Source organism: Somniosus microcephalus, chromosome 13 (assembly GCF_052327205.1).
Source record: "Somniosus microcephalus isolate GS21.2 chromosome 13, FLI_Smic_1.0, whole genome shotgun sequence".
Taxonomy (NCBI): Eukaryota; Metazoa; Chordata; class Chondrichthyes; order Squaliformes; family Somniosidae; genus Somniosus; species Somniosus microcephalus.
The window spans coordinates 35,344,624-35,632,981 of record NC_140999.1 but is presented as its reverse complement, the minus strand read 5'-3'; the positions used below and the strand labels follow the sequence as shown (position 1 = coordinate 35,632,981).

Sequence of the window (288,358 nt, the reverse complement as noted above, 5' to 3'; positions counted from 1 at the left end):
CGCTAAACAATACCGCCCGATCTCCTGCGCACGCAGATCTTGACGTCATTCGAGAGTGCAACGCCCTTGTGACGTGCTGGACCGGAAATTCAGTGGCGCCCCCATCCTTTCCGCCTGGCGCTACCAACGACAGGTTGACTGGAACGCTTCCCAGTCGCTGTGGGGCTGGGGGACGCTATTTAAAGGGGGCCTCTGCCTGGCTTTTGTGTGGTAGCCATTTTTGCACCACTCGTTTTGAGAGAGAGAGAGAGAGAGTTGGAGAGAGACAAAGAGAGAAAGAGAGACTTCTGCATTGAGTCAACGTTGTCTGGGGTAGTTTTGGCTTCTGACCATAACTTTGCAGGTACTTTGCTTTTTGACCTTCATAACTTTGATTGCCCAGAGACTATGGGGGCTGCAATGGATGGGAACGTCGTCCTTCTCCATCACATTCGGAGGGCACAGAGACGCAGAGAGAGAGTGGCAATCATGGCCAGACGGAGGAGGGCCAACAGGCCTCGGTACAGGAGACCTTACTCTCCCAGGGTTTTTCGCCAACAGTTCTCCTACATTAATATGTTTGAGGAGCAGTGTTTGTGAAGGCTGCGATTCAGCAAGGAGGTGGGCACTGAGCTCTGCCACCTGCTTCAGCCAGATCTGCAGCCTCAACTGAGGAGCAGGATGTCTCTGTTAGTGGCAGTGAAGATAACAGTGGCTCTCAACTTTTATGCCATCGACTCATTTCAATCAGCTACTGGGGACATCGCCAATATCTCCCAGTTCGCGGTGCATTGCTGCATCCGTCAGGTAACAAATGCCCTCTTTAAAAGGAGACGAGAGTACATCTCTTTCCCCATGACCCCGGACAAGCAGCAAGAACGCGCAACGGGCTTTGCGATGATAGCGGGCTTCTCCATGGTGCAGGGCGCCATTGACTGCACGCATGTGGCTTTGCGGACGCCGCAGGGGAATGCCGAGGATTTCCGCAACCGAAAGGGCTTCCATTCCTTAAACGTCCAGTTGGTCTGTGACCACAGACAGCTGATACTCGCTGTCAATGCCCACTTTCCAGGCAGCAGCCACGATGCCTTCATCCTGCGCCAGACCTCTGTGGCAGACCTTTTCCAGGCACCGCATCACCCAGGAGGTTGGCTTCTCGGGGACAAGGGATATCCTCTGTGCACCTGGCTGATGACACCGCTCTGTTTGCCCAGCTGAGCTACGATACAACGAGAGCCATCAAGCTACCAGGAACATCGTTGAGCACACAATCGGCGTGCTCAAGCAACAGTTCCGCTGTCTGGACCATTCTGGAGGAGCCCTGCAGTACTCGCCTGAGCGAGTCTCCCGTTGTGTGCTGCATGCTGCATAACCTTGCAATCCTCAGGACCCAGCCAATGCCACCAGACATTGGAGCACCAGCAGAGGAGGAGGAGGAGGAGGAAGATGAGGAGGATGATCATCAGCAGCACCAAGGCGGGAGGGAGGCACAAAGTGGAAGGGCCGTCCGTCAAAGGCTCATAGCAAGTCGCTTCTAGGCCCCCTCTGAGGGAATGGCTTCTGCCATTCAAACAACCTGAATGAAACCATCCCGCAACCCCTAAGCCAGTCAAGGCAACAATGAGTGCAAAGACCAAACATGTACATTTTGAATACAGACACTTCTTTATTTCACAAACTCTGTGTGTCTCATTTCCGCATGACAAAGTAATAGAAAGAAACACAAAAAAAAGCAGTCATTCACATAACTGGCTCTCACAACCTGGAGACAATGTCCAAAACAGTAACAAAAATTTGACCACGACCCTCGGCCTTCAATAAAACAATGAAAAACATTTTGCCACACCTCCTACTTTTTGCCCTTCGAGGGTGATCTGCTTCCCTTGTGAAATTCCCCCCTTCCCACCCTGCAGCTCCTCCGTAATGGGACCCCAGTGGCTGGAACAAGGCTGGGGGAAGGCTGCTGAGTGTCAGAAACTGAGACTGCAGATGCCCTTGAGGGACGGCCTGGACCAGCTCTGGGCCTGGAGGGCCCAGCTGCTGACTGCACCAACTCTGCATGGGCGGTAGCAGTCTGTCCTACAGGTGGTGGCAACTGCAGTGGAGAAGTGATAGTTTTGGCAGCAGGAATGCTGTCATCTTGAGCGAGGACAGCAACTCCCTGCTCGACCGACACACTGGCACTCCCACGGGGCAGCACTTCAGCATCCGGAGCAATCTGATGGAGCACAAATTGCTGGCCTGCTGCGGCGCGGTGAGAGCCCCGGGGAAATCTGCCTGATCCAGCGAGGGTGCAGCAGTCAGTGCTCGTGTGGCCTCAATCTGCATCTGCACGAGACCAGCCACTGACTGCATTGCAGCACTTAGCATTTGCGTGGCAGCCGCCTGTGCTACAGCGAAGTGCTCCACACTCCTTGCCAGTGATTCAATGGATTCGGGCATCCTTGCCACTGCAGCCATGAACTCAGTGTGCCTTTGCTCCACCTGGGCGCTCATTTCAGCGAGGACCCGCTCCTCATCTGCGTCCAGTGCCGCAGGACTCGAGGCCATACTCTCCCTCCGGGGAGAAGGCCCCCGAGCTTCCCTACCCCCCTCGCGTTGCTGCAGCCCGCTGGGTCCTGGAGCTTCACCCTCATCAGACCATTCCCCCCTGCTCCCCTCCAGGGAAGGCATGTCCCCAGTATGGGCATGGGCTGCCTCGGTAGAGGGTGGCGCTGATGGTCCGGCTTCCTCTTCCTCCTCGCCTTCAGCTTCACTCTCACTGGCAGCTTGAGGGCCTGTCTCCTCACCTGGTGAATCACCATCTGAAAGCAGGGAGGTACAAGAGTGGCTTTAGCATGAGGACAGGGTGGCAGCAAGGGAGGCATGAGTGCAGCGATTTAGTGATTTGGATTGAAAGTGTCAAAGGCTGCTGTTGTGAGGAACAAGTGGAAGGAGAGAGGACAAAAAGGTGATGACCTTACCATTGCTGTCCAGAACGGGGTCGGCGTCTCCAGTGGCGATGGGACCAATCACCCGGCTTGCCACAATCCTGTGGACGCGCTGCTCAAGATCGCTGAGGGCTTGAAGCTGAGGCCGCCCTCCACCGGTCTGTTGCTGCTGTCTCCTATTATGAGACAGCTTGGCCTGCAAGAAAAAGGATGGCGTCTGTGTAAATATGCAGCCATGATCTTGCCTGAAATGCCTCCCATGGTTGAATAGCCCTTACTGTATGCAAAGTGTGGAATGTGCGTGTGTGTTGGACGAAAGGGCCATAGGTGTTGGATGAGTGTTGGGCATTGGGGCTTTCAAGACCCTCTGGCCATAAAGTAAGATTGAGATGGAGGGATGAAGAGGTTTTGAAAAAAAGGCACTCACCCTGACGACCCGAGTGAGGTTGTTGAACTTTTTCCTACATTGCACATGGGTCCTAGGCACCATGCTGCTTGAGGACACTCTCTGAGACACCTCCCTCCACACTCTTCTGTACTCGCGTGGCAAAGGCCTCCTGCCACTCTCTGGGTACAGAATGGATCTTCTGCGCTCCACCCCGTGAACCAGAGCCTCCAAAGCCTGCTTGCAGAAGCGCTGTGCTCGCTCCCTGGCCCTTTCCATAGTGTCTGGCTGCTAGATTTAGCCACAGGTCTGCCCAGGCCGAGATTCAAGGCTCCACTGAGCAGGGTGTGGCTGCAGAGCAATGTTGACCCTCCCCTTTAAGAACTGGCCGGCGCCAGTGTGTCTGTGTTCAATCGCTAACTGACAGCACCTGCGCTGCGCCCGCCCTCTGAGGTAGTGCCTCGCTCCTCAGCCTTAGCGCCTTAAGAGAGGTGTGTAGCGCCTGATTTAGCGCTCCAGTCACCTCCAGGGGCGATAAAAGCCAAGTTTACTGTCGGAGGCGATAATTAGCGCCAGGCGCTATACTTTGCGCATCGCCAGTAATGGCGCCCCATATGGGGCGATACCGAATTTTTCCCCCAATATCTTTAACTCCATTTTATTGGATGTCAGGTAAAGGGACACTAGTGAGAGTAAAGTTAGTTATGGTTAGTACAAGACAGTTGAGACTTGGTTACAGAAAAGTTGTTGGAAAGACTGACAAGGGAAAGTAGGCTCTGAAATTCTGGGGGTAGCTTGGGGCAAATCTGGAAAGGAACGGAACCTCCACCCACCCACTATGGAGGACCCTGAGCCATTGGAAGTCCTGTGGTCAGGCTATTTTACATATATTAGGTGGAGGCCTGGACCATTTGCAGTGCAACTGGGGCACCCACCTAAGTTGGGGGGTGGGTGGGGGGGGAGAGTGAAGAGAGGAAGTTTGGCTGCTGTACTTTACTGGGCTTGGAAACGCACTTAAAACATTTTCCAAACTGCTCCTGCCTGGTGTAGGCAAAGCTCAGTTGCAATGCAAAACCAGCCTGTGAATTTTTGACCCCTTTCCCGACAGTCCTAGCAATACTGGATGCCAGGAACGAACAGATGCCTCTTGTATGTCATATGTTCCTCACATATATACGATATCTAACAGACCCACTCTTTTGTGGGGAGGCATATTCTTGTTTGGTAATAAGAGGGCACAAAGTTAAGATAATCACAAAAAATATTAAATGGGAGGTTGGAAAAAAGTATTTAAATAGAGAGTGGTTGGAATATTTAATTCTCTGGGATTTCAGATGGGGCTGAGGGTCGATCTGTCTTACACCCCAAATTCCAGGCCCTGGGGGACGTTGTACAATTAAATATCGAGAAGATCGAAACCATTGTCTTGGGCTCACGCCACAAACTCCATTCCCTTTCCACTGATTCGATCTCTCACCCTGGCAACTGTCTAAGGCTGACCAAATCTGTTCGCAACCTTGGTGTCATATTTGATCACGAATTGAGCTTCCTACCTCATGTCCATCCTATCACTAAGACTGCCCATTTCCACCTTTGTAATATTGCCTGTCTCTGTCCTTACCTCAACTTATCTGCTGCTGAAACCCTCATCCACGCCTTTATCACCTCTAGACGTGACTATTCCAATGCACTACTGGCCAGCCTCCCTAGCTCTACCCTCCATAAACTTGAGGTCATCTAAAACTCTGCCGTCCATGTGCTAACTCGCACCAAGTCCCACTCACCCATCTCCCCTGTGCTTGCTGACCTACATTGGTTCCCAGTTAAGCAACGCCTCGATTTTAAAATTCTCATCCTTGTTTCAAATCCCTCCATTGCCTCACCGCTCCTTATCTCTGTAATCTCCTCCAGCCCTATAATCCCCTAGACCTGTACTCACCGCCTATTCTGGCCTTTTGAACATCCCCGATTTTAAATGCTCCACCATTGGCGGTCGTGCCTTCAGCTGCCTAGGTCCTAAGCTCAAGAATTCCCTCACTAAATCTCTCCGCCTCTCCACTTCTCTTTCCTCCTTTAAGACGCTCCTTAAATCCTACCTCTTCGACCAAACTTTTGGTCATCTGCCCTAATATCTCCTTATATGGTTTGGAGTCGCATTTTAGTTTTTTTTGACAACACTCCTGTGAAGCACCTTGGGACATTTTATTACGTTAAAGGTGCTATATAAACATAAGATGTTGCTGTTGTTGTTGTGAAAGTGTCCTTCCTGGCTTCTGAAATTCCAGGGTCAAAGTCAGCTTTTGACAGATGCTGACTGACCTGCTGTATATTTCCAAATTTTCTTCTTCCGTTTCCAGGATTTTGCAGATTTTTTTTCTTTTTACTCCCCTCTCAATTCAACCTGGCATTGTTCTTCCACACCTACCTGTTCAAGCTGGAACTGTTCTGTCCACTTCAAGTTGCCACTCTTTGGTAATAACTCTTTGAAATTCTGGGTACACCAATTTGTAGGGTTTTCCTCTGACCACTTGGGATGTTAGTTCCTAAAAGAAGTCAAAGAGATTGGTCAGACAGGATCGTCCTTTTCTGAATCCACGTTGGCTGCTATTTACTAGATATTATACAGTATAGAGAATCCTCAAGTTTACGCCTGATAATTATTTCCATTATTTTTACAAAGAATGGAAAGTGTAGTTAATGGGTATATAGTTGCCTGTGTCTGTTTTCCCTCCCTTTTTGAATATGTGAACCACATTGGCCAATTTCCAATGACTGGTACCTTCTTACTGTCAGCGCTTCACCAATCTCCTCCTTAGGGCTGGATTTTCCAAGCCCCGAGGAGGCGGGCATGGAGACGGGACTGCCAGTAAAGTAGCAGAAAGTGGGGGCGGATGGCAAACCTGCCCCCATCCCACCTCCGTGTCCTTTTGCCAGGAGGCAGGAAGGTGTGCTGGTTCGGGTCCCGTCTCCTGGAGGCGGGAAAGGCATTAAATCCTTTTAACTGCCTGTTAACAGGTAGTTAACAGGCAGAAAAAAGGATTAGTGCCATTTTGCCTTCACAGGTGAAGGCTTCCCGACCTCGGAGAACCCCGTCGGGTTGGAGGAGACTTGGAGGAGGTCTGCGGCAGTCGGAGGCACCTGGAAGTAACATGTAGAGGTGAGTGATGGGTGCAAGTGTGGAGTGGTAAGTATGTAAGGTGAGTGATAAGTGTTAAAAAATGTTCACTTACCTTGTTTTCTGCCTATAGCCTTCATTCATCCTGAATCGGGAGACCCGACATCTTCCTTGTCGATTTCACAGACCGGCTGTTGGAACCTCTGAACCAACAGCCATCTGAAATCAACAAAGTTGAAAGGTTTGATGAGTCCTGAACACAAGGACTCATCAAACTACAGAGAATGTCAGTGTTTGACAGTTTCACAGAGCTGTCAAACGCTGACATTTCTTCTTTCAAGAAGTCTTGACAGATAGCATGTCTGATGTTGACGTGCTCTGTCAGCGACTTCCTCCCTAATTGGCCTGCTGAGCCCGCAGGGTGGGCTTAACAAGGCCAATCGGGGGAAAATCCCTCTGGTTGGTCAGATGATGATGGAGGCGGGACATTGACACGACAAGCAGCAGTCCCGCCTCCAACTCGTCTCCATTGAGAAAATCCAGCCCTTATTAGTCTCTTTCACCATGTGTGATAATGACTATCTATCCCTGCTAACGTGATTATTTTGACCCCATTTAGCCTAAGACTGGCATCTCATTTTTATTGATATCTTCAATTTTACTTAGGTTCCCTCTTTTTATGGAGGGCAGGCTACCTATGCGTTTACTTGTGAATTCTTTGGAGAAAGTAGTCATTTAGAATATTCACAGTCTTGTGCTCATCCTTAATTCTGAGCCCGTTTACTTCTTTTACAGTTTTTCACCTCTACTTTTACTGTTGCAGTACTGAAAGAATTTTAAATCTACTTTTAAGCTTCTGCAGCCAGGGTTGTTTTTCCCAAGTCACTTTGCTCTTCTAATGTGTGTCTATTTTCTTATGTATATCCCAATGACCCCTGTCTCCTTTCTCCCTGCAGGATCTGTAGAAGTAATTTTCCTCTTTCTGTCACTTTTAATTTGTGTATTGATCCATTCAGGGTCACATTATCTTCGTCTGAGCCTGATATATATTTATCCTGCATGCTCACCATTATACCTTTAAAGGTGTTGCACTTGTTCTTTAGCGAAGTGTTGTTGAACAGCCTTCCCCAATCTATCTGCTTTAGCTGTTCCCTCATTTCATTGAATTTAGCCTTCTTAATGTTATATATACATACTTCACGTAGGAGGCAGCTGTGTAGGCAAATTTAGTCACTTTTTTCTGTATATAACACATAGATATTTCCAGTAATAAGTTTCTTAACTTAGTGAGAAAGCATGATGATAGCATAATTTCCTGTCACGCCAGTTTCCATTACATTATTTCTGTTATGCTTTCCTGTCACGCCCAAATTAAACCTATCTAGTCCCCCATTACAACTGCATCTGTTCCTGTATATAGTTCCCTTATTTAACTACAAACTTCTTGGTCCAATCCCTCCACCTAACCTTTAGCAGACCTTATTCATACCCAAACCAGATAGGTTCATTGTCATTATGATCGAGTTCTCTTTCACTTAAAAGACTATCAAGGCCCTCCCCAATTATCTTTTCTATTTCCATGAAGTACTGTGTATCCCTGTACACTTACCCACCCGGTACTTTAGTCAAGCCAATTCTCTATGACAGGGGTTCTCAACCTTTTTGCTTCCAAGGCTCCCTCCTGTGTTATAAAAATTCCGTGGACCCCTATAACACAACACAAGTATTTTTTCTGTATAAAAATTAGTTATTAGTTATTAATAGCTCTATTGCACCTTACGTAAAGAAGAATATAGTAAGTCCTAAATTTACATAAGCAAAATACTGCAGGTGCTGGAAATCTGAAATAAAAACAGAAAATGCTGGAAACACTCAGCAGGTCAGGCAACATCAGTGGAGCGAGAAACAGAGTCAATGTTTCAGATCTGATTAAAAGATCTGTTTCTCTCTCCACAGATGCTGCCAGACCTGCTGAGTACATCCAGCATTTTCTGTTTTTATCCTACATTTACATTATGTGCCCATTTGCTGCCCAAGGTTTGCTCCACCCCATCAACCACTTGCTTAACAGGAAATGATCCAGGAGCAGCAAGCGCCGCGCTCACTACAGGCTCGTTTTGTGCACACTCGGTCAGACTGGACTAAAATTCCAGGTCCACGTCCTCCATTTATGAAACAGAACTTCCCTCTTATTTCGAAACCAAAACCCCAACAAGGCGGCAAAAGCCAGCGACTTGAATCAACAGCACCAGTAATGGCCGAGGCGGATGGCAAATGAGAGAAATGGAGAAAAAAAAACAGGGCCCTGAGCGACTTTATCCACCTGATCTCATCGCCATAAATCCTTTAGCAGCCCCCCACTCTTTCCTCCTCTCCAACCCTTTCACAATTAGCCAGCGGTATCTCAAAGGACGCGAGTGCCCAGACTAGGCCTATCCGTCCATCAGAGAAGCACATGGCCATGAATATAAAGCTCCGCGTTTGAGGTATGAGGAAAATCGTGACAACGCCTTCAGCGATGTTATTAACTCAGACTGAAGACACTGAAGGAGAGAGTCACACCAGATCCTGATTATTACATCCTTTCCGCAGGCCCAGAGACTGGAAAGTCTCTTTCTTTCCTTCCACCCCTTCCCCCCACTCCAAGGCCTTATGGTGCGCGCACACTCTCTCCATTAACGGTGCCCCTTCCCCATCTCAAACACCAGTTTAATCACAAAAAAGGATCTCTTTTCAAACGCGAGTGGCTTCTAACCGATGCAGGGCGGTTCCGCACGAGGGGAAAGAAAAAGGTTCAAAGGAAGGCTCACACTACCTCAGCCCATGCCCAGACTAGCTCACGGATTTCCCCATCCCCACTCAGGTTTTAATCCCCCAGAAGAGAAGTTCGAACACCCACTATTTTACTTAATAGTTAAAAGCAGTGAGTGGTTTATGAATGTGGAAGCGAATAGGGCTGGATCAAAAAAAAACCTTACCGAGATAAATACGGCTGTAAAAGCCACTGAAACGCAAAGGGACTTGTCTACCCTTAAAAATGCTGTCCAACAGTAAGAACCTGAATTGACTGCGCATGCACAGTCTTTGTATCGCTGAGACTATTCCACTTGTCTCTACAGGGGAGACTATTGATGTTTATGCCACAAACATCAGTAGTCTCCCCTGTATATTGATGGGACAAACCAACTGGCCGACCGTCTGAACTCGTCTCGTGGACCCCCGGTTGAGAAGCCCTGATCTATGATGTCCATGTTGCTCCCTCTGCAGCAAGGACTTGTTGGTCTTCTATTTTATTAAAATCCTAACATTTATATGTAGAACTTTGAGGTGTTCATTTCCCCAAACCTAAACCAATGTATTTATTTATCCTGTCATTATTTTGCCATATGGGGTCCTATCCTTATATCTACCTGCAGTATCAGTGTCTGCTCTCGAACCATCACGTAGCAGCTCCTACTCTGCACCAAAACATCTGGTTTCCATACCTTTTCATTGTGCATCATACTTTATTTTCTCTCTGTCTAGGTCTGCTCTCTTTAGCCCTCCCCCCACAGCCATGGGGGTAGATTTTCAACTTGCCACCAGGTTGTAAAACTGGAATTGTGGAGTGGCCATTCATTATAGACACCACCCGATTTTTATTGGAAATGAAAATAAGGCAATTTCTATAACGGGGTGTGGATCCACAATGCCAGTCTTACAACCGAGCAGCAATTTGAAAATCTACCTCAGCCCCTGTGCAAGGATGTCGGTGCCACTTTAATTCAGGCAAAGCCCATCCCACCTGTAGAATTTCACCCTGCATCAGAACTGTCCTGGTTCTAAAAACCTGACTCACCTGCAATAGTCCTGAAATGAGAAGTAAGAGTTTGAATTATGACTAAGCACCATGTGTTGAACTAAAACAGCACGGTTTCCCTTCGATGATAAACTGGTAAAATGCATTCAAGTACATTGTTGAGCTAACAAAGAGTTTAAGAGTGAACTGCAAACTCATTTGTTGTTCAAAATGCAACAAGAATGCAAATACATGTTTACATAAGAACATAAGAAATAGGAGCAGGAATAAGCCATTCGGCCCTTCGAGCCTGCATTCAATAAGATCATGGCTGATCTTCTACCTCATCTCCACTTTCCTGCACTATCCCCATATCCCTTGATTCCCTTAATATTCAAAAATCTATCGATCTCTGTCTTGAATATACTCAACGACTGAGCCTCCACAACCCTTTGGGGTAGAGAATTCCAAAGATTCACCACCCTCTGAGTGAAGAAATTTCTCCTCATCTCAGTCCCAAATGGCCGACCCCACAAACACAAACATTTGTAAGGTGAATTTCGACTCTAAAAGCCATTGTCAATGGGGTTTCAATTTTAAATCGGGAAGTAAGAGGTTGTATTGCGAACAAGTATAGTTGATTGAATCAGAAGTGCTCAATGATTCTCCTTTGATAATTAAACAAAAAATAGATATTGGCTTTTTTTTTAGAGTTAAGAACAGTTTAAATTCAAATTCATTTGCAATTTGAAATCAGAAGAGGAAAATGGGAATAAGTATTTGAAATGATAAATGTAGTTGAAGGTGAATCTGGATTGCAGAATGTATTGCTACTAAAGTTTCAACCGGGAAATGGGATTTGAATGAGGAACAAAGATTAGCCTGCGGTTTAGGTTACGGATTAGAGTAGTTAAACTAAAAGATGGTACATGACCTCAAACATTAACTATGAATGGTATGATAAATCCAGAAAGTGGAACAAGGAACTCAAAGAGGCTAGATGTTAGAATTAACACGAGTACTTTATTAACAACTGGGAAACAAGTTTACAGACAGCCTGCATCAGCATCCTGGCATTCCACCTTGTGCTGACCTATACAGGAAGCAAACCTCTGACCTTAACAGGAAGCAAACCTCTGACCTTAGTAGCAGCATTGGCTACAGCACCACCTGGTGGATAACCTTAATCATAACATCCCAGATTACTATATCTGGAGAACATCGAGATTACACTAAATTCTAAAGAAATACTGTGGTTTGAATTAGAACAGTCTGCAGGGATTCTCTGTTACCAAATGAATGGAGAATTGTATTGAATGGGTGGTTGAGTAAGCAAAGAAAAGATTTAAAAATAGAATCTGAACTGTTATTTGAAATGATATTGCGAAACAAATGACACTTACTTGAAATGGGAAAAGTAGTTAGAATTCAAACGTGGACTACAAGACATTCCGAATAAATGGTTTAAAGTTAAAGCAAAACTGCAACTAATTTGAAACAATAATGCAAAAAAACCATCCAGACGTTCCTCTCCTCCTTCCCCTAAGATCAGGGGAGGAACGTTGTGATGCTGATGCAAACAACAACAACAACTTGCAATATATAATGGCCTGTATATTCCGATCCCTATGGGTGTGTACGAGCTGTGTACACACCCATAGGGGCCTCGCAAGTGTCGGTTTCAGGCATGCCAAGCACACGCGCTGAAAACTGGCACTTCCGATCTGTCAAGGATCCTCTTGACAGATCGCACGCCTGCCCTGGAGAAGGGCTGCTGCGGGCGGAGAGTTCCACTTTCTGCAGAACCTCCGCCCGCTGAAATCCCTTAAAAATCTTACGCCTGGTAAAAGCATAAGGCCTGCTTTTACCAGCATGAGTTTAAAAAAAGCAAAAAGATAATTTTTTTCACTCATTTATAATTTAAAAATACTTTAAAAAAGGGTACGTTTATTTTTAGCCCTGTAAAAAACTTTAATTATTTTTTCAAAAAATTGATGCTTGCGAACCGCCTGTGCCCCGGGATACCTGAGCCTCTGTGCGCATGGACCAGGAGAGGCCCAGGAGCAGAAGTGTCAGGACCTACGGAGCCAGCAGGTAAGCTCGTAGATTTTTTCCAGATTGGAGGCATCCGCATGCAGGAAGCCTCCGATCGGAAAATCCGGGCCAGTGTAATGTCCCAATGCGCGTCACAAGGTCGTTATCACAGGAGTGCTTCACAGAAGGATTTTAAGATTTGAAAGGAATTGATCGGGTAGATAGCGAGAAACTGTTTCTGCTGGTGGGGGAGTCGAGGACAAGGAGACTTAATCTTAAAATCAGAGCCAGGCCATTCAGGAGAGAAGTTAGAAGCAGTAGATGCTAGCACAATTAATAAGTTTAAATCTGATTTCTTTTGCTAGACAAGGGTATAAAAGGATATGGAGCCAAGGCGGGTGAATGGAGTTAAGATAGGGATCAGCCATGATTTCACTGAATAGTGAAACAGGCTCGACAGACTCCTGTTCCTATGTTCCTATGATTTTTTCACCAAACCACATAAAAAGAGATATTAGAACAAGTGACCAAAAGCTTGATCAAAGAGGTAGGTAGAGGGAACGATAGCGTAGTGGTTATGTTACTGGACTAGTAATCCAGAGGCCTGGACTAATGATCCGGAGACATGAGTTAAAATCCCACCACGGCAGCTGGGAAATTTAAATTCAGTTAATTAAATAAATCTGGAATTGAAAAAAAAAACCTAGTATCTGTAATGTTGACCATGAAGATTGTTGTAAAAACCCATCTGGTTCACTAATGTCCTTTAGGGAAGGAAATCTGCCATCCTTACCTGGTCTGGCCTATATGTGACTCCAGACCCACAGCAATGTGGTTGACTCTTAACTGCCCTCTGAAATGGCCTAGCAAGCCACTCAGTCAAAGGGCAATTAGGGATGGGCAATAAATGCTGGCCTTGCCAGCGATGCCCACATCCCGTGAACAAATTTTAAAAAAGGGAGTGTCTTAGAAGAGAGAGAGGTAAAGAGGTGGCGAGGCTTAGGGAAGGATTTCCAGAACTTAGGGCCCAGACAGCTGAAGGCACAGCTGCTGGGGGAAAGAAATTAGGGATGCACAAGTGGCCTGAATGGAGAGTTGTAGGCAACGTCCCCCGTAAGCCGCACTGTCTCCTGCGCGGCCTGCCTCCCCCCCCCCGCTGCATGGCCCCATCAAATTTTTTGCGCATGCACAGTATCTACAATGTGAAAGGCAGTGAGCGGCCTGCGCAGGACATTGCAGATGACTGTGTGGCCACATGGCTGCACAGCTTAACCGGAACATCGGTTGTAGGGGTGGATGAGGTTACAGCAATAGGGAGGGGCGAGGCCATGGAGAAATTTGAACACTAGGATGATAATTTTAAATTCAAGGCATTACTGGACCGGAAGGCAATGTAGGGCAGCAAGAACAGGGGTGATGGACAGATGGGACTTGACGTAAGAAAACTACTAGGCACTTGGTCAGAGTATTAAACAAGGCTTTAATCGACTGTTTCACAACATGGAAGTCTAGTTATCCTTCACTAGTTCCTGTTTACAAAATGTCCGAGCAAGCTGGGCCTGTGCCCGAGTATTTATACTCCCCCTGGACAGCCCCACCAGCAGGCCGCCCAGTATATTTCATAAGTCATTTCTACATGAATGGCACGATTTATGTCATTCTTCCAGCCTGAAAGATTGGAAGTCCGGCGGCTTCTTTCTACCAAATTAGCCGGACTAAGAATAGACGCAGTCATTTGGATCTCCGTCGGTGGCCGGAAGGCACGTCTCCTCGGACTGTGTTTTGGTCCCTGGGTCGCTTAGTTCGTACCAGCGGGCTGGCAGAGTCCGTGTCGCCTTGATCGACCTGAGGGGGACTGTACGGGCTCCCACAGGCGCAGAGCTGGCTTCACCCTGCCCAGTAGTCGGTGACTGACCGGCGTCCTGGCTTCGGGTGGCCATCCCGCGGGGAGCGCTCTGTTCCCCGGGTTGATCCGGTGGAATAGCTGGCAGATCCCTTGACATCCCGGGTAAGGCATCATCCTCAGAGGAGCGCAGGGTATTGGCGTCATTGATACGGATCCCACCATCGATTGGGTCCGTGGGACCGGTTGGTTAGGGAGCCAGGTCTCGGAGTGACACTGCGGATTCCCGGCCATCAGGGTACCGCACTTATGCGTACGTGGGATTGACATCCGTCAGTTCCACTTAGTCGACGAGGGGATCACTCTTAGAGGATTGGACGAATCTTTGGAGCAGCACGGGGCCAGGAGCTGCCAACCATGATGGTAGGGACGTCCCATGAGTGGAGTGACGCTGGAACCCAAAGAATCGTTCGTGAGGAGTAGCGTTGGTGGATGTAGAAAGAAGAGACCTGATGGAATGCAATGCGTCAGGGAGCATAGTTTCCCACTGCTGATCTGATAGGTTGTGTGACCTCAGTGCAAGACGAACAGCGTTCCAAATGATAGCGTTGTGTCTCTCAACCTGTCCGTTTCCAATAGGATGATACGGTATCGTTCTACTTGTGGTGATTCCCCGTTGGGAAAGATAACTTTTGGGTTCGCTTGACATGAAGGAGGGACCCCGATCAGAGTGGATGAAATTAGCCGTACCGCAAAGGGAAAAGACCTGATCAAGGCATTTGATCACTGTGGAAGTAAGCATATTGGGACAGGGGGAAGCAAAGGGAAAGCATGAATATTCGTCCACCATAGTAAGCAAGTAGGTGTTTCGCGTTGAGGAAGGCAGTGGCCCCTTAAAGTCAATGCTGAGTCACTGCATAGGCTGTGTAGTGTGTATGAATGAACCATCCGATGGATGGAAGAATTGTGGTTTTAATTCCACGCAAATTCTACAAATGGAGCATGTTTTTCTCACGTCTTCCATAGAAAATGGGAGATTTTTAGATCGCACAAAGTGTAACATATGGGTAACGCTAGGATGGCATAAGTCAGTATGAAGAGCCGCAAGAGTCGAAGTTGACATGGAAGAGCAGAATGCCCACGTGAGGGTATCTGGGGCCACATTCTCTTTGTCGGGTCGATAATGTATGGTGTAGTCAAAGGCGGCCAATTCCATCCACTAGAGCTGTATTTTGTTATTCTTGATCTTAGTGCGTTTCCAGTTATCCAGCATAAAGGCCACGGAGCGCTGATCAGTTATAAGTGTGAAATGGCGACGAGTGAGAAAATGATTCCATTTACGTACTGCTTCGATGATAGCCGTAGCCTCCTTCTCGACAGGAGGATAATGGAGCTCACTACCCTGCAAAGTTCTGGACAGAAATGCAACGGGTCGACCACCTTGATTCAAGGTAGCAGAGATCGCCACATCCGATGCATCGCACTCGACCATGAAAGGGAGATTTTCATCGATGGAATGAAGCGAGGCTTTTTCCAGTTGTTGCTTGAGGAGGTCGAAAGCTGAAATAGCCGTTGCCTTCAACAGAAATTACTTTGCGTGAAGCAGGGGCTGGATCTTGTCAGAAAAGTGGGGTATCCACTTCGCATAATAGGTGAACGTACCGAGGACCCGACGAAGAGAGCCGAGATTCATAAGAGGAGGGAGCTCCTGAAGCGGACGAAGTCGCTCCGGATCTGGTTTGATTGCCCCATTGCCCACCCAGTAGCCAAGGATGTTGACTGATGGTACTGATTTCACAGATTTGGACTCATTTAAGGTTAAGTTGCGATGACAGAGGATGTCAAGAAATTTCTGGAGGTTGACATCATGCTCCTTCTGGTCATGACCAGCAATGGTGATATTATCCAGATATGGAAAAGTGTCCGTTAAGTTCTCCTGTTTGACTAGGCTGTCCATTGCCCGTTGGAAGATGACCATCCCATTGGTGACCCCAAATGGAAGGTGACAAAACTGGTAAAGTCGACCATTGGCCTCAAAGGCCGTATACTTTTTGTCAGAGTCCTTTAACGGTACTTGATGGTATGCACTCTTTAAGTCAAAAGTTGAAAATACCTTGTAGTTGGCAAGGTTATTGACCATGTCATCGATGCGTGGTAGTGGGTAGGCATCCAGGTCGGTATACTGGTTAATAGTTTGCGAGTAATCGATGCAAAGACGTTTCTTGTGTTGCTGCAGAGGATTTTTAACAACGACGACTTGAGCCCGCCAGGAAGATGAACATGGCTCAATGATACCGTCAGCTAGAAGGCGAGAGATCTCTGCCTCGATAAAGGATCGATCATCTTGGCTGAAACGTCGTGATTTAGTGACTATGGGCTTACATTGGGGGGAAAAATTGGCAAACAAGGAGGGCTCATCGAGCGAAGCCGCCGAAAGCGCACAAAACGGTACTTTGGAAATAGTAAGCTCCGGTTTCGACCCTCCAAACTCAAAAGTGAGTCTTTTGTGTGGTTTCTGGAAATCCTGTCCCAGGAGCACATCACTGCATAGGTTTTTGAGCACCCCGAACCGGGTGGAGTACATACATAAGTGCAGCCATTGAGAATAAGGTCGACAAGACAAAAGCCGGAAGAGTTCGTGGTTAGTGTCGTCAGAGCCATTGCAATTTCCCTGTCTGAGGGGTAAATATGTAGTTTTAACTTACTGACAGCCTGCTCACTGATGAAGCTGTCAGAGCTGCATGGGTCGATTAGTGCACTCAAAATGTGTCCATTTACTGAAACCTTCATGGCTGCATGGGACAGGCTTTGGGGGAAAACAGCTATGATGAGAGGAGGAGTAGTTTTACCCTTGACAGTTGTAACCTTAGTAGTGGTTCTTGGGGGAGGAGTTTTATAGATAGCAGCTGCAAAACTAACAGGGGCTCTTGACCAGTATACCTTAGAAAAGTGACCTTTCTTACTAACAGAGGCTCTTGACTGGCATACCTTAGAAAAGTGACCTTTCTTATTACAATGACTGCAGGTTGCATTACGAACAGGACAAAATTTCCTATAGTGGAATGCACCTCCACAGAAGAAACACTTCCTTCCAGATTGTCAAGATGCCGCTAGGGCAGGGTCGTCATCAGTGAGGGCTTCTAGGGTAGGGTCATCATTGGCTAGGATGAATTAGTCATCAGTGAGGGCTTCCGCCCAAGGCCCATTGGAGGAGTCACCAAAAGTGATAGCAGCAGTCTGTGCACGCGGTAAAAGATAGGCATCTGCATTTATTTTGCTAAGTCCAGAGAACATGCCTGGTCATAGGCAGCTGCATTTTTTTTTGCTAAGTCCAGAGAAAATGCCTGGTCATAGGCAGCTTGTAACTTGAGGGTTTAATTCGCCAACAGACGCTGGCGTATGAAAGGAGACGCAATTCCGTTAATAAAGGAATCACGAATTAACTCCTCCTGGTACTGCTCAGCTGAGACAGCTTTGAGATTACAATCCTTGCTGAGCCTGCAAAGCTTTTGAAGGAATTCGTCAAGTGATACCCCGGGCTGTTGTCGAGTTGTGGCCAGTAGATGCCAAGCAAAAATTTCATTTGGGGCCTTAACATATAGTTGCTGTAGTATTTGGATAGCGGAGTCATAGTCTACACAGTCTTCGATATAGTCAAACACATGAGGGGATACATAATTGGCAAGTATCTCTAACTTATCAGGAACATTCTCACCACACATCCTGAGGAAGCTGCTGAAGGTACGATACCAGTGTTTCCATACCTTAGCCGTTGTAGATGAATTCGGGTCCAGGTCAAGACGGGCGAGTCGGAGTAGTTTCTCCATGATGGATTGATTACTACCTCTGGTTCCCTTCTACCGCTTGAGTCGTAGTCGTCTGTTCCCAAAACCACTCAGAGTGTGGAGCAGCAGTCGATTAAATTGACGTAAGAAAACTACTAGGCACTTAGTCAGAGTATTAAACAAGGCTTTAATCGACTGTTTCACAACATGGAAGTCTAGTTACCCTTCACTAGTTCCTGTTTACAAAATGTCCCTGAGCAAGCTGGGCCCATGCCCGAGTATTTATACTCTCCCTGGACAGCACCACCAGCAGGCCGCCCAGTATATTTCATAAGTCATTTCTACATGAATGGCACGATTTATGTCAGGACTTTGTGTGAGTTAGGGAATGGCAGCAGTGCTTTGGATGAGCTCAAGTTTACGGAGGGTGGAAAATGGGAAGTCAGCCAGGAAAGCATTGGAATAGTTGAGTCTGCAGGTAAATGCACGGATGATGGTTTCAGCAGCCGATGGGGTGAGGCAGGGACAGAGACGGACAATATTACAGAGGTGGAAGTAAGTGATCTTGGTGATGGAGATGATTAGGGGATCAGATCTTAACTCAGGGTCAACAGTCTGGTTCAGCCTCAGACAGTGGCCAGGGAGGAGGATGGAATTGGTGGTGAAGGAATAGAATTTGTGGTGGGGGCCAAAGACAATGGCTTTGGTTGTCCCAATATTTAATTGGACAAAATTTCTGCTCATCCGATACTGGATGTTGGTCAAACAGCGTGACAAAGCATAGGCAGTGGAGGGGTTGAGAGGTAGTGGTGAGGTAGAGGTGGGTGCCTTCAGCACACGTGTGGAACTGGACGTGTTTTCAGATGACGTTGCTGAGGTGCAGCATATAGATGAGAAATAGGGGAGGGGGCTGAGGATAGACCCAAGCGGGACAGCAGAGGTAACGGAGCAGGAAGAGAAGCCATTGCAGATTCTCTGGCTATGACTGGATAGATAAGGGGTGACTTTAATTCACTGCTCCACTCCCACTCAGACCTCACCGTCCTCAGCCTCTGGCATTGTTCCACGGAAGCTCAGCGTAAGCTCGAGGAACAGTACCTCATCTTTCGATTAGGCACTCTACAGCCCTCTGGACTCAACATAGAATTCAACAATTTCAGATAACATATATATATATTTTTTATCCACACTTTTGTTCTGTTCTTCTCTCCCACAGGGCAGCTGTCTTCCATTCTGCCAGCGCAATTTACACTTCATCTAAAGCCATCCTGTTTTTTAACCTGTCCCATTACCATCCCCTTTTGCCTTGAATATCTCTTAATGTCTCTTAACCTCTCCTGCCTTCTACCCTATCACAGACCTTCCCTTTTGTTCTTTCATCCCCTCCCCCCTTTCCCAGCCACTACACTTGCTTAAAAATCTGTTCCATTTCCTGCTTTTTTCCAGTTCTGACGAAAGGTCATCGACCTGAAACATTAACTCTGTTTCTCTCTTCACAGATGCTGCCTGACCTGCTGAGCATTTCCAGCATTTTCTGTTTTTATTTCAGATTGCCAGCATCTGCAGTATTTTCTTTTTGTAGATAAGAATGGAACCAGCCGAGACAGTTCCACTCAGCTCGACAACAGAGGAGAAGCATTGGAAGAGGATGGCGTGCCCAACCATGTCAAAAACTGCAGACAGGTTGAGAAAGATGAGGAGGGATAGCGCACCACGGTCACACAGAATACCATTTGTGACTTTGATAAAGGCTGTTTCAGTGCTGTAGCAAGGGCACAAACCTGATTGGAGAGGTTCAAACCTGGAGTTGCGGGAATGATGGGCACAAATTTGGGAGGCGACATGTTCAAAGACTTTGGAGAGGAGAGTGAAGTTGGAGATGGGGTGGTAGTTTGCAAGGGCAGAACAGTCAAGGGTGTTTTTTTTGAGGGGGGGGTGGTGCAGTGATGACGACAGATTTGAAAAGGAGGCACAGTAGCGGAGGAGAGGGATCCGCTTATACCATTAGTGACCATGGGGGCCAGGAAGGTAAGGTCAGCAGTTCAGTGCTGCATACTTTAAAGGCCTGTAGATATGCAAATTTATGATTTTGTTTTGTCTGAAAACAACCCAATACCTTCTATTCCCTGCATTTCATTACTACAGCACTGAAGAATTAACAGAAGTGCTGGCTGATCCCCGACCTGAAGGGACAGCCCTACAAACTCCGACAGCCAGTTTCTTTGGGCGCTGATTGGCGCCTGCCTCTGTCAGACAGAATCTTGAAAATGAGGAGAGCGGCTCCGTGACCTCATTTACATAATAATTAAATGCTCCCGGCTGGTTCCAGTGTCAAAAAAAGTAAAACACCAATTCAAGTTTGAGTTATAAAAACTCCTTTTGTAAATATTAAATAACAAAGTCACACTGCAAAATGTTTCAGAAACTTTTTATTTCAAGTGTGCGTGATGATGAACTTCAGCTGGTCCCACAGGGGGATTCTGGCTCAATACGTTTTCCTTCAATATTTACGCTGTGGGATTCAGAACTTTGATGCAGGATTATGACTTCTTTCTTCAAAGTATTACCTCGGCGGAGGGTGTAAAACCAATTATGGAACAGCGTGTGCAAAAGGTTGACCTGCGCCTACATGCATGACTAATCTGGGAATTCATGATTTCGCTGGTGTTTCGGGAAGCTGCTTGTGCAAGGTCGTGTGCAATGCAGGCACAGACCTGGGCTGATATTCTTCATACTTGCCCCTGCACCCATTACAATGCACACGCCTCTTCAGAAGCCTTGTGGCCAAAATTGTATAGGGTATTCCAAGTGCAGTCTGACCAGCACATTAGAAAGCACCCAGAGGAAATGTTAAATGTAAAAAAAAGTTCCATAAAATGTCATGCCAGTGTAAGTAAATGATATTGAATGCTTAGATCCCATTGGCAAATTATAACGCCATGGATACTATAATTTGTATTTGCTGCACTCCATTAACTCTCTGTACTGCAACTGTTTGGAATTTGTTTTAACCACATTTTGTAGCATATTGCCGTGGTGGTGGTACACCATATAGAATGCAGTGGTGAGAAATGGGTTTCTGCTACTATCAGTCTTGGTCTTAGGTCATAGAATCATACAGCACAGGAGCTGGTCAGCTGGAGGGACAGCACCTCATCTTTTGATTAGGCACTTTATAGCCTTCAGGACTCACTGATTTCAATTAACTTCAGATCATAACCACTGCTTCCATTTTTTCCAGACAGCAGGTGCTGGTAATGGTTCTGCTGTTGCCATTTACAACTCCTCAAGACCCATCTTTTGTTTCTTTACCTGTCCCATTACTACCCCCTTTTGCCTCGCACCATCATCCCTTTTGTCATTTAATCTCTCCTGCCTTCCACCCTATCTCAGAACTTCCCTTTTGTTCTATGCTCCCCTTCCTTCTGCCTCGCCGTGTACTTGTTTATAAACTGTTAAAATCTTTAACTCCTCCCAATTCTGACAAAAGGTCATCGACCTGAAATGTTAGCATCTGTGGATAGGAAAAACTGAGTTAAGTATTTCCAGCATTTTTGGTTTTCTTATTACAGAATGAGGTCATTCAGCTCATATTGCCTATGCCAGCTTTTTGAAAGAACTATCCAATTAGTCCCATTCCCTGCAAAATTTCCTTTTCAAGTATATAATCCTTTTTGAAAGTTACTATTGAATCTGCTGCCACCACCCTCAGGCAGTGTATGCTAGATCATCACTCGCTGTGTAAAAAAAACTAATATTCTCATTTCCCCTCTGGTTCTTTTGCCAATTATCTTAAATCTGTTTTGTGGAGTAGGACCTCAGCAATGGTGCATCAATAACTCGAGATCACACATGCATCCTCTAGAGGATAGTTATAATCTATTGTTGCTAGGATAGGAGCAGATCAACCTATTTATTTCTCCATTGTCCCAGAAGAGAAAATATTGTTTGTGTTTTTGCCCACTGATGATCTTTCATTGTGCACATTAAAAGATCACCAAAAATACAGATTAAATAAATAAATCACTTGCGTTGAAATGTGATTTAATGTTCCACAAACCAAAGTGGCTGCTGCTTTACAACCACTCCAGAGCGGCCTCTTCCTTTAAATCAAGCCCAATATTGGCCAACTTTGAATCAATCAAAAATTGACAGCGAGTTACCAAAGTTCAAGTTTTCAAAAGACAGTAAACCTTTAGATCACTGTCCTTGGGAGACAGAGGAAAGACCACCTTTTTTTATATTTGCCAGATATTTAATTCAAGCTGCCTTTTATTAGTGTTCTACACGAATGCAGGAACCATAAATAAGTGTCAGAATATGGTACTACATGGCTGAAACGCAAATACATTAAAAGAAAAATTGTAATGGTCAATTCCTTTTGAGTTATCGCTTGCTATTTCGGGTGCAGGTTTCCTCTAAAGCAGGAATGAATCGGACCTAATTCAGTTAACGTGAAGTTGGATCACCAAAACAAGAGAACTAAATCTGCGAAGCACCACCTCGCTCATGTTAAACCCCACTGGTTGGTTAGAGCACCCAAATTAAAAAGCCAGTTCACTTTTAAAAGCATGTAGATACACTAAAGAGTATCCTGATTAAATCAAGCCTTTGTATTGAACCATTGAAAATGCAGAGACACCAGTATAGTAAGGGAGTCAAGATAGCAGTACCTGCACCTTGGATACAAATCTAATTAGGACAAGACATAGGATATACAGCACAGAAACAGGCCATTCGGCCCAACCAGTCTATGCTGGCGTTTATGCTCCTCTCGTCCTTCCTCATCTAACTATCAGCATAACCCTCATATGCTTATCTAGCCTCCCTTTAACTGCATCAATACTGCTCACTTCAACCACTGCCTTCTGGTAACAAGTTCCATTCTCACTACTCTCTGGGTAAAGAAGTTTCTTTTGAATTCCCCATTTGATTTCTTGGTGACTATCTTATATTGATGGCTTCTAGTTTGCTCTTCCCCACAAGTGGAAACACTGGCTACTCTATCAAAACCTTCCATAATTTTAAAGACCCCTAATTAGGTCACCCCTCAGTTTTCTCTTTATCGAGCCTGTTCATCCTTTCCCGATAGGTATATCCTCAAGCGCTCGGGTTGGGGGTTGTTGCAATCTCGGCACAAGGACCTTATACTCATGAGCAGCTGTTACATGTACATCTCAAGGGGAAAGAAGTAAAAGATTATGGGGGAGGCGTGGTCATGAAAGCATTTGAAAAATGAGGATGTGGATTTTGAAGTCAATTTGTTAGGGCAAGGGCAGGGACGATGAGTGGGAGGAACTTTGTGCAAGGGAGAACATGGACTGCTGAGTTCCAGATTAGCTGAAGTCTGTAAATATTGGAGGCTCATTCATGTAGAGGAGAAAAATGGGGGTGATGACAATCAAGGATTCTTGGGTTCCAGGTCTTTGCAGAGAATACTGGCATCTGCTCAGGAATTATTTAACTTTGTTGAAGACCTGAGGTACTTGCAACTAGCAATCCTTTGAAAAGCAAAGCACTTAAAATATTACCTAATATCACCACCACCGTCACAAATAAAAACCCATACATCTACCTTTTGTAGTCTTTCCAGATCCGGCTATGGATTAAGTTTTTTTTTTTTTTTTTTTTAAGCTGCAGCTTTCTTGGAAATGGATGCAGAAGATGCTTTGTGGCCAGCTCCATACAGTCATATTTTAAAAATTACACGGTCAAATCACTTCAAAATCTTGACAGGACTAAATTCAGATTCTTCTGAAAGGAATCCAGTCATCCGAGATTGAATTCATGACTCCGTTCTAGTCATAGCTGCTCCGTAGTGAAAGGCAGCCAGCGAGCACTAAAACTGGGATATTTATCAGAGGTTTAAAAGAAGAAACAATTCTCTTGGAAGGCAATCGTCAATTATTAGGCACCAGAAAAACTACATTGCCCCTCAAAAATGCAAACATTCTTTTTGAAAACATTTTATTGGAGGAAAGCTGTCCCACATTACAGTTATATCATCAATGTCAATTCTGTACCCACACAAGTGCATGATGGGAACGCAGTGATGTGTTCACTAATCCAGTGGGTTTACAAGTGTCATAAATGTGACAGTACGAAATTCAAACAAAGCATTACAAAGTAAAATTTGAGTAAATCTACACAATGGGTATATCAAAGTGAATTATGTACAGTAATAGGAGAAATATAATTTAATAGTTGACATGCTGGCCATGGAAATATATTCCTTTCACCAATCATATATCTTTAAGTATGGACATAAAAATAGTTCCAAAACATGCAAAGAAATAGATAGGAATCTAAAAATGTTGTGAAGTTTCTACTGAAAACTCCCATAATTTGATAAAACACTATTTTGTTTTTCCCCCCTGGTCCCTAAGCACCACCATTAATTTAAGCTTTTGATGCAGAGTTGGGCAAATCAAAGCCATCGAGTCATTACAGCAGCTAAAATGAGGGCATGACACTTAGTATCGGTTAGAATATGCTGAGTTAAGGTTGTATTTCCACATTTTGGGGGAAAGATTATCCTTTTTGGTCACACCAAAAATATTTGTAAGTTCGAAGTGGAGAAGTCAAAATAATGCACATGCTCATTACATGGTTTGGCTCAGTTTAGTTTTTGTGTTTATTTTCTAAACTGCAATTGAAGTCCTTTCTTAAAAAAAACCGCTACAATTCAAAAAGGAGTTCTGAACTATCACTGGAAATTGCAACAATAGAAACTCGAAGGGTGATTTTAACCCTATCTACTCAGTGGAAACTGGGTGGGTGGGCAGTTAAATCAACTGGGTCACTTGCATGCGGATATCCCGCCGTCTTTCATGTTAACCTGCTTGAAGTCGGCGGGTCTTCTTTAAACATGCTGATCAGGGTCTGATGACATCATCGGGTCCCGACTGCAATTTTAACTCTGGCCTGAGCGGGGATTCTGGGACCCCAAATCGCTGGACACCTCAGCTTAACAGACTCCCGTGTCCAGTGTTCAAACCAGGCAAATGGTGGGAAGTACGGGAAAGGACGTATTAGTTTAAAGCCAAACTAATTAGGCGAGTGAAACTACTCTGGCCTGGCTTGGCTTACCCAACTGAGGATATATTATAGAAATTACATACATGAACAAATTGAATTTCACAGGGGCAATGGCTTCAAAACAAAACAAACAGTATTGCTACTGTATTTTCACCAACACAGCACCCCTAGATGATTCTTGTGCTGATCTGGGAGTAATAGCAAGACTAATGATTTAGTGATAGCAAAGAAATCTGTACCAGTATATTAAAAAAATTCCATAGCTCAATATTCCCTGTTTTGTACAGCCTATATTAACTCCAACACTAATCAAACTTTCTCAACACAAGTTAACTCCTAAACATTTGAAAAACTTTAAAAATTTTTTTTTTATTAAAGTAGCTTCAGATGCAATTTCCCTGCGAGTGATATCTGTATTCCTGCTGACAGTAATTCAGATTTATACGACTGGCAGATTTTTAATCGCTCCTCTTCCAGCTATTGCGGCTGGCCCAGTAATATTGCAAGAAACACCCGTGTAATCACCCACTTTCTGTTTTTTCTGCTCCCTTGATCTATGCTGCTATTGAGGAGATGGAAAAGAAAAACCAAGTTCTCTCTGACTGGAGAAAGCCATGATTTATGATGGAATCCTAAAAAAACTAGTTGGCATAAAAAGTACAAATTAAATTTAGATTTGATGAGTCATTTTCTAATTTCACACTTCCAGCAGGGAGAGTGAAGTTGGAAAATGTCACTTACCACAGACACAATTACCCAACGGCCACCCAACGGTATCTGGAGAAATTGTGCTTGGATATTTTTGGAGAAACGCAGGGCTAAGGCCTACAAGTACAGGGCAGCAGTGAAAGGTTTAAATAAAATACAGGGTGAATCTACTACCAATCATCCTGGGGGTAACTCAAGGCCCTAAATCACAGTAACAGCACAGATGGAATGAGTTTGACTCTGTGGCTCACGGTGTTTTTTTTTTTTGAAAACACTAATTTTGGTCGTGTAAGAAGGTTACATGGAAAATGTTGGAACTACACAGCAGATCCATCAGCATCTGTAAAGAGGAAAAATGGGTTAATGTTTCATTGTAAACCTATCAGACATGGAGACCGGAAGGTAAGCAAGCATACAAATGGGACTGAACAAAAGAAAAGAAAGGCAGAGAACTACAGTCACAAATCAGGAATGTTCACTCCTGACAAAGAGATAATGGATTGAATTCCAATTTCTAGTTCTTTAGGAAGAGTCTACACTGAAACATGAACATCTATCTGCAGATGTTGATGGGTCTGCGGTGTAGTTCCAGCATTTTCTGATTTATTTCAGATTTAGTGATTTATTTCAGATTTAATGATTTATTTCAGTTTTAAACGATTTATTTCAGATTTAACATTTAAAGTTTTTTTTGTAAATAGTACTTTCTTGGTTACTTCCTTTTTAAAAAAAAGCCCTCTTAATTTTGTGTGCACAAAATAAATATATCACTGTACAGTATTGCTGTACACTACTGGGTAGCACAAGTGTAACCAATACACTTACTTATCTAGTAAATTTGGATGAACAACCTCGGGTTGTTCCAACTTGGTCAGAAAAATCCCACAGGCCAGGGCTCGAGAGGGTGAAGCTGTGTATATTTTTTTTATATGCGGAAGTGTGTTCTACATAAGGATACTGGGCTCAAATGGACCAAGGAAATCATGGTACAGAGCAACAGTTCTAAAACAAAAAAAAGGTCAGTGAGGTGAGATTACTCATCAATAATTATGGTTTGTAATTGTATCGTGATCCAGAAGAGAAGGGATTTGCAAACAGAAAAAAAAAATCTAATGAACTACCAATTGTAACTTTGGGTCATTCCAATGAACCAAGCATGAAAATGCACTGACTGTCGTGCCAATTTGCTGGGGGGAAAAATACAACACACACATTTCTACCCCACTCCTCCCACAACACCTTTCAAACCGCTTGAAGGGCAATTATTGTAATGCACCCTAAATACTAGGATAACAAGACACACACTTGTAAGCACTTTAATAAGTAAAGTTAACTTCTAGTTTGAGTTTCGAGCTTTTAATTCAAATTGGCCCTCAAATGCTGGGAAGCCTGCACACTGCCCAACTCTCTAATGTATCGAGCTAAAAAGGCAGGCATGCACATAAATAACACACTGCTAAACCACAACCATCGCCATTTCGCAAAAGTTTCCTTCCTCTGGTACAAAATTCTGTACAGCACAAAAACACTAATTTAGTCTTTGCTGATAAGTCAAAATCTGGACAGTTTAAAAAAAAAAATCACAAAGCATTTGATAACCACAAAGTATGGAATCCTACTTTATTACCCACTTGGGTGCATTAGGGAGGGGACAAGATCATATATTGCTTTTGAAGACAAGAATGATGTGGTCGCATCAGCTTTGCACTGGTCCTACTAGTTTGTGGTTGCTGGTGTTGTTAAAACTGTACATAATTCATGCTTTACCTCAACAATAGATGCAATCTGCTGCAGATTCTCTGCCCAAAGGCAGCTAAGGAGGTTTATTTACTTTGCCTTGCTGTACACATTTGAGTTGCTGTCGATTGTGTAGATTTTGTAACTTTGGGTTCAGGGTGAACGCTAATATTTTCCTTTTTAAAGTATCAAAACTACATTAAAAAAAAAATTGAAGTTTTATAAACTGAAATTTAATAGACATCTCATCAAAAAAAGAAATATGAAAGTGAAGCAGGTCTATGTTCATAAAAGCTCCATTCAGACTCCATTAACTAGTTTGTCATCTTAGATTGCAGTTGCTAGTTTGAGATGCTGCATGCCGAGATGGGTCTATGGTTAGCATTAAACTGCAAAAGGCTGAAATCTCCGCCAAGGAAGGGATAGGCTGCCCAATGCAGCACAGGATACTGGTCAATGACATTTATCTCATTTAAAAAAAAGATTTTCAATAACTGTACAGGATACAAGAAAAGCAAAACAACCAGCATAATTAAACCCATACATGGTCTTCAAGCTACTGTACTGTGAAGGGAGGTAATCAAGTACCAATGTACCCCTTCAATGTCTACAGTTGCAGGGGATCCAACCACAAATGCCAATGATCAGTTAGGACATTGTGTTCCTACTGAACAATTACATTTAATTCCAAGTACATTATCTAAAAGAGAGCTAGCCTTTAGACTGCAATCTTATATAACAAGCCAAATGAAAGCAAGAAACTGGTTCAAACAAATGGGTTGATCTGCAACACAGCAAATTTCTGCTGTACTCGCGTCACCAATGCTGACCCTTGGTGCAATGGATTTCCACCTTGAACAAAGAGCTAAAAAGGTCTCATCAGACCTTCATGCCCAGTCTCTCAGAAAGTACATCTGACGAGGTTATCCTGATCAGGAGGGTTAGTATTAGACATCTAGAAATTGATGGGGTGTGGGGGGGGGGGGGGGGGGCATAAAATTCCTGCTCTTAATAATTTTAGTAAAAACTAAAATTAAACAGGAATTTCCTCTTTCCTTCTATCCCCCAAGTCCTGAAAAACATCACTTGCTGCAGCTGACAGCTGAACAATGACATTCTCCGACTCAGCTATCTTCCAGAGCACCTGAAACCTAGGCAGATCGCGAAGGCATCCCTCCAAAGAACATGCTTAGAATGATGCACTGGGCAACAAACAGACTCCTGCACGGCCCTTCCAGCACATATCAGGCATCGGGGCTGGGGGGTGGGGGAGTCGGGCTTCCACCAGTGCAGATGCATTGATATGTTGAAACAGCTTTAAACTGGTTCTCCCCAGGCTGGCTAAACACCACATTCTACTGCCAATCTGAAATATCCAAGTCAAGGTTAGCACAACATACCTCCAATATATAGATGACGATCAGCAGGTTTATTGAAAATTGAACTCAACAAAACCAGGACACAATTCACTTCTCAGACAGAATGGAAGAAAATCCTCCCAAGATCTGGTGATATGACCAGACATTAAATTGCAGAACTCCTTGGTTAGAACAAAAATGTCCCCACATTCAGGAGTACACCACACTCTAAAAACATCTGCACTGGTTCAGCCCTTTGATGTCCAACATATGCTGGGGAGACTTGAGGAGTTAGCATTTCTTTGGGCTCACATGCAGGATCATTCCTTTGTGGTTACTAATGCCAGAAAACTTATTACTGTACCAGGATTTGAAATGAGCTGGATCCACACCACCAATGGAGATGGGTCACTGAACAGATTATTTTCTCCTTGTCCAACATTTAATTCCAGGCACTTGGCATTGTTTGGGCTGCCTTCACAAGAAATGCAGCATCCGACAGTGCCTCGGGACACACAGACTCAGGAAATTCTGCCCCCACCCACACTTGAATGGCGGGGGGAGTTTCAGACAAAGATATTTAAGCCTTTGTACCCATTATCCCACAGCATAGCTTTACAGTCCCAGTGTTTAAACAATGTTGCACAAGCACCACAGACATGTAGGTTGCAGCAGAAGAGAAGATTTATAGTGCCATGGACATACATCACACCATCCGTTTTGAACATCTGTAGAAAAATCCATCAAGCAGAAAGTGCCAGTAACAACATTTGGCACCAACCTTGAATGAGAAGCAGCCAAACTAGGATCAAAATCCACACAAAAGCATTGAAATTTTCATTTTAGAAGTATGCAACTTTTCCAAAGAGGTTTCACACTCTACAGTACTTATTGGCAACATGCTTTAAGATTACAGCAATAACAGCGGTACTGGTATACTGTTGTATTAGAGTAATTTAGCAGAGCACTGAGGGAACTGTTTGAAAACAAGAGCTATTTTAATGGGAACTTCTACATCAAAACTGGTGTGCTAGTAGCAAGTCTGACATAGTGCTCCGAGATATTACAAAATGAGAGAGGTACCCATGGGGTTCAGACACTGTATAATGCCAAGGGCAAACGGATTGTGCCTGAAATACATTTCTCGAGAAAGTTAAAAATCTTGGTCAATAAAGGTTAAAGGTATTTAGCTTTCCAAGGAAACTGAAGAAAATGGACTTCTGATTAAGTCAATGGAAAAGCACAGCAATAACATGGAGGGATATCCTTAAAATAAAAACTACACATTGACCCGTTGGCTCCTGACCCAGAAATGAATAATCACAGCATCAAAATGCCAAAGAACTGGGGCTCCAAGTGCAGTTGCGAAGGGTAGCGTGCAGAATCCTGACTCAAGGCTTCCTTGATGGCTTAACTGGTTAAGGCAGAGCAGTTGAACTATACAAACCAGGAAAAGTCCCAGAATTGATCCCCAGATTTTGCCGAAATAGAGGTGCTGCAACTGGCCTTAGTGCCCTGGGTTAAAGGGGAAAACTGGTCAGGATTCTCACGGACGACTATCTTTTGCTGGAATTGAGAATGTGCGGTGGTCAGGTGAAGGCAGAATCAGGCTTGATGAGCCTTGTGGTCAAATAGAACTCATTATTTAGACACATGAATGACAGGGAGCTGGGCGAGATGCTACAGAGGGCCCTCAACAGCCATGAAATTGTACACCAACAAGGAGTCAATAATGCCTTCAGATGGGAAGAAAATCACATGAAAATGTTAAGTACTGAAACATAAATGAAATACACTACTGCCTCTAGAAACACACAGAGTACCACGTCACACTGTGCCTCGATGGCAAATATAAATGGTTGCTTCTTTTGGTGCAAGCTGGTCTTTATACTTTTGTGTCAACTTCCAAAGGGGAAAAAAAATCACTGGACCCAAATTCACCAACAATCACAATACATACTGTTGAACTTTCAACTGTAAAGCATAACATATTGGTGACTGCCTTTCTGAACACAGGCCCCCGGTCAGTGTAAACTTAAGTAAACAAAGATTCACTGAACTGCATTGACAATGCTCCGTAGTTGTCACCAGCATTAACGAACATACCCATCTCGTTCGGTAATCTGCTGCTGAGGATTCTGTTATGCTCTTGCACATGCAAGGTCATTTCTTCCCGAGACACACTGGAGTACGCACACTGCATGCAGTTATATCGACCCCTGGTGTGCTCCCACACAATTCTGCTGTTGGCCGATTGAGCTGCAAAAAGGCAACGAACAATATTTGGTCAAAATTTACCAACAAGAAGTGCATATTACATAACCAAGGCCAAGTTTACCTGAAAAATCACTTCTGCTGTTAAAATGTGGTGAGGAGTCCATACAAACACTGCACCCTCAGCCACAGTGAATCACAATTAAAAAGTGCTGGGCATCAAGAACCAACCTTGGCCTCATGTATTTAAATTTTATAGCTGTTAAAATATAACATAACAAATAACACAATTATATGCAATTATATAGGGCCCTGGCGAGACCACACCTGAAGTACTGTGTACAGTTTTGGTCTCCTTACACAAGAAAGGATATATTTGCCATAGAGGGAGTGCAACGAAGGTTCACCAGACTGGTTCCTGGGATGGGGAGATTGTCCTATGAGGACAGATTGAGTAGACTAGGTCTATATTCTCATAGTTTAGAAGAATGAGAGGTGATCTCATTGAAACATACAAAATTCTTACAGGGCTTGACAGGGTAGATGCAGGGAGGATGTTTCGCCTGGTTAGGGAGTCTGGAACCAGGGGTCACAGACTCAGAATAAGGGGTCGGCCATTTAGGACTGAGGTGAGGAGAAATTTCTTCACTCCGAGGGTGGTGAATCTTTGGAATTCTCTACCCCAGAGGGCTGTGGAGGCTCAGTCGTTGAGTATATTCAAGACAAAGAAAGATCGATAGATTTTTGGATATTAAGGGAATCAAGGGATATGGGGATAGTGCAGGAAAGTGGGAATGAGGTAGAAGATCAGCCATGATCTTATTGAATGGCGGAGCAGGCTCGAAGGGCCAAATGGCTGACTCCAGCTCCTATTTCTTATGTTCTTATTAACACATTGAAATGTCAGTCAAGCAGGAGGAGACTCGCCTCAAACTGACCACCTCAGTACAAATCAATAGCTCATCAGCAAAAAATGTTTTGGCAAGAAAATATGGAGAAAGTGACCAGAAAAATCAACAAAAACCGTTGTCCAGAAATTAAACTGAGCCCAATATTCAACAAAACCGTGATTTTTTTCCCCCCCACCATAAGCAATGGCCTGATCACTTTGAAACATGCAATTCTAAAGAACGGTGATTTAATTAATTAGAGGACCATTAATTATGGAGAAAAACAGGCATTCCTCAGTTTAAAAAAAAAAATCACCCCCATAAATCTATTTCACAAATTGTGGTTTTCAACCAGCAATTTAGCATTCAATATCAAAAAGCTGACAGCAAAATAAAAAATACAATTTCTTTTGGAAAGTAAAAAAAAAAAAATAGCTCAAGATTAAAATACACCTTACCCGCACTTTTCCTCCAGACTGCATTGGAGAATGGTAGACTTTCGGAGGGAATATAAGGTCTAAGGCGTGGCTGTGTGGCGCCTTGGGAGAGGCTGTAAGGTGCTGGGTGCATGTATGGAATGAAGGGCCCAGGCACTGGTGTGTGCGCTTGGCTAGGAAACCTGCTTAGGCTGGGTGTGGCAAACAGAGATGGCTCTAGCAGTGAAAATGGATGTGGGGTTGTGGAGACTAATGGCATTGAATTTAGTGAAGTATGGAGACTTGGTAGGGGAGTTGGGAGTGGTGCGACTGCCTTTGAATTAGTTGCCGTGCTGATGGTGTCCATGCTTGCCACATTGCTATCCTTTTCAAGCTGCTTGATAACACTTTGAAATTTCACTGGCTCCACAGAGGCTGGCTGTTTAATCAGAGGATCTGATTCACTGGCAGATAAAGGGCTGGGACACTGCTTCTCCACCTTCTGTGGCAGAGAATTCATCGCAGTGTTAAAACACACATGCAGATGTTTGAAGAGAGATCGATGTGTTCGAAAACGTAGTTTACACGCTTCACATCTGTAAAACAAATCATTTCAAAAATTAATCTTTGACTCTTAGCACCTTTCATTTCTGGGTTTAAAAAAAAAACGAACAGCATTAAAAAAAAACTTTAAAAATGTTAATGAGCGCGCCGTGACTCAGTGGGGCATTCTTGCCTCAGAATCAGAAGGTTGTGGGTTTGAGCCCCACTGCATAGACTTGAGCGCATAAACTAGGCTGACACTTCGGTGCAGCACGGCGGGAGTATTGTACTGTCAGAGGTACCGTATTTTGGATTAGGCGTTAAATCGAGGCCGTCTGCCCGCTAAGGTGGACGTAAAAGATCCCATGGCACTATTTTGAAGAGCACTGGGTTCTCCATGGTGTCCTGGCCAATATTTATCCCGCAACCAACAAGAATATAGATTATCTGATCATTTATCTCATTGCTATTTGTGGTATTGTGCTGCATGCAAATTGGCTGCTGCATTTTAACAGTGACTACATTGCTTTAAAGCATTCTGCAGTTATGAAAGTGCTAAAATCCTAAACCTAGTCCTCCAGCCAAGGGGTGACAATCTGTTCAGACCTTTCCTTGTGATTTATTGCTGTGGCAAAGGTATGAGAGTAGCCGAGACTAACATGTCCCCGTGGAGGAATGCAGTACATGGCTCTATGCCAGTCACTGAAGATCAAAGGATCATTCTGTACTGCCAAAAACTGCAGGTACAGAAAGAAACACCATTGCTTAGAGACCATCGGGGTGGTGGCAAACAGTCTGACTTTGCTACAAAGTTTACTTTAAAGTTAATTTTTGACTTGAACAACTGGATTATGGAAATTACACAAATTTCCTCAGGAACAATACAAAAGGAGGGCACGAAAACCACATCAATTATTCAAGGCCAATTAAAAATCTCAAAGGCTCACCTATTGGCTTGGTGAATAAATGGGCCCTCTGGTGGATCACTAAGCCATAGTCTGAGCTGAGCTAACTGATCTCAGCCAGGATAGCAGCGAGAGTGCTACAACTGACCTCAGGAGAGGTCATTCCCATTCCTCCTTTAGGACCCTCATTGTAACAGCCATTTTGGATACCTCTCTAAAATCTATTAGAAGATGACTGATCAAAGTCTCTAAGCAATGGGGGCTTGGTGCTTGCATTTTTGGAAGTACAGTTCTGTACTTTAATATATATAAAAATGTAAAATATATAACAATTATTTTGTTAAAAGGTTAGTCTGGTGGTGCAGTATGGAATTATCCTTGAGCGTCATTAAATGGCATAGACCCATGTACTGCATTCCTCCACAGGGGGCAAGTCAGTCTCAGCTGCTCTCTTACTCTTCCTCGTGGTTTATTACTGTGGCAAAGGTCTGGGAACAGGCCGTTGCCCCTTGGCTGGAGGACTAGGCTTTGGCAGAACAGTAACTCGAAAGAGCGAGCGAGCTTGTATTTCTACAGTCCCCACTGCATACAGCTGGCACATTCGAGCCAACGTGATTTGCCCGCTATACACGGTGAAACCAATGTAATGAAATGAAATGACTCCCAAGCTGCCTGAAGTCTCCACTTTCCGGCTGTTGGGAAACAGACAAACTGGGACATGGGGAACTTGGCGTATTTTCTTACATTCACGGTTAACAGTGCGACAACGGATGGAGATTTGGGGGCTGCTTCAAATCAGCTGTTCGCACAGTTAACAACTATGGGAGGCAGTCGGAAAGTGGAGACTTCAGGCAGCTTCACTTTCTGACTGCCTCCCATAATTCTTAAGAGTGGTGAACAGCTGATTCACATCTTCAGGCAGTTTCACGGTGCCTGAAATCAGCAGCGCACTTAAATGGGTAAGTATGGGATAAATACTTACTGAATTGCACAAAATAGCCGGCATGCTAAATGGCACCTTTGTAATTGACACCTACGGCTAATGGTTAGCAGTGTTTGCCTGATATAGTGGTGGGGACTGTATAGCACTTTCATGACCACAGGACATTCCAAAGCTCAATAAGGTCATTAGGTCCAAAGAGGGAAAGTGCTCTGTTGCGGAGCAGTTTGAAGAGCTACGGTGCTTTTGTGCTCACACGTAGAGGTGCTCTCCCAATGGTTAAAATGTAAATGATTCGACATTGTAGATAGGAGCACCTACACACGATGTACATTTAAATCAACTGCACGCAGGTTTAAAAAGGGCTTAGGATGGCCAAGGACAGGCTTGGCATTGCACTGGAGTGATGAGACTGCCACCTGCAAGGTGGGTCTCACATCTTGGGGCGATTGGGTCCCAACTTAAGACACTTCACACCAGTCAAAATGTAATTTACTAACTAGAACTGGTCAGCAGTTTCTACATCCATTTTTATACCAGATGTACATGTACATAATTCAAACTGGCCTGATGGTCAACTTACTTGAAGTATCGGTTAGGTTTGTGATGCACTCTCATGTGATTCACCAGATGGTGCATACTAGAGAAAGACCCGTTACAGTCATTTGCACAACATTTATACACTTTCCCTAAACGGAAAACACAGAGTCAGACACAAAGCAGCACATAGTGATTGTATTAAAATCACAACATATTAACTTTAGGCAGCGACTGCTGCCAACGAAGTTGAAGTCATTGCGCCTGTGCAGTGTTTTTTTTGGTTGTTCACATTGGGACTCATGGGCTCTGGAAAGAAAAGCAGAATCATTGAGAACAGCTTCCAGATTAATGCGCACAACGCTTCTGCACAGCTTCCGGTCGTTGGCAGCAGTCACTGTTAAATTTTCTATCCCGTGTAGAGCAAACTCAAACCTGGCATTTATATCAAATCTAGGGTCAGCAACGACCATTACCAGCTAAGTTGGTAAAATTATTCACTGCGATGGGAAACTGACATGCAATTGAATTTCAATACGAATTGAGTTTTGCAAGTATGACCCCACTCCAGGTAGGACAGTGCCTTTAAAAAATGGATTTATGATGACAACTGAACTGATAATATAACCAATCGTCAGTCATAGAAACATATTTTGTTCCAAGTTTTAAAAAAAATATATTCCAATTAGTTGGCTATTAACTAGGGATTCGCCAGGGATAGCTGCTGGGATGCTAACTGTTCAGAATATTTATTAATGATCATTATTGGCAAGAGCAAGTAATTATGGGAAATCAGGATGTATAAATGATGGGGATATCACTCAAACAGTGAATTACATAGAAACACAGTAACAGGCCATTTGGCCCAGCCAGCCTGTGTTGGCGTTTATCCTTCACACGAGCAGCAGTTCTAATCCCATAACCCTCTATCTCCCCTCCCTTCAATCACCTATCTAATCTATGCTTAAATGGTGACCTAGTCTCGGCTTCAATCGGTAATTCTGGTAGTGCATTCCACAGGCTCACAATCCTCTGTGTAAAAAAGGTTTTCTAGTTCTCTGCCTTTTACATTTAGTCTTCTATCTGTCCCCCCATAATCACTGGAATCAGCTTGCTTCTCCCCCATCCAGTCATATTTTTAAACAACTCCATCAAGTCACCCCATAATCTCCTCTTTCTCTGAGAACAGCCCCAATTTTTCCAAGTCTTTTTGTATTGCCTTGGCTCAAATTGTCACACTCTCGCCCAAGTTAGAAGGTTATGGGTTCAAGCCCCATTCAAGAGACAGGAGCACATAATCTAGGCCGACACTTGAATGCAGTACCGAGGAGTGCTGCACTGTCGGAGGTGCCATTTTCAGATGAGATGTTAAACCAAGGCCCTGTCTGCCCTTTCAGATGGATGTAAAAAGATCCCACGGCACTATTTCAAAGAAGAGCAGGGGAGTTCTCCCAGTGTCCTGGTCAACATCGACCAACACCTATAACAGATTATCTGGTCATTAGCTCATTGCGGTTTGTGGGACCTTGATGTGCGCATATCCTTACATGCCAACAGTGACCATACATCAAAAGTACTTCATTGGCTGTGAAGCGTTTTGGGACATCCGGAGGTTGTGAAAGGCGCTACACAAACACAAGTTCTACCTCTGCTCCCTTAACTTAGCACTTAGGATTTAACAAAGCATCCGGGACCCTCTGTCTGGACGAAGAATAAAGATAGCTAGAGGGGTGGACACCATCAAGTCTCTTTTTACTACTGCACTCCTAAATGAATTGCTAAGCTCCCTTCACCGCTCCCCCCTTGAGCCCAGTCTTTAGTGCCATAATAATTCATTTAATGATTCTGCCCAGGGTGCTCATCTTCCCAATAGGAAGCTTGCGTTTCATGCTTGTAGGCAAGGGTCATTTGATCAGAGTCCTCATGTTCCTTGAACTGTGGATAGTCATCACTCCTTCCTCCACCACTTTCTCCACTACTGCCAACTCCCCATTTCAGCAGGGTGGCTACCCTCAAACACTTGCTCCAGAAACCACCCTCACTCGGTCTCCAACACCCCCTCAATTTTTGAAATCTGGAGCTCAAGTAATCTCAGTTGGAGGCACTTCCTGCAGATGTGTTTGTCGGAGTTAACATCTGCAACTGGAAACTCCCACATCCTGCAGGAACCACACATTGCTGTCCCTTCCTGTGCGGTCATTCTTACTATAAAATGTTAGTTACATTTATATCCTTAACCATTTAAATTTCAATTAACCTACTCTGCTCCTTACACCCCACCCCACTCAAAATTTGTTATGGAAGTACGGTTTCTATCTCACTCTGCAGTTTACTTGACACAGCCACCGGGTAGATAGATGGTAAAACATATTTAAATTCTGTGAAATGGACAGTATGAAATGGACAGTATGCACAGAGTGCGTTTTTTGGGACACTGGATGCCAACACAAATGGAGTCCTATCACCATGTTTAAGAGCCTCTGAAGCAAGCTACTGAGAAACCTCAACCTGCAGAATTTCTGTTTGCACCACAGAGGGGCCACACTCGCTCCTTGCACCACAGAGGGGCCACACTTGCTCCTTGCACCACAGAGGGGCCACACTCGCTCCTTGCACCACAGAGGGGCCACACTCGCTCCTTGCACCACAGAGGGGCCACACTCGCTCCTTGCACCACAGAGGGGCCACACTCGCTCCTTGCACCACAGAGGGGCCACACTCGCTCCTTGCACCACAGAGAGGCACCCCACTTAGCGAAGTAGTGCACGTTGGTAGATCCCAAGGCTGAGGCAGCCCCGAGTGTATGCAGAGATACTGCTGGAGTGTAACCAGCTAAGATCCTGCAGATTACAAGTACAGAGCACACTGGTAAGCACCCCGTGCATTTCCAGCTAGGATCACCCGACTCATTAGAGCTTTGGCTTTCAGAGAGTTATCTGGAGGGGAGTGGGAAGCATCCTGGGCCCCTCCAGGTTCCATTAACGAACCAAGTTGGCTGGTCTATCATTAGCCGTGTCCTACAGTACTGCAGACCAGCCTGTTCCAGTTGTCGAATTACTGAAATTCACATTGGAGAACTTCCGTTGCCAGGCAGGTTACCTTGGAGCCATGTCAACTCCAAAGACGATAGTTATTGGTTGGTCATTAGTCAGCTAACAAGTGTGGTTTGTCAGTGGAGTACTAAAGGCAATAATGAAGGATTAATCATTAAATAAGTTGCCCAGGAACAATGAGTTATTAGCAACCAAATCATAGAATCTTCAACACAGGAGGCGGCCATTGGGCCCATCACATCTGTGCTGGCTCGCTGACTGGGCTCTCAACTTGGAGCTATTCCCCTGCCCTTTTCTAATACCCCTTACAAAAATTATTTTTCAAAATATTTATCCACTTCTCTTAAAAGGTATTGTGGGTTCTGCTTCCACCCACGTTTCTGGTAAGGCACTCATTTTTTTTTAAAAAGTGAAATTTTCCTAACCTTCCTCTTTATTCTTTGACAACAATTTTTAAACTTATAGCCTCTAGTTACCAACTTGCCAGCCAGTGGAGTTTCCCCCCCCCACTATCAAAACCTCTCAATTTTGAATACCTCATTATATATTCAACCTTTTTTGTACTAGTCTAGAGGAAACAAAACAGGAGGGAATATAAACAGATCACAAGTCAAGAAGTAATACGGGTAAACCGTGGAGCGGCAGCTATTATGTCCAGTCCAGGTCACTGCACTTACAAAACAGACACAGGAGGGAGAAAGAAGAGGACAACTGGATGACATGCTTTGTACCAGAAACCTCTGAAGAGGGAATACAAGCCTGGAGTGGGAGAAAGACAACAAAAAGGAATCGCTGATTGAAAGGAAAGGCAATCCAAATTCTGTAAACTTTTGAAGGCAATTAGCAGATTAAATTCTGGAACTTGTTAAAACAAATTCAATTTTTGGCCCACACCGGAGGAAATGTTAACCTGCATAGACTGTCAATTAACACAGAGGCCGAAGAATTCAAGAACAAAGACATTTCTGATTTAACTGGAGCACAGTCCTGCAGGCTTGGACTGGAGATAAAAAGGGAAATGAAAAAAGTGGTCTTGTACACCAACCTAAAATGATTTCCCCCCCCCCCCTCCATGTTCTTTACCAGCATTTAACCAATCCATTACATCACATAACGCCGACTGCCATTACTGGAGCCCATAACTGACCAGAAACTATGGCAATTTAGCAATACATGCTGAATTAGATTTGAAAAGGCTGATGGAAATTATAGCTTCCAGTTTTGTGCGTGTGTGTGCGTTTTTTTAAAAAAAGGCTCAGAACCTCAATTATCAACTTAAAAAAAAAGCAGGCAAATGTATCTTCAAAGACTGGATTCATCCCACAGCAAGCCCCTTTGTGGGATATAGTTTGTTTGATTGGGCTCATTAAAAATGTAATTATTGAGTATTCAGACGTCAGCGTTTCAATAAATCATAGAAGGTGGTCAAAAGTAAATAAATTGAGACGTGGCCACAACTTGGGCCAGACGACACTTCCAATAATACTCCTATACTGCTCAGAAGCTATGAATATTCATGTAAAACTGAAAAGATTGAAAATGGCAGAGGGCTCAGGGCAGCTAAACTTTCTATTTCCTATTCTTGTATGCCCCCTGTTGTAATCTTGGGCACACTACATCAAAGCATCCAAAATCCACACTAGTGCTTCCGACATGTCTTCCTTTTTCCTCAACCAAGGATTCCCCTCTACTATGGTTGACACGGCCCTTGACCGTGTCCGTTCTATCTCCCGTACTTCTGCTCTCACCCCTGCCCCTCCCTCCCGGAACCACGATAGAGTTCCCCTTGTCCTCACCTTTCACCCCACCAGCCTCCACATTTAACAGATCATCCTCCGCCATTTCCAGCATGATCCCACCACCAAACACATCTTCCCCTCACCTCCCCTTTCAGCATTCCGAAGGGACCTCTCCCTCCGCGACACCCTGGTCCACTCCTCTATCACCCCCAACATCCCTTCCCCCGGCACCTTCCCGTGCAAGTGCAGGAGATGCAACACATGCCCTTATACCTCCCCCCCTTCCCACTGTCCAGGGCCCCAAATACTCCTTCCAGATGAAACAGCGATTTACTTGTACTTCTTGCAATTTAGTATACTGTATTCGCTGCTCACAATGCGGTCTCCTCTACATTGGGGAGACCAAACGCAGATTGGGTGACCGCTTTGTGGAACACCTCCATTCAGTCCGTAAGGGTGACCCCGAGCTTCCAGTCGCCTGTCATTTTAATGCTCTGCTCCACTCCCACTCTGACCTCAGCCTCTTGCATTGTTCCGGTGAAGCTCAACGTAAGCTCGAGGAACAGCGCCTCATCTTTCGATTAGGCACTTTACAGCCTTCTGGACTCAACAGAGTTCAACAATTTCAGATCATAACCTCGGTCCCGATCATATATATATTTTTTATCCACACTTTTTATTTGTGTCTTCTTTTCTTCTCTCCCACATGGCAGCCGTCTTTCATTCTGCCAGCGCAATTTATACTTCATCTAGAGCCATCCTTTGTTTCTTAACCTGTCGCATTACCATCTCCTTTTGCCTTGAATATCTTTTAATGTCTCTTAACCTCTCCTGCCTTCTATCCTATCACAGACCTTCCCTTTTGTTCTTTCACCCCTCCCCCCTTTCCCAGCTCCTACACTTGCTTAAAAATCTGTTCCATTTCCTGCTTTGTTCCAGTTCTGACAAAAGGTCATCGACCTGAAACGATGGCCCAGAAAGTCGGGTCCCAACGCGTGAGTAAGCACGGAGTACTCACGCGTGGACCCGATGGAAGTGCCGGTTTCTTGCATGCACTACGCATGCGCGGGAAACCGGCATTTCCGATCCTCTGAACGAAGGGGTTCAGAGGTCAAACGCGTGCGCGCGGGAGTCTGCGCGTGTGCGTGCGGGAGTCTGCGCGTGTGCGTTGAACTTCCTTTTTTTTTTAAAAAACAGGTTTTTCCGTGCGTGAAGGCCTCTACATTTTACACATTTAAAAACCAGGCGTAAGGACTTCATTTTAAAAGGTAAGTGGTCAATTAATTAAAATTAGAATTTTTTTTTCCCCCCACAGGTTTATTATTTTTAAATACTTTAAAGTAAGGTAAGTGTATTTTTAGCCCCGTTTTTTTATTAAATTATTTTTTTCAAAAATTTAAATTATTGTTTAAAATAGTTATTTTATGTTATTTATAGTTTATTTAAAAAGTGTGATTTTTAAAAATATTTATTTGAAGGGTAAGTACTGTTTTGGGGGCCGGAGTTTTCATTAGTTTGACAGTTCTTTCTGTCAATCTCATGAATGGGCTTTTCCCTCCTCCGATTGGTTGCCCATGGCTCACGTGATCCCAGCGGACGCATCGCACTAACTACGCCCCTGGGACACGCAAGCACAGCGCGCCGGGAGCTGGACCGGGCCACAGAAAGGAAATGCACGCAGGCCAAGGCCTCAACTGCCGGCGCGCTAGGTAAGTGTAGGTCGGGGGCTTGCACCCGCAGGAAGCCCCCGACACGAATTTCTGGGCCGTTAACTCTGTTTCTCTCGTCACAGATGCTGCCTGACCTGCTGAGTATCTCCAGCATTTTCTTTTTTCATCCAAAACACTTCTTCCTTATAGCACCTTTAACATAGTAAAACATCCCAAGGCGCTGCACAGGAGTGTTAGAAGACAAAAAATTTGACACCGAGCCACCTAAAGAGAAGTTAGGGCAGGTGACCAAAAGCTTGGTCAAAGAGGTAGGTTTTAAGGAGCGTCTTAAAAAAGGAGGAAAGAGAGGTGGAGGGGTTTAGGCAGGGAATTCCAGAGCTTAGGGCACAAAATAGATAAATAATGCAGTTATCCAATTTAGCCTACACCCTCTCTGTATGAGAAGAAAATAATCATTGGTAAAAGCCAAGAAGTTCACCCATAACATTTTTTGTTGTTATTTTTCTTCTTTATTTCCCCAATTCCAACTCGCACCAACAAATAGAAGAGGCGGACCTGTTCCTGGGCCTCCACCAATGCTATTCCATAGCCGCTCATTAGAAGATGCAGCCAGCTATAAATCAACATACAATTTATATTCAAAATAAATCAGGTAAGTGAATTGTATTCAGTCCAAGAGACAGTTTACCGACAGTAATTTACTATACTTCATCACGTATATCCAAAATAATGGCTCTCCCCTGGATTCTCTCTCAACACAGGTGAATCTCAAAGTGGATGCTCACTTCCCTTACTTGTTGATACACTACCACACAAAGGCAGCGATCACATTTCTCAATGTGGGCTAACTTTGGTGGCGGTGCATTCTGTTGCCTCGGCCCTAAACTCGAATTCCCTGCCTAAACCTCTCCGCCTCGCTACCTCTCTTTCCTCCTTTAAGACGCTCCTTAAAACCTACCTCTTTGACCAAGCTTTTGGTCACCTGCCCTAATTTATCCTTATGTGGATCGGTGTCAATTTTATTTCTGTTTTAAAATACTCCTGTGCAGCGCCTTGGGACGTTTTACTATGTTAAAGGCGCTATATAAATACAAGTTGTTGATCTCGGCAGAGGGAGCCCAATATAAACCTGTAACTGGAGCACCTAGCCACACAGCTTGCCATCATAAAGGACTACAAAGAAATCAGTGGCCCTCACAGGCCTGACCCATCTCTGCATCCTCGGCTCAACTTGGAATCAATAGAATCACCACCCCCAGACTGGGTCCGATTCCTTGGTCAGTACCAGATGACCCGAAACTACTCGTGCCAAGTCGTCAAAAACAACAAAAAAATACATTAAAAACAGACTAGCTTCGTTTGCTTGGCTGTTATTCTTAGTCAATCAAACAGGATCTTTGGGAACTGAATGGGATTGTTGGAGACATTTAAACAATTAATAGTAAACTGCTCTCCACCAGTAACCAACAATAGAACGACTAATTTACATCTGTATAGCCCATGCAGACAATTCTTCAAGGTTTCTTCTTCTTCTTCGGCAGTCCCTCGGAACCGAGGAGGACTTGCTTCCACATTAAAAATGAGTTCGCAGGTGACTGATGAGTCCAATGCGGGACCTACAGTCTCGGTCACAGGTGCTTGGGTTGACGTGCACTCCTTGCGCTTGGCTTCCGCTTGCTCCCAGCGAAGAGACTCGAGGTGTTCGGCGCCTTCCCGGATGCTTCTCCTCCACTTTGTGCGGTCTTGGGCCAGGGATTCCCAGGTGTCGATGGGGATGTTACACTTTTTCAAGGAGGCTTTGAGGGTGTCCTTGAAGCGTTTCCTCTGCCCACCTGGGGCTCTCTTGCCGTGCCGGAGCTCCGAATAGAGCGCTTGTTTTGGGAGTCTCGTATCGGGCATGCGGACAATGTGACCCGTCCATCGGAGCTGATCGAGCGTGGTCAAAGCTTCGATGCTGGGGATGTTGGCCTGAGCAAGAACACCGACGTTGGTGCGCCTATCCTGCCAATGGATTTTCAAGGTTTAGCAGTTAATTACCTGCCCATGTCTGCATGAACCTTGCTTTTCATCCCCTCAGGCATTACCACGAGCCAGAATCCAAATCAATAATCTAATAGTCAAAAATAGATTTTCCTCCCACAGAAAGCATGCAAAATTAAGCTACTTTTTCTCAAATGCAATTCCAATTTAAAAAGCACGAGGTTAAAGACACTCAGCCAAACTGGCTGGGGCCTAAAATTAATCAGCAAACCCAAAATACAGGCCATGGCTTTGTCATAATCTGTGATCACAGTCACCAGTCTATACGGGTTTGTGCTAGTAAATGAATGCACATACTTCATCCATTCTCAACACATTTGTTATTTTTCATCTGGATTCAATGATCCATCACCACTTAACCAAATGTTGAAAAGGGGATAAACCAAAAGAACCAAACAAATCTGATCACAAACTACTGTAGAAAGGTTTTGACTGGGAGGAGTTTATTTGCAAGCACACTTTCAGCAACCCTCTCTTGACTTTCAACTGTTTCACCAGCAACACACTCTGGGCGTCACCATTGGTCCAGTTAAGCCTCTGGCCAGTCATATCAACATGGCTAGAAGAGCAAGACAGATACTGGGCACTGTGAGGAGTGGTTCACTTCCTAACTGCTCAGGGCCTCTGCAAGATCTACAAGGAACAGGTCAGAAGTATGATGGAATACTCACCACCAGTCGCTTAGATGGATGCATCTGCAATACTCCAGAAGCTTAATACAATCCAGGACAAAGCAGTCGACTTGATCGGCAACCGTTATTGGACTCAATATTCACCCCCTCTATCATCAGAGCAATGTGGCTGCAGCGTAGCCTATATCTACAGAAAACACTACAGCAACTCAAAATTAACTTTGACTGCACCTTCCATACCCACGACTTCCATCAACAAAGGACAAGAGCAACAAGATCACAGGAACATCACAGCCTCCACAGTCCTCTCCAAGTCATACACCATCATGTCTTGGAACACATATTACCTTTCCTTCATTGACCTTTGATAAAACTCCTGACATTTTCTACCTAACACCAAGGCTACAAGATAAGGTCAAAGGAAATTGGGACTCACCTAGGAGAGTAATCCAAGAGATGGAAGACAAAAAGAAATGAGGGTAGAATGAGTCAAATGTAACAGGGTCTTCACAACCGTATTAAGCTTCTAAATGAAACATGATCGTTCCAGGCTGCCACAGGTGACATCTAGGATAAGCCTGTCTGCAGTAAAATGATCTGGATAACGTGACTGATGCAATATTCGACAGGGGAAAGCACTTTTGAAACTCTCAGTGGAAAGGAGACACCAACTGGCACAGAACTTTATGGGGCCTGATCCACGTGGCCATCAGGCCCCACAAGTCACCCAAATACATGCATGACAAGGAAGTATCACCACTCCATAAATGCTTAGGTAGGTTAAGACCACAGAAGTATGATCCTGCATATTAAAAGGAGGGCCCATGATGCTTTTATTATTCAGTAGTCCAGGGTACTTGCAGTAGTTGAAAGTCCGGAAAGGTGATGGCTCATGAGAGGCCAAGACTACCCATTGTAGTTATGGCTAATACCCCCAATTAGAAACCCCCATCAGCAGCAGAGTGCAAAACAAATGAGGCTCATACGATAATCTGGTGTTACTGCCGGGTACACCACAGGGATGCTGAAGCAATGATTCGGTTGTTTGGACCACTCAGGCAGGTGCTGTTCTGTAGTACAAAGTATTCATAATGATCACTGTAATTTTGCCAGCCAAGAAATCGGCAGGCAGGACAAGAAAGAGAGGCCCACAGGGCTGCAGGCTCACAGAGGAGGAGTAGGGCGAAATGGTGCACAGGCAGGGAGATTAGAACAAAGGTTGGGGACTGAGAACTACTTCCAATAATAGACATATCCTGTCACTGACCAACTTTGTTTTTATAATGAAAACAGGTTGTTCCCCTCGTCCCTTGGGGATACAGTGCCTATACCAAAGCCAAATTGCCATCTTTCAGCCCCCTCTCATTACTCATTACCTTGCACAGTTCTACCAGCAAAATATCTACACTAAGAAAAACCTATTTATTTAGCGCTATTTACAGAAAACATATGCTCCAAGCCCCATGCCTCCACTTAGTGATACTACTGGTGTGCTTGCCCTGCTATCTAACACAGGGCTCTGTCCAGGTGCTCGGAGTAGGAGGAGCAAGTGTGGTGGTAGGTGCTGTTGGATACTGCAATAGTGTTATAGAAACATAGAAGAATAGGAGCAGGAGTAGGCCATTTGGCCCTTCGAGCCTGCGCCGCCATTCAATATGATCATGGCTGATCCTCTATCTCAATACCATATTCCCCCTCTCTCCCCCCCATACCCCTTGTTGCAATGGTCACGCCCTTGAACCCGACTGGAAGAAAGTGCAGGCACCCTAAGCTGCTGCCTTATTGGACCCTTTTCCGGTTATGCCCTCATTGCCGGGCACCTCAGCTGGATGACCAGCAATATCCGGAAAGCAGTCCTTCGGGGAGTCTCCAGCGGCTAAATCGCACCATCGGCGTTTGTTTCAAATTGCCGATCTGGCAGAAACCGATTCCTGCAAGTGGGTGCCAGGTCTCAGATCGGTGCCAAGCACAGCAGACCTGCGTCATGCGCTTGCAGCGTGGCAGTTCCTCCTCTTTGGAGGTGAATCACCCAGTGCAGCTCCCTCAAAACACAATACCTAGATCTCTGGGGTGGTCAGCAAATGTGTTGTGGGGGCAGCGCTTGACACAACCTGCTGTGAAATGCCACGGCCCTCGGGCTGGCCTCTTCCTCATGGAAAGGAGCTGCCTGAAGAGAATAAAAAAAGAGGGAAGATGATTTATGAAGCACCCCCATGACAATGCCAAGAAAGACAAAACAATGGTAAGATAAGAAAAAGCTGTGCATCGTGCACCTGATTTGAAAGTGTAGCACCTGTTGTATGGATTAAGCAACGGAGTTTAAGGAGGACGATAATAAATGAAGATTACCAGCTGGGCAGCAGCATCACAATGCCAAACTTGCCCTCACCAATCCCCTCCATAGATTTACTGCTGAAAATCTCAGGGCTATCTCCTCATTTTGGATGAGCTGGGCCAGCTGGCGTTCCTCTGGTGGTTATGGGCCACCCTGGCCTGTGAGTAGAATGTATTTAAGATGTTAAGAATGACCAAAGCACCCAAAATAGCAGTCCAGTGCCAAGATCATCTCTCACTGTAACAACACTTTTGAAAATTAAATTGCGTGGCATTTACTCTTTGGAAACTTGCTTTGTACAAGATTTGGCTATTTCCCCCACTCCAGTTGTGCCTCCCAGTTTCTGTTGCAGGAAGGAGTACTGGGAAGAGGTGCATGTTCACTGCATCGATCGCAGGAAAGTTACACAGAGGCCATACCATCAAGGGATGAAGAGTCAGCAGGTATACAAGAGGTTGGTACAGTTACCTTAGCATTTCTTCTGATGTCACTGGACTCTGCATTTATTCCCAGTTACGACGAATTCGGGCGATTCCATTCACCTGCTCCTCCGCTTCCATTCATGCAGCTCACGCCTCCGCTTTAACAGGTGGGTGGCCTTCAGCACCAGAGTGTTGCCCTACTTTGCTGCACCTGCTAGCGCAAGGCGTCCAAGGAGTTAACACTAAATGCAGCCGCCTTGCCCACGGTCCTCGATTGCTTCATTGGCAAAATGTGTGCTGTGCGATGATTCTCCCCAGCTGCCACACTCCTTCCCAGTAAATGGTGCAAAGTATTACAGAACTTCCTTTCATTAGCGAGAAGCAGCTACAAGACCATTCAATTTGACAAACAAGCCTGCTGTCCTGGGCCAGTGCACATTATCCACACACAACAAAAGGGAACGGTTTGCCTTAGTAAACTTGGTGAGAAACATAGACATAGAAAAATCGGAGCAGGAGTAGGCCATTCGGCCCTTCGAGCCTGCTCCGCCATTCAATATGATCATGGCTGATCCTCTATCCCAATACTATATTCCCGCTCTCTCCCCCCAGCTCTCCCTGCTGCTTGCAACCAATGCATTACTTTTGTTAACACTGGTGATTGGTTGATAGTGATGTCAGTAAGGAGTATAGTAGAAATGCAATGCTGCAACACAGCTGAATAGATGCACTGCTGGGACCATAACCTACACTTTTACTGAACACCCAAAATATAAAATGCAGCCTATATTTAGCCAATCACTACATAATGAGGTGAAACCCTTCTGATGACAACATTTAAATAACGCACAGTTGTTTTACATGTAGCATCTTACTTAAAAAAATAAATCTCCCTTTTTCTCTTCTCCTGAAGGTTATGCTCCCATGGAAACTAGAATCTATCTGGTACCTTATCCAAATGTCCATTCTTCATTTATGAACACAGACCGGGTGTTGATCAAAGGGAACATCACAGCTAAGCCTAGTCCCATCCCCATCTCATAGCCATGTTACAGTCACGTTCATGCCTTGACTGCATTTTCCACAAGCAGATCTAAGTCTCATATAAGCTAAAAGTCACATATTTATTCTCTGCCAGGAATAGGTTAGCATAGCCCAGAGCTAACAATTAACCCTAAAATCACAGTAAATTATCAGAGAATACATGGGATGCCCACAATATTGTCCATTAACCTCAAAGCAGGAAAACAGCACCACTAGACTGTACAAGCGAAAGCCACTTGTCCGGACTTATTTAAAGAAACACAGAAGCAATAAAATTAGCAATGTACCAACAACAAAATCAAACTTGGTCTAAAAACCAGATGAGTGTCTGTAATTCTTAAAGTTCCTCTCAGTAAATTCTTAATGGAAAGTAGATTTTTATGAATTAGCACCCCTAGCAGAGAGCTTTGTGCAATGGGACTAGATACTGGGAATTTAAGTGAAGTAAGCACATGCTGCACAATTTTTCACCTATTAAAATTAACATGCAAGTTCTAGCCCAGAGTGTCTTATGGTACAAATGTACAATTTCTTATAGAATTACTATTCCTAGCCCTGGCAAGCATTAAGGCTAATTGAATAGAAGAGTTTCTAGATTATTTTCATTTCATGTAGAGGCAGTCTCTTAAAGATTTAAAAACTGTATTGAGCAGACACACGTCACAGGAAGCAGTGAGTTAATATCTTAGGTAAATTAGTCCTTTTTCTAATGGAGTGGCAGTGTGAAGGGCTTTAATGATGTTGGCAAGCACGAGGGCCAGAAAGGGCAACTAAGCTTTGGACGGGGAAGGCGATCTAGGGAGCAAGATGCAAGTCTCATGGAAGAGATGAAGTTGGCATCAAATTGTGCAGCAGAATGTTGAAACAGCCATAAAAATTTGTACAAGACATTGGCCAGGTCAAAGTTGGGGTATTGCATGGAGTGCTAAGAGCTACAGAAAACAGGAAAGATTCATTGGAATGACACCAGAATGAGAGGTTATATCAAATGAAGAGCTGAAGATATTTTCCCTGCCCTCCTAACCGCAGAAGAGAGAAAATTAATGGGGTGGGTGAAAATTAATCTAAGAGGTTTTCAAGAGTATGAAAAAGCATTGAGAAGGTAAATAGTATAAAATAGTTTGTACTGATTTGCAAATTGGAAAGAAGGTGGTATAGATTAAGAATTATCACTAGAAGAAAGAAGGGGAAAGTTAGAAGCATTTTCCTCTCGTACAGAGGGTTATTAGAGCACAGAATGCTTTAAGCAGAAGTGACTATTAAGGCAGGGTGAAACTTGTTAAAAAAAGAAACACACGCACACACACACAAATAGTTTAAAGGAAGGCTTGTTGTAATCCTGTTCAGTGCTTCATACCCTCCACTGATTGGGTGGTGGCTACCACTGCCTTTTCCGGCTCCGTTCTGAGAGACATGTTTGTGCCAGGAATGGGACCGGGCTCATCGTAAGACAATGCCTCAGATGGGGAAGGTGCGACACCAGACTCCAGAGAAAATAACTTTATCTGATGCTTCTGTCTAGAGAGAGAGAAAACAACAGTTTGATTGAAACCAATTATTCTGGACTTTTTCTAAACAAAACGATAGAACAATAACATCTTAATTTAGTCACCAGACTGTGACGTGCAGTTCAGCAAATATAAACACGATTCCAATCACAGATACACTCAAGGGTCCAAATTGCAAGATTAACATTGCTATCTTGCAAGAGTTCATGCATGCAAGAGATAAACAGTGACAGAGCAGGAGCTCCTGGCCAATGAGCTCACAGCTCCAGCAGTACAAGTACCTTCGTTTAGCCGAGAGCCTTCTCAAAATGTTGGTACCAAACCATTTTTTCTTAAAAAAAGATACTTATTCAATTACAGTTTAATTAAGGAATATAATCAAGCATGATATGTGGTTCTATTAATTTATTTCATTCTACTGTGCACATTTGAAAATGTCTTAAGAGGGAGAGTAACATTTATGATTTTCAAATATATGAACGTTGTGTTCTTAAAACTCAAGAGATCTGAAGCAAAACTTCTAGCTTTAAATTAAGCGAATTTAAATTAAAAAAAAAGTGAATCTGTAATTAATTTATGTGAGTATATCCCCTGTGGCATTGTAATTGGAGTCAAGATGAAGTAGTCTTCAAGTGAAGCAGGGTTAGAGGGTGGAGGAGAATCAGACCAGGGCACACAGACACAATTCAGTACCCATTTTAAAGTCATACATTCTGTTCTTATTTTTATATTTCCATTATAAATTCCCATGTTTATATTTATGATGGAAACTGCTTCTGTTAACTTATCACACCACAATTACACTCTCCTGTCTTCAAGTGAAAGCCACTGTAAATTGAGTATTTAAGAGCAAGATCATTGGTGAGCTACTAACAGAGTTAAGATATAGATCAGCCATGATCTAACTGAATGGCAGAACAGGCTCGAAGGGTTGGATGGCCTTCTCCTATTCCTACTGTAGTCAGATCAAATCTTTGTATATTAGCTTGCATCAGGAGTTATACTGAGCAGCAGTGAATATAAAGGGAGCTGGAAAGCTGCAACAAATTTGTCCAGCGTGGGCCACGGTGGAATCTTAATTATCTATCACAATGCAGAGAATAATGGAACTTGCTAGCTAGAATCCCCCCAAAATAACAGCAGATTGCAGTTCTGAATTTGATAAGCAGTCCCAATTCCCACTGATCTCTCATTATGCACATATTTCGAGAATGCAGACAGAACACTGCGAATAATTGAGGTTCCCATTATATACTGAAACATACCAAAACACTGTCAGGGATGGGTGGACTCGCACATATACAGAAAAACATTCGAGATGGGGTTTGTATGGATGTACAACCCATACCAAGTTACTAGAGAATGATCAAACTGGAATCGTTACAATTTTCCCTTCCTTGGCCCAGGGGTGCTGAAGCCAATTCTAGTGCGCTTAACATCCTGACGAAGATCAGCTAATTCAGCCCACACAAGAAAGGACTGTGGGACTTAGCAGCACTGGGGAAGTGGTGTTCCTGGCGTTTGGGAGCTTTGGGTGGTGTCCTGTAGTCAGGGATCAATGAGGAATGGATCATGGGGTTTGGTAGCACAAGGAGCAGGCAATTGAATGTGGGGTCCAGCTCATTGGGGGAATTCCTGGAATATGGTAGTATTGGGGCGGGGGGAGAAATTCTAGGATCTGGCAAGGCTGGGAAGGGTGGACCCGAGGTGTGACAGCACTGGTAGGGAATTCATCTGCCAGAATCTACAGTTTGAGAGACCAGAATCTAGCCCAGGCCTGGCCTGTTCACACTGTTCCCTGGTCACAAGCTAGTTTTCCACATTTAACATTATATTTTCCAACTGTAATTGTGAATACAGTTGGAAAACACAGTATCTGACTGCTGAAAACCAGCCCGGTGCTGGGCACAGACACTGTCTGATGACCAGAAACAGGCTCAAGGCAATTCTCATGGTTCAGGACAAAAAGTCACAGCAGGTTGGCATGGCCCAGGCAAGGACAATTTGAGCTGGATGGAATTGACTCAGGCTATCAAACAGACAGGACTGCAGGTAATCCTTAGAGCCAGGCCAGAGACACAAACTACAGGTAGACTATCCTTTATCCGAAAACCTTGAGACCAGCTGAGTTTCGGTTTTTGGAATTTTTCGGATTTCAGAAGGTATTGGGAAATTTGTCGGGGGTCGGGGTCGGCGGGGGGGGCGGTCGGCAGTGGGAGAAAAGAATATCGGATGGGCCGCTGCAGCTATCGGACGAGCCGCTGTATTGTCGGGTTCACTCTCCCGGTACCTCATTCACACTGCCCGGCTCGGCCTGCAATCTCCTACCCAGGAGGGAACTCTGTGACCCTCTGCCCTGCTCAGCGTAAGTCGTGTGCCACTCTGGTCATGTCGTGCGCACGACTTACGCTGAACGAAAAAACTTTCGGTTTTTAGAGGTTTTCGGAAGTTCGGATAAAGGATAGTCTACCTGTATTACCTCATAGTCAAACTCAAGCCCATGGCCCCTGACAGAGGTTAAGCTTCAGGGAACAACGCTCAATCGATGCATTTCCGACCAAGAGTTGGGCAATCTGATGAATAGGTTGACATTTTTGCAAATTCTTTACATTGTTATAAATTGTATTTTGTGTGCAGTCAGCAAGCTAAGGGAACAAAATAGCAACGGGAACAAATGGCCCAATTTCCATTTTTTCGCTGCTTAAAGTTCAGTTCTGATTTGTTGCTCTTTTAACAAACACAAAATCTGAGGCAAAGCATATATCTATTGTAATATTTTTAATACAGAATCCTAGAACATTACAGTCCCATTAAGTCTGCACTGGCGTTTTTCTCCACTTAAGCCAGTCTAATTCCATTCTCTTACTTACACTACACCTTTAACATTCCTCTTTTACAAACAACTGTAGTCACCATAATACATTGTACATTGCATAACAACCCCACTATAAAACAGCATATCCTGACTGGCCGTAAGCAACACTACAGAAGGTGATAGATGTAAACAGAAAGAAACCCAGTTATTTCAATTATAAGTAGGAAAATTTGCAGATTGGCCTGGAATATGAAATTTGCAAATACCTGGCAGTCTGCAAACTTCTCATCAACTGGAACCACACTCTAACTGGCCTCAGGCCTCATGCCCAGGGGCCCCAGCCAGGTCTCACTATAATGCAAAAAAGCTGGATCGTTTGAGCATAGTGTGTTGTGAGATGATCTGCTTTATTAGTAATGTAGTGTGTAAACATTATACAGGCCTCTTCCTTCATGCATTATGGTTTAATGACACACGGGTGCAGAAGGCAGCAGGGCCTCAAGAATTGATAATCTAGCTCTGATCACATGCTCCAGATTCCAGACTAACCATGAGCAATATAAATATATCATGAATCTAATTCTGTGCTACATTACGTCCTATTTTAGAGGGCTTATTCATCCTATAATTAAGGTTAAGGGGCTTTATGGATCAACAGCCGTTCCGAAGTTCAGTATATCTTCATGATCCCATACCTAAAATCAAATTATATAATATTAACAGGTGAAAGACGGTTTGATGATTACTTCAAGATTTTTACAGAGACACTGACTAAATCTCCATAACACTTCCAGGAATTATATCCACATGATGGTCACGGACCATCCCAGGGTTATTCTAAATCCCAGCGTCTCTAATGAAGGAATTCCTTCGATCCTAAATGCATTTAGTGATTTGAAACATAAACCCGGAAACGTGAAATCTCCTCAGTGCGCGGGAAAGCTTTGATCAGTTTCACCAGAATTGTAAACAAGGCAGGTCCGGGGCTGCGCTCTCTGGAAATAACAAGGGGACAGACCCACATCGACCGTAAAACCATCGCTACAACCTTCAGGCGCCGAGCTCCGCCAGAAACAGGCCACTCACCATCAATCCCGGGAGGAATTCCGGCAGCCAGGCTGGTGCGCACTGCCTTCGGAAAGAATGATACTGTCACTGGATGACGTTCGCAACACAACCCGGCTACATTGTAGCCATTTTAAAACATGGTCTCAAATATCGCGAGAACTCGGCGATCCAGGTGGGGCAGCCACACAGTTTAAAGGGCTCCTGTGGCTGGTGGTCGCGCACAATGCAATGCAATCTGCACACAATGTAATGCATGCACTCCACACACACAATGCAATGCATGCAATCCGCACACAATGTAATGCATGCAATCCGCACACAATGTAATGCATGCAATCCGATTACAATGCAATGCATGCAATCTGCACACAATGCATGCAATCCACACACAATGTAATGCATGCAACTCGCACAATGCAATCTGCACACTATGTAATGCATGCAATCCGCACAAAATGCAATCCACACACAATGTAATGCATGCAATCCGCACATAATGCAATCCACACACAATGTAATCCATGCAATCTGCACACAATGCAATCGGCACACAATGCAATACATGCAATCCGCACACAATGTAATGCATGCACTCCGTACACAATGCAATGCATGCAATCCGCACACTATGTAATGCATGCAATCCGCACACAATGCAATCCGCACACAATGTAATGCATGCAATCCGCACAATGCAATCCGCACACAATGTAATGCAATCCGCACACAAAATGCAATCCACACACAATGTAATGCAATCCGCACACAATGCAATGCATGCAATCTGCACACACAATGCTATCCGCACACAATGCAATGCATGCAATCTGCACACACAATGCTATCCGCACACAATGCAATGCATGCAATCTGCACACACAATGTATGCAATCCGCACACAATGCAATGCATGCAATCCGCGCACACAATGCAATCCACACACAATGTAATGCAATCCGCACACAATGCATGCAATCCACACACAATGCAATCCACACACAATGTAATGCACGTAATCCACACAATGCAATCTGCACACAATGTAATGCAATCCGCACACAATGTAATGCATGCAATCCGCACACAATGTAATGCATGCAATCCGCACACAATGGAATGCATGCAATCCACACACAATGGAATGCATGCAATCTGCATAATGCAATCCACACACAATGTAATGCATGCAATCCGCACACAACACAATGCATGCAATCCGTACACAATGTAATGCATGCAATCCGATTACAATGCAATGCATGCAATCCGCACACAATGCAACCCGCACACAATGCATGCAATCCGCACACAATGTAATGCATGCAATCCACACACAATGTAATGCATGCAACACACACAATGCAATCTGCACACTATGTAATGCATGCAATCCGCACAAAATGCAATCCACACACAATGAAATGCATGCAATCTGCACAATGCAATCCGCACACAATGCAATGCATGCAATCCGCACAATGCAATCCACACACAATGTAATGCATGCAATCCGCACATAATGCAATCCACACACAATGTAATCCATGCAATCCGCACACAATGCAATGCATGCAATCTACACACTATGTAATGCATGCAATCCGCACACAATGCAATCCACACACAATGTAATGCATGCAATCTGCACAATGCAATCCACACACAATGTAATGCAATCCGCACACAATGCAATGCATGCAATCCGCACTGTAAGAATTCACAATAATTTACAGCTCCGAAGATTAATTTCTTGGATTAAAGAATCCCTGGGTGATACACCTTAAAAAATTTCAGGGATCAAAAATGGCCGTCAGACCGCATGGCCGAAGACAAAGGACTTGGAAAACAGCTTTCTGTGTCTGTGAAGAAAGGTTCAATGGCAGTCAAATCTGTCAATCAAAGGGGAGTTTCCCCCCACCCTGCAGCAGGACAATCGATGCCTGTTTGTTATACAATGTTGACTCTAAGATCAAGTGCTTGAAACTGCCAGCATGAACAAAGGAACTTTGTTTGCTAAGCACTCAAGACTGTCAATCAATTGCGGTTCCAGATGACCACAGGACAATGCCTTGTTTACAAAGAAATTGAATGCTATTAGCATTTGTTTGTATATCAAGTGGACACATCCAAACTGAGGAGAAACCATTTAAATGAATGGGAGAACACATTCAAACCCATTACTGGACAATGGAGCAGTTGGATCCCTTTTGTTTTAGCCCAGAAACATCCGGATCTGGGTGGGCCCCAAATGGGGGTATAAAAGATAGCTTCCCAGAAGCTCTCGCTCTCTCTGGCCTCGCCTCCGTGTCCCTCTACAGTGTGGGAGTCTGTAGAAGCGAATCACCAGCAGTTTACTTTTAAAACACTGGGGTGTTTTTCACTTCGGGGCAGTGAAGATCTAAGTTCACAGGACACGGAGCAGGCATTTCCAGTGGTGAGCATATATTTTTCTGGCCTTCCACAAGGCAACTTAGGATAGGTATAGGGGTGGGAGTAAAGTGGGAATTTCGTTAGAATTGTGATTTTAGTCACTTTCCTTCATTGTGTCCGTTTCTCCTCCCCTATTTAAGCAAGACAGTGTTGCACCTAGCAGAGAAGTGCTATAGTGAACATTGAATTCGTTATTTAAAACTGTATTAAAAAGGAGTAGCTGTTTTAAAGTACTGTATGTAAAACTGTATTAAAAGGGGTGTTGCATCAAGCTGTAGAGCTGTGGTTAACGCTGTGTAGCTATTTTTTAAAAGTCTATATTAAAGTACTGTATTTAAAATAAGGTAGTGTTGCACTGGGCAGGGAGCACTCTAGTGGACACTGAGTGTACTGCGTGTATTAAATAAGGTAGTGTTGCACTGGGCAGGGAGCCCTCTAGTGGACACTAAGTGTACTGCATTTAAGCAAAAGTGTTGTACCAGGCATAAGAGCCATTTCGATTTTTCTTTCTTTTGTTTTCAATAAATACTGGTCTGTTTTGCACCCAAACCACGAGTCACGCTGTTTTCTGTCTATATTGCTACCGAATAAGTCCGGCGGTCAGAACTCAGGAATAGGGGAGCGCTTCAAAACCGCAAGGGGGTCCCTGGAGCAGCTCAGAGGCTTCTGACTGGCCAGAGACAAATAACCCCAACCCCGCTGGTGTGTGTGTGCTAATTCCTTACAGCACACACAATGCAATCCACACACAATGTAATGCAATCCGCACACAATGCAATGCATGCAATCCGCACACACAATGCAATCTGCACAGAATGCAATGCATGCAATCCACACACACAATGTATGCAATCTGCACACAATGCAATGCATGCAATCTGCACACAATGCAATGCATGCAATCCGCACACACAATGCATGCAATCCACACACAATGCAATCCACACACAATGTAGTGCATGTAATCCACACAATGCAATCCGCACACAGTGTAATGCAATCCGCACACAATGTAATGCATGCAATCCGCACACAATGTAATGCATGCAATCTGCACACAATGGAATGCATGCAATCCACACACAATGGAATGCATGCAATCTGCATAATGTAATACACACACAATGTAATGCATGCAATCCGCACACAACACAATGCATGCAATCCGTACACAATTCAATCCAGATCGGACCAGGAGAGCACCGAGGCGGAGTACAAACCGAGGAGTGAGGCGAGGCCTGACCAGATCGGACCAGGAGAGCACCGAGGCAGAGTACAAAAGGAGGAGCGAGGCGAGGCCCAACCAGATCGGACCAGGAGAGCACCGAGGCGGAGTACAAAAGGAGGAGCGAGGCGAGGCCCGACCAGATCGGACCAGGAGAGCACCGGGGCGGAGTACAAAAGGAGGAGCGAGGCAAGGCCCGACCAGATCGGACCAGGAGAGCACCGGGGCGGAGTACAAAAGGAGGAGCGAGGCGAGGCCCGACCAGATTGGACCAGGAGCGCACCGAGGCGGAGTACAAAAGGAGAAGCGAGGTGAGGCTTACCAACTCAGCAGCGGGGAGAGAGGTAAAAAGTAATCAGAGTGTGATGTCACCAGGGAGCAGGTAAGTGATTGGTTGGTGAGTATTTCTCTTTTTTAAACTTTAACTCTGTGGTTTATAGTTGCTAAGGTCTTTTCTGGTGTAGTGGGGACTGTTGGTAAACCATACAAGTGCCTTAGAGTTTATCTTTAATTGGTGATAGTGAATTAATTTAAATTAATTAAAGGGTAAGTCATGCCAGGAGAGCCCAGCCCCGTGTTATGCTCCTCTTGCTCTATGTGGGAATTCAGGGACACTGCCGGTGTCCCTGATGACCACGTGTGCCAGAAATGCATCCAGCTGCGGCTACTAGCAGACCGCATTGCGGCGCTGGAGCTGCGGATGGATGGGCTTTGGAGCATTCACGATGCTGAGAGGGTCATGGATAATACATTTGATGAGGTGGTCACACTGCAGGTAAGGGCTACACAGGCAGAAGGGAAATGGGTGACCATCAGGCAGAGCAGTAGAGGCAGGCAGGTAATGCAGGGGACCCCTGTGGCCATCCCCCTCTCAAACAGGTATACCAATTTGGATACTGTTGAGGGGGATGACTTACCAGAGGAAGGCAGCAGCAGCCAACTTCCCGGCACCAGGGGTGCTTCTGCTGCTCAGGAAGGGAGGAAAAAGAGTAGGAGAGCAATAGTGGTAGGGGATTCTATCGTAAGGGGAACAGATAGGCGTTTCTGTGGCAATAGACGTGACTCCAGGATGGTTTGTTGCCTCCCTGGTGCCAGGGTCAAGGATGTCACTGAACAGCTGCAGGGCATTCTGAAGGGGGAGGGTGAACAGTCAGAGGTCGTGGTTCACATTGGGACCAATAACATGGGTAGGAAGAGGGATGAGGTCCTGCAGCAAGAATTTAGGGAGCTAGGTAGCAGATTAAAGAGCAGGACCTCAAAGGTTGTAATCTCTGGATTACTCCCGGTGCCACATGCTAGTGAGTATAGGAATAGAAGGATATAGCAGATGAATGCGTGGCTAAAGAGTTGGTGCAGGAGGGAGGGCTTTAGTTTCCTGGATCACTGGGCCTGCTTCTGGGGAAGGTGGGACTTGTACAAGTCGGACGGGTTGCACCTGAACCAGAGCGGGACAAACATCCTTGCGGGGAGGTTTGCTAGCAGTGTTCGGGGGGGTTTAAACTAAAATGGCAGGGGGTTGGGAACCTGAGCAGGGAGACAGAGGAAAGGGAAACAGGGATAAAAGCAAAAGATAGGAAGGAGAAAAACAAAAGTGGCAGTCAGAGAAATCAACGGTTTAAATCAAACGTGGCCACAGTAAATAATCATTCTAATAGGTCTAAGAGCGTTAAAAAAACAAGCCTGAAGGCTTTGGCCTAGAAATTCAGTTGGCGCTGCGCCAGGGCTTTAGCGCCGGAAAGTTAGCGCCGGCGCTAGGTCCCCCTGCGCGCGCCAAAAATTCAGTAGCGCCGCGCCCAAACGGCTGCCGGCGCTACTGAAGGGTGTTTGCGCCTGAAAATGGGCGCTACCTGCCGCATTGCGGCGCTATTCCGGCGCTGCGGCGCCCAATGCGGTGCAGCAGGCTCGGGAAGTGCAGGCCTCCTCCTTCAGTTAAGGAGGAGCTGCCTGCACCCGCCCGCTGGCCGGTAAAATCTTCACAAAAATGAGCCCGGCACCTCGGGGAAGTGCCGGGCTCGCAGCCCAGAAGCATCTGTTCCGCGGGGGGGGGTGGAGGAGTCCGGGGAGGGAGGTGCGGGCAGGCGGCCGGCGGGAAAGCGGCCGGCCGCCGCGCGACCTTAATGCGCCGGCGCAAACTCCTGTAAGACTCGGTTGCCAGAGTCTTAGTTGCGGCTGCCACGGGCGAGGCGGCCGCAACTCAATTTCGGCGCTGGGGCCCGTCACCACGGCAACCGGGACGCTGCGCACACCGATGACGTCATCGGTGCCGGCGCAGCGCAACCGGTCTACCGCCGATGGTAGGGCCCCAGGGAATTTCTGAACCGGCTGTAAGTCCAGCGCAATGACCTCTAGCGCCGCAAAATGGGCGCAAAGCCCACTCAATTTCTAGGCCTTTGTGTCTTAATGTGAGGAGCATTTGTAATAAGGTGGATGAATTGGTTGTGCAAATAGAGGTAAACGAATATGATTTGGTTGGGATTATGGAAACGTGGCTCAAGGATGGCCAAGACTGGGAACTCAACATCCAGGGGTATTTGATATTCAGGAAAGATAGGCAAAAAGGAAAGGGAGGTGGGGTAGCATTACTGGTTAAAGAAGGGATTAATACAATTGTAATGAAGGATATTAGCTCTGATGATGTGGAATCTGTATGGGTAGAATTGAGAAATACTAAGGGGAAAAAAACATTAGTGGGAGTGGTATATAGACCTCCCAACAGGAAGGCGGAGGTTGGGGAGGGCATGAAAAGTGAAATTAAAGAAGCGTGCAATAAGGGCACAGCAGTCATCATGGGTGACTTTAATCTATATATAGATTGGGCCAACCAAATTAGTAACAATACTGTGGAGGAGGAATTCCTGGAGTGTTTACGGGATGGTTTCCTGGACCAATATGTCGAGGAACCAACCAGAGATCAGGCCATCTTAGACTGGGTATTATGTAACGAGAAAGGATTAATTAGCAATCTTGTTGTATGAGGCCCCTTGGGTCTGAGCGATCATAATATGATCGAATTCTTCATTAAGATGGAGAATGAAGTAGTTGACTCAGAGACTAGGGTCCTCAATTTAAATAAAGGAAACTACGATGGTCTGAGGAGCGAGTTGGGTAGGATTGATTGGGGAATGGCACTCAAAGGGTTGACGGTGGATAGGCAATGACAAACATTCAAAGACCGAATGGATGAGCTACAGAATTTGTTCATCCCAGTTTGGCATAAAAATAAAATGAAAAAGGTGACTCAACCGTGGCTAACAAGGGAAGTTAGGGATAGCATAAGATCCAAGGAGACGACATATAAATTGGCCAGAAAAAGCAATAATCCTGAGGATTGGGAGCAGTTTAGGATTCAACAAAGGAGGACAAAGGGATTAATTAAGAAAGGGAAAATAGAATATGAGAGTAAGCTTTCAGGGGACATAAAAACTGACTGTAAAAGCTTTTATGGATATGTGAAGAGAAAAAGATTGGTGAAGTCAAGCGTAGGTCCCTTGCAGTCAGAATCAGGGGAATTTATAATGGGAAACAAAGAAATGGCAGACCAACTAAATTCATACTTTGGTTCTGTCTTCACAAAGGAGGATACAAATAACCTCCCAGAGATGCCGGGGAACATAGGGTCTGATGAAAAGGTGGAACTGAAAGAAATCAGTATTTGTAGGGAAATGGTGTTCGGAAAATTGATGGGACTGAAGGCCGATAAATCCCCAGGGCCTGATAATCTACATCCCAGGGTACTTAAGGAAATGGCCCTAGAAATAGTAGATGCATTGCTGGTCATCTTCCAGAACTCGATAGACTCTGGAACAGTACCCATGGATTGGAGGGTAGCTAATGTTACCCCACTATTCAAAAAAGGTGGTAGAGAAAAAGCGGGGAATTGTAGACCGGTAAGCCTGACATCGGTAGTGGGGAAAATGCTAGAATCTATTATAAAAGATGTAATAGCAGTGCACTTGGTAAGCAGTGACAGGATCGGACAAAGTCAACATGGATTTACACAAGGTAAATCATGCTTGACTAATCTACTGGAATTTTTTGAGGATGTAACTGGTAAAATAGATGAGGGAGAACCAGTGGATGCGGTGTATTTAGACTTTCAGAAGGCTTTCGATAAGGTCCCACGTAAGAGATTAGCGTGCAAAATTAAGGCACATGGGATTGGGGGCAAGGTATTGACTTGGATAGAGAACTAGTTGGCGGACAGAAAGCAAAGAGTTGGAATAAACGAGTCGTTTTCCGAGTGGCAGGCAGTGACTAGTGGGGTACCGCAAGGATCGGTCCTAGGACCCCAGCTGTTCACAATATATATTAATGATCTGGACGAGGGAATTGGATGTAATATCTCCAAATTTGCAGACGACACAAAGCTGGGTGGGAGGGTAAGCTGTGAGGAGGATGTCGTGAAACTCCAGTACGATTTGGACAGGTTGGGTGATTGGGCAGAAACATGGCAAATGCACTATAATGTGGGTAAATGTGAGGTTATCCACTTTGGTGGCAAAAACAGGAAGGCAGATTATTATTTGAATGGCAATAGATTGGGAGAAGGGGAAGTGCAAAGAGACCTGGGTGTTCTTGTGCACCAGTCGCTGAAGGTAAGCATGCAGGTGCAGCAGGCGGTTAAGAAGGCAAATGGTATGTTGGCCTTCGTAGCAAGAGGGTTCGAGTACAGGAACAAGGATGTCTTGCTACAGTTGTATAGGGCCTTGGTGAGACCGCACCTTGAGTATTGTGTGCAGTTTTGGTCGCCTTACCTGAGGAAGGACGTTCTTGCCATGGAAGGAGTGCAGCGAAGATTCACCAGGCTGATACCTGGGATGGCAGGAATGACGTATGAGGAGAGATTGTGTCGATTGGGCTTATACTCACTGGAGTTTAGAAGATTGAGAGGGGATCTCATCGAAACCTAGAAAATTCTGTCAGGCCTGGACAGACTAGATGCAGGAAGGATGTTTATGATGGCCGGGGAGTCCAGAACCAGGGGTCATAGTCTAAGGATAAGGGGTAAGCCATTTAGGACTGAAATGAGGAGGAATTTCTTCACCCAGAGAGTGGTGAACCTGTGGAATTCCACGTGCCCCGCTTCAGTCCCGCCCGTCGCTGGTGGGACTGCTCGTTGGAGCACTAATCACCAATGATCACCTTGTTAAGGATGATTTTCCCGTACCGTTGCGACTTTGGGGCTTTCCCCACTTGAAACCCGCCTGCGGGGAACCCCGCCGATGAGAGCTGGCGTAAAAACAGCTGGCTTGCTTGCTTGCAGCAGCAGGTCGCTGAGGGGTGAAGAGATTTAAAGAGGCAGCATTTGCAGGCTGCAGGACCTTGTTGATCAAGGCTTGGGGGAACTATTTGAAGCCTTAGGAGCAGCTGCAGAAAGTTGGAGCCTCACACACTTCTTCAGTGTGAGCTCCTGGGAAGCCCCTCTCACCACCCTAACTCAGGACCTCCTCAACCGAGGCATCTGCTAGAAGCATGGGAGGCCTTTGGCACCTTCCCTTCCTGGCATGAGGATCTCCAACAGCAGAGGTGACAGCAGCAGAACCAGGAACAGCAGGATGATTACCAGGAGCACCAGGCTGCTGCTCACTCACCTGAAGCTGCACAAGCCAGAAGGGGCCAACGCTTGGAAGTGGCTTGAGAGCACCTTGCTGCGCTTTAGGGGGCCAGTGGGATCCGTTTCTGCACTGGCAGTCCTACTCAGAAGGACTTCCATGAAGATCTGGTTTCTCTGTTCAACAGATGGCCAACGCTCCTCAAGAGATGTCATTCTCTTATGAGCACTCACCATGTTTTCCGTATGCTGGCGAGTTATCTCCTCCATGGAAGTTGCCAACCTTTCCATGGTGCTGCGTTCATGGAGCAATGACTCCACAAAGGCTCTGCTCATGGTCGCTATGGACTCCTCCATTCGCACCACACTCGCAGCGACCCTGGAGACAAAACCTGCCAGAGACTCCTGCATCTGTGCATGGAGATCCATCACCTCTTCTCTTGCGGATGGACCCAGAGGCAGAGGGTCGTCATGCAGCACAGCTGAGCTGAGCTGGCAGAGTCCTGCGCCCTCCGACGAGGACTCTCCACTGCTGTCCCTGTCTCCAGAATCTGCTGAGGCTCACTTGTGAGATGTGAAACACCAGTTGACAACACTACTCTATGTCCCGAAGGTCCCCCCGAAGTGTGAGTGTCTGCGCTGGTGCTGGGTGCGCTTACTTCTGCTGACGCTGCACCCTCAGAGATTGGAGCTTCCTCTGAGGAGTCTGGCTGCACAGCCTCTTCCTCCTCCACAGTGAGGACGGGGGCTCTGGATGGTACTGTGGGGGAGTAAAGGAAGGAGTTAGAGATGTAATGCCAAGGTTCTTCTGGTGACTCCCAGCGAGTTGGCATCTGCTGACACCTGCATCCATGCAGCATTGGTCTCAGTGGGAGGCCTCTTCCTCCCTGACCTAGGGAAGAAGACCTCCCTGTGGGCCCTAACCCCATCCAATAATGCCTGCAGTGAAGCCTCGTCGAATTTGAAGGCAGCTCGGCCTCTGCCGCTGGCAGCAGCTGGTGCAGGCTCCTCTGCCATTGTGCAAGAGTGGTTGAGAAGCCTGCAGAGGTGGAGAAGCTTGCTGGACACTTTGAAAGCATCACGAATGATGACATCATAGTGTGGGGATTTCTGACTCGAATTGGACAATTAGCAAGGCTTCCCACATGCTGGGAATTAATTGGCCACTTGAGGGAAAATTGCGTGGAGCTGGCTGACACTTTTTTATGTGTGTCAGAAACCCCACATTTGGGGAAATCCGACCATTCCCCACACAAGCCGAAAATCGGGGCCAATGTAATCCATGCAATCTGCACACAATGCAATGCATGCAATCCGCACACAATGTAATGCATGTACTCCGCACACAATGCAATGCATGCAATCTGCACACAATGCAATGCATGCAATCCGCACACAATGTTATGCATGCAATCCGCACACAATGTAATGCATGCAATCCGCACAATGCAATCCGCACACAATGTAATGCAATCCGCACACAATGCAATGCATGCAATCCGCACACACAATGCATGCAATCCACACACAATGCAATCCACACACAATGCATGCAATCCGCACACAATGCAATGCATGCAATCCGCACACACAATGCATGCAATCCACACACAATGCAATCCACACACAATGCAATGCATGTAATCTGCACAATGCAATCTGCACACAATGTAATGCAATCCGCACACAATGTAATGCAATCCGCACACAATGTAATGCATGCAATCTGCACACAATGTAATGCAATCCGCACACAATCCGCACACAATGTAATGCATGCAATCCGCACACAAAGGAATGCATGCAATCCGCACACAATGTAATGCAATCCACACACAATGTAATGCAATCCACACACAATCCGCACACAATGTAATGCATGCAATCGGCACACAATGGAATGCACGCAATCTGCACAATGCAATCCGCACAAAATGTATGCAATCCGCGCACAATGTAATACATGCAAACTGCACCCTCTGCTGTGTGACTGTTACAGCTCAGAAGTAAAACTGTGCTCAATGTGCCTGTGCCGGCGTTCTGAAAGAGGTATCACTTAGCCCCTTTTCCCTGCCTTTTAAATTTTTTCTTTTCCAAATATTTATCCACTGCCCTTTTAAAGGTTATTATGGATTCTATTCCACCGCTGTTTCTGGTAGGGAATGACATGTCCCAACAACTGTCTGTGGAAAAAATACTCCAAACCTCTCCCTACCTTTTCATTGTAAACTTGAAAAATGGTAACATTGGTGAACAGCACTACATTATTTCTAATTTATATTTCCAAATTTAAATGTCATTTTATTATTTAGCGCGTACAGACTCGGCATAAAGTGAGCATTGCCATCACCAGTATGCAAAGCACGTAGGCTGCCAGATAGTTTAGTTAGTGAGCTTGACTCAATGTGAGGCATGGTTTTGTATTTGTCCGTAAGGATATTTGTCGTCGTCTTGAAGGCCCCAGAGGTGAAGATTTGAGACGCAGTGTCCCTGTCCAGTTCCAGAGCAGTTGAGAAGTGCCCAACAGTGACGTGGCCAGTTTAATCCTGGCTGACTGCCTGTAGGGTTGGAGATGATAGGATGATTTGAAGTCCACTCTTCATGCCAGTGAGTGATAAGGAAAATTCAATGGTATCAGGAAAGGTTAGGTGTCTTGAAGAGAGCTGTCCTGTTGCTGTCAGAGTGAATTGGCAACATGATTTTGTTATGACATATATTCAACTATTTTCCTGCTGCATCTGAAGGATGAAGATGTGGAGGAGCTATGTTACAGAGGACTGACAACCACGGGAAGGGAGTAGAGCACAATGTGCCTGACACAAGACGCATAATAGCATGGGGTTGAGTATCCACCAGCTTAATGTGTGTGAGCAAACCTGAATAGGAGCATGGTGTTATTTAAAATGAACCATTTGAAGCCTCAAGGACACAATTCAATATTTCCAATTTAAAAATCCCTCTTACTCTTTCCTCTGTTGAAGGTGGAGACTGTTTCTCGGGCATGGCGTCATGGGCATTGGCAGGTTTCTGGTACCTTGTCCAAGAGGCCATTTTTTATGTGTGAGCCCAGACAGTGAATGTGACAGGATATTTAACTCCAGAGGTTACCAAAGAAGCTGCACCTGATTCTGTCCTCGTCCGACATGTACCCTCAAAACTTTCTAGTAGAGATCATTGGATACCAGTCAGGAATAGGAAATCTTACTTATTTTCCTCCTTCCTATTTCAGGGGTGTGGAGGCTAGTTGCAGCACCTTTACCCCTCTTTCAGCCTGTCCAAACCACTGGAGATGCTCAAGCCCAAGGTCTGCGTGGCTACAGTATGAGGACCCAGAGAATTGCAATTACTGGCATCACAGGCTCTTTCATGGAGGGCTTGGCTGCAAACATTCTGGAGTGACCACACACTCCATGGTGGATTGTGAAGTTTCGATGCCATGCATTAGAATCCCACACATGTGGGTAGAGAAATCATTCACATATGCCAACATGTGGCAAAAACTCTTAGGTAGACAGTCCAATGCTTCAGCAATCTCTAATGCTTAGAAAGCTTCCTTCCTTTAAAATCTGGACCCTAAGGTCCACATCACCGTTCTCTTCAACAGAGAACTGGCCCTCTCCTCAACTGTTCCTTTCCCTCCTTTACTACCACCACATGCTCCTGCTACTTGCACTTGGTGCTGATTTCTGGGCTGGTGCTTGGTAGGGTAAGTTGCAGTGATCATGGGGGGAAAATTGAGTCGCGCCCCCTTTTGGGGTGCTAACTTCGCCGGGGCGCTACTTTTGCAAAAAATTCATCGGTAGCGCCCCAAGAGGGAAGTGGGGCGCTACTGGAAGCGCCCTGCCTCCCTCTTGGGGTGCTGCGAGGGAACATTGCGGTGCTATGTGCCGCAGCGCGTGGCACTGTGGCACGTCGCGCCGCAGTACTGCAGGCCTTCCTCCCCTTTTTAAAGGGGAGGGGCCTTGTGCAGCGTGACCCGGGGCCCAGCTGGGCCACCAGGGATCGGAGTGCCGGCAAAAGAGCCCGGCACTCAAGAGAAGTGCCCGGCTCACGGAGCGCTGCCGGCACTCCGCAGTGGGGTGGGGGGGGGGGTGCTGGTCAGGAGGCCGGGGACGACAGAGGGGGAAGGTGCTGGCAGGCGGCTAGCAACAAATATGGCTGCCCGGTACCTTCCCTTTAATTTGTGCCGCCCCGGCCGCAGGTAGGCCCCCCTGACCCTGTCGGACATAGCGTCCGGCGGTAAGTCAGGGAGCGCTACCGAAGATCGCGGCCGGGGCTCGAGCTGGACGCTGCGTACGATGATGATGTCATTGCCGGCGGCGCAGCGCCGCGGGGCGCTAACGGTTACCGCCGCCGCTAACCTCCTGCTGAATTTCGCGGGAAGCATTGGCGGTGCTGCGCCCGGGCGCTAGTTGCTTTGCGCCCCGTTAGCGCCCTCTTAGGGTGCTAACAGGAGGCGCAAAGCAACCAAATTTTTCCCCCCATATGTCTTCAGTCGGACTTTCCTCATTCCTCTCCCTGTGCCTGACCGCTCCTTCCATTGCCCCAAAAGCATCTTAGTGGAACTTAAGACACTGGAATGTGCCACCATAAACTGCTGCAGACCTTTATGATCAGCAGCTTTAGTTGGGAAATTGCCAATCCCAAGTGCTGCACACATATGCGCTTCACCCAAATAATTGCAAATGAGAGTAAACCCAGGAAACTCTGTTGAGTTCACCTCTGCTTCAGGTGGCCCTGCCCATCTCCTGCCCAATTTTCACCTGCAGATAAAAAACGAATCTCAAATTGTTAAAGGTCAATATTCCAATTTTGTCAACGTACATGTCAGCACATCTTTTGACTGCATGTATGTGGATTAGAATAAGAATTTTTCCCTATTTGCCAGTTAAATTGTATGTTGACTTTACGTAATTTAATTTTATTTATTCAGAGCATATTGTGCATATAAATTTTATTACACTTTCTCCATTTCTGTTTTGCAATGGTCAACATTAGGAAAATGCAGCAAATTCATATTCAGTACAAGTAAACACCTATCAAAAAATTTGCACATCTAGTAGAAGATACAGCAAGGTTACAATTTGTCTGACTTTAAAGAACACAATAAGGATGTAGCCTTTGTTATAAATTCAGTGCTATTTATATTGTTAAACATTATAATTGTATAGAATACTTGTTCTATAGACAGCTCTTTTGTTCTTTAAGTAAATAAAAAGGCAATATTTAAATGGATTAAAATACTCCAGTATGTACTATTGCACAGAAATGAAATACTCATAATAATAGGAAAAGATTTAGTATGGACATCGTGGCAACCTCAAGATAGTTGCTGTAAACTGTCTGAATGTTCTAAAATGAGCTACACATACATCTGCTGCAAATGCACGGGGATACCTGCAAACCCTTGTACAATCTGAATGCTTCACTCTTAATATCAATTTTATAATGCAATTTTCATCACTTAAGATATGCTTCTGTGGGGGTGATTTTCTGACGTCAGAGGAGACGGGTTTGGAGGCGGGAAAGGCGGGAAAATCAGAATCAAAGAGGTCGGGTTCGGAACCCGCCTCCAACCCGCCTCCGTGGGATTTTGCCGGTGCCGGTTTTGGAGGTCGGGAAACGCTCCCGCCTTCAGCTGGCCATTGCGCTATTAAAGATCCTTAAATGCTCCTTAAGGGCCTCTCTGAGCCTATTTTGAGAGGCCCTCGTGATTTTTCCAGCATTTCAGCGTGATCCACGCACCACCTGAACCACGCCAGGTAAACCTGGCGGGTTGACTCATGGGTGGCCTCCTCACTGCTGCAGGTCTAACAAGACATGGTTTATTGCAACAAGGATTACTTGCAGGTGCCAGATCTTGGCTTTAAAAGGTCTCTGAGCACTTTTAGAAGGCCTTCCGAAGTCGGAGGTGTTGCAGCTTGAATCAATCAACTGTGGGATCTCCTTGGCAGACCCTCTCCCCGCTTACAATGTGCGCTTCCCCAAAGGAGGCATCTACAAGCAGCATGGGAACCATTCGTTTTCTTTCTGCATGGACCTCAGATGAGGATGAGGAGGAGGAGGATCTGGAGGAAGAGGAGGAGGAGGAGCAGGAGGAGGTCAGAGCGCCGGTGTATCGACCAGCGGCAGCACACGAGCACATGGCTGCCCGGGATGCAAGGGATGAACTTATCATGGCCAGATTTGCATAGGTTGCTCAAGTTGGCACATGTCCTTGGCTTCATCCTAGGACATCATTGACAATGGACATGACTCTCTGGCCTCCTTTCACTCAGGCCACCAACCAGACAACGCAAGTGTGGCGGAGGCCGCAATGTGGAGCTGCCTAAGGCGAAAGGACAGATGGCATCATGCCAACATTTTGGCTTCATATCATTTTAATGCTTTCCAACAGGGATGGCATTTCATCAATACACAGAAACAGTCTCCCAATCTGCACACAGATCTGGAGGTTATATCCCTTGCCAGCTGTACCCACACAGCCTTGGTTTCTTTGGCAGGCCTCTTCCTCCGAGATGAGTGGAAGAGCACCTCCATGCTAGCTGTCACCCCCTCAAACAACATTTGCAGCGCCTCATCCGAGAGCCTTGGGTAGGCCCTTGCCTTGGAATTGGAAATAGTGGGTTTCTCAAAAGATGTTGGAGGTGGTGCAGGAGATGCAGAAATGCTGTGGAATGAGCCAAGGGAGCAAGAAGCCATAAAGTCAGACTGGAAAAGTGCTGTGAACAGAGGCGAGTTTGAGTCCCAAAACACTAATTGAGCAAGGGCATCCCACACCTCTGAAATCAAGTGGCCAATCAGGGGAAAATCGCAAATTTTTGAAACCTATCAGTGGAGGCGAGTTTCAAACCCACCCAAACTGAAACCCGCCTCCATCTCGCCTCCAGTGGGAAAATCGCTCCCCTCTGGCAGTCTACTTGAACTCCAAGTCAAGGTTGAAAGTTTAAAAGTTTACCTACTGCATTGGATTACAGTAAACCAGATTCTTTTTTCTGGGGTGGGATGGAATGAATAAGAGTATAAGAGTAAGGAAGTCTTGCTACAATTGCATGGGGTCTTGGTGAGACCACACCTGGAGTACTGTGCACAGTTTTAGTCTCCTTATCTAAGGAAGAATATACTTGCCTTGGAGGCGGTGCAATGAAGGTTCACTCGATTGATTTCTGGGATGAGAGGTTGTGTAGAATGGGCCTATACTCTCTGGAGTTTAGAAGAATGTGAGGTGATCTCATTGAAACATACAAGATTCTGAGGGGGATTGACAGGGTAGATGCTGAGAGGATGTTTCCCCTGGCTGGAATGTTTAGAACTAGGGGGCATAGTCTCAGGATAAGGGGTAGGCCACTTAAGACTGAGATGAGGAGGAATTTCTTCACTCAGAGGGTTGTGAATCTTTGGAATTCTCTGCCCCAGAGGGCTGTGGATGCTGAGTCTTTGAGTATATTCAAGGCTGAGATCGATAGATTTTTGGACTCTAGGGAAATCAAGGGATACGGAGATCGGCCGGGAAAGTGGAGTTGAGGTCGATGATCAGCCATGATCTTATTGAATGGCGGAGCAGGCTCGAGGGACCGTTTGGCCTACTCCCGCTCTTATTTCTTATGTTCTTATGAATGCACAATGATGTTAGAAATAGCACATTTGTGGGACAATTTGCCCATCATGAAAATACTTTGAAAAACTGCAGTCAGGGAGTGGTGGAGACAGAGATGCACTTCCTCACAGCTTGTGGAAAATATCAGGGCATCAGGGAGAATTTCTACCAAAAATTCTCACAAATATGCCCTGATTTCAGAAATCTGAATGACAACCAAAAACTCCCATTCCTACTGGGAGAGGAGAGAAGCTGTATAACACTGGCGGCGCACTATGTTACAGCTTGCCATGAACAGAGGGACAACCAGTAAACTAAGAAAAAAATATATATAAACAATGCGAATGTATATTTATACACTCAGGGATATACCTGTTTATACACTGTATGAATAGAACTGCGTTTATGTGCTAAACCATAAATGTATTTTGATGCTTTGGCAACATAAGATGTAACTTATCATGCCAATAAAGCGATTTAAATTGAAATTGAAAATTGAAATTGAAATTGAAATTGATTCAAAGAGAAAGAAGATGTAGAAGCTTTAAATTTTGCACCATTTTACGTTCTCTTTATATGGCAGAACTGTTCAAATAAATTCAGGGTAGATTCTGTAACACTGGAGCATTAAAGAACTGCGCATGAGCAAACTTAGGGAATGGCTAAGGAATGTTCGTATAGCTCAGTGAAAGAAATCACATTGCTGACCTCTAAGGGTGGACTATATATTCAGCCCCTCTGTGGCCAGAAAAGATGGGAGGCCTCTTCCATTGACACTGCTACACCGCTGTTCTATGCCTTTGGAGACAACAGTGTCACCTCATTTACATTATAGCACTGCAGCTAAATTTAGGGTTGCTGTGACCAACAGTAGGAAGGATTGTAAACACTTCAGGCAGTAAAGGCAGAACAAAGATTTCTGTCTATGCAGTAATGTTAATCCTATTAGGGTTTCAGTGTAAATATTTACTCTTGTTTAACTTTGTTCATGATGGCTTTGGGATAGTTTGTTTCCTTAACATATTGTTTCCCCCAATTTTCATCACTCCATCATTGGCACTCCATAAAACCTACCTCTTTGACCAAGCTTTTGGTCACCTGCCCTAATATCTCCTGTGTGGATCAGTAAGTGCCTTGGGAAGTTTAACTACATTAAAGGCGCTATATAAATGTCAGTTGTTATTGTTGTGGTATTGATTACCATTAAAATCTAAAAACTTTTTTTCAGTATTCTCCCTCTTTCATTCTTCCTTTACAACAACACCAACTTGCATTTATACAGTGCCTTCAACATAGTAAAACATCCCAAGGCGCTTCACAGGAGTGATTATCAAACACAATTTGACACTGAGCCACATAAGGAGATATTAGGACAGATGACCAAAAGTTTGGTCAAAGAGGTAGGTTTGAAGGAACATCTTAAAGAACGAAAGAGAGGTCGAGAGGTGAAGAGGTGTAGGGAGGGAATTCCAGAGTTTAGGCCCTAGGCAGCTGAAAGCACGGCCGCCAATGGTGGAGTGATTAAAATAGAGGATGCGCAAGAGGCCAGAATTGGGGGACCGCAGAGTTCTCGGAGGGTTGTAGGGCTGGGGGAGTTTACAGAGATAGGATGGGGCGAGGCCTGGGAGAGATTTGAAACAAGGATCAGAATTTTAAAATTGAGGCCTTGCCTCAATGTAGGTCAGCGAGCACAGGGGTGATGGATGAACGGAACTTGGTACGAGTTAGGATACGGGCAGCAGAGCTTTGGATGACCTCAAGTTTACGTAGGGTGGAATGTGGGAGGCCGGCCAGGAGTGCATTGGAATAGTCAAGTCTAGAGGTAACAAAGGCATGGATGAGGGTTTCAGCAGCTGATGAGCTGAGCTGAGGCAGGGGCAGAGTCGGGCGATGTTACAGAGGTGGAAACAGGCGGTCTTGGTGATGGCGTGGGTATATGGTCGGAAGCTCATTTCAGGGTCAAATACGACACCAAGGTTGTGAACAGTCTGGTTCAGCCTCAGACAGTTGCCAGGGAGAGGCATGGAGTCAGTGGCTAGGGAACAGAGTTTGCGGCGGGGACCAAAGACAGTGGCCTAGAAATTCAGTGCCCTTAGCACCGATTTTGCGGCGCTAGAGGGCCTAGCGCTGCAATTGGCGCCGGTTCCTAAATTGCCTGGGGCCCTTCCGCGGCGGTAGACCGGTAGCGCTGCGCCGGCACCGATGACGTCATCGGTGTGCGCAGCGTCCCGGTTGCCGTGGTAACCCGGCCCCAAGCCGAAATTCAGTTGCGGCCGCCTCGCCAGTGGCAGCCGCAACTAAGACTCCGGCAAACGAGTGTTGCCGGAGTCTGCGCCGGCGCTTTAAGGAGGCGCGGCGGCCGGCCGCTTTCCCGCCGGCCGCCTGCCTGCAGCTCCCTCCCCGGACTTCTCCCCCCCACCCCCCCCCCCGGAACAGATGCAAGCCCGGCACTTGTCCGAGGTGCCGGGCTCATTTTTTAAGAGATTTGCGCGGGCCGCGGCCGGGTGCAGGCAGCTCCTCCTTAACGGAAGGAGGAGGCCTGCACTTCCCGAGCCTGCCGCACCGCAGTGGGCGCCGCAGCGCCGGAATAGCGCCGCAATGCGGCGCGTTGCGCCAGTTTTCAGGCGCTAAAACCCTTCAGTAGCGCCGGCAGCCGTTTGGGCGCGGCGCTACTGAATTTTTGGCGCGCGCAAAGGGACTTAGCGCCGGCGCTAACTTCCGGCGCTAAAGCCCTGGCGCAGCGCAAACTCAATTTCTAGGCCAATGGCTTCGGTCTTCCCAGTAATTACTTGGAGGAAATTTCTGCTCATCCAGTACTGAATGTCGGACAAGCAGTCTGACAAGTTAGAAACAGTGGAGGGGTCGAGTGAAGTGGTGGTGAGGTAGAGTTAGGAGTCGTCAGCGTACACGTGGAACCTGACTTCATGTTTTCGTCTTGGGACAGCGTGTAGATGAGAAATAGGAGGGGGCCAAGGATAGATGAACTAGGTTTTCTGATCCAGTCCCTGAGTAATAGTCCCTTTAAATTGATCAGTACTTCTGTTTGTAACTCATGTTACGGTTTAACATGTACTAAGCAAGAAAGCACTATTAAAGTATCGATACTAATTGGCTTTAATATACCCTATAAACTGCCTTGTAATGAATATTACTAATCCACCTCAAACAGTGCATTTTCATTGAGTGATTTGCGAGGCTGACGCTGTCCTATTTATCTTAAGACTGGGTCTGTTGTATGGCAAAAGCGAAAGGTTATGCAAATAATTTATGCAAACTCAATAATTTTAGCGAAGCTTCATTTGCCATGATCTAATTGAATGGTGGAACAGGCTTGAGTGGCTGAATGGCCTACTCCTGATCCTATGCTCTTTCCTATTAATGTATATTGACAATGAAGCTGTTCCTGATGAAAAGTCCCATTTAGATGATCACTCTGATGCACAGGTTATCCATTAGCTGATCAGTATTTCTGTGCTTCTAATTTCCAGTACAGTAAAATTCGAGACCAAGTCCGCACCACTTCATATCTTCTCCACATAGTTTCCTGGAAAAAGTCCCTCTTTTCCACGTAAACGACCCTTCCACCATCCTGACGGATCTGGAAAATTCAGTGAATTCATCAGATTTGAATACAAGTACACATTCACCGCGAGTCCACTAAACTTTTCAGAGAGCAAAATAGCAAATTTTAATTGTGCTTTTTGAAAAGAAAATGCAAACTGGAACAAGTCACTGGATTACCAGAGAAGATGAATTGTTTTATATGTGAGACATTGTGACTGGATTTAAAGAGACAGGTTTTTTTGTCTAGTTTTGACTGGGTGGCTGTCTCTTTAAATCCAGTCACAATGTAGAAGGAGGCTGAAATTACAACAGGGCCACACCCCTGGTGCAAGCGATGCAGAGCTGAACCCAAGGCCGCAGAAACTGAAGGATGCTGATCCCATCACAAATTGTGGATATGGAGTGATTAGTATGTTCGGGTCGAGCAACTCACCCGATCCACCTGACGGAAGGGAAAGCACACCCACCCGCTCCCTCAAGGTCCTTTTCAGGCCGAAGAGAAAGTGGCACTGACAGATCTTCGGCTCCACCGGGAAATATAACTCTGGCACCCTTCTAGGATGAATGACCTTACTTCTGTCAATATATAGGGCCTTTCCTGGACTTCATACCATGCCTCAGCTGGTATAAGCTCTGCTAAATACTTGTAAGGGCATAAAGGTGGAATTCGCAGGGTAGGCCAGGAACTCTTTCAGACATATCCCCGTGATGGGTGATTGGTGGGGGCAGGCAGAAGAGCCATTCATAGCATTCCCCCCCTCCCATTGGAAAATGGCTGGACGAAAAACACAGGAATTTCAGCCCCAATAAGTTTAAAAGCTACCCGCAGAGGGGAGAAAGATCATAGGAAGTTAGGAGTTTTAGGGGTGTTTGTTGCTGACATGGAGTGCCTAAAATAGGCACAAAAAAATCCTTCTACTCGTTGAAAATGGCTAACATCAAATACTATAGTAAAAAGAAAAAAACTGCAAATGCTGGGAATCTGAAATGAAATGTCGATGAAGGGTACATAGCTGAAACACTATAACCTGCCTTTTCTCTCTTCAGGTACTGACTAATCTGCTATGCATTTGGAGCATTTTCTGTTTTCAATTTGAATACCACAAGAATGTAAAACCACTATATGGAAATATAACAGGGAAATTGGGCAGCGACAACAGTTAACATCTTTCTGCTGACTGACAAATAAGAATGGAATTGTTCAACTTCTCAACCAGCAGAAATAAACCATCGAAAAGAAAAGTGCAACTGAATTTTCTGCTTCCGGCTTTGAACCTAACCAGCTCTTTTGTTTTCTAACTGCAGTATTCAGTAAATATATTGGCCTCAAAATTCAGTTGTTTGCGCCAGCCGCTAGCGCCTTAGGAGGAGGAGATGTGGGGTGCTAGGTGGCTAGCGGCCGGGCGCAGCGCGATCTGCGCCTCTCCCCAACTTCAGTAAAGATTTAGCGGCGGCGCAAAGCCTTTGCGCGTGCTCAGCTGCGCGCGCAGATCCTGACGTCATTTCATCGTGCAACGCCCTTTGTTCGCCCCATACCGGAAATTCAGTGGCGCCGGCCTATTGTGTGCCTGGCGCCCCTAGCGACTGGTAGAGGGGAACGGTTCTCAGTCGCTGCGGGGCGCGGGGGGTGCAAATTAAAGGGCACTCCTCCTGCAGTAGAAAAGGCAGCCATTTTGCAACACTCCTTCTTTGTGAGAGACGGATCTTTGCAGAGAGACAAAGGTAGAGAGCTTTCTGGTTTGGCTCAACACTCGCACAGGTACTTGTGGCTTCAGGCCACAGCTTTCCACTTGTCTTTAACTTCAGAGCCATACCATTGATTGGAAACATATAATGGGGGCTGCAATGGGTGCAAATGTTGGCCTTCTCCATTGCATTCAAAGGGCTCACAGACGCCGTGAGAGAGTGACAGACATGGCCAGACGGAGAGGGGGCAACAGGCGTCGGCAAAGGAGGCCTTACCCACCCACGGTATACCGCCAGCAGTTCTCATATCTGAACATGTCTGACGAGCAGTGTGTTCGGAGGCTGCGATTCCGAAGGGCGGTGGTCACTGAGATCTGCCATCTGCTTCGTGGAGATCTGCAGCCACATCTGAGGAGCAGGACGTCTCTGTCGGTGGCAGTGAAGGTGACGGTGTCTCTCAACTTCTATGCCACCGGCTCCTTCCAATCCGCTACTGGGGACATTTCCAACATCTCCCAGTTTGCCGTGCATTGCTGCATCCGCCAGGTGACCAATGCCCTTTTCAGAAGGAGACGTCAGTTCATCTCCTTCTCCATGGCCCTTGTCAAGCAGCAACAGCGTGCAATGGGCTTTGCAGCATTAGCGGGCTTCCCCATGGTGCAGGGCGCCATTGACTGCACGCATGTGGCTTTGCGGGCACCTCTGGAGAATGCCGAGGATTACCGCAACCGGAAGGGCTACCATTCGCTCAACGTGCAGTTGGTGTGTGACCACAGGCAGCTCATCCTAGCTGTCAATGCCCGCTTTCCAGGCAGCAGCCACGATGCCTTCATCCTGCGCCAGACTTCTGTAGCAGACATGTTCCAGGCCCAGCCTCACCCACGAGGATGGCTTCTCGGGGACAAAGGCTATCCTTTGTGCACCTGGCTGATGACCCCGCTCCGTGCGCCCAGCACCCCTGCTGAAGAGGGATACAATGACAGCCATCAAGCAACCAGGAACGTCATTGAGCAAACAATCGGCGACCTGAAGCTGTCTGGATCGTTCTGGAGGAGCCCTACAGTATTCACCTGAGCGAGTCTCCCATTTCGTGGTCGTGTGCTGCATGCTGCACAACCTGGCTATCCGCAGGACTCAGCCACTGCCACCAGACATTGGAGGACCACCAGAGGAGGAGGAGGAGGAGGAGGAGGAGGAGGACCAGCACAGGAGGGAGGCAGAAAGTGCAAGGGCCGCCCGTCGGCGGCTTATTGAACGTCGGTTCTAGGCCCCCTCTCAGGGAATGGCTTGTGCCAATGGCACAAGAAGAATGTAGCCGCTCCACAAGCCCTCAGCCGAGCAGGGCAGCCAGGACTTCCAAAAGAAAGCATGGACAGTGCAATTTAAGAACATTTATTTCTTTGAAACCTCTGCCCTTCCCACATTACAAACTAATGGAGAGAAGCCCCCCCAAAAAACACAAATCGACCAGTCTCGGCCTTTCAAAAAACACAAATACACCAGTCTTGGCCTTTCAAAAAAACAAATCCACCCTCCCCCTTTAAGAGCTCACCGGCGCCAGAGTGTCTGCCGTCAATCAGCAGCTCGCCGCACCTGCGCTGCGCCCGCCCTCGGGGGTTTCGCCCCGGGCCGCCGGCTTAGCGCCTAATGATAGTCGTGCATCGCCTGTTTTAGCGCAGCAGCAACCTCTTGGGGCGATGCCACTGAATATCGGCGAAGGTGGCGCGAAGTTGCGCCGGGCGCAAACTTTAGCGGCCGCCCGGCTGTAGCGCCCCAAACGTGGCTATACTGAATTTCTAGGCCATTTATTCTTACCGTACATAACAGCTGCATAATCTTACCTTCAAGAAGTACATCAATAATGTCACTGGTGTTGAAGCTGAGTTCGTCTACATCCTGACCGGTGTACTGATAAAGTGCCCGACACTTGGGACCCGCTGGTGGCTGTGGTTTCGAGCGGCCCACTCCTGGCAGAGGTCTCTGGGATATGCTTCTTCTTCTTTGCATTCTACAAAAATACATTTCATGACAAGTAATTTCAGCGTTCCAATCTTAATTCAGTGCACCCTAAGAAATTGTTTTAAAATTATGTGTGCTCAGGATGTGGGTGATGTTGGCAAAGCCAGTATTTATCGCCTATCCCTCGGTGCCCCAAGGGCATTAAGTGTCAGCCATGTCGTATGGAACTGAAGTCATGTGTAGGCCAGACCAGGTAGAGATGGCAGGTTTCTTACCCTGAAAGACATGAGAACCTGTTGGGTTTTTACAACAATCAAGCAATTATTTTTCTGGTGCCAGCTCAGATGGGAACACTAAGTTCTAAGGATAAGGGGTAGGCCATTTAGGACTGAGATGAGGAGGAATTTCTTCACCTAGAGAGTGGTGAACCTGTGGAATTCTCTGCCACACAGGGCAGTTGAGGCCAATTCATTAAATATATTCAATAAGGAGTTGGATATATTTCTTGAGGCTAAAAGGATTAAGGGATGTGGGGAGAAAGCAGGGACAGGGTACTGAATTTGGATGATCAGCCATGATCTCATTAAATGGCGGAGTGGGCTCGAGGGGCCGAATGGCCTACTCCTGCTCCTATCTTCTATGTTTCTAAGTTATACACCATCCTGACTTAGAAGTATATCGCCGTTCCTTTATCATCACTGGGTCAAAATCCTGGAACTCCCTCCCTAACAGCACTGTGAGAGTACCTTCACCACAAGGACTGCAGCGGTTCAAGAAGGCGGCTCACCACCACCTTCTCAAGGGCAATTAGGGATGGGCAATAAATGCTGGTCTTGCCAGCGATGCCCACATCCCTTAAACAAATTTAAAAAAAGCCCACAAATGGCCACATTTAAAAAATTCATTTTCACAACTTGACACGGTGGGATCTGAACTCACAACTGCTGGGTTCACAGAATCACAGAAACCCCACAGTGCAGATAGAGGCCATTTCGGCCCATCGAGCCTGCACCGACACATATCCCACCCTATCTCCGTAACCCCACATATTTTAATCCCCCTAACACTAAGGGTCAATTTATCATAGCCAATCAACCTAACCCACACATCTTTGGACTGTGGGAGGAAACCGGAGCACCCGGAGGAAACCCACGCAAACACGGGTAGAACGTGCAAACTCCACACAGAGAGTCACCCGAGGCCGGATTCGAACCCGGGTCCCTGGCGCTGTGAGGCAACAGTGCTAACCACTATGCCACCGTGCTGGTTATTGGTCCAGTGGCATAATCACTATGTTACTGTACCCTGTCATCCTGGCTAATGGGCCTGGAATGAGCCTCATTGGGGGGAATTTTAACACTCCCCCTGCCCAGATCTGTTTCAAATTTAAAATGCCTGATTTTTCAGATGTACGAGGTGCCCACCTGAGTCAGACTGCAGCCTCATACATTTCTGCAAATCGGGTTCCTATCGGGCCAATAGTACACTGACACCATCCTAACCAGGAAGTCAGGCCGCAGCAATTGATCCGACAGCACGAACCTGGTCAGACCACTAAAGAGGCCCTGTAAAGTGGGTTTAAAACTTCCCTTTGCAGGAGCTCCGCAGGGGAAGTGTAGGCCTCCCCTGCCCGAGTACCGCCCCTTGCAAACCACTGACCGCCCCAGAACCCCCATCCCTGCACTTACTTTGGGCCGCAGCCCGACTTTCCCGCCATGTCAGGGCCATGTTGGTCAGGAAGTCGGCCAGCGGCATGTTAACGAGGCCTGGATGTTAAAATGGGCTGGGCCTCCCGCTGCTGCTCCCGGATGGGCCGTCTGCTCGCTAGGCCGCTTTCCCACCTGGGGGTTAAAATCCCCACCGTTGTCTCAGTTTGAAATAGAATGTGAGCTGCGACTTTCCATAAACTGGCTTTAATACACATTCTTCAATGCTTGCAGCTTGCTATATATATTTTTTTAACTCTGTACAAATTTCCTTATTTTAAAAGTTAACACAAACATAACTCAAATCCAAAATCCTGTCTGTGAAAAAAATTGATCAAAAATCCCACAACGTGCTACAGACCTTTAGTTTAACATCTTGTCTGAAGGAAGACGCCTCCAGCAATGCAGCACTCCCTCAGTACTGCATTGGTGTGTTAGCCTAATTACGTGCTCAGGTCCTGAAGTGGGCCTCGAAGCCACAACCTTCTGATTCAGTGATACGCGTAGTGCTAACTGAATTAGACTGACCATGTGTAGCTCTGGGGTACTACCACGCTGCATTCTTCATCACCTACCCTGCAACTCCTTGATCAGGCACTTTCATGAACTCCATATTAGCGTTCATATTCGTTGTTCTTCTTGCTTTAGTGGTTGCACCTTGTTTTGGCAGCGAAGGCATTTCAGAACTGATTGCAGATTTTCTTGGGCCTTTCATGGGCCTGGAATAGGTTTGTTCCTGTCTCATTTGATTGTTCTGTGAGAATCTTGGTGCACCATTACGACACTGCCCTTAAGTAAGAAAAATAGTAATTGTTAGAAAGATCTTTGGAATTCCATTTTCGTGGGGAGAGTATTAAGTTCAGCCTGTGCAGCACTGCTTTGGCATTTCTAAATCGCAAGGCAAGTAAAATCTAATCATCTTGGGCCCGTACCAGCCCCTGGTGAGCTATGGATCCCGAGATGCTGCAAACAGATCATATACACGCCTCAGAGGTACATACGTTACGTTGTAAGCAGAGCCCCTACTATTTACATCAGTCGATTACAGCAGTGTTGCTTCTTGCTCCTTTAGGCTGGAAGATTTTCCAGGTTCACTTTGCAGCAGAATGACAAACACTACTATAATGAATTAATTTAGGAATTTGTTACAAATGGAGGAAACATTTGGCAGCTGCCACTTATTTGTCACCATGAAGCGGTCTAAGGGACTGCCTGCACTTGTCTTGCTTTACATCAGTTGATTCTTTTGCACCACTTGTTACCTGATGGTACTGGTGGGGCCGCTCTAGATGGAGAATTTTTTTTAAACCCTCTGTTCTCTGCAATACCTTTCCTTGTTGGCTCTGTCACAAAAGAGAATAAGAAAAATGTTAGTACCTCACAGCACAGGGAGCACGACCAGCTACAATAAGGTAGGAGCTGCTTAGTAATTATACAGGGCAAGTCTCACTCTCAGTACCTTGCAGTTTTATAAGGAAGCGTTGCTGAAAATAAATAAGAAGGTATATTGTTTGAGAGAAGGCTGCTGCGTTCCTAAGAATTTGGAAGAGGGTGTGGGAGCAGTGAAGGGGCTGAAAAAGTGAGCAGTTGTAGAGGATGGTGGATTGGGTAGTGAAAGGCTCTGTGGTAAAGGAAACAGTCGCTCAGGAGAGGGCTGTGAGTGACTTTAGCCGCTGTCAAGGGGGCTTATAGTTGCTTCCCTTGTCCGCCTCCACATAAGCTAAATCGCAAAGGGGGTGGGGAGGCGGTACAGTACTGAGCGCTGTACCCATCACTAAGTGTAAAAGACTATCGGCGTTCTCCGAGCACTGAAGCAGCAAAAGTATTTGTATTCAAAAACAGGTGATCATGCTATCACTGAGCCAAGACACCTAGAACTGAGGAGGTTAAGTGGAAATCTGATAGAGGTGTTCAAAATGATGGCAGAATTTAATAAGGTATAGTGGGAAAAATTATTTCTGCTGATCAGTAACTGAAGGTATAAATTTAAGATCACCTTGGGTGAACATTTGCACCTGCTAAACATAATTTCTACAGCACGTAAGCCATGGATACATTTTGCTTAGAATGCACCCAATGTAGCATTATAATGAACCAGGTAATTTAAACTTCTTTACACACTTTAGACACACCAAACACACTTACCTTTGCACTCATGCACCCATCACTCACCTGAACACCGACATCGCGACCCCTCCAAGTCCTTCAACGCGACGGCCCGCCTGCTCTAACCTGGCATGGTTTGGAGCCATTGGGAATCCCACACGACACCCCTCAAAATAGGGATTAGGCTAAAAACTGCCTGTTAACTACCTGTTAACAGGCAGTTAATTGGCACTAATCCCTTCCCGCCTCGGGTCGGCGGGTCCCAGTGCGGGGTGGGTACCCGCCTCCTTTGAAACTTACGTGGAGGCGGGTTTTGGGCGGGATGGTGTCGGGACCCCCGAATTCGGGATTTTAGCCCCCCCGCACGCCTAAAAGCCCACCTCACGGCACACTGAAAATCGACCCCAATGGCTTTGGTCTTCCCAATATTTAGTTAGTGGAAATGACTGCTCATCCAATACTGGATGTTGGACAAGCAGTGTAACCAATCAATGGCAGTGGAGGGGTCGAGAGAGGTGGTGGGGAAGTAGAGCTGGGTGTCATCAGCGTACATGTGGAACCTGACGCGTTTTCGGATGATGCCACTGAGAGGCAGCGCGTAGATGAGAAATAGGAGTGGGCCAAGGATAGATCCTATGGGGACTCCAGAGGTAACGGTGCGGGAGTGGGAAGAGAAGCCAATGTAATTGATTCTCTGGCTACGATGGGATAGATGCGAATGGAACCAGGCGAGGGCTGTCGCACCCAGCTGGACAACAGAGGAGAGGCGTTGGAGGAAGATTGTGTGGTCAACCGTGTCGAAGGCTGCACACAGATTGAGAATGATGAGAAGTGATAGTTTACCACAGTCACATAGGATGTCATTTGTGACTTTGATAAGGGCTGTTTCAGTGCTGTGGCAGGGGCGGAAACTTGATTGGAGGGGTTCAAATATGGAGTTGCGGGAAAGGTGGGCATGGATTTGGGAGGTGACAGCATGTTCAAGGACTTTGGAGAGGAAAGGGAGGTTGGAAATGGGGCGGTAGTTTGCAAGGACCAAGGTGTCAAGAGTGGGTTTTTTAAGGAGGGGAGGGGGACAGTATCTGAGGAGAGTGTACAAAGGTATTATGAAGTTTTGCAGCACAATACCCATTTATTCACCATTTAGTATAATATGTTATTGGGAGAATGATTATTCATGGCATAAACATACGTATTAAAACATAGTTGACATGCTCTGAACAGTTGACCTGTTGTACTCCCACATATTAAGGACTCTGAATTTGAAAGCATTGCCACAAGCAACGTATCAGTTATTTAATGCAGCAGGTTTTACAGTTACTGGAACAGCTCTCTTTCTATTAATCCATCACCGACCATGTTTGAAAACTGCACCACACTCAGCAAACAACTCATTTTAATGGTACATTATAAGAACTACTTACTCGAATTCTTGGGTAGCCCATCTCCAATACTAATGTTAAGTGTCTTTCCTGCGGGTTTAATTATTATTACATCCCCTTGGCCTCTGCCGAAGATCAGATTTCGAGTACCACCTCCTCTCCATCCTTCCTTCTTGATTTTGAATTGTATGCTGTTAAACACAGACAAAATAAAATGAGGTTCCATAATTAAGAATAGTAGGAAATCTTGCATCATTCCTCAAAACTATCACTATTTAGAATTTTGAGCTTGCATCACTGATTAAACACACATTTTACAACCTAAGAAAAGTTCTGGGGTTTTGCGGGGTGTTATTGCAGTGCAATGGAAATGGAAGGGCAGGAATTTGGCTGGACACTGGTATCACTGGTTGGGACCTCGAGAGGAGACCGAGTAAGATCATTCACTCGGCACCTTTGACTGAAGATGCTTGCAAACACTTCAGCCTTGTCGCTAATAACGGGAATAACTTTTAATCTTTTCCCTTTCATTTTATTATTGTATGACATAGGAACAGGAGTAGGCCATTTAGCCCCTCGAGCCTGTTCTGCCATTCAATGAGATCATGACTGATCTGTATCTTAACTCCTTTCACCTCCCTTGGCTCCACATCCCCTTATACCCTTGGTTAGCATAAAATCTATCGATCTCAGATTTAAAATGATTAATTGAGCTAGCAGCTACTGCTTCTTGTGGGTGGGAGTTCCACACTTTTACCACACTTTGCGTGAAGATGTGTTTCCTAACTTCTCTTCTGAATGGCCTGGCTCTGATTTTAAGGTTATGTCCCCTTGTCCTGGAGTCCTCCACCAGCGGATAAAGTTTCTCTCAACCCTTGTGATGAAATATTCCATTCATCACTGCCTGTGACTGTGGTTGGTTTCAGTTTCATTTCCCTTACCTCTGTTCCGTTTCCTCACCATTGTATTGTACTATGTGTAGGGCTCCGCCCATACCTGGCCCATTGTATTGTACTATGTGTAGGGCTCCGCCCATACCTGGCCCCGATGTAAACTGGCCCAGCCTGCAGCACATCCAGTACGGCAGAGCTCTGGATGGAAGATACCTCTCTCCTGTGTGTTACCTTCTAAGTCAATAAAAGCCTTGTTTTGTTTCGCTAACATCGAGTCTCGGATTTATTGAGGCACATCAATTTTATTGACTTAATTTTCAACACAATGGATCAACTCTTGAAACCCGAACGTTTGGATTTGGACCAGCATGCTTTGGATGCATCGGCACGCTTCGGACACTGGTTTATGTGTATGGAATTCTTCCTGGACAATTCCGCAGCCGTCAAAGGCGCTACGGACGCTGCGAGTATGAAACTCGGAATTCTGCGGAATTGGGTAAGCCACCGGGTTTACCCCCTCATCCAAGACGCCGACACATACCCGGCCGCCTGCGACATCTTAAAGGTGCATTACCAGCAGCCTACGAATGAGGTGTATGCTAGGCATCTGCTCGCTACTCGCGCACAGCGACCTGGGGAATCGGTGGAGGAGTTCCTAGGCACCCTGAAAACGCTTGGCAAAGACTGCAAGTGCCAAGATGTAAAAGCCGCAGTGTACACTGACGAGCTTGTTCGCGATGCCTTTATCACAGGCCTCAGCTCCACTTACATCCGGCAGAGACTGCTGGAAAAAACGGGATTGGACCTGAAACAGGCTGCGGACACAGTGCGATCCCTGGATGTGGCCCAGAGAAACTCGGACGCCTACTCTTCAGCCCGCGCCGTCCACACCGCCACGTGCGCACCAAGGGCGCCGCCATCTTGGAAGGCATCTTCCCCGCCTGGCAGCCCGACACCGTCGGGGCCCCGCTCTCCCCCCAGAAGCCCTACGACAGCCGCGACGCGTCGGGGACCCAACTGCTACTTCTGCGGGCAGCCGAAGCACACCAGAAACCTGTGCCCGGCGAAAGGCACCACCTGCTTTAAGTGCGGTAAGAAGGGGCACTTCGGGAAGGTGTGCAGAGGGAACCCCGCCGGAAAACCCGCCACCGCCGCGTGTGCGCCGTGGGAGCGGCCATCTTGGACGCCATCTTGCCCGACCTCGTGGGGTCCGCCATCTTATGAGCAGACAGCGTGGATGCCATCTTGTCTCGATCAGGGCCCTACAGTGGCATCGGTCACAGTGGACCAGATCAGGCCGCACCCGCTATCCAAATCAATGGTGGACATCGAGGTAAACGGGTGCGGGGTTAAATGTTTAATTGACAGTGGAAGCACGGAGAGTTTTATCCACCCTGAACTGGCACAACAACTCTCCCTAAAGGTGGTCCCTACTCGGGGTACCGTCTCTATGGCTGATAAAACCCAGACATCGACCATCATGGGTTACTGCACGGTACAATTGTCCGTTAACGGAACTGTATACGATAATTTTAAAGTATTAATCATGAAGAATCTATGTGCGAGCGTGATCTTGGGCCTAGATTTCCAGTGCAACCACCAAAGCATCACGCTCAAGTACGGTGGGTCCCAGCCGCCCCTCACAGTGTGCGGTCTGGCTACCCTGAAGGTAAAGCCGCCTTCGCTATTCGCGAACCTTACCCCTAACTGCCGGCCAATAGCGACCAAAAGCAGGAGGTACAGCTGGGAGGACAGGCGGTTTATCGCGACCGAGGTAGACAGGCTCCTGAAAGAGCGCATTATTGAACGCAGCAACAGCCCGTGGCGCACCCAAGTGGTAGTGGTAAGGGGTAGTGAGAAGAAACGGATGGTGATCGACTATAGCCAAACGATCAACAGGTACACCCAACTAGACGCCTACCCGCTACCCCGCATATCAGAAATGGTGAACCAAATCGCCCAATACCGGGTGTTCTCCACCATCGACCTCAAGTCAGCGTACCACCAGCTCCCTATCAGACCAGAGGACCGCCCGTACACCGCCTTCGAGGCGAACGGACGCCTCTACCAATTCCTCAGAGTCCCCTTTGGGGTGACGAATGGGGTCTCGGTCTTCCAGAGGGAGATGGACCGCATGGTCGATGACCACCACTTGCAGGCAACCTTCCCCTACCTCGACAACGTCACCATCTGCGGTCACAACCAGCAGGATCACGACTCGAACCTCGAGAGGTTCCTGAAAACCGCACAAAAACTCAACCTCACCTACGAGGACAAGTGCGTTTTCAACACCACGCGCCTCTGCATACTAGGCAGCGTGGTGGAGAATGGGGAAATCGGACCAGACCCTGACCGATTGCGCCCCCTACGGGAGCTGCCCCTGCCCAACACTCCCAAAGCCCTGAAAAGGTGCCTGGGGTTATTTTCTTATTATTCCCAATGGGTCCCCAACTACTCCGACAAAGCCCGCCCCCTCTTGAAAGCATCCTCTTTTCCGCTCTCTGCTGAGGCCCACGCCGCCTTCAAAAGCATTAAGCAGGATATTGAGCGGGCCACGCTACAGGCAGTGGACGAGAACACTCCATTTCAAGTGGAAAGTGATGCGTCTGACTTTGCCTTGGCGGCCACCCTCAACCAGGCGGGGTGGCCCGTAGCTTTCTTCTCGAGGACCCTCCAAGGGCCCGAGATCAGACACTCCTCCGTGGAAAAGGAGGCCCAAGCCATCGTGGAGGCAGTGCGCCACTGGCGCCACTACCTAGCCGGCAAACGCTTCACCCTACTTACCGACCAGCGGTCGGTAGCGTTTATGTTCAATAATAAACAGAGGGGGAAGATCAAAAATGATAAGATTCTTAGGTGGCGGATCGAGCTCTCCACCTTCGAGTATGACATCATTTACCGGCCAGGGGCCCTTAACGAATCCCCTGATGCCCTCTCACGAGGGATGTGTGCCAGCGCCACCGGGGATCGGCTACAGACCCTCCACAACGACCTCTGCCACCCAGGGGTCATGCGGCTGTTCCACTTCATAAAGTCCCGCAACTTACCCTACTCGATTGAGGAAGTTCGGTCTCTGACCAGGAACTGCCGCATTTGCGCTGAGTGCAAGCCTCGGTTCTACCGCCCAGATAGAGCCCACTTAATCAAAGCTACACGGCCCTTTGAGCGGCTCAGCTTAGATTTCAAGGGCCCCCTCCCGTCCGTCGACTGCAATGTTTACTTCCTGAACATTGTGGACGAATACTCCCGGTTCCCATTCGCCTTCCCCTGCCCAGACATGACCAGCGCCACGGTCATTAAATGCCTCAACAGCCTGTTCTGCCTGTTCGGTATGCCGAGCTACATCCATACGGATAGGGGGGTGTCCTTCATGAGTGAAGAGCTACGCCAGTACATGCTGTCCAGGGGGATCGCCACGAGCCGTACCACCAGCTACAACCCCCGGGGTAACGGTCAAGTGGAGCGAGAGAACGGGACAGTATGGAAAGCAGTCACTCTAGCTCTAAGGACCAAGGGCCTCCCTATCTCCCGCTGGCAGGAAGTCCTCCCAGATGTGCTCCATTCGATACGGTCGCTATTGTGTACTGCCACTAATGCCACGCCTCATGAACGAATGTTTGTCTTTCCCCGGAAATCCACCTCAGGCGTATCCATGCCATCATGGCTCTCCACCCCAGGTCCGGTATTTGTGCGAAGGCATGTGAGGGGCCACAAGACGGACACTCTCGTGGAGCCAGTGCACCTACTCCACGCCAACCCCCAATACGCGTATGTCCGGCACGCCGACGGAAGGGAGGACACCGTGTCCATAAAAGACGTCGCCCCAGCCGGTAACGACAACAACCACGACAATAGCAGCAACAACGATCACAGCAACTCTTACCCACCCACTACTCTTTCATCACCCCCGGAAGAACATCGACCAACGGCACCCCCACCAACTACCCCTTCAACAACCCTGGCGGCACCCCCGGCAGAGACCCAGGAGGCCACCGGGGACACCCAGCCGACACCCGCGGCACCACAACAGCCACGTCGGTCGCAGAGGACTATCAAACCCCCGAACAGACTAAATCTATAGAAGGGGTGAATGTGATGAAATATTCCATTCATCACTGCCTGTGACTGTGGTTGGTTTCAGTTTCATTTCCCTTACCTCTGTTCCGTTTCCTCACCATTGTATTGTACTATGTGTAGGGCTCCGCCCATACCTGGCCCATTGTATTGTACTATGTGTAGGGCTCCACCCATACCTGGCCCCTATGTAAACTGGCCCAGCCTGCAGCGCATCCAGTATGGCAGAGCTCTGGATGGAAGATACCTCTCTCCTGTGTGTTACCTTCTAAGTCAATAAAAGCCTTGTTTTGTTTTGCTAACATCGAGTCTCGGATTTATTGAGGCACATCAACCCTATCAATTCCTTTCAAAATCCAAAAAACCTCAATCAAATCATCCCTTACCCTTCTATATGCCAGGAAATACAAACCTAATTTAAGCAATCTCTCCTCATAATCTAACCCTTGGAGCCCTGGTAACATTCTGGTGAATCTGCACTGCACTCCTTCCAAGGCCAATATATCCTTTCTAAGGTTTGGCGCCCAGAACTGTACTCCAGATGTGGTCTAACCAGGGCTTTGTGTAGCTGTAGCAAAACTTCCTCCCCTTTATATTCTAGTTCTCTAGTTATAAAGACTAACACTCCATTAGCCTTTTTGATTTTTGTTTTGTACCTGACTACTACATTTTAGTGATCTGTGTACATGGACCCCACCTCTCTTTGGACCTCCACTGTTCCTAGCTTTTCACCATTTAAATAATACTTAGATCTATCCTTTTTTGGTCCAAAATGGATGGCCTTACAATTACCTGCATTAAAATCCATCTGCCACAGTTTTGGCCACTCAGTGAACCTATCAAAGTCTCTGTAATTTTATGCTCCCGGCTACACTACTTACTATACCACCAATCTTTGTGTCATCGTCAAGCTTGGGTATATGGCTCTCTATTGCATTATCTAGGTCATTTATAAATATAGTGAATAGTTGAGGCCCCAGCACTGAGTATTGTGGGACACCACTGGTCACTTCCTTCCAATTCGAGTACATAACCATTATCCCTACTCTCTGTCATCTACCACCTGCCTAATTTCCTAACAAGGTCAATAATTTTCCTTCAGTTCCATGAGCAATTTTAGCTAGTAGTCTCTTATGTGAAACCATATCGAATGCCTTCTGGAAGTCCGTATAAACTACATCATAGGCATTCCACTGTCTGCTACTTTAGTTACTTCCTCAAAAAAATCAATTAGGTTCATTAAACATGACCTACCTGTTACAAATCCGTGTTGGCTCTTTCTAATCAGCTCAAATTTCTCTAAGTGCTCAGTTTTTAATTATAGATTCCAATAACTTGCCCACAACAAATGTTAGACTAACAGGTCTGTGATGAAAATAGCCAGAATGAGTGGGTTCTCAGATTCGCCTCTCTGACTGGATTCCCACAGGTACAGGGTGCCATCAATTGCAAACACGCGCAATGCGAGCACCACCACAGCAACCAGGAGTTTTATAAATCACAGGGGACAACGCACAGCTGGTGTGCAACCACAAGAAGAGGTTCATACAGGTGTGCGCCAGATTTTCTGGGATGCATGATGCATTTATTCTGCGGCAGTTCAACATTCCAGATCTTTTTGCTAAAAGAAACAGAATTAGGGCTGGTTCTTAAGAGACAAGGAATACCCGCTTCAAACTTGGCTCATGACACCTTTGAGGAACCTCATCAATGAAGCGCAGGAGTGCTACAACAAGTGCCACGTAACCACCAGGTGTGTCACAGAGCAAGCCATCGGAATGTTGAAGATGTGCTTAAGGTGCCTAGATAGGTCTGGAGGCACCCTTCAGTACTCGCCAGCTAGGGTGTCCAGATTAATAGCGCTGCACAACATTGAGCAGTAGAGAGGATTGCAGGTGGAAGAGGATGAAAGGGGTCAGCACTCAACTTCGGATGAGGAGAATATAGAGGAGGAGGTGGAGAACACGGAGGAGGAGAAGGAGGTGGATGAAGATGGGGCATCCATCGCCAGACCAGCCGCTTACATTGCTACCCGGGTTGCCCTAATATCGCGAAGGTTCACCTAGTGTTGACTCACACAGCAAAACATAAGAAACTAAATCCTGCGGTCCGCTCCGACCATCAGGACCACCCCGACCCCTCCCATTGCACTAAACAGTACTTTAACCACTCATCCAAGACGTGGGTGTGGTGCTAATCAATAAATTATATGTAGCATTATAAAAAAAGGAAACTTAACAACCTAACATTTTGTCAAACACCCATGTGCATACCCTTGGTGAATTTCAATTTCTTGAACTTGTGGGGGTGATTTTGCCAGCCCTGGGGAGGCGGGTTTGGAGGTGGGTCTGCTGGGAAAATGGCAGAATCTGGGGGGCGGGTACCCACCCAACCCCCAACCCGCCTCCATGCCACCTTCCCAGGAGGCAGGTACCCGACCCACGCCGGGTCCTGTCTCCTCGAGGTGGGAAGCGGATTACAGCCACTTAACTGCGTGTTAACAGGTAGTTAACAGGCATTTAAGAGGATTATCCCCTTTTTTCCAACAGAAGTGCGGGCTTCCTGACGTTGGGAAACCCCGCCAGGGTCAGCGAGGCGAGCAGTGGGTCTGCGGGGGTGAGAGGGGTCCAAAAGTGCGCTGTGGAGGTGAGCGATGGGTGCAAGTGTGGAGAGTGAAAAGTGAGGTGAGTGAAAAGTGATAGAAAAAGTTTCCTTACCTTTGTTTCTTCCTGCAGGCTTCAATCATTGGGGATTCGGAGGCTCTGGCATCCCCACGGCAGAGATGGCAGAATGGCTGCTGCAGTCTCCGATGCAACAGCAATCAGCTTTCTGCTCAGGAAATAGGTTTGTTGAGCCTTGAGTACAAGGACTCACCAAACAACAGAGATTGTCAGTGTTTGACAGCTTCTCAAATCTGTCAAACGATGACAATTCATCTGTCAAAAATTTTTGACAGATGAAACGTCATATGCTGACGTTCTCTGTCACCGGCTTTCCCTTAATTGGCCTGCTAAGCCTGCTGGGCAATCAAGGGAAAATAGCGTGGGTTGGCCAGACATCGATGGAGGCGGGACTGAAACCCGACAAGCAGCAGTCCCGCCTCCAACGCGCCCCCATTGGCAAAATCACCCCCAACGTTTCCTACTGCTTCGATGTGGTGCATCCTATGTGGCTTCAGCAGAGGTAGAGGCAGGCTGCTCAGATCCCTGCACTGACTGCTGAGGGGCTTTTGACCTGCACCCTCTGGGTTTTGGAGCCTCTGCGGCCCGCCGCCAAAAACTCCTCCACCTGCACCCGTGCAGGGGAAGATTCAGCCGCTGGGATACGAGGGAGAATGTCAGGTGCTGCCAGAGGGTGGGGGCAACAGGTGAGAACTGAGAGCACTTTGAGTGGAGTTCCCACTTCCATGCCCAATTTTACCATAATCCCCCTCCTGGGCCAGCGAAACATCACTATTACCACTCTGCTACAGACCAGGTTGGTGAAGATCAGTGATGTGTTGTAAGGCCACGAATAAGGTATATGTCATCCTGTTTAAGGCGGCAGACATCTTCTGCACGGCCGTGGTCATGGCCTGCATGGATTCATTTGGGAGCCGTGCTAGAAGTTCCATGTAGGCAGCCACTCTCTCCGTGGCAGATATTCTCACAATTTCCTGTGCCACCAATCCACTAGCGATTGAGTTGGATTCCTTCATCCTCTCCGCTATTGTGGAGAGTGTGCGTGGCACTTCTTGTTAGAAACTAAAGATGCCGAAAAATGTATATGGTTATGCGATTAAAACTGTGACGCGAAAAATGCTGTGTTTAAATGGTTATGTTCGAATTGCAGAAACCCTGGGAAAATATAAACAGAGAAAGACATGTGGCCAAAATCGTAAGGCATCTTTAGGGCGGGCTTTGACACAAGAATCGAGACAAAGAACTAGAGGTCCCATTGGACATTAAGGTTTATGGGGAACTTCTATAGGTCAAAAGGTCTTGTCAATATTCAGGTTCAAGCCCACCCATAAAAGTAGAATAAAAGTGACCTCCCAAAAGCTTGTATTCACAGATGGAAGAAGAGAAAGAGAGAGAGAGGGCTTGTAAGAAGAGAATTGCTCACATGTGTCAACCATCTGTCCGATTGGATTGGTATCAGCTTCTTGTCACGGTCGTATGTTTTTGCTGTATAACTAATGTGTTATATTCAATCTTAAACTCTGATTAAACACAATGGGGGAGAAATTCAGTTGCTTTGCGCATCCCTAAGAGGGCGCTAACAGGGCGCAAAGCAACTAGCGCCCGGGCACGACGTCACCAGCGCTTCCTGCAAAATTCAGTGGGAGGTTAGCGGTGGCAGTAACCGTTAGCGCCCCACGATGAAGTCATCGCTGTGCGCAGCGCCCCGCTCATGCCCCGACCGCGATCTTCAGTAGTGCTCCCTGACTTACTGCCGGATGCTATGTCTGGCGGGGTCAGGGGGGCCTACCTGCAGCCAGGGCGGCACAAATTAAAGGCGAGGTGCCGGGCGGCCATTTTTGTTGCTGGCCGCCTGCCAGCACCTGCCCCTGTTACTGTCCCCGGCCTTCTGAGAAGCCCTCCGTGAGCCCGGCACTTTTCTTGAGTGCCGGGCTCTTTTGCCAGCACTCCGATCCTTGGTGGCCCAGCGGGGCCTCGGGTCGTGCTGCGCAAGGCCCCTCCCCTTTAAGAAGGGGAGGAAGGCCTGCAGTACCATGGCGCTGTGGCATGTAGCACCGCGATATTCCCTTGCAGCGCCCCAAGAGGGAGGCAGGGTGCTTCCAGTAGCACCCCGCTTCCCTCTTGGAGCGCTACCGATGAATTTCGGCCGCGGGGGTGCTAAGTGATTTGGGCGCTAAAAGTAGCGCCCCGGCGAAGTTAGCGCCCCAAAGGGGGCATGACTCAATTTTCCCCCCAATATACCCAACATATTGGTTTGCACTCGAACCTGATTATTTAAAGTGACCAGAGATAGCCATAACTTGGCTATTTCTAGCAGTCTGTCAATACAGGTAGACTATCCTTTATCCGAAAACCTCGGGACCAGCCGTGTTTCGGTTTTCGGAGAATTTCGGATTTCGGAAGGTGGGTCGGTGGGGGTCCGCGGGGGGGTCGGCGGGGGTCCGCGGGGGGGTCGGCGCCGGCGGGGGGGTCGTGCGCACGACTTACGCTGACGCTCAGCGTAAGTCGGTGGGGGTCGGGGTCGGCGGGGGTCCACGGGGGGGTCGGCGGGGGTCGGGGCCAGCGGGGGGGGTCGGCGGGGGGTCGTGCGCACGACTTACCCTTTATCCTAACTTCCGAAACCGGAACCCTCTAAAAACCGAAGGTTTTTTCGTTCAGCGTAAGCCGTGTGCACGACTTACGCTGAACGAAAAAACCTTCGGTTTTTAGAGGGTTTCGGTTTTCGGAAGTTCGGATAAAGGGTAGTCTACCTGTACCTGGCTAAGCTGTTGAGGCACCTCTAGCATTCTCCTTCTCAACGATAGCCCCCAGGGATCAGCATCATTGTCCAGCTGCGCAGAGCTTGGAGAGGATTGCGCCCCCGCGCGGAATCTCCACAGCTGTCCCTGCCACCAGTGTCTTCTCATGCTCACTTGTGAGGTGTGAATCACCAGGTGAAAACTCAACTAACTCTCTAACTGGACCCACTGAAGTGTGAGTATTTGTGTTGGTGCATGGCTGTATGTCCTGTGATGATGCATCCTCAGAAGGAATGATGTCCTCTGAGGAATTATCCTCATGCATGTCCTGCGACACTTGCTGTACACGTGTAGGCCCTGGAAGACAAAAGAAAGGGATATGATTTAGTTGTGGCAAAGTCACAATCACCATACTCAGTCTTCTTATAGCTCAATCAATGATGAAATAAAGTCAGCATTAGTGTTTCAGAGGTATTTGTAATTCTGTCACCAGCTATCTGCAAGTTCCCTGTCTCTACACCTCCGATTGAGAAGGACGCAGATGTGCCACTTATCTCCATGCCATCTTCCTCTGCATCAGTTAGCTAGACTATTTGTGGCGGGCCACCTCCGGTCCTCTCCAGCTCCCTTGTATTTTGTGCTCTCTTCTCTTACAAGGGGCAAAAAAAAATCTGTGAGTGAGTGAAGGTGAGGTGTTCCCCGATGGATGCAGTGCATTCGGTGAGAGTGACTGTGAGACAGATGCATCACATTGCATAAGGAGTGGGGTGAGTGGCTACAGTGGATGGGCACATGGGGAGGTGATGAAGTGCATAGAAAGTGAAGCCTGGGTGCTGCTGAAAGTTGAGTGGGTGTGAGGAGTGATGTGATGGAGTATGCTTGGCAAGACAGAGTGAGCGGGGGCTTAACCCACAGGATGTAGGTGTATCAGCAAATGTACTCACTTTCTTTACCTAGTTAGGTCAATAAATCCCTTCCTGCACTACATCCAAGACCGGGGCACAACGCTCCTGCTGCTCACCTCCTCAGCTATCGCCAACTACGCCTTCTTGATGAGAGCTGCAGGTTTCTTCCTCCCATTGCTGGGTAAAAGTAGGCCTCTCCTCCTCCTGACTGCAGTAATTCCAGTGATGCATCATTGAATCTGGGTGCTGCCCTTGCTCTATGTGCAGTATCCATCGTCAACACCTCCAATTTCCATCTCTGCATTGTCCCTTCAAGTCCAGCTGAGATGACATCAGGCGGGTGCGCATCACACCTGCTGCGCAGCTTGGAGACCCAAGACGCAGAAGTCAAAACTTATTGCTTCAATTCAGTTGCGATCATAGATTCTGACCCGTTGAGTTGACTTCCTGACTGACTCATGCACTGGACCCGGTGAAACCCGAAGAGTACATTTTCTGTTTTAAGTTAGATTACCTGCAGTTACAATTTTCTCATTGCCTTTAAAGATTTGTGTTCACTGCTTTAACTGTGCTGACAGGAATATGAAATTCAGCCATTACTATAACGATTCTCTGATAGTACATTTGGTTATGGCCTTTCAGTGTTATGACTGCAGTTACTTGCTTGCTGTATTTTTATTTGCCTAATATTTGCTACTAGTAAGGCGGGAGGAGGCTCGAGCGGACGATAAACACCAGCATAGACCTGTTTGGCCATATGGCCTGTTTCAGTGCTGCAATTTCTATGAAATTCTATGTCTATCTATAAAACTGCAGAGGACAGGAAGTGAAAGATAGAAATCAAGTTGATTCTGTGCCACTGCCATGGACTTGGTAACACAGAGGTACAGAGCACCACTGACAGAGGTGCAGAAGCTTCTCCTAATGGGGGCTACGGAATGTCACTGGTGAAGGCATTGGCTTGCCTCCTGATAGAGGTTACTGAATGCCACTGGCCTCTGTTAGAGAGCTACTCTTAACAGAGGGTAACAGAATGCCATTGGCGGCCGCTTAGGAGCAGGTCTTGTTCAGTTCAGGGTGGGATGGATGGGGGGAGGGGGGAGGGAGAGAAAATATAAAAATGATAAGGCATGTATTAAACTATTCAACTTGAACAACTGTAGCAATAAAAGTTTAGAAATTATTGTTGTATGATATTCATTAGCATAGCAGATAAGGTAATTATCATATCCTATTATCACAGTCATTTCTATGTTCAAATGTTTTATCACAAGACCAGAGGAGGAAAAACAAACAAGAAGCTTTCTTACGCGTCAGAAAAATTGAGTTGTAATTTCTGATGTGTTAACTCTTCAATTCGTTTGCACAGAAGACTAATGAACTCTGTCTTAAAAATGGACTCCAGGAGGCTGTCATACTCTGGTTCGTGCAGGACAACAAAATCATCTTGCCTGGTGCTAAAATAAAACCAGAACACAAACATCTCATCATGTATTAACTCTCTAAGGTGCACCCGTGGCTGCTTTCAACAGGTCCATGTGATAGTAGATCTGAAACAGTTGATCTAAAATAACAATTAATGACTGATAAGTACCATAAACAATAGGAAGCCAAACAAAATAGATGAGTTGAGAGCTTCATCATTTCTGAGCTGTCTAGACCCCTGAAGCTGAAGTTTGATTAGGTCCATCTAAATTCAGCGTGGGTACAAGACCATAGTGCAAAACTATTCTCAGATTTGCTACAACAGCGAGGATTTATTAATCTGATTCAGAAGTTACAGGATCAGATTGTGCAGTCTGTACACTGGTGGAAGAGGGATTGGCTCACAGTCTGGACTTGGGTCCATGGTCAAAGGTCTGTGAAAGGAGCTCTGTGTTACCTCTGAGCCATGGTGTAGCTCAACCAGACTATCACAGGATTGAAAGTAACCAGCAACATCACCCCTCAGCTTGAAGAACAATTAAAAAACAACATTGCAGACTGTGACACCTGTATCAAGTTAATTTAAAGGAGGAAGTCAATTTTGTTATATATTTTTAAATCCTCCAGTAGATACACACTAGTTATGCATAGCTTTATTTGTTAAAATGACACTTTTCTTAGCTGACATGATATTCTTAACAATTTTATCAAGATATAGGGAGCTCTGAATCTGTGTGCTAGACAGGCGCAGTACTTCTGAATTTGGCGGTGCAGACCATGTTGTACCCATGGTGTAGGCCTGTAATGATATCAGCAAATCGTGATGGTATTTGCCTGTTTGATTATGATGCCTTACCAGCATGTTTGCATGTATTGATTACTTATGCCTGACCAGCAGAGGACATGTGACAGAGACAAGCAAGGCAGTTTAGTTTAGTTTCAGTTTCGTTCTAGATGCATCACTAGCATGATGTCTCCTGTAAATGCTGTATAAAGAGTTGAACAGACTTTAGATTAAAAGACATTCTCTTTCATAAATGTCTCGTCATTGAACCCACAAAGAAATCAATACATAGGCCCAGTACCCCTGGCAGGGCCTCTCCCCAGAAATGGCAAATGGAAATGGAGAGGCCCACAGCTGTGGGAGGCCAAGAGCTTCTAGCCCTTCATGTTCAGGCCCAAACACGAACAAGAGTCACTCTGGTGAGGTACCAGAGAGCTGCAGGCACCTATATGACCACCCTCAGCGTCATCAGAAAGGGGAGGGGAAGGACGGAAATTGGAAAAAAAAAAGTAGACTTTGAAAAAATGTCTTGAGATGTCAAATAACACCAATGAGCTGTTTTCACAGTTCAGTTCTGTGGTTACACACTGTACAATTTTCACACTTTGGATGTAAGAAGGACTCTCGTAACTGATCATAAGAAATCAAATTTTAATAAGTAATTATCATGAAAGAAGTGTGCAAAGGAGATTCCACGATGTACATTGGGAGGGCAACACTATGCAGATAATTTTGAATTTGAGTGACAGCGTAAAACGAACGATATCAGATCCACCGCCGTTATACATCTCTCCCATCAGGTGGGGCTCTTTACCCTTGGTGACAAGCTACCTAGGACAAGGTACTTTGAAGATAAAAACCGTAAGGAAGGCAACAGGAAACCACCTGAGCTACTCTTCCCTAGTAAAGGGCTCAAGAATCTCATGTGTGAGACTTGAGTTATGACCTGCCCTGGGGCAGTACACCACGGACCGACGGAATAGCCAGGCTATGCTTACTGGGGGTGTTTGCTAGAGCTTTTAGATAGGAAGGCAAACAGGTAACCACAAAACAAGATTAATGTACCTCATAGAAACAGCAGTAATGTTCTGAATTTCAATCTTTCTTTTTAGGGTCTCCTTGATTTGACCCTTTTCAGGCCCCTTCTTAATCTTTTCTCGACCAATTAGATAAATGTACTTTGGGGATAGTATAAGGTCACGCTTTATACCCTGAAAAATTGGATATGATTTAAGAATCATTATTTAATACAGAAAAGTTATGGTAAATAATGTGGTGATACAACAAGTAAATGAATGGATACAATACATAGGACCTGCATCAGTGCTAGTGCGAACAATATCGCACCTCTGTCAACTGTTCTATTGCTGCCAGTCTGTAAGAACTAGACTTCGGAGGGCTAATTTTCTTGCCCCTTGGTCCCGATGAACGCCCAGTTCCCCGATGAACGCCCAGTTCCCCGAGCGCAAAGGTTAGGACAAAGGGGTGGAGGGAGACCTTGTTTCGCCAGATTTCTGTTCCTTTCATGTTACCCCAAGATTTCCAGGCCTTTCCAAGCGGGAGGGGCAGAACTTAGCCTACCCTGCCGTATGTGCAATGTAAATGAAATGGAGGTGGGCGGGAGGAAAACGTAGGTCGGCAGTGAAGCAGCGCTAGGCTTCACCACTTGAATTTTCCGTCATTCGTCACCACAGTCTCCCCGATTTCAGGTGGAATCATGGATGTGAATCTAACCTGATACGTTGCTAATAATGCTTCCACACTTAAGACGATCAGAATTAAAATCCTCCAGCTCTCACATTAAATACCTGACAAAATTAGTGTGATATAAATAGAGAAGTGCATAACATTTTCCCTATCTCATTCCCTTTTGTAGAGCTGCAATTTTCCTCCCTGCCCCCATCTGGGTGCAGGTGAAGTAGAGTGCCTCACTCGACCTGAGCCTGGCTATATTTGTGGGTTCAGGTCATTTAAATCAGCCCAATGTACCATTAGGTGCAGGGCCTTGTGCCTGTAAATAAGGACAGAAATCCAGTTGTCAATGCAGGCCTGAGGGATAATAGCTGTCAGTTTCAGGACCTACTAGCTGCTCTCCACGAACAGCAGCCAGAAGGCCTCCAGCATCTGTCCTTCTCTTACCAGCCTTATAGAAGGAAATCACTTACTTTTGGCTGGACTCCTGGTAGCATCCAGGCTGCACCCAGATCCTCCACTCTGAGCAGGGTTGAGCACAAGGCCAAAAGGCCTGCTTCTTCTGGGCCCTACTCCAAATGGGCGGCCATTTGGCGAACCAACAGGAAAATAAGACCAGAAGCCTCATTAAGAACTTTCAACCTCATTTACACGGCTGCCTTGTGCTCGTGCCTGTTCCAGGTGCAAGCATTTGCCCGTGCCGCGCAGGGGGTAGCCAGCAGATTCCTGTGCAATGTAGAGGAGGCAGAGACTCAGCATCATTGTTCTATGCCCCTGTTTCCTCTGCTTTGAGCATTCCCCAGGCACAAAGCAGAGAAAAACCTGCTGCAATGTATGCAGTCTTAATATTGCAAGATAGTAACACATCCAGGACTGGACCTGATGCCATAAATTACAAGAGTGAAGTTGGAGATACTCTTTTAGATAACCCAGGTCACACAATCATATGACTCCTTGAGGTCATACTAACAATCAGTTATTAAAATCATATCTAATCCCTAATGACATCACATAGCAATGTGCACTGAACCTCAACATTTTTACTCTCATAAAACAATTTTCTAAATCATAGTTTGGCAATGCCATTACTAATTATTTTAGGGAAACCTTGGTGCCTACCATGAAAAACAATCTGGTCTATCAGTGTGGAGGGATGGGCAGAGGTAAGTGAAAACAATGAAGGAGAAAGACTGAGCAGAAGAAAAATGGAACACAAAGTGACCTTTCTCCTCCGTTATTTAAAATTATGATTGTCAACCATTACCTTAAATCTTCTGTCAAACTTAGTGATAGAGTCTGCAAAATCAATCCTCTCCCGCTTCCCGAGAAACTGTCGTAGCTCTGGTCGGTCTTCAATGCCAAGATAGTCACCAACAAAGTTTCGGTTAATACTGTTCCTTCTTCTCTCTTTGAAGTTGTAAAGTATGCTGGAGGCTGGAGTAAACAACCAAAAATAGGGTTTATGGTAATTTTACAAAAATGACAGGCAAGCACAAAGACAGGGACCTCAGATCAGTGACAGGGCCTCTGTCATTTTCCATTTATGTCAATCATTTGTACATAAGTACAAGAGGAATAGTATTGAGGAACGTTGATGATAACAAATTAGAGGCCATAGCAAAGTGTGAGGAAGAATGAAGGGATTGCAGGAGGACAGAGAGAGGTTGGCAGAGTGAGCAGATGCAGTTTAATGCAGAAAAATGTGAAGTGTTACACTTTGCAAAAAATAACCATGAAAGGATGTATAGCTTAGAAGTTGGACAGGAGTTATCAATAGACGAATGTTGAGATTTTTGCTGAACACTCAGATAGCTCATTTACATAATTTGGATTAGGCATCATTGTGAGCCCAAGGTGAAGGCAGATAAGTAACTGGTCACCTTATTGGGAGGGTTGGGCAGGAGTAAATATTGATAAATGCTGGCACTTCTCCCTAGTGCATTTACATAATTTGCATTAGGAGTCACTGCGAGCAGAAGGGAAGGTAAATTTGTTATCTTATTTTCAGGGTTGATCGGGAATTAAGAATGGATGAATACAGGGATTTCTTTTCAATACCATGGTTGCAGTGCTCAAGTAAGTCAAGTAAGTCTTGGGGTGGGTGGGGGAGGCGAGTGGGAGGGGCCAAGCACAGGCCAGCTGTGGCTCACAGTATTAATGTGGAGGCAGGAAGAGTATTCCTGTTCCTCTTGGCTCCATGTTAAGGTGAGTATTAAAACGCTTACCTGACAGTTTCTTTGGTGGCCCCCAGCGGTCCCATTAAGGACTGCTGTAGATCAGGACAAACTAGTCAAATCTTGCACAAATTTTGATGAGCTTAAAACAGTTTTAAGTTTGATTTAACTGGACCAATTTACCAATGTTAGGCAAGTTTCCTCATCTTACATATTTGTTATAATGACTATTAAGGTTTTACCTTCTTCTCTCATCTGTTCATACTTTCTTCGTGCAATGTGCTTCCTCCATGCTTTTTGAATGATTCTTGCAAATTTATCAAACTTTCGTTCTCTCATTTCTTCCAAAAGGAAAAGCTGGAATTTCAAAATTTTGGATGATTAAGGACATAAGTGAATGAAGAAACCATTGACAGAACAGATGGAAAAAAATTAAATGTTAAAACAAACATTAATATCACACAAGGCTTAAAAGCATTCATAATCATATTAGGCATTCACTGCTAAAAATGTCATGATGCTCATTAGTCAACACCTCAGCAAAGGGGCCTCCCTGGTCACTATGGTGACATGGTAAATCATGCAGGCAACTACCCACTGAGTCATCAAAGCTTTGGCCGTGTTTCATAAACCAATCTAGTTTTGGACACCAAAGCCTAACCAATTACAAAAGGCAAACTTAATCCACAAGCAGTAACTTACTGATTCTGGATTCTTTACAAATACTTTATATTTCCCCATCTGGTACTGGTCGGTATCTACGTTGACAGAATGAAGCAAATGCTGAGCCCCTTGGCGTTCGTCGCCATGCCAACGTGGCCAGGTCTCTGGTGTGAGGATAGCATACCTTTAAACAAGGACAGATCGCAGAAAGCACATATTTTAGTCAATTGAGAAGATGCTCCACATCTATCTACAGGAAACTTTGGTTTATCCGGAGGTTGTATGTCCGGAATACTCGATCTAACGGCAAAAGTCAGGAGCCATTTTCTGTACGTTTTTTTAGATCTCGTTCTTTTTTTTTCCCAGTCAGCCACTGCAAGGTCTGTAGCTGTAGCAACAGCTTCAGCTACAGACGCTTGCAGCTGCAGCCGACTCTTTAGAAGCTGTTGCTAAGCAACAGTGTTTGTTGTCAGATACGGAGATGAAAACCTCTGTATGCTTCAACATTAACTTTGTATGTCCGGCAGTTTTGATAGGTCGGCAACACGCCGGTCCCGTCGGTGCCGGATATCACAAAGTTTCCTGTATATCTTATAAAAATCTTACATCTGCACGCACTTCCTGTCTGGAAGACCTTACTTTCTGTTGTCATTTTTTTTTCGTCACACTTCTATGTCAACTTCTTCTATTATAAATTCCTATGTCCACACTTAAAATGGAAAAGCCCTATGTCACCAGTTCATGTCACTGTGCAATTACAGGCTCTGGCCACTAGTTGGTGCTGTATCTTTTCCATCACAAATCGCTTGAAGTGCTTTCTGATCATTTTTATCCACCATTTTTCTCAGTAACTGAAACTTCTAATATCCAAGGTAAGGGTTTAAACAAAAGAAAAATTCATAAATAATGTATTTCACAATAACATGATTAAACTTATCCTTTGAATTGTGTTTTTTCGTTTTTTAATGCCTTTTTTATTAAGCTTTTACCTGAAGGCCTCAGCCTCTCCCAAAATTTTAAGCTTGGACGTAACGTTTTGCCCAGAGCTGTTACCTGAACGGGCTACAATTCATTATCACCTGTTTATCGCTCAGGGATAAAAGTTAAAATTACCTGCCACAAGTCTAGCTCTTGATTCTGCTAGTTCCATACTATTAAACACTGTGCTACTCACAAGTACCAGCTCTAGATTTAATTATCTAATTTACTTCTCTGCCCTTTCTGATTCAGGCCCACTCTGTCTCAGGGCCAAATTCTCACTCAGGCCAAATTCCCTCTCTTGCCTTCTATCAGGGCAACCTCACTCTGTCACTGTCTCACTCACACAGCCTCTTGCAGCTCAGTCTGCCTCGCACACTAATGTGCTTTCTACTTAAAGGACTCTATCTGGTAACTCACCCAGCTCTCTTACAGACCCCAATTCAAACAGCACAATCCTGCAAACGTCAATTAACTTTGCAGTTTGTCTACTCAGTTTAACAACTAAACAGTACAATCCTCCCTCCGCCTCCAGTTACACCAGCAGATTCACAACTTACAACACAAACACCACAGCCAGCTTCTGCCCAGGCAAACACCTTCTCTTACCTTCTCGGGGTAATTATCATAAGTTTGTGTGATATTTTTCCCCGGGTTGTCGTCAACTGTGTATTTCAGTGCCTGCATACTGTCAGAATCAGCAGCTGCTCCAAGTCATAATTCCCAATGTCATCAACTCTCACCATTTAACCAAAGATATACAAAAAAAAATCAATGGATAATAATTAAGGTTGTCAACCCAGGATTGTCCTGGAGTCTCCAAGAAGTAAAGATTAAAATCCTGGACACCGCTGCGAGCAATCCGGGAGAAAAATAATCGGGGCATTGAAATAAAGTTTTCTTTGAACACTTTTGTCTATTAGTTACCAAAAATATTGAAGACAGGGGAAAAAAAAGACTGACTGGGTGGGACAGTTGGACGTGGGAGGTCATGTGATGAAACCACCAGGACTAGGCCCAACTGGAGTTGGTAACCCTAATAATAATGCAAAAAGATGAGGAACAAAATCGCAATTCATATTTAATTTGATTTTTAAGAGCGACACTGATGGAGATACTCACTCTTTAACTGCCACTAAGAGCGGCCTAAAATGAGAAAAGGTACCTCTGTATGAATTTTGCGAAAGCTCTTCGGTAAGCAAACCCCGCTCGTCGGACTCGAATGTTTTCTTTCAGTCCCAGATATTCAACCTGATGCTTCACTCTGAAAGATTTGGGTATGAAAACAGAGATCAGAAATAATATAATTACCTCAGTCAAAGATTGAAACTTTCAGAAGGATGACTGATACATCTGGAATTGCCATAAAGGATTCAAACTGAACTACTGAAAAATCACCTGAATAGTGTATCTGTTCAGCTCCTCACAGGGACACACCCCACTTACCTAAGCCCAGATAACCTAACAGGTTGGCAATGGTAAGGCCCAGGGACTTCCAAATGTACATGGGTGATCCAATGGCATTTACTTGGTTAAAGCTACCCAGCTTACCAGCACAGAGCATAGTAAGCTTCCACTGCTTGTCCAGGTAAAACCATCCTTCCTGTCAGGATATTGGTTTTCAGGTTAACCTGGGACCAAGTGAGAAGAATCTTAGCCTCCATTGACAGGTCCTTCATTGGCTAGTCAATCATCAACATCTTCTTGGAGTACTGCGAACCTTCTGAGTTTAGGCATCGGATTACAGAGTCTGTCACAGCAGATTGATTTAGTTTCAATCTCCCATCAGCAGGCGTATGTTTGCAGGCGACAGAAAATGCTGGAAAAACTTAGCAGGCCAGGCAACATCCGTGGAGAGAAAATAGAGTCAATGTTTTGGGTCACAACCCTTTGTCAAGACTGAAGAAGCACAGGAAATGAAATAGATTAAAAGGCTAGTATGGCGGCTGGGAGAGAACAAAAGAGAAGTGAAGAGACATTAAGAGGTATTCAAAATGAGACGAGATGGTGATACAGGAAACTTTGTTATATCCGGCACCGACGGGACCGAGCTGTTGCCGATCTATCAAAACTGCCGGACGTAAAAAGTTAATGTGAAGCATACGGAGGTTTTCATCTCCGTATCTGACAACAAACACTGTTGCTTAGCAACAGCTTGTAAGCAGTCGGCTCGTACCGTGGAAGCATCGCTGTCGCTTAGCAATAGCTTCAGAGAGACTTTCCAGAGCCTGACTGTTGAAAACAAAGCCACGAGAAGAAAAAAAACCTAACAAAACGGCTCCTGATTTCTGCCGGTAGATCGAGGTTTCTGGACATACAACCTCCGGATAAACCAAAGTTTCCTGTAGGACTAGTGGAGAGAAAAGACTGCTCTAGATTAGGTGTGAAATGCGCTGGCAGAATGGGAGACAGCTGCCAGTTTCCTGGCCCCAACCGCCTCCTTTTCACCATGGACGTACAATCCCTCTACACCTCCATCCCTTTTAATCTATTTCATTTCCTGCGCTTCTTCAGTCTTGACAAAGGGTTGTGACCCGAAACGTTGACTCTATTTTCTCTCCACGGATGTTGCCTGGCCTGCTGAGTTTTTCCAGCATTTTCTGTTGTTATTTCGGATTTCCAGCATCTGCAGTATTTTGCTATCGTATGTTTGCAGGCATCAGCCTAGCTGATTTTGCTCTTAACGAGACTAATCAGCAGTTGGTCATTGGACAAGTGATAGACATGGATTTGAGCCCTCACTTGTTGCACAGTGATAACCCTCTGAGCGATGTGGTCAGCAGCACAACTCACTGTGAACTAGACGAGTGCACGTCCACCTGTCTTCACAAAGGAGGACACAAATAACCTCCCAGAGATGTTGGAGAACATAGGGTCTGATGAGAGGGAGGAACTGAAAGAAATCAGTATTTGTAGGGAAATGGTGTTAGGGAAATTGACGGGATTGAAGGCCGATAAATCCCCAGGGCCTGATAATCTACATCCTAGGGTACTTAAGGAGGTGGCCCTAGAAATAGTAGATGCATTGCTGATCATCTTCCAAAATTCGCTGGAATCTGGAACTGTACCCATGGATTGGAGGGTAGCTAATGTTACCCCATTATTCAAAAAGGGTGGTAGAGAGAAAGCAGGGAATTACAGACCGGTAAGCCTGACATCAGTAGTGGGGAAAATGCTAGAGTCCATTATAAAGGATGTAATAGCTGAGCACTTGGAAAACAGTGACAGGATCGGACAAAGTCAACATGGATTTACAAAAGGTAAATCGTGTTTGACTAATCTACTGGAATTTTTTGAGGATGTAACTGGGAAAATAGATAAGGGAGAACCAGTAGATGTGGTGTATTTGGACTTTCAAAAGGCTTTCGATAAGGTCCCGCATAAGAGATTAGCGTGTAAAGTTAAGGCACATGGGATTGGGGGCAAGGTATTGACTTGGATAGAGAACTGGTTGGCGGACAGAAAGCAGAGAGTAGGAATTAACGGGTCTTTTCCAAGTGGCAGGCAGTGACTAGTGGGGTACCGCAGGGATCGGTCCTTGGACCCCAGCTATTCACAATATACATTAATGATCTAGATAAGGGAACTAGATGTAATATCTCCAAGTTTACAGATGACACAAAGCTGGGTGGGCGTGTGTGCTGCGAGGAGGATACCGAGAAACTCCAGGATGATTTGGACAGGTTGTGTGATTGGGCAGAAGCGTGGCAGATGCAATATAACGTGGATAAATGCGAGGTTATCCACTTTGGTGTCAAAAACAGAAAGGCAGACTATTATCTGAATGGCAATAGATTGGGAGAAGGGGAAGTGCAACGAGACCTGGGTGTCCTTGTGCACCAGTCGCTGAAGGTAAGCATGCAGGTGCAGCAGGCGGTGAAGAAAGCAAATGGTATGCTGGCCTTCATAGCGAAAGGGTTTGAGTACAGGAGCAAGGATGTCCTGCTGCAGTTGTACAGGGCCTTGGTGAGACCACACCTTGAGTACTGTGTGCAGTTTTGGTCGCCTTATCTGAGGAAGGCTGTTCTTGCCATGGAAGGAGTTCAGCGAAGATCCACAAGGCTGATCCCTGGGATGGCAGGAATGACGTATGAGGAGAGATTGGGTCGATTGGGCTTATACTCGCTGGAGTTTAGAAGAATGAGAGGGGATCTCATCGAAACTTATAAAATTCTGACAGGTCTGGACAAACTAGATGCAGGTAGAATGTTCCCGATGGTCGGAGAGTCCAGAACCAGGGGTCATAGTCTAAGGATAAGGGGTAAGCCATTTAGGACAGAGATGAGGAAGAATTTCTTCACCCAGAGAGTGGTGAACCTGTGGAATTCTCTATCACAGAAGGCGGTTGAGGCCAAGTCTTTAAGTATATTCAAGAAGGAGTTAGATATATTTCTCAGAGCTAAAGGTATCAAGGGATATGGGGAGAAGGCAGGTACGGGGTACTGAGTTTGGATGATCAGCCATGATCTCATCAAATGGCGGAGCAGGCTCGAGGGGCCGAATGGCCTACTCCTGCTCCTATCTTCTATGTTTCTATGTTTCTATGTTTCCTGCTGACCACAACATAAGCACATTAGACCTGTGTGGAATAAACAGTAACTGCTTGCATCTCTGCAACCCAATGAAGGTAGACACTGCACCACAGATGTATGAGCACATGTTCACATGGACATATAGGCCTGGAGTGCCAGTTTTGTGGGCGTAGATTCGTTTGATGGGCCGATGTAAAAGATCAAGGAAACTTGGGCGCAACCCAGAAGTTGCACCTGAAACTGCGCCCAACTTGTTGATGCCAAAAAAGCCCAAATAGCCTCCCAGTTTCATTAGAATATGCCCAGACTCAAAATGGGCATAAATTGGCATAAATCAACGGAAATCTGGGCCCAAAGAAATGCCAGGACATAGACAGGCTGGTGGAATGGGCGGACACATGGCAGATGAAATTTAACGCAGAAAAGTGCGAAGTGATACATTTTGGTAGGAAGAACGAGGAGAGGCAACATAAACTAAAGGATACAATCCTAAAGGGGGTGCATGGACAGAGAGACCTGGGGGTATATGTGCACAAATCGTTGAAGGTGGCAGGGCAGGTTGAGAAAGCTGTTAAAAAAGCTTACGGGATCCTGGGCTTCATAAATAGAGGCATAGAGTACAAAAGCAAGGAAGTTATGAATAACCTTTATAAAACACTGGTTCGGCCTCAACTGGAGTATTGTGTCCAATTCTGGGCGTCACACTTTAGGAAGGATGTGAAGGCCTTAGAGAGGGTGCCGAAAAGATTTACAAGAATGGTTCCAAGGATGAGGGATTTCAGTTACGTGGAGCAGAGAAGGTTGAGAGGAGATTTGATAGAGGTGTTCAAAATCATGAGGGGTCTAGACAGAGTAGATAGAGAGAAACTGTTCCCATTGACGGAAGGGTCGAGAACCAGAGGACACAGATTTAAGGCGACATGAGGAAAAACTTTTTTATGCAGCGAGTGGTTAGGATCTGGAATGCACTGCCTGAAAGGGTGGTGGAGGCAGATTCAATCGTGGCTTTCAAAAGGGAGTTAGGTAAGTACCTGAAGGAAAAAAATTTGCAGGGCTACAGGGAAAGGGCAGGGGAGTGGGACTAGCTGAAGTGCTCTTGCAGAGAGCCAGCACGGGCTCGACGGGCTGAATGGCTTCCTTCTATGCTGTAACCATTCTATGATTCCATCTTCTCTAAGTCTTAAAATTTAAAGAGTCCACTCAGTTAACCATCATTCATTCACCTCAGGCACAGCATTTTTATGAACCTGCAATCGGTGTAGTTTTTCAACTATTAATGTGACTTATACTTTGCCATAAAAATTGCATTTTAATGCTCAATAAATTGCAATTAAAAGACCAGAACAATGACTTTCCTGTTGTGCCTGAAAGTCTGGTGGTGATTGTAGTGTATGTACCCGTCTACCTTTAAGAGAACTATTGTATGTAACCGTTCACCTTTAAGAGAACTATTTTAGGTGTGGCACTACTTTGTTTGGCTTCTGTATACGGTAATACCGACGGTGACCACACCAGTATATAAGTGTTGTGCCAGGAGTTATTGGGCAGATTCGCCCTGACCTTCAAATAGTAAAGTCCTGTTTTAAGTTACTCTTGGAGTCTGTGTATTAATTAACTAAACAACCCACAGACTTTACAGTGATGTTGAGTTCCATGAACAAGCACAACTGGAGGATATTCGCATTTGAGAGGTGGTCATTGGCCAGTTTTTTCGATGTAGATTCGTTTGATGGACCAACGTAAAAGACCGGGGAGACTCGGGCGTATTGTAGTTACGCAGGTAACTCATTTATGCGTATTCAAGGTCCGTGATCTTTTAAGCCACATAATTGGTTTGCGCCCAAATCACGTGTATAGCTGGGCGCAAAAACGGAGGAATCTCCAGACCATGAGCTTTGAACCGTGACAGAAATTTTAAACGTAGAAAATTGCAATTACAGATATACGCAAAACACTCTTAAGAACTTGCAAAAGCTAATTTTCCTCTTCTACTGGTCATATGATTGATCACTTGTATTCATCGATGTTTAAAATATCACATAATTGATAAGCTGAAGATCACTGTAACCAAATATCGCTGATATGGCAACACTCAACAGAAATTGGAGCCTGGGGCTGTGTTTTGAGTTTTGAAGTAATGCATTTGCTGAGATTTTATTTTTAGTTGCCAGCCCAAGAAGTGCCAATAAGCAATAAGTGAAATGATGGGATTCGACTTCAGTGTAATCTGCTGATTAGTTTTGGGAAAAGTGCAATATTGTTTCACAGAAACATTCAAGGATGCCATTTAGCAATTGAATCACGGTACAACAGCTCGTTTGATCAACGTAGCTGCTGCTAGTGTAATTTTGTAAGGATTTTTTTAAATGTGGGACATTTATCCCATCTCCAGTTGCCCTGATTTTACAACTGTGCGGCTTGCTAGTCCGCTTCAGAGGATATAAAGAGTCAAGCCAGTAGCATGGGCGGGAGTTACATATAGCCCAACTGATGTCCTGTGCAACAAAATGTGAGGTTCCCTGCTGTTATCCACTTCCGTTCTCAACCAGTTTCTACATGGAGGTGTCTCATAGCATCCCAAAGCTTTTCAGTGAGGGGAAAACATTTCAAAATGGCTACCAGACAAGAAAGTTGTTCCTAATGATAGGCCAAATAAAACCAATAAAAACTCACCTGCTCTCCTCCCAGTCTTTGGGTCTCTTAGTCTCATTGGGTTTTATGCAGCGAATATAGTGTGGAGTGCACTTCATTAATCTGCTTACCAGGTCATTTGCTTGTTTCTTAATCAGAGGAAAGATACAAAAATATTAACACAGTTAAATTATACCCATGATTATGACCCCTTTGGATTCCACATGAAAGGAAAGCAACATTCTTCCAAATAAGGAAATAGCAGTGATTTTTCTGCAATAAAAACAGGTCGAGGACCCTTCGTCAGAACAAAGACCTGAAACGTTAACTCTGTTTTTCTCTCTCCACAGATGCTGCCTGACCTGCTGAGCATTTCCAGCATTTTCTGTTTTTATTTCAGATTTCCAGCAGCCACGGTATTTTGCTTTTGTATTAGTGATTATTCTGCAAGCAGTTGCAGACACCCCTACGCAGAAGCCAGCCATAACCAACTATTTAGCTGCAGACATGGGCTTGCACTACAGCTCCATCTTTGCATAGCCCGAGCAGGGCAACCAGGGCCAGAGAACCAGCTCATCACTCTCGCAGCAAGTGAAGACTGTACACATTTGATTAAATTAGACCTATTTTTTTTTTAGCATATCACAGCTATAACAGATCAGGTATGTGATGAAAATGAACCATTTCTGTCTAAGATTTAGCTTGGTATTGGCTACTTTAATTCAATCACAGTACATAAGATGTTAAAAATTAGCTACATTCACAGATATAATGGGGGTTTAGTTGTGGCTGGTGGGGGGGGGGGGGTTAAAGTCAGTGGAAAAAATCCGGAAGCCGGCTCCAACGTACCGACTTCTGGGTTTAACTCAGGCACATTTGGCTGCATTTGCGTAACCCCTTCGGAGAGGCGGGGTAGCGATCTGAATATTTAAATCACTGAATTGCAGCGATATTTCAACTGGCATTTAAATTTAACGCCGCATGCATGGGTTTCCCGGGCTTCCTGAAGCCCGCCATTGAAACCAAGGCAAGAAGAGAATGTCAATACATGGGACTCATTAAAAGTCAGGCAAATACAGCAATAAATACTCAGCTGCTTTCTTACCTCTGACTGGGAAAGAGTTTGTTGAGAGTACTTGTGGTGAGAGGCTATCCCCAGATCAACCAGAAGTATTCGTAAACCGCAAAGGTTTCCATTCCATTAATATTCAGCTGGTGTGCAACCACAAGAAAAGGTTTATGCCGGTGTGCGCCAGATTCCCGGGGAGCCGCCATGATGCTTTCATTCTACGGCAGTCCAACCTCCTCGAGCTCTATGGACCTGGAAGCAGACTTAAGGGGTGGCTGCTAGGAGACAAAAGATACCCCCTTCAAACTTGGCTGACGACACCATGAGAAACCCAACCAATGAAGCCCATGAGCGGCACAGTGAATGCCATATGACAACCAGATGTGTCATTGAGCCAGCCAGGGTCTCCAGAATGATCGTGGTGGGCTGCGCTCTGCACAACACTGCGCAGCAGCGAGGAATGGAGGAGCAGAAGGAACAAGGTGCTGAGCACACATTGTCTGCGGATGAATTGAGGAGGAGGAGGAAGAGGAAGATGAGGAGGAGGATGAGGAAGATGGTGAGCCCAACGCAGCACCAGCTGCTCACATTGCTGCCTGGGATGCCAGGGATTCCCTTATAGCTGTAAGGTTCAGTTAGTTATAACCACTGGACCGACGTAACAATCACATCCAACGGTCACTGACCTTCCCCCACCCCCACCCCATCCCATCCCACTGACACAAAGTCGACCTATAACCAACCAACCACCTGTTGCACATCCCCCATTGGTCCATATCAATTCATGACTTCCCATTCATCAACAAGCAACTGAATAGGCGAGTTTGTTTTTATTTGTTTATGGGATCAGGCCGTCGCTGGCAAGGCCAGCATTTATTGCCCATCCCTAGTTGCCCTTGAGAAGGTGGCGGTGAGCCGCCTTCTTGAACCGCTGCAGTCCATGTGGTGAAAGTACTTCCACAATGCTGTTAGGGAGGGAGTTCCAGGATTTTGACCCAGCGACGATGAAGGAACGGCGATATACTTCTAAATCAGGATGGTGTGTGACTTGTAGGGGGACTTGGAGGTGGTGGTGTTCCCATGCGCCTGCTGTCCTTGTCCTTCTAGGTGGAAGAGGTCGTGGGTTTGGGAGGTGCTGCCGAAGAAGCCTTGGCGAGTTGCTGCAGTGCATCTTGTAGATGGTACACACTGCAGCCACGGTACGCCAGTGGTGGAGGGAGTGAATGTTTAAGGTGGTAGATGGGGTACCAATCAAGCGGGCTGCTTTGTCCTGGATCCTGTCGAGCTTCTTGAGTGTTGTTGGAGCTGCACTCATCCAGGCAAGTGGAGAGTATTCCATCACACTCCTTACTTGTGCCTTGTAGATGGTGGAAAGGCTTTGGGGAGTCAGGATGTGAGACACTCGCTGTAGAATACCTAGCCTCTGACCTGCTCTTGTTGCCACAATATTTATGTGGCTGGTCCAGTTAAGTTTCTGGTTAATGGTGACCCCCAGGATGTTGATAGTGGGGGATTCGTGATGGTAATGCCATTGAATGTCAAGGGGAGGTGGTTAGACTCTCACTTGTTAGAGGTAGTCATTGCCTGGCACTTCTGTGGCGCGAATGTTACCTGCCACTTATCAGCCCAAGCCTGAACGTCGTAAGAAACATAGAAACATAGAAGATAGGAGCAGGAGTAGGCCATTCGGCCCTTCGAGCCTGCTCCGCCATTCAATGAGATCATGGCTGATCATCCAAATTCAGTACCCGGTCCCTGCCTTCTCCCCATATCCCTTGATCCCTTTAGCCTTAAGAAACATATCCAACTCTTTCTTGAATATACTTAATGAACTGGCCTCCACCGCCCTCTGTGGCAGAGAATTTCACAGGTTCACCACTCTCTGGGTGAAGAAATTCCTCCTCATTTCAGTCCTAAATGGCTTACCCCTTATCCTTAGACTATGACCCCTGGTTCTGGACTCCCCGGCCATCAGAAACATCCTTCCTGCATCTAGTCTGTCCAGGCCTGACAGAATTTTCTAGGTTTCGATGAGATCCCCTCTCAATCTTCTAAACTCCAGTGAGTATAAGCCCAATCGACACAATCTCTCCTCATACGTCATTCCTGCCATCCCAGGTATCAGCCTGGTGAATCTTCGCTGCACTCCTTCCATGGCAAGAACGTCCTTCCTCAGGTAAGGCGACCAAAACTGCACACAATACTCAAGGTGTGGTCTCACCAAGGCCCTGTACAACTGCAGCAAGACATCCTTGTTCTTGTACTTGAACCCGCTTGCTACGAAGGCCAACATACCATTTGCCTTCTTAACCGCCTGCTGCACCTGCATGCTTACCTTCAGCGACTGGTGTACAAGAACACCCAGGTCTCTTTGCACTTCCCCTTCTCCCAATCTATTGCCATTCAAATAATAATCTGCCTTCCTGTTTTTGCCACCAAAGTGGATAACCTCACATTTATCCACAGTATAGTGCATTTGCCATGTTTCTGCCCAATCACCCAACCTGTCCAAATCGTGCTGGAGTTTCACGACATCCTCCTCACAGCATACCCTCCTACCCAGCTTTGTGTCGTCTGCAAATTTGGAGATATTACATCCAATTCCCTCGTCCAGATCATTAATATATATTGTGAACAGCTGGGGTCCTAGGACCGATCCTTGTGGTACCCCACTAGCCACTGCCTGCCACTCGGAAAATGACCCGTTTATTCCAACTCTTTGCTTTCTGTCCGCCAACCAGTTCTCTATCCAAGTCAATACCTTGCCCCCAATCCCATGTGCCTTAATTTTGCACGCTAATCTCTTATGCGGGACCTTATCGAAAGCCTTCTGAAAGTCCAAATACGCCACATCCACTGGTTCTCCCTTATCTATTTTACCAGTTACATCCTCAAAAAATTCCAGTAGATTAGTCAAGCATGATTTACCTTTTGTAAATTCATGTTGACTTTGTCCGATCCAGTCACTGCTTTCCAAGTGCTCTGCTATTACATCTTTTATAATGGACTCTAGCATTTTCCCCACTACCGATGTCAAGCTTACCGGTCTATAATTCCCCGCCTTTTCTCTACCACCTTTTTTGAATAGTGGGGTAACATTAGCTACCCGCCAATCCATGGGTACCGTTCCAGAGTCTATCGAGTTCTGGAAGATGACCAGCAATGCATCTACTATTTCTAGGGCCACTTCCTTAAGTACCCTGGGATGTAGATTATCAGGCCCTGGGGATTTATCGGCCTTCAGTCCCATCAATTTTCCTAACACCATTTCCCTACAAATACTGATTTCTTTCAGTTCCACCCTTTCATCAGACCCTATGTTCCCCGGCATCTCTGGGAGGTTATTTGTGTCCTCCTTTGTGAAGACAGAACCAAAATATGTATTTAGTTGGTCAGCCATTTCTTTGTTCCCCATTATAAATTCCCCCGATTCTGACCAAGGGACCTACGCTTGACTTCACCAGTCTTTTTCTCTTCACACATCTATAAAAGCTTTTAGTCAGTTTTTATGTTCTCTGCAAGCTTACTCTCATATTCTATTTTCCCTTTCTTAATTAATCCCTTTGTCCTCCTTTGTTGAATCCTAAACTGCTCCCAATCCTCAGGATTATTGCTTTTTCTGGCCAATTTATATGCCCACTCCTTGGACCTTATGCTATCCCTAATTTCCCTTGTTAGCCACGGTTGGGTCACCTTTTTTGTTTTATTTTTATGCCAAACTGGGATGAACAAATTCTGTAGTTCATCCATTCGGTCTTTGAATGTTTGCCATTGCCTATCCACCGTCAACCCTTTGAGTGCCATTCCCCAATCAATCCTACCCAACTCGCTCCTCAGACCATCGTAGTTTCCTTTATTTAAATTGAGGACCCTAGTCTCCGAGTCAACTACTTCATTCTCCATCTTAATGAAGAATTCGATCATATTATGATCGCTCCGACCCAAGGGGCCTCGTACAACAAGATTGCTAATTAATCCTTTCTCGTTACATAATACCCAGTCTAAGATGGCCTGATCTCTGGTTGGTTCCTCGACATATTGGTCCAGGAAACCATCCCGTAAACAGTCCAGGAATTCCTCCTCCACAGTATTGTTACTCATTTGGTTGGCCCAATCTATATGTAGATTAAAGTCACCCATGATGACTGCTGTGCCCTTATTGCACGCTTCTTTAATTTCTCTTTTAATGCCATCCCCAACCTCCGCCTTACTGTTTGGAGGTCTATAAACCACTCCCACTAACGTTTTTTTCCCCTTAGTATTTCTCAATTCTACCCATACAGATTCCACCTCATCAGAGCTAATATCCTTCATTACAATTGTGTTAATCCCTTCTTTAACCAGTAATGTTACCCCACCTCCCTTTCCCTTTTGCCTATCTTTCCTGAATATCGAATACCCCTGGATGTTGAGTTCCCAGTCCTGGCCTTCCTTGAGCCATGTTTCCGTAATCCCAACCAAATCGTATTTGTTTACTTCTATTTGCGCAGCCAATTCATCCACCTTATTACAAATGCTCCTCGCATTAAGACACAAAGCCTTCAGGCTTGTTTTTTTAACGCTCTTAGACCTATTAGAATTATTATTTACTGTGGCCATGTTTGATTTAAACTGTTGATTTCTCTGACTGCCACTTTTGTTTTTCTCCATCCTATCTTTTGCTTTTATCCTTGTTTCCCTTTCCTCTGTCTCCCTGCTCAGGTTCCGAACCCCCTGCCATTTTAGTTTAAACCCTCCCCCACAGCACTAGCAAACACTCCCCCTAGGACATTGGTTCCAGCCCTGCCCAGGTGCAAACCGTCCGGTTTGAACTGGTCCCACCTCCCCCAGAACCAGGTCTTGATTATCTGTGGAGTTGTGAATGGCACTGAACACTGTGCAGTCATCAGCAAACATCCCCATTTCTGATCTTATGTTGGAGTTAAGGTCATTGATGAAGCAGCTGAAAATGGTTGGGCCTAGGACACTGTCCTGAGGAACTCCTGCAGCGATGTCCTGGGGCTGTGATGATTGACCTTCAACCACCACAACCATCTTCCTTTGTGCTAGGTATGACTCCAGCCAGTGGAGCGTTTTCCCCCTGATTGCCATTGACTTCAGTTTAACTAGGGCTCCTTGATGCCAGACTCGATCAAATGCTGCCTTGATGTCAAGGGCAGTCACTCTCACCTCACCTCTGGAATTCAGCTCCTTTGAGGTCGGGAGCCGAGTGGTCTTGGCAGAACCCAAACTGGGCATCAGTGAGCAGGTTATTGGTGAGTAAGTGGCGCTTGATAGCACTGTCGATGACACCTTCCATCACTTTGCTGATGATTGAGAGTAGACTGATGGTGCGGTAATTGGCCGGGTTGGATTTGTCCTGCTTTTTGTGGACAGGACATACCTGGGCAGTTTTCCACATTGTCAGATAGATGCCAGTGTTGTAGCTGTACTGGAACAGCTTGGCTAGAGGCGTGGCTAGTTCTGGAGCACAAGTCTTCTGCACGATAGCTGGGATGTTGTCGGTGCCCATAGCCTTTGCTGTATCCAGTGCGCTCAGCCGTTTCTTGATATCACATGGAGTGAATCGAATTGGCTGAAGACTGGCTTCTGTGATGGTGGGGACCTCGGGAGTAGGCCGATATGGATCATCCACTTGGCACTTCTGGCTGAAGTTGGTTGCAAATGCTTCAGCCTTGTCTTTTGCACTCACATGCTGGGCTCCACCATCATTGAGGATGGGGATATTCTTGGAGCCTCCTCCTCCTGTTAGTTGTTTAATGGTCCACCACCATTCACGACTGGATGTGGCAGGACTGCAGAGCTTTGACCTGATCCGTTGATTGTAGGATCGCTTAGCCCTGTCTATAGCATGCTGCTTCTGCTTTTTAGCATGCACCTCATTTTTAGGTATGCCTGGTGTTGCTCCTGGCATGCTCTTCTACACTCGTTGTTGAACCAGGGTTGGTCCTCTGGTTTGATGGTACTGGTAGAGTGAGGGATATGCCACGCCATGAGGTTACAGATTGTAGTGGAACACAATTCTGCTGCTGCTGATGGCCCACAGCGCCTCATGGATGCCCAGTTTTGAGATGCTAGATCTGTTCTGAATCTATCCCATTTAGCACAGTGGTAGTGCCACACAACGGAGGGTGTTCTCAGTGTGAAGATGGGACTTCGTCTCCACAATGACTGTGCGGTGGTCACTGCTGCCAATGCTGTCATGGACAGATGCATCTGTGACAGGTAGATTGGCGAGGACGAGATCAAGTAGGTTTTTCCCTCGTGTTGGTTTCTCTCATGTTGACCACCTGTCGCAGGCCCAGACTGGCAGCTATGTCCTTCAGGACTCGGCCAGCTCGGTCAGTAGTGGTGCTACCGAGACATTGAAGTCCCCCACCCAGAGTACATTCTGTGCCCTTGCTACTCTCAGTGCTTCTGCCAAGTGGTGTTCAACATGGAGGAGTACTGATTCATCAGCAGAGGGAGGGCGGTAGTTGGTAATCCTTGCCCCTGCTTGACCTGAAGCAATGCGACTTCATGGGATCCGGAGTCAATTTTGAGGACTCCCAGGGCCACTCCTTCCCGACTGTACCACCATCCCTGGTGGGTCTGTCCTGCCGGTGAGACAGGGCATACCCAAGAATGGTGATGGACGAGCTCGGGACATTGGCTGAAAGGTATGATTCTGTGAGTATGACTATGTCAGGCTGTTGCTTGACTAGTCTGCGGGACAGCTCTCCCAATTTTGGTACAAGTCCCCAGATGTTGGTGAGGAGGACTTTGCAGGATTGACTGGGCTGGGTGTGCCGTTGCCGTGTCCATAGCCGGTGCCCAGTGGTCCGTCCGGTTTCATTCTTATTATTATTTTGTTTCGTAGCGGTTAGTTACAACTGAGTGACTGACTTACTAGGCCATTTCAGAGGGCAGTTAAGAGTCAACCACATTGCTGTGGGTCTGGAGTCACATATAGGCCAGACCGGTTAAGGACGGCAGATTTCTTTCCCTAAAGGACATGAGTGAACCAGATGGGCTTTTACGACAATCCGATAGTTTCATGGTCACCATTACTGATACTAGCTTTTTATTCCAGATTTATTTAATTAACTGAATTTAAATTCCCCAGCTGCCGTGGGGGGATTTGAACTCACGTCTCTGGATCATTAGTCAGGCCTCTGGGTTATTAGCCCAGTGACATTACCACTACGCTACCGTTCCCTCGTTGCCACTCATCAACCAAGAATGGTCAACATGGGAAAGTGGTGCAAAGTAATAAATTTTAGTTGATTATACTAAACAACGGAAACATAACAAAACATTTTCTCATACACCCATGTTCATACCCTTGGTGAACTACAAAACGTTATTCTTCCTTTTCCTACTGCTTCTACGTGGTGCAACCCCTGTGGCTTGAGCAGAGCTGCTCAGATCCCTGCTCCGGCTGTTGAGATGCTCTTGGCTGACAACCTCTGGGTTTTGGAGCCCATGAGGGCCCCACCGAAGAATGCTCCACGTGCACCTGTGCAGGGGCAAACTCAGCCATCAGGAGAGGAGGCAGCATGTGCTTGGGTGAGGGGGTGGTGGGGTGGCAACGGGTGAGAATTGGAAGCGTTTTGAGTGGTGTTCTCACTTCCATGTCCCCTTTCGCCATCATCCCTCTCATGGACCAGCAGCTCTTCATTGCTACCGCTCTGCCGGAGAGCAGCTTGGTACAGATCAGTGATGTGCTGTAAGGCCAAGGCTAAGGTGGCTATTGATGTAAGAAAACTACTAGACACTTAGTCTAAGTATTAAACAAGGCTTTAATCAACTGTTTTTCAACATGGAGATCTAGTTGTGTCCTTCACTAGTTCCTGTTAAAGAATGTCCTGAGCAAGCTGGGCCCATGCCCGAGTGTTTATACTCTCCCTGGACAGCGCCACCAGCAGGCCGCCCAGTATTATTTCATAAGTCATTTCCACATGAATGACAAGATTCATGTCAGCTACCATCCTATTTAAGGCGCCAGACATGTTGGCATCCAGAGTCTGCAGGGCCGTGGTCAAGACCTGCATAGACTCATTTGATTGCCGTGATTGATGTTCCAATGCCCTGCGACATCAACCCACTCATGCTAGAGGTGGACTCCTCCATTCTCTCTGCAATTGCAGACAGTGTGCGTGGAAGGCCTGCCAGTACGTCGCAGATTTTCTGCTACCCCTCAATGATTATCCTTTTCATCGACGGTCCCGGGGTACAGCATCTGTGTCCAGCTGAGCTGAACTTGGAGAGGGCTGTGCTCTCTGAAGCGGACTCTCCACAGCTGTCCCTGCCACCACTGTCTGCTGTTGCTACCTCTCTATCCTTCTTTTAGACGCTCCTTAAAACCTAACTTCTTTGACCAAGCTTTTGGTCATCTGCCCATATATCTCCTTACGAGGCTCAGTGTCAAATTTTGATTGATGTGAAGCGCCTTGGGGCGTTTTACTACATTAAAGGCTCTATATAACAAGAAATACAAGTTGTTGTTGTTGCTCACTTGTTAACTGAGAGTCGCCAGGTGAAAACCCTAAAATTTATCCTGTTCATCTAGCAATAAACAAGTGACGGTAAGCTTGCGGGTAGTCTCAGTTATATAAGGAGCTGGGCTCTGCAGCAGCTTCCTTTCAATGACGAGGGCTGTTTTCTTTCTTCTAGTTTAATTTTCTGGGCCGTGAAAAGCTAATTTTCATTTGCTGCATTGCACTCTTTATATGTCAGTTCAGCTTTACACGTTGCACTCCACCCACCCATTCTGAGTCATTGCCGATTGTTATCAGCTGCAGTTTGCTCATCTGGTGTGTGGTAATTATCAGTAACAATGCCCCAGAAAACACATTTTTCTAAGTTAACAGTTTTGGGATCTCTATTACCAAGAACTTACTGATTTGTGTATTTCTACATCAAAATACAGGGATTTTTTACAGGTAGTTTACAATTAGACTATACTGAGAATAATGAAGTGTATTTCTATGATTCTTTTTAATCATAAATGTACAGATCATTAGCTTAGATAGATTTCTAGACACAAAAGGCATCAAGGGGTATGGGGAGAGAGCAGGAATATGGTATTGAGATAGAGGATCAGCCATGATCATATTGAATGGCGGAGCAGGCTCGAAGGGTCGAATGGCCTACTCCTGCTCCTATTTTTCTAGGTTTCTATTAGTTATGAAGATGTTGTATGATAGAGATTGTTTTTAAAAGCTGAAAGCGGCAGGCGTGAGTTCCTCTTTCTTTAAGCATAGCACTAAGGACGAACAAACCAGTATTGAATTAAATAAGGTTTAATTGTGTCCACGTCCAATTAGTCAGTCTTCTCTTCAAACCCCACAAAGAGAGAAATGAATAAATATGGGGGGAGAAATTGGGTATAGCCCTGCTTGGGGCGCTAGAATTGGCGGTGCGCAAATGTTATCACCATGCGCAACTTATCGCCACCTCCAGCGATATTGGGTTGCATCGCCCCTGAAGGAGATTGCGGCGTAAAATCAGGCGCTGCACGGGACTCCTAAGGCGCTAACCTGGCGGCGCTACTCAATATCTGGGCGGACGGGCGCAGCGCAGGTGCTGTCAATAATCGATGACCACGAGACCTGCTGGTGCTGGCCAGCTCTTAAAGGGGCGGGTCATTTAGGTTCAGCAGCCACATTCATCGCCCTGTAGGCCTCAAAATTGGCGCTGTGCATTCTGAGGCGTTACAAACTTTGACCAGATGGAGAGGGTGAGGCAGAGAGCGGAGCGCTTTTCCGAAAGGGCATTGGATGCTTTGGTTGGCGCAGTGGAGCGCCGGCGAGCAGTGCTGTACCCTGACAATGGCAGGAGGACTCATCAGAACGAGTACCACAGAGCTTGGAGGGAAGTTTGTCAAAGAGTCAACTCCAGCACCGTGGCGCCCAGGACTCCTGTGCAATGCAGGAAGAAGTTCAACGATCTCACTCGGGTCGTTAGGGTGAGTGGCTTATTGGCAATCTTCTTCATCCCTCCATCTGCACCTGACTTTATGGCCAGAGGGTGCGCGATGCCCCAATGGCTATCTGTCAGCCAGCACCCATGGCCCTTTCTGGGAACACACACGTACATTCAATTCAGGGCATAATGTAAGGGCTGATCCACCATGGGGGGCATGAGATGACAACTCAGGGCATAATGTAAGGGCTGATCTACCATGGGGGGGCATGAGATGACAACTCAGGGCAGCATGTTTCATAACTTCCCATCCTTTCTCCTGCAGGCCAAGCTGGACAGGAACCGGAGAGAACAGATTCGTACTGGAGGGGGCCCTCCTCAGCTGCAGGAACTCACGGACCTGGAGGAAAGAGTCCACCAGATTGTTGGAGGCCGGATGAGTGGTCCTGTCACCACTGGAGCTGCCGACCCCATTGTGCACAGCGATGGTAAGGTCATCACCTTTTTGAACAGTCTCCTTCCACTTGTTCCCCCCACCAGCATGCTTTTTCAGTCTGGACCCATGTCAGAGCATTGCAGCACTCTTGCATCCTTTGCTGCCACCCTGTCCTTTCGCTAAAGCCACTCTTCAACCTCCCTGCTTTCAGATGCTGCATCACCAGCTCGGGAGCCAGGCCATCAAGCTGCCAGGGACAGTGACTCCGGAGGCGATGACCAGGAGGAAGCCGGACCATCCATGCCACCCTCAGGCGAGCCAGCCCATCTGCAGACTGGGGATAGTGCTTCCCTGGAAGGGAGCGGGGGGGATGGCTCTGAGGAGGAACCAGTTGCAGGAACCAGCGGCCTCCAGCAACGCAAGGGGGGTAGGGAAGTTCGGGAGCCGTTGCCCAGGGCTTTGGGGCAGCCCTGGAAAAGACTGCCCAGGGCGTCGGTACATCACTGGGAAGGACTGTCCAGGGCGTCGCTACATCATTGGAAAGGACTGTCCAGGGCTTCACCGAAGCACTGGCACCTGCCACGCAAGTGCTGAGTGCTGCCACGCAGTCCCTCGCTAGCCTCATGCAGAGGCTGATTGAGGCCACACAAGCACTGACTGCTGCCACCCTCGATGGATCAGGCAGGATTACCCGGGGCCCTTGCAGCACCACAGCAGGCTAGCAATCTGTAGACCAGCGGATTGGTGCGCATGCTGCGGTGCTGCCCCATCAGAGTGCCAGTGTGTCGGCCGACCACAGAGCAGGTGTCCACTCTCAGGATGTCAGCATTCCTGATGCCAACGCTGGCACGTCTCCACTGCAGCTGCCATCACCTGCAGGACAGACTGCTTCCACCCATGCCCATTTGGAGCAGTCAGCATCCGGCCCCTCCAAGCCCAGAGTCCGTCCAGGCCGTCCCTCAGGGGCATCTGCGCTTTCGGACAGTCAGCAGGCGTCCCCCAGCCTTCATGCAGCCACTGGGGTCCCATTACGGAGGAGCTGCAGGGAGGGAAGGGGCCGTTCTCGCAAGAGAAGTAGATCACCATCAAAGGGGAAAGAGTAGAAGGTGCTGCTGAGACGTCCTATTTCTAGAAATCAAGGCTGTGGATGCTGGTCTGAATGTTAGTCATGTTTTGGATAGTCTCCCGGGTGTGCGAGTCACTTATGTGTTAGTTTGTTAGTTAAGCTTTCTGTTGCCATTGCTTTGTCATGATGGAAGGAAGCACAGTTTTCAAAATAAACAAAAAAATGTAATGTCATTGGCCATGTCTGCTATTTTCAATCATTCTGGCCTTCGTAGGCTTTGGGTTATCCGAATGGTTCCATTCCTGGTCTTCGAATGGCACCAAGCAGTCCGTGAGAGGGGCCTAGAACCGACTCCTTATCAGCCTCTGACAGACGGCCCTTCCAGTTTCTCAGACCCTCCCGTCTTGGTCCTTCTCCTCCTCCTCCTCCTCCTGCTCCTCCTCCTCCTCCTCTGCTGGTCCTTCAATGTCTGCTGGCATTGGCTGGGTGCGCAGGGTGGTGAGGTTATGGAGCATGCAGCAGACGACGACGAAGTGGGAGACTCGCTCTGGTGAGTACTGCAAGGTGCCTCCCGAATGGTCCAAACAGCGGAACCGCTGCTTCAGCACGCCGATTGTGTGCTCCACAATGTTCCTCGTCGCCTGATGGCTGACGTTGTAGTGCTCTTCTGCAGGGGTGCTGGGCGTGCGGAGCGGGGTCATCAGCCATGGGCACAGTGGATAGCTCTTGTCGCCGAGAAGCCAGCCTTCTGGGTGAGCCGGGGCCTCGAAAAGGTCAGCGACTGAAGTCTGGCGCAGGATGAATGCGTCATGGCTGCTGCCTGGGAACTATGCATTGACTGCCAGGATCAGCTGCCGGTGGTCACAGACCAGCTGCACATTCAAGGAGTGGAACCCCTTGCGGTTGCGGAACTCCTCAGGATTCAAAACAGGCACCCGCAAAGCCACGTGCGTGCAGTCAATGGCGCCCTGCACCATGGGGAAGTCCGCTATTGCCGCGAAGCCCTCTGCGCGCTCCCGCTGCTTCTCCGGTGTCACATTGAAGGAGATGTACTGCCGCCGCCTTTTAAACAGGGCATCTGTAACCTGCTGGATGCAGCTGTGCACCGCAAACTGGGAGATGTTGGCAATGTCCCCAGTTGCTGACTGAAAGGAGCCGGTCGCATAGAAATTCAATGCCACTGTTATCTTCACAGCCACCGACAGAGAGGTCCTGCACCTTATCTGCGGCTGCAGATCTGCCTGAAGCAGGTGGCACAGCTCAGTCACCACCTCCTTTCTGAATCGCAGCCTCCTAACACACTGCTCCTCCAACATGTTGAGGTAAGAGAACTGCTGCCTGAATACCCTGGCAGCGTAAGGTCTGGTGTGGCGACGTCTGTTGGCCCTCCTCCGTCTGGCCATTCCTGGCCCTCCTCCGTCTGGCCATTCCTGGCCCTCTCTCCCTCCGTCCCTGTGCCCTTTCCAGATGGTCGAGCAGCAGAACGTTCCCCTCCAAAGCAGCCCCCATAATAATAGGTCACCAGTAATTAAATAGGGTGTAAACGCTCACCAACAGTAGGGTGATGGTATGAAGGCTGAAGGTCCTCTGGCAGCGCTGTGTCACTAGTGATATGGCTCAGAGTTCAACTTTGCTACTCTGTGTAAATCTCAAAGAAGTTGCGCTCCCAAAATGGCTGCCGCTTTTATACCAGTGCAGTCCCCTTTAAAGAGCGCCCCCCTAAGCCCGAGAGCGACTGGGGAACGTTCCAGGAAGCTGTCCTTATTAGCGCCGGTCGGAACGGAGGGGGGCGCCACTGAATTTCCAGTCCAAAAAGGCGTTGCACACTGTAATGACGTCATGATCTGCCTGCGCCCGCAAGCGGGCACTAAGATTTAGCGCCAACGCTAAAACCCACTCAATATGGCAAGAGGCGCTGGGTTCACTGCGCCCGCCTGAAAATTAGGTAATGCCCCAATTCTCGACTTCTTTAGGCGCTAATCGCTGGCGCTAACAACCGAATTTCTCATGATGTTGATAGTCACAGCACTCTGTTCCATCTTCAATGCACAATTGAGCTGTTCCACATGGGAGTAAGGGATGCATTCTATTCTCCTAAAGCAAGCCTTAAGTTAATAAATTAAAAATAAATTACCTTCAGACAATCATCCAAGGTTTTTGATGCCCAAATACCTGTCTTACCTGGTCAAGTAATTATTGAATGCAATTCACTGTCTATATATTTTTTCCAACTAATTAAATCCCGGGGTTACTTATAATTTGCATTTATATATGGGCCTGGAATTTACGGTGGGTAATAATAGCGAACACTATTATTACCCCTTTGAAACTGACCGCAACTTCAGGAGGTAGCGCATGCGCATCCTGACGTGGAAATCCTGAAGTTGCGGTCAGTCACTCACTGCTCCGACACTGGCTGCGCTGTGACCATCCCACCCCACAGCTGGCAATCAGTATAATCAGGGAAATCAGTGAAACTGATGAAAACTTGGGCTTTTCCGTGGTAATATCGCTGTTAAATATCCCATTAAAAGTAAATCCTTGTTGGAATAGGTGTAACTGGGGTTTTAACAGCGTATTGACTGCTAAACAAATGTTATGGCCCCGAAAAATGTATTTAAATTTTGTGGAGTGTCAAATTTTTTCCGTAATGATGGAAATTACAATTTTTAAGAAACTTTTAAAAATAAATTAGATTTATTAAAAGTTTGTTCATATTTATTCGCGGTTTACCTTTCCCCCCGTGTGAGAGCCCCAATCTTTGTTTTGCTCTCTGTAACATTTTTAAAAAGTCGAGATAAAAGCAACGACTTCACTTCCTGGCTCCCTGTCTGTGAGAATTCTGCAGTGCGATTGGTTGCTTCGACAGCTTGTTGACGTCACAGCAGCTCGCGCTAGGGATTCCCCACTATTCCCCGCTGATCTGACTTACGCGTCGAGAAAGACAAACTTCTCACCACAGAGATCGCGAGATCTTTGTGAGCGGCTTTCTTCAGAGCCAGCCGCTGACTGCAAATTCCCAGCTATAATGTCTTTACTGTAGAAAAATGTCCCAAGGAGCCTTGCAAAGAGGAAGAAAGTGCTACATCGAGCTGGAGTGTCTGTACCACTAGGTGGCTCACTAAGATAAGGAAAGAATAAACTTGGTTATATACTGCACTTTTCACATCCTCAGGATTTCCCAAGTGCTTCACACCCAATGAAGTACTTTTAAAGTGTAGTCTCTGTTGTAATGTAGGGAAATGTGACTCAAGGAATAAACAATATTAGCAGGTATCGCCATCACAGTATTCAGGAAATAGCGTTGTTTCAGAGTCCAAGTGAGGCCTGAGTGGCTTAATCTAGCTCTGTGCCAGCAACAATGCTTAGCCTTATTCCGCCAAGTCGAAATGGATATAAAACATCATTGACTCTTAACACATAAAGAAAGGGAAGAACTTTGACTGTACCTTAATCTTCATGCTTGCTGTAGTCGGCCTGCCTTTCTTCTCATTTTGTAGATTTTCTGGAAACAGTGTTTGAAAGAAGGGGCTGGAAAAAGAATCAGCAACAGATCAGACAGCCATACTCGCCCATTGTACCACTAGTTAAGTTAAAGCAGGCATATGCAACTACTGAAACTTTTCACTTGTCCCCTGAACAGAATGACTGAGCACAGGTGTAGTACATGGGATGTGGATCTCTACACAGGCAAGAATAAAATCTTACTCTCCTCCAATTTTCTTTCTTTCTACCCTGAAGACAGTGACTCATTGGGGTACAGATACAAAGATGCTCGTAACCTTGCTAATGTGGCCATTCTGCCAATGTGTGTTGGCAGGCTATTCATTCTTGGAGGGGTCATCAGAACTGATCCTTATTCTGTCCTCACCTGGCATCTGTATACACACACACACACACACACACACACACACACACACAGTCTTCCAGTTAGAATCCTGGCTGATTTTTCTTGTTTTACCCAGATACATTGAGGCCATTTTCAATGTTCCACTGCCATCTGGTCAAGAACACACAGGCCAGGGTTTGAACTTGTGATCTTCCTGATCTGTGTGATTTAGTGCCATACCATGTGATACTCACTGAGCCATCAGGGAGCTCAAGAAAATATTCTCAAGCAAGCACTAACTGTTCTTGTTTAACAAAGAATGAGGTGAGCAAAATGTTTCAGAAGAGAAGAAGGTCTCCTTTTTTTGCAATGATACATTTATAGACGTTCACTTACTTTAATAAATGTTGGTTTGATTATGTGATTTAAAGATATTCCGTTAAATCAGCGGCACTGGCATTTCATTTCTGAGGCCTGGGTTCAAATCCGGCTCAGACTGCTGGGATTAAAGTCTCCTCAGTCAACTGGCTGTGAGAGTCCCACGTGAAACAACCTGGGGCAGTCTCAATCCAGTTTCTAGTGGGCATGGGCTTACAGCACAAAACCGCCATTAACTGGTAATCTCATTGAGAGAGGCTACAGATGCTTAGTGTGTGAGAAAGAGAAAAAAGTAACATTGGTGCAGTAGGAGGAGCTCTCGAAATTGGAGCAGAGACACATTGTTGGGGCCAAGTAAAGGTAGATTTACTCTGTATCTGGCCGTACTATTCCTGACATAAGAGCACTTGGTGCTGACATTGGGTGCCTAAAATGGGAACATTTCCATCCCTCACTTTGAGCGCAAAGATAGCAATCGGCAGGTGACCTAAGATAGAGTTTGGTAGCAGAGGCTGTGCTGTTGTACATAATATACGGCAAGAGAGCCCCAGGTGGGCAGAGGAAACGCTTCAAGGACATCCTCAAAACCTCCTTGAAAAAGTGTAACATCCCCACCGACACCTGGGAATCCCCGGCCTAAGACCGCACAAAGTGGAGGAGAAGCATCCGGGAAGGCGCCGAACACCTCGAGTCTCTTCGCCGGGAGCCAAGCGGAAGCCAAGTGCAGGCAGCGCACGTCAACCCAAGCACCCCACCCACCCGCCCCTTCAACCACTGTCTGCCCCACCTGTGACAGAGACTGTCGGTCCCGCATTGGACTCATCAGTCACCTGCAAACTCATTTTTAATGTGGAAGCAAGTCATCCTCGGTTCCGAGGGACTGCCTAAGAAGAAGAAGATTAACCTTAATGAAGTTTTCATTCAATCTTGGATTACAAAGTATCCTAAAACAAATTCAAAATAGCGACATTTCTTGGTGGCTCCTGAATGACTCAAAGGACAACAAACAAAAGTGCACTGCGCTGTAAAATGAGAGAGTAAAATGGAGAAGTTGCAACCTCCAGCTAGAGTTTAACAGACCGTAAATCTGGCAGAACATGTAAAGAAAGGTTTAAACAACAGATTTAATTATAGCAGATAAATTGAGCAGATATTATTGGGGAAGAAGCTCAAGATAGTTATAATAATACAACAACAACTTGCATTTATATAGCGCCTTTAACGTAGGAAAACATTCCCAAGGCACTTGTTTCAACTTTGAGGAAGGAGGGGAAATATAATGAACAAGTTTGCAATCCCAAATGATGTGAAATCTGAATGGACCAGATTCTCCACATGCATGTGTAAATGTGAGAAATGATTAATTAGTATGGAACTGAATTAAGAACTTGCATTAAAGAGGTGAATTTGATGAACAAATAGAATCACTAATAAGGGATAGGATAATACGTGGAATATCAGATAATTCTCTGAGGGAAAGGCAGCTGTAAAAGCAAAATCTGACATTTAAATACAGCAGGGAAAGTGGGTCGGGCATCAGCAACCATTCAAAAAAATTAAGTTAATTGAAGCATTCACACCATTAATAATCAATGGGAATGATAAAAAGTGATGAATCAAAGTTGGAGTAGAGAAAGTTATGTGGATAGTGTGGAATGCAGCATATACTGAAAAGTTGAACAGCTTGTATAGAATATAGCAAAAATAACCACTGTTCAAGGTATTCCAATTCACAGAGTAAGCAAACTCAAGCGCGTGTTAGGGAAAGAAAGTCACTTCAGCAATTTTATGTGGCTGTAGCACTTGAAAAGCAAGGCTATGAAAGAGCACGGTATCATTAGCAGTGAAAGAAACAGTGATAACATTTGAACTGCATAGAGGAGCACAAGTGAATATCATGTTTGAACAAGATTACAAGAAATTACACATGTGAACCTAAACTGCAGTGACATTATACTCAGGATTAGGCATACCTGTGAAAGGAATGTGTGTTGTTAGCATCACTTATACACACCAAATATAAGTTGCCACTTCTAATAGTGTCAAAAGATATTGAATGCTTATGGGAAACTCAATCTAGTAAAAGTAAAGGTTTAAAGTGACACAGTGTATAGAACATGTACGTCAAATATAAGCATTGTGTTGTTGGCCAGGAGCACACCAGATAAGGTTTGATTCTTCCCCTTGCAGAAAGTACTGTTTTTACTGTGGGAAAATTAAAAAGGGAGCTTGATAGATAGAGAGAATGAGAGGTTATAAAGACAATGGATGAACCAATGGGATGGATTAACTCATTAGTAATTGTTGACAAAAAATGGTACTTTGAAAGTTTGCTTGAATTCTATAAACTTAAACGGGTCTTTCAAAGGAACCCATCCTTCCCAAAACTACAAGTTTGAATCTCTCCAATCAGGTTTCTGACACTGACACAGCCCTAATCCAAGACATGAATGACATCCACTGTGGCTGTGGTGCACTATTCCTCCTCGTCCTTCTTCACATCTGCAGCCTCTGACACGGTCAACCACACCATTGTTCTACAATGCCTCTCCTCCGTTGTCCAGCTGAGTGGGACTGCTCTTTCATGGTTCCACTATTACCTATCCAACTGTAGCCAGAGTATCTCCAGCAATGGCTTCACTTCCCACCTCACACTGTTAACTCTAGAGTCCCCCAAAGATCTATCCTTTGCCCCCTGTTTTTCCTCATCTGCATGTTGCCTGGCAACATCATCCGAAGACAGGGGGTCAGCTGACAACACCCAGCTCTACCTCTCCACCACTTCTCTTGAACCCTCCACTGCCTCTGTTTTGTCAATCTGCTTGTCTGACATCTAGTTCTGGAGCAGCCTTCAGTTAAACATTGGGAAGACCGAAATCATCGTCTTTGGTTCCTGCCACAAACTCCGTACCCTTGCCACTGATTCCACCCCCTCCCCAACCACTGTCTCAGGTTGAACCAGACTGTTTTCAACCTATAGGTGTCCTATATAAACTCCAAGCTGAATTTCCAACCCCAAATCCTCTCTATCACAAAGACCGCCTACTTCCACCTCCATAACATCACCGACTTCCGCCCCTACCGCATCCCATCTGCCACTGAAACTGTCTTCCATGCCTTCAACACCTCCAGACTTAATTATTCCAATGCTCTCCTGGCCGACCTCCCATCTTCCACCCTCCATAAACTTCAGTTCATTCAAAACTCTGCTGCCAGTAGACTATCCCGCACCAAGTCCCGCTCACTCATCACCCCTGTGCTCACTGACCTGCATTGGCTTCTGCTCCCCCAAAGTCTTAAAATTTAAATTCTCACCCTCGTGTTCAAATCCCTTCAAGGCCCTATTTCATCCCCATCTCCATAACCGTCTCCAGTCCTATAACCCTCCAGGAACTCTACATTATTCCATCATGGCCTCTTGCGTATCCCGAAATCCCTTTGCCCCACCATTGGTGACCGTGTCTTTAGCTGTCTAGGACCTAAGCTATGGAATTCCCTCCATATATCTCTCCTCCTTTACGACCCTCCTTAAAACTGATCTCTTTAACCTAGCTTTTAGTCACCACTCCTAGTATCTCCAGATTTGGCGCGGTGTTGGTTTTTGTTTGATTATGCTTCTGTTAAGCGCCTTGGGACGTTTTCTACTTTAAAGGCGCTATATAAATGCAATAAAAACAAAAAATGCTGGATGTACTCAGCCGGTCAGGTAGCATATGTGGAAAGTAAAACAGAGCCAACGGCCTGAATATTAACAGGGGTGGGTTACGTGGGCGGAGTTTTGGACGGGCGTACATCTTTTGTCCTGGATAGGTTCCCCGCCCGGAAGTCATCCTGATTGACAGGCTTGGCTTCCAGTCAGGCAGGAAGGACTCCGGAGTAGGTCGCAGGAGCAGGTAGGTCCAATCTACGACCCGGGGAATAGGGGGGTCTGATCCCTGACCAAGGGAGGGGAGGGAGCTTTTTGTATGGGGGTGGTTTGATGGGGGTTGAGCTTGCGAGGCTGGGGGGAAGCACTCCTGCTGCTCCTGGTCCACAAGCAGTGCTGGGCACTTAACTTCTCCCCAAAGCTGTCCTTGCCTCCCTCCAGCTGCCGGGCAGGCCATAGTTAAACCTGGAAAACAGGTTAAATCAAAGGCTACCAGTCTGCCCGCCCCTTGTCCCGCCTCCGTTAAACCCGGAAGTGGGCGGGTTAGTTTCGGGTTTGAGATTTTTTTAAATTTTAACCTCTGACCCGACCCCAACCTGTCCATTGTGCCAAAATCCAGTGACCTTTTATCAGAACTGGAAAATGTTAGAGATGTAACAGTTTTTAAGCAAGTGTAGAGCCAGGGAAAGGGAGGAGGGGAGGAAAGAATAAAAGGGAAGGTCTGTGATAAGATGGAAGGCAGGAGTGAGTAAATGACAAAAGGCATGATGGTGCAAGGCGAAAGAGGGTGGTAATGGGACAAGTAAAGAAACAAAAGATGGGTCTAGAGGAGGTGTAAATGGCAACAGCAGAATTATTAGCAGCATCTGCTGTCCAAAAAAAAGGGAGCTGTGGCTATATAAATGCAAGTTGTTATTGTTCTGGCCAACATTTATTCCTCAACCAACATCACTACAACAGATTATTTGGCCATTATCTTATTGCTGTTTATGGGAGCTTGCTGTGTGCAAATTGACTGCCGCGTTTCCTACATTACTTCAAAAGTACTTCATTGGTTGTAAAGTGCTTTGGGACGTCCTGAGGTTGTGGAAGGTGCTGTATGAAAGTCTTTCTTTTATTTCCTCTAACTATGGAATCATTCATTACTGTTGCATTTCTGCACTTCACTTCCCCCTCCTCCCCAGGGATAGTGCTCCACTGTGTTGTGGCATTGCTTGTGGATAAAAGTGAAAGTTAACATATTGCACCATAGAGAAAACTATTGAGCCTTCAAATACTTGGTATTGTTTTTAGAATTTTCTCAGTTAAACGTGACTAAACTACAGTAGAGATTAATTACTGAAATCTGAATTATTCATGTTATCTACATTGTCCTATTTCTATTTTAATGAATCATCCCACTTTTCAAGCACTGAAAAAATCCCTTCAATATTTTCTCTGTGCCCTTCCCTTCCTGAAGGCGATGACTGATGCTGGTTGTAGTTCAACAAGCACCAGCAGCATTCTGGTACCTTAACCAAGTGGTCCTTCTTCATGTTAGTCTGGATAATAACTGCTGGCAATGCTTTTTGAGCATGTGAATCATCACAGCTAAACCCAACCATGTCTTCCACTGATATGTTTCTGGAGAAAGAGGGGTTAGAAGGAAGAAGAGGCAGAGAGGTAGTATTTAAATGAACCCCATTTCCCAGCCCCTAAACTTGCTTTTAAATCTGCTCCATTTCCTGCTTTTTTCCCATTCTGACGAAAGGTCTTCGACCTGAAACATTGGGCAGGAATTTAACTCAGGAGTCGGGTTGGAGGCGGGACTACAACTTTCAGGGTTGTAGTCCCGCCTCCATCGAGATGCAGCCAAGCCACGCGATTTTAACTTGATTGACCTTGTTGAGCCCGCCCAGCGGGCTCAGCAGGTCAATTAAGGGCCACCCGGCAACAGGTGACGTCACAGACTGAAATTTCATCTGTCAAGAGCTTTTGACAGATGAAATATCAGCGTTTCACAGCTGTTTGAAGCTGTCAAACACTGACAGTCTTACTTCTAACCTGAGTCCTTCTCCACAGACTCAGTTAGAAATCTCTCCTGCACAGTAAGCTGAAGGCTGTCACTTTCGACAGTTCGCAGCCATTCTGCTTTCTGTGCCGGTGAGATGAGGGACTCCCGGAACCTAAAGGAAGGAAGGCTGAAAAGGTAAGAAAAGGTCTGTAAAACTTATTTAATCACTTTAGACACACCAAACACACTTACCTTTGCACTCATGCACACATCACTCACCTGAACACTGACATCTCGACCCCTCCAAGTCCTTCAACCCGACGGCCCGACTCCTCTAACCTGGCTTGGTTTGGAGCCGTCGGGAATCCCACACCTCAACATCAAAAATAGGGATTAGGCTAAAAACTGCCTGTTAATTACCTGTTAACAGGCAGTTAATTGGCACTAATCCCTTCCCGCCTCGAGTAGGCGGGTCCCAGTGTGGGGCGGGTACCCGGCTCCTTTGAAACTGGCATGGAGGCGGGTTTGGGTGCGGGAAGGGGTCGGGACCCCTGATTTTGGGATTTTAACCCACCCCCACGCTTCCAATCCCGACTCCACGGCACAATGAAAATCCTGCCCATTAACTCTGTTTCTCTCTCCACGGATGCTGCCTGGCCTGCTGAGTTTTTCCAGCGTTTTCTGTTGTTATTCCAGAAGGTGAGGGCTTGTTGGGACTAATGTTTGTGCTCTTAAAATTCCTAAGTGTCTATTACATCCACACACATCTTGAATGGGAACTTTGAACATTTTTATTGCTGAAGCCAATTGAAATTGAGAGGACACAGACCAAGTTTCAAACCCGGGACATTCTTGGGTGTATGGTTCAGTATAATGCCATAACGAGAATTGATGCACTGAATCATTGGGGAAGCTATTGATTTAAAATCACATTAGCGCTCCAGTGGATTGTACCACACAGGACTAGAATCTGCACCGATAGCTAACACTGCTCACTAAATAAAAACTGAAAACTTAACAAACAGAACACCCAATGGGGAACTGTAGAACACTAAGGGGAGAAATTCGGTATCGCCCCGTTTGGGGCGCAATTATTGGCCGAGCGCAAAGTTTAGCGCCTGGCGCTAATTATCGCCTCCGACTGCAAACTTGGCTTCTATCGCCCCTGGAGGTGATTGGAGCGCTAAATCAGGCGCTACACATCTCTCTTAAGGCGCTAACGTCGAGGAGCGAGGCGCTACCTCAGAGCGCTGGCGAAACTCATGTGATGTCAGTTAGCAATGGAACACAGACACACTGGCAGCCAGTTCTTAAAGGGGAGGGTCGATCGTGCTCTGCAGACACACCCTGCTCATTGCAGCCTTGAATCTCGGCCTGGAGAGACCTGTCCATCAATTCTGCTGGAAAGAACAATGGAGAGGCCCAGGGAAAGAGCTCAGAGTGCAGCCCCCATAGTCTCTTCTAAATCGATGCAAGGAAGGTCAAATCAAAATGAACCTGCAAAGTGCTGCTCAGTGCACAAAACTCCTTCGCACAGCGTTGAATCTCTCCAGAAGTCTCTCTCTCTCTCTCAGAATGCATGGTGCAAAAATGTTGACGACAAAAAAGGGCAGGAAATGGCTGCCTTTAAATAGCGCTCCCCCAGTCCCTTCCTGACTGCAAAATGTTCCCCTCTACCTGTCGTTGCTAGCGGCAGACGGAAAGGCAGGGGACGCCACTCAATATCCGGCCTGGGGCGCTAGCGGGTGTTGCACGCTCGACTGACGTCATGATCATTGGGCACAGGAGATCGTGGCGGTAGTGTTTAGTGCCGCCGCAAAATGTCTGGTCAATTTCGCGAGCGGCGCAAACATCGCCGCGCCCGGGCGCTAGTTGCTTTGCGCCCCATTAGCGCCCTCTTAACCGAATTTTTTCCCCTAAGCATGTTCATTCTGTGAGGAAAACCTTCAGAACTCATTATTTGGTGCTGATTTTCTGGGATCTTCACACACATAATAAACTGGGTATTCCAGCACTTCCTATTGTGTAGCCTCCATGTGTAAACATTCTTTGATGATGGTAGAGCATTTTCAGTAAAATAAAAAGTATAACCAGATCACGATTTGAACTCATTTTAAGAATACTGGGGTAAGAGTTCCTGTAGTGGCGCTTCTTAGTTTCCAAACAGGCAGGCCACTGGGCTGTGGGGCTTTTAACATCGAGTAGACGCGTGTCGAAATAAAACGTTCCCAAACGTAGCTTTGTCTTTTAAACGGTTTACTATAACACTTAACAAACAGAATTACAAAGCAAACACGTATAAACGAACACGGTCAAAAACTGTACTGCTCCAAACCTCACAGCTTCTGCCTCTTTCACCACGTGCAGTTTAAAAACTGTAAGATGGCTGCACCCATGTGTGGCTTAGGGACTGTTCCATTGTGGCAAGAATGAAGGGGGTGTCGGACTATACTACTGGAGCAAGAAAATAGGGGGTTTCTTAATACAATAAGTCGTTCAGGTAAATTAACTGTATTATGCCATTTAGCCACTATTTTAAAGTATTTTCTTAAGCTTTTATGGCTCTTACATTCCGGCCCCTAATTGACTAGGCACATGAAGCATATCAATTACTCAAACATTAAGAGTCATAAACTAACGAGTTCAACATATTTACAATACAAGTGTCCACTTTTTCTTTCGTTCAGGAGCTTTTCACGCTGCTTCTTGTAGCAGGCAGAGCTTTGTGATCGGTCTCTCCAGGGTACTGGTCTTGGTTTGCAAACAGACGCGACGAACGACGCCTCTGGAGTCTGGCATGGTCTTAATTATTTTTCCCATCAACCAAGAATTTCTAGGGGCTGAATCATCCACAATTAAGACAATGTCTCCGACGATGAAGTTCCTCTTTATTTTGGACCATTTTTGACGCTCCTGTAGCAGAGGTAAGTATTCTCTTGTCCATCTGGTCCAGAAGAGGTCTGACATATACTGAACTTGCCTCCACTTCCGACGGGCATACAGATCTTCCTTTTTGAAGACTCCCGGGGGCATGGCTGGCTGTGTTTTCAACAACAACAGGTGGTTCGGAGTCAGGGCTTCGAGGTCATTGGGATCATCTGATGTCTTAGTTATCGGTCGGTCATTAATGATGGCTTCGACCTCGCACAGAACGGTTTGGAGTCCCTCGTCGTCCAGCGCTTGCTGCTTCAGTACAGAACTGAGTAGTTTTCTTATGGTGCGTATCTGTCTTTCCCAGACACCTCCGTGGTGGGATGCAGCCGGAGGATTGAAGATCCACTTAATTCCTGTTTGCATCATGGCTTCCTGTATTTTAAGCTGATTCCAACCTTCAATAGCTTCCCGTAGTTCTCTCTCCGCTCCGACGAAATTAGTGCCATTATCAGAACGCATAATGGACACCTGTCCTCTTCTACAGACAAAGCGCCGCAAGGCGTTAATACAGGAATCAGTGTCAAGCGTGTGTGCCACCTCAATATGAACTGCTCTGATGGTCAAACAAGTGAAAAGCACACCATATCTCTTGACAAGGCTCCGTCCTCGCTTTACCTCGAAAGGTCCGAAATAGTCCACCCCTACGTTTGTAAATGGGGGCTTGTCTGGTAACAAACGGTCTTCAGGCAGGTCTGCCATTTTCTGCTCCCCAGCTCTAGCGTGTAACCGTCTGCAAACAATACATTCAGAGAGTATTTTTCTTATTACGGAATTAGCTCCTGGAATCCAGTATCTTTGTCTTAGCTTCGCAAGCACGTGATTCCTCCCACTGTGTCCAATACTCTGGTGTATATGCTGAAGAATGAGAGTAGCAACCCGGAGGTCCTTAGAAAGGATAGCAGGATGCTTGGCCTCCTCTGGCATAGCAGATTTGTTTAGTCTCCCTCCCACCCTCAGTACTCCATCTTGCAGTGTAGGGTCCAGCTTGTAGATATGACTACCTTTCTTGATTGGAGTATTTTGCTGTAGAGCTTCGGTTTCTTCTGGGTATCTTTGTCTTTGACTGAAGCAAACTATCTCCTTCTCAGCCTTGGCCAAATCCTCCACGGTCAATGAATTCTTGCTCAATGTGGTCTTGTGCTGATGCATATACTGCTGTAGAAGCATTCTCTGCTTATCAGGGTTACTTTCAGACTGACTGATAGTGGCTCGGTACTCTTTTCTCTTACCGCTCAGGTGTAGCAGCAACTCTTTCAACCTTAGAAACCATGCAACTGCTTTCCTCAACTGGTGCCATCCTGAGAAATGGTTAACAAGCTTGTTCACTGTGTCAAAGTTCTCTTTCGTAGTTATGAAATTTACTGTGACTGATCTCTTGACTTCGACGTCGTCTTCAGTAATCTGACTTGGCATATCTGGTCTTTCTGGCCATGATCTCTCTGTTTCCAGCAGATAACTTGGACCTTGTATCCAAGTTTCACTCCTCATGAAGTTTTCAGCCTTCAATCCCCGTGAGGCTTGATCTGCTGGGTTTAATGAGGTGTTTACATACCTCCATTGAGATGGTTGTGTAGCTTCTCTAATGGATGAGATTCTGTTTGCTACGAAGGTCTTGAAGCGTATCTTCTCATTCTCTATATACTTCAGCACCATCGTGCTATCCGTCCAGAAGACAGATTCTTCTAATGGGAGCTGTAACTCTTTACGAATCACCTGGTCAACTTTAACTGCAACAACCGCTGCCGTCAATTCCAGTCTCGGGATGGTGACCTGCTTCAGCGGAGCCACCCTGGATTTTCCCATGAGGAAGGCACAATGTTTCTGGCCCTGTTGATTTGTCGGCAAGAGGTAGGTAGCCGTGCCATAGCCGTCCTCACTGGCGTCCGAGAAATGATGTAGTTGAGCCGTCTTTGTAACTCCAAAACTCGCGGGCTTGATGCATCTACTGACGTTGAAGCTAGAAAGTTGTTGCAAATCTGTCAGCCATCTGTGCCATCTCGGAGCTTGACCTTCTGGGATATCTTCATCCCATCCTCTCTTGTCTCTACACAGCTCTCGTAGCATCAGCTTCACCGGCAGAATGAGTGGTGCCAGGAATCCGAGAGGGTCGTAGATGGAACTGACCACGGAGAGAATCCCTCGTCTTGTGGATGGTCTTTCGTTCACCATTATCCTGAAGTTGAACGTGTCTGACTCGATGCACCATTGTACACCAAGAGCTCTCTCGATAGGAAGGACATCGTGGCTCAGGTCCAGATCTTTGACTTCAGTGGCTCTTTCCTTTTCTGGGATAGAAGCTAGAACTGCTCTGCTGTTGCTTATCCACTTAGTCAGATGGAATCCTCCATTCGAACACAGAGTTCTAAGGTCTCTTGACAGTGCGATGGCATCGTCTTCTGTTGACACGGACTTCAGACAGTCATCGACATAAAAGTTTCTGAAGATTGTCTCCACAGCCTCGGATGGTGCTTTGCCCTTGCCATCTTCTGCAGTTTTTCTGAGAGCGTAGCTTGCACAGCTGGGAGATGATGTGGCTCCAAACAGGTGTACGGCCATTCTACATTCCACCATCGCTTCACTAACGTCGCCATCTGGCCACCAAAGGAAACGCAGAAGATCAGCATCTTCGTCAGGGATTCTGACTTGGTAGAACATTGATTCTATGTCTGCCATCATGGCAACGAGCTCTTGTCTAAACCTAGTCAAGACGCCAATGAGGGTATTAGTAAGATCAGGACCTTGAAACAGCTGGTCATTCAATGAAGTTCCTCTGAATGAGGCGGCGCAGTCAAACACTACACGGATCTTTTTCTTCTTTGGGTGATACACCCCGTGATGAGGAATGTACCAGACCCTTCCATCGTCTCTGTTCAACTGTTCTTCGGGCACTTTTACAGCATAGCCTTTCGCTATGATGTTTCTCATGAAGTCTTTGTAGTCTTCGTGAAAGTCGGGGTTCTTGTTCAGCTTTCTCTTTAGACTGATGGCGCGTTGCTCTGCTATGCAGCGATTGTTCGGCATCTTCGCGGTCTGTCTTCTCAGTGGCAAACCAATGTGATAGTGGCCATCAATGAACTGTGTAGACCTTGTCATCAAACCCATGAACTGATGGTCTTCTTGTGACATCTCTGTCTTTTCCTCACAGCTGCGTTCTGAGAAGTCTGCGTTGAACTGCTGTATCAACAGCTCTTCAATGCTTGCGATAGAGATGCGATTAACTGTGACGTTTTGTCGTTCCTCCTTGTTCGACTTGTGGCCATCATCTCTCCTTACCGGTCCATTGATTACCCATCCAAGGGCTGTCCTGACGGCGTAGGGTCCGTCATCCTTGCTGTTTATCACCTGCCATGGCTCCATAGTTTTGTAGGCATTGGTTCCAATTAATAGGCCAATTTCTGCTTCAATGTATGGGAGACGCACCTTTTCTAGGTAGGGCCATCTATCCACATCCTTCTGCAGGGCTAGGTTCCCTATTCTAACAGGAATCTCCCTCTGTGTGAAAACATTAGGCAGGTCTATGAAGTCCTTCTCTTCAAGTCCACACACTTCTAGGTCTGACAGGATATAACTTTGCATTGACTTCTCATGACCCATGGTGCGTAATAGGATTTCTGTTCTTCTGCCTCTAACGTTCAGCTGTCGCATGAGTGATTCTGTGCAGAACGTTGCTGAACTACCTGGATCCATGAAGGCGTAAGTCTCCACAACCTTCTCACTCCTCTTAGACTTGATCCTTACTGGTACGATGGCAAGAATACAGTCACTGTCACCGGCCCCAGTGAGTCCACAAGTCTCTGGTTCTAGCGACACCAGAGCGCTTGAAACAACCTTCTCGTCGGTATTGTTTTCTTCACTCTTCTTAGAGACTTGTTCTTCTTTATGGATATGCAGCAGACTGGGATGTTTCCGAGTGCACTCTCTGCATGTTCTTTGCTTACAGTTTCTACTCAGGTGCCCCTGAGAGAGACATCCAAAACATAGGCCGTTGTACTTCAGGAATTCGATTCTGTCCTTATGTGGCTGTGCTTTGATGTCGCTGCAGAAATCCAATGTATGATTCTTCTGGCAGAATAAGCATGGCTTCTGAAAGGCATTAGCAGGCGTCACTGTGCTGCTCTTTTTGGGAGATGAGTTCTGGGGCCTTTCTTCCTCGGCCTGAGTGACAATAGTTGCAAAGCTGCTTCCCCTGGAACCACCTTTCCTGAGAGTCTTTGATTCAGCAGGCTTGGCTTTCACTCTTCCATCGGTGGTCGGGCTGACATCCTGGATGTTTCCAAACAATGGGTCCCTAGCAATTTTAGCCTGTTTGTCTATGAAATTCACTAAGTCTGCAAACCTGGCTCTACTTTTCCGTCTCTCCATTATCTCAAAGGCTGTTCTTCTCCATTGTTCTCTCATCCTGTAAGGAAGCTTAGAGATGACGATTCTCATAGTCGTAGGATTGTCCATCTCTTCCATGAATTCAACATCCTCCATGGTGTTGCGACATCCTATGAGGAAGAGAACATATGCGTTCAATGCCTCTCCGTCTTCCGATCTGATCTGTGGCCACTTGGTAGCCTTTTCGATATATGCAGTGGCTATCTTCAGCTCGTTACCATAGTGCTCCTGCAGCAACTTCCTGGCTTCTATGTATCCCCGGTCCGGTCTCATGTGTTCACAGCTTCTGACCAGGTCTTGTGGTTTACCACTGGTGTACTGTCCCAGGTAGTACAACTTATCACTGCTGCCCTCTGTCTTGGAGTCAATGGCTTGTTCAAAGGATCTGATGAAGGGCTTATACTTGAGTGGGTTGCCTTGGAACACTGGTATGTCTCTTTGAGGGAGTCGAAACAGATTCTGTTGTTTTACAAGCATCTCTGTAATTTCGTTCTGACGTTGCATCACTCGGTATAGGCTTCTCCCTGTGTCTTCAGGCCTCTGGTGGTCATCAGCAGGGTCTAGTCTAGACCGTCTGACGTCTGGGGTAGCATCACGTGCTCCTGTTAGTGGAGAGGCCACTCTTCCACGCTGTAATGCCGGGGAATTGCTTTCGGGCTCTGTTGTAACTCTTGAAGGTGCCCTGGATCTAACTCTATGTGGCAACGTTGACTGGCAGTGGCTCCCGCCGTCCCGTGAGCCTTCATAATCTTCGTACACACTCAACCTGGCATCTGAGACCTCGATAGCTGTTTTCATCTCCAGCCGTTCTTTCTTTGCCTGCACCTGGGCCCGCTGGGCCTGCACTTGGGCCTGCAGTTGGGCCTGTTGGGCCTGCAGTTGAGCCTGCAGTTGGGCCTGTTGGGCCTGCAGTTGGGCCTGCAGTTGGGCCTCTTGGACCTGCAGTTGGGCCTCTTCCCGTTCAAGAGCTTGCTTCTCATCTAAAGATGCTGCGCGCGCCATCAACGCCGCCCGTTCAGCCTCCGCTCTCATGCGTCGCGCCGAGCTTGTGGTAGAAGCGACTGACCTGCGTCCAGAAACAGAGCTACCTTCTTTTCGATTTTTGCTCGGTCTGGCGGAAGTCTCTGAAATGCTATCGTCTGGTCCGACTTCATCGTCAACCTTATCTTTCTCTGCTGTATCAGCATCTTGACGAATTTTTAACATCCACTGCTCCGTGGCCTTGATATAGTCCTTAATGCTGGTTGATTTAAGATCAAACCAGTCGTGCTGATCAGTGTTTCCCTCTTCTTCAGGCAGAAGTGCTAATACATCTTCATTGAGTATATTAAATTCTTCATGCAGCTTGGAGAAATCGTAATACATCATGTCTTCAGCTTTCTTAATATTAGCATTATCTTCCATGAGACGATCAATTATCTTCATTTTTCCAGTTATCTGAACTAATTTAGCCTTCCTTGCACCTATGCTTCTATGTAACTTCTCTTCCCTTGCCTTTGGGGTGAGCTTTATTTCCCTCTTTTGGCCAGCAATCCTTCTGGCTGGGGGAAGCTCCTGGCTCCGTAAGGCCTCGGCCATTTTACCCGCAGCTCTTATTTAGCTTCTCAACAGAATGAACAAAGCAAGTAACAGTCACTGTACCTTCGCTTTCTTAAATTGTCGTCTGGCTCTGTGACCATTCATGTATACGTTCGCCGACGATTCCGTCCCTTCCTTCTTAGGGAGCTAGTTTTTGACTAATGTAGTGGCGCTTCTTAGTTTCCAAACAGGCAGGCCACTGGGCTGTGGGGCTTTTAACATCGAGTAGACGCGTGTCGAAATAAAACGTTCCCAAACGTAGCTTTGTCTTTTAAACGGTTTACTATAACACTTAACAAACAGAATTACAAAGCAAACACGTATAAACGAACACGGTCAAAAACTGTACTGCTCCAAACCTCACAGCTTCTGCCTCTTTCACCACGTGCAGTTTAAAAACTGTAAGATGGCTGCACCCATGTGTGGCTTAGGGACTGTTCCATTGTGGCAAGAATGAAGGGGGTGTCGGACTATACTACTGGAGCAAGAAAATAGGGGGTTTCTTAATACAATAAGTCGTTCAGGTAAATTAACTGTATTATGCCATTTAGCCACTATTTTAAAGTATTTTCTTAAGCTTTTATGGCTCTTACAGTTCCTTTGATTGCTATGTGTATACTGTAAATATTTCATATTCCTAGAAAGGTCATCAACATGTTCTTTTGAAATGTCTTTACGATTTCATTGGAAATATCAAACAGAAAAAACATTCACAATGTATTTCTGACACATATGGCTAGAAATGGCTATCATTGGTATTAGTGGAGAATGCTTAACCTTATCATATGACATTAATCTGTTCTCTATATTAACAGGTGTTAACACATTTAAAATGAGCAGTTCTAACACCCAATGTTCCCCGGCCCATTCACGCATGCACAAAATTTAATATTGGAAAAGGCAGTCCCGGCCTATGTGGGACCAGCAGAGAGTTGCACAGCCACGCAGCTTAGAGGGAACATTGCTAACACCTCTATTTAAACAGTGGAACGAGAAATACATACAAATGTGTAAAGTGTTAGTCTACCTCTACCATCAACAGTACTTCCTCATCTATAGTGAGCAGAGCAATTGCTATGCTTTTGTATTGCGGTACATTTATCGAACATCTCGGAACGGAAGGAGTGCACGTCAACCCAAGCACCCCACCCACCCGCCCCTTCAACCACCGCCTGCCCCACCTGTGACAGAGACTGTAGGTCCCGCATTGGACTCATCAGTCACCTGAAAACTCATTTTTAATGTGGAAGCAAGTCATCCTCGGTTCCGAGGGACTGCCTAAGAAGGAGAAGAAGAAGATTTATCTGTCTCAATCTCAGAGCACTGGTACAAAAAGTGGCTGATATATTCTGACAGAAACCATACGCCTAATTTGAAAGCTACTGAATTTTCAAAAGTTAATTTGAATGAGGACCATATTTATCATTGCATATGAGTGATGAAAAGTCAATAACCTACTATTCACTGGTTTGCATTAGCTCGATCAAATCGGTGAAGAGGACATCTCTGTTGCGCTCACAAAATCCATTTACATCATAGGATACCTGCAGTGAAATATTTCAAACAAAACTCAGATGTAGATATACTGTATATTCTACATGAAATGAATGGTTCCCCTCATTTCCACTGTCCCATGTTTCTTACTTTAAGCCTTCAGGCTTCATGAGATGCAATTTTCCTTCATTTTTTTAAAAAGGGGGTTCCTCTGTACCTTTACTTTGAAGAGGAAGAGCTGTATAATGAGAAGGAGCAATTTTGGAAGGACAGGCTCATCAGACACATCTTGTATTCAGACCCCCGCGTTTACAGACCCGGGTGGTCATATCTCAAACTCTCCAATAGACAATGGGTTAATTTTAATCCCCCAAAATGGGTAGGTTTGGGTCGGATGGGAAGTAAAAATGTTAAAAATTTCAACCACAGCCCCAACACGCCTTGAACCCACCCACTTCCGGTTTTAACGGAGGCGGGATGAGGGGAGGGTAACTAATCCACTCTCAGGAGGCGAGATGCCCTAACTATGATCTTCCAAAGTTCTTTCGATTCAGGAACCGTTCCCTTAGATTGGAAAATTGCACATGTCACTCCGCTATTTAAGAATGGTGAGACAGGGAAACTTGGAAATTATAGACCAGTTAGCCTAACATCTATTGTTGGGAAATTACTAGAATCTGTAATTAAGGACGGAGTGACTGAACTCCTTGAAAATTTTAGGCTGATCAGAGATAGCCAGCATGGATTTGTAAAGTGTAGGTCATGCCTGACAAACCTGATTGATTTTTTTTAAAGAGATGACTAAAGTAGTGGACAGGAGAATGTCTATGGAAGTTATTTATATGGATTTTCAGAAGGCATTTGATAAAGTCCCTCATAAGGGACTAAAGTTGAAACTCATGGAATTGAGCAAATTACTGACCTGATTAGGAGATTGGCTGAGTGGCAGGAGATAGAGTAGGGATAATGGGCAGGTACTCTATTTGGCAGGGTGTGACTAGTGGTGCCAAGAAGGATCTGTGTTGGGGCCTCAACTGCTCACTGTATTTATTAACGACCTAGATGACAGGATAGAGAGCCACATACCCAAGTTTGCCGATGACACAAAGACAGGTGGCACTGTAAGCAGTATAGAAGCATAAAATTACAAAGACATATTAACAGATTAAGTAAATGGGCTAAACTGTGGCAAATGGATTTCAATATAGGCAAGTGTGGGGTCATCCACATTGGACCTAAAAAGGATAGAACAGAATACTTTCTAAATGGTGAAAAGCTAGAAGCAGTGGAGGTCCAGAGAGACTTGGGGGTCCAGGTACATAGATCATTAAAATGTCATGGACAGGTACAGAAAACAATCAAAAAGGCTAATCCAATGCTGGGCATTATATCTAGAGGACTAGAAAACAAGGGGGTAGAAGTCATACTACAGCTATACAAAACCCTGGTTAGACCTCACCTGGAGTACTGTGTTCAGTTCTGGGCACCACACCTTAGGAAAGATATATTGGCCTTGGAGGGAGTGCAGTGTAGGTTTACTATAATTATACCTGGACTCCAAGGGTTAAATTACGAGGAGAGATTACACAAACTAGCGTATTACCTTGAATTTAGAAGATTAAGGGGTAATTTGATTGGAATTTTCAAGATATTAAGGGGAACTAATAGGGAAGATAGAGAGAAACTATTTCCGCTGGTTGGGCTATCTAGGACTAGGGGGACACAGCCTAAAAATTAGAGCCAGGTCTTTCAGGAGTGAAGTTAGGAAACACTTCTACAAGCAAAGAGTGGCAGAAATTTGAAACTCTCTTCTGCAAACAATAGTAGATGATCGGTCAATTGTTAATTTTAAATCTGAGATTGATAGATTTCTGGATATGGGGCAAAGGCAGGTATGTGGAGTTAGGTCACAGATCAGCCATGATCTCATTGAATGGTGGAACAGGCTCGAGGGGCTAAATGGCCAAATCCTGTTCCTATATTCCTATCTCAACCATTTGAAGTTTCAATGTTCTCAGCTCTTCAGCCTACTTTCCAAGGATCTTGCTTTTAGCTAATTTGTTCCCTAGCTTTTCCCACATAGACATTTCCTTGAAGCTGTTGTCTTATGCTACTTGCTTTCTTACTTATCAGTACTGCTGAATTGAGTTTGATCTGCCAACACACAAATGGACCTCTGTCATCCCTTCTGTTGCAGGATCTGAAGCTCAGGGCTACTCACCAGCTGGTACTGATTCAACACTGCTCCTGGACTAGTAGTAACTAAAGACCTTGGCCTAGAAATTCAGTTAGGGGCGCCCAGCTGGCTAGTGCCCAAAAGTTAGCGCTGGGCGCGGAGCCATTTGCGACCGTCAGATATTCGGCTTCTGTGCCCCAATCCTGAACCGGGCGCTATTCCAGGGTGTGCCCGCCTCCGCTTGGGGTGCTGAAACTGAATTTCAGCGCTCTTGGCGCCGCTGCGCCAGCCGCTGCGGAGCGGCAGGCTGCAGTACTGCAGGCCTCCTCCTTCTCTTAAGGGGGAGCTGCCTGCAACGGGGAGATCGCCGCTGGAGAGTGCCGGCAAATGAGCCCGGCACCTCGGAGAAGTGCCGGGTTCGCGGAAAGCAGCCGGCAATGCCGCGGGGGGGGTGGTGGAGGAGGCCGGGGAAGGAGGTGCGGGCAGGCGGCCGCCGAAAAAGCGGCCGGCCGCACCTCCACCTTAAAGCGCCCCACTAAGGCTACAGTACGGCCCCATTTTCTGGTCGCTGTTTGCGGCCGCTGCGGAAGAGGCGGCCGCAACTAAATATGGGGATCGGGCCGGTTTCGGGGTGGAACCGGGGCACTGCGCACACCGATGACGTCATCGGTGCCGGCGTAGCGCTAACGGCTACCGCCGCCAATACCGCTGCGCTGAATATCAGCGCAAACTCCTTTTTGGCGCAGAAGCCCTCTTTAGGCGGTAACTGGCCGCAAAGCTGGCAGCGCCTTAATGAATTTCTAGGCCCTTGAATCCAAAGCTACTGATACAGATGCATTTCTCATCAGAGTCAAAGTCATATATTGTTTTATCTCATCAAAATATTGCCTGCACACTACTTTCCTCTAATAAATGTATCTATTATTCTTTTTGCCCAAGCTTCTCCCCTTCCAATGAATGCTTCTCCTTTTCACCTTACCCCCTATTTTTGAAGGCAGTTCCACTTGCACCAAATGCCTACTGGTACCTCACCCAAGTGAACATTCTTCATGTCTGAGCCTTGCTAGGCTATGTCATGGCAGAGGCAACATAACTCTGCTTGATCCTATTCTTACTTGAAGTCCACGTATATAAGAGTCAGTGCATAGTGATCAAGAGACCAAGCTGATCAATTCCTTCCCTAGCGTGGCAGCATTAAGGGCAACATTAGAACCTGTTGTGCTAACCTGCTTGAGAGGATGAACTCAGCAGAGGCCAAAGCGTCCTGGTCAATATTTCTCAGTGCCACATCACATGGTACATTTACCTACTGATGCATCAGAGGAGCGAGCCCCTTTTTGATATGGTTTTATGTCTTCTATCTGTTAATCTTGGGTTTCATGCTGTTCATTTATCTTTATAATACCTACTTTATTGTTTCTTTTGTTCATCTTTTAATTGAACAGCTCTTACCTTTTCATCTCACAGAGCCTCCTTTTAGCTGGAGGTTGGATGAATGAACTGCAAGCCAAGGCCCACAATGGTTGCTTTCCTCTGCTGCTATGAAGTGACAAAACCAGGTGAAGAAACTTGCAAGTGGATGCAGCAAATTGAAACCTGAGACACCTATGCTACTTGAATGCCAATACAGTAATGATATTTGTTTTGCAGAAATATTGGACTATGTAAGATGATACGGTACCTTTCCAGCATAGTGATGTATTATAAATCCTTGGTTCCAGCTGTTAAAATGCTCATGACCTCCCACTGCTGCCTGGAGTTTCTGTAACAGAGTTGAATCTGCCCCTTCTCCTGTGGCATGCATAGTGGCACAGACATCATCCAGGACACTCATAATTCCAGGCGGATTCTGGGAACAAGGACACACAGTAACAGACTCACTTTATTTCACTGTGCACATTGAGGACTAGCAAGGGTAGGCCCTTTGGAAACCTCACCTATAATAAACACAACATAAAGCTTTTACAATACAGTATCAAGGAATGAATTAAAGAATAGTGATGTAGTCCAAAGTAAACCATATACTCCAATAGGAGATAGCTTTAACCGAATGTTAATACCACTTGAATCTCAAGATTGGATAACAGCCTTCTAGTCTCTTCATGTTGTCTTTTTGTTTTGAAAATGCACACTGGGAAATCTTTTATTGCAATCAAGTTAATCTTGTTCTTCTGAGCACTTTTTAAAATAGCTTGAGCTGACAAGTGCAGTATGATGCCCACTGAAGGGTATTAAACATCAAATATCATTGCTACATGTTTAATTCAGAAATAATGGCCCCAAAAATCCACAGGATGTGATACCATTGGTTATGCCAGAATCATGCACATCAGTGCCCTCCAACACAGACCCTGCCAGAGGGGCCTCCAGCACTATGGCAGGTCCTGAATGAGCCAGGGAAATGGGCACTCCTCGTGTAGGGACATTCTCCCTCCACCCCCCACAAAGGATACTTGTCTTGTAAGGGGCAGGTGCCAACCCTTACAAGGCATGCTGGAAAATCCTGGAAACGGCAAAGACCTAGCATTCTGGACATGACTTCAATGGAAAAGACAATGGGGGAAAATTTCGGTTGCTTTGCGCCTCCCGTAGGGCGCTAATGGGGCACAAAGCAACTAGCACCCGGGCACGGCGATGTTTGCGCTGCTTGCGAAATTGACCAGACATTTTGCGGCGGCGCTAAACACTACCGCCACGATCTCCTGCGCCTGCAGATCATGACGTCAGTCGAGCGTGCAATGCCCTGGTAGCGTCCCGGACCGGATATTGAGTGGTGCCCCCTGCCTTACCGCCTGCCGCTAGCAATGACAGGTTGAGGGGAGTGTTTTGCAGTTGGGAAGGGACTGGGGGAGCGCTATTTAAAGGCGGCTGCTTCCTGCCTTTTTTTGTCGGCGACATTTTTGCACCACGCATTCTGAGAGAGAGAGAAAGAGACTTCTGGAGAGATTCAACACTGTGTGAAGGAGTTTTGGGTACTGAGCAGCACTTTGCAGGTTCATTTTGATTTGACCTTCCTTGCATCGATTTAGAAGAGACTATGGGGGCTGCACTCTGAGCTCTTTCCCTGGGCCTCTCCATTGTTCTTTCCAGCAGATTTGATGTACAGGTCTCTCCAGGCCAAGATTCAAGGCTGCAATGAGCAGGGTGTGAATGGAGAGCCAGATCAACCCTCCCCTTTAAGAACTGGCCAGCGCCAGTGTGTCTGTGTTCCATTGCTGACTGACATCACCTGAGCTTCGCCAGTGCTCTGAGGTAGCGCCTCGTTCCTCGGCGTTAGCGCCTTAAGAGAGGTGTGTAGCGCCTGATTTAGCGCTCCAATCACCTCCAGGGACGATAGAAGCCAAGTTTGCAGTCGGAGGCGATAATTAGCGCCAGGCGCTAAACTTTGCGCCCGGCTGATAATTGCGCCCCAAGCGGGGCGATACCAAATTTCTCCCCTAATCAGGGGAAAGTGTAAAATGGGCTGCCGATTCACTATCACCCATTTTACACTACCGCTTTTCTATCCCAAATTCTCTTACACTTCCTTTATAAGCAATACACTCTACTCCATTAAACATAGCTACAAAATGTCCATCTTTTATTGATAAGCATGAAATATAGTGAAATGATTTATAATTGATTTGGTTTATGAATTGTATTATAATTCTGCAGGATCCTATTAAGAGTTTTGAATAAAACAATAAAAAACAAATAAAATTTCTATCTGGACAGTCAAGTTTAATCCTGTGAGACCATAGTGATATTCCTGGCTACATTCATAACACACGTATAGGATAGTAGATGTTTGGTAATGAGTTTTAAGGCAGATATTCAATTCTGTGGTTCTGAAAACATCCCAAACTGTGAGATTAACAATAAATGGCAGACATTTTGATAAGTTCCTCAATAAAATTGATGGGAAAATCACTCACAACTTTGTTTTCTATCAGATCGCAGACAATTTTGTTATTGAAGTATTCAATGGCCGTCCATTTAATCCCCTCTTGTACGTACTCTTCCTGTTGGATAGAAAGACAAAGCATGCTGTAAACGGTGCTATTCATTTATGTAATGCCATCATTATAAACTTCAGCACATAGGCTAATTCTAGTTGACTTCAAACCATTTTCTTAAGATACTAGAATAAAATGTCACTAAGGTAGCAAGAATCTAACCTCAGGTTGGGCATGAAACATGACACCCTGAATCCTCAAGATTTGCACCCAGTTTAATTTTGCCACACCCTACACCATCTACAAGAAGGTGCCAGCATAGTGTGCTCAACATAAACCCTATGCCACCATGGCATACCAGTGCAAGATGGTCATCATCATCTCACTATGATTATTACATTTACAACAACAACTTGCAGTTATAGTGCCTTTACTGTAGCAAAACATCCCAAGGTGCTTCACAGGAGCGTTTACTCTATTGCTTTAGGATGGCTTCATAGTAAGCAAATATCAAAATAATATTGAAATCTTATCATTTCTTCCTGGCTTAACAATGGCAAAAGTGACTTATGTCACAATGTACAAACTGCAGATTGTGCACATGCACAAAGTTATTGGAAAAAGAAACTGACCTGGAAATAGTCACCAAGATTGTTGATAACCATCTACATCAGAATGTGGAACATGTTTTCTGGGCTCTAATAAGTCTCAACAATCTGTTACACTCGTTAGCCTCAATTTTCTGACAAGAATGCAGTTTACAAACTAATGGTTAGAAACAAGCTTTGCACTTGCACAACCAGACGTGTACTCTTTGCAGTTTCCCAAGGATAGCTAATTATAAGAATTATGCATAACTCAAGGTGCAGATTTGGATGGCTGTAAATATTTCAATTTATCTTTCGCAGATCCAAAGTGGATGACCTCACACTTTCCCACATTGAACTCCATCTGCCATAGATTTGCCCACTCACTTAGTCTGTCTAGGTCCCTTGGTAACCTCTTTTGCCCATCTACACAACTTACTGTGCCCTCCTAACTTAGGCCTAGAAATTGGGTACAGCCCCGCTTGAGGCGTTAGAACTGGCGCTGCGCAAAGTTTATAGCCAGATGAAACTTATCGCCGCCTGGCGCGATATTGGGTTGCATCGCCCCTAAAGGGGATTGAGGCGCGAATTCAGGCGTTACACGGGACTCCTCAGGTGCTAAACTTCCGGCGCAACCCAATGTCGGAGCGGACGGGCGCAGCACAGGTGCTCTCAATTACTGATGACCACGAGACTTCCAGGCGCAGGCCAGCTCTTAAAGGGGTGGGTCAGTCAGCTTCAGCATCCACACTCTTCACCTTGCAGGCCTCAGAATCGGCGCAGGCCCTTCTCTGGCGCTAAAAACTTGGACCAGATGGAGAAGGTGAGACAGAGAGCAGAGCGCTTCACCAATGAGGCTCTGGAGCAATTGGTGGCCGCAGTGGAGCGCCGGCGAGATGTTCTCTACCCAAACAATGGCACGAGGCCGAATCATAAGGACTACCGATGAGCTTGGAGGGATGTATGCCAGAGGGTCAACTCCAGCAGCATGGTGACCAGGAGCCCTGTCCAATGCAGAAAGAAATTCAACGACCTCACTCGGGTCGTGAGGGTGGGTGTTGTTTCTGCAAACTTCTGCATCCCTTCATTTGCACCTGACTTTATGGCTACAGGGTGGCCTGTGCCCCATTGGCCATCTGCCAGCAAGCACCCATGGCCCTTTCTGGGCACACACATGCACATTTGACTCAAGGCGTCATGTAAGGGCTCTTGCACCATGGGGGGCATGAGATGATCACTCAGGGCATCATGTAAGGGCTCTTCCACCATGGGGGGCATGAGATGATCACTCAGGGCATCATGTAACATAACTTCCCCTCCTTTCCCCTGCAGTCCAAGCTGGCGAGGATTGGCAAAGACCAGCTTTGCACCGGTGGAGGACCTCCACAAGTGGTCACTCTCATGGATCTCGAGGAGAGAGTCCACCAGATTCTTGGAGGACGTCTGAGTGGTCCTGTAACCACTGCAGCTGCCGACCCCATTGTCGACAGCGATGGTAAGGTTCTCACCTTTTACAACTGTCTCCTTCCACTTGTTCCCCCCGCCAGCATGCTTTCTCACTGTGGACCCATGTCATAGCCTTGCCACAATCTGGCATCCCTTGCTGCCAAGCTGTCCGTTTGCTAAAGCCACTCTTCCACCTCCCTGCTTTCAGATGCTGCATCACCAGCTCGGGAGCCAGGCCCTCAAGTTGCCAGTGCCAGTGCCTCCGAAGGCTCAATGAGAAAATTACTGTCCAACAGAAGGTCAGCAACTCTCTCCAGCAATGATCAGAATGGCCAGCCCAAATGGCTGCAGCTTTTATACTAGTGCTGTCCCCTTTAAATAGCGCCCCCCGAGTCCGAGAAGGGCCTGGGAACGCTCCATCCAACTGTCACTAATAGCGCCAGGCGAAAAGGTTGCGGGCGCCACCGAATATCCGGTCCGGGGCGCCAAAAAGGCGTTGCACACTGAAATGACGTCATGATCTGCCTGCGCCCGCGGGCGAGCGAAAAGAGTTAGCGCCAGCGCTAAAAGGATACTCAATATGGGAGATGGCGCTATATTCACTGCGCCCGCCCGAAAATTGGGTAACGCCCCAATTCTCGGGCTCTTTAGGCGCTAATTGCTGGCGCTACCAACCGAATTTCTAGGCCTTAGTGTCCTCTGCAACTCTTTTTTCCAATCCATTGGTATAGATCTCTGTAAAAGTAACAGCGGGTGGAACATCAATGTTAATGGGGCGTTAACTGACCCCATTTTGAGACCCTTACCGCCAACTCTGGCATATTAAAATCGAGCTGGTGGGGTCAGAAAATTAAATGAAATTAAACGAAATTCAAATTTAAGGATTGGAGACAATTAAAGGAAAGCATCAGAATAAGGGACAAAAAAATCTGTAAGCCTTTGAAAAGGCTCAGCAGGCTTTCAATCCATTAACAGCTGAGGCTGAAGAGGGAGAAGACTAAGGAGCAACCAGCAAAAATGAAGTGATAGGAAAACCAGTTTGCAAGGATGGGTCTACAGAGAAGTGATGGAGCAGCCCACCACACAATCCTCTGTTTGATGGCTGTTGAAGTGGAGGTAACATTGCATGAAGAGGTTGTCAGGAGGCTTGCCCACTGTGCACTCCATGGCACCATCATCATAAGTCAGCATGCCTGCAAGGAGGTGGAAGCCGACGAGAAACCATTATTACTATCAATGAATGTGCTAGTGCTATGCTGAATGATACTTGCAGCACATGGCACAGCTCTGCAATGGGCTCTTGATGGACTAGACCCTGTGAGGACAGTTCCCTTGGTCTTTGCCAGGTTCCACAATCTGCAGATATGGTTGGTCGCATTTGGGTGGGTGTTGCCAACCAGGCCATATTGATTGTTGATCACAATGGCATGCCTCCTGTCATGCAGTAATACCAAAAACATGATAAACTATGATGGGGATGCTACCAAGGAAGTGTCCAACATTCCAGCTAGCCCGGCAAGCACATCTTTTAATGATGCTGTTGGATCTGCTGTCCCAGCTTCTTCTAGGAACAGGAATCTCCGCCTTCACCAAATCGAGGTATGTTCAGCTGCGTTTCCAGCTGCAGGTGCTTGGGTACCAGTGTGTGGATGCTCAACACCTCTGGTGGAGCCTGACCTGCAAGGCCATCTCTCCTTTGATCCTCCTTTCTTCTTCCAAAACACTTGAGATAGGAAGATTCCCATTGGGAAGCTCATTGGTACTAGTAATGGTGTTGGGGAAAAAATGATTCATAAGGACCCATGTGCCAGGAGCAAAAAAAAAACACATAAAAGGAACTAATAGATGTGCTCTTTAAATGAACTAACATTCACAGCTGACTCCTTAGTTAATCCTTAATGGGTGCCCATTGGTCATGGGGATAAATATTATTGACTAACAAAAACATTGGAAAATGGTTTGCAGGTCATTCACTGCCTTATTTTAACATTTTAATGAAGCTCCTGCCTGCTTCAGGCTGGTGCTTCCTGCCTCCCCGTCCCTTGCCTCTTCATTCCCTTCCCATGGAAATCTGCACGATGTGCAAGTGGCCGAACCCAATTAGAAAATCTAGGCCTAGAAATTCAGTCGCGTTTGCGCCCACTTATTGGCTAAAGAGTGGTTTGCGCCGGAAGTTTTTTAGTGCCCGAAATTCAGTTGGTCCCTAAAATCGGCGTTAGCCGGTAGTGCTGCGCCGGCACCGATGACGTCATCAGTGTGCGCAGCGCCCCGGTTCCAATGCGATTCCGTGCTGACAGCCAAATTCAGTTGCGGCCGCCTCGCCCGTAGCGGCCGCAAACAGCGTTTGAAAAACGGGGCCTTGCAGCTCCGAGAGGCCGGCACATAAAGGTGGAGGGGCGGCCGGCCTGGCCGCACCTCCCTCCCCGGACTCCTGCACCACCCCCCCGCGGCATTGCTGTCTGACTCCCGCGAGCCCGGCACTTCTCCGTGGTGCCGGGCTCATTTGCTGGGGGAATCCAGCGGCGATCTCACGGCTGCAGGCAGCTCCTCCTTAAGAGAAGGAGGAGGCCTGCAGTACCCCAGCCTGCCGCACCGCATCGGGTGCCGCAGCGGCAGCTGGACGCCTGAAATTGACTTTCATCGCCCCAAGCGAGACGGCCAAACCCTGCAATAGCGCCCGCCTCCGTCTTGGGGCGCCGCAACTGAATTTCAGGCGGGCACTACGGGAATCCGGGCGAGCGCTAAATTTCGGGCGCTAAAGACCTGGCGCGGCGATAGCGAATTTCTAGGCCCTAGTCTTTTTGGTCTAATCCACTTTTAGAAGCTAAGTATAGCAGCCTAGTTAATATTTCCCTGATAAACGAATGCTGACAGGTGGACTGGTATTGCTTCTTATTTTAAATGCAGTAACTTTCTTACCTGCTCAGCTTTGAGAGTTAGCTCAATGAAAATCTGCTGAAGCTTCTCATTTACAAAATTAATGCAGAACTGTTCAAACCCATTTTTCTGCGAGAAGGAAGGAAAGCATAACACAGTATAAGAATGATATCATCTAGATTTTGAATCGAATGGACACAAATTGTTGCTATTATGAAACCTCCTGGAAATGAAGAGTGGAAGAAAAGAAAGAAAGATTACATTTCTATAGCGCCTTTCACAACCACCGGATGTCTCAAAGCGCTTTACAGTCAATAAAGTACTTTTTGAAGAGGAGTCACTGTTGTAATGTGGGAAACGTGCCAGGCAATTTGCGCACAGCAACGTCCCACACACAGCAATGTGATAATGACCAGATAATTTGTTTTTGTTATGTTGGTTGAGGGATAAATATTGGCCAGGACTCCAAGGATAACTCCGCTGCTCTTCTTCAAAATAGTACCATGGGATTTTTTATGTCCACCTGAGAGAGCAGACGGGGCCTCGGTTTAATGTCTCACCCGAAAGACGTCACCTCCGACAGTGCAGCACTCCCTTAGCACTGCACTAGAGTGCTTTGCAGAGCAGGATAAAATCGGAACTTGCAGGAAGACCGAGGGATCTTGGCGGGTAAGTCCCACGGTGATTTTAACTGCCCGCCCGTCTGGTCTCTGCTGGGCAGGCAGGATTAAAATTGCCCCTCCAATTTAAATCACATTGCTGAAAATGTCCTTTAACCAAAAGCTACCGACACATTACAGAGCAGCAAACCTGCTGAGTTTGCATAAAATTAGCGATGGATTTTCACACTGAGTGTACAGTGGCTGCTGCTGCTTTGCAGGATTATTCATTTAAGGTTCATTTCGACAGCAAAGTAAACTCGAATTCTGCTTTATTATAGAGAGCTGAAATTACTTTTCAAATTTCACTCACACTTGCAAAATGCAGAAACTGCATTCCGAAATCGAACCCAGCTCCCAGCTCTTTAGTATAAAATTGAGAGAAATTGATTTTTATACATTACCTGAAAAATTTCAAAGCCGTAAATATCCAAAACTCCAACACTGTATTCCTCATTCGGTTTCTGCATAGCTTTGTTGACGGCCTAAACAGAAGGAAGAAAATGGATGTGTAATAAATAAGGATGTTTTGAGGTCATGAAATAAGGAATTAAACCTGTATTTGGTTTGGAAAGTGCGTGCAGTGCTTTGTTTCTTCCAACACTGGCAAGGAATTCTTTCAGTTAAACGAAAATTGTTACTAAAATTACATGGCCACACAGAATCTCTCTCTAGTGTCTTGTTATGTTTTGTATCATTTTTCAGACACTGCACACAGGTGGATAATGAAGCATAGTAATTTAAGTTTTGGGCACAAAATTAGAACGTGGTTGGGGGGGGTGAAAGAAGTGTCGGGCACAACCAGTTTCTGGTTGCAAAATTCCAGAGGGGAAGGGTGGCTTCTTCCATCCACTCAGTCCTTCTTTGTGATATCACATTTGGAAGCGGAGCTGGGAGGATGGCATCCTCCCTGAGCAATCCCGCTGGTTCCATATGGCCAGCCAGCGGTACATCCACCTCCAGGATGCAGGTGCACTTGCCGTACAATGGCTACAAGTGGGCCCTAAAATGTCATATCGGGGCTCGCCTGCTATTAGGGGAGGGACATATCGTTGATGGCCCAGGTAAGGACAGAAATTGAGACCTTCGGCTACACTGGCCAGGCCGACCCACTCCCCCCACGGGAATGGCAAGGTGCTGGTCTGAAATCCCTCTGCTCCCATGGGGTGGGTGCTCCAGTAGCAAGCACCTGGTCCTATTATGCAATTGATTGAAGATTCAGGGCCAGAGCAGATGGGCAGGTGGAAGTCCAGCAGCAATGTGGGGCTCCTTGAATTTCTAGCTCTGGATTCTTTTCAGGAGATATCTGATGCAAAGCAACTGCTCATGTATACGACTGAATTACAACTAAAAATCCCAACACTGGGCTTTATCCAAATTTGACAGCTTCAATCAGACTGGGGAGCACAGTGGGTTAGACAGTGATCTTTTACTTCTGGAATCAGTGTTTAAATCCAGCCCTAATTGATGGGGTGAAAGGCTTCTCTGTCTCTTGGCTGTAAGGGCCCTAAGATGAAAGAGTTTGGGAAATCTCAATCCAGTTCCGAGTGGACACAGCTGCATTCATTTAATTGGCAGCCTCATACAGAGAGGAGGCCACAAAATGCTTTTCTGAGGTTGGGACTGAGGCACCTTGCGTCAGGGTAGAGGGAACTTCCATGATCTGGGAGTGTTTGACGCTGATGCTGGTCATTTCATTTGCCAGCAATAACATTTCTTACCTTGGTGAGCACAAAAAAAATAAACAAACTCCTTATCTGCCGAAGAAGTGGCCATGTAAATTTAAACCATATAAATATCATAAAGCAACAAAACATCAGTAAATGCTTTGAGGGTTGTAATCTAATCTCTGGATTCAGATGAAAATTATAAACAGTTTTGCATTTCATTTTGTGGTTTTTGATGTCCTCTCTATCCCTTCATTAGACAGCACATACCCCTAAAAGGCAAAGGCTCCACTTCTGTCATGCAACTATGGTCAACAAATAAGGTCAAAGACAGTGTCAAGCTAAAATAAGAACATAAGAAATAGGAGCTGGAGTAGGCCATTTGGCCCTTCGAGCCTGCTCCGCCATTCAATGAGATCATGGCTAATCTTCTACCTCATCTTCACTTTCCTGAACTATCCCCATATCCCTTGATTCCCTTAATATTCAAAAATCTATCGCTCTCTGTCTTGAATATACTCAATGACTGAGCCTCCACAGCCCTCTGGGGTAGAGAATTCTAAAGATTCACCACCCTCTGAGTGAAGAAATTTCTCCTCATCTCAGTCCAAAATGGCCGACCCCTTATTCTGAGACTGTGACCCCTGGTTCTAGACTCCCCAGCCAGGGGAATCATCCTCCCTGCATCTACCCTGTCAAGCCCTGTAAGAATTTTGTATGTTTCAATTATATCACCTCTCATTCTTTTAAACTTTAGAGAATATAGGCCTAGTCTACTCAATCTGTCCTCATAGGACAATCCCACCAAATCAGGAACCAGTCTGGTGAACCTTCGTTGCACTCCCTCTAGGGCAGGTCTATTCTTCCTTAGGTAATGAGACCAAAACTGTACACAATACTCCAGGTGTGGTCTCTGTGGTAAACCACTGTATTGTATATTGCCACCTCTGGGTGGCGCTGTGTATGGAGGCATGCCTCAGCTGACTCCACCCACCACTGTGTGGGTTTCGTTCAGACTTGTTCAGTCACTCACGAAGAAGCATGGTCTCTTCTTAGCTAATAAAAGCCTTATTCATCTCTTCTTTCGACTCATCATCTCTTCTTCGACTCATCACCTTTTATGAAGTAATTGATAAGCGTATCAATTTTATTAGCTAAAAGTTAAATGGCGACACCTGAGGAGCAACAACAGCAACGGATACAGCAGACATTGCTGAGAGCCCTCAGACCACCACGCCTGGACCTCGACCCTCAAGATGTGGGTGCATCAGCCAAGTTTGAACACTGGCTGAGCTGCTTTGAATCCTTCCTCGCAATCTCACAGGTTACAGAGGAGGATCACAAACTGAAAATTTTGACCGCCCAGGTGAGCCATCAAGTATATATGCTAATCCGGGACTCTAATACGTACGTGGCGGCCCTCGAGCTACTAAAAGGGCAATATACGCGCCCAGTGAACACAATTTACGCCCGACACCTCTTGGGATCCCGCAGGCAGCAACCGGGAGAATCGGTAGGGGCATTTGCACGGGCGCTACTGGCACTCTGCAGAGACTGCGATTGTAAAGCGGTAACGGCTGTGGAGCACGCGCAGGGACTCGCCTGTGATGCCTTCGTCAGGGGCCTCCAGTCAGACCACACCCGGCAGAGACTGCTAGAAAGCAAGGAACTCGACCTGAAGACGGCCATTGCCCTTGCGCTCTCGTTAGAGGAGGCCCACCGAAACCTCGAGGCATACCCCCGTAACGGCGCCGAGACATGGCAATCGAAACCGTGGGACACGGGACCGCCGCCCCCGGCACCAACCGCTGCAGCGACCCAACCGAGACAGCAGCCTCCGGTAAGAACTGCTTCGATGCCCAGTAACCAGGCCCAAAAATGCTATTTCTGTGGCCAGTTAAAACATCCCAGAGCGCACTGCCCAGCTAAGACAGCTACCTGCTCGGGCTGCGGGAAGAAAGGCCATTACGCTAACGCCTGCAAGGGGAAGCCAGCCAGCAGCGCAGCGTGCGGGCCGTGGGAGCAGCCATCTTATCCGCCATTTTGTGTACCCCCGGCCGCATGGCATCCGCCGCCATCGTATCCAACGCACTCAACCGCCATTTCGTCACCGGAACCGACCACCGTCTCGGCGGATGACTATAGTGACTCACTAAGCCACATACTGGCCTCCGTGACGCTGGATCAAGGCCACCCTCACCATCTATCCAGCTCCATGATGGATATCGCGGTAAACGGCCGCGCCACCAGTTGCCTGATCGACAGCGGGAGCACAGAGAGTTTCGTCCACCCCGACACGGTACGTAGCCACTCCCTCACGATTCTGCCAACGCACCATCGCATTTCTATGGCGTCCAAGTCCCAGTCAATGGACATCAGCGGCTACTGTGTGGTGACCCTGTCAGTAGGGGGCACTGAATATCAAAAATTTAAACTGCTAGTCCTGCCCCGTCTTTGCGCTGCCGTCCTGCTAGGGTTGGATTTTCAGTGCCACCTTAAGAGTGTCACACTAGCATACGGTGGACCCCTCCCCCCACTCACAGTCTGCAACCAACAACTTTTAAATCGCCCGCTGCAAACCACCTGCAGCCTTTCCACATTAAAAGTCCCCCCCCCTCCCCTGTTCGCTAACCTCACCCGCGACTGTAAACCCATCGCTACCAAAAGCAGGCGGTACAGTGCCGGGGACAGAGCTTTTATCAGCTCTGAGGTGGAGCGGCTCTTGAAGGAGGGCATTATCGAAGGTAGCACTAGCCCCTGGCGAGCCCAGGTTGTAGTCGTTAAAACCACTGCAAAACGCCGCATGGTAATCGACTACAGCCAAACCATAAACCGGTACACCCAGCTGGACGCGTACCCCCTCCCTCGCATATCTGATATGGTCAATCAGATTGCGCAATACAAAGTATTCTCCACCATCGACCTTAAGTCAGCGTACCACCAGCTGCCCATCCGCCATGAGGACCGCCAGTATACTGCCTTCGAGGCAAACGGCCGCCTCTACCACTTCCTTAGGGTCCCCTTCGGCGTCACCAACGGGGTTTCGGTCTTCCAAAGGGAGATGGACCGAATGGTTGACCAGAACGCGCTGCGGGCAACCTTCCCCTATTTGGATAACGTCACCATCTGCGGCCACGACCAGCAGGACCACGACGTTAATCTAGCAAATTTCCTCCGTACGGCCCAACGGCTGAACCTAACGTACAATAAGGAAAAATGTATGTTTCACACCAAGCGCCTGGCCATCCTCGGCTGCGTGGTGGAGAACGGAGTCATCGGGCCCGACCCCGACAGAATGCGCCCCCTAATGGAGCTACCCCTTCCCCACTGCCAAAAAGCACTGAAGAGATGCCTGGGGTTTTTCTCCTACTACGCCCAGTGGGTGCCCCTCTATGCAGACAAAGCCAGGCCCCTCATCAAAGCCACCTCCTTCCCCCTGACACCAGAGGCGTGTGCAGCCTTCACTCTTATCAAGAACGATATCGCGAAGGCCGCAATGCACGCGGTGGATGAGTCCATCCCCTTCCAAGTGGAGAGCGATGCCTCCGACTTCGCCCTAGCCGCGACCCTTAACCAGGCGGGCAGACCCGTGGCCTTTTTCTCAAGGACCCTCCAGGGCCCCGAGACGAGACACTCCTCCGTCGAAAAGGAGGCCCAGGCTATTGTAGAAGCGGTGCGTCACTGGAGGCATTACCTGGCCGGGAAACGATTTACCCTGCTCACTGACCAGCGTTCAGTAGCTTTTATGTTTAATAATAAGCAGAGGGGTAAAATCAAGAACGACAAGATCTTGAGGTGGAGAATCGAACTCTCCACCTACAATTATGATATCTTGTATCGGCCAGGGAAACTCAATGAGCCCCCAGATGCCCTATCACGTGGTACATGCGCCAACGCGCAGAGTGATAGGCTGCAGTCCCTCCACAATGACCTCTGCCACCCGGGGGTCACCAGGTTTTTCCATTTTATCAAATCCCGTAACCTGCCCTACTCCATCGAGGAGGTCAGGACCATGACCAAGAGCTGCCAAATCTGCGCCGAGTGCAAACCGCACTTCTATAGGCCGGACAGAGCAAGCCTGATCAAGGCCACCCGCCCCTTTGAACGCCTGAGCGTCGATTTTAAAGGGCCCCTCCCCTCCGCTGACCGCAATGTGTACTTCCTCAACATAGTTGATGAGTACTCCCGTTTCCCCTTTGCCATCCCTTGCCCAGACATGACCAGTACCACGGTCATCAAGTGTCTGAATGACATCTTCGCTCTGTTCGGGTTCCCCAGCTATATACATAGCGACAGGGGCTCATCGTTCATGAGCGACGAACTTCGGCAGTACCTGCTAACAAGAGGTATCGCCACGAGCAGGACCACCAGTTACAACCCCCGGGGGAACGGCCAGGTGGAAAGGGAGAACGCGACGGTTTGGAAGGCAGTCCTCTTAGCACTAAAATCTAAGGGCCTTCCGACCTCCCGCTGGCAGGAGGTCCTCCCTGCAGCGCTTCACTCCATTCGGTCACTGCTTTGTACTGCCACTAATGCGACCCCTCATGAGAAAATGTTCGTTTTCCCCCGGAAGTCTACATCGGGAACCTCGCTACCGGCATGGTTGACTTCTCCTGGGCCCGTCCTATTGCGGAGGCACGTGAGGACGCATAAAACGGACCCCCTGGTCGAGCGGGTGCACCTCCTACACGCCAACCCCCAGTATGCCTGGGTGACATACCCAGACGGGCGGGAGGACACGGTCTCCATACGAGATCTCGCACCCTCGGGTACCCCTGAATTACCACCGTTATCCCCCTTACCACCGTTATCCCCCTTACCACTGTTATCCCCCACCACCCCTCCCAACCCAACCCCTGCAGACGGCATGCCAAAGCCCCAGGAATCTTCGCCAACCACCCAGACACCAGACCCGACGTCGGATGCTGCAACACCACCGCCGCCACCACGACGATCAGGACGTCAGACAAGGCCTCCTGATAGACTTAACTTGTAGTACCCTTCACCCCGCCGGACTTCACATTAAACAAGGGGTGAATGTGGTAAACCACTGTATTGTATATTGCCACCTCTGGGTGGCGCTGTGTATGGAGGCATGCCTCAGCTGACTCCACCCACCACTGTGTGGGTTTCGTTCAGACTTGTTCAGTCACTCACGAAGAAGCATGGTCTCTTCTTAGCTAATAAAAGCCTTATTCATCTCTTCTTTCGACTCATCATCTCTTCTTCGACTCATCACCTTTTATGAAGTAATTGATAAGCGTATCAGTCTCAAATACACAAATGCAAGGAAAAGTTGAAATGCAGCAGACTGGGAGAGCTATAAAAAGCAACAAAGGGATACAAAGAAAATAATAAGAGGTGCAAAAAGTAATATGAAAAACATCTTGCAAGGGCTATCAAAGCTAACAGCAAAGGTTTCTATAAATATATCAGGAGAAAGAGCCTGGTAAATGGGAATGTAGTCCCATTAAAGGCAGATGCAGGTGAGAAGATAATGGATAATGAGAAAATGACAGACTTGTTAAATGCATAGGGCTGAATTTTGCTAGTGCTCAGAGTGCGGGTTTGGAGGCGGGTTCACTGTCAAAATTGAAATGATTGACAGTGTGTTGGGAACCTGCTCTGAACCCGCCTCCATGTAAGTTTCCTAAGTGTCGGGTCTGCAAATTCAGAACAGACCCGACACCAAGCGGCGGGGGAGGTATTTAAGATAGTTAAATGCATGTTAAACGCTTGTTAACTACTATTTTGCCAGCCTATTTCTATTTTACCATTTTTCTAACAAGGTTCACGTCGTTCGGAGATGACGTCAGGTAAGTAGGTCGGGTTCTCTATGTCCCCCCATTGCTGTGAATAGGTGACAGCTGCAAAAGTTGTATGAAAGCTACCATTTCACAGCTGGTCACTTTCCAATCCAGAATAGGGGGACATAATCTTAAAATGAGAGCTAGACCATTTAGGAGTGCAATCAGGAAGCACTTTTGCACTCTAACGGTAGTGGGAAATCTTGAACAAAAAGCTGTGACTGCTCGATCAATTGAAATTTTCAAAACTGAGATCAATAGATTTTTGTTAGGTAAGGATATCAAGGGATATGGAACAAAGGTGGGTAAATGGAGTTGAGGTACAGATCAGCCACGATCTAATAGAATGGCAGAACAGGCATGAGGGGCTGAATAGCCTACTCCTGTTCCTACTGCTTGTAATTACAACCAGTATCCATTATTCTCAGTATATTGTAAATATGTTTTGTCTTTAATAATCCAATAAAGTTTTAGTTCCAGTCTATGTGAAAAATAATATTGTTGTTTAACTGATGTTATAATAAGTCTATTTTCAGTCAGTGTTCTTGCTCAGGCCAACATCCCCAGCATCGAAGCTTTGACCACGCTCAATCAGCTCCGATGGACGGGTCACATTGTCTGCATGCCCGACACGAGACTCCCAAAACAAGTGCTCTATTCGGAGCTCCGGCACGGCAAGAGAGTCCCAGGTGGGCAGAGGAAACGCTTCAAGGACACCCTTAAAGCCTCCTTGAAAAAGTGTAACATCCCCATCGACACCTGGGAATCCCTGGCCCAAGACCGTACAAAGTGGAGGAGAAGCATTCGGGAAGGCGCCGAACACCTCGAGTCTCTTCGCCGGGAGCAAGCGGAAGCCAAGCGCAGGCAGCGCAAGGAGCGCACGTCAACCCAAGCACCCCACCCACCCGCCCCTTCAACCACCGTCTGCCCCACCTGTGACAGAGACTGTCGGTCCCGCATTGGGCTCATCAGTCACCTGAGAACTCATTTTTAATGTGGAAGCAAGTCATCCTCGGTTCCGAGGGACTGCCTAAGAAGAAGAAGAAGGAGATTTTCTGTATAAAATATTTGAAAGGAACATACCATCCGTAATGTGACGAAATGTGAGGTTATGCAATTTGGTAGGAAGAATATAAAAACAGAATCTTTTTTAAATGGTGAGAAACTATTAAATGTTGGTGTTCAGAGAGATTTAGGTGTCCTCGTACAGGAAACACAGAGTTAGCATGCAGCTACAACAAGCAATTAGGAGGGCAAATGGCACGTTGGCCTTCATTGCAAGAGGGTTGGAGTATAAGAGTAAGGACGTCTTACTCCAATTGTACTGGGCCTTGGTGAGACCACACCTGGAGTACTGGGCACAGCTTTGGTCTCCTTATCTGAGAAAGGACATACATGCCTTAGAGGCGGTGCAACAAAGGTTCACTAGATTGATCCCTGGGATGAAAGGGTTGTCCTATGAGGAGAGATTGAGTAGATTGTGCTCTCTGGAGTACAGAAGAATGAGAGGTGATCTCATTGAAACATATAAGATTCTGAGGGGGATTGATAAGGTAGATGCTGAGAGGTTGTTTCCCCTGGCTGGAGAGTCTACAACTAGGGGGCATCGTCTCAGGATAAGGGGTCGGCCATGTAAGACTGAAATGAGGAGGAATTTCTTCACTCAGAGTGTTGTGAATCTTTGGAATTCTCTACCCCAAAGGGCTGTGGATGCTGGGTCGTTGAGTATATTCATGGCTGAGATAGATAGATTTTTGGAATGTTGGGGAATCAAAGGATATGGGGATCGGGCGGGAAAGTGGAGCTGAGGTCGATGATCAGCCATGATCTTATTGAATGGCGGAGCAGGCTTGAAGGGCCGTATGGCCTAGTCCTGCTCCTAATTCTTATGTTCTTATGTTCTTAGCTCTGCAAAATTACAGGTAAAACTGTATTTCTAATGTCTCGTAAGCACAATGATATAATTCAAGTTGTGATGAAGTAACCCAAGTCTGAAACATCATTAAATTGGCTGCTTATGATGTCTTGGTGACAGACTGCTATTCTGTTGAACCCCAGTGATATGCAGCTACTCTATTCACCCCCTTCCCCAATTAGCAATAATCTCCCTTTAGATTACAGTGCAAGGCTGATTATTCCAGGCTATATAAAATGGTAAGAATTGCTCACATTCAAATTAATTTGACATTTAAGAAATACTTACATCTACTAAATAATCAAATAATCGCGCGTAGAGGGCTTTTGCCAATGCATCTCGGGTGTATCCCGCCTGTTGTACGTTTAGAGTCATATTGATGGATTCTGTCTTGCCTCCCCATTTGCTGTCCATTTTTCTGCTGGTCACTTTCTCTCTCAACTTCATTTGATCAATTCCCAGCAAGAACGCAGGAAAGGCCAAGTCTTTATGAAAAACAAAGAAAGTAAATCAATTATTGATGGGGCAGTCATTGTTTCTGCACCAGCGGCAAACCAGTAATTAATATTTAAAGAACTGTTGAGCAAAGTATGAGGAATGGCAATTACTTCCAGCTGGATAAAGCTAAGATAACTTTTTTAATCCGTTGTTTAAACTGTGCTATTTAAAAAAGTACTCCATGAAGTGGGTACCCTGTGGTGATGCTGGCCAAGGGAATCACTTGGAGCGGGAATGCTTCTTTATGCTACTGTTAAATGGATGTGATTTTGCATCAATTCTCCACCTTCCCCAATTCCCAACACTAGCCTCCAGCAATAATTCATTCTGTATTCCGTGGACAGCAATAAATAATAGTTCCTCTGATGGCTCATTCGAGTACGGTAAAGTGCAACTGACCAATCAAAAATAAGTACAAATGAGGAAGGCAATTTGTTCAACTTGCTCTTCATTCCATAGAGACCACTGGCTCTCCATCACAACATCCAATTCCTTCTTGAATTACTCCAGAGGTTTTGCCTCTACCACCCTATAATTTCCAGGTATCAGTCTCTCTTTGCGTGATGAAGGAGAAGAGGCGGTAAAAGAACAATCATCATCGCCTTGCTCCCCTGCTAGCCCGATTCCCCCTCCCATTTAAAATCAGGGCTTCTACGTGAGTCAGCGTATCAATATCAGCAAAGGAAGCAGTAGCACCAAGTTTTTGTGGGGTCATCTTGCCCTTTACCTGCAACCAGCAGAAGGCGAGGAAAGCTGGTCACAGGCCCATACCATGCCACTTAACATTGGTGTAGATTTTCGTCTTCACCGCCTGGGCCACAATCTGGTGGAGCAGATCACCCGCCTGTCAAAAAGCCCACCTAATTATGATTCCAATGATTTCAATGGAATGAAAATTAGGCGGGTTCTATAACAGGCGGGTGATCCGCTCCTCCAGATTGCTGCTCAGTCGATGAAGACAATAATCTACCCCATTGAAATGTAAATACAATTTAATTGGCTGCACTGTTTTCTGGCATTGTGCAGCACAATACTTACAAAGTTGCAGAGGAAGTTGATGGTTGACTATGGCTGCAGTCCTTGTGGTTATGGTATTCCCACACGGGTGTTAAGTAGGGAATTCCAGAATCTCAACCCAGCAATGAAGAAGGAATACTGAGCAGTATAAGACCAATTCGGGATGGCGTGATATGGAGGGGAACTTGGGGATGGTGCCCCCATGATCTTGTGAAAGTAAGTTTGAAGATTTGCAGCAGTGCATCCTGTAGATAGTACATACTGCACAGTGCGCTAGTGTAGGAGGGAGTAGGTATTGACTCCCAGTGGCAAGGGCACTGATCAAATGGACTGCCATGTCCTGGATGGTACAGAGCTTCTTGCGTGTTGGTAGGAAGAATCGAAAAGCAAAATATTATTTAAATGGAGAGAGACTACAGAATGCTGCGGTACAGAAGGATCTGGGTGTCCTCGTACATGAAACACAAAAGGTTAGCATGCAGGTACAGCAAGTAATTAGGAAGGCAAATGGAATGTTGGCTTTTATTGCTGGGGGATGGAGTATAAAAATAGGGAAGTCTTGCTACAACTGTACAGGGTATTGGTGAGACGACACCTGGAGTACTGCGTACAGTTTTGGTCTCCATATTTAAGGAGGGATATACTTGCATTGGAGGGTGTTCAGCAAAGGTTCACTAGGTTGATTTCTGAGATGAAAGGGTTGTTTTATGAGGAAAGGTTGAGCAGGTTGGGCCTGTACTCATTGGAGTTTAGAAGAATGAGAGGTGATCTTATTGAAACATATAAGATTCTGAGGAGACTTGACAGGGTAGATGCTGAGAATATGTTTCCCCTCATGGGGGAATCTAGAACGTGGGGGCATAGTTTCAGGATAAGGGGTCACCCATTTAAGGCGGAAATGAGGAGGAATTTCTTCTCTGAGAGGGTCGTGAATCTCTGGAATTCTCTACCCCAGAGAGCTGTAGAGGCTGGGTCATTGAATATATTCAAGGCGGAGATAGACAGATATTTGAGCAGCAGGAGAATCAAGGGTTATGGGGAACAGGCAGGAAAGTGGAGTTGAGGCCAAGATCAGATCAGCCATGACCTTATTGAATGGCGGAGCAGCCTCGAGGGGCCCCCTCCTGCTCCTATTTCTTATGTTCTTATGTTGTTGTAGCTGCACCCATCCAGATGTGTGGTGAGTATTTCACTACATTCCTGACTTGAGCCTTGTAGATGAGGAGAGGTTGTGAAGGGTCAGGAGGTGAGCCACTTGTCACAGAGTACCTAGCCTCTGCTCTGTTAAGCTTATGACTAATGGTGACCCTCATGATGTTGATGGTGGTAAACTTGGTGATGGTGATGCCATTGAAGGTCAGACAGAGATAGTTGGACCTTTTCTTATTGCTTTCACTTAGGTGGTGTAAATGTTATCTGCCCTTTATCAGCCCAAGGTAAACGCTTCACCAAAATTGATCTAGCCCAGGCGTACTTGCAAATGGAGGTAGAAGAAGCCTCGAAACAATACCTTACGATTAACACTCATAAAGGTCTTTATCAATACAACCGGCTGGTGTTCGGGGTAGCATCGGCTCTGGCTATTTGGCAAAGGGCGATGGATCAAGTCCTGCAAGGGATTCCAGGGACCCAGTGTTATTTGGATGACATCCTGGTCACGGGCGAAAATGACAGTGATCACCTCGCCAACTTGGAGAAGGTGCTCACCAGATTAAAGGAATATGGGCTACGAGCTAATCGCCACAAGTGCGAGTTTTTCCAGAAGCAGATCTCGTATTGCGGCCACGTCATCGATGAAGAGGGGTTACATAAGTCCCCTGAAAAGATTGAGGCAGTAGTCAAGGCTCCAGCACTGGAAAATGTGTCACAACTGAGGTCGTTCCTCGGGCTGGTAAACTACTACCATAAGTTCTTACCAAATTTGTCCACGGTATTACACCCACTGAACACCCTACTGCAAACAGGGGTACCATGGAAGTGGAATGACGAACGTAGACGAGCTTTCCAGAAGTGTAAAGAATTGATCACATCTAAAGAGGTGTTGGCCCATTTCAACCCAGCACTACCAATTCGTTTGGCATGTGATGCATCACCCTATGGTATTGGAGCGGTGCTGTCGCACAAATTCCCAGACGGGTTGGAGAGGCCAGTAGCCTTTGCGTCTCGGTCACTAACCTCAGCCGAGCGCAACTATGCCCAGATTGACAGGGAGGCCCTCAGCCTAGTATGGGGAGTAAAAAAATTCAACCACTATCTGCAAGGGCAGAAGTTCACCTTGCTGACTGACCACCAACCACTTGTCTCCATCTTTAATCCTAAGAAGGGCGTTCCAGTGATGACTGCACAACGGTTACAAAGATGGTCCCTGTTTCTAGGGGCAAATCAATATGAAATAGAATATAAGGGCACGAAACAGCATGGAAACGCTGATGGGCTATCGCGCCTGCCACTGCCTACTGTGGAGGAAGCACCAGCAGTGGACCCAATCGAGATATTTTATTCGTCAATAATTGAACGATTGCCAGTAACGAACGCGGATATAGAGAAGGAGACCCGCAATGATCCGACGCTGTCTCGGGTATATGATTTGACGGTGAGGGGATGGCCAACACATGGCGACTCACTGTTGCCAGCATTCTCATCCAGAAGAGAACAGCTGTCAGTATGCCAGGGGACAGTGATGTGTGGATCCAGAGTAGTGATTCCACCCAAGTTAAGGGAGAGAGTGCTAAATGAGCTACATGAAGGTCATCTGGGGGGAGTGAAAATGAAAAGCCTTGCTAGTGCTTATGTGTGGTGGCCGGGAATCGATCAACAAATCGAAGACCTAACCAAGAGCTGCTCAGGATGCCAGAAGGTCCAAAATGCACCACCACATGCCCCTCTACACCCATGGGAGTGGCCCTCCTCTCCATGGCAATGGGTGCATATTGATTTTGCTGGTCCATTCATGGACTCAATGTTCTTAATAGCAGTGGATGCTCATTCGAAGTGGCCTGAGGTGATAAAAATGTCCTCAACCACTACAGAGAAAACGATTGCAGTCCCACGGACCATATTTGCCAGAAACTGCTTGCCAGAGCAGATTTGCTCTGATAATGGACCACAGTTTGTGTCCGAAGAGTTTCGAAAATTTATGAGAAGGAATGGGGTAAGGCATTACACATCCGCCTCGTATTATCCAGTCACAAATGGATTGGCTGAGAGGTTCGTACAAACCTTTAAGAAGGTGATAAAGGCCATGTGCGACGATGAAATTCCACTACAGCATAAGGTGGACAATTTCTTATTAGCCTACCGAAACGCGACACATGCAGTTACCAACCAGACCCCGGCCATGATGTTCTTTAACTGAAGGTTGCGATCTCGTCTGGACATGCTTAGACCAAATATGCAAAGAAATGTTGAGGATAAACAATTCCAGCACATCAATGAGAAGCCGACAAGGAGCTTCAATGTAGGACAACCAGTCTTGGCCCGTGACTACCGAACAGAGAAATGGCAACCCGGAACGATATGCACACGGCAGGGGCCATTAATGTACACAGTGGATGTCGGGGAGAACATTGTGAGACGCCACGTTGATCAGATCTTAGCGTCACAGGAACGAGTCAACCCCATGTCTTGCGTACCTGGGATGAACCCGACACACCGGTAGCATCTACCTCCGAACCAGTAGCAGTGGAACCCGATGAACTAACCGATGAAAAGGGGTCAGAATCGCCTCCGCACCAAGAACAAGAACCTCAGGAAAGGCGCTATCCCAAAAGGATCAGGAAGCCGCCCCAAAGACTGAATCTATAAATGGACTATTATTGTTTAATGTACATGTTAAAGTGTTAATTGTTATTTGAATGTTATGGGTACTGCTGGTCTAAAAGGGGAGGAATTGTAGTGTATGTACCTTTAGGAGAGAACTACTTTTGCAGCTCCTGTATACTGTAGTACCGGCAGTGACCACACCTGTATATAAGCCTTGAGCATGCCTCTGTACCCCAGTCTTGAGACTACCCTACTCCAGTAAATACCTGTTGATTGTTAAGTTACAGCATCCGTGTGGTTATTGAAAAACATCATACTCTCAGAATCACAGATCTAACAGGTATGAGCTCTTTCATTACTGGAGGAGGAATTGTGCTTGGAACTTACTATTGTGAACAGTCCCATTCCTGACATTATGATGGAGGTGCAGGAACTGGGGTTCCTAGCTGAAGAATTGAGATCGACTCAGAAAATCAAAAACAATAAAATTTAATGAACAAATGAAGCTGTACAGGAAACTGTAGGATACAATGCAAATAGGTCTGGTCTGCTTGAAAGCCTCTCTGGAAACTGCTAGAAGGTTCCGAGCTCAACTGCTAGCAGGTTCCGAGCTCAACTGCTAGCAGGTTCCGAGCTCAACTGCTAGCAGGTTCCGAGCTCAACTGCTAGAAGGTTCCAAGCTCTACTGCTAGAAGGTTCCGAGCTCTGACGTCATGACGTCATCACGTTCTTCCCGCCGTTGAGAGATCACGTGACAGACGGCATGACGTCATCACGCGGAGTACAGGAAAGAAGCCCTAGTACAGTTAACAGATACATTAAAGGTGCAGCCCCCAGCTGTACTACATTGCTGTAAAAGGAATTATATACAATTGTCCATAATCCTCTGGTGGTTCTGCCACATGCGCCCCCCAGAATTGCTTTTAACAGAGAAGGTAAGGCGAGAAGGGGGTCTGACGAGTCTGTCCGACCGACTGCGATACCCCGGCAGCTGGAACGGAGTGCTAGAAGACGAACTGGCCGTTGGCTGTGGTTGGGATGACGCCGCAGGCGGAGGAGAAGAAGAGGCCGGCTGTGGTCGACCCAGTGAGGCGGGCACTGGCGACTCGGCGGACGACTGTGGCTGTACTGGACTGGCAGTCGACGGTGGACGACCACGACAAGGCGGCTGAGCGGTGCCGACTGGTTCACTCAGATCCAGATGCGCCGGTTTCAACCGGTCGATGGAGATGTGGTCAGGCTTACCGCCGACGTCGACAGTGAAGGATTTGTCACCTGACGAGATTACGTGGAACGGACCCGTGTAAGGCGGTTTGAGCAGGTTTTTGCGAGCATCCTGCCGAATGAACACGTATTCTGCGCACTTAAGATCCACTGGGATATGGGAGCGCTGCAGGTCATGATGCGACGTAGGCACTGGGATGAAATTCCTAGCCGCTTCCTGGTGGCTGACGAGCTGCTGAGCTGGGGACCAGGGTTCCGTGTGAGGAGGAAGAAAATCGGCAGGCACTCTGAGTGGTTGGCTGTAAACCAGCTCTGCTGAAGAAGAATGCAGGTCGTCCTTAGGCGCCGTGCGAAGACCTAGCAGCACCCAAGGGAGCCTGTCCACCCAACTAGGCCCACGGAGACTAGCACGCAGTGCGGCTTTAAGGGACCTGTGGAATCTGTTAAGTCTGTGTGTTCCAGTTGTATTAAGATTAATTACTGACACAGACTACAAGAATAAAGTTCAACAGGTCTTTACTAGTTGGAGGTCAGGACTATACTAAATACAATATCACTACACAGTACTTATATACCGGTGGTCACCACCGGTATTACGTATACAGCAGCCAGAGAAAGTAGTACATCTCTTAAGGTGGAACAGGCTTAAGTTCTCTTAAGGTGGAACAGGTTACATACACCACAATCCTCCCTTTTTAGCTTAACAGTCATATCCCCATTTAACATAACATAATAACATATATAACTTCAGGTATAAACAGTTCAAAGGTTCAGTCTCTCAGGAGGCCTTCTGATTCGGTTTGGATAACGCCTTTCAGTGGTCTCTGATTCTTGTTGCTGAGGTGACTCTTCTTGTTGGTTTCCTATGTATTGGACGTCATCATCAGGTACAGTCCCTGCCGAGGTAGATGCTTCAGGTTCATTAACGTCTTCCACAGTTGTCTCTGTCGCAACCATGGGTTCGACCCTTGCTCTTGATTCTACCAGTTGATCCGCATGGCGCCTTATCACATTGTTACCAATATCTACTGTGTACATCAGAGGTCCTTGTCAGGCCCGAATTGTTCCGGACTGCCATTTTTCGTTTCCATAGCCCCTTGCCAACACTGGTTGTCCTACGTCGAAACTTCAAGTGGACTTGTTATTAATATGCCGGAACTGTTTGTTTTCCACTTCCCTCCGCACATTTGGTTTTAACAAATCCAACCTGGACCGCAACCTCCTGTTATAAAACATCATGGCAGGACTTTGGTTAGTCACTGCATGAGCGGCGTTTCGATATGCCATTAGGAAATTGTCCACCTTGTGTTGTAACGGAATCTGATCATCGTTCATGGCCTTTATTGCCTTTTTGAATGTTTGGACAAATCTCTCGGCCAACCCGTTTGTCGCCGGATGATATGGGGCAGAGGTATAATGTTTCACCCCATTCTTCTTTAAGAATTTTTGGAATTCTTCCGACACGAACTGTGGTCCGTTGTCCGAACATATCTGTTCTGGCAATCCGTTCCTTGCGAATATTGTTCTTAACACCGCAATTGTCTTTTCTGAAGTAGTGGTATTCATCTTGATCACTTCTGGCCATTTGGAATGTGCGTCCACCGCAATTAGGAACATGGAGTCCATGAATGGACCAGCAAAGTCAATATGTACGCGTTGCCATGGGGCTGAAGGCCATTCCCATGGGTGTAGTGGTGCGATCGGAGGTGCATTTTGCACTTTTTGGCACCCAGCGCAGCTTTTTGTCAACTTCTCTATCTGTTGGTCAATGCCCGGCCACCATACATAAGCCCTAGCAAGACTTTTCATCTTAACTCCCCCCAGATGACCTTCATGCAGTTCCTTTAGAACTCTTTCCTGTAACTTGGGAGGAATAATCACTCTTGTCCCGTACATCAAAGTACCATGGCAGACGGACAGCTGGTCTCGCCTTGCCGAGAATGCCGGTAACAGAGGATCACCATGTGTTGGCCATCCTTTCACTGTCACCTCGTAAACTCGGGACAGTGTCGGGTCGTTCCTGGTTTCTCTTTCAATACTTGCATTGGTGACTGGTAAACACTCGATGATGGTCGAATGAAATAACTCAACAGGGTCAACTTTCGTCGTCTCTTCTGCTTCAGGTAGTGGCAGGCGCGACAGCCCATCAGCATTGCCATGCTGCTTTGTACCTTTGAATTCTATTTGATATTGATGTGCCCCTAGGAAAAGGGACCATCTCTGGAGTCACTGTGCTGTCATCACCGAAACACCCTTCTTAGGGTTAAAAATGGATACCAACGGCTGATGGTCTGTCAGAAGTGTGAATTTTGGCCCTGCAGGTAATGATTAAACTTCTTCACTCCCCATACAAGGCTGAGAGCCTCCCTATCGATCTGTGCATAGTTGCGCTCAGCGGAGGTCAATGATCTGGATGCAAACGCGACTGGCCTTTCCGTGCCATTTGGCAACTTGTGTGAGAGTACTGCCCCAATACCATATGGAGAAGCATCACAAGCCAACTGAATAGGCAGTGTTGGGTTGAAGTGAGCCAACACTTCCTCTGAGGTGATCAATTCTTTGCTTTTGCGAAATGCCTTCTTACAGTTTTCGCTCCATTCCCATGGTACCCCCTTCTGTAAAAGAGTGTTCAGCGGGTGCAGTACCGTGGATAGATTTGGTAGAAACTTATGGTAATAGTTAATCAATCCCAGAAACGACCTCAACTGAGAGACATTATCTGGAGTGGGAGCCTTTACAACTGCCTCTATCTTGTCAGGAGACTTATGAAGCCCCTCCCGGTCAATGACATGACCACAGTACGAGATCCGCTTCTGAAAGAACTCACATTTCTGCCGATTAACTCTAAGTCCATACTCTTTCAGTCTGTTGAGCACCAGTTCCAAGTTTGCGAGGTGTTCTTCATCACCATCACCTGTAATCAGAATATCGTCCAGGTAACATTGTGTGCCTGGAATTCCCTGTAATACCTGCTCCATGGCCCTCTGCCAAATTGCCGGAGCCGATGCCACTCCAAAAACCAGCCTATTATACCGGTACAAACCTCTATGCGTGTTGATCGTGAGGTACTGGCGTGACTCTTCTTCAACCTCCATCTGCAAGTACGCCTGCGCCAGGTCTATCTTGGTGAAGTGTTTCCCGCCAGACAACGAAGCAAAAATATCCTCAATCCGCGGAAGCGGATACTGCACCGTGTGAAGCACCAGATTAACGGCGATCTTGAAATCTCCACAGATGCGAACCTTCCCTGGTTCTCCTGGCTTGTTGCTCGAAGGACGTTTCATAACGGGAACAATGGGCGTAGCCCACTCACTCCAATCTACCTTAGACAGTACACCTGAACGTTCTAGCGCTTCCAGTTCCGCTTCTACAGTAGGTCGTATTGCATAGGGTACCGGTCTGGCTTTGAAAAATTTTGGTTGTGCATGTTCATCAATCTTGATGTTTGCCGTAATTCCTTTCAGTGTTCCCAGTCCTTGCTGGAACACCTCTTTAGCATCATCCAATATTTTGGACAATCGTTTAGGTTTGACATCTGTTTCCCCGGAATCTACCGTTAGTGCTTTTAAGGAGTGCCAGTCCATATTCATTTTCCTAATCCACTCCCGTCCCAGTAGTGGTGGACCTCCTTCAGGTAGCTTTCTTCGCCCTTGTGGACCACTTTTACCTCTATCTTTCCGATGGGGTACACTCTTTGCCCCGTGTATGTTTTCAATATAATCTCCGTATCCCGTAGGGGAATATGTTGGAATAACCTTTTGTAATCTTTCTTATTCATGACCGTCAATGCCGATCCAGTGTCCAATTCCATCTTTACTTGGACTCCTGCTATCTGAAGAGTGACCCAAATTGTCTGGAGATCTGCATCCTTACCAACGTTGTGTACTCTCAAGCTACCCAGTTCATTACTGCTAGCGTCTGAATCTGACTTCTGTTCGTTCGAACTGGTCTTTGTCACCTTGTGCACCTTTATGTATTTTCCTTGCGGTGACTTTTTGTTGCTGGTCTTCTTTCCTGACCGGCATACTTTAGCTATGTGGCCAAGCCTACCACACGTTCTGCATTCTTGGTTTTTAAACCAACACTGGTTCTGATCGTGTGTTGTCTTTCCACAACGATAACATTTTACAGTACTCAAACCCAATTTATTTGTACTGAGTTCCGGTGACCGTAGCTGCATTACTGCCGTGCCTCTCGCTGCGGCTTCGTGTGCTGCTGCCATAGTGACCGCTTTCTCAAGCGTCAGCTCATTCTCCTCGAGCAGTCGCTTTTGTGTATCTTCTTTTAATAATCCACACACAAATTTATCTCTTAGCGCTTCTGTCAGTCCCGTTCCAAACTGACAGTACTTTGCTAGCTTACGCAATTCCATTAAATATTCAGCATTGCTTTCATCCTTCAGCTGCCTTCTGCTGTAAAATTTAAATCGTTCTGCTAGCATTAGCGGCGTGGGGTTTAGATGATTTTTCAGGACAGTAACAATCTCCTCGAACGTCTTATCCGCCGGTTCATCTGGTGATAAAAGGTGTTTCAATTGCCCGTATGTCTTTGCACCCATTAAGTTCAATAAAGTTAGTGCTTTCTCTGCATCTGGGATTTTATTTGCTTTACAATAATTTTGTATGCGTTCTACATTCATGGCCCAATCCTCGATGTCGCTATCAAAGGTATCAATGTTCCCATGTTTAGGCATCGTTGCAATTTATTTTATCCCAAGATGGCGGCTTCCCGCTCTTGTCTTTGTCCTCCGCCTACAAAATGGCGGTTTTCCCGCGCTTGGCGGTCTTCACCCACTGGCTGCAATGGTGTTTGGCGTGCCGCTGCTGCTCCCCTTTCCCAGCGGTTAGTAACTCCCCCGATGCTGTCTCCGCTTCACCGCGGCTCCCTCGGGCATTCGCGCTTCCCCGATGTCGCACCTTGCAGCCCTTCTTGCAGCCCGATTATTAGCACCGGCTGCGTTCGCCTTCACCGCGGCTCTCGCGCCTTCAGTCGCCCCAGACGCTGCGCCCTTTTGGCCCGAAAGCGGCCCGGCCCTTATCACCAGCCGCGATCGATGTCCCCGCGCTGCGCCTTTCGGCCCGAATGCGGCCCGGCCCTTATCTCCGGTCGCGATCGATCACACCGCCCTTATTCCTCCGTCTTCCTCCCTCCGTCTGTACAGCCAACGCGGCCGACTTTCTGCTCGCGTCGCTGACCGGCTTACCCACCACCGAGGTTGAAAGAAGATAGCTGACTGCAGCTGATGGAGGCTTCGAGTTCAGGATGTCTTCTGCACTCCGGGTTCTCGATGCCTGCCGCGCGACGTGTCTTCCAGCAGGGTGATGAGGGTGGATGCCTCTCTTCGACGCCCGTTCTGTGGACGAAGCCGCCGTGGATATAAACTGCCGCAGGGTAAGAATCGGACTCGTCGCCACTGTTAAGTCTGTGTGTTCCAGTTGTATTAAGATTAATTACTGACACAGACTACAAGAATAAAGTTCAACAGGTCTTTACTAGTTGGAGGTCAGGACTATACTAAATACAATATCACTACACAGTACTTATATACCGGTGGTCACCACCGGTATTACGTATACAGCAGCCAGAGAAAGTAGTACATCTCTTAAGGTGGAACAGGCTTAAGTTCTCTTAAGGTGGAACAGGTTACATACACCACAGAATCTTTCACACAGACCGTTCGCCTGTGGATGGTAGGCGGTGGTACGATGAAGCTTGGTGCCCAAACCTTGAGCTACGGCGTTCCAAAGCTCAGAGGTAAATTGAGGCCCCCGGTCGGAGGAGGTGTCAGCCGGTACCCCGAACCGAGCTACCCATGACGAGATGAAGGCTCTGGAGACGTCTGCCACTGTGGTGGCAACCAAAGGAATTGCCTCTGGCCACCTGGTGGTGCGGTCTAACATGGTGAGGAGGTGAGTGTACCCACGAGAGAAAGGGAGAGGACCAACCAGGTCCACGTGCACATGGTCGAATCGACGCTCCGGAACTGGAAAAGTGGCGACTGGGGCCTTAACATGGCGTTGTATCTTGGACTTCTGGCAACTCACGCAGGTATTGGTCCAGTCACGGACGTCGAGATGCATGCCCTTCCAGACGAATTTCTTTGCCATGAGTCATTGTGACGCTCTCATGCCAGGGTGTGACAACCCGTGGATAGTGTCGAAAATTCTCCTGCGCCATTCGACTGGAACGATTGGACGTGGGACGCCCATCGAGATGTCACACAGGAGTGTGGTCCCTGCAGCCTGGAAACTGACATCAGCCACTTGTAAGCTGGAACTTCAGGGTCTGTCTTCTGTTCTTTTGCCAAACCAACATAGTCGACTCCCAGGTGTACTGTGTGGAGCTGGGTGCGGGAGAGGCAATCCGCCACCAGGTTGTCTTTGCCCGAGACATGTTGTATGTCGGTTGTAAATTCAGATATGTACGTAAGATGATGTTGTTGCCGTGCCGACCATGGTTCCGCTGTTTTGGCCATCGCAAAGGTAAGTGGCTTGTGGGCTACAAAAGCCGTGAATGGGCGTCCTTCCAGTAGGAAGCGAAAATGGCGGATGGCCAGAAACAATGCCAACAACTCCCTATCAAAAGTACTATACTTGCGTTCGTTCTTCCGCAATTGGCGGCTGAAGAAAGCCAGTGGTTGCTATGTGCCGTCGACCCACTGCTCCTGTACTGCACCGTTGGCATAATCAGATGTGTCGGTGGTAAGGGCAATGGTTGCGCCCGGAAGGGAATGTGCCAACATGGTCGCAGCAGCCAAAGCGTTCTTAGTGTCGAGGAAAGCCTGGTCCATCTGGGGTGTCCAATTGATCGGGTCTTTGCCCGATTTACCTCTGAGGGCCTCGTACAAAAGTTGCATCAACAATGCCGCCTTGGGAACGAACCGATGATAAAAATTGACCATTCCCAGAAATTCCTGGAGGGCCCTGATGGTCTGAGGAAGAGGGAACGAGGTGACTGCTACCACCTTCGTGGCCAGCGGGATGGCGCCTTCTGAGGTGATTCTGTGTCCCAGGAAATCAATGCTGTGCAACCCAAACTGGCACTTGGCCGGGTTGATAATAAGGCCATGTTGGCTGAGACGAGAAAAAAGGGTACGCAAGTGCGTAATGTGTTCTTTCGTGCTGTTACTTGCAATAAGGATGTCGTCTAGGTAGACGAAGATGAATGGCAGATCGCGCAACACGGAATCCATGAGACGTTAGAAGGCTTGTGCTGCATTCTTCAGCCCAAACGGCATACGAAGGAACTCAAAGAGCCCGAAAGGTGTGATGACGGCAGTTTTGAGGACGTCCTGAGGATGCACGCGCACTTGATGATAGCCTCGGACGAGGTCTACTTTGGAAAAGATGGAATTCCCTGCCAGATGGGCCGAAAAATCCTGAATGTGAGGAATTGGGTACCGATCTGGTGTGCTAGCCTCATTCAGGCGTCTGTAGTTGCTGCATGGTCGCCATCCGCCGCCCGGCTTAGGAACAATGTGTAATGGCGAGGACCAAGGACAATTCGAACGTCGAATAATACCCAGGCGTTCCATTGTATGGAACTTCGCCTTGGCGGCCACGAGTTTACCGGGTTCCAGCCTTCGAGCTCTCGCATAAACGGGGGATCCTGTCGTGGTAATGTGGTGCGCCACACCGTACCTCGCGACTGAAGAAGAAAATGTGGGCCTGGTGAGCTCAGGGAACTCACTGAGAAGACGAGAGAACTCATTTGGAGATGGGACTGCACAGGCAACTGACCAAGACATCGCAGTGCTTCGGTGGCAGGGGACCGAGTGAAAAGTGGAGGCACTGATTAGCCGGCAGTGTCGGACGTCAACGAGAAACCCGTTTGCGCAGAAGAAATCTGCCCCCAGGATGGCCTGTGAGACTTACGCCGTGATGAACTCCCAAACAAAACGTTGGCCGCCAAAACTCAACTGGACCCTACGCTTTCCGAACGTGCGAATGGCCGCACCATTGGCTGCCTCGAGGCGGGGACCTTGACTGCCGGATTGAAGATCTAGCTTCGACGCTGATAGGATACTGCACTGGGAGCCAGTATCACAGAGAAAACATCGCCCTGACAGGGAGTCTGTAATGTATAGGAGTTTCCCTGCGGATCCGACGGTCATCGCAACTCTGGCGCATCCCTTAGGCCTTATTGATCTTCTCAGAAACCGCTGGTTTGAGGTAGGTTTTTTTTTGGTGAGAAACTGCAGGGCGGACGGCAATTTCTGGCCTTCGCGCCGAAACGAGCGTGGTATGCACACCAGCCTGCAGGAGGAGGAGTCAGATTCACTCTTGTGGGGGATGGGCGCCTCATGGCTGCACAAGATTGTTGTGAGGCGGTGAATATTTTATCCGCTTCCGCGGCGAGTTCAGCACATTCCGTGATCGCGGAATTGGCCAAGGCCGTCTGTACTGGCTCTGGTAGTTGACAGAGAAACAGCTCACGGAACAGAAAACATTGCGATTCTGAGCCCAAAAGCATGAGCATTTGGCTCATGAGCTCTGAGAGTTTTGAGTCCCCGAGGCCGGGCATGGAGATAAGTCTGCGAGCGCGTTCCGACTTGGACAGACCGAAAATCTGCAGTAAACGTGCTTTTAAAGCTTCGTACTTGCCATCGTTCGGTGGACTCTCGAGGAGGCTGACGACCCGCGAGGCCGTGGCACTGCCGAGGGCGGAGACCACGTAATAATGGGTCGAATCCGCTGCTACTCCCCGGATTGCAAATTGGGCTTCCGCCTGGAAAAACCACGCGGCCGGTTGTTGCTCCCAAAATTGCGGCAGTTTGAGGGTGACGGCGTTCGTGTCCATGATGTAACTTCAACGATAATTGTTCGAAGAAATCGGGTTCACCAATGTAGGAACTGGGGTTCCTAGCCGAAGAATTGAGATCGACTCAGAAAATCAAAAACAATAAAATTTAATGAACAACCGAAGCTGTACAGGAAACTGTAGGATACAATGCAAATAGGTCTGGTCTGCTTGAAAGCCTCTCTGGAAACTGCTAGAAGGTTCCGAGCTCAACTGCTAGCAGGTTCCGAGCTCAACTGCTAGCAGGTTCCGAGCTCAACTGCTAGCAGGTTCCGAGCTCAACTGCTAGAAGGTTCCGAGCTCTACTGCTAGAAGGTTCCGAGCTCTGACGTCATGACGTCATCACGTTCTTCCTGTCGTTGAGAGATCACGTGACGGATGGCATGATGTCATCACGCGGAGTACAGGAAAGAAGCCCTAGTACAGTTAACAGATACATTAAAGGTTCCGCCCCCAGCTGTACTACATTGCTGTAAAAGGAATGATATACAATTGTCCGTAATCCTCTGGTGGTTCTGCCACAGAGGGATTGTTATTGATGAAGCTGCTGAAGATGGTTGGGCCGAGGACACAGTCCTCAGGAACTCCTGCAGCAGTGTCCCTGGGCTGCAATGATTGGCCTCCAAAAACCACAACCATCTTCTGTTTTGTGAGGTATGACTCCAGGCAATAGGTTTTCCCATTGGCCACCACTGTTTTCTTTTTTACTAGGGCTCCTTGGTGCCATATTTAGTTGAATGCTGCTTTGATATCAAGGGCAGCCACCCTCCCCTCTCCTCTGGTATTCATGTTGTATCCATGCCTGAATAAAAGCTGTGATGAGGTCTGGAGCCGAGTAATTGTGGTTGAACCTAAACTGAGTGTTAGCAAGCAAGTTATTGGTGAATAGGCATTGTTTGATAGCACTATTGATGGCTTCTTCCATCACTATGCTCCAATTGGGAGGAGGCTGATAAGCCAGTAACTGTCCAGGTTAGATTTGTCCTGCTTTTTGTGGAGAGCACAAATGTGGGAAACTTTCCACATTGTCAGGTAGATACCAAGGATATAGCTGCACTGGAATAACTTGTCTAAGGGGGTTGGGGGGGGGATCCTAGTTCTGGTGTACAGGTCTTTAGCACTACAGATGGGATGTTGTCAGGACCCATAACCTTTGCTATGTCCAGTGCACTCAGCTGCTTCTTAATGTCACGTAGAATGACCTGAGTTAGCTGGATGATGGTGGAGATATCACGAGGAGGCTGAGCGGAATCATCCACTTGGCATTTCTGGCTGAGGATGCTTGCAATCATTTCAGCCTAGTCTTTAGCACTCACAGAATCACAGAATCACAGAATCACAGAAACCCCACAGTGCAGATAGAGGCCATTTCGGCCCATCGAGCCTGCACCGACACATATCCCACCCGATCCCCGCAACCCCCACACCAACACATATCCCACCCTATCCCCGTAACCCCACATATTTTAATCCCCCTAACACTAAGGGTCAATTTATCATAGCCAGTCAACCTAACCTGCACATCTTTGGACTGTGGGAGGAAACCGGAGCACCCGGAGAAAACCCACACAAACACGGGGAGAATGTGCAAACTCCACACAGACAGTCACCCGAGGCCAGATTCGAACCCGGGTCCCTGGCGCTGTGAGGCAACAGTGCTAACCACTATGCACTGTACCATATGATTCACTCCCAATGACACTGTAGCATGTGACACATCCCCATTGACACTGTACCATGTGACTCACCCCAGTGACACTGTACCATGTGACTCACCCCCAGTGACACTGTACCATGTGACTCACTCACAATGACACTCTACCATGTGACACATTCTCAGTGACACTGCACCGTTTGACTCGCTCCCAGTGTCACTGTACCATGTGACTCAGCCCCAGTGGCACTGTACCATGTGACTCACGTGCTGGGCTTTGCTGTAGCTGAGGATACGGTTGTTCATGGAACCTCCTGCCCTCCTCGTTAGTTGCCTGATTGTCCACCACCATCACTCTATGGTAGGGCTACATAAAATTAGAATGGAATTAAATAAAACTGGTTTGGTGCAAGTTATTGTAGGAGTGCCTACAGGGAACCTGCATTTTACAGTTTTTACATCTGTCTGCAGTTTCTTAACTTTCCATTTTCAACTTGTTGGAATATAGGAAATTCAAATTGAAGCAAGTACCCCTGAAACTAAGTTTAGATTCTTTCATCCACAAAATACATGTGGCTAGTTGGGTCACGTGCTTATTTATCATGAATATATTCTTGCAAATATAAGAGAGACTGACCATCACTCCTCTTCCTAAACATGTATATAGAAATAAATATTACTTACGAGCTTCATTCTCCACTTCAGCATAATTCCCTACTTCAACAAAATTCATGTTTCCAAGGTGCAGAATTCCAGCAATAATCTGTAGTGCTATCATCTGAATCTCTGCTGATATACCTATGATTTGCATAGCATTCTAAGTGGAAAAAATAAATCTTGGTAATTAGTTAGTAAGTAAAATTAAAACTCAGGCCAAATCTATTTGAAATAGAGTAAATTTAATTTGCATTTAAAAACACCTGATTAGTTTGTTGTTATTTTCTTTAGATTTACAATTCAACAAATATCACAAACAGATCACTTGTATTTTCAGCGTAAGTTAATGATGAGTTTACAAAGAGCCAGAGAACAATGACTCAGCCAAGCTTATTAAGCCATGAGCTTACCCAACACATTAGATTGGGAATGAGCACCAAATATTGATTGGACAAATGTGGATGACAGAGGGTTCAGAAGCATTTTTCACTTTCAAGGGTGCTGAGTTCAACTTAGGCAAGATTAGCTCCTGGAGTGTTTCTGATTGAAAATCTCTGGCCCCACTGAATAGATTTTAAAGGACATTAATTTGTCAGTGTCAAGAAAACATTTGAAACATATAAGATTCTGAGGGGGATTGACAGGGTAGATGCTGAGAGGCTGTTTCCCCTGGCTGGAGAGTCTAGAACTAGGGGGCATAATCTCAGGATAAGGGGTCGGCCATTTAGGACTGAGATGAGGAGAAATTTCTTCACTCAGAGGGTTGTGAATCTTTGGAATTCTCTACCCCAGTGGGCTGTGGATGTTCAGTCGTTGAGCATATTCAAGACTGAGATCGACAGATTTTTGGACACTAAGGGAATCAAGGGATATGGGGATGGGCCGGGAAAGTGGAGTTGAGGTTGAAGATCAGCCATGATCTTATTGAATGGCGGAGCAGGCTCAAGGGGGAGTATGGCCTACTCCTGCTCCTATTTCTTCTGTTCTTATGAGGAGCAACATTTATGATTGGCAAGTGTGACCCAAAATTACAAATCCACCTGAACATTGGAGGGTGAATTCTGTGATGCTCCACTCCCAGTGTGAAGTCTCGCTTTACAGGACAGAAAGTCAAGCATGGAGGTTAGTGTACCCAAATCATGGCACTTTACTGAATATTATCCAATGGAGCTGTGGTTAAGAGCAGCATAAATTAGCGACAGAGTGATTGAGCATTTGGACAAATACGAGCTCATCAGAGAGAGCCAGCATGAATTTGTAAAGGGTAAGTCATGTCTAATGAATCTAGTTGAATTGACGTGATAGATGTTATTTGACAATGGATGTTATTTTTAAAAAATTCATTGATGGGATGTGGACGTCGCTGGCTAGGCCTGCATTTAGTGCCCATCCCTAATTGCCCTTGAGAAGATGGTGGTGAGCCGCCTTCTTGAACTGCTGCAGTCCATATGGTGTAGGTACACCCACAATGCTGTTAGGAAGGGAGTTCCAGGATTTTGGCCCAGCAACAGTGAAGGAACGGCGATACAGGTCCAAGTCAGGATAGTGTGTGGCTTGGAGGGGAACTTGTAGGTGGTGATGTTCCCATGCGTCTGCTGCCCTTGTCCTTCTAAGTGGTAGAGGTCGCGGGTTTGGAAGGTGCTGTTGAAGGAGCTTTGGCGAGTTGCTGCAGTGCATCTTGTAGATGGTACACACTGCAGCCACAGTGCGCCGGTGGTGGAGGGAGTGAATGTTGAAGGTGGTGGATGGAGTGCCAATCAAGCAGGCTGCTTTATCCTGAATGGTGTCGAGCTTCTTGAGTGTTGCTGGAGCTGCACTCATCCAGGCAAGTGGAGAGTATTCCATCACACTCCTGACTTGTGCCTTGTAGATGGTGGAAAGGCTTTGGGGAGTCAGGTGGTGAGACACTCGCCGCAGAATTCCCAGCCTCTGGCCTGCTCTTGTAGCCACAGTATTTATATGGCTGGTCCAGTTCAGTTTCTGATCAATGGTAACCCCCCAGGATGTTGATAGTGGGGGATTCAGCGATGGTAATGCCATTGAATGTCAAGGGGAGATGGTTAGAGTCTCGCTTGTTGGAGATGGTCATTGCCTGGCACTTGTGTGGTGCGAATGTTACTTGCCACTTGTCAGCCCAAGTCTGAATGTTGTCCAGGTCTTGCTGCATATGGACACGGACTGCGTCAGTATTTGACGAGTCTCGAATGGTGCTGAACAGTGCGCAATCATCAGCGAACATCCCCACTTCTGACCTTATGATGGAGGGAAGGTCATTGATGAAACAGCTGAAGATGGTTGGGCCTAGGACACTGCCCTGAGGAACTCCTGCAGTGATGTCATGTGATTGAGATGAATGACCTCCAACAACCACAGCCAACTTCCTTTGTGCTCGGTATGATTCCAACCAATGGAGAGTTTTCCCCTTGATTCCCATTGACTTCAGTTTTGCTAGGGCTCCTTGATGCCACGCTCAATCAAATGCTGCCTTGATGTCAAAGGCAGTCACTCTCACCTCACCTCTTGAGTTCAGCTCTTTTGTCCATGTTTGGACCAAGGCTGTAATGAGCTAAGTGGCCCTGGCGGGACCCAAACTGGGCATCAGTTAGCAGGTTATTGCTGAGTAAGTGCCGCTTGATAGCACTGTCGACGACACCTTCCATCACTTTGCTGATGATTGAGAGTAGACTGATGGGACGGTAATTGGCCGGGTAGGATTTGTCCTGCTTTTTGTAGACAGGGCATACTTGGGCAATTTTCCACATTGCCGGGTAGATGCCAGTGTTGTAGCTGTACTGGAACAGCTTGGCTAGGGGCGCAGCTAGTTCTGGAGCACAAGTCTTCAGTACTATTGCCAGGGCCCATAGCCTTTGCAGTATCCAGTGTCTTCAGCCATTTCTTAACATCACGTGGAGTGAATTGAATGGGCTGAAGACTGGCATCTGTGATGCTGGGGACCTCAGGAGGAGGCCGAGATGGATCATCCACTCGGCACTTCTGGCTGAAGATAGTTGCAAATGCTTCAGCCTTGTCTTTTGCACTCACGTGCTGGGCTCCACCATCATTGAGGATGGGGATATTTTTGGAGCCTCCTCCTCCTGTTAACTGTTTAATTGTCCACCACCACTCACGACTGGATGTGGCAGGACTGCAGAGCTTTGATTTGATCCGATGGTTGTGAGATCGCTTAGCTCTGTCTATCGCATGTTGCTTCCGTTGTTTGGCATGCAAGTAGTCCTGTGTTGTAGCCTCACCAGGTTGACACCTCATTTTTCGGTATGCCTGGTGCTGTTCCCGGCATGCTCTCCTGCACTCTTCGTTAAACCAGGGTTGATCTCCCGGCTTGATGGTAATGGTAGAGTGAGGGATATGCTGGGCCATGAGGTTACAGATTGTGGTTGAATACAATTCTGCTGCTGCTGATGGCCCACAGCGCCTCATGGATGCCCAGTTTTGAGTTGCCAGATCTGTTTATATGGACTTACAGAAGGTATTCGACAAGGTTCCACATAAGAGACTGTTAACAAAAATGAGAGCACGTGGAATTGGAGGCAACCTATTGGCTTGGATAGGGAATTGGTTAGGAGGAAGGAGACAGAGGGTAGGGATAATGGGTGTGTACTCAAATTTGCCGGATCTGTCTAGTGGTGTCCCCCAGGGATCTGTACCGGGGCCTCAGCTTTTCACTATATTTATCAATGACTTAGATGAAAGAATAGAGTGTGCCGTATATCTAAATTTGCTGACGTCACTAAGTTAGGTGGCACAGTAAATAGTGTAGATGGGAGCAGAAAGTTGCAAAGGGACATTGATAGATTAAGTGAGTGGGTAAAACTGTGGCAGATGGAGTTCAGTGTGGGAAAGTCTGAGGTCATCCACTTTGGAGCTAAGATCAGAGTATTTTCTAAATGGCGAGAAGCTAGGAACTGAGAGATTTTGGGGTACAGAAGTCACAAAAGCTAGTGGACAGGTACAATAAATAATTAGAAAGGCTAATGGAATGTTGGCCTTTATCTCAGGAGGTCTGGAATATAAAGGAGTGTTACAGCTGTACAGTGCACTGGTTAGACCCCCTCTGGAGCACTGCGCTCAGTTCTGGGCCCCGCACCTCGGGAAGGATATATTGGCTTTGGAGTGGGTGCAGCGCAGATTCACCAGAATAGTATCTGGGCAAAAAGGGTAAAATTATGAGGACAGGTTGCATGGACTAGGCTTGTATTCCCTTGAATATAGAAGATTAAGGGGTGATCTAATTGAAGTGTTTAAAATGATTAAAGGGTTTGATCGTGTAGATAGAGAGAAACTAGTTCCTCTGAAGGGAGAATGTAGAACAAGGGGACATAAGCTTAAAATTAGAACTATGCCATTCAGGGGGGAATGTCAGGAAGCAGTTCTTCACACAAAGGGTACTGGAAATCTGGAACTCTCTCCCCCAAAAAGCTGTTGAGACTAGGCCAATTGAAAATTTCAAATCTGAGATTGATAGATTTTTGTTAGGCAAGGATATTGAGGGTTAGATGGAGCTAAGATACAGAGCAGCCATGATCTAATTGAGTGGCGGAACAGGTGTGTGGGGCTGAATGGCCTACTCCAGTTCCTATATTCCTTCCTATGTTGCTAAATTAAAATGGAATAAGAAAAATGCTGCAGGTGCTCGAAATCTAAAAAAAACAGAAAATTGAGGGAAACACATATCAGGTCAGTCAGCATCTGTGGAGAGAATAAATAAGTTAAAGCTTCAGAACTGGAGCAGGGTCTGTGCCCAAAGCATTAACTTGTCTGTTTTCATCACAGATGCTGTCGACATGTGTGTTTGCGACATTTTCTGTTTTCTGTTTTATGATTAAAATGGGTCACATTGGTAAAGCAAAATAGTGATCACCACCCCCAATGGGTGACAATTGGCAGAATGCGTGGTACAATGGAGCATTGTGCAGTAATGATGTAGCATGTGGATACACACCTCGGGGCCATCAGAGGAAGGACATGAGTGACGTCAGTGGGCAGAGTCACCCAAGGCTGTTCGCGTGGCAGACTAACAGCAATATTGTTGAAATCTGTAAGCTGGCTGAGGCAGGTATGTGACGGGGTAAAGAAGTGGGGGAGAACTCTATTATTCAATCAATCTACTTTTTGCCTTAGGCTCCAGCATGAGCTCAACTACTCATTAACATCCCGAATCACGAGGTATATTTTTGCTTTCAGCACCTGCGAATTAACTATTCAATTTACACACCTGTAAATAAATTCCTGAGTTGTTTGCACAGCTCAATTCAAAATAAAAATACTACTGCAGCATTTACCATTGTTTCATTGAATTCTTTCTTGTCATCGGTCCCATCCACCTTGTAGGTGCCTGACTGATTTAAGTAGAAGTAATAAGTGGGATCAGCGATGCCGAGATTCTCAACCAGGTCTGCGGAAGCGCCTTCGAGCAGCTGTTTGAAGAAAAAGTGGATCCATTTCTGAGCCTATATTTCAGATTCCAACACTGTTTGAATTTCCCTCCCAATCACACTTGGAACCATGTATTTGGACAGAATCCATACTGACATAATATTGGTATAATATACATAGAATCCTTTTAAAATCATCAATATCACTTATAAGGCCCCACAGATGTTTACAGCACATAAAGAAACCATTTGGCCTGTATTGTGCCTATGCAGGCTCTTTGCTAGAGCAATCCAAAACTAATGCCACTGCCTTGTCCTCTCCCTATAGTCCTGTATCTTCCTTTGCTTCAAATATTTATCCAATTCCCTTAAAAGAAGCTACAATAACTGCCTTGTGCATTCTATGCTCTAACAGCTCTCTGCCTAAGGACGTTTCTCCAAACCTCTCTCCTCACTCTCTCAGTGACAATTTTAAATTGATGAGCCCCCGGTCAACTGACTCCCTGTGGCCCCGATTTTAACTGCAGGCCAGTTTTTGGTGAGTGATTTTTGGTATCTCTTCAAATCTCAGCTACTACAGCAAAAAAGAGATCGGGGCATTTTAACCGCTGGTCCTCATATAAATGCTACTGGCCGACTTCCCACTAGTTCTGGGTGGGATGTGGCAGGAATTTGTGCGGCCTGGAGGCTGTCCCTTGAGACCTGGTAAGTGGTGGGATTGGCTGCCGAGCTACCTGCAGGGGTCCTCACGATTGGGGGAGTTGGGGGGGGCTGGAGGGGAGGGGGCGGGTACAGCGTGGTTGGGAGTGTCAGTTTGATTGTGGGTGGATGAAAGATCGCGGGGGTTGAAAGCTCGCGGGGGTCGGGGAGAGATCAGAGGGGGTTTGGAGATTGAGGGGACAGATGGGGGTTAGGGGAGAGTTGGAGATCACGGGGGAGATCAGGGGGCGGTGATGGGGGGTTGGTGATCGTGGGGGGGGTCGGAGATAACTAGGAGGGTCAGTGCTCGAGGTGAGGGTTGGTGATGGGGGTGTCGAGGAGAGATCGTGGAGGTGGGTGGAGTGTTTATAAATTTGCTTGTTGGGACTGGAGGAAGCACTCCTGCTCCTCCTGCTCCTCCTGTCCACAAGCAGTGCTGTAAAGGCACTTACTTGATGGGTCCAGCCCTTCCCGCCTCCTTTTACCAGCAAAGTTATCCGAGGCCCGGGAAACCCGACCAACATAGGTTAAAAATACAAATCCTCTTAAAGTGAAGGCACGCAGCCTCCTGAGAGTGGATTGGTTACTCGCTTCTCATTCCACCTCCGTTAAAACCGGAAGTGGGCTGGTTCGAGGCAGTTTGAGTTCCTGTCTCACTTAACACTTTGGGCAGGATTTTCATTGGGCCTTGGAGGCGGGATCGGACCTGGGTGTGAGCAGTGAGGTGAGGCGGAGCATAAAACCGGCAGCGAGCAGCGAGGCCCGACCAGAGCATCGGACCTGGGTGTGAGCAGTGAGGCGAGGCGGAGCATAAAACCGGCAGTGAGCAGCGAGGCCCTGATGCGCTATCAATTACTCATAAAAGACTGAGAGTTAAGAGAGTAACTAAAGGCTTTTATTAACAAAAGAATGAAGGTCTGCCTCGAGTGGTCGACCGGTCCAGAATACAAAGGGCTGGGGAGCAGTCACCTTTATACTAGGGCTTGTGGGAGGAGTCAGCCGAGGCATGTCCAGGCATGTACACAGTGGAATACAAACAGTGGTTTACCACATTCACCCCTTGTTTAAAATTGAGTCCGGCGGGGTGAAGTGTATTAAAAGTTAATGTATTGGAGTCTCTCCGGAGGTCTTGTCTGCCGCTGTGATCGGCGTGGCGACGGCAGGGGTAGTGGAGCTTCCGGCGTCGAGTCCTGCGTAGGCTGTGGCACAGGCGTGTCGTCCTCGTAGATGTCGAGCGGGTCGCGGGGCCCAGGCCTGCCGTCTGCTGGGGCTGGATATCGGGTCGTGGGGGGGGGTGGTAGTGAATAGTGGGTTACTGCGGCCCCCGAGGGTGCAAGGTCTCTTATGGAGACTGTGTCCTCCCGCCCGTCCGGGTATGCAATGTAAGCATACTGGGGGTTGGCGTGGAGGAGGTCGACCCTCTCGACCAGGGGGTCCGTTTTATGGGTCCTCACGTGTCTTCTCAGTAGGACTGGCCCTGGGGACGTCAGCCGTGGTGGTAGCGATGTCCCCGATGTGGACTTCCTTGGGAAGACAAACATTTTCTCATGAGGGGTGGCGTTAGTGGCAGTGCAGAGCAGTGACCGAATAGAGTGGAGCGCATCGGGGAGCACATCCTGCCAGCGGGAGGTTGGAAGGCCCCTAGACTTTAAGGCTAGCAGGGCGGCCTTCCAAACTGTCGCATTTTCTCTTTCCACCTGTCCGTTCCCCTGGGGGTTGTAACTGGTGGTCCTGCTTGTGGCAATACCCCTAGTTAGCAGGTACTGACGGAGTTCGTCGCTCATAAACGATGAGCCCCGGTCGCTATGGATATAGCTGGGGAAACCGAACAGGGTGAAGAGGTCGTTCAGACATTTAATGACCGTGGCACTGGTCATGTCCGGGCAGGGGATGGCGAACGGGAAACGGGAGTACTCATCAATAATATTGAGGAAGTACACATTGCGGTCGGAGGAGGGGAGAGGCCCTTTAAAATCAACGCTCAGGCGCTCGAAGGGGCGAGTGGCTTTTATCAGGTGGGCCCTGTCTGGTCTATAAAAGTGCGGTTTGCACTCAGCGCAGACTTGGCAGTTCCTGGTCATGGTCCTGACCTCCTCAATAGAGTAAGGCAGGTTGCGGGCCTTGATGAAGTGGAAGAACCTGGTGACCCCCGGGTGGCAGAGGTCATTGTGGAGGGCCCGCAGTCTATCGATCTGCGCGCTGGCGCAGGTGCCACGCGATAGCGCATCCGGGGGTTCATTGAGCTTCCCGGGCCGGTACAAGATCTCGTAATTGTAGGTGGAAAGTTCGATTCTCCACCTCAAGATCTTGTCATTTTTGATTTTGCCCCTCTGCTTGTTGTTAAACATGAAAGCAACTGAACGCTGGTCAGTGAGCAGGGTAAATCGTTTTCCGGCCAGGTAGTGCCTCCAATGACGCACAGCCTCCACAATCGCCTGGGCCTCCTTCTCAACAGCGGAGTGTCTGGTCTCCGGGCCTTGGAGGGTTCGTGAAAAGAAGGCCACGGGTCTCCCCACCTGATTGAGGGTAGCGGCCAGGGCAAAGTCGGACGCGTCGCTTTCCACCTGGAAGGGGATGGATTCGTCCACTGCGTGCATGGTGGCTTTGGCAATGTCCTCCTTGATACGGTGGAAGGCTAAGCGGGCCTCTGCCGTCAAGGGAAAAGAGGTGGACTTGATCAGCGGACGGGCCTTGTCCGCATAGTAGGGGACCCACTGGGCGTAATAGGAGAAAAACCCTAGGCACCTCTTCAGGGCCTTGAGGCAGTGGGGCAGTGGGAGTTCCATAAGGGGACGCATCCGGTCGGGGTCGGGGCCGATGACTCCGTGTTCCACAACACAGCCAAGGATGGCGAGGCGGTTTGTGCGGAATATGCACTTCTCCTTGTTATATGTCAGGTTCAGGAGTTGGGCGGTGCGGAGGAATTTTTCGAGGTTTGCGTCATGGTCCTGCAAGTCACGGCCGCAGATGGTCACATTGTCCAGATATGGGAAAGTGGCCTGCAACGCATTTTGATCTACCATCCGGTCCATCTCCCTTTGGAAGACGGAGACCCCGTTGGTGACGCCAAAGGGAACCCTAAGGAAGTGATAGAGGCGGCCGTTTGCCTCAAAGGCAGTATACTGGCGGTCCTCAGGGCAGATAGGGAGCTGGTGGTACGCTGATTTCAGGTCAATGGTCGAGAAGACGCGGTACTGCGCGATCTGGTTGACCATATCAGCTATGCGGGGGAGTGGGTAGGCGTCCAGCAGGGTGTAGCGATTTATTGTCTGGCTGTAGTCGATGACCAGGCGCTGCTTCTCGTCGGTCTTAATGACCACAACCTGGGCTCGCCAGGGGCTGGTGCTGCCCTCAATAATCCCTTCCTTCAGGAGCCGCTCCACTTCGGTTTTAATGAAAACCCTGTCCCCGGCACTGTATCGCCTGCTCTTTGTGGCAATGGGCTTACAGTCGGGGGTGAGGTTAGCAAACAGTGGGGGGGGGGGTGACTCTGAGTGTGGAGAGGTTGCACCTGGTGCGCGGCGGGCAATTTGGAAGCTGCTGGCTGCGGACTGTGAGTGGGAGTAGGGGTCCACCATACGCCATCGTAACACTTTTAAGGTGGCACTGAAAATCTAACCCCAGCAGGACGGCAGCGCAGAGGTCGGGCAGGACCAGAAGTTTAAAATGATCGTACACAGTCCCGTCTACTACGAGTGTCACCACGCAGTAGCCGCCGATGTCCGCCGACTGGGACTCGGAGGCCATAGAAATCCGCTGGTGCGCAGGCAGGACTGGGAGAGAGCAACGCCGCACCGTGTCGGGGTGGATGAAGCTCTCCGTGCTCCCAGAGTCAAAAAGGCAGATTGTATCGTGACCATTTACCTTAATGTCCATTGTGGAACTGGCCAGCTGGTGCGGTCTCGCTTGGTCCAGTGTAACGGATGCCAGCGTAGGGGTCGGTGTGTCACTGCGGGTATCAGATGAGGCGGTGTTGGGGGCCTGCTGCGTTCCGGCTGTCGTCCAAGATGGCGGCGTCCATGATCCCCATGTGGCTGGAGGCGTCCAAAATGGCTGCTGTACCGGTGGTTCGCACATGGCCGGGGAGGCCCAAGATGGCGGCCCGCATGGCCCACATGCGGCGCTGCTGGGGTTCGGGGTGGCTTTGGCCCTGCAGATGCTAGCATAGTGTCCCTTCTTCCCACAGCCCGAGCAGATCGCGTTTTTCGCCGGGCAGCGCGCTCTGGGGTGCTTTGCCTGGCCACAGAAGTAGCATTTCTGGCCTTGGGGCACTGCTGTCTGGCCTTGGGACACTGCTGCGGTAGTTGGGCCATTGCTGGGGTGTGGCTGGGGTGGCACGGCGCTATGAGGCGGTCATACCGTGTCCCAGGCTGTCATTCCCCGCGGCGTCCACGGTGCAGAGGAGTAGGCATCCATGCCCCAGTAGGCTGCATCCAATGATAGTGCGAGTTCAGAGGCCTTGTTGAGGTCGAGGTCACTCTGCTCCAACAGTCGCTGTCGGGTGTAATTGGATCTGTGGCCCGCTACAAAAGCGTCCCGGATAAGTTCCTCTGTGTACACGGCGGCCTTTACATCCTTACAACCACAGGCCCGGCCAAGCACAGACAGTGCCTGAAGGTATTCCACGGTCGATTCCCCAGGTTGTTGTTTACGACTCCCCAGAAGGTGCCTGGCGTACACTTCGTTCACTGGGCGCGTGTACTGGTCCTTGAGGAGCTTGATAGCGTCCGCGTACGAGGTCGCGTCTTGGATGACCGAGTACACTCGGTGGTTCACTTTGGAGGTCAGGACATCCAGTTTGTCCTCGTCCGATTTGATTGCTGCGGAGGCGGTCAGGAATTTTTCGAAACACTTAAGCCAGTGAGTAAACTTGGTGGATGAGTCCGCCTCCCGATGATCTAAGTCCAGGCATGCTGGTGTGAGGATCTTCTCCATTATAAAAATTTTGTTAATAAAATTGATGCGCTATCAATTACTCATAAAAGACTGAGAGTTAAGAGAGTAACTAAAGGCTTTTATTAACAAAAGAATGAAGGTCTGCCTCGAGTGGTCGACCGGTCCAGAATACAAAGGGCTGGGGAGCAGTCACCTTTATACTAGGACTTGTGGGAGGAGTCAGCCGAGGCATGTCCAGGCATGTACACAGTGGAATACAAACAGTGGTTTACCACAGGCCCGACCAGAGCATCGGACCTGGGTGTGAGCAGCGAGGCGAGGCAGAGCATTAAACCGGCAGCGAGCAGCGAGGCCCGACCAGAGCATCGGACCTGGGTGTGAGCAGTGAGGCGAGGCGAATCATAAAACCGGCAGCGAGCAGCGAGGCCTGACCAGAGCATCGGACCTGTGTGTGAGTGGTGAGGCGAGGCTTACCAATTCAACAGCGGGGAAGAGAGGTAAAAAGTAATCAAAGTGTGACGTCACCAGGAAGCAGGTAAGTGATTGGTTGGTAAGTATTTCTCTCTTTTTTAAACTTTAACTCTGTGGTTTATAGTTACTAAGGTCTCTCTGGTGTAGCGGGGACTGTTGGTAAACCAGTTAACTGTAGTGTAATCAGTGGGATTGATTGATTTAATTTAAATTCAATTAATTAAAGGGTAAGTCATGGCAGGACAGCCGGGCCACGTGATATGCTCCTCCTGCGACATGTGGGAAATCAGGGACACTTCCTGTGTCCCTGACAACTACATGTGCAGGAAGTGCATCCAACTGCAGCTACTGACAGACCGCATTGCGGCACTGGAGCTGCGATTGGATGCATACTGGAGCGTTCACGATGCTCAGGACAGCGTGAATAGCACATTTACAGAGTTGGACACACCGCAGGTAGAGGTTGGACAGGAAGAAAGGGAACGGGTGACCAACAGGCAGAGTACTAGGCGCAGGCAGGTAGTGCAGGGGTCCCCAGTGGCCATCCCCCTCTCCAACAGATACACCACTTTGGGTACTGTTGGGGGTGATGGCTTATCAGAGGAAGGCAGCAGCAGCCAACTTCCTGGCACCAGGGGTGGCTCTGCTGCACAGAATGGGAGGAAAACGAGGGGTAGAACGATAGTAATAGGGGATTCTATTGTAAGGTGAATAAATAGGCGTTTCTGCGGCCGCAAACGAGACTCCAGGATGGTGTGTTGCCTCCCTGGTGCAAGGGTCAAGGATGTCTCCGAACGGCTGCAGAACATCTTGGAAGGGGAGGGTGAACAGCCAGTTGTCGTGGTGCATATAGGCACCAACGATATAGGTAAAAAGCGGGATGAGGTCCTAAAAGCGGAATATAAGGAGTTAGGAGATAAATTAAAAAACAGGACCTCAAAGGTAGTAATCTCAGGATTGCTACCAGTGCCACGTGCTAGTCAGAGTAGAAATAGAAGGATACTTCAGATGAATACGTGGCTAGAGGAATGGTGCCAGGGGGAGGGATTCAAGTTCCTGGGACATTGGAACCGGTTCTGGGGGAGGTGGGACCAGTTCAAACTGGATGGTTTGCACCTGGGCAGGGCTGGAACCGATGTCCTAGGGGGAGTGTTTGCTAGTGCTGTGGGGGAGGGTTTAAACTAAAATGGCAGGGGGTTGGGAACCTGAGCAGGGAGACAGAGGAAAGGGAAACAAGGATAAAAGCAAAAGATAGGAAGGAGAAAAACAAAAGTGGCAGTCAGAGAAATCAACAGTTTAAATCAAACATGGCCACGGTAAATAATAATTCTAATAGGTCTAAGAGCATTAAAAAAACAAACCTGAAGGCTTTGTGTCTTAATGTGAGGAGCATTTGTAATAAGGTGGATCAATTGGCTGCGCAAATAGAGGTAAACGAATACGATTTGGTTGGGATTATGGAGACGTGGCTCAAGGATGGCCAAGACTGGGAACTCAACATCCAGGGGTATTCGATATTCAGGAAAGATAGGCAAAAAGGAAAGGGAGGTGGGGTAGCATTACTGGTTAAAGAAGGGATTAACACAATTGTAATGAAGGATATTAGCTCTGATGATGTGGAATCTGTATGGGTAGAATTGAGAAATACTAAGGGGAAAAAAACGTTAGTGGGAGTGGTATATAGACCTCCAAACAGTAAGGCGGAGGTTGGGGATGGCATTAAAAGGGAAATTAAAGAAGCGTGCAATAAGGGCACAGCAGTCATCATGGGTGACTTTAATCTACGTATAGATTGGGCCAACCAAATTAGTAACAATATTGTGGAGGAGGAATTCCTGGAGTGTTTACGGGATAGTTTCCTGGACCAATATGTCGAGGAACCAACCAGAGATCAGGCCATTTAGACTGGGTATTATAGAAACATAGAAACATAGAAGATAGGAGCAGGAGTAGGCCATTCGGCCCTTCGAGCCTGCTCCGCCATTCAATGAGATCATGGCTGATCATCCAAATTCAGTACCCTGTCCCTGCCTTCTCCCCATATCCCTTTAGCTTCAAGAAATATATCCAACTCTTTCTTGAATATATTTAATGAACTGGCCTCCACCGCCCTCTGTGGCAGAGAATTCCACAGGTTCACCACTCTCTGGGTGAAGAAATTCCTCCTCATTTCAGTCCTAAATGGCTTACCCCTTATCCTTAGACTATGACCCCTGGTTCTGGACTCCCCGGCCATCAGAAACATCCTTCCTGCATCTAGTCTGTCCAGGCCTGACAGAATTTTATAGGTTTCGATGAGATCCCCTCTCAATCTTCTAAACTCCAGTGAGTATAAGCCCAATCGACACAATCTCTCCTCATACGTCATTCCTGCCATCCCAGGTATCAGCCTGGTGAATCTTCGCTGCACTCCTTCCATGGCAAGAACGTCCTTCCTCAGGTAAGGCGACCAAAACTGCACACAATACTCAAGGTGCGGTCTCACCAAGGCCCTGTACAACTGTAGCAAGACATCCTTGTTCCTGTACTCGAACCCTCTTGCTACGAAGGCCAACATGCCATTTGCATTCTTAACCGCCTGCTGCACCTGCATGCTTACCTTCAGCGACTGGTGCACAAGAACACCCAGGTCTCTTTGCACTTCCCCTTCTCCCAATCTATTGCCATTCAAATAATAATCTGCCTTCCTGTTTTTGCCACCAAAGTGGATAACCTCACATTTATCCACATTATAGTGCATTTGCCATGTTTCTGCCCAATCACCCAACCTGTCCAAATCGTACTGAAGTTTCACGACATCCTCCTCACAGCTTACCCTCCCACCCAGCTTTGTGTCGTCTGCAAATTTGGAGATATTACATCCAATTCCCTCGTCCAGATCATTAATATATATTGTGAACAGCTGGGGTCCTAGGACCGATCCTTGCGGTACCCCACTTTGTGTCGATTGGGCTTATACTCACTGGAGTTTAGAAGATTGAGAGGGGATCTCATCGAAACCTATAAAATTCTGTCAGGCCTGGACAGACTAGATGCAGGAAGGATGTTTCTGATGGCCGGGGAGTCCAGAACCAGGGGTCATAGTCTAAGGATAAGGGGTAAGCCATTTAGGACTGAAATGAGGAGGAATTTCTTCACCCAGAGAGTGGTGAACCTGTGGAATTCTCTGCCACAGAGGGCGGTGGAGGCCAGTTCATTAAATATATTCAAGAAAGAGTTGGATATATTTCTTAAGGCTAAAGGGATCAAGGGATATGGGGAGAAGGCAGGGACCGGGTACTGAATTTGGATGATCAGCCATGATCTCATTGAATGGCGGAGCAGGCTCGAAGGGCCGAATGGCCTACTCCTGCTCCTATCTTCTATGTTTCTATGTGTGGGGGGGTTAAAATCCCGAAATCGGGGGGCACGAACCCATCCCACCCCCAACCCGCCTCCATGCCAGTTTAAAAGGAGGCGGGTACCCGACCCGCACTGGGAGCCGCCTCCCCGAGGCGGGAAGGGGATTAGTGCCAATTAACTGCCTGTTAACAGGCAGTTTTTAGCCTAATCCCTATTTTCATTTTTGAAGTGTGGGATTCCCGACAGCTCCAAACTACGCCAAGTTAGCGAGGCGGGCCATCGGGATGAAGGGCTTGGAGGGGTCGAGATGTCCAGTGTTCAGGTGAGTGATGGGTGCATGAGTGCAGAGGTAAGTGTGTTTGGTGTGTGTAAAGTGTTTAAAGAAGTTTTACTTACCTTTACTTACCTTTACAGCCTTCCTTCCTTCAGATCTTGGGAGTCCCTCATCTCACCGGCACAGAAAGCAGAATGGCCACGATCTGTCAAAAATTGCAGCATTCAGCTTTCTGTTCCGGAGAGATCTCTAAATCATCCTGAGAGGAAGGAATTAACTTAGAGTACAGATTGTCAGTGTTTGACAGCTTCAAACAGCTGTCAAACGCTGATATTTCATCTGTCAAAAGGTCTTGACAGATGAAATATCAATCTGTGATGCCACCTGTTGCCGGGTGGCCCTTAATTGGCCTGCTGAGCCCACTGGGCAGGCACAACAAGGTCAATCAAGTCAAAATTGCTTGGGTTGTCTACAACTCGATGGAGGTGGTACTACAACCCCAAAAGTTGCAGTCCCGCCTCCTGCCCACCTCCTCAATGAAAATCCAGCCCTTTAACTTCCCACCTGACCCAAACCCACCCATTTTTGGGTATTATTTTCCCTATTCACCCTATCAAAACCTTTCATTATTCTAAATACCTCTGTTAAATCTGCTCAGTTTTCTCTGCTCCAGTGAAAATATGGCTTTTTATGGCTGCACTCACACTTTCAAGGTATTCCGGTACTGTACTTGAACTCCTAGATCTCTCTCAATCCCTCCACACTCTTCAGTATTTTTCCATTGAATTTATACTTTCATTCCTTGATTTTCCTTCCAAAATGAATTACTTCGCTGTTCTCTGCATTGAATTATATCTGCCACCTCTCTGCCTATTCCATGAGCCTGTCTATCTCCTCCTGTAGCCTATTATATATCATTTTGGTGCAGAAGTTATGGTACAGTGGGAAAAATGCCATTTTTTCTAAGCAATCATTTCTTCCAAGTTTTCGGTTGATGGCTGCATAATGGTCCAACCCCACTCTTGTTTATAAAATCATCTGAAGTCTTTGGCAAGATAACCGCTTTGTAACACTGCTGGGCATCCACTGATCTCTATGTAACCATTGCCTCGCATATACTTTTACATACGGAACTGTATTCATTCATTCATTTTCACATTTTAGATTTGCTAAGGTCAGATGGTAAAGAAGTGATGCATTACCTGGTAGTAAATGTGGAAGTTCCTCTCATTCTCATACTGGCTAACAACTCGGGATTTCTCCAACAGAAAATTAGAGATTTTACCTCCATCTGGCTCTCCACCACGACTGAACTGAATTTCAACATATTTTCCCTATGGAAGAAATAGTACATCTTGGCATAGGATCTGAACAGTGACACACACTCACACACACGCACACCAACGCACACATAAAATAGAAACTTAAAAGGACCATGTTTCTTTATAGCCAGCAGAGCGTGTCAGAACTATGCTCCCCGGGAAGGATCAGCAATGTGCCCACTATTTCCAGAGCAGGCTTATTTGCATGTAATGAGCTGAGTTGGGTGCGCTTGGCAACCTGGCACTGGGCACACCAAACCCCATGGCGCAGAGACACCAAGGGCATGTAAAGACCTGCAGTAATGCATATTATGGTTAAGTAAATATTATCACTAATTAAAATATCGCACTGCGTATCCCTGTTCTGTAAACAACGATGGAGTTCAGTACATACTCATGATGAGTTACTGGTAAGATCCAGGGTACCAGTGGACAAGCAGACAAATTCCCTGAATTCCGAATAGGTGACGAACACTTTGTGGCAAATGGATTAGGTGCTGAAAGGAGACTGAGGGGTTGAATTTCCACAGGGGTTCTTCCAATTGTTTGCCATATCTTCGGCGGAAGATCACAGAAACCCCGGAGAAATAACAAAACAAAGTTATGGAGGAAGAATCCCCGTGGAAATTCATCCCCCTACTATTTAGAATCCATTAGGGTCACTGTGAATCATAACAAACTGATTCAGCTCAATGATGCATGAAAAGTAAGGCATTTGAAACACACACAGCAGAAACCTAAGGAGTGACTTACAAATCGACTGGAATTATTGTTTCGTACAGTCTTGGCATTTCCAAAAGCCTCGAGCAGAGGGTTTGACTGCAGGATGATATCTTTTACATGCTAGAATAAGGTAGACAAAAAAAAAGTTATGTCTTTGCCTCCATTACAAACTTGCAGCACTGGTATTCCTTTCTATGCACCTGGGAAATGCTCAGTTCCCAGAAGAAAAGGAGAGGAAAAAAGGTGCAGGCTCACGACACTGGGTTCCCACCTCCTTTACGTTGCCCAAAGATTTTTGGGGCTTCTCCCGAGGGGTGAGGGCGTGGAGTACCTGCACTTAGACCAAGCGCTGTCACAGGGCAGGAATGGACATGAGGCAGGAGGGGACATTCCTGACCCTCCTCCTCATTGTCTTCAAGGCTTGCCTGAAGGGTGCCAGTGGCAGGGGTACCAGAGGAAGCTGCGGTTAGCGTGAGAGAACAAGCCAGTGTAAAGGGACTGTTGAGTCAGCGCTCAAATCCTTGACAGTCTGGCTTTAGCTGCATGTGCTGCCTGTGATCAGTTGGAGGAGGAGAGAAAGAAAGATATACATATACTACTCAATGAGTAGTCCACTCAGTAGGGCTGAGATTCGTCATCGCCCTTCGCCTGGGGGCTAGTCAGACCTGAAGTGGCCTCCACCTGATATGACCTGAACATATCTGCATTTTTGCGTTCAGGCCACTTACATAGGCCTGGAAGCTGGGGAAGAAAGTCAGCAGCAGCTGCAAAAACAACAGCAAGAAGACCTCTAGCCCTGACCGCCTTCTTCCTGCAGCTGCAAATGAAGGTCCATCATTTCTGTATAGCTTCAACAGGTGGCAACCTGGCTCTGCTCAGATCCTCCAATCCGAGTGGGGCTGGACGCAAAGCCATGAGCCTACTTCTTCTGGGCATTCCTCCAAATGGGGGGCCTGGCTGGTGTTCTGACAAGAAAATGAGGTAGGAGCCCCTGTTACTTCCCTGGTGCCCCAGGTGAATGGGATGATGCCGTTTATGTAAAAAAACTCTACGCACTTGGTTTGAGTATAAAGCAAGGCTTTAATCAACTTGTTTCAGAACATGGAGGTCTAGTTGTACTTCACTAGTTCCTGTCTTACAAAATGTCCCTGGAAAGCTGGGCCCACGCCCGAGTATTTATACACCTTGGACGGCGCCACCAGCTGGCTGTCCAGCGTTATTTCATGAGTAGTTTCTTGATGGAGATTTATAACGCTGTTTATGACTAATGCGGGTGTAACTCTTTTCCCACCACCGTTGCCCTTCCCTTGGGAGACACACAGGAAATTCTTAAGCTATACAAAGAGGGTGTACACCCAGCATAGTGATTCTATGTACCCTTTCCCTCTCCCTTATGCCTGGGAAAGAAGCATTTGCAAACTGACGATCCTCAGGCACAATGAAGTGCTAAAGTTAATACAAATGTTCAGATCCTCCATCGTTACCTGGACCTTTGATCCTCCTCCTGACACTTTGGAGATGTAACCCATAATATATTTTGCTGCTACTGTTTTTCCGGCTCCACTTTCACCGCTGGAAGACAAAAAGCCAGAATAAATAACTGCCGTGATATGAATTCTCACTGGCCTCTAAGCTGTACCGATCTCTTCTACTTCATTCATGCTCAGAGCTGCATTCGCCCAAATAGGACTCACGTGACCCCCCCTTTTGGTTTTTCATTCAAAAAGGGAAAGTGAAAAAGTTCAAATACCATAGAGGTATTTTGTACACGGCCAGCACAGGAGATTTCTAAACTCCTTTTCCAAACGATGCAAATAAGTTCAATATGTAAGTCCCAATAAAGCTGTTTTTCTGCAAATCGCCTGAATTTGCTGCATTTCAGCGAAGTCCTACAAAGCACCCGCCAGTGTCTATAATGGTGAGAAATTCTGTTTTCTAAAATTCAGAATATAAAGAAACCCAGCAGAAAGGTGAATTTTCTAAGACGACAATGTGTACAAAACAAATGGAAGCAGAACCACCCACCTTTTGCCCAATGATTTGGCTCTTGATGATGTATTGGACTAGTTAACCACTCTCCCACTGACAGTATTATTCTATCTACCTGTGTCCTCACTGCAGCACGTCAGGGATCCAAGTCTCCAAAATTCTAAAGGAAATACACTAGCAGTGTTTGCATGGAAGATGGCGTGTGACATAAGAAAACTACTAGGCACTTGGTCTAAGCATTAAACAAAGCTTTAATCAACTGTTTTTCAACATGGAAATCTAGTTGTGTCCTTCACTAGTTCCTGTTAAAGAATGTCCTGAGCAAGCTGGGCCCATGCCTGAGTATTTATACTCTCCCTGGACAGCGCCACCAGCAGGCCGCCCAGTATTATTTCATTAGTCATTTCCACATGAATGACAAGATTCATGTCAGTGTGTTCTACCCAAAGGTGCATAAAATGCACACAAGGACTTTCGATAACCAGGTTCCAGGTTCTTGCTTTTCATCGGTCAGCAACATTTGCAGTGACACAGTGACCCGATATTCACTTGGAGGCTGGGAGGGAACAGGGCGGAAGAACGGGTTTCCCTCAGGCCCTGCCGAGTTTAACAGCAGGGCCTGATTAACATTTTTTGTCTCCGTTTCCCGGCTGCAGCCAGCCAGATTGAAACGCTGGCTGGCTGGCGGGCAGGAAGGCCTGCGGTATCAGACGCAGCCAGGGAACGAAGAGGAGGGAGGGAGAGATTGTGGGTCGGGTAGGTGGATCGATCGGGGGGCCGGAGACATGGGGGGGGGGGGAGGGGGGCGGAAACATCGCGGAGCTGGAGACATTAGGGGATCAGAGACATTGGGGGGCCAGAGAAATTGGAGGGCTGGAGGGGAGATCAGAGGCGCTGGGAAGGGGAGTTAGAGAGCGGAAGGTTTGGAGAGGGAGACTGGAGGCGTCGGGTGGGATGGGGGAGATTGGAAGGGTCGCTTCGGTGGGAGGTCATGGCTTGGTGGTTGGGGGTGTTTCTTCACTGGGTGGAGGGGAGGGTGGAAAGCGGGTAAGTTGGATCCAGCAGGTAAGTAGAAAGGCACCTGAAGGGCACTTACCTGCTGCATCCAGCAGTCCTCGCCTCCCTTTAGCTGCCAGTTTCCTGAGGCCTGGGAAACCCAGCCGGCCAGGGTGAAATTTAAAATGGAGATTAAATGCATGCAGCTTTATTACAATATTGAAATGACCAGCCCGCCTCCTAGGAGCGGGATGGTCACCCGCCGCCCATCCCGCCTCTGTTAAAACTAGAAATGGGTGGGTTGGAGGCGGGTTGGGGTCAGGTTTGAGATTTTCAACATTTTTACATCCCACCTGACCCAAACCCACCCATTTTTGGGGGTTAAAATTCCCCCCAGTGTTACAAAGGACACCATTTTGAGTTAAATCAGCAGCATTATATTTTTAACCGTATAGAATCTGCCACTGTATCTACTCAAAATGATATCACTGTGATCGTCCCTTATCTGCCACCACCTTTATTGGTACTAAACCCGCTTTTATAGAAGTCACACAGTGTTGAAGTGTTCACAGCCATCTATTAGTTTTAGGTAAAGGAATGGTGAAACCTTTAGAGAAAGCGTTTGCGCTTTTCTTGCCCTTTAGCTTTGATGAGACGTGTATTGCTTTTGTTCCACAGTTCCAGAGAGTTACAGCTTCTAAATGTTACAGTAGGGACTAATGTGTGTGTGTGTGTGTGTGTGTGTGTGTGTGTGTGTGGGGTTGGGGGGGGGCGCGGGGTGGGGGGGGGTGGTCTGTGATAGTACATAGCAGACATTTATCAGTTTGTCAGCAATCTGTTCGGGTTTATTTTGAGGGGTATTTGATGGCCAATACATAAAAGGTTTGGATAGAGCATAATGGGTTCCCTTCTTGTAATCTGTGCATTGTTTCTGCTTCATACCTGATGATAACACACTGGTTCTCTGCATCAATCAACATATTCCTGTACATACTGTCCGTTAGAGCATAAATGTGAGGTGGATTTTCATACTGAGCCTGCAGATAGAAAGGAAACTGTCTAAGCCAAAGGAGAAACTGTCAAGCATTGTACTTAAGGAAACAGTTACAATTATAAAATGAACACATAGGAAGTTCTACTCAACAGAGTGTTGTTGTCCTTTAAATAATGAGCACATTTTTCTAAAAATATCAGAAATGTAGCAAAAAGGCATACTTTGTTTCTGAGTGCCTTTGAAAAATGATTAGCATCAAACTAAATTCTTACAGGAATTTTCTAGAATATTTTGAAAGGCAGATTTAGTAAAGTACATTGTAAAGGTTGGAATTTTGAAATTAATTGTCATGCCGATGGTCATGAAGATAATGGAAAAATGTGCGATAGAATGGAACCTTTTCCGTTCATACCTAAAAAGAGGTCGAGCACAGAATGATTCTCGTGTGCACATTCTCCTCACATTACTCTGACAATGTACTGTGACCCCCTGCACTTCCAACACACAACAGCTCACCGGGAATTTCAAAACAGACCTCTAACTTTGCTCAAGGCTTTTGAATGTTGTACTTATGTCCGCTAGTCACATGCTTATTGGCCAATATAAATAGCTTATTTACTTCAACCTCATCTATACCTTGGGGCGCCAATCACGACTCCCCTCACTCTTCTCCAATGAAATTAAGTTTAGTCACTTGAGCATTTCCTTGTACTTAGTTCCAAAAGGCCTGAAATCATCCTGGTCACTCTTCTCTGAGCCCTTTCTAATGTATCTATATCGTTCCTGAGAATGAGTGACCAAAACTGCATGCCATACTCCAGAACTGGCCTCCCCATTGATCTGTACAATGTCTGTATTACCTGTTCTGACTTTTAGTCCAATGCCCTTCAGATGTACCCCAATACCTGATTTGCCTTATTAATAACTGCCTCACACTGATCAGATGCTTTCAGTGTATGCTCAGTGATTACTTCCAAATCTTTTCCTTGTCGAGGCTCTTTCACGTTATACATGTTTAATGGTATCGAGTACGATATGTATTACCCCTATATTTATCCACTTTAAAATCAGTGCGCCGTATCTCAGCCCATCCATGTAATTGGTCCAAGTTTAACTGAAGATAGTTGAACTCATTCTAATTGTTACCTGTCCACAGAACTTTAAGTCACCAGCAAATTTAATAACGCTGTTACATATACTCTGTTCCATATAATTCACAAATATTGCAAATAGCAGGGATCTCAGAACAGATATAACAACAGAAAATGCTGGAAAAACTCAGCAGGCCAGGCAACATCCGTGGAGAGAAATTAGAATCGATGTTTCGGGTGAACCCTTTTTCAAAACTGGAAAGGAAATGAAATAGATCGAAGGCAGGGCAGAACAGATTCTCAGAACAGGTTCTCAGAACAGAACTCTGGTTACCTTTTCTCAGGCAGAGCATATCCCATTTATCGGCATCCCCTGCCTTCAGTTGCTAAGCCAGTGTTCAACCCATCTACATAATTTATTAGGTTTTAAGCGCCACCCAACTATGATAGCTGTGCTCTTTAAGTGCTCATTAATAGCATGCCGTAGAATGTCCTGAAGCATTTTCCCTTTATAGATGTTAGGCAAACTGACCTGTAATTATCAGGTTTGTGCCTTCTCTTTCTCTGAATACTGAAACTACACCAATTTTCTGGATATTTAAAATTCCAGTTTCTGCATAACACATTCTTTACTAATTTCTATATATGTTATCGATCACTTAGCCTGCATTTGCTATGACTAGAATTCATTTTAACATTTGCTCTTGGGATGTGGGCAGTACTGGCAAGGCCACATCAAGTTACCCTGAAAAGGTCGTGATGGGCCTGCATCGTAAATTGCTGCAGTCCTTGCGGTGATGGTGCTCCTACGATGGTATGAGGTAGGGAATTCCAGGATTTTCAGCCAGTGATGATGAAGCAATAGCGATATATGTCCAAGTCAGGATGGTGTGTGACCAGGAGGGGAACTTATGTTCCCATGATCTTGCTGCTTTTGTTTTTTTTTGGTGGTGGAGGTTACGGGGGCTGGAGGTACTGTTGAAGTAAGCTGGGAGAGTTGCGTCGGTGCGTCTTGTAAATGGTACATACTGCAGCAACAGTGCACTGGTGGTGGAGGGGGTGGATATTGATTCCAGTAGCAGGGGTGTTGATCAAGCGGACTGCTCTCTACTAGATATTGTTGAGCCTGGTTGCAGTTGCACCCACACAAATGAGTGGTGAGTATTCCATCACACTCCGGAGTTAAGCCGTCTAAATGATGGCGAGACTTGTTGTACTCAGCCTCTGCCCTTCTCTTGTAGCCGCTTTGTGGATATGGCTGATCTAGCTAACCTTTTGGCCAATGCTGATGGTGGGGTCTCAGCACTAGTGGTGCTGTGGAAGGTCAGAGGGAGGTGGTGGGGCCACTTCTCATTGGAAATGGTCAATGCCTGGCACTTATGTGGTGGGAACATTACCTGCCACTTGTCAGCCAAAGCCTGGATGTTGTCCATGGGCATGGGCTGATCTATTATCGGAGGAGTTGTGAATGGAGCTGAACGCTATGGAATCATCAGCAAACAGCTCCACTCCTGAGGGAAAATCATTGATGAAACAGGTGAAATATATTGAATGGACAAGAAGGATATTCTGTATCTGCCAGATCTTAATCATCTGTAATAGCTTTACTGAATTCATCCTTTAACGCTCCCAACCTGTTCTTTGACCTTATTTCTATTATTACTGTAATTGTATAGCTATTTTGGGTCCTGCTAGCTGCTTTCTGAGGTTTGTCCCTCTACTTCTTTCTCACTTTTCTTAGTACTTTAGCTATCCACAGTTGCCATTTGTACTAATCCGAGTCCTTTCTATTTTTTGTTTCCTTGTATATAATTGACCTCTTTTTATGTTCCTTCTAACATTCTTGTTAAACCACTGTTTAACGGCGCTTCTTTCCTTAAACTGAATAAACTTTCTTTCTTCATCCTATTTAATAGTCTTAATTATGTTACATTTCTTATGGCTGCTCCAGAGGTGGAAATAAAGTGGGCAGAACGAAGATGTATAAATAGTTACAGGAAAAGATAAATGTACAGCTGATGAACTAAACACAGATCTGACAAACCTCACTTCTCTCCTAGCCTGACCAGATCACTGACCTTATGACAGCAGACAACTCATCTTCAACTAAATACATTTAAATAGTTTGACCCTAAACTTACCACAGCAGACAATGTGGAACTGGTAGCTCTATGAATTGTAATGATCTGACTTCCACTTCTCCCCTCTCACACACATATATTAAAACATCAGTTCACATTTTTACAAGAGAACACATGACTAGTTTTTAAAAAAATACCTTCTGGCCCTAAAATATCTATTTATAGTTCCAGTTAAAATGAAAATGAATATTAATTAAATGAAGCATAAAGGCAAGCCACAGTTAATGAGGTAGTATCAGTGGGTATTTACACACACATAACCTAGAAGCCAGCAGATTCAATCCCTGGTCTGTGCTTAATTTGATGCTCTCAGTCTTTAGTCTTTCACACACTGAACGACCTATTGAATATTTCCAACATTTTCTGTTTTGATGACTGATTTTCAGCATTTGCAGTGGCTCTTTTTTATCTCTTGCCACTCTGGTAGTTAATTATCCAGTGACCCCTTCTGGGAAGTACATGTGTGTGGTTGTTAGGCTAGGATAAGATCAGACTGTGATGCCTCCAGCGGGCGAACAGCTTGCAGACCCTCACTGTTCAGACTTGCACTTGACTATACTGGTGGTGATGGAACTGTGCCTGCAAAAGAGCTACTACCTTCAGGCATAGAGAGGAGGGAAAGGAATAACACTGAAAAGATGTGCAACAGCCTTTTCTTATAAAATGAATAGCTCAAACACAACATATTTCTTCTTTTACAACAGAAATCTTCCAGTTCAACCAGAAACTGCAACCAACTTGAAGATAAGTGTTTTTGCACACAAGCAAAATGCTTTTAATTTTACCATCAGCGTAATGGTCCTTTTTGAGGAAAGTGCAATGAGTGACGCACTGTGCCACTCACTGACTAAAGAAGTCAATGCATCTGCAAGTTGCCAGCAGTCCCCACTTGTGCTGGTGACATTACCACAGAATCACAGCCAAAGAAAATAAAAATGTAGAAACACAGTGGATGCTTATACATGGCTGACCAAAGTGAGTGCAGAAGTCAACACAGAAAGTTTTCTCTGGGGAAAAAGAAGTGCTAAAATCGAAAGTTTACTTACAGCTCCTTGATAAATTTCAACTTCTCTGTCTGTGAAATAAGGCATCTGTTTGAAGGGGTTCACGGAGATGAGCACTGAACCGATGTATGTCTGAGACACAAGTTAAGGCGTTTTACTGGGAGTGTTGGTTGAGAATGGAGGCCGACATTCCATGGGAGCTCCGCTGCTCTAACGTCGTAACATCAGCAGGAGGGACCCCGCAGAAAATGGCTGCCCTGTAGAACCTCTGTTCACGTCTTGCAAGGCAAATTGCACCAAGGGGCTGGAGTTCGGGATGTGAACTCTCTAAGCCCGGATTTCCGTTCCTGGATCTGGAAAGGTACCTGCTGCCTCTGTGGTGGCCAGTACGCCAAGTCGAGTCGAGGCATACCTGGCCTAACGGCGTATGTGGGCTCCACAGGTTGGGTCCAGATCAGGCAAGCAGTATGGACCCCTGAAAATCTCATGTTTATTTTATTTTTTAAAAACCTGTTACGAAATCCATTTAATTAATCTTAACATTTATGTCATTTCCATCATTTAGACAGACAAAGGCATATAACATTGGCACTGCATGTTTTCTACATCATTGCTTTAATGAGGTACTAGACCCTTATTACTGGAAACTTTCTGGTATCCGGCACTGACGGGACCGAGCTGGTGCCGTACCATCAAAACTGCCGTAGAAACCAGCGCTAATGTTAAAACATACGGAGCTTTTGAGCTCAGTGTGAATCAACAAACCCTGTTGCTTAGCAACAGCTTCAAAACAGTCGGCCGCAGCTTAAAAGCATCTCTGTAGCTAAGCAACAGCTTCAGCTAGACCTTGCAGAGCTGGACTGGAAAAAAAAAGCAACAAGAAGTAAAAAAACTTATAGGAAATGGCTCCTGAATTTTGCTGGTAGATAGAGCTTTCTGGACATTTAACCTCCGGTTAAACGAAAGTTTCCTGCACATTGATAGAAGAGACAAAGGGCCAAGTTTGCATACCCGGCACACCTACGTAAGCATGTCTGAGGATATCTGCCTTCACAAGGGAGGCTATGACAGAGTTATTTTGGAGACAGGATCGAGCACAGTGACAGCCCTGCTGTTGTGTCAAAGTCACCACAGTATTGAATGTTTATGCAATCAGATTCTTTAAAGATGCCACAGGTAACATTTGTAGTTCTGGCACTTGGCCCTGGGCACATACACATCAAAGTCACCAAAATCAACTACAACAATCTGTATGTGAAGAAATGAGCAGCAGCCCTTTAACAGCTTCTCTGGCCACTTGCTGCCATACTGCTCCCTCTGCATACTATAATTATGATAATAATCTGACTTCACTGAATCTGGTGAGGTCAGCTCCCTACTCTTGTAGTGCAGGACTGCAGGTACACTCCACAATCTCAGCACCATTTTCCCGCAATTGGGTATTTGGCCTATTACTTCCTATAGAGGGCAGAATCTCCTCCTTTTTGCACGAGGGAAGTGCTCAGTTCCCGGGTGCAGCAAAAGGCAGAGGGGACAAAGACCCTTTGTGCCAGATTTCTGTCCCCAAACCATTGTCATAGGATTTCCAGGGATTTCCAAAATCTACAAGACTGAGTCTATACCTGTAGTAGGTGTAGGCCCAGTGTAAGCATGCCGAGGATCTGAGGGGTGAGGTGCATTCCTGACCTTCCCACTTCATTTATCTCCCAGTGAACCTCTGGGGTGCCCAAGTAGAGGGGCACCTCAAAAAGCTGGCAGTGGTGCTTGTGGCAAGTCAGTCGGCAGAGCAAAGGGAAAGTGGGTCTATGGGGGTCCCAGGTGCATTCCAAAGATCAATGGCATAAGGTTACTGAAATTTTTCACCTTCCTGAGCATGATCTAAGGATTTTGGGTCTTCTGGCTGCTGCTGTTTTGGTTTCCAGCTACATCCTTGATTCTGCCCCATGATCGCAGTGCAAGCCACTGCCGGCGATAGCCTGTGCCACCATTGCATGGCTTCAGCCAGGGAATTTTGGTGGACCCCATCACTCCCCCTTACGATGTGCTTCTGCATTGTGGAAACTTTCTTGTAACAGATGCTCTGAAATAGAAATGTTTTATAACTTGGAGTGTTGTTAGTACTGTATATGAAGGTGTTATAAAGATTAACAAATACTCACAAGTCAACAATTTGGTAAAAAGAATTGCACTTACATTGCACTTATTACAACTCTGGGAAACACTTTACATACAGTGAATTACTTTGATGTGCAAGGAGCAGTAATATTGCACACAGCAAGGTCTGACAAGCAGATTACTATTGACCAGTTAAACTGTTTTTGATGGTTTTGGGAGGTCACAAAGCGAAGTCCCAGCTCTTATTCAAATAGAAAGAAATAACTTGCATTTATAGAGCGCCTTTAATGACCTCAGGATGTCCCAAGGTGCTTTACACTCAATTAAGTACTTTTGAAGTGTAATCACTGTTGTAATGTAGGGAAACATAGGGGTCAATTTGCACACAGCAAGGTCCCACAAACAGCAATGAGATAATGATCTGTATTTAGTGATGTTGGTTGAAGGATAACTATTGACCAGGATACAGGAGAGAATTCCCCTACTCTTCTTCAAAATAGTGCCATGGGATCTTTAACATCAACTTGAGAGGGTTAATGGGACCTCGGTTTAACGTGTCATCCGAAAGACGGCACATCTGGCACTGCAGCACCCACGCAGTACTGCACTGAATTGTCAGCCTAGATTATGTGCTCAAGTCTGTGAAGTGAGGCTTGAACTCATGACCTTCTGTCTCAGAAGCAAGTGCTGACACCGCATCAAGGCTGACACCTGACGAGTCATGGGATCTTTGACGTCCTCCAGACTTACTGGAATAGCAGGCATGGCTTTGGCTGAACATCTTGTCTCATCCAGAGGCTGACATCTCTGATAATGCAGCACTCTCTCAGTACTGCTTTGGAATATCAGCCTAGTTTATGTGATCAAGTGCTGGAGTGGAGCTTTAGCCCAAACATTCTTATTCAGAGGCGAGTGCTGCCACTTAGCCAAACTCAATGAAGAGCTACTTACATCTTCGTCACTAGATTGCTGTGCATTTAGATACCACTTTCTGTCATCTAAGAGATGAATAAATGGCATTGCATTTACAGTAACATGACTTCTGTGTATGTTTATTAGTCATGACAGTACAGACCAAACCAAAGGAAGAGGAAGCGGGATCACACAGAATGTGTAATGTGTTCTGTAAAGGCAAAGCTGCAATGCTTTCCTGTGGATGTTGCAACATTTGATGTTGACAAATGAGATGCAGATATGCTACTTTGTGGATGTCTCAGAGTTGAGCAGCACTGCGCACAGGGAAGGGGCAACTGAGACAGTACGACTGGACATCTCAGCTGGTGGGAAGTGAAGGGTAGAAGTTTCGGTGGAAGGTTGATGGGACTCAAGTTTCACCCAGTGCTTTGGCCTCCCCATGATCCTGCCCCAAATCTGGGAACAGGGGGCAGGTTCCTACATCATTAGTGGTGCAATGGGGTCGTCAAACTGGCGCAGTAGAATTTTGAAGCAACAACCTGCCCTTCCATGGGAGGGGGCTACAGGTTGGTTGGACCAAAGATTAAAGACAGAAGTTTAAAAAAAATTAAATCTCATCACTCCCATGCTGGCGGGCGCTAATCCAATAGCAACCGATTCCCAGTCGGTTCCCACTTTCTGGGGTTCAGTCAGTCCAGGACAACATCTATGTCTGATCTCTGCAGATGTGAGTGTCGCTGGACCTGGTATCTGTCAGGATTTCTGGGGTAGCCCGGGAATGCTCAGATCTGCACCCAAATTGTTGTCAGGTATGTGGGGGGTGGGAGAGTTGGACAGAATAAGCACCCTCTTCCCATTTCCTGGAGACTGAACTGAAGGGATGAAAACCAGGTGGATCCGGGTTCTGTGCCAAATTCTGGTGCCTCTACTGATGCTGTGCCTGAATTCCACTCCCAGAAGAAGCAGACTTTATGGGATTATATCTCCTGGCAGCAGAACTATAGTAGCTTTTCTCACTTGCCTATTCTTCTTGTAGTGTATGTACCTTTAAGAGAGAACTACTTTTACAGCTCCTGTATACTGTAGTACCAGCAGTGACCACACCTGTATATAAGCCCTGAGCAGGCATCTGTACTGTTAGTTTTTAGACTACCCTCATCCAGTAAACACCTGTTGATTGTTGATCTGCAGTCTCCGTCTATTTATTGAAGAACACCATACCTTAAGATTCACAGATTTAATAGTGGCGATGAGGTCGATTCGAACCTACCTGCAACTCTGCATTTCCTCCCAAGGATTCGCTCCTGGAGGACAGTGGAAGAAAGTCGAGGCCAGAAGCACGGGCGTCGACCACGAGCAACCGCCCAGTCATCCGGCAGAAAGTGAGCATCGCAGGGGAGGCTGTTGAGAGCTGGGCTTGGTTCTCCAGCCACGACGATCCAGCTACAGGCTGGCAACAGGTACAGCGCAGACCCTTCCCGGACAGCGGCGGCTGGAGCTGACCGACGGCACAGAAAAGGCCGAGCAGCGTCGACGGGGTAAGAGAGAGGGTAAAGAGCACAGGGCGCAGCCGGGGGTTGAGGACCGAGCGGCGTCGACGGAAAACAAAAAGAGAGAGAGGGTAAAGCACAGCTGGGGTTCAGGACCGAGCGGCGGCAACGAGAGAGGCGCACAGGAAAACGCGCAGAGCACAGCCAGGGCTCAAGGGCTGAGCAGCGTCCGCGGGGGAAGAAAGGAAGCGCGGGAGACGCCATTTGAGCCGCGGAGAAGAAGGGAGAGTGCGGGAGACGCCATTTTTGAAGCCGCAGCGGAGAGAAGGGCGAGCGCGGGAAGAAAGGGAAGCGCGGGAGACGCCATTTTGAGCCAGCGGAGAAGAAGGGAGAGCATGGGAGACGCCATTTTAGCCAGTCTAACCACACCCAGGGATGCCGAAGAGTGGCAGTGTCACAGCGTTCGACAATGAAGTCGAAGATTGGGCGACATATGTGGAACGCATTGAGGTGTACTGCAAGGCGAATGAAGTGCCAGATGCCAGGAAAGCACTGGTTTTGTTGAATTCCATGGGTGCAAAAACGTATGGCTTACTGCGAAACCTAATAACCCCAGAGAAGCCAGTGGATAAGGATTTCGAAAACATAGTGGAAATCCTACAGGACCACTTAAACCCCACACCGCTGCTGATAGCAGAAAGATTTAAGTTTCACAAAAGGAACCAGCATAAAGACGGAAGTAATGCTGAGTATTTAACGGAACTGCGCAAGCTATCGAAACACTGCCAGTTTGGAGCGGGACTAGCAGATACATTAAGGGACAAGTTTGTGTGTGGGCTTCAAAGTGAAGGAACCCAGAAACGGCTTCTATCAGAAAAGGATCTTACGCTGGACAAGGCTTTCAGCATGGCAGTATCACACAAAGCAGCCACATGGGGCGCTGCAGAGATACAACGGAGACCGCAAGAATATGGCACCAATGAAATGTCATATGGAGCAGGGAAGTGTTATCGCTGCGGCAGAACAACACACGACCAGAAGGATTGTTGGTTCAAGGACCAAGTGTGCAGACAGTGTGGAAAAGCAGGACACATAGCAAGAGTCTGCAGGTCGGGGAAGAAAACCAGCAGCAAGAAATCTCCACAGGAGAAGTACAAAAAGGTACATAAGGTGACGGAGAGTAGTTCAGACGAACAGAAAAGTGATACAGACTCTGGAAGCAAGGAGCTGGGTTGTCTGAAACTACATAATGTAATCAAAATGGAGGATCACCAGACTATCTGGGTCACGCTCAAGATAGACAGAGTCCAAGTGGAAATGGAATTGGACACAGGATCAGCCCTAACAGTCATAAACCGAAGGGACTACAAGCGGCTATTCTCACATATACCCTTGAGAGCTACAGAGATTGTCTTGAAGACGTACACAGGGCAAAAAGTCTACCCCAAAGGAAAAATAAGGGTGAACGTGATATACAACGGCCAGGAAATACCAAAAATGGACCTGTATGTATTGCCAGATGGAGGACCACCACTACTAGGAAGTGAATGGATCCGGAAGATACAATTAGATTGGGATTCCATACAGGCACTGACGGTAGAGGCCAAAAAGGATGACGACGTCACACCTGGGCGACTGTCAAAAATGCTAACTGACGCACAAGAAGTGCTCCAGGAGGGACTTGGAACACTAAAAGGCATAACAGTGACGATTAAAATAGAGGAAAATGCAAGCCCAAAGTTTTTTAAGGCCAGACCGGTGCCTTATGCGATCCGCCCAGCCGTCGAAGCATAGCTGGAAGGTTTGGAACGTTCAGGAGTACTGTCCAAAGTGGACTGGAGCGAGTGGGCTACACCCATCGTTCCTGTAATGAAGAGGTCATTGAGTAATACGCCTGGGGAACCAAAGAAGGTTCGCATCTGTGGGGACTTTAAGGTGACAGTGAACCCAGTCCTTCACACGGTACAATATCCGCTTCCGCGGATTGAAGATATTTTCGCCTCGCTATCTGGAGGAAAACGCTTCACTAAGATTGATCTGGCCCAGGCGTACCTCCAAATGGAGGTAGAAGAAGCCTCGAAACAATACCTCACGATCAACACTCACAAAGGCCTCTACCAATACAACCGGCTGGTGTTCGGGGTAGCATCGGCTCCGGCTATTTGGCAAAGGGTAATGGATCAAGTCCTGCAAGGGATTCCAGGGACCCAGTGTTATTTGGACGACATCCTGGTCACGGGCGAAAATGACAGTGATCACCTCGCCAACCTGGAGCAGGTGCTCACTAGATTGAAGGGATATGGGCTACGAGCTAATCGCCACAAATGCGAGTTTTTCCAGAAGCAGATCTCGTATTGTGGCCACGTTATTGATGAAGAGGGGTTACATACGTCCCCTGAAAAGATTGAGGCAGTAGTCAAGGCTCCAGCACCGGAAAATGTGTCACAACTGAGGTCGTTCCTCGGGCTGGTGAACTACTACCATAAGTTCTTAACAAATTTGTCTACAGTATTACACCCACTGAACACCATACTGCAGACGGGGGTACCATGGAAGTGGAATGATGAATGTAAACGAGCTTTCCAGAAGTGCAAAGAATTGATCACATCAAAAGAGGTGTTGGCCCATTTCAACCCAGCACTACCAATTCGGTTGGCGTGTGATGCATCACCCTATGGTATTGGAGCAGTGCTGTCGCACAAATTCCCAGACGGGTTGGAGAGGCCAGTTGCCTTTACGTCTCGGTCACTAACCTCAGCCGAGCGCAACTACGCCCAGATTGACAGGGAGGCCCTCAGCCTAGTATGGGGAGTAAAAAAGTTCAACCACTATCTGCACAGGCAGAAGTTCACCTTGCTGACTGACCACCAACCACTTGTCTCCATCTTTAATCCAAAGAAGAGCGTTCCTGTTGTGTATGTACCTTTAAGAGAAGAACTGATTCTATACTGCAGTACCGGCAGTGACCACCCCTGTATATAAAGCCATAGCAGGCTTCTGTACTTCAGTCTTAAGTTGTTCTCCTGCAGTCCGTGTATTATTTATACTCGGACACTACATTGGCGACGAACAGGTTCGAACTCACCTGCAGTACTGCATCACCTCACGGGGATCTTTCCCTGAGAAGAAGCTTCTTGGAGGTCGAAGTCAGAACAACGAGCATCGACCGCGGGCAACCGCCCAAGGATCCATCGGAGTTCGGAGAGTTGCAGGAGAGGCTGTGGAGAGCTGGGCTTGGCTCCCCAGTCAAGGTGTTCCAGCAAATCGTGCTGGTAGCAGGTAGTGCGCTGACCCTTCCGGACTGCGGCGGGCTCGAGCTCGATCGAGCGGCTCTGAAAAGGGGCCGTGCAGCGTCGTCGGGAGGAAAAGAGAGAGAGAGAGGGTGGAGCGCACAGGGCGCGGTCGGTGCTCAAGAACCGGGCAGCGTAGTGAAAATAAAACAAGGGGAAGGAAAAGTGAGACGCGCCGAAGCCGCGGGTCGCCGCCATTACCCTGCAGAACGCTAGGAGCAGCGTGGCAGCAAGGGGAAGAAGGAAAAGCGCGGGAGGCGCCATTTTATTACATTGGGGAAGAAGAAAAAGCGTGGGAGGCGCCATTTTAAATCACCCAAGATGCCGAAAAGTGGCAGTATCACTGCTTTCGACAACGAGGTAGAAGACTGGACCACGTATGTGGAAAGAATTGAAGTGTACTGCGAGGCAAATGAGGTGGCCGATGGAAAGAAGGCGTCGGTATTATTAAATTTGATGGGCGCGAGAACGTACGGCCTATTGCGGCATTTAATTACCCCAGCTAAACCAATGGAGAAAAGTTTTGAAGAGATTGTTAATATCTTACAGGAACACCTAAACCCTACACCGCTGCTGATAGCAGAAAGATTCAAGTTCCATAAAAGAAACCAGCACAAAGATGAGAGCAATGCTGACTATCTTACGGAACTACGCAAGTTATCGAAGCACTGCCAGTTCGGAGCAGGACTGGCAGACACCTTACGGGATAAGTTTGTCTGCGGGCTCCAGAGTGAAGGAACCCAGAAACGACTACTTTCGGAAAAGGACCTGATGCTAGAACAGGCTTTCAGCGTGGCAGTATCCTACAAAGCAGCAGCACGGGGAGCTGCGGAAATACAACAGAAACGACAAGAATACAGCGCTAACGAAATGGCATATGGAGTAGAAAAGTGCTATCGCTGCGGCAGAACAACCCATGATCAGAAGGACTGCTGGTTTAAGGACAAAGTATGCAGGCAATGTGGGAAAATGGGACATATAGCAAGAGTCTGCAGGTCGGGAAAGAAAACCAACACTACAAGAACTACTAAGGAAAAGTACAAGAAAGTAAAGAAATTGACAGACAGTAGTTCGGAAGATCAGGAGAGTGATAAGGACTCCGGGAGCAGGAGACTAAGCTGTCTAAAGTTACACAACGTGATCGCAAAGGAGGATCACCGAACCATTTGGGTCACCCTCATGATAGCAGGGTCCCCAGTAAAGATGGAATTGGACACAGGATCGGCCCTAACTGTCATGAATCGACGAGACTATGAGCGGCTATTGTCACACATACCCTTGAAGGACACGTCCATTGTATTGAAGACATACACGGGGCAAAAAGTCTACCCCAGAGGAAAAATAAGGGTGCCACTTGAATACAACGGCAAGGAAACACAGAAACTGTATCTATATATACTACCGGATGGAGGACCACCATTATTGGGACGTGAATGGATCCGAAAAATACAATTGGATTGGCATTCCATTCAGGCGCTAAATGTGACTGATAAAAAGGATGATGACGTCATACCTGGCCGACTGTCAAAAATTCTAACTAATGCAAAAGAGGTGTTCCAACAAGGACTTGGGACTCTAAAAGGAGTAACGGCAACGATAAAAATCGAAGATAACGCAAACCCACATTTTTTTAAGGCCAGACCGATACCTTACACGATCCGCCCAGCCGTTGAAGCAGAGCTGGAGAGTCTGGAGCATTCGTGTGTGCTGTCCAAGGTGGACTGGAGCGAGTGGGCCACACCCATCGTTCCTGTAATGAAGAAATCATTGAGCAGCACGCCTGGGGAACCGAAGAAGGTTCGCATCTGTGGGGACTTCAAGGTAACTGTGAACCCAGTCCTGCACACAGTACAATATCCACTTCCACGGATAGAAGGTATTTTCGCCTCACTATCTGGGAGGGAAACGCTTTACAGAGATTGATCTGGCCCAAGCGTATCTACAAATGGAGGTGGAAGGATCTAGGAAATACCTCACGATAAACACTCACAAAGGCCTTTACCAGTACAATCGACTGGTATTCGGGGTAGCATCAGCCCCGGCTATTTGGCAGAGGGCGATGGAACAAGTCCTGCAAGGGATCCCGGGGACCCAGTGTTATTTGGACGACATCCTGGTTACGGGTGAAAATGACAGTGAACACCTTGCCAACCTGGAGCAGGTGCTCACGAGATTACAGGAATATGGGCTACGAGCCAACCGCCCCAAATGCGAGTTCTTCAGGAGACAAATCTCGTATTGTGGGCACATGATTGATGAGGAAGGGTTGCATGAGTCGCCGGACAAGATTGAGGCTGTAGTCAAGGCTCCAGCACCGGAAAATGTGTCGCAACTGAGGTCGTTCCTCGGGTTGGTGAACTACTACCATAAGTTCTTGCCGAATTTATCTACAATTCTGCACCCACTGAACGCCCTACTGCAAACTGGAGTAACATGGAAATGGAGTGATGAGTGTAAGCGTGCCTTTCAGAAATGTAAATGCCTAATCACTTCAAAAGAAGTATTGGCCCACTACAATCCAACACTACCGATTCGGTTAGCATGTGATGCGTCTCCCTACGGCATCGGGGCGGTGCTGTCACACAAATTCCCTAACGGTTCAGAGAGGCCAATAGCCTTTGCGTCACGCTCGTTAACCTCAGCCGAGCGTAACTACGCCCAGATTGACAGGGAGGCCCTCAGCCTGGTGTGGGGGGTGAAAAAGTTCAATCACTATCTGCACGGGCAGAAATTCACCCTACTGACTGATCATCAGCCCCTGGTCTCCATTTTTAACCCAAAGAAGGGCGTTCCGGTGATGATGGCGCAACGGCTGCAAAGATGGTCACTTTTTCTAGGGGCACATCAGTACGACATAGAGTACAAGGGTACGAAACAGCATGGAAATGCTGATGGGCTGTCGTGCCTACCGTTACCTACGGTAGAGGAAGCACCTGCAGTGGACCCTGTTGAGATATTCCATGCGACCATAGTCGAATGTCTGCCTGTTACAAACTCAAGTATAGAGAAGGAAACCCGAAATGACCCGACACTCTCTCGGGTCTATGATTTGACGGTGAAGGGATGGCCAGCACATGGCGACTCACTGTTGCCAGCATTCTCGTGAAGGAGAGAACAGCTGTCAGTGTGCCGGGGGACCTTGATGTGTGGATCCCGAGTGGTAATTCCACCCAAGTTGAGAGATAGAGTGCTCAATGTGCTTCATGAGGGTCATCTGGGAGGGGTAAAAATGAAGAGCCTAGCCAGGGCGTTTGTGTGGTGGCCGGGAATCGATAAAGAAATCGAGGATATGACCAAGAGATGCACAGGGTGCCAGAAGGTCCAAAACGCTCCACCACAGGCCCCGCTACATCCATGGGAGTGGCCCTCATCTCCATGGCAACGGGTACACATTGATTTTGCTGGTCCATTTATGGACTCAATGTTCCTATTCGCTGTGGACGCCCATTCGAAATGGCCAGAGGTTATCAAAATGTCCTCCACCACCACGGAGAAAACTATTGCAGTCCTACGGACCATCTTCGCTAGGAATGGCTTGCCAGAACAGATTTGCTCCGACAATGGGCCACAGTTTGTTTCCGAGGATTTCCGGAGGTTTCTGAGGAATAATGGGGTGAAACATTACACATCTGCCCCATATCATCCAGCCACAAATGGATTGGCTGAGAGGTTTGTTCAGACCTTTAAAAAGGCAATAAAGGCAATGTATAATGACGACATACCACTACAACACAAGGTGGATAATTTCTTGTTTGCTTACCGGAATGCGACACATGCAGTCACCAACCAAGCTCCAGCCATAATGTTCTTCAACCGAAGGCTAAGATGTCGCCTGGATTTGCTCAAACCAAACATAAGACGAGATGTTGAGGATAAGCAATTCCAGCACATAAATGAGAAGCCAACCAGGGGCTTCAAGATAGGGCAACCAGTCTTGGCCCGCGACTACCGAACAGAAAAATGGCAGCCAGGAACGATATGCACACAGCAGGGACCACTAATGTACACAGTGGACGTTGGAGAGAGCATCGTGAGACGCCATGCTGACCAGATTCTAGAGTCACAGGAACAAGCCAAACCCATACCACGAGCAGGTGCACCTGGTAATCAACCCGAAGTACAGATTGCGTCTCCCTCAGAAGTAGTGGTATTGGAAGCTGACGAACCAACCAATGACAATGAGCCAGAATCAACTCCGCCACAAGAACAGGATACTCGAGAAAGGCGCCATCCAGTCAGGATCAGGAAGCCTCCTCAAAGACTGAACTTATAAATGATTATTTCAGTTGATGTATATAGTACAGAGAAAATTGTAATTGTAATTAGTTATTATTTAGTTGTTAAATGAATGTTATGTACTGTTTATCTAAAAGGGGAGGAATTGTTGTGTATGTACCTTTAAGAGAAGAACTGATTCTATACTGCAGTGCCGGCAGTGACCACCCCTGTATATAAAGCCATAGCAGGCTTCTGTACTTCAGTCTTAAGTTACCCTCTGTTCAGTAAATACCTGTTATTATTGTTCTCCTGCAGTCCGTGTATTATTTATACTCGGACACTACAGTTCCGGTGATGACTGCGCAACGGCTACAAAGATGGTCCCTTTTTCTAGGGGCGAACCAATATGAAATAGAGTATAAGGGCACGAAACAGCATGGAAACGCTGATGGGCTATCACGCCTGCCACTGCCTACTGCGGAGGAAGCACCAGCAGTGGACCCTGTCGAAATATTTTATTCGTTGATAATTGAACACTTGCCAGTAACTAACGCGGATATAGAGGAGACCCGAAATGATCCGACACTGTCTCGGGTATATGATTTGACGGTGAAGGGATGGCCAACACATGGCGACTCACTGTTGTCAGCATTCTCATCCAGAAGAGAACAGCTGTCAGTATGCCAGGGGACCTTGATGTGTGGATCCCGAGTGGTAATTCCACCCAAGTTAAGGGAGAGAGTGCTCAATGAGCTTCACGAAGGCCATCTGGGAGGGGTGAAAATGAAAAGCCTTGCTAGGGCTTATGTGTGGTGGCCGGGAATCGATCAACAAATCGAGGACCTAACAAAGAGCTGCTCAGGATGCCAGAAGGTCCAAAATGCACCACCACATGCCCCTCTACACCCATGGGAGTGGCCCTCCTCTCCATGGCAATGGGTGCATATTGATTTTGCTGGTCCATTCATGGACTCAATGTTTTTAATAGCAGTGGATGCGCACTCGAAATGGCCTGAGGTGATCAAAATGTCCTCCACCACTACGGAGAAAACGATTGCAGTCCTACGGACCACATTTGCCAGGAACGGCTTGCCAGAGCAGATTTGCTCTGATAACGGACCACAGTTTGTGTCCGAAGAGTTTCGGAAATTTATGAGAAGGAATGGGGTAAGGCATTACACATCCGCCCTGTATCATCCAGCTACAAATGGATTGGCTGAGAGGTTCGTACAAACCTTTAAAAAGGCAGTAAAGGCCATGTGCGATGACGACATTCCACTGCAGCATAAGGTGGACAATTTCCTGTTAGCCTACAGAAATGCAACACATGCAGTTACCAACCAGGCCCCGGCCATGATGTTCTTTAACCGAAGGTTGAGATCTCGTCTGGATTTGCTCAGACCAAATGTGCGAAGAAATGTTGAGAATAAGCAATTCCAGCACATCAATGAGAAGCTGACAAGGAGCTTCAATGTAGGACAACCAGTCTTGGCCCGCGACTACTGAACAGAGAAATGGCAACCCGGAACGATATGCACACGGCAGGGGCCACTAATGTACACAGTGGATGTCGGGGAGAACATTGTGAGACGCCATGTCGACCAGATCCTAGCGTCACAGGAACGAGTCAACCCCATGTCTCGCGTACCTGGTGATGAACTCGACATACCGGTAGCATCTACCCCAGAAACAGTAGCATCGGAAACTGATGAACTAACCGACGACAGGGGGCCAGAATCGCCTCCGCACCAAGAACAAGACACTCAGGAAAGGCGCTATCCAGAAAGGATCAGAAAGCCGCCCCAAGACTGAATCTATAAATGGACTATTTCAGTTAATGTGCATGTTAAAAGTGTTAACTGTTATTTGAATGTTATGGTACTGTTAATCTAAAAGGGGAGGAATTGTAGTGTATGTACCTTTAAGAGAGAACTACTTTTACAGCTCCTGTATTCTGTAGTACCGGCAGTGACCACACCTGTATATAAGCCCTGAGCAGGCATCTGTACTGTTAGTTTTTAGACTACCCTCAGCCAGTAAACACCTGTTGATTGTTGATCTGCAGTCTCCGTCTATTTATTGAAGAACACCATACCTTAAGATTCACGGATTTAATACTTCTAGTTAAGGGGGTTGCCTTAAAATCTGAAAATCCATGAAAAAATGGCCGGCCAGCAAAACACCACCCCTGTAGTTACAGCATCTTTCCAAGGCAAATAGTTGAGAAATTATATTTGCAAGATCTCAACCATCTGTCTCATGAAATTGCTGTTTTTGACAGAACAGCAATTGGAAAAGCACATAGGCCCTAAAATTCCATTGGGTGGTGAATCTGGCTGCTTGCTCGGCCTGCATCACACCGATGGGGCCCACGTAAGCCGCTGGTGAACCTGGTATGCCTCATCTCACTTGGCTTTCCAGTAGCCACTGATATGCTAGGTCCACATCCAGGGCCAGGAGCGGGACAGCCGTTTATATTGTTTCTCCAAGCTTCCTGCTGATCCTTTGCTGAAGTTAAGGTGGGAGATCAGGATAACCCCCACAGAAATTCAACCCCAAGGTCTTTACTGCGCAAATGACAGTTCAATACTTAATGGTTTAAAAACAGTGCCAGTGCCGAGAGCTCCAAATTAATTTTACAAGGAATGATTCAGGGAGGGAAATGGTCTTTCTCTAAAGAAAGGGTGTGAATGGCCTTTTACGGCAATTCTCCAGGGTTTCTGCCAAAATTATGGTGACAGATTGGGAGAACCCCAGCAGAAATTCCAGGCGTACATATTGGGCCAGAAATTCGCGGCCAGAAGCGTGAGTACGTTCGGGTTACTCACGCATCTGGCCATTGGAAATGCCAGCGTTCAGCAGGAACAGCGCATGCGGGGAACGCCGGCATTTCCAGACCCGAGGTCTATTCACAGCGCGTGTGACTGCACAGGCAGCGCTTGCGCAGTGAACTTTGTGGATTTCAATGATGGATTCAGTGAGGGTAAGTCCTTAGAAATTACACTTGAAAAAAGCAAGTGTAAAGTTGTTCATTGGCTGCGGAGGAAGATATATTTTATCGTGGAGCTTTTGAAAAGCAATATTTTTGTTTGGGAAAGGGAGGGAAGTTATTTTAAGAAATTTTAAGTAAGTTTTAAAGTTTAAATTTTTTTCTTTTAAAGGGTTTTCAGAACGGTAGGTAGAAGGAGCAATTGTGGCTGTGTGAATGGAATGTGAGAATGAGTTATGTATGTATGTCCACATATATTCCTTTACGTATATGTATGTGTGTTTTATATTCCTTTACTAATGTGTATGAATGTATGTTTTTAATTATGATTTTCCAATAAGTTACTTTCTCTGAAAGTCATAATTAAATAATACATTCATACACATAAGTAAAGGAAAATATACATAACACGCAAAGGAATATATACAGACATACATACTTTCAGAAGCTCCACGATAAGAAATATCTTCCTCCGCAGCCTCTGCAGCAACTGTACCCATGATTTTTTCATGTGTAAGTTGTAATGACTTGACCTCACTGAAAGCATTAATGAAAGCGGCGAATTATACTGCGCACGCGCTGCCTGTGCAGTCGCACGCGTTCTGCCTCTGAACACCTTCGTTCAGAGGACAGGAAATGCCGGTTTTCCCCACATGCACTGTGCATGCTGAAAACCGGCATTTCATCCGGCCAGATGTGTAAGTACCCCGACCGTACTAGCGCATTTGGAAGGGAATTACTGGGCCAACATATTACATGTCAATAAAATTAAAAATTTAACAATTGCACGACTTGCCCCCTCGCATCTGCGACTGAGGATCCAAGGAGGTGCATTGCGCAATAGGTCATCATCGTACGTATCCTCACACTGTTCCCTTTGGGGAACTGTTTGAAGTGGTGGAAGGATTTATGGCCGTGATTAACGCTCATTCCGTGACCGTAACCATCTTTGAACCAGCCATTAGGGTGGTTAGTCCTATGGCGGGAGGGTTTTACGGGCTCCCACAACCCATCTGAGGAGGGGGGGGGAGCCACCAACACCCACGGACGCAAGTATCCCGCTGGGTGTCCACCCAGAATTTAAAGTTGGAGCTCCGACTCCACTTGCCGGGACTGTCTGGAGTGGGGTTCAAAACCCTACTCCTTCTGGCCCAGCGGCGGGGATGCTTACTGCTACGCAAAAGGCCCACTCCGCACAAAAGGTGACACCCATACGTTTCCTGCGCCTTTTCCCTCCCCGTGACTGGAGCCCTATGCTGCCATTTTAAGTTGCTAATCGGATTGGGCCTTTGTCATAGCGGTAGGATCCCCGCCGCTGGGCCAGATCAGGGTAGGGTTTCGAAGCCCGCTCCAGACAGTCCCGGCAAGTGGAGTCGGAGCTCCGGCTCTAAATTCTGGGTTGACATCCAGTGGGATATTTGCGTCTGTGGGTGTGCGTGGCCCCCCCTCCTTGTATAGCTTGTGGGAGCCCGTAAAACCCTCCCGCCATAGGACTAACCGCCCTAATGGCTGGTTCAAAGATGGTTACGGTCACGGAATGAGCGTTAATCATGGCCATAAATCCTTCCACCACTTCATACAGTTCCCCAAAGGGAACAGTGTGAAGACACGTATGACGACGACATTGCTAAATAAATAAATGGAATTAAAAAAATTCTTTTAGGGCTTTTAAAAGTCTTTAAATTGCTTTAGTTCTCTTTAAAACTACTTCAGATTACTCAAAATAATGTAAACATTTTAAAAAGTTTATAAAAGTTACCAAAATCTTCAAAAAACTTCCAAAAACCTATTTAAACTGCTGCTTTGCATGTAAAAATGCTTAGCAGCTTGACAGATACATTGGGGGCGTGTCCAGTGAAACTGAGACCTCAAGGGGCGTGTCTCACTTGCACTGCACGCTCCTGGCTTCGCGCTGGCTGCACTCCTGGGCGGCGTGACGTCACACGCTGCCCGGGAATCTTCTTTTTCAAACACCAAGTCCAGGCGTCCCTGGAGCTGATCTGCAGCAGCGCAGGGTAAGTGCAAATACGGGGCTTGCACGCGCTGCAAGCCCCATTTAGGAATTTCTGGCCCATTAGAACCAGTTTGTAGGTATTTAATAGATTCATCAATAGAAAGCAAAATGCTCATAAATGCAATAAAATCAGCTTAATTACAATTCAGAGCAAAAGTGCAGTTATAAGACAACAGGGGGGAAAAATTCAGTTGGTTGCGCCTCCCGTTAGCGCCTTAAGAGGGCGCCAAGTGGGGCGCAAAGCAACTAGCACCCGGGCGCAGTGATATCTGCGCCTCTCGCAAAATTAACTAGACATTTTGTGGCGGCACTAAACACTACCGCCATGATCTCCTGCGCCGGCAGATCGTGACGTCAGTCGAGTGCGCAACACCCCGGTAGCGCCCCGGACCGGATATTGAGTGGCGCCCCCTGCCTTACCGCCTGCCGCTAGCAACGACAGGTTGAGGGGTGCGTTATGCTGTCAGAAAGGGACTGGGGGAGCGCTATTTAAAGGCGACCACTTCCTGCCTTTTTTTGTTGGTGACATTTTTGCACCACACATTCTGAGAGAGAGAGAGAGACACTTCTGGAGAGATTCAATGCTGTGTAAAGGAGTTTAGGGTACTGAGCAGCAATTTGCAGGTTCATTTTGATTTGCCCTTCCTTGTATCGATTTAGAAGAGACTGTGGGGGCTGCACTGTGAGCTCTTTCCCTGGGTCTCTCCATTGTTCTTTCCAGCAGATTTGATGTACAAGTCTCTCCAGGCCGAGATTCAAGGCTGCAATGAGCAAGGTGTGGATGGAGAGCAAGATCAACCCTTCCTTTAAGAACTGTCCGGCGCCAGTGTGTCTGTGTTCCATTGCTGACTGACATCACATGAGCTTCGCCCGCCCTCTGAGGTAGCGCCTCGCTCCTCAGCCTTAGCGCCTTAAGAGAGGTGTGTAGCACCTGATTTAGCACTCCAATCACCTCCAGGGGCGATAAAAGCCAAGTTTGCTGTTGGAGGCGATAATTAACGCCAGTCGCTAAACTTTGTGCACCACCAATAATGACGCCCCAAATGGGGCGATACCGAATTTTTCCCCCCAGATGTTTTAAAGCTGTCAAGAAATAGGATACATCCAATACTTATATACGTGGAAGATTTTTGTTAACATTCCTGTCACCTCCGAATAAAAATACTCTGTCTGAGTCTCCCCTGTTGGCTCAGTTGGTGATTGCACCAATCGTGTGTATTAAGCCATGTAGTCCAGGAAGGTGCTAGGTTTGATCTCAGGTCTATGCTCACATCGAACCTGGAGCAGAAATGGGGCACTACAATAGATTTGTAGTTAAAAAAATCAGCTAGGGCTCTGGCTCCTGATCCTCATTCAGTAACCTTTGCTGAAAAGTGCATGTCGAGATCAGGATTAGCTACAATGCCTTCCGTGGTCAGATAATTTGTAGACACTCACTGCCTGTGTCGAGTTATGAAGGTATTGGAGGGTTGTCCCTGCCAATTTAACTGTAGCTCAGCAAGGCACATGCGGGTGAAATTAGACCTCATTTTTCAGGTGCGAAAAGAGGGGAAGGTCCAAATTCGTGGGTCTCTGTCCTGAACTAGAGGGTGCTTGAAATATGTCTAATGCTATATTGGCTCAGGTGATATTCCGGAATCCCTGGTGGTCGCCTTTTTTCAGGCATTAATCCCTTTGCATATAATAATGAGGGGCTTAACATCTGTTTCGGGACTCCCGTCTGAAAGGTGCTGGGCATTTTTTTCAGGTTCTTCTGCTACCTAACCAAGTGTGCTCCTCCTGGATCAACAGCAATGCTGTAAGCTGCTGTTGGCATGTGTTCGCCCCCCTCCCGTTTGCCTGCGTCCCCCCCCCCGCCCCACCCCCAGGACCTACCTGAGGGCTACTACTAACGTTGCAACCAGCCCAAATTGGGTTGCAGAAAACTGGTGAGCTGCCTCTGGCGTCTGCAGCTTGCTGGAATTATTGGGTCGAGACCCAAGGTCCAATTTTGAATGAGCCTCAAGTTTCCGGCTCTGGTGCACGCCCCAAGTGTGTCAACCATTTTCCATCCGAAAATGGGTCTCAAGGAATTATTCCCCCATTGCCTTTGGCAGAGACAGGGGAAAAGAATGGGGCGGGGATGAAAGAAAATGGACTGCCTTTTAAAAACAAATCTGCAGGAAGTGACATTAATGTTAAATTTGTTGGAGAAAGTCAGAAAGTGTGTGTGTTATGTGTGTATGTCTGAGAAAACCCAACTTCCTCCTGCATGTGTTTGACCTTGTTAAATGTGGCTGGTGGAGAAACCAAGGTTCCTTTCTCATGCAGGAGAATATAGACTGAGAGTTTCCTCTTTACACGTTATTCTCATACATTTTGAAAATGAGACAAAGCTGACCGACAGCTTCCAAAAAGCTGACATCTCAAGAACTGTCCTGACTGCAAGCCTATAACCTATGATAACAAATAGTTACATATGCTTTGTAATTAAGGAGGAAAACAAACATAAATACAGGAAAGCCTGAGGGAGAAACAGAAATGTTAATGTTGCAAAATTGTTGGCGCATTTCTATTGTGGGGGTGTGAGGCCATGCTCCCCCGGAAAAATTTGAAGTTTTATATTAAAAATGTTGTTCTCTGGTTAATTTTAAGTACTTTTATACTTCAAAATTGATAGACGTTTAGGGGGAAAAATTCGGTATCAACCATTTTGGGGCACTAACATCGTCTGACTGCTAACTTTAGCGGCAGGTGCTAATTAGCGCCGGCGCCTGTGAAATTGAGTTTTAGCATCCCAAGAGGGAAGTGGAGCGCTAAATCAAGCACTCCACTTCCTTCTTAGGGCGTTAACCTTGGAGAGCGGGGCGTTCAATGGCTCCTTCCCTCCCTTAAAGGGAAGGGCCATCGCTGCAGACTCTGCAATTTAAAAAGTACCTACCTGGACCACCAAGGCAGCCGCGAGCCCGTGTGATCAGCCTGGCACTCAAGCAGAGTGCCAGGCTGATCGTACACGGGCAGGAACCTGCGAAAAAACCTGCAACAACAAAGGTAAGTTTTTTTTTTAACTTACCTCAGCCACCTTACCTTTAATCATCGCCCCCGAAGCGGCCGGCTGCCCGATGCACACCTCCTGCAGCTGTTGGTATTTTTGCCCGGCGCTGCTGCAGGGGGTAGAAGTCAATTTCGGGTGCTGGGTGCTACCAGGGCAATGCGCATGGTGATGACGTCACGATCTCCGGGCGAAGGGGATCGGGGCGCAATGCCGTAGCGCCACCGCAAAACCCCCGCTGAATATGGTGGGAGTCGATGTCAGTGCCCCGCCCAGTCGCAAAGCCATTAGTGCCCTGTTAGCACCCCCGGGGGCACTAACGGGAGGCACAAAGACACCCAATTTCACCCCCTTAGTCTTAAGAAAAGAAAACAAAATGATCTCAACAATTACTCGCACACCAACTCCCTGAATCAATTGACAGAGACATTGGGGTTTACATTTGTGAGCACCCACTTTTGGTGCCCACCCCTGGCACAGCATTATTCCCTTACGCACAAATGATAAGGTCCAAGGAGCCCCGGGGTATTGGGCCTTGGACCTCAGACCTCATCATCAAGAAGATGGCGTTTCGGGTGAAGGGAGGTCCTCCAAGTTTGGGCCGCGGCGGGATTGGGTGTTGTCGGGATCTGGGGCCTGAACTAGGGATAGCAGGGCGGGTGAGTTGGAGTCAAAGGCCAGGGGGAAGGGATCGGAGCCTTGGAGGAGGCATCGTGGGTTGGGGGCCTTGATCTTGGGACCTCGAGCGATGGCGAGTGTGGTGAGTACGTGCCTTTTTTGTATTTAGATGATGCTTGCGGTAGGTTTCCCTCGAGGCTGCCAGAAGCAGGGAACTGGAACAGGTGCTAGGCCCCTTATTTGCATATGTGTCCCAAATTAACCCCCATTACCTCCGCCATCTCCCCACTGTCTCGCAGAGAAACTCTTGCCTCCTTCAGCTCTGCTAGTTCATACTCTGCTCCTCATTTGAACCCCGCTCTCTTCTTCTACCCTGATTCAAGCTGACACTTTACTCCCTCTAACCCCTTAATTCAACCCGACACTCTTCATTCCTTCCAAACAGAAATCAAGCTGGTACTCTCCCCCCGCCCCCACCCCACACCCAGTTTCAGCTGGCACTATTTCCCCCCCCGCCACCGCCCCACCTCCCTCAGTTGAAGCTGGCACTCTTTCCTGACCCCAGTTCATAGTCAGACTTTCCCTCCAGTTCAATCTGCCACTCTTCTGCCTTGCTCTCAGTTCATGCTGGCAGTATCTTTCCTCACTTCCTCTCAGGTAATACCGGTACTCAGCTTATTCCTTCCCCCCACCACATCCCAAAATGCTGCTTCCAGCTTCTCGACATTACCCCCGTCTGCCTCCTCATGTTCATTCCCCCATCTATCTGCTTCATTGCTTCTATTTTCCCCTTTCCCTCTCTACCTCATTTCTGCTCCGTTGAGGGGCTGCAACCTGGTCTGGCCAAAGAGAAGAATCTTATTCGTGGCTGCTCCTGAAATGATTTGCCGCTTTCACAATGACAATCGATCTCTGTGGGAAACAGACCTCTGTGGGAAACACTCATTTATGGCCATTGTTACAGCAAGTATGTCTACAGCATGCATTAAAGAGGCAGTTAGTTGCTGTGATTGGGGGAGATCAATGGTTTCTATGGAAGGATGAGCCAAATGGCCTTCCTGAGCAGTATTTATCTTTGTGATCTTTGAGTCCATAATATGGGATTAAATTACTCAGCACTTAGAAAGGCACAGCCTAGTCAATAAGAGTCAGCATGGCTTTGTAAGTACAGGTCATGCTGGACTAATGTAATTGAAGCTTTTGAGAACATCACAGAATGCATAAATAAAGAGAATGTGGTGGAAGTTATAAATGTGAATTTTAAGAAACCATGTGATAAGATACCACATTAAAATTTGTTACGATGACTAAAGCACATAGTACTGTATTAAAGGGAATGTAGGTTGCATCAATAGAGAAATGGCTAAGCATAGAGCAGGGATGAAGGAGGCTTGAGATTGGCAGGGTGTTGGTTGTGATATGCCCCAGGAATCTGTGCTGAGATCTGCATGGTATACTGTTTTCCAATTATATAAATGATTTGAACAGTGTCAGCTGTAGCTCAATGGGTAGCACACTCACCTCTGGGTCAGAAGGTTGTGGGTTCATAGTCCCACTCCAGGGACTTGAACCTGTGCTCAAGTCCCACTCCAGGGACTTGAGCACATAAATCTAGGCTGACACTCCAGTGCAGTGCTGAGGGAGTGCTGCATTGTTGGAGGTGCTGTCTTTCGGATGAGACGTTAAACCGAGGCCCCGTCTACTTTCTCATGTGGGCGTAAAAGATCCCATGGCACTATTTCGAAAAGTAGGGGAGTTATCCCTGGTGTCCTGGCCAATATTTCTCCCTCAATTAACAAAACAGATTATCTGGTCATTTTCACATTGCTGTTTGTGGGAGCTTGCTGTGCGCAAATTGGCTGCCATATTTCCCACATTACAACAGTGACTACACTCCAAAAGTACTTCATTGGCTGTAAAGCGCTTTGAGATGTCCGGTGGTCGTGAATGGCGCTATATAAATGCAAGTCTTTCTTTTTCTTTTATAGGCACAAGATGAGTTATATCAAATGAGGGGAGGAAGCAACTGTGAGGAAGAATGCAAGAGATTGCAGGAACACAGACAGCCTGGAGGGTAGATATAGTTAATTGCAGAGAAATCTGAAGTATTACATTTTGGGAAAAAGAACTGTGAAAAGAAGCATATCCTAAACATAGATTTTAGCACAGGAGGAGGCCATTTGACCCTTCCTGTCTGTGCTGAATCTAGGTCCTTCTCAGGGATTGATTTTACACAGTCTCTTTTTATAATCTGTGTTGAAAACGGAATAATGCATTTCTATGCAGTTTGAACAGAGTGCTGCGAGTTGGGTGAGTCAGGGAGTCTTAACTGGTTGCTAAAATCAAACTTTTGTTTGTTTCACATTTACTGTTACTGTTTACTCATAGACATGGGTAGAAAGAGGGATGAGGTCCTGCAACAAGAATTTAGGGAGCTAGGTAGCAGATTAAAAAGCAGGACATTAAAGGTTGTAATCTCTGGATTACTCCCGGTGCCACATGCTAGTGAGTATAGGAAATAGGAGGATAGAGCAGATGAATGCGTGGCTAAAGAGTTGGCGCAGGAGGGAGGGCTTTAGTTTCCTGGATCACTGGGTCTGCTTCTGGGGAAGGTGGGACCTGTACAAGTCGGACGGGTTGCACCTGAACCAGAACGGGATCAACATCCTTGCGGGGAGGTTTGCTAGTACTGTTGGGGCGGGTTTAAACTAACTTGGCAGGGGGATGGGATACGGAGTGGAGCTATAGTAGGGGGTGATGCACAGCCAAATATAGAGGAAAAAACAAGTCAGCCTGGAAGGCAGAGCAAATATGTAACGGCACAAGGGAGTATGGCAAGGCTGGATGGCATTTATTTTAATGCAAGGAGTCTTGCGAGCAAGGCAGATGAATTGAAGGTGTTGATGAACACATGGGAGTATGATATTGTTGCTACCACAGAGACATGGTTGAGGGAGGGCCAGGACTGGCAGCTCAATATTCCGCGGTATAGACTCTTCAGGCGAGAGAGAGGGGGGTGTAAAAGAGGAGGGGGTGTCGCAATATTAATCAAGGAGTCAATTACTGCAGTAAGGAGGGATGATATCTCGGCAGATTCCTCTAATGAAGCCATATGGGTAGAACTTAAAAACAAAAAGGGGGCAAGCATTTTGCTGGGAGTGTACTATAAGCCCCCAAACAGTCAGGGGGAGATAGAGGAACAGATATGTCGGCAAATCTCAGAGAAGTGTAGAAATAATAGGGTAATAATAGTAGGGGATTTCAACTTCCCCAATATTAACTGGGATAGTCAGAGTGTGAAAGGCTTAGAGGGTGCGGAATTCTTAAAGTGCATCCAGGAGAGCTTTTTGAGCCAGCATGTAGAAAGTCCGACAAGAGAGGGGGCGGTACTGGACCTAATTCTAGGGAATGTACCTGGGCAAGTGGTAGAAGTGTCAGTCAGAGAGCATTTTGGTGACAGTGACCATAATTCGGTGAGATTTAAGGTAGTCATGGAAAAGGACAAAGATGGACTGGAAATAAAGGTTCTAAATTGGGGGAAGGCCGATTTTTCTATGATAAGGCAGGATCTGGCCAAAGTGGACTGGGATCAGGTACTTGTAGGAAAATCCACATCAGAGCAGTGGGAGTCTTTCAGAAAGAAAATAGAGAGAGTACAATGCCAACATGTTCCCGTAAAGGTCAAGGGTGGGACCAACAAGCCCGGGGAACCCTGGATGTCAAGGGATATACAAGAATGGATTAGGACAAAAAGGGAGGCTTTTGGCAGATACAAAGGACTAAAAACAGTGGAAGCCCTAGAGGAGTATAGAAAGTGCAGGGGGGTACTTAAAAAAGAAATTAGGAGAGCGAAGAGGGGGCATGAAAAAACACTGGCGGGCAAAATAAAGGAAAATCCCAAGGTGTTTTATAAGTATATTAAGCGCAAGAGGATAACCAGGGAAAGAGTAGGGCCCATTTGGGGCCAACGTGGCAATCTGTGTGTAGAGCCAGAAGATGTAGGTGAGTTTTTAAATGAATATTTTGCATCTGTGTTCACTATGGAGAACGACAATTTAGGCATAGAAATCAGGCAGGGGGATTGTAATATACTTGAACAAATCAGTATTGAGAGGGAGGAGGTACTAGCGGGTTTAGCGGGCTTAAAAGTGGATAAATCCCCAGGCCCTGACGAGATGCATCCCAGGCTGCTGTGTGAGGCAAGGGAGGAGATTGCAAGGGCTCTGACACAAATTTTCAGAAGTTCTCTGGCCACAGGGGAAGTGCCAGAGAACTGGAGGACAGCTATCGTAGTACCATTATTCAAGAAGGGTAGTAGGGATAAACCAGGGAATTACAGGCCAGTGAGCCTAACATCAGTGGTAGGGAAATTATTGGAAAAAATTCTGAGGGACAGAATTAGTCTCCACTTGGAGAGGCAAGGATTAATCAAGGATAGTCAGCATGGCTTTGTCAGGGGGAGATCATGTCTAACCAATTTGATTGAATTTTTCAAGGGGGTGACTAGGTGTATGGATGAGGGTAGTGCAGTTGATGTAGTCTACATGGACTTCAGTAAGGCTTTTGACAAAGTCTCGCATGGGAGACTGGTCAAGAAGGTAAGAGCCCATGGGATCCAGGGCAATTTGGCACACTGGTTCCAAAATTGGCTTAGTGGCAGGAGGCAGAGGGTGATGGTCAAAGGTTGTTTTTGTGGCTGGAAGCCTGTATCCAGTGGTGTACCGCAGGTATCGGTGCTGGGTCCTTTGCTGTTTGTAGTGTACATTAATGATTTAGATATGAATGTAGGAGGTATGATCAGTAAGTTCGCAGATGACACGAAAATTGGTGGAGTGGTAAATAGCAAGGAGGGAAGCCTCAGGCTACAGGACGATATAGATGGGTTGGTTAGATGGGCAGAACAGTGGCAAATGGAATTTAACCCTGAAAAGTGTGAGGCGATGCATTTTGGGAGGACTAACAAGGCAAGGGAATACACAATGAATGGTAGGACCCTAGGAAGGACAGAGGATCAGAGGGACCTTGGTGTGCATGTACATAGTTCCCTGAAGGCAGCAGGACAGGTAGATAAGGTGGTTAAAAAGGCATATGGGATACTTGCCTTCATTAGCCGAGGCATAGAATATAAGAGCAGAGAGGTTATGATGGAGCTGTAAAAAATGCTAGTTAGGCCACAGCTGGAATACTGTGTGCAGTTCTGGTCACCACACTATAGGAAGGGTGTGATTGCATTGGAGAGGGTGCAGAAGAGATTCACCAGGATGTTACCTGGGCTGGAGCGCTTCAGCTATGAAGAGAGACTGGACAGGCTGAGGTTGTTTTCCTTAGAGCAGAGAAGGCTGAGGGGGGACCTGATTGAGGTGTATAAAATTATGAGGGGCATAGATAGGGTAGATAGAAAGGAACTTTTCCCCTTAGTAGAGGGGTCAATAACCAGGGGGCATCGTTTCAGGCTAAGGATCAGGGGGTTTCGAGGGGATTTGAGGAAAAACTTTTTCACCCAGAGGGTGGTTGAAATCTGGAACTCACTGCCTGAAAGGGTGGTAGAGGCAGGAACCCTCACAACATTCAAGAAGCAATTAGATGAGCACTTGAAATGCCATAGCATACAAGGCTACGGACCAAGTGCTGGAAAATGGGATTAGAATAGATCGGGCTTGATGGACGGCACAGACACGATGGGCCGAAGGGCCTCTTTCTGTGCTGTATAACTCTATGACTCTATGACTATGACTCTATCTATGCTATAGGATATCTGCCACCTGACTGTTTTATTGGCCCGGAATTGACCCCTTTGAAACTGACCGCAACTTTAGGAGGTAGTGCATGCGCACTTAAACGCAGAAATCCTGAAGTTGCAGTCAGTCATTCACTGCTCCAACACTGGCTGCTCTGTGCCCCCTCTGCCACGCAACTCCCCCCCCCACCCCCCACACACACAGCCGGTGTAATCTGTGGAATCCGGGAAACTGACGAAAACTTGGGATTTTCAGTGGTAATATCGCTGTTAAATACCCCATTAAATGTTAGACCCTTTTGCATTAAGTGTAACTGGGGTTTTACTAAACAAACGTTATGGCCCTGAAAAACTAATTTTAATTTTGTGGAGTGTCAAATTTATCCACTTTAATGAAAATTAAAATTTAAGAAACTTCAAAATGTCTTATTTTTTGAAAAGTTTGTTCATCTTTCGAATTTCAGGTTTACCTTTTCCCCATGTGAGAGCCCCAACCTTTGTTTTGCTCGCTATAATATTTTTATAAAGTTAGAATCAACAGAGCTTACTCACTTCCTGGTTCTCGGTCAGTGAGAATTCTGCATTGTGATTGGCTGCTTAGACGGCTTATTGACATCACAGCAGCTCGCGTTAGGGATTCTCCATTAACTTCCACTGATTTCAACTGCACATCGGAAAAGCCAAACTCCTCGCCACAGAGATCGCGAGATCTTTGTGGGAAGCTTACTTCGGGGCCTTTGCTTCGCCGCTGACCGCAAATTATGGGTCAATATTTGTTTGTTCATTTAAAAATAAAATAAGAAATGTTGCCAATAATCTTATTTCAATTTACAATCATCTTTACAGCATTATTGCTGTTCACTTTTACGGAAATCTCCTGTTAACTTTGCTTCTCCTGCCTTCAAGCTCTTTATTTTGGTTAAACCCTACTTTTTGATTTCTATTACTTTATCGATTTATTTATGAATTAAAAATATGCTTCTGATATTCAGCCACTTTCTTTAGGCCTCTCTGGCCTACAGTTTCTTTCATTCAGAGTCACTTATTGATTTCACCAATTTCTTTGAGTTTTATTTTTTTCTCAGCAATGTACTATTCCTCTTTCTCTCAATCTGACGATGCTACAGGGACATCCTACTGAAAGATACAGTATTCCTGTTTTTCTTGTATCCAATTGGAAACACCACCGAATCGGACTGCAGATGCAAATCCAATGATGTCGCATGGGTCACAACAAGAACATATTGAACATAATAAATAATGCTTTGGAAAAGCATTTCTTGTTGTTTTATAAATACACACTGCATTCGTAAAAATTGCATTAAAACACATGGCCTGGAAAAGGCAAATTGAGCCCAAAACGCACCCGACACTGTGCTATTTTTGCCAAGGTGAAACTGTGCCCAAGATGCCGCGTTAACTCATTTGCATAATCCTGAACATAAGATCTCCCATGAATCAAGGCACTCTAGCAGCGCAAGGCGTAGCAGAGTAATAGGTGGAGTGGGATTGCCAGGAAATGAGACAGTCTTCAACTTTTTAAACTAACTGATGCAGCAGCAGGGATGAGCTGTGGCTGCAATTAACTACTGGTCAGGCGATTAATGTTGGATTAATGTGACCACGGGTGCCTGTGCACCTGAGAATCTGGTCGCAATATGATTCTCCCCACCCAAACCAGTGCAATCGTCGGAAACTCGCGAGTCCGACTTGGGGGCATGGCCAGTTTTATGGGTGGGGACTGGTTTGTGCGAAGAGTCTGTTGAACAAGCTTAAAAGATGGCGGATACTTGGGCGTAATGTAGTTATGGGCACAACTCACGCTTAAAATTCTGCGATCTTTTTGCGCTATTTGATTTGATTGCACCCAGATTAAGCCGATATCTGGGCAAAAATCATGTGGAAACTCCAAGTCATAATGTACCACTTGAATATGACTTGACTGCTACCTTTTAAGGGCTAAAGGACACAAGCATCAACAATCTGCTCAAAATCCAAAGCAATAAGAAAATTACTCAAAACCAATGCAGATGAGGAAATGAAAAAAATATTAGCAATGCAATTCAAGCGAGGGAAGAGGAAGAGTGAGATGTTGCATAAATTCAAAAAGGCCATGTCCAGTTTTCTGCACTATTTGAATCATGGGACTGAATTGTCTTTTTCCCTTATTTTCTCCTCCTCTCTTGGGGTAGTTTCACAAACATCAGTAGTCCTCTGATACCTCACCCTCGTGGTCACTTCTTTATGTGTGAGCCTTTACAGTGAGTGTCAGCAAGCTATTCAACCTGAAGAGGAGGTGTTACCACCAAGCCCATTACTGACCATGTCAAACATTTTCATGCATACTTTCCAACTGGGATCACTCATGAAGTGCTTACATTTCTCCTTCCTCGGCCAGGAACACTGAGCCCAATTGTTGCTGAATCAGATGAGATTAGCTAGCTCAACACAGAGCATGATTGAACCTGGGACCTTCATGGTCTAAGAGCAAAGTCCCAGGCTATGCAGTGCATTTACCAACTGAGCCATCAGAGGAGATTTACTGAGTCAAGTTATCAAAAGAATCTTGAAAAGTTACTGAAAAGCTTTAAAAGGAAGCAAAGACTTTAGACGGATTAAAATCTACTCAGTAACATGCCACTTACTGCCATTGCTGACATATGTATCATCTCAAGCCTTGACAATAGGGCCCGAATATCAGCCAGTTTTCAATTTAAAGTTTTCTCAAGGTAGGTCAATGATACAGAGATGTCACCTGTATATCAAGGCGTTTAATCACACTGGTATGAAATGTTATTGGTAAATTTTCTATTGAAAATATAAAAATACAGTTGAGAGAGAACGGTTAGAAGCACCGTAATGTAAAAAAAATTCACTCAATGCAAGAAATAATTGAAAATCAACATCAATTGGAGTGAAATGATGCCTTCAAGATCTTGTTTGAGCTAAGAGCTCTGGTTATTGGAATGATAGGAGGAAAATAAATGCTGATTCTAAGTGATAATTATATGTAATAAGCTATGCTCTGATTACATATTGCTGTTCTTACGTAATTTGCAGTTTGGCCATGATTTGCTCAAGGTTACTTCTTGTTTCATGCTTAGGATTTCCTGTAATTTGCAGAACTACATTTTCTTGACTCATGGTGGGACATCTGGGTGCTTATAAAAAACAGGAACATTTGGGCTTGGAGGGGGTTTCTAACACAAATGACCATTCAGTTTTAATGTAGCATATTGTTCATGGCTATCATAGTTTAAAGTACCAGAAGTATTACAGTTCCATTCTGCGTATTTTAGCTTTTTTTTAATAGATTCTTTTATTTCACAGCAATGGTACCAAAAGAAATGGACACGGTTACAGTTATTGAGAAATAAAAGTGATCAGACTTTAAATATATATATATAGTTGCCTTTGGCCTATGAGTCATAATCTATGACCAAATAAACTATGAATTAATGCCAACATTTCTTATTAGTTGACCATTAAGCTTTGATGGCCCCTTGGTGAATAGCCCATTGTCTTCAGAAGAGGAGGGATTGTATGAGAGAAGCACAGGGCGGGAACAAGAATAAGAAAGTCAGGAATGAGAACTGGAGCATTGAAGCTCATCCCTCTGGGATGTTCCTCCTTGGAACAACTCCAATGTTTGCGCCTCTTCCACCTTGGCAGACTATTCCAAAGATTCAGTTTCAATTTAAATAAAGAAGTTCTTCATGATAACTGCCGTAAATTTACATTTCATCAATTTTCATTTATATCATCTGGTCCTACTTTCCTGGCGTATTTCGAATAGTCATTCAGGATATTTTCTTTTAGATCATTTTATCTTGATGTCTCTTTCAAACCGTCTTTCTAGACTGTATAATTTAAACTTAAGCTCTAATTTTACAAGTCTGGCACCAGCAGCTGGGAACTTATGACATTTCCCAAGTCAAACCCTTCCCTTTTACTTGCATAGACTTCTTATGCATGGAAAACGCATCAGGGCTGGAGGCTAGTTGGCTGCATTGGATTGATTTTCCACTGAGTGCACAGTGGTGATGCGACTGGAAGTGCCAAGTGCATTTCACTTTGTGGACACAGGCATTTTCTGAGCTTCACTCATTTGAATAATTATACAAAGTTCTGATGAAAGGTCATCGAGCTGAAACATTGGCCGGAAGTTTGTTTACCTGGGCGGGTTGGTTGCGGGCGGTCGGCTACCTGTTCCACATTTCATGCCACTCCTCAGAGCGACTTTTCCATAATGAGACCTATTAAGGCAGGCTTTCGTGTTTCCCGGCCCTATTAAATGGTGCTGCTCTGATGAAATCATCGATGACTCATTTCCAGCTGAGATATTTAAAGGAGCCTTGGCCACATTGCATTTGAAGATTCACCTAGGATTGTGCACACACTGTATTGGAGCATTTGAGTGTTGCTAAGCCTTGGAAACATGACTGCACAGAGACAGAGGGCTGCACCCAGGTTCTCAGATGACTCCCTCCATATGCTTGTGGAGGGAGTGAGAGCACGCAGGGAGGTCCTCTTCCCTTCTGATGGGCGGAAGAGACCTCCCCAGGAGACAAAACGAGCCTGGCTCCAAATTGCACAGAAGGTGAACAGCAGGGATGTTGTCAATGATCTCACGGTGGCATAATGGTTAGCACTGTTGCCTCACAGCGCCAGGGACCCGGGTTCAAATCCGGCCTCGGGTGACTGTCTGTGTGGAGTTTGCACATTCTCCCCGTGTTTGTGTGGGTTTTCTCCGGGTGCTCCGGTTTCCTCCCACAGTCCAAAGATGTGCGGGTTAGGTTGATTGGTCATGATAAAAATTGGCCCTTAGTGTTAGGGGGGATTAAATATGTGGGGGTTACGGGGATAGGGCTTGGGTGGGATGGCTGTCGGTGTAGGGGCCGGGTGCTAGGGTTTGGATGATCAGCCATGATCTCGTTGAATGGCGGAGCAAGCTCGAAGGGCTGAATGGCCTACTCCTGCTCCTTGTTTCTATGTTTCATTAGATCAGGAAAAGCGACTGCAAAGCCACACTCAACTTCATCCTTCCGTGCCTCTCATCACATCCCCATCACTCTGTCTTCTCAAGCGTACTCCGGCACATCATTACTCACACCAACATACCTTGCACATCCACCCATCCCTCTCTCTCTATCTACATTATCACATCCCCATCTAACTAACCACCCCTCACACTCACCCTCATCCTAGTGCAATCATACAGACTAACAACACACAAGGAGGCCATTTGGCATTGGCACTCCACTCCATCATAGTCATCCTCTAAAGATGTAACCTATCCATTCCTTATACTCATTCCATCACTCTCACTCAAATTTCCCACAATAAGAGGGAGAGGGAGAGAACTGGATGTGGCCCTCCATCATTGGCGACGTTAACTGCAGCAGAAGAGGTCGCCCTGGAAGTATCAGAATTCGCAGAGCAGCTGGCGGTGGGAGATGGAGAGAGGGGGACACCTCAGCAACCTGGTGACAGAATTACAGCCACATGGCATACAGCAGTCACTCATATGGGGACTGATGTCAGCAGCCAGTGAATGTTCATCATGTGCATAATGGTATTGTTACCCATTCTTGATATGACATTTCTAAATCATCTCTTTACTCTCCCACAGGTCCATCAAGAGCTCCCCCCTCCCAATGTCCAGGAGGAAGAGGAAGACGACTCCTCAGAGGAGCCTCCAGCCTCTGAGGACGCACCGTCAGCAGACATAAGCGCACCCAGCACCAGTGCAGAGACGCACACCTCGCTGGGTCCCATGCAAGATATGGTGTTGTCACCTGGTGTGTCACAAGTCACAAGTGAGCAAGAGCAGATGATGGGGTTAGGGACAGCAGTGGAGACTCCTCGCCGGAGCGAGCAGGATGCTCCCAGCTGTGCTCAGCTGCATGCAGACGCTGAGCCTTGTGGGGCCATCCGGAAAGAGGGCGATCCTGGAGGTGCAGGAGGAAGTGCAGGAGGCTTTGGCAGGTTTTGCGACCGCGATGTCTGCAAATGTGCAGAGAATGGAAGAGTCCATCTCCAACATGAGCAGCATCGTGTCGCTGGTGATGGCGACTGTAGGTTCTTCCATGGAAAGGATGGCCACCTGCATGGAGCAGCTGATGCTTCACTCATATGAGCGCATGCTATTTATGGAGAATAGATGGCAGAGGCTCATAGACCTCCTGTCTAGGAGGGATGCCAGTGTAGACTTGGGTCTTCATGGCCCCACTGCTGTGCAGGAAGGTGCTCTCCAGCTCCTTGCTAGCAGAGAAGTGCGGGTGGCCCATGAGAGGGATGACATTGAGAGGGGACATGGAAGTGGGACTCCTCTGAAAACGCTCACACTTCTCCCAAGTTGCATTCCCCTCAGTCAGAGCCCCACATGCCTCCTGAGATCGCAATGGCTGAGTCTGCCCCTGCACAGTCGCAGGTAGAGCAGACTTTGGCGGGATCATCACAGGCTCCAAGACTCAGAAGACATCCGCCAAAAGTGTTTAGGCAGTCGCAGCAGGGAAGTGAGCAGCCTGCCTCTACCTCTGCTGAAGCCACAGGGGTTGCACCTTGTAGAAGCACGCGTAAGAGAAAGATGACACACAAGCAGATGCACAAGGGTAAGCACTTAGGTGTTTTAATAACTGTGTTAAGCTTCCATTACTCTGATGTCACAGATAAAAATATTTATTTTCACCACTTTCCACATGGCCAATTTTGTCTGCAACTTTGCAAGTGGCTTAGTGAGTTGGAGTGAATGGTCAGACATAACGGTACCTCCAGCAGTGGTGGTCAGTGTGAAAGGAATGGCTTGGTCATTGTAGGGATGGTTTATGGTGTTGCTGTGAGGTGTTGGGAGCCTGGTGCAACATATGGCAGCCATATGGGTGTAATGCCTGAAGTTAAGTAAAGCTGGCCATGATGAGCCCATCCCTGGCCTCCCAGGCAGCAATGTGCTTGTGTGCTGGTGGGATCTGGACCGCAGGTTCCTCCTGCTCCCCCTCATCATCTTCCAGCTGATGCTCCTCCTCCGAAGAGGCTGTGTGCCCAGTGCCTTGCTCCTCATGCAGCGCTAATCCTCGCTGCTGCGCTATGTTGTGCACGGTGCAGCAGACCACGACGATTCTGGAGACCCTGGCTGGTGTCTACTGAAGGGCTCCTCCAGATCTGTCAAGTCGTCTGAAGCACATTTTCAGCATGCCTATTGGTTGCTCTATGACACATCTGGTGGACATGTGGCTTTCATTATACCTCTCCTGGGCCTCAGTACTTGGCCTCCTCAAGGGTGTCATGAGCCACGTCTTCAGTGGATAGTCCTTGTCTCCAAGCAGCCAGCTGGAAAGTCTGTTTGGAGGTGTGAAGAGCTGTGGGAGGGTGGACTAGCGCAGGATGAAAGAGTCATGGCAGCTGCTAGGGAATCTGGTGGACACATGCATGATGATCTTCCTATGGTTGTAAACGAGCTGCACATTGAGGCAGTGGAAGCCCTTGTGGTTGACAAAGACTCCTGGGTGATGATGGGGTGCCCTGATGGCCACATGTGTGCAGTCGATGACGCCCTGCACAAGTGGGAAGTCAGCCAGAGCGCCTGCTCAGTAACACTGGTGTCATCAGTGGCAAAGTTGATATAATTGGCTGACTTGCCAAACAGGGCATCGATGAACTATGTGGTGCATCTGTGGGCGGCCGACTGCGAGGTGCCGCAAATGTCTGCTGCAGATCCCTGGATGGAGCCTGAAGTGAGGAAGTTGAGGGCGTTGGTGACTTTGACAGCCACTGGTAAGGCGTGTCCACCAGGTCCTCTGAGGACCAAGGTGAGACAGTATAAACAGTACCCATGCTGATGTCATAGAAGGCAGGCCAAGTAGAGATGAGAGAAGCAATCTATCAATGGTGTGATAGGTTGTACCAATGAGGTGACAGTGGTTCCCGAATTTGCTGAAAACACTTTGCAACCTCTAGAAAGCTAAATCTGTGCTGACAATGCACTCAGCAACTGCCTTAGTAACGTAACCAGGTGTCAGGTGAGAGTATTTATTGTGCTTTCCATGCTGTGTACTAATGAGCTGGATCAATGGCCACTGAACTTCCGCCTCAGGATCACAGACATGGTTCCCGAGCTGTGTAATTCCCGTGCTCATGCAGTGAAATTGGAAAGGTCGGGTTAAAAAGACACTTAAAGGTCTGTCAACTACCTAATAATGATCTAAATTAGATCGGCCGCCTCTGCCGTTCGTGTCGCAGCCGCACTGGCAAACGCGCCAGAGTAAAAGGCGCAAGGAGGCTGGATGACAGGGAGGTCCTGACCCGCTCCGCTTTATTTCAACTTTCATTCCCGACCCACCTCCAATCCCGCCCGCACCGCTGCAGGAAAATTCCAGCCGTTAACTCTGTTTCTCTCTCCACAGACTGAGTATTTCCAGCACTTTCTGTTTTTATTTCTCATTTTAATTCTTCCTGTATTAGTTCAATTCCATTCATTGTACTCTTATGGCCACATTTGTGCCTATGTGCACTACCTTACATGGGTCAGTGTTACATTTCATTTGCCAATTGTCTGCCCATTGACAATCTACACCTGTTTGCAGATTTTTCAGTGCATCCTCTATCTCAACTGTTCTCCCCGATTTATTATCAGCAAATTTGACCAGTTTATAGTTGGTTTTGATATTCAGTTCATTTAGTTAGATAAGAAATAGCAGCTGTACAAGCACTGATTTCTGAAGGACTCCTCTCAAACCTCGCTTCAAATGTAAAATACACCTTTACCAAGGCTTCCTGTTTGCTATTTTCTAAACTAATTCCATGTTCTACTGTGGATTCTTTAATCACAATACCTCTGACATATAAAATGGGCAAAGGGTATAAAGTACCCTCTGATGTTAACATTCAAATGCCTAATATGCTCCTACCACATTCCTCTCGGCATTATTTTAACAGAGGAGTTAAAATGAGTAGCTCCTGTACTGCATTTAAAACCTTACCATTCAAGGTGCATTTCTCTCCTTATTCTTACTTCCAAAATATAACACTTTACAATTTTCTACATTGCATCTGCCACCTATGTGCTCCACCTGGCAGTCTTTTACAAACCTTAACAGTTGTACACGATTGGCGATAGTTTGTAACTACAGGCTCAGTGCTTTAAATGTCCCACTGAATTGAAAGGATACAAAAATGTAATCATCCAAGTAGCGTTTCTTAAGATTTTCCACGATCGCCTCCTCTGTGATTTTAGACAGAAGAACCATATCATCCACTCCACTCTGTTTGACATTGTGGCTCTGCCAGTGGTATCTGTCCTTACTTCCCTGTGTAAAAGAGTGAATATAAATGTTTAAATGTTGCCAAGTATGGTATCTTAACATTTAACAGTATGAAAATAATATACATAGGATTTATTTTACATGTATATATAAAACACATACACATATAATACTCTCAATAATTGTATAGCATAAAACAGGAAAGAGATTCCAAACTTTTACTTTTTTATTTTTTTCTCCTTCGGTTGTACTTTTAGGAAACCAACAATGGGCTACTTCATAAGCTCCATTTCACCTTCAGCCATTTGGAGTTGGGGGTGGTTATGTTGTATATTTCTTAGAAAACATCTTAGTGATGCTCAGTAGCCAAATGTGCTTGTGCTGCGATTCTGAGCCATACAGACCGAGAAGGTTCCACGATTGATTCTTGGTCTTACACTGACGGGAGTGGCGTGAGTATTTGGACTGATCATAATGGTCTCCACTATTGCATATCTTACTGTCCAGATTCTGCCAATTCCATTCTGCAGCAGCCACGAAGTGGGCCCATGAGAGCAGCATGGAATGACTTTCCCTCTCATTAAATCCATTATTACCTAGCCCACCCACAGCATTATAATTGAGATTAGGAGCTCCTTTTGAACCTGTTCATCACTGTGTAAACTTTCCCCCAGTAGCCAGCTTGTACTTCTAGAGCACTTTATCATGTCACTGTAACATCTCAAAGCAGTCTTCATTGAATCATGGAAATTGCAGCACAGAAGGTGGCCACTTGGCCCATCGTAGTTATGCCAGACTAGCTATTCTAACACCAATTTCCTGCTATTTCCCATATCCTTTTATATTCTTCCAAGTCAATTACTTATCCAGGTACCTTCCAATTATATTATAGTTTCTGCCTTAATAGCCACTTGTGGTAAAGCATTCCACATTCTAATAGCCTGTGTGAAATTCTTTTTCTAACTTCCCCCTTCCTCCTTCTAGTGATAATCACGAATCTATGCTCTTTATTACCAATTCACCAATCAGTTAAAGCAATCCTGCACTGTTTACCTTTGAACATTTTTCATCATTTTAAAACCTGTATTAAATTCCTCCTTAACCTTTGTTCCAGTGGGAAAAGCCTCAACTTTTTGAGCTTTTCTTTACAACTATAACTTTCTGGAAACCAGACAAAGGGGCCAGTGGCATAGGGAAGAGCAGGATGGAGTTCTCACAAAGTTAGGCTCTGTATTGAACTGCAATACCTAGAGGGTAGTAATGTGAAGATTATTCGAGGTGCCATGCATCAGATACGTTAGGAATAACAGATTGGATATTTTAAATAAAAACAAAGCATTTTCTGTTTTTATTTCCGATTTTCAGCATCTGCAGTCTTTTGCTTTTGTTTTGTATATTTTAATATGCGGCTAAAATGATTATGCAGAAAGGAAGTTTTCTGACTCCTAGGACATTGGGACATTCTGGGCAGGGGAAAACTCTAAAGATGGCACAGATTTCATCTGAATCGGACCAGTATCAATGTCTTTGAAGAAAAGGTAAATAAGGGAGTAGGGAAGGATATAAATGAATAAGGCAGAAGAAGGGATAATAAAGAGTGATGGAGGTAGAAAAGATATAGAAGCTAGATTTTACGGAACTGGGCAGATGCTGTCAGACAGCATTCAAAATACAGACAATGATACAGTGGGTAAGTGTGCATTGTATAAGAATATGACCACATGGGAAAATAATGATAAAATAAACATATGGGTCAAGGGTTGGCTAAAATGGAGGTCTCTCAGTTTTATATCAGAATGGTTCTTAGGAATAAATTGGGAAATCTGAAAGCTCGTGCTAGAGAGGGAGGCTATGATAGCATTGGCATCACAGAGCCCTGGTTCAACAATGACACAAGGCTGGGTAAATATACAGGAATATGGAACACTTTGTAGGGATAGAAAGGACAAACTGGGTGGAGGTATAGCCTTTTATGTGAAAAACACTCGATCATAATGAGTTGGACCTAACCAGTCCAATGCGGATGAGTCGGAACCCTGTGAATGGGGATAAAAGAAATGTGTGTTCTCTAGTGTACCAGGTAAGGAGAAGGACTGGACCTGGAACTTTGCAATCAAATAAGGGTAGCATATACAACGCAGTTATTACGGATATCAACTTAGCAGGGATAGATTGTTAAATCTATAGAAGAAAGACTTGCATTTATATAGTGCCTTTCATGACCTGAGGACATCCCAAAGCATTCCGCAGCCAATGAAGCACTCTTGAAGTGTAGTCACTGTTGTAGCGTAGGAAATGCGGCAGCCAATTTATGCACAGCAAATTCCCACAAACAGCAATATATAATGACGAGTTAATCTGTTTTAGTGATGTTGGTTGAGGGATAAATATTGGCCAGGTCAGAAAGAGTGTAATATGAGTGAAACATGATTCTGGACACAAATATTGAACTGTTATATGACAAAAGAGCAATGTGAGCAGGTCCCGTTCAGAGAACATTTTGGCAACAGTGATCACAATATGGTTGAAGTTAGAGTTATGATGGAAAAGAGGTTGAGTACAATAGAAACATTCAACTTTACAAAGGTAGATTTTCAGAAGATGAGTAAATTAGGATGGACAGCACTATTAGAAAAGAAAAACACACGGAAGGAAATTGGATCATGTTTCGAAATACTACACACAGAGTACAGAACAGATATATATCACAGGGGAAGAAGGGTAACAGAGGGAAAAGACTGATCTGGGCAACTATGCAAGTAAATCAGGGAATAAGGTCAAAAACGGAGAATTGCCATGAATTTTCATATGGATTGTTCCAATTTTCCATCATCATTTCAACAGGAGATTGTTGAAACCCATGGACATGTTTCAGACCATTGTTCGTTAAGTATAAGAATGGGGGTCCCATTCTCCCAGCTCCAAGCCCATCCTGCAGGCTTCAACTCTATTCGGCAGGTTCCAACCACTCTGCACCTCCTGCATCAAAATGTGAAACACAATAGACCCCACTGCAGCAAGAAGCTTCACTATCTTTGGCCTAACAATGGCCACAAACACAAACATTGCAATTCTAGACGATTTTCAGTCTGTCTCTTTAAATGGTTCTGTTGTTGAGACAGTGACCCAGGTTCACTCCCAGCGCCCGAATGGCGAGACCCATAGCTCCCCAGAAATTGGGCCTCGGGCCCCATTATAATGGAGCCGGTGTGGCGGAACCACCAGAGGATTACGGACAATTGTATATAATTCCTTTTACAGCAATGTAGTACAGCTGGGGGCTGCACCTTTAATGTATCTGTTAACTGTACTAGGGCTTCTTTCCTGTACTCTGCGTGATGACGTCATGCCGTCCGTCACGTGATCTCTCAACGGTGGGAAGAACGTGATGACATCATGACGTCAGAGCTCGGAACCTTCTAGCAGTAGAGCTTGGAACCTTCTAGCAGTTGAGCTCGGAACCTGCTAGCAGTTGAGCTCGGAACCTGCTAGCAGTTGAGCTCGGAACCTTCTAGCAGTTGAGCTCGGAACCTGCTAGCAGTTGAGCTCGGAACCTGCTAGCAGTTGAGCTCGGAACCTTCTAGCAGTTTCCAGAGAGGCTTTCAAGCAGACCAGACCTATTTGCATTGTATCCTACAGTTTCCTGTACAGCTTCGTTTGTTCATTAAATTTTATTGTTTTTGATTTTCTGAGTCGATCTCAATTCTTCAGCTAGTAACCCCAGTTCCTACATTGGTGACCCCGATTTCTTCGAACAATTTTCGTTGAAGATACATCATGGACACGAACGCCGTCACCCTCAAACTGCCGCAATTTTGGGAGCAACAACCGGCGCGTGGTTTTTTCAGGCAGAAGTCCAACTTGCAATCCGGGGAGTAGCAGCGGATTCGACCCGTTATTATTACGTGGTCTCCGCCCTCGACAGCGCCACGTCCTCGCGGGTTGTCAGCCTCCTCAAGAGTCCACCGAACGATGGCAAGTACGAAGCTTTAAAAGCACGCTTACTGCAAATTTTCGGTCTGTCCAAGTCGGAGCGCGCTCGCAGACTTATCTCCATGCCCGGCATCAGGGACTCAAAACCCTCAGAGCTCATGAACCAAATGCTCATGCTTTTGGGCTCGGAATCACAATGTTTTCTGTTCCGCGAGCTGTTTCTTTGTCAACTACCAGAGCCAGTACAGACGGCCTTGGCCAATTCTGCGATCACGGATTGTGCTGAACTTGCCGCGGAAGCGGATAAAATACTCACCGTCTCACAACAATCTTGTGCAGCCACGAGGCGCCCATCCCCCACAAGAGCGAATCTGACGACTCCTCCTGCAGGCTGGTGTGCATACCATGCTCGTTTCGGCCCGAAGGCCAGATATTGCCGCCCGCCCTGCAGTTTCTCACCAAAAAAAAAACCTACCTCAAACCAACGGTTTCTGAGAAGATCAATAAGGCCTAAGGGACGCGCCGGAGTTGCGAAGGCCGTCGGGTCCACAGGGAAACTCCTATACATTACAGAATCCCTGTCAGGGCGACGTTTTCTCTGTGATACTGGCTCCCAGTGCAGTATCCTACCAGCGTCGAAGCTAGATCTTCAATCCGGCGGTCAAGTTCCCCCCCTCTAGGCAGCCAATAGTGCGGCCAATCGCACGTTCGGAAAGCGTAGGGTCCTGTTGAGTTTTGGCGGCCAATGTTTTGTTTGGGAGTTCATCACGGCGAAAGTCTCACAGGCCATCCTGGGGGCAGATTTCTTCTGCGCAAACGGGTTTCTCGGTGACGTCCGACACTGCCGGCTAATCAGTGCCTCCACTTTTTACTCGGTCCCCTGCCACCGAAGCACCGCGATGTCTTGGTCAGTTGCCTGTGCAGTCCCATCTCCAAATGAGTTCTCTCGTCTTCTCAGTGAGTTCCCTGAGCTCACCAGGCCCACATTTTCTTCTTCAGTCGCGAGGCACGGTGTGGCGCACCACATTACCACGACAGGATCCCCCGTTTATGCGAGAGCTTGAAGGCTGGAACCTGGTAAACTCGTGGCCGCCAAGGCGGAGTTCCATACAATGGAACGTCTGGGTATTATTTGACGTTCGAATAGTCCTTGGTCCTCGCCATTACACATTGTTCCTAAGCCGGGCGGCGGATGGCGACCATGCGGCAACTACAGACGCCTGAATGGGGCTACCACACCGGATTGGTACCCAATTCCTCACATTCAGGATTTTTCGGCCCATCTGGCAGGGAATTCCATCTTTTCCAAAGTAGACCTCGTCCGAGGCTATCATCAAGTGCCCGTGCATCCTCAGGACGTCCCCAAAACTGCTGTTATTATGTCCGTGTATAATTGAGACACGGACAGCAGGAGTTGATTTAAACAAGTCTTTACTGAATGGAGTCAATCGGGAAACTGAAACTACAGAGGCTTGCTAGCGCCTTTTATACAGGGGTGGTCACTGCCGGTATTGCAGTCTGAGACCAGTTATTCCCTTAAAGGTACATACACAACAATTCCTCCCCTTTTAGATAAACAGTACATAACATTCATTTAACAACTAAATGATAACTAATTACAATCACAATTACGGTTGCTAGATACATTGATTGAGGTTAAGCAATTATAAGTTCAGTCTTTGAGGAGGCTTCTGATTCTGTCTGGATAACGCCTCTTTGGAGTATCAGGTTCTTCTGGCAAGGTTGAGTCTGGATCCATGTTGTTGTTTGGTTCATCTGCTTCCAATATCACCGATTCTGTGGTAGCTGCAATTGGTATGTCGATTTCATTGCCAGGTGTATCAGATCGTGGTGTGGAATTGACGTTTTCCAGTGACTCTAGAATCTGGTCAGCATGGCGTCTTACAATGCTCTCTCCAACGTCCACGGTATACATGAGAGGTCCTTGCCGTGTACAAATCGTTCCTGGCTGCCATTTCTCAGTGCGGTAGTCCCGGGCCAAAACTGGTTGACCTATCTTAAAACTCCTGGTCGGCCTTTCATTCATATTCTGAAACTGCCTGTTCTCCACATCTCTTCGGATGTTTGGCTTAACCAAATCCAAGCGGCATCGTAGTCTTCGATTGAAGAACATCATGGCTGGAGTTTGGTTGGTAACCGCATGTGTCGCATTCCGGTAGGCAAACAAGAAGTTGTCCACCTTGTGTTGTAGCGGTATATCTTCATTACACATTGCCTTGATAGCCTTCTTGAATGTTTGGACAAACCTCTCGGCCAATCCATTAGTGGCTGGATGATATGGGGCGGATGTGTAATGCTTAACACCATTGTTCTTTAAGAACCTCCGGAACTCTTCAGACACAAACTGTGGTCCATTGTCAGAGCAAATCTATTCAGGCAGCCCATTCCTGGTGAATATGGTTCGTAAAACTGTGATAGTTTTTTCTGTGGTGGTTGAGGACATTTTTATTACCTCTGGCCACTTTGAATGTGCATCCACCGCAATTAAAAACATCGAGTCCATGAAGGGACCAGCAGAATCAATGTGCACCCTTTGCCATGGAGATGAGGGCCACTCCCATGGATGTAGAGGAGCTTGTGGTGGGGCATTTTGGACCTTCTGGCATCCTGTACAGCTCTTGGTCATCTCTTCGATTTCTCTATCGATTCCCGGCCACCACACAAACGCTATGGCTAAGTTCTTCATTTTTACCCCTCCCAGATAACCCTCATGAAGCTCATTGAGCACTCTATCCTGCAATTTGGGTGGAATTACTACTCTGGATCCACACATCAAGGTTCCTCTGCACACTGACAACTGTTCTCTTCTCGGCGAGAATGCTGGCAGCAGTGGTTCGCCATGCTCTGGCCATCCCTTCACCGTTAAATCATAAGCCCAGGATAGTGTCGGGTCATTTCGTGTTTCCTTTTCTATGTTTGCATTCGTCACAGGGAGACATTCGACTATGGCCGAGTGGAATTTCTCCATTGGATCCACTGCAAGGTCTTCTTCCGCCGTCGGCAACGGTAGGCGCAACAATCCATCAGCATTCCCATGCTGTTTAGTTCCTTTGTACTCAATGTCATATTGGTGTGCCCCTAGGAAAAGGGATCACCTCTGCAGCCGTTGCGCTGTCATTATCGGTACGCCCTTCTGAGGGTTGAAAATGGAGACAAGAGGTTGATGATCAGTTAGTAGAGTAAATTTTTGACCGTGCAGGTAGTGATTGAACTTCTTCACCCCCCACACTAGGCTGAGGGCCTCTCTGTCAATCTGGGCATAGTTACGCTCGGCAGAAGTTAACGAGCGTGACGCAAAAGCTATCGGCCTCTCTAAACCATCAAGGAATTTATGTGACAGTACCGCCCCAATGCCGTAGGGAGACGCATCACACACCAGTCTGATCGGCAGTGCTGGGTTGTAGTGAGCCAATACTTCTCTTGAAGTGATTAAGTCCTTACTCTTCTGAAAGGCCCGCTTACAGTCATTGCTCCATTTCCATGCTACTCCCGTTCGTAGTAGGGCGTTCAGTGGGTGCAGAATTGTGGACAAATTCGGTAAAAACTTATGGTAGTAATTCACCAATCCAAGGAATGACCTCAGTTGTGACACATTTTCAGGCGCTGGGGCCTTAACAACCGCTTCAATTTTGTCAGGGGACTTATGTAACCCCTCTTCATCAATCACGTGGCCACAATACGATATCTGTTTCTTAAAAAACTCGCACTTGGGGCGGTTGGCTCGTAGCCCATGTTCCCGTAGTCTAGTGAGCACCTGCTCTAGGTTGTTAAGGTGTTCACTGTCATCTTCACCTGTCACAAGGATGTCGTCCAAGTAACACTGAGTCCCCGGAATCCCTTGCAGGACTTGTTCCATCGCTCTTTGCCATATCGCCGGAGCCGATGCTACTCCGAATACCAATCGATGATACTGGTAAAGACCTTTGTGAGTGTTTATTGTGAGATACTTCCTAGAGGATTCTTCAACCTCCATCTGCAAATATGCTTGTGCTAGGTCAATTTTTGTAAAACGCTTCCCTCCAGATAGTGAGGCGAAGATGTCTTCTATCCTTGGAAGAGGATATTGTACTGTGTGAAGGACTGGGTTCACCGTCACCTTGAAGTCCCCACAGATGCGAACCTTCCTTGGCTCCTCAGACTTCTTGCTTAACGTTTTCTTCATGACAGGAACGATGGGTGTCGCCCACTCACTCCAGTCGACCTTAGGCAACACGCCTGCCTTCTCCAGATTCTCCAGCTCTGCCTCAACGGCTGGGCGAATTGCATATGGTACCGGTCTTGCTTTGAAAAACTTGGGAATTGCATTCTCTTCTATTTTTATCGAGGCGGTTACGCCTTTAAGAGTGCCCAGTTCTTGTTGAAATACCTCTTTGGCGTTAGCTAAGATTGTTGACAATCGTCCAGGAGTGACGTCTTCATCTTTTTTTACCATCCACCGTCATTGCATGAATGGAGTGCCAATCTAAGCTTATCTTCCTGATCCATTCACGTCCCAATAACGGTAGTCCACCATTTTGCAGTATGTAGAGATACAATTTCCATATTTTCTTGCCGTTGTATTCGACAGGCACCCTTATTTTTCCTCTGGGGTATACTTTGTGCCCCGTATACGTCGTCAAGACAATGGATGTCTCTCTCAAGGGTATGTGTGAGAATAGCCGCTCGTAGTCTCGTCGATTCATGACGGTTAGCGCTGATCCTGTATCCAATTCCATTTTAACTTGGGACCCTGCTATCGTGAGGGTGACCCAAATGGTTCGGTGATCCTCTTTTGCGATTACATTGTGAAGTTTGAGACAGCTTAGTCTCTTGTTCCCGGATTCACTATCGCTCATCTGGTCTTCGGAACTACTGTCCGTCATCTTTTGTACTTTCTTGTACGGTTCCTTAGTAGCCTTTTTGTTGTCGCTGGTCTTCTTCCCAGACCTGCAAACTCGTGCAATGTGTCCCATCTTTCCGCATTGCCTGCATATTTTGTCCTTGGACCAGCAGTCCTTCTGGTCATGGTTAGTTCTGCCGCAGCGATAACATTTTGCAAATCCCCATGTCATTTCGTGGGTGCCGTATTCCTGTGGCTTTTGTTGTATTTCCGCAGCTCCCCTGGCTGCTGCTTCGTACGATACTGCCACGCTGAAAGCCTTATCTAGCGTCAGCTCTTTCTCTGAGAGTAACTTCTTCTGTGTTCCTTCACTCAGGAGTCCACAGACAAATTTGTCCCGTAGGGTATCTGCCAGTCCTGCTCCGAACTGGCAGTGCTTTGATAGCTTGTGTAGTTCCGTAAGGTACTCAGCATTGCTCTCATCTTTATGCTGAGTTCTCCTGTGGAATTTAAATCTTTCTGCTATCAGCAGCGGTGCAGGGTTTAGGTGTTCCTGTAGGACAGCAACAATTTCGTTAAAACTCTTCGCCTTCGGTTTGGCTGGAGTAATCAGGTCCCGCAATAGGCCGTACGTTCTAGCGCCCATTAAGTTTAGCAATACCGATGCCTTTTTCTCATCGGCTATTTCGTTTGCTTCGCAATATACCTCGACTCTTTCCACATACGTGGTCCGGTCCTCTATTGTATTATCAAAGGCAGTGATACAGCCAGTCTTCGGCATCTTGAAAATCTAAAATGGCGCCTCCCGCGCTTTGCCTTCTTCCCCGATTTAACAAAATGGCGCCTCCTGCGCTTTGCCTTCTTCCCCGCTGATTAAGATGGCGCCTCCCGCGCTTTGCCTTCTTCCCCGCTGTTGCTAGCGCTGCTTTCCGCAGTTTCCATTGCAACCTGCAGCTCCTCGCGGTTTCCTGTGCGTTTAATATTTCTTTTTTTTTATTTTCCCATCGTGGAACAACCCTGTGGGACTCTTGCCTCCCTCTTCTTGGGTCCGTACGCTGCCCGGCTTCGTAGCACCGGCCGCGCCCTGTGTGCTCCACCCTCTCTCTCCCCTCTTCCCGACAACGCTGCTCGGCCCCGTTGCAAGCCACCCGCTCGAGTTCGCGACCGCCGCAGCCCAGGAAACATCAGTGTACTACCTGCCACCAGCCCGATTAGCTGAAGCACCGTCGACAGGAACCAGGCCCCGCTCTCGACAGCTTCTCCAGCAACCTTCAACTCCGCTGACTCAGGGGCGGATGCCCACGGTCGACGCCCGTTTCTACTGCTTCTTTCTTCCTTCTGGCCTCGACCTCTGCTCACTTCGCTTCAGGAATGGATCCCAGGAGGTGGTGTAGTCTGTAGGTAAGTTCGTATCTGCTCGTCGCCAATATTATGTCCGTGTATAATTGAGACACGGACAGCAGGAGTTGATTTAAACAAGTCTTTACTGAATGGAGTCAATCGGGAAACTGAAACTACAGAGGCTTGCTAGCGCCTTTTATACAGGGGTGGTCACTGCCGGTACTGCAGTCTGAGACCAGTTATTCCCTTAAAGGTACATACACAACAGCCGTCATAACACCTTTCGGGCTCTTTGAGTTCCTTCGTATGCCGTTTGGGCTGAAGAATGCAGCACAAGCCTTCTAACGTCTCATGGATTCCGTGTTGCGCAATCTGCCGTTCATCTTCGTCTACCTAGACAACATCCTTATTCCAGTAACAGCACGAAAGAACACATTACGCACTTGCGTACCCTTTTTTCTCGTCTCAGCCAACATGGCCTTATTATCAACCCGGCCAAGTGCCAGTTTGGGTTGCACAACATTGATTTCCTGGGACACAGAATCACCTCAGAAGGCGCCGTCATGTTGGCCACGAAGGCGGAAGCAGTCACCTCGTTCCCTCTTCCTCAGACCGTCGGGGCCCTCCAGGAATTTCTGGGAATGGTCAATTTTTATCATCGGTTTGTCCCCAAGGCGGCATTGTTGATGCAACCTTTGTACGAGGCCCTCAGAGGTAAATCGGGCAAAGACCTGATCGATTGGACACCCCAGATGGACCAGGCTTTCCTCGACACTAAGAATGCTTTGGCTGCTGCGACTATGTTGGCACATCCCCTTCCGGGCGCAACCATTGCCCTTACCACCGACGCATCTGATTATGCCATCGGGGCAGTACAGGAGCAGTGGGTCGACGGCTCATGGCAACCACTGGCTTTCTTCAGCCGCCAATTGCAGAAGAACAAATGCAAGTATAGTACTTTTGATAGGGAGTTGTTGGCATTGTTTCTGGCCATCCGCCATTTTCGCTTCCTACTGGAAGGACGCCCATTCACGGCTTTTGTAGACCACAAGCCACTTACTTTTGCGATGGCCAAGACCGTGGAACCATGGTCGGCACGGCAACAACGTCATCTTACGTACATATCTGAATTTACAACCGACATACAACATGTCTCGGGCAAAGACAACCTGGTGGCGGATTGTCTCGCCCGCGCCCAGCTCCACGCAGTACACCTGGGAGTCGACTATGTTGGTTTGGCAAAAGAACAGAAGGCAGACCCTGAAGTGCAGGCATACCGGAGTGCACCTTCCAGCTTACAAGTGGCTGATGTCAGTTTCCAGGCCGCAGGGACCACACTCCTGTGTGACATCTCGATGGGCGTCCCACGTCCAATCGTTCCAGTCGAATGGCGCAGGAGAATTTTCGACACTATCCACGGGTTGTCACACCCTGGCATGAGAGCATCACAACGACTCATGGCAAAGAAATTCGTCTGGAAGGACATGCATCTCGACGTCCGTGACTGGACCAATACCTGCGTGAGTTGCCAGAAGTCCAAGATACAATGCCATGTTAAGGCCCCAGTCGCCACTTTTCTGGTTCCAGAGCGTCGATTCGACCATGTGCACGTGGACCTGGTTGGTCCTCTCCCTTCCTCTCGCGGGTACACTCACCTCCTCACCGTGGTAGACCGCACCACCAGGTGGCCAGAGGCAATTCCTTTGGTTGCCACCACAGCGGCAGACGTCTCCAGAGTCTTCATCTCGTCATGGGTAGCTCGGTTCGGGGTACCGGCTGACATCTCCTCCGACCGGGGGCCTCAATTTACCTCTGAGCTTTGGAACACCGTAGCTCAAGGTTTGGGCACCAAGCTTCATCGTACCACCGCCTACCATCCACAGGCGAATGGTCTGTGTGAAAGATTCCACAGGTCCATTAAAGCCGCACTGCGTGCTAGTCTCCGTGGGCCTAGTTGGGTGGACAGGCTCCCTTGGGTGCTGCTAGGTCTTCGCACGGCGCCTAAGGACGACCTGCATTCTTCTTCAGCAGAGCTGGTTTACGGCCAACCACTCAGAGTGCCTGGTGATTTTCTTCCTCCTCACACGGAACCCTGGTCCCCAGCTCAGCAGCTCGTCAGCCACCAGGAAGCAGCTAGGAATTTCATCCCAGTGCCTATGTCGCATCATGACCTGCAGCGCTCCCATGTCCCGGTGGATCTTAAGAGCGCAGAATACGTGTTCATTTGGCAGGATGCTCGTAAAAACCCGCTCAAACCGCCATACACAGGTCCGTTCCATGTCATCTCGTCAGGTGACAAGTCCTTCACAGTCGACGTCGGTGGTAAGCCTGACCACATCTCCATTGACCAGTTGAAACCGGCGCATCTGGATCTGAGCAAACCAGTCATCACCGCTCAGCCGCCTCGTCGTGGTCGTCCACCGTCGACTGCCGGTCCAGTACAGCCACAGTCATCCGCCGAGTCGCCAGTGCCCGCCTCACCGGGTCGACCACAGCCGGCCTCTTCTTCTCCTCCGCCTGCGGCGTCATCCCAACCACAGCCAACGGCCAGTTCATCTTCTAGCGCTCCATTCCAGCTGCCGGGGTATCGCAGTCAGTCGGACAGACTCGTCAGACCCCCTTCTCGCCTTACCTTCTCTGTTAAAAGCAATTCTGGGGGGGTGCATGTGACGGAACCACCAGAGGATTACGGACAATTGTATATAATTCCTTTTACAGCAATGTAGTACAGCTGGGGGCTGCACCTTTAATGTATTTGTTAACTGTACTAGGGCTTCTTTCCTGTACTCCGCGTGATGACGTCATGCCGTCCATCACGTGATCTCTCAACGGCGGGAAGAACGTGATGACGTCATGACGTCAGAGCTCGGAACCTTCTAGCAGTAGAGCTCGGAACCTTCTAGCAGTTGAGCTCGGAACCTGCTAGCAGTTGAGCTCAGAACCTTCTAGCAGTTTCCAGAGAGGCTTTCAAGCAGACCAGAACTATTTGCATTGTATCCTACAGTTTCCTGTACAGCTTCGTTTGTTCATTAAATTTTATTGTTTTTGATTTTCTGAGTCGATCTCAATTCTTCGGCTAGGAACCCCAGTTCCTACACCGGCATGGTGATTCTAGCCCATCGGTGGAGTTATAGATTGGGCCGCTACTGGCGTCGCAGATAAAGGACTATATTTTTTGTCCTTAACCAATATGGCGTCGACGCATTGCCAGCTGGAAATGTGCGGTTGCTTCCTCCCCATCATATTGGGGTCTTAGTAGTCCAGTTTTGTGGACCAATTTCTAGGCCATGGTATTTGCAGCCTTGGTGCTTACTTTATATCCAAACAGCCTGCAATTGATCTGAGATCAGTGAAACAGAGGAAATCTGGTCATAAGCATTAATGGTGTCATTTGACCTTCATTTCAATCTATTTAAATAATAATCCCTCTGTCGAGTATACTGCCGTACACCCCCAGGAATGTGGAACTGGAAGTCTAAGGGTTGCACAATCATAGTGGACCCCCGATATTTTAGGTCTCTGCTCACTTTTCCTCTGCTTTGCACCACAGAAATGAGCACAAGTGGGACACAAAGCTCCATTATCGCAGGGTATACTGCCTATTTTATGCTCATCCTTAATTTTGGCTCCATTAACATTATTTAGGCTTTTTACCTATTCTCTGATTACTGCAATAGTACTGAAGATGTTTAACATCTGTAGGTTTGCTCACTTCCAATTTCCATGTTGCTCCTCTATTCTAACTGCTTAACATGTTTCTGAATTTTTTTTGTTTTTATTTCTGTTGTTTCCAGTTAAAAGTGCCATAAAATTGTAATTGAGATCAATTCTTTTAACAATGAACATGAAGGAGGTCCCAGGGTGATAACAACAAAGTTACAGTAAACTAATATGCACAAGTGTAACAGTTGCCGTTTCTGCTTGTCTACATTTGTGGGTGAAGATCTGCGTCATTCCTGGTTTGGCCGCTCCCAGCTCCACTTCTCAGTTCCACTCCTCTTCCTACACAATGTTACTGCTGCTCCAGGAGACAGAATGATGCTGTGGACGGGAACTTTCGCAATGTGAGATCAGCAGAATTCTATCACTTGGAGAAGCACCAGATAGGAACCAGAAGTGGCAGGGACTTCACAGAATAGGAGTTCCTGGTTGCAGCCTACAGGAATCACTAAACATTTCCCCAGATAGATGACGTATGAATGGAGATAAAAATATCAGCAAGCAAGTAAACCACTTCATTCTAATGCGTGTACTGGCTGTGAGACTAGAGTGGAGAATGCTGCTGCCAGTGTCAATTGGGATGGCGTGGCAAGCGGAAAGTGCCAGTGTAAACTGGAAGAGGAGCGCGGAGGAGAGTGCAAGCATGGATTGAGGGGAGAGGAAGCAAAAAGTATGAACAGACACTGAGGAGAGAGGGAAGGAATAGAGTGCCAGTTTGAACTAAGTGCGGAGGGGATATAAAAGAGTGCTTGCAGGAACTGAGGAGGGAGAGAGAGAGAAGTGTGTCAGCGTAAAGTGGGAAAGGGAAAGAAGAGTGTCTATGTGCCACAGTGACAACCGTGTAAACAATTTTGAAACAATTTAACAATCAAATTTAGTAGCAGTGAGTATAAATATATAACCAAATTCTCCACATAAAATGAGAGAAAATCCCTGCAATTTTTGCTACAATCTTCTGCTATACAAATGCTGGATCTGTAGCTCTGGTTATATGACAGACAAGCCTGTTCCCCATTGCATATTCAGTCTACCTCCGTGTTATAAACCTTTGTTCAGGACTGCTGTTGAGTAGTCAATGTTTTTGAGTTTTTGTCAGGGTGTTTGAATTCATTGGTCAGCTTTTGCTAGTTTTTTATGGTGACAGGTATGATTCTAAATAAAAGCATTTGTGAGGATGGTGCACATAACTGGTGTCATCCACTATCAGCACCTTGTAAAGAAGGTGATCCAAGCAACAACTAAATATTTTCTGAACCGACTAAATTGTACTGACAACATCAGGTTGCAAATGTTTAAATGCTATAAATAGCTAACTGACCACATAAATTGTGAGTCGCCAATAGATTGTGAAGATCAGGTCATAGCTCGTACATTTATGGTATTCAACAAGCTGTGCTGCAGTATTCCACAAAATTTTTGCTTTACTTCCTTCACTTTCAATACATTTAATAGGTAATTTAATTCCTGCTTTAAACGTTTTGAGGTACAACTTTATTGTACTGATGGCAAAGTGGTACCTGACTCTGAGCAATATTCTTGCAATTTTTGGTGAGTTGTTATGATCTGGAATGCACTGCCTGAAAGGGTGGTGGAAGATGATTCAATAATAATTTTCAAAAAGGAATTGGATAAATACTTGAAGGGGGAAAATGCAGGGCTGTGGGGAAAGGGCAGGGGAGTGGGACTAATTGAATAGCTCTTTCAAAGAGCCGGCACAGGCACGATGGGCTGAATCGCCTCCTTCTGAAAACCTGTAAGTGACACACGGAATACAAACTGTAAACTTAACCTTGGTAAGCTTGGTAATACTTGGTAATACTTAATTGGAGGAAGGCAAATTTCAGTGGGTTGAGAACGGATCTGGCCTGGGTAAATTGGAATAAAAGATTGGCAGGCAAAACTGTAGTTGAACAATGGGCTGCCTTTAAAGAGACGGATCGGGTACATTCCCATGAGGGGGAAAGGTAGGGCAACTAGAGCCAGAGCTCCCTGGACAATGAAAGAGCTAGAGAGTAAGATGAAGCAGAAAAAGAGTGCATATGACAGATGTCAGGTTGAGAATACAAGTGAGAATCAGGCTGAATATAGAAAGTTCAGAGGAGAAGTGAAAAAGAAAATAAGAGGGGAAAAGAAAGAGTATGAGAATAGATTGGCAGCTAACATAAATGGGAAGTCAAAAGTCTTCTATAGGCATATAAATAATAAACAGGTGGTAAGAGGAGGGGTGGGGCCGATTAGGGACCAAAAAGGAGATCTACGCATGGAGGTGGAGGGCATGGCTGAGGTACTAAATGAGTACTTTGCATCTGTCTTCACCAAGGAAGAAGGTGCTACCAAAGTTGTTGTGAAAGAGGAGGTAGTGGAAATACTGGATGAGGTAAAAATTGATAAAGAGGAGGTACTAGAAAGGTTGTCAGTACTTAAAGTTGATAAGCCACCAGGACCGGATGGGATGCATCCTAGGATGCTGAGGGAGGTTAAGGAGGAAATCGTGGAGGTACTGGCCATAATCTTCCAATCCTCCTTAGATATGGGGGTGGTGCCAGAGGACTGGAGAATTGCAAATGTTACACCCTTGTTCAAAAAAGAGTGTAAGGATAAACCCAGCAACTACAGGCCTGTCAGTTTAACCTCGGTAGTGGGGAAGCTTTTAGGAACGATAAACTGGGACAAAATTAACAGCCACTTGGACAAGTGTGGATTAATTAAGGAAAGCCAGCACGGATTTGTTAAAGGCAAATCATGTTTAACTAACTTGATCAAGTTTTTTGATGAGGGTTGATGAAGGTAATACAGTTGATGTGGTGTACATGGACTATCAAAAGGCGTTTGATAAAGTGCCACATAATAGGCTTGCCAGCAAAGTTGAAGCCCATGGAATAAAAGGGACAGTGGCAGCATGGATACAAAATTGGGTAAGTGACAGGAAACAGAGTAGTGGTGAACGGTTGTTTTTTGGACTGGAGGAAGGTATACAGTGGTGTTCCCCAGGGGTCGGTATTAAGACCACTGCTTTTCTTAATATATATTGGACTTGGGAATACAGGACTTGGGAGTACTGGTCATAATTTCAAAATTTGCAGATGACACAAAACTTGGAAATATAGTGAACAGTGAGGAGGATAGTGATAGACTTCAAGAAGACATAGACAGGCTGGTGAAATGGGCAGACACGTGGCAGATGAAATTTAACGCAGAAAGGTGTGAAGTGATGCATTTTGGTAAGAAGAACAAGGAGAGACAATATAAACTAAAGGGTACAATTCTAAAGGGGGTGCATGAACAGAGAGACCTGGGGGTATATGTGCACAAATCCTTGACGGTGGCAGGGCTTCATATATAGAGGCATAGAGTACAAAAGCAAGGAAGTTATGATGAACCTTTATAAAACACTGGTTCGGCCTCAACTGGAGTATTGTGTCCAATTCTGGGCACCACACTTTAGGAAGGGTGTGAAGGCCTTAGAGAGGGTGAAGAAAAGATTTATGAGAATGATTTCAAGGATGAGGAACTTCAGTTATGTGGATAGACTAGAGAATTTTTGGTTGTTCTCCTTAGAGCAGAGAAGGTTGAGAGGAGATTTGATAGAGGTATTCAAAATCATGAGGGGTCTAGGCAGAGTAGATAGAAACTGTTCTCATTGGCGGAAGGGTCGAGAACCAGAGGACACAGATTTAAAGTGATTGGCAAAACAACCAAAGACGACATGAGGAAAAACTTTTTTACGCAGCAAGTGGTTAGGATCTGGCATGTACTGCCTGAAAGGGTGGTGGAGGCAGACCCAATCACTGCTTTCAAAAGGGAATTGTACCTGAAGGAAAAAATTTTGCAGGGCTACGGGGAAAGGGCGGGGGAGTGGGACTAGCTGAAGTGCTCTTGCAGAGAGCTGGCACGGGTTCGATGGGCCGAATGGCCTCCTTCTGTGCTTTAACCATTCCACGATTCTATGAAGCTGTCCTAATTGGTAATAGCACTGTGTGCTGGTAAGCTACATGGTCTTAGTTGACTAACACTCCAGTAGGATCCCTGCATACACTTGGGGGGTCACTAACATATTAAGCTATAAATTCTTTCATTAATAAGCAGGTTCACTCACACAAAATGGCTCAACCTATTTGATACACAATAGCCCCAGAAATATGTCTGTTATAGCTTCAGGGAGATAGACTGAAGAAAATGTCTTAAATTACAAGTCTGTGTGCCGATTTGATGTATTAATTGTTTTCCAGGTGCTGTTACTAATAGGCAACAATTGGATTGTTCCTGGGGTTTATTAGATGGACATTCTCACAGTTTATTAATATTGTTTGAATAGAAGCCACTCAATTCGGTTGGGTCATATTTAAGTACATGTTTGATTGCCAACTCCATTTAAGTTCAGGAAATACATTTTTAATTTCTTTCATTCAACCTTTGAAGGATTTTGAAAGTATATCATAGGCTGACTTGCTTCAGTTCAGCAGTGGTTCTGAAGCCATCAAAGAGAAAGATAGGCAAGTAGCTCCATGGAAGGTTAGCAGTAAACCACCTAGTAAGGTTATCATCAGAGACTTTGTTCTAGGCCCAGTTTTACATTGAAGTTTTAGTGCAGGAGACACAACAGTTTGTTATTTTCTATACTTTGAGGAGGAACAGTCAAGACTGTAACAAATCTACCATTTGTCCCTTCTATTGTTCACTTATCTACTCACTGGTTAATAAACTTGTTTGGTAGTTTACAGTCTAACCCAAAGTCTAATAGAATTTAACCTAGGATCTGAATTTAAGGAGATCACCTGGGTACATATGATCCAGTAAGCTGAATAAAGTGACAAGGGTTTCTATTTAACCCTTGTGCTTGCTATTGGGCAGGTAAAGACACATTCTGGCTCATAGGGAACAAAGGCTCATTTATGGGAGTGGTCTTTGGTGGTGGACCTGAGAAGAATTTCTGAGGTCCAACTATAAAAGTACCGCAGCAATCATTAGTATGCTAACTTTTTTAGCTTGTCTTTAGTTTCAACAGTTTGCATCCTTCATGGATTCTTTTTTGATAACCCTTTTGGTTGAAAGTACAGGTAGACTATCCTTTATCCGAAAACCTCGGGACCAGCCGAGTTTCGGATAAAGGAGAATTTCGGATTTCGGAAGGTGGGTCGGCGGGGGGTCGTGCGCACGACTTACGCTGACGCTCAGCGTAAGTCAGTCGGGGTCGGCGAGGGTCGGGGCCGGCGGGGTCCGCGGGGGGGTCGGCGGTTGTCGGGGCTGGCGGGGTCGGCGGTTGTCGGGGTCGGCGGGGGGTCGTGTGCACGACTTACCCTTTATCCGAACTTCCGAAACCGGAACCCTCTAAAAACCGAAGGTTTTTTCGTTCGTACGCACGACTTACGCTGAACGAAAAAACCTTCGGTTTTTAGAGGGTTTCGGTTTTCGGAAGTCCGGATAAAGGGTAGTCTACCTGTATTGGAAGAATTTGTGGCAATACAGGTGGCAGCACGGTGGCATAGTGGTTAGCACTGTTGCCTCACAGCGCCAGGGACCCGGGTTCAAATCAGGTCTCGGGTGACTGTGTGGAGTTTGCACATTCTCCGTGGGTTTGCTCCGGTTTCCTCCTACAGTCCAAAGATGTGCGAGTTAGGTTGATTGGCCATGACAAAAATTGGCCCTTAGTGTTAGGGGGGGATTAAATACGTGGGGTTACAGGGATAGGGCTTGTGTGGGATGGCTGTCGGTGTACGGACTGGGTGCTAGGGTTTGGATGATCAGCAATGATCTCGTTGAATGGCGGAGCAGGGCCGAATGGCCTACCCCTGCTCCTATCTTCTATGTAATTTGTATTGTTGTACATAGCTTCGACAGGTTTGCTCATTTTTAGTTCTGTCTTTGCCTCACTTGTTATTTTTTAAAGTTGGTTCCTCTATTTACACTGTTGTCACTCACCCTTTTGTATTTAAACCAATATATATTCTTGGGATGTTGGCATTGCTGGCAATGTTACATTTACTGCCTATTCCTAGATGCCCTGAGAATTTGATGATGACGTTTCTTCTCTGACTGCTGCCGCTCTTGTGCTGATGATATCTCCACAATGGTGTTAGGTAGGGAATTGTAGGATTTTGACCCAGTGACATTGAAAGAATGGCAGTATAAATCCAAGTCAGGATGGTGTGTGGCTTGAAGGTAATGATGTCCCCAAGCTCTTGCTGCTCTTGTCCTTCTTGGTGGTGGAGGTCACAGGGCAAAGAGATGCTGTTGAAGTAAGCTTAATGAATTGCTGCAGTGCATTCTGTAGGTAAAACATACTATAGCAACAGTGTGCTAGTGGTGGAGAAGGTGGATATTAAGTCTGAGGAATGATGATCAAAACTTCTCCATCTGCAAAGGTGTTGAGCTTCTTGAGTGTTGTTGCAGTTGCAGCCATCCAACTGAATGGTAAGTCAAGAACATGATATGAGCTTTGTAGATGGTGGCAAGGCTTCGAGTGGTCAAGAACCGAGCCACTCGTCACAGTGTACCCAGCTTCTGTCCTACTGCTGTAGCCAGAGTGTTGAAATGGAGTTTGTTTCGTTACTTACTTCATATTACTTTGTTAATTCACTTTGGCCCACGGTTGTTTAGTCTGTCCTTACTAGTCATTGGTCTGTGTATATATCTTGCATGCTCAGTAGTAGTTGGGTAATGTGCCTCAATGGAGATATTCATTGAATCATAGAAACTGGAGCACAGCAGAAGACTATTTGGCCCATTGGGAATAACTATCTCTTGAACTGGGGCTATGTATTCTAAACTGGAGCAGCAAGAGGCCAACAGCATGAGAAGGCGGTTGAGTAAGTAGTTTGGTTCAGCATGGTGTGAGTGAGTGAGTGCATATTACATTATAATTTTTGACTAGTTAATTGAGCATTGCATTTGCACATACTGGCTGAGATGGTTTGACTTACAGTCTAGTTATTAATTAGGTGGAAAGTACTGGTGATTAGATGTGTTTCTGATTCCTTGGCTGCTTTTAATTGACTGGTTGTACTTACTGTGTGTCTTGAATTGATTTCAGTAGATTGTACAAACGAGAGGCAGTCAAGAAGAGTGAGAAGGCAGATGAATGAGCTGAGCCTGGTACTGAAGTGCAGTTGACTTGAAATTACATTCAGCTATCTGAGTTTCCAAGTCAATTTGAATCTACATTGTATGGCAGGACAGTAGTGTTATGCAGAACTTGCATGATGTGGGAAGCGTCAGGAAACCATGAGTGTCCAGGGCAACCACAAGCGCAACAAATGTCTCCGGCTGAACATGCTAGAGTTTATAATTACCAAGCTTGAGCAGCAGTTCGAAGCACTCCACAGTATATGGAAGGAAGAAGAGTTCCTGGAAAACACATTACAGAAAGTGGCCAACCCATAGCTAGAGGCCAACAGTGTGCTAAGTGAGGATGACTTAGGAAGACACAATACAAGAAATTCCTGGATACTTAAAGATGTCTGATAGATGTACAGTGCTGGATGCCTAAGTTACAAAAAAGACAGTGACAAAGGACAGTGAAATCAATAGTCATGCCATGGCATCTTGGAGCAAGTGGTTATTGCAGAGAAATGTAAAGGAGGCATAGTCAACAAGGGGCGTAGACTCAGCATTATTACTAGATGAACAAAGGGAGAAGTTAGTAAAAATTTTCCTGCAGAGGATTATTGGAGTATGAGATACTTTATCGACTAAGGTGATCGAGGCGCAGGCTATAATTTCATTTAAAACAGAAATGGCTAAACATTTGAAAAGGAAGAATGTAAAATTAGTATAGAGCCACCTGTCCTACTTTCTGTTTTGGCTTAGCATTCTATAACAAACTTCAATATTTATCTTTGTTCTCTTCACAGTACAACCAGACAAACTAACTCATTTAGGAAGCCTGCCCTTGGTTTACTTCCTTTACTTCCCAGATACTAAGCAGTTGTGCTTAGTCCCAAATCCCCGCTTTTTGTCCATAACCCTGTAAGTTGCTCATCCTCAAGTACCCGTCCAACTGCCTTTTATCAGCTTTCACCTTTTCTGGTAGAGCATTCCAGATCCTGACAACGCTCTGAGTGAAAACATTTTTTCTCATCTCCCCTCTAGGTCTTTCGCCAATGATTTTGAATCTAGGACCTCTGGTTATTGACCCACTCGCCAGAGGGAATGAATAGTGTTTCTCTATCTACTCATCAAAACCTCTCATCATCTTGAAAATCTCCATTTGGTCACCTTTTAACCTTGTCTGTTCCAAGGAGAACAATCCTAAATTTTCCAACCTCTCCTCGTAACTGAAGTTCTTCATCCCTGGTAACATCCTCTGTACCCTTTCTAAGACCTTTACATCTTTCCTGAAGTGTGGTGCCCAGAATTGTCCACAATACTCCAGCTGAGGCCTAACCAGTGATTTATAAAGTTCTAGCATGACCTCTTTGCTTTTATATTCTATTCCTTTATTTATAAACCCAAGTAACCCATTTGCTTCTTTAACCACCTAATCAACTTGCCCTGCCACCTTTAAGGATTTGTGTATATGGAGACCAAGGTCTCTCTGCTCATCTACACTTTTCAAAATCGTGCCATTTCTAGTATACTGTCTTTCCATATTAGTCCTCCCAAAGTGCATCACTTCACACTTCTCCGCATTGAACTCCATCTGCCATGCTTCTGCCCATTTCACTATCCTGCCTATGTCATCTTGAAGCCTATAACTATCCTCTGCCACTATCTACTACGTTGCCAAGTTTCGTATCATCTGCAAACTTTATAATGCTGTTCCCTATACCAGAGCTTAGATCATTTACAAAAATTGAAAAGAGTAACGGACCCAAAACTGACCCTTGGGGGACACCACTGCAAACCACCTCTTGGTCTGAAAAACATCCATCCACCACCACCCTTTGCTTCCCGTCACTGATACAATTCCGTATCCATAGCACTACTTTCCCCTTAAATCCATGGGCTTCCATCTTAACAAGCCTCCTGTGTGACACTTTGTCAAATGCCTTCTGAAAGTCCATATATACAACGTCTACTGCACTACCTTGATCAACCTTCTCTGTTACCTCATCAAAGGATTCAATCAAGTTATTCAGACTCGAATTGCCTTTAACGAATCCATAATGGCTCTCCTTGATTAACCCATGCCTTTCCAAATGAAAGTTTATTTTGCCTCTGATAATGGTTTCCAATAACTTCCCCACCACCGATGTTAGGCTGACTGGTCTGTAGTTTCCTGGCCTCTCCCCTTTCTTGAATAGTGGTACAGGTAGACTATCCTTTATCCGAGCTTCCGAAAACCGAAACCCTCTAAAAACCGAAAGTTTTTTCGTTCAGTGTAAGTCGTGCGCATGACATGACCAGAGTGGCGCACGACTTACGCTGAGCAGGGCAGAGGATCACTGAGTTCCCTCCTGGGTAGGAGATTGCAGGCCGAGCCGGGCAGTGTGAAGGAGGTATACCGGGAGAGTGAACCCAACAATACAGTGGCCCGTCCGATAGGTGCAGCGGCCTGTCCGATATTCTTTTCTCCCCCCCCGACCCCCACCCTTTCGGATAAGGGATAGTGTATCCTTTATCCGCACTTCCGAAAACCGAAATCCTCTGAAAACCGAAAGTTTTTTCGTTCAGCGTAAGTCGTGCGCATGACCCCGACCCCCCCCGCCGACGCCAACCCCCGCCCCCGACCCCCCGCCGACGCCGCCCCCCCGCCCCCGACCCCCCGCCGACGCCGCCCCCCGCCCCCGACCCCCCGCCGACCCCCGCCGACCCCCACCCCCCCGCCAACCCCTGCCCCCGACCCCCGCCGACCCCGACCCCCACCCCCGACAAATTTCCCAGTCTTATAAAATACCTTCTGAAATCCGAAATTTTCCGAAAACCGAAACACGGCTGGTCCCGAGGTTTTCGGATAAAGGATAGTCTACCTGTATAACATTAGCAACCCTCAAATTCTTCAGTGCTGCTCCTCTGTCCAATGAGGATTGAAAGATTGTGACCAATGCCTCTGTTATTTCTACCGTGCTTCTTTCAGCAACCTAGGATGCATTTCATCCGGACCAACTGACTGACCAACTTTCAGTAATGCTAATCTTTTTAGTACATCTTCTCTATCTATTACTATCCTGTCCATAACTTCCCTCTCCTCTTTATCACATCATCCACTTCCTTTGTGAAGGCTGATGCAAAGTATTCATTTAATACATTAGCCATGTCCTCTGCCTGTACAGGGTGATTTCCCTTTGGGTCATTAATAGGCCCAACTTTTTCCCTAGCCAACCACTTTATGGCCTGGATTTTAATCCTTGGGCGGGTTGGGAGCGGTGGGGGCTCGGACATGTTTGGGAAACCCGGGAGAATGGGTTTCCCACAGGCATTGCCGTATTAAACAACAGGGCCTGATTTACATTTGAAACCTCCATTTCCCACCCGCAGCCAGCCAGGTGGAGAGGATGGCTGGCTGTGGGCGGGTAGGCCTGCGGCACGAGGCTGCAGAGAGGAGGAAGGGAGGGATCGAGTGGGGTCTGCAGGATGATTGGGCGGCCAGGGGCTCATCGAATGGGGGCCAGAGGATCATCAAATGGGGCCAGGGGCTGAATGGGGCGGCAGACGACATCAGGGGGAAGAAGGAGCCTGGGGGGTAGGCAGATGACATTGGGGGAGCATCAGTGGGGTGGGGGTGGGAGGCCAGGTAGGCGATCAGAGGCTTGGGGAGGGTGGAGGATCAGAAGCCTGGGTGGGGGGATTGGAGGCCTCATGGTCTCTGATCATGGGGGGTGGGTTAGGCAGGGGCGCCTACCTCTTGGATCTAGCAGTCCTCACCTTCCATTAGCTGGCTGGTTTCACGAGTTCTGCAAAACCTGACCAGCCACTGTTAAATTTAAAATGGTGGTTAAATCTGAGGTATGCCAGCCTCATTATAATATTTAAATGAGTGACCCGCCTCCTGGGATTGGGTTGGCTGCCCGCCGCCCGTCCCGCCTCTGTTAAAACCAGAAGTGGGCGGGTTGGAGGCAGGTTGGGGTTGGGATTCAGATTTTTAACACTTCAACTTCGCACCCGACCCACATTTTCTGACTCTTGCTTTGAGGTGCAGTTGACAGTAATCAGGCGCAGGAGCCATCACATTTTTAGGAGCGAGGAAAGGAGGCCCACAAAGGCGATGGTGCAGGGACAGTGGAAGGAGATGGCACCAGCGGTGTCATCTGCAGCAACTCAATGCTGGGAAAAGTTAGCCAAGGTAAAGGAGGCAATCACACCTTGAACCAATTCAAAGTTAAAGGCATATCTCTCCAGCTTTCTCTCTGTTCCACACCATGTACTACTTCTCTAAAATGACCACAAGGAAGCACAAACCTTTCACATCCCCTGCCTTCCTCCGCAATTACTCTTTCACTTACAGCCTAATGTGCAGATACGGGTGGACAGACTCAGTTACGTATTTGTTCATGTACCTGTTTTCACCCTCCATTATGGAATACTTGTTTGACAGCAAACAGAATGCATTTACACTTTCACTTTAAAAGGAGAAAACAGCACATAACCACAGACATTAATTGGGGAGACCCCCAAGCCCCTGGCCTCCCGCTTGTTATGAGGAGGAAACCCTGGAGCCGATGATCAGGCAGTGGGAGGGGAGGTGTCATCTGCAGGCTGGTCAGGAACCTCCCATCAAGTGATGTTTCTTCAGTTCCTGCTGCTTTGATGAAATTTCCCCCTCAAAATGAATTGCAATGCTTAAGCTCACATGGTTTGAAAGTGCAATAACCATTGTGCATCTCAGCTGCTCCTGCTAACCACTGCTTTTCTTCTGCCCTCTGAGGAGAACCCAAGCAATAAGCAGAAGAGGAAGAGCCTCAAGAACCAGGGCTGCCCCACTTCACCAACCCTATCATTATGTCCCACTTTAAAAGAGGAAAACCATATCCAAGCACTTACAGTGCTGCGTCAGACGGTGCAGCAGAAGATGGTTTAATTGGAGGAGAGAGCAGGGCAGTGGGATTAGCATTGCATTGTTCTAGCAAAGAGCCAGCACAGGTGTGTTGGGCTGAGTGACCAACTTCTGTGCTGTAAATTTCTGTCATTCTTTTGTCCACTAGCTGCAACTTCAGCACAATGATGGATATGTGCACAGCCATGCAATTGACCCTGGAGAGCATAGCAGCAAAGGATTTAAGGCCTGTTGTAGCTTCTAGCATTGCAACTGCTGTCATAGATGTTGGGTCTCAGAGTAGACACGCTGGGCTAGAAATTCGATGTATTTGCGCCTCCCGTTAGCACCTCCGGGGGTGCTAATGGGGCGCAAACGACTTTTCACCTGGGTGTGGCACCGCTAACGATTCCTGCTAAATTCAGTGGGAGTTTAGCGGCGGCAGCGCCGTGCGCAGCGCCCCGTTTTCGCCCCACCTGCAAAATTGGCCCACGCCTCCTGAATCTGTGCCGGCCGATGACTGCGACTGATTCAGGGGGTGGGAACGGAGTGGCAGGAGGCTTGAGGGACACTAAGTAAAGGGGAAGTGGCGGGCGAGGGAAAAAAAATTCAGCTGACTTGTTGCGCCTTTGAACGCGGGGTCCGTGCTTGCGATCTGGCAGCCCGGCTCTCCTCTTGAGTGTTGGACTGCTGGCACGACACCCCACTCCCCGGTGGTCCAGGTAGGGCCCCGTAGAGTTGTTGGCTTGGGCCCTCCCCTTTAATGAAGGGAAGAGCCCTTCCATGCGGCAGCGCTACGTGGCCCAGAACGCACCACCCCGATATTCGGGGTTAGCGCTCTAAGAAGGAAGTGGAGCGCTTGAATTAGCGCTCCACCTCCCTCTTGGGGCACTAAAACTGAATTTAGTCATCGCTGCACTATTTTTCAACAGGCGCTAAATTTAGTGCCCATGCGATGTTAGCCATCCAAAATGGTCGCTAACGAATTTTCCCCCCGCTATCTCTCAGAGCTTCTAAGATGCAAATATAAACATTTTGGCCTAGAAATTCAGTATAGCCACTTTTGGGGCGGTAAAGTCGGGCGGCCGCTAAAGTTTGCGCCCGCCGGAAAGCGGAGGCCACTTCGCCGATATTCAGTAGCTTTGGCCAAGGAGTTTGCTCGAGCGCTAAAACTGGCGTTGCATGGCTATCTTTAGGCGCTAAGCCGGCGGTGCAGACTGATACCGCCGAGGCCGGGCGCAGCGCAGGTGCGGTCATGTTTTGATTGACAGCAGACACCCTGGCGCCGGCCAGCTCTTAAAGGGGGAAGGGTTGACTTGGTCTGCTGCCACGCCCTGGATACTGCAGCCCTCCAGCTAGGCCTAAACACTGCTGCTGGAGAGAAATAGCGCCAGGAAGGATGCAGAGGGCCCGTGAGCAAGCGCAGCGCTTCTCTGCCCATGATTTAAAGGTGCTGGTTAGGGCTTTGGAGAAGAGAAGCCATATCTTGTTCCCGGACAGTGGCAAGAAGCCTCCCAAGAGGGTGTACAGGAGAGCCTGGAGGGAAATCGCCCAGAGGGTCACAGCCAACAGCGATGTCCCCAGGACTGGTGTCCAATGCCGGAAAAAGTTTAACGACCTCACTCGGATTGTCAGGGTGAGTACCCTTTCCAGTGTCCTCCTCATCCTTGCATGTGCACCTCACATTATGGGCAAAGGGACCTCAAAGGCCTAATGGCCAGCCCTCATCCAGCAGCTATGGCACTGGCATGAACATCAATTGCACTTTCTGCACTTTACACACTGGCCAAGCTATTCGACCATGGGAGGCAGTGCACACAACAACAGGGCACCACACTGGCCAAGCTATTCGACCATGGGAGGCAGTGCACACAACAACAGGGCACCACACTGTACTTAGAAGCCGTCCTTTCTCTTGCAGGCCAAGCTGGCCCAGAATCTGAAGAGCCGGACTGTCACCGGGGGAGGCCGTGCCCAGTTCCAGCAGCTCAGTGACCTGGAGGAGTGCATGGGTCGAGTCATGGGAGCCCGGGTGATTGGCCCCGTTGCAATTGGAGATGCCGACCCTGTGCTGGGCCCCAATGGTAAGGACATGACCGTTTGGACCTCTCTTGTTCCCCTTGCGCTTCAGATCTACATCCTTTGCCACTGTCCGACCAATGCGCAGAATGCCACCACTCATGCCTCCCTCGCTGACGCCCTGTCCTCACTCTAAAGCTACTCTTGTGCCTTCCTGCTTTCAGCTGGTGAGGAGGAGGTCCCTGAAGCTGCGAGTGTCAGTCCCTCGGAAGAGGAGGACGAGGAGGAGCAAGAGGAAGGCGGCACATCGGGGAACCCTCATCCGCGCCAGGGGATGGCAATGGAGGGGACACGTCTTCCCTGGAGGAGAGCCAGGGGGAAGTGTTGCAGGGGGGTGTAGCTCCTGGGCCCAGTGGTGTCCAGCCACGCGGGAAGGGTCGGGCAGCTCGGCTGCCTTCTCCCCAGAGGGGGGAGGTGTTGCAGCGGAGTGTAGCTCCTGTGCCCAGTGGCGTCCAGCCACGCGGGAAGGGTCGGGCAGCTCGGCTGCCTTCTCCCCAGAGGGGGGAAGTGTTGCAGGGGAGTGTAGCTCCTGTGCCCAGTGGCGTCCAGCCACGCGGGAAGGGTCGGGCAGCTCGGCGGCCTTCTCCCCAGAGGGGGGAAGTGTTGCAGGGGAGTGTAGCTCCTGTGCCCAGTGGCGTCCAGCCACGCGGGAAGGGTCGGGCAGCTCGGCGGCCTTCTCCCCAGAGGGGGGAAGTGTTGCAGGGGAGTGTAGTTGCTGGGCCCAGTGGCGTGCAGCCACGCGGGAAGGGTCGGGCAGCTCGGCGGCCTTCTCCCCAGTCCGGCCTCCAGTCCGGAGACGGTCCTCGCCCAGGAGGTGCGCCTCCTTGATCAAATGTCCGCGGAGTCGGATCGTCGGCACACCGAGTTCATGGGGGTTGTGGCACGGTTGCCTGAGGCCATTGAGTCCCTGGCTCATAGTGTGGCCGATTTCGGGGCCTCACAGGCCAGGGGTTTCGAACAACTCGCGGCAGCACAGGCCAGGGGTCTCGAACAATTCGGGGCATCACAGGACGCGAGTCGGGCACAATTCGGGGCATCACAGGACGCGAGTCGGGCCGAATTCGGGGCATCACAGGACGCGAGTCGGGCCGAATTCAGGGCAGCACAGGACGCGAGTCGGGACGACTTCAGGGCAGCACAGGCAGCGAGTGAACAGTTGATCAGTGGTGCCGTGCAGTCACTGGCTGGTCTGATGCGGGCACAGACCAGGGCAGTACGGGCACTCACTGCTGCCACACTCGCTGTGTCACGCATGCATCGCCAGGGCACCCGCCGCGCTGCTGCAGCACAGCGGTCTGGCCTTCACCAGATTGCTGCGCTTGCTGCAGTGCCAGCCCGGCCGAGTGCCAGTGTCTCTGGCGACCAGCGAGCGCCTGGCATCAGCCAGCTTGCCCCCATTGCTGCAGCCGCCACTGCCACTCCCCCAGCAAAGCTGCGACGAGCTGCTGGAGAGACTGATGCTGCCCAGCCACAGCTGCAGCAGTCAGCAGCCGGCCCCTCGAGGGCCAGAGCTCGTCTAGGCCGACCCCCAAGGGCATCTGCCGTCACGCATTGTGCCCCTCAGGAGCCTTCCCCCAGCCTTGCAACACCCACAGGGCCCAGGTTGAGGCGGAGCAGCAGGTCGGCCAGGGGCCGGAAAAGGCTGGACATGGACTCGCCCTCTCGGCACACAAAGTAGAGTGTGTTGGCAAATGTTTTTTTATATGGGGGTGCTTGTGCTGTCTGTGGGGGGGGTTCTTTTGGTAAGGCCGAGGATGAAGGCCATTTGGATGGACAAGTTTTGTTATTCCTCCCCAGGTTGTGGGAGTGAGATATGTTTTTGACTGTTTTTTGGGGGTGTTGTGTGTTTTTGGGTTTCATGTGGGAAGGGCCCTGAGTTTGCTCAATAAAGCTTTTTCTTTATTCAGCTTGTCCATGTGTGATGTTTCAAGTGGTTGTTGCGTTAACCGGCTGAGGGCTTGCGGAGCAGCTGCATTCATGTGCCTTCATTGCCACAAGCCATTCCCTGACAGGGGGCCTAGAAGTGTCGTTCAATAAGCCGCTGACGGACGGCCCTTGGACCTTGTGGCTCCCTCCTGGGCTGGTACTCCTCCTCCTCCTCCTCCTCATGGTCCTCCTGCTCGTCCTCCTGAGGTGGTGGTCCAACGTGAGGTGGCAGTGCCTGAGTCCTGCGGATAGCCAGGTTGTGCAGCATGCAGCAAACGACGATGAACTGGGAGACTCTATCCGGCGAATACTGCAGAGATCCGCCGGAGCGATCCAGGCAGCGGAACCGTTGCTTGAGGACGCCAATCGTTTGCTCTATGATGTTCCTTGTGGCTTGATGGCTTTCGTTGTATGCCTCCTCAGCAGGGGTCCTGGGCGCGCGGAGCGGGGTCATGAGCCATGTACACAAAGGATAGCCTTTGTCCCCGATAAGCCATCCTCTTGGGGGAGGCTGTGCCTGGAACATGTCAGCCACAGTAGTCTGGCGCAGGATAAATGCATCGTGGCTGCTGCCTGGAACGCGGGCATTGACAGCTAGGATGTGCTGCCTGTTGTCACACACCAGCTGTACATTGAGGGAATGGTAGCCCTTCCGGTTGCGGTAATCCTCGGCATTGTCGATAGGTGCCCGCAAAGCCACATGCGTGCAGTCAATGGCGCCCTGCACCATGGGGAAGTCGGCGATCCTCGCAAATCCGACTGCACGCTGCTCCTGCCTCTCTAGGGTCATGGGGAAGGAGATGAATTGGTGTCTCCTTGTGAAAAGGGCATCGGTGACCTGCCGGATGCAGCGATGCACGGCGAACTGGGAGATGTTAGCTATGTCCCCAGCAGCGGCTTGGAAGGAGCCGCTTGCATAAAAGTTCAGAGCCACCGTGACCTTCACTTCCACCGACAGAGACGTCCTGCACATCAGCTGTGGACGCAGATCTCTGTGAAGCAGCTGGCAGATCTCTGCAACCACCTCCCTTCTGAAGCGCAGCCTCTTAACACACTGCGCGGCAGTCATGGTGAGATAGGACACCTGCTGGCGGTATTCCCTGAGCGGGTAAGGCCTACGTTGCCGACGCCTGATGGCCCCTCTGCGTCTAGGCATGGCTGCCCCTCTCACACAGCGTCTGCGAGTCCTTCGCACATAATGCTGGAACTGAGGGTTGGAACCCCATGCAGCCCCCATAATATACTTGCAAACAGTGAAATCACAATGAGTCAAATTTCCAAGCTCTGGCCAGAAGCCAAAAATACCTCTCCTATGTTGGGCCAAATCAGTAAGGTGTCTTCCTTGGTCTCTGTCCAGAAATCCGTTGCACTAAAGTCATTGCAGCAAAATGGCTGGCCTTTATAGTTCAGTCTAAGTGCCCTTTAATTAGCGCTCCCCGAGGCCCGCAGGGCCTCTGCTGCGTTCCACTTCACAGTTCTTAACAGCGCCACGCCTACATTGGGCGGGCGCCACTGAAGTTCCGGTTTGGGGCGCACAAACGGCGTTGCACGACGAAATGACGTCATAAGTTGCACGCGCAGCTGAGCGTGCGCAAACACTTTGCGCCGGCGCTAAATGTCTACTGAAGTTGGGCGTAGGCGCAGATCGTTCTGCGCCCGGCCGCTAAGTGCCTAGCGCTCGAGATCTACTCCTCTTATGGCGCTAACGGCTGGCGAACGCAACTGAATTTCTAGGCCATCTGCTTTTGTGCTGATCAGTGACTCAACAGATCCGCAGCCCAGCACCAATAGCCTGCCAGACAATTCTGGCCTCTAAGCATCCCCAATTTCCATTGCTCCACCATTAGCGGACGTGCCTTCAGCAGCCTAGGCCCTAAGCTCTGGAATTCCCACTCCGCCTCTCTCTCCTCCTTTAAGTCGCTCCTTAAAACCTACCCCTTTGACCAAGCTTTTGGCCACCTGCCCTAATATCTCTTTATGTGGCTTGGTCTCAAATTTTGACTGATAATGCTCCTGTGATGTACCATGGACGTTTTACTAAGTTAAATGCACTATATAAATGCAAATTGTTGTTGTATCATGATGTTGTCTCTTAGGTCAGTGCCTTGTATGTGCCTTCCTGCAAACACCTTCAGATACCTGCATATGTGTGAGAAGGGAACTAGGATCAGATTGATCTTGTAGCAGCACAGGAAACACAGTCTGCAGCAGATTCCTCTGGGACCTCAGTTGTCCTGGACAAGAGGATCAGGCAGGAAAGTGGACTTGATGTAGAAGTTCAGCCATGATCTTATTGAATGGCAGAGCAGGCTTGAGGGGCCCTATGGCCCACTCCTGCTCCTAATTCTTATGTTCTTATGTTCTGAAGAGATAGTAGATGCATTACTGATCATCTTCCAGAACTCGATAGACTCTGGAACGGTACCCATGGATTGGAGGGTAGCTAATGTTACCCCACTATTCAAAAAAGGTGGTAGAGAAAAAGCGGGGAATTATAGACCGGTAAGCCTGACATCGGTAGTGGGGAAAATGCTAGAGTCTATTATAAAAGATGTAATAGCAGAGCACTTGGAAAGCAGTGACAGGATCGGACAAAGTCAACATGGATTTACAAAAGGTAAATCATGCTTGACTAATCTACTGGAATTTTTTGAGGATGTAACTGGTAAAATAGATAAGGGAGAACCAGTGGATGTGGTGTATTTGGACTTTCAGAAGGCTTTCGATAAGGTCCCACACAAGAGATTAACATGCAAAATTAAGGCACATGGGATTGGGGGCAAGGTATTGACTTGGATAGAGAACTGGTTGGCGGACAGAAAGCAAAGAGTTGGAATAAACGGGTCGTTTTCCGAGTGGCAGGCAGTGACTAGTGGGGTACCGCAAGGATCGGTCCTAGGACCCCAGCTGTTCACAATATATATTAATGATCTGGACAAGGGAATTGGATGTAATATCTCCAAATTTGCAGACGACACAAAGCTGGGCGGGAGGGTAAGCTGCGAGGAGGATGTCGGGAAACTCCAGTATGATTTGGACAGGTTGGGTGATTGGGCAGAAACATGGCAAATGCACTATAATGTGGATAAATGTGAGGTTATCTACTTTGGTGGCAAAAACAGGAAGGCAGATTATTATTTGAATGGCAATAGATTGGGAGAAGGGGAAGTGCAAAGAGACCTGGGTGTCCTTGTGCACCAGTCGCTGAAGGTAAGCATGCAGGTGCAGCAGGCGGTTAAGAAGGCAAATGGTTTGTTGGCCTTCGTAGCAAGAGGGTTCGAGTACAGGAACAAGGATGTCTTGCTACAGTTGTACAGGGCCTTGGTGAGACCGCACCTTGAGTATTGTGTGCAGTTTTGGTCACCTTATCTGAGGAAGGACGTTCTTGCCATGGAGGGAGTGCAGCAAAGATTCACCAGGCTGATACCTGGGATGGCAGGAATGACGTATGAGGAGAGATTGTGTCGATTGGGCTTATACTCACTGGAGTTTAGAAGATTGAGAGGGGATCTCATCGAAACCTATAAAATTCTGTCAGGTCTGGACAGACTAGATGCAGGAAGGATGTTTCTGATGGCCGGGGAGTCCAGAACCAGGGGTTGTAGTCTAAGGATAAGGGGTAAGCCATTTAGGACTGAAATGAGGAGGAATTTCTTCACCCAGACAGTGGTGAACCTGTGGAATTCTCTGCCACAGAGGGCGGTGGAGGCCAGTTCATTAAATATATTCAAGAAAGAGTTGGATATGTTTCTTGAGGCTGAAGGGATCAAGGGATATGGGGAAAAGGCAGGGACAGGGTACTGAATTTGGATGATCAGCCATGATCACATTGAATGGCGGAGCAGGCTCGAAGGGCCGAATGGCCTACTCCTGCTCCTATCTTCTATGTTTCTATGTTTACCTCAGTTCCCCAGGGCTCCTACTGGAATGCAACAAACAACCACCTCAAAACCTCCTGCTACTCAGAGCACTGAAGAAAATGAGGAGGCTAAGAGTAAAATGGGACACAATTGTAGGTACCAAGCAAAGACAGTACAAATGGTCCATTTGAAGACCTGCTAATACTGGAGTTATATGTGCAGATTGATTTGTGGCAAGGCAGGTGAATGCCTGAGAGAAAGCAGATCTGAATGTTTCCCATACCGTAATTGTGGAGGAGAGCTACACGTGAATATATGAATGAGATGATGCAGTTGCCAAAAAGGGACCATAATGACAGGATTGATTACGCAAGAGGATAGGATTTTATTTAGTTAAACATGTCCTTTATGAGCTGCGGCCACATCGGTGCAGCAGCTCTCAAAGTGTCCACCTGTACATCCTCTTCCCTCAATCAATGCCTCGGCTGCCTGCTCACCCTGGTCAGCTTCCTCTTCATCCCTTGGACATTTAATCAGCAGTCCTTTGCAGATGACAAAATTGTGCTGCATACAGCACACCACAATGGTGCGAGAGACCCTAGCATGACAGTCAATGGAATACTTCTCCAGTTCTACCCAGGCACCTGGAGTGTACCTACAGCATCACTATGGTCTGCCCAATTACATTCCTGGTGGCAGTATCAGCCTCCGTTGTATCGTGGGCCTTAGGATCTACATTAAATATATTCAAGAAGGAGTTGGATATATTTCTTAAGGCTAAAGGGATCAAGGGGTATGGGGAGAAAGCAGGGACCGGGTACTGAACTTGGATGATCAGCCATGATCGCATTGAATGGCGGAGCAGGCTCGAGGGGCCGAATGGCCTACTCCTGCTCCTATCTTCTATGTTTCTATGTAATCCAATATCATCAGCCACTGTTGCAGAGGGTGACCTTGGTCACTGATTGGTCATACCTTTGACCTGTGAAGATCAGAGGGATTGTTAACTGCCTTAAAACAAAGGATTGTAGCAGCTCCACTGATGGCGTGCATCCACATTTACGACAAGGCACACCAGCTGCACATTTAGGAAATTATACCCTTTTCTGTTGATCAGGTTGATTGTGCTCCCGAAGGCGGCATGTGTGGCAAAGTGGGTTCCATTGATGGTCACTTGGAGCTAGGGAAATGCAGCCAGCCTGTAAAAATGAACAACCCTTTCACCTTGATATGGAAGGTCCATAGGAACGGAGATGAACTGGGCTGCCCGAACAAGTTATTTGCTTGATGTAGTGGCATGATGCTGATTGGATGACATGCCCCCTAATGCTGCCTGCAAGGAAGCAGAGGCATAGAAGGTCAGGACTACAGTTATTTTTACTGCCACTGGCAGTACAATTAGCTCTGGTTCAGGTGGACTCCAGGTCCGGGAGAAGTAACTGGCACAACTCTGTTGTCTTGCGAGGGAAGCACGGCCTTCCCAAGGAATGGCGATTTCAGAGGTTCAGATAAGACCATCTGGGTCTGCTGAGATGGTGCTGTGGGTACCTGCAGGAGGGTGTCAGACAATCCCAATGCAGCCAAATCAGCCTGGCTTCCCCGTGCTGTTCTTACTGTTTCTCTTCATAAAAAGAGTTTATTTTTTCATCGAAAGCAATGGGCTTATTGAATGCTGCAGGACTCCATGAAGACTTTCTGATAAAATCACTGATAAAATTTTGTCTCCTCTTTTTTGTTGGGTCAGAATTTCAATTGCATGAAATTTTGATATATTTACTATGGTTTGTTTAGAACTGGAAACTATAAAATTATTGCTGATTCTTGTGGTTGCAACTGAGCCATGGCTTACTAAATGGCCATGACTGCAACTGAATAAAATAAACATGTTCAAAAGTATCACTTGATGTGGACTTTGCTTTAAATTCATTGAAATTAAGGTTTCCCTACATTTATACTGCTTCAGCTGCAGAGTGTAGAGCAGCAATTTGCAATGTGCAGCCTGTATTCAGTGCTTAATATGAGTATTGGTTCTGATCTCTTAACATGCTGCAGGATGGAAAGCCACTGCTTTCAAGTCAATTCTGCAAACTTTCCATTTTGGGACTTTCAATTGGCAGAGCGGGGTCCAAATGTAGTCTTCTTTGAGTTCAATAACATTAGTTAGTTACACACAAGCGTTTGATCAGTGCAACTCCTTGTGCAATCTATTAATTTTATATAGTCCCAAGCAGTGAAGAACATTCCAAAAATGTCTTCCAACACTGATTTGATGAAAGGAGCTTATTTGTGGATTACAAGGTTGTCCAACGTTATTATAATGAGATATAATAAAAGAACAACTGCAAATCTGAAACAAAAATAGAAAATACGAGCAATAAGTACCAGGTCACAACAGTTCTGATGAAGGGTTAGACACTGAAAGATCAGAACCGATCTTTTCTTTTTACAGATGTTGACTGGCCTGCTATTTACTATCCTTAGAATGGAAAATGACTGTGGATCAGAAATTGACCCTGATGCAGAGTCTCTCCTGGCAAATGAACCTCAAATGTGTACAAGAACTTAACACATAGATGGATCTACATTGTCAGCTACTTATTTTCAACACCCAATCTCACTATGAAGTTCATATATAAGGGTAGATTTTTAAAGTTTTTATTCATGGTGAGGTACCTCATCCATTGTTAGCACATATTAGAAAACTGCATGCATGTCCACAATCTTCTGATACAGGTTGGCATTGGGCGAGGTACCTCACCACTGTTGAGAACACAGAAAACCTACCTTATTGTGTGATCTCAACTATTAAATGTTTCTGATACAATTCCCATTTCTGTCCCTTTTGTGTATCATGACATTTTATCAGGCATTGACATCGATCTGGATTGAGTTCCAATAACCATTAATACTGTGTGGTGCACTGCCATTGGGCACATGACCACCCACCCTAGGAAATTGCTGCGCTTCTCCAGTCCTTAAAGGCCTGTGACTGCTTCAATGAGCACTGGTAATTTTCATTGGCTACTTCTAGACTGGCTGCATTTGCACAGGATGTGGCTGCAGTGCTGAAGAAAGTCAGTGATATCATCAGGTGGGGCAAGGTAGGCAGCTGCATGGACACCCTTTATTTCTGATCTGTACAAAGTAACAGAAACATGTTGCAGTACCTCATCCTCGTTAAATAAGTCTCATCAACTCTTAGCTAACCATGACCTCATCTGTGTCCCTTCCACCAAATCCCTTTCCTACCCCCTTCCTTCAGCACATGCAGGAAAACAATATTCTGCTGGCATCCTTCTCATCTGAGATGCTGCTCAAATCTGGCCACGCAATTCTGCTAGCATTTACCATTACACATAGGGTACAGTGCTTACAAAGCTTATTCATTTGCAGGAAAGGTCTACTCACAATAGAAGGGAGTGGACCTCAGGAGCAGGCCTGCGGCAATATATGAGCTGACACTTTAAAAAAAATTCGTTCATGGGATGTAGGCGTTGCTGGCAAAGCCAGCATTTATTGCCCATCCCTAATTGCCCTTGGGAATGTGGTTGTGAGCCACCTTCTTGAACCGCTGCAGTCTGTATGTTGAAGGTACTCCCACAGTGCTGTTAGGGAGGGAGTTCCAGGATTTTGACCCAGCGACGATGAAGGATCGGCGATATACATCCAAGTCGGGATGGTGTGTGACTTGGAGGGGAACTTGGAGGTGGTGGTGTTCCCATATGCATGCTGCCCTTGTCCTTCTAGGTGGAAGAGGTCATGGGTTTAGGAGGTGCTGCCAAAGAAGCCTTGGCGAGTTGCTGCAGTGCATATTGTAGATGGTACACACTGCAGCCACGGTACGCCGGTGGTGGAGTGAGTGAATGTTTAAGGTGGTGGATGCGGTGCCAATCAAGCGGGCTGCTTTGTCCTGGGTGGTGTCGAGCTTCTTGAGTGTTGTTGGAGCTGCAATCATCCAGGCAAGTGGAGAGTATTCCATCACACTCCTTACTTGTGCCTTGTAGATAGTGGAAAGGCTTTGTGGAGTCAGGAGGTGAGACACTTGCCGCAGAAAAGCCAGTCCCTGAACTGCTCTTGTTGCCACAGTATTTATGTGGCTGGTCCAGATAAGTTTCTGGTCAATGGTGACCCCCAGGATGTTGATATTTTAAGAGAAGGCCTTGAAGATACAGAGGCAGGATATCCTGCAAAGAGGCTGGATATGGGTATGCAGGAGAATATGTCCCTGTGCAGGGTTTGTACGAAATCCGCACTATAACCCTCCTTGTTATGCCCAGAAGCACTGACACAGAAGCTGATGCAATATGCAAGATGTTTGTCCAGGGCAGCTCTAAACAAAGTGTTACAGAGTTCCTTTTCCTAGCAGTTGCCTCTTTCTGTCTTTGCAGGTATGGCCCAAGAAGAATCAGTTGGCTTCTCTGAGGAACAGTCCAAAGCACCTCACCAGAATTCTCAGACTGTTGCCCTAAAACCCCATGGCTGGAATGTGACTTCATCTTAGACAGGCTAATCTAATCAGCTTGGCTGAATGGGGAGGGCTATTGAAAGCAGGTTCAGCAATGTTACTGCTGCAATGGATCAGCAGGCACAGTGACATGGGGCTTCCTGCAGCACCTGGACAGAACTACTGATGGATGAGGTTTCTGTTTCTCATGATGGGGAAACTAACACTGCAGTCTTACCCCCACCTCAGGACTTTCCAGGAGCCAGAAATCAGGCTGGGCCAGACTGAACCCTGTCGGTGAAAGTGCCACAAACTGAAGGATGTCCCTCAGGGAGTCAGGCTGACTGAGATCAAGAGCATCCTTGATCCTAGGTTCCTCTTTTGGAGACTCCGCTGCCAGCCACAACCCAGGCTCTTGCTGCATAGCCTTCACAGAAAAGCATGAGACTAGGTATCTGAACACAGCGTTCACTGTTAGGAAGGTAGCAGGCACTAGGCACAGCAGCACATTGAATATATGCACAATGATGGCTTTAGGAAACACAGTTATCGAGTGTCGACTGTTGCATTTTTCAGGGAACTGTTGAAAAGACAGCAGAGAAGAAGCAAGGTGATTCTGGGACAGTAGTATGGATCTGCAAGTTCTGCATGGTTTGCTTCATGTATTGAAGGGTAAGGTGATGAGGTTGCTGTGGGGATGTGAGACAAGGGTACTATGTTTAACCCAGACAGAGGTTTCTGCGATGATGACCTCACAAGTTGCTCTAGCAGTCACTGTGGGGCTATCTCCTCTACTGCCTGTTCATTGGCATCAAGTATCTGATCTCCAGTCTCCTGGTGTAGCCCCTCAGTATAGATGCCGTTTCCTTTCACAATAGTATGCAGGATGCAGCAAGCAACAATGATGCAGGAGACTTTGGCAGGTTTATACCGCAGCAACACCTCCATGGCATTAAACGGGAAATTAGAGATGCGTGCAATAAGGGCACAGCAGTTATCATGGGTGACTTTAATCTACATATAGATTGGGCTAACCAAATTAGTAACAATACTGTGGAGGAGGAATTCCTGGAGTGTATACGGGATGGTTTCCTGGACCAATATGTCGAGGAACCAACTAGAGATCAGGCCATCTTAGACTGGGTATTATGTAATGAGAAAGGAATAATTAGTAATCTTGTTGTGCGAGGCCCCTTGGGGTGGAGCGATCATAATATGATAGAATTCTTCATTAAGATGGAGAGTGAAGTAGTTGACTCAGAGACTAGGGTCCTGAATTTAAATAAAGGAAACTACGATGGTATGAGGCGCGAGTTGGGTAGGATTGATTGGGGAATGTTACTCAAAGGGTTGACGGTGGATAGGCAATGGCAAACATTTAAAGATCGCATGGATGAACTACAGAATTTGTTCATCCCTGTTTGGCATAAAAATAAAACAAAAAAGGTGACTCAACCGTGGCTAACAAGGGAAATTAGGGATAGCATAAGATCCAAGGAGAGGACATATAAATTGGCCAGAAAAAGCAGTAAACCTGAGGATTGCGAGCAGTTTAGGATTCAGCAAAGGAGGACAAAGGGATTAATTAAGAGGGGGGAAATAGAGTATGAGAGTAAGCTTGCAGGGAACATAAAAACTGACTGTAAAAGCTTCTATAGATATGTGAAGAGAAAAAGATTGGTGAAGTCAAGCGTAGGTCCCTTGCAGTCAGAATCAGGGGAATTTATAATGGGGAACAAAGAAATGGCACACCAATTAAATACATACTTTGGTTCTGTCTTCACAAAGGAGGACACAAATAACCTCCCAGAGATGTCAGGGAACATAAGGTCTAATGAGAGGGAGGAACTGAATGAAATCAATATTTGTAGGGAAATGGTGTTAGGGAAATTGAGGGGATTAAAGGCCGATAAATCCCCAGGGCCTGATAATCTACATCCTAGGGTACTTAAGGAAGTGGCCCTAGAATTAGTAGATGCATTGCTGGTCATCTTCCAAATTCTATAGATTCTGGAACAGTTCCCATGGATTGGAGGGTAGCTAATGTTACCCCACTATTCAAAAAAGGTGGTAGAGAGAAAACGGGGAATTATAGACCGGTAAGCCTGACATCGGTAGTGGGGAAAATGCTAGAGTTCATTATAAAAGATGTAATAGCAGAGCACTTGGAAAACAGTGACAGGATCGGACAAAGTCAACATGGATTTACAAAAGGTAAATCGTGCTTGACTAATCTACTGGAATTTTTTGAGGATGTAACTGGTAGAATAGATAAGGGAGAACCAGTGGGTGTGGTGCATTTGGACTTTCAGAAGGCTTTCGATAAGGTCCTGCATAAGAGATTAGCGTGTAAAGTTAAGGCACATGGGATTGGGGGCAAGGTACTGTCTTGGATAGAGAACTGGTTGGCAGACAGGAAGCAAAGAGTTGGAATAACCGGGTCTTTTTCCGAGTGGCAGGCAGTAACTAGTGGAGTACCGCAGGGATCAGTCCTAGGACCCCAGCTATTCACAATATATATTAATGATCTAGATGAGGGAACTAGATGTAATATCTCCAAGTTTGCAGACGACACAAAGCTGGGTGGGCGTGTGTGCTGTGAGGAGGATGCCGAGAAACTCCAGTATGATTTGGACAGGTTGAGTGATTGGGCAATTGGGCAGATGCAATATAATGTGGATAAATGCGAGGTTATCGGCTTTGGTGGCAAAAACAGGAAGGCAGATTATTATCTGAACGGCAATAGATTGGGAGATGGGGAATTGCAACGAGACCTGGGTGTCCTTGTGCACCAGTCGCTGAAGGTAAGCACGCAGGTGCAGCAGACGGTTAAGAAGGCAAATGGTATGTTGGCCTTCGTAGCGAGAGGGTTCGAGTACAGGAACAAGGATGTCTTGATGCTGTTGTACAGGGCCTTGGTGAGACCACACCTTGAGTATTGTGTGCAGTTTTGGTCACCTTATCTGAGGAAGGATGTTCTTGTCATGGAGGGAGTGCAGCGAAGATTCACCAGACTGATACCTGCGATGGCAGGAATGACGTATGAGGAGAGATTGGGTTGATTGGGCATATATTCGCTGGAGTTTAGAAGAATGAGAGGGGATCTCATTGAAACTTATAAAATTCTAACAGGACTAGACAGACTAGATGCAGGAAGGATGTTCCTGATGGCGGGGGAGTCCAGAACCAGGGGTCACAGTTTAAGGATAAGGGGGAAGCCATTTAGGACAGAGATGAGGAGGAATTTCTTCACCCAGAGAGTGGTGAACCTGTGAAATTATCTGCCACAGAAGGCAGTTGAGGCCAATTCATTAAATATATTCAAGAAGGAGTTAGATATATTTCTTAAGGCTAAAGGGATCAAGGGATATGGGGGAAGGCAGGGACAGGATACTGAGTTTGGATGATCAGCCATGATCTCATTGAATGGCGGAGCAGGCTCGAGGGGCCGAATGGCCTACTCCTGCTCCTATCTTCTATGTTTCTATGTTTCTATGGCCTACCTGAACACCAGAGGTGTTGCTTCAGGATGCCTAGAGTATTCTCTATTATGGTCTTCCAACGCAATGGTGGCCGGGTGCAGACCCAGCGTTTATTTATCATGGGTTTTTGCACCCCAAAATTAGGTGCACTTAGGGTGTGAAACTGAGGAAAATATGGCCCTATGAATTTTAATATTTGGCATTCTCTTTAGTGCACATTGGAGCATACCGGTGTACTCTGTTTTTCAGGACATAATTTATCCTGAGAGATTTCAAATCTACTTTATATTAAAGTTGCTATGTATGTTATACACTTCTTAATGGGCGTCACCATTCTGTGACACATAGGGCTGGGTTTTCATTCAGGAGTCGGGTTGGAGGCGGGACTACAACTTTCGGGGTTGTAGTCCCGCCTCCATCAAGATGCGGTCAATCCACGAGATTTTAACTTGATTGACCTTGTTGAGCCCGCCCAGCGGGCTCAGCAGGCCAATTAAGGGCCACCCGGCTACAGGTGACGCACAGACTGAAATTTCATCTGTCAAGACGTTTTGACAGATGCAATATCAGTGTTTCACAGCTGTTTGAAGCTGTCAAACATTAACAGTTTTACTTCTAACATGAGTCCTTCTCCACAGACTCAGTTAGAAATCTCTCCTGCACAGAACGCTGCAGGCTGTCACTTTTGACAGTTCGCAGCCATTCTGCTTTCTGTGCCGGTGAGGTGAGGGACTCCCTGAACCTAAAGGAAGGAAGGCTGAAAAGGTAAGAAAAGATATGTAAAACTTCTTTAATCACTTTAGACACACCAAACACACTTACCTTTGCACTCATGCACACATCACTCACCTGAACACCGACACCTCGAGCCCTCCAAGCCCTTCAACCCAACGGCCCGACTCCTCCAACTTGGCGTGGTTTGGAGCCGTCGGGAATATCACAGTTCAAGCTTAAAAATCGGGATTAGGCTAAAAACTGCCTGTTAACTACCTGTTAACAGGCAGTTAATTGGCACTAATCCCTTCCCGCCTCGGGTAGGCGGATCCCAGTGCAGGGTGGGTACCCGCCTCCTTTGAAACTGGCATGGAGGTGGGTTGGGGGCGGGATGGGGTCGGGACCCCCGATTTCGGGAATTTAACCCCCCGCACGCCTCCAATCCCGACTCCACGGCCCAATGAAAATCGAGCCCATAGTCATACCCAAAGCTGCACACTGCTACCACTAGATGGAGTTTCAGAGGCCGACGTCCTCTTACTTATACCTACAGTAATATACTCCGAGGGAAATTCACTTTATCCTAACTTTGATAGCCATGGGAGATCCACCGGTACAAAAATAAAAGTAGCTGTAAAGACATCAGCGCTACTTTACTGTGCCAGCTTGGTTCAATGGTAACACTCCGAGTCAGAAGGTTGTGTGTTCAAGCTCCAGCCCAGGACTTGAGTACATAATCTAGGCTGACACTTCAGTGCAGTACTGAGGGAGCGCTGCACTGTCAGAGGTGCCATCTTTTGGATGAGATTCTAAACAGAGGCCCTGTTCACATGGATATAAATGATCCCATATGCTATTCTCCTAGTATCTGGCTCACATTTATTCTTCAACCAACACCACCAGACTGGATTAACTGGTCATTTAGATCATTGCTAGGTTGTGGGAGCTTGCTGTGTGCAAATTGGTTGTTACGTTTGCCTACATTACAACAGTGACTACACTTCAAAAGTAATTCATTGGCTGTGAAGCGTGTTGGGGCGTCCTGAGGATGTGAAAAGTGCTGCCTAATTGCAAATTCTTCTTTTACAGGGTCCTGCACTTCTAATTTGGAACCCAACTAATTTATGAAATGAAAGCGTTTACAACACGCATTATAATCCCAATTAGCAGCGCATTCTACACTGACAAAACAAAATCCCATGGTAGCCCAGAGGCAGAAGTGGGATCACCTGGATTTAACTATTTAACTATTTTCAGTGAACAATTTTTAGATTAAGCAGCATCAAGTGGAACGAAACTGAGGCAATATCATCAAAACAAAACATTGGAACCAACTTCGAGGGAAGTGCCACACCTGAGCTTTAACCCATATTTTTTGTACTTACTGTGCAAAACAAACATTTTCGGATTGTAAAGTATTAAAACACAGGCTCAGAATTACCGTTGGTGATAGCGCAGTAACCCAACCCTTCATTACTCATTGACCTGCCGACTCTCCTGCCACCATCCCAGGCTTGACTCCCTCTTAGATAAGCCTACAGCTTCCCTCTGTGCCTCTCTTGGCATCCTCCGAAGGGCCCACCGTGGCACTTGTCACTGCCTCCTCACGAGTAGTAACCCCAACTGTCCCATCCTACTCCCTCACCAACCTTCCTGCCCAGCGTGCCCGCAGGATCCTAATCATGGGCTTCTTTGTCTCTAAGATTGAGACCATCTGATCAGCTGCCTCTGCCACTTCCCTTCCTTCCTCTAGCCCACTGGGCCAAACTCCCTCTAAGATTTCCCCCTGCCCTTGCCCTGAACTTGCATCTTTCTCCAGTTTCTCTCCGGTCTCCCCTCATGAAGTCTCCGCGCTCATCTTGTCCACGAGACCCACTTCCTGCTCCCTCGACCCTATTCCCACTAAATTGCTGACCACCCAACTTCCTTTTCCGGCTCCCATGTTAGATGACATTGTTAATGGTTCGCTCCCCTCAGGTACTGTTCCCCCTCTCCCTCAAAACTGCCGTCATCACCCCCTTCTCAAAAAAACAACCCTTGACCCCACCGTTCTTGCAAACTACCGCCCCATCTCCAACCTCCCTTTCCTCTCCAAAGTCCTTGAACGTGTTGTCGCCTCCCAAATCCGTGCCCATCTTTCCCGCAACTCCATGTTTGAATCTCTCCAATCAGGTTTCTGCCCTTGCCACAGTACCGAAGCGGCTCTCATCAAAGTCACAAATGACATCCTTTGTGACTGTGACAAAGGTAAACTATCCCTGCTCGTCCTTCTTTACTTGTCTGCAGCCTTTGACACGGTTGACCATCCTCCATCCTCCTCCAATGCCTCTCCACCGTCATCCAGCTGGGTGGGACTGCACACACCTGGTTCCAGTCTTATCTATCTAATCTTAGGCAGAAAATCACCTGCAATGGCTTCTCTTCCCACTCTCGCATTGTTACGTCTGGGGTCCCCCAAGGATCTATCCTTGGCCCCCTCCTATTTCTCATCTATATGCTGCCTTTTGGTGACATCATCCAAAAACACAGCGTCAGTTTCCACATGTACGCTGACAACACCCAGCTCTACCTCACTACCACTTCTCTCAACCACTCCACTGTCTCTAAATTAACTGCTTGTCCGACATCCAGTTCTGGGTGAGCAGAAATTTTCTCCAATTAAATATTGGGAAGACCGAAGCCATTGTCTTCGGGCCCTGCCACAAACTCCGTTCCCTAGCCACTGACTCCATCCCTCTCCCTAGCATCTGTCTGAGGCTGAACCAGACTGTTCGCAACCTTGGTGTCATATTTGACCCTGAAATGAGCTTCTGACCACATATCCGTGCCATAACTAAGACCGCCTATTTCCACCTCCGTAACATTGCCCATCTCCGCCCCTGCCTCAGCTCATCTGCTGCTGAAACCCTCATCCATGCCTTTGTTACCTCTAGACTTGACTATTCCAATGCACTCCTGGCTGGCCTCCCACATTCTACCCTACATAAACTTGAGGTCATCCAAAACTCGATGGCCTGTGCCTTAACTCGCACCAAGTCCCGTTCACCCATCACCCCTGTGCTCGCTGACCTCCATTGGCTCCCAGTTAAGCAACACCTCGATTTAAAAATTCTCATCCTTGTTTTCAAATCCCTCCATGGCCTCGCCCCTCCCTATCTCTGTCATCTCCTTCAGCCCCCACCCACAGCTAAAATATCTGCGCCCCTTAAATTCTGCCCTCTTGAGCACCCCTGATTATAATCGCTCAACCATTGGTGGCCGTGCCTTCAGCTGCCTAGGCCCTAAGCTCTGGAATTCCTTCCCTAAACTTCTCCGCCTCTCTACCTCTCCTTCCTCCTTTAAGACGCTCCTTACAACCTACCTCTTTGACTAAGCTTTTGGTCACCTGCCCTAATTTCTTCTTATGTGGCTTGGTGTCAATTTTTCATCTTATAACACTCCTGTGAAGCACTTTGGGACGTTTTACTATGTTAAAGGCGCTATATAAATACAAGTTGTTGTTGTGAAATAAACATTATTTAAAATAACAGACAGAGGAATGCCAGACAGACATGCAGAGCGTTGGTCCACCATTACAGGGAACTACAAGTCCTACCCCTCTACTGTACCTGTGACCCTGTCAAAAATGTTTATTAATAAAAAACCATTACATAGGCCAGAATTGAAACAGTGGTATTTGGAGGGTTACATGCCAAAAACCCTGGCAGCAGTAGAGATATCCAGCAAGAACAGAAAGGTGCTCACAGTGCTGGTGTAAATGGGCTTCTTTATGACTACTTTCAAAAAAGAGACATGAACTTAACACTTCGATGGGTGTCTAGTTCCTATTTTCTCCCATTTTCCTGTTCCTGATTTGTTTTAAAAAAAGAAACATAATATCCACTTGGAGTTTAAGTAATGTGATCTACAACTGAAATATATGTTGCAGGGGGACTGTAAACCCTTTTGTAGTCCAAATTACATTTTTACACATAACTAGTACAAGCTGCAAAAACGAACACACAATTGAATTTAAGTAAAAGTTGGCGAACAACAAGATCTACTGTTTAGAACTGTCAGAACACTGACTGGAGCATTTACTGTCAGAAAGTTAAACTGACAATCTTTTTGAAGTAGCAGAGACCTATTGGGCGACAGGAAACTCCACAGTCGCGGAAATCAACCTGCCCCGAGTAACACAATTTCAATCAGTTTCAATCTGGGAATTTGTCGGATTCTACTGCAACCCCCAGTGGCAGTTTGACGACCGCTCCTGACAAGAGATGGATAGTGCCCAGCGATCAGAATACAGGGCTGGCTGCGAACAACTTAAACAGAACGGTGGATGGGGGAAATAAAAGAAGCAAAGCATGCAACAGACACTCACCATTTTGCAGTAGTAATTGATCCACTTCCCCTGTGGTTACCGTATTGTAATCTCCTAATTTGGAAGTTTTCCACGATCCGCGTTTTAGGTTTGTTTAAATGAGCATTTTATTTTCAAACAAGCAATGCCATCACTTCTTGTACCGGTGTGTCCTGCTAACGGGCCGGTTATTTTGTAGTCAGCTGCAGTGCGGCTGTTCCTCTGCTACTTCCTCCTTTTGATGTATGCAGTTAATACGGTAATTCTGCTCAAACCGCTAGTCTTTAATAAAGGGCCACTTTCAAAAGAACTACTGGATACTGAAAAAAATGGAGCAGATACTAATGACAGACTAACACATAAGCGGATATATTGTACTATATATAAAATACAAGGCGTCATTTTCAAGGACATAAACACACCCCCATTGATTTTTTGGGGAGCTTTTCAAGTTTAAATAGCAGTGCGAAATTCTGAAAGGTGCATTCTTTTATACACAGTGAGCAGCAAGCTCACACATTCTGT

General features: G+C 46.9%; 2 protein-coding genes across 2 annotated transcripts; both read right to left on the bottom strand.

Moving 5' to 3' along the window:
- Nucleotides 1-23,799: 23,799 nt before the first annotated feature.
- Nucleotides 23,800-53,614, bottom strand: znf414 (zinc finger protein 414). Its single transcript, XM_086004740.1, has 5 exons — nt 53,480-53,614; nt 49,428-49,588; nt 35,182-35,287; nt 32,253-32,806; nt 23,800-30,949 (listed from the first exon to the last, which is right to left on the bottom strand). Exons 2-5 carry the CDS (start codon nt 49,483-49,485, stop codon nt 30,726-30,728), a joined length of 942 nt encoding a protein of 313 aa, XP_085860866.1. The 5' UTR covers nt 49,486-49,588; nt 53,480-53,614; the 3' UTR covers nt 23,800-30,725.
- Nucleotides 53,615-73,354: 19,740 nt separating this feature from the next.
- Nucleotides 73,355-288,096, bottom strand: myo1f (myosin IF). The gene is made up of 28 exons (XM_086004739.1): nt 287,855-288,096; nt 241,146-241,283; nt 205,604-205,693; nt 201,274-201,368; nt 198,831-198,918; nt 197,377-197,466; nt 196,504-196,635; nt 185,527-185,661; nt 180,254-180,386; nt 162,904-163,100; nt 153,631-153,711; nt 152,610-152,696; nt 147,637-147,723; nt 145,404-145,571; nt 141,511-141,596; nt 124,764-124,845; nt 108,880-108,986; nt 102,840-102,938; nt 100,736-100,880; nt 100,276-100,390; nt 99,124-99,293; nt 97,233-97,378; nt 95,269-95,415; nt 82,710-82,858; nt 80,442-80,522; nt 79,755-79,968; nt 77,356-77,522; nt 73,355-73,862 (listed from the first exon to the last, which is right to left on the bottom strand). The coding sequence occupies exons 1-28, from the start codon at nt 287,855-287,857 to the stop codon at nt 73,786-73,788; spliced, it is 3,309 nt and encodes a 1,102-aa protein (XP_085860865.1). The 5' UTR covers nt 287,858-288,096; the 3' UTR covers nt 73,355-73,785.
- Nucleotides 288,097-288,358: the final 262 nt, after the last annotated feature.

Excerpts from the sequence above, each read along its gene's own strand:
- znf414 (XM_086004740.1), bottom strand. The coding sequence starts at position 49,485 with ATGTCTCTCAGAACGGAGCCGGAAAAGGCAGTGGTAGCCACCACCCAA. Across the intron at positions 32,807-35,181 it reads AAACCTAACCGATACTTCAA|ATGTGAAGCGTGTAAACTAC; the intron begins GTAAGTTGACCA and ends TTTGTTTTACAG. Across the intron at positions 30,950-32,252 it reads AGTCTGGAGGAAAAGTGCGG|CTCAATCGGCCAACAGCAGA; the intron begins GTAAGGTGTATT and ends GCCTTTTTGCAG.
- myo1f (XM_086004739.1), bottom strand. Across the intron at positions 198,919-201,273 it reads AACCAGTGTGTTATCATCAG|CGGTGAAAGTGGAGCCGGAA; the intron begins GTATGAAGCAGA and ends TTTGTCTTCCAG. Across the intron at positions 100,391-100,735 it reads TTGTAAAGAATCCAGAATCA|CTTTTCCTTTTGGAAGAAAT; the intron begins GTAAGTTACTGC and ends TTGAAATTCCAG.